Source organism: Pelobates fuscus, chromosome 9 (genome assembly GCF_036172605.1).
Source record: "Pelobates fuscus isolate aPelFus1 chromosome 9, aPelFus1.pri, whole genome shotgun sequence".
NCBI classification, from domain to species: domain Eukaryota; kingdom Metazoa; phylum Chordata; class Amphibia; order Anura; family Pelobatidae; genus Pelobates; species Pelobates fuscus.
Genome location: NC_086325.1, coordinates 52,579,700 through 52,868,057, shown reverse-complemented (window position 1 = coordinate 52,868,057; position 288,358 = coordinate 52,579,700). Strand labels below are relative to the sequence as shown.

At 41.4% G+C, this 288,358-nt stretch overlaps 2 protein-coding genes across 2 annotated transcripts; both read left to right on the top strand.

Annotated features, from left to right (window-relative positions):
- Positions 1-13,070: 13,070 nt before the first annotated feature.
- On the top strand, positions 13,071-19,185 carry HMGB3 (high mobility group box 3). The gene is made up of 5 exons (XM_063431964.1): positions 13,071-13,158; positions 15,646-15,802; positions 15,911-16,050; positions 16,166-16,340; positions 16,452-19,185. The coding sequence occupies exons 2-5, from the start codon at positions 15,653-15,655 to the stop codon at positions 16,593-16,595; spliced, it is 609 nt and encodes a 202-aa protein (XP_063288034.1). The 5' UTR covers positions 13,071-13,158; positions 15,646-15,652; the 3' UTR covers positions 16,596-19,185.
- Positions 19,186-105,028: 85,843 nt separating this feature from the next.
- Positions 105,029-221,021, top strand: GPR50 (G protein-coupled receptor 50). The gene is made up of 2 exons (XM_063431975.1): positions 105,029-105,549; positions 219,817-221,021. The coding sequence occupies exons 1-2, from the start codon at positions 105,351-105,353 to the stop codon at positions 220,680-220,682; spliced, it is 1,065 nt and encodes a 354-aa protein (XP_063288045.1). The 5' UTR covers positions 105,029-105,350; the 3' UTR covers positions 220,683-221,021.
- Positions 221,022-288,358: the final 67,337 nt, after the last annotated feature.

Below are 288,358 nucleotides of genomic sequence, written 5' to 3'. Positions count from 1 at the left end.
AAAAAAATGCCCTGAGGGCAATCCCCAAGCTCGTTGCGACGGTCGGGTGATTCCCAGACCGCCGTGAGGATAGGGCGGCCGTCGCGGGTCTCGCGAGCCGCGAGATCCAAGATGGCCGCCGGCCGCATGAGCAAGAACTACCCACGGCTGCGAGCGGGCCGGAAAAAAACGCGGAAAAAGGAGAATTTAACCCCGGCTACCCCCCACGCGTCCCCACCCAGCCCCCTGTAGGTAAAGAGTGCCGGTCCACGTGGCGAGAGCGGCACAGACAGCCATGACGCCCGCGGACCGCCGCGAAAATACACAAGCACAATAAAATCACAAAAGATAACAAAACCGGTGAAGCAGGGGAACTGAATAAGGGAAAGGGAAAGGGACAGGTTATAGGTAGCAGGGTGAGAATAAAGAACAATAGATAGGTAATAAAATGATAAAAGCTGTAAATAAATAGAGAGGTAATGAATACTCTGACCTGTTGATGGCTGGAGCAGCAAAGAAAGAGGAAGTGATGTCATAGACAGGGCCTTTTATGGGCACCATATCTTTTCTCTGATTGGTTGTTACTGTTTCTATGCTGCTGGAGTTTTCAGTAAAGAAAGATATGCAAATATGAAGCCTCCTGTCATGTGGTAAAATTCAGTGCTGTCCTATGTGCCCTCAAAAAGAGTCTTCAGACAGATCTGAATGAGTTAATTGTGTACTTCAGTACAGTCCCCCTAACACAACTGATAAAGTGAAGATACTCCTCTATGCTTTGCTTTAATTATAGCAGAGTCCAAGAACGTGTTTATCACAAGTATAAAAAATACCCGTAACATTATATCACTGAGATTTTTCAGTAGTTGAAAGGTTATAGGATAGAACCAAAACCTTGTATTACAATTCTAGAAGTATAACAATATATACCTGTAGGTGAGTACCAGGACTTCTTATAGCAAGTATAAGAGAATACCAAAACCTTTTTTTTTATTACAATTATAGTAGAGTACCAAAACATTTTCAATGCATGTGTAAGGGATTAGCAGAGCTTTATTTTTTTTTTTTTTTTTTTTTTTTTTACCTCAAGTATAGGAGTGTACCAGAATCTTTTCAATTCACAATAACAGGAAAATAACAGAATATTTTTTTCATGTAAAATATGTATGGTTATTAAGAGAGTACAACCCATAGGATGTCAAACATCTTAGGCACATGTAATTTGTATGGATATTATTTCACGAGGAAAAAAAATATATAGCAATACTGTGCTTTCTACATTGTATATTTTATGGATTGTTGACTCTAATGCTTGCACCTCTACACTCTATAGCAGGGGTTCCCAATAAATTTTCCCGTGGAACCCTTTGACATACTATACCAACATCGTGGAACCCCCGAAAAAAACATTTGCGCCGTAGCACAAACCTTTATATAAGTGGCTTTTTTATTATCATTTTCAAATATTTCGCTCATAAACTGTTTAGTCTTATGATACTCCTGAAGCTGTCGCTTAAAAGTCTGTCTTTATCTTTGTACTCTGGGTGGTTTTGCTCAAAAATACGACGTAATTTAGCAGGTGCTAACGAACGGTTTGGCAATATTTTCTTGCAAACTAAGCATTGTGTTTGAGGTATATTTTTATTTCTGGCACTTGTGAATCCAAATTTTAAGTAGCTGTTGTCATATTTTATTTTCTTTGTTTGAGAATCAGATTGGGTAGCATTGTGTGCTTTTCTTTTTTTCTTTGACTTGTCACTTGTCTGCTATTTGAGGAACAGTAGATTCAACAATTTTGGACTTGATTTCTTGTTGGATCGTCTTTCTCAGTTTCTAAAATTGTCGAACAGTTAGACGTATAATAATTTAACTCTTGATAGTTCCTTGTTTTAACCAGTTGTCCAAATTTATGGTTGTTTGTTGGTAAAAAAAAAACATTCTCTAACCTGAAAAAATACAGATCTCACTGCCTGACTGCAATGGATGCAGTTTTTTTTTTTTTGTAACGCTCTTACAAAGAAATGAACATAAGCAGGATTTTTGCTCAATCTTGGAGTAAAGAGAACACTTTACTACAGATTTCACCAAAGGACACTGTTTTGTTAACAGCTCTTAGAATGACATTTTTTTTGGTATATCACAGATTTCTACTGACAGTATGCAGAAAAAATAAATAAATAAATATATGATATATATATATATATATATTATATTATATTTAAATAAAATTATATGTAAATAAGTAAAAATAAATAAAAGAAAAAAAACTATTTAAAAATTTCCAAAATCACGTGGATACTTTAATTTAATTCTTGCAATTATTTGTTAGTTTGAAGAAATTGCAGCTATTCCCATTAACACTATATGTCACAGTGCAAGAAAGCCTCACTTTAACCAAAAGTCAAACCCCTGCTCTTGTGAGAACAATACAGGGAGGAAAGAGGAGGAAAGGAATCCTGAGAGGAGAGAGGAACGAAGGAATACTGGGCTGGGAGGAACTCTTACCTTAAATGATGCTGGGCGGGCTGACACTGGGCGAGCTGACACAGGACAGGCATGCATAAGTGTGTAGCAATCTCGCGATCTCTTTATAAGATCGCGGCCGCGCAATATCTGCTGTTTCCGACCTTCCGTGAACAGCAGGGCGCGGCGGCCAACTTGGATGGGGCAATTCACAGCAGAACTCCAACTTTGTTCTCACGGAACCCTAGGGTTCCGCGGGAACAACAATTTGGAAACGCTGCTCAATAGAATTAAGTGCCAGTTCTGAATTTTTTAGATGTTAGTGAGTACTAATAAACCAGAAACATTTTCCTTCAGCAGTAGGAATATATTGCATTTAAATATGAATACATATAGCAGTTACGTGTAAGTCTTCTTGTGATATACAACAAATCTTGTCAACCCCTAGTTCCTGGTTCGATATGTTTCTTTACACACATTTATAGGTATGTTTATATGTTTTATTAACTCAATAAATATGGATAATTTGTATGGATATGTAAAACTCTTATCTATGCAATTTACTTGCCCACCATCATTTCTAACGGGGGGGGGGGGGGGAAAGGAACTATTTCATTTTAGGGGTGTGAGTTAGGGTGTGGCCAGGAGTGCTATTTTGGAAAAAAAATAGAATAATTACAATATACACAACTAAAATGTAATTTACAATAAGAACAATGCATCTTATTTACACACCAATCTATAGATTAATGTTTTATGGTTGAAAAACACATTACTGTGTGTATTGTTGCTGTGGAGCTCTGTTATACATTCGGATACACCAAGAATATGGAGCTACTAGAAAACAAGGACATTGGGATAAAAGAGAGGGACTGTTGGATTTGGGCCCAAAATAGAGACTGTCCCTTGTAAAAAGGGACACTTGGAAGGTACGCAGCCATTGCACAAACATATTAGCCACAAGGCAAGCCAAGTAAGTAACTGCCGAGGCCTGAGACAGTTAAAGGTGGGAAGTGGGAGCCCACCATAATGTTTCAAACTAGCTGTTGGGTTTGCCTGGATTCTGAATTCCGGATAGAGTTGCCACTCTTTTTTGTTAAAATAAATAAATAAAATATCCCGGCAATGCTAGTTTTCATAATTACGTGTATATGCTTAACTTGACAGTACATGACATCACCGGATGTGTAACATCACAGCTGTGTCATTGCATGTATACTTTGTATAAGTGTGTGTGTGTGTATAGCAGTGTGTGCATGTTATGTCTATCAGTTATTCACCGAAGAAAGAATTCATATTGAATTTCAAATTTAAGACCAAAGTAGCCGACATGGAAGCATAGCTGGCTTAGAGAATATTTCCAATTTTGCTACTTTTACCTTGAATTTGAAATTTGCATTGAATTCACTTGGTGAATAACCCTGTGTGTGTGCGTGTGGTGTTATTGTGTACACTGTGTGTCAGTGAGGGTGTCATTGTGTGTATATAGCAATGTGTGTACCTGCCATTAATAATAAATGTGGATATTCTGGCACCATTTCTCTCCCAGAGTCCCTGTCAGAGAACAAATAATGGTCTTTGCATTGCTGGTATTTTTGCAATACGTGCACTGGGCAGGCAGTCTAAAATAATGGCGGCCATGTGGCAGCCCTGCTCCTGGACCATCACATAACCTGCAATCATAAGAGGACATGCTGCATCTCTGCCATGTCAACAAGGCCTCTGGAACAAAGGAAGCCTCTGATTGGCTGCCTCGGGAAAGCAGCAGCCAATCACAGGCTGTGTTACTGTACACAGTGCACAGTGAGCCTGGCAGTGCACAGAGAGTGTCAAATATGGCGGAAGCACGGTCTGTCAGAACTGCAAGATGCTGCAGGTAATAATATGGAGAGCGGCAGGAAGGGTAAAACAAATAGTGTGTAAATATCTCCCAACAGCCCCAGATCTGGGGAAAGCAGTGCCAAGAAAACACACAAATGCAGTGCAGTGTGTTATATAATGCGCCTAGCTGTTAGTGTTATATAATGCGTCTACATGCAGTGCAATGTGTCATATAAGGAAACCAAATGGTGCAGTGTGTCATATAATGCAACCCAATGGTGTAGTGCAGGGGTAGTCAACCTTTTAATATCTACTGCCCACTTTTATATCTTTGTTGATGGTAAACTTTCCTTACCGCCCACCGGTGCTAGTGTGTGTGTGAGGGGGAACTGTGAGTGAGGGGTGCAGTGTGTGTTAGGAGGATGGTGTGTGTGTCAGGGGGTGCAGTGTGTGTGTGTGTGTGTGTGTGAGGGGGCAGTGAGGGGTGTAGTGTGTGTGAGGGTTCAGTGGATGTGTGTGAGGAGTGTGTGTGTGGGGTGTAGTGTGCGTTTGTGTGTGGTGCACAGGTGGATGAGATGTGAAAATCTGTGTGTAGGTGGATGAGATGTGAAATTCTATCTTAATGTCTCCCCCTCCCTTCTTCTTACCTTTTACCAGGGAGGGGGACATAATGCTGCAAGCCCTGGTGGTCCAGTGGTGGCATGTTTATTTATTTTATTTATTATTGCCATTTATATAGCGCCAACAGATTCCGTAGCGCTTTACAATATTATGAGAGGGGGATTTAACTATAAATAGGACAATTACAAATAAACTTACAGGAACAATAGGTTGAAGAGGACCCTGCTCAAACGAGCTTACATTCTATAGGAGGTGGGGTGTAAAACACATTAGGACAGGAATTTACAATCAAATAAGGTGGGCTGCCCTTTAGGAGAGGGCAAGAGACAGGTATGTGAGGTAAGGGTTAGTCTTGGAGGCCATAAGCTTTCCTAAAGAGATGGGTTTTAAGGCACTTCTTAAAAGATGCAAGACTAGGGGAGAGTCTGATGGCGGTAGGCAGGCTATTCCATAGGAAGGGAGCCGCCCGCGAGAAGTCCTGCAAGCGCGAGTTGGCCGTACGAGTGCGGACAACGGACAGGAGGTGGTCACGGGCAGAACGGAGAGACCGAGAAGGGACATACCTATGGATGTTCACTTTAGCCTGCTACTCCTCTGGCTGAAGGCTGACCTTCCTGCGAGCACAGCACTGTATTGAAGCGTTGCCATGGTAATGTGCGGCAATGCTCCGACCAGCCTTCTAGATCTTTGATTTCCTCACCAGCTGAGAGGGCTGACAGCAAGGCTGGCTCTGCATGGGCCAGCAGGGGAGATGAATGAATCTCCCCCGCCGGCCTTGGTCATGGCCATCGAGACCCACCGGGTATTTTCTGCAGAACCCACCACCGCCCACCTAAAATTCCAAACCGCCCACTAGTGGGCGGTAGGGACCAGGTTGAATACCCCTGGTGTAGTGTGCCATATAATCGGTGTTAATTTTCGCTGCAAATGTCAATTTAGTTTTTGACCAAAAAAGCCATTTTAGTTTTAGTCATCTGAATAGTTTTAGTCTAGTTTTAGTCGACTAAATCTCAAAAATTTTAGTTGACTAAAATTGTTAGTCAACAAAATTAACACTGCATAAAATGCTCCCAAATAGTGCAGTGCTTCATTCAAAAAGCCCAAACGCAGTTCAGTGTCATATAGTGCGCCAATATGGTGCAGTGCTTCAGTAATTGCGCACAAAGGATTGAAGTATAAGCCCAAATGGTGCCAACTGCCACCTTTAAGCAATTTTCAATATATTAATCCTTACAAAAATCATAATTTAAAAAAAAAAAATGATTTGAAGAAAAAAAGAAAAGAAAAACTCAGTATATGTCAAAAAAGAGAAAATCCTATCCCTACATTTAGTATTTGACATGATCAATCAGCCATATACATGCACCTTGGATCAGATGAAAACCAAGTTGGTTCCTGAGATCTTCCTGCTTCACTTTCTGCACAGAAGCTACCACAGACCATAGAGACTGTTTACAAACAATGTCTGACCCAAGGTGAATGAATATGGCTGAAGACACCTGTCATATAGTAGGGTTTTTCTCATATATTTCTTTTTTTTTTTCTTTACATATAATTCATTTTAAAAAAAAAATTTCCTTTCAAAGACTGATGAAATTACTGTTATTTAAATTTTTTTTTTAAGTTACAGTTATCCTTTAAATGCGGTCACAAGGTGCAGGGAGTGTAAGCGCAAAGGATGATATGCATCCTTAAAGGGACACTGTGGGCACCCAGACTACTTTTTATTATTATTATTATTATTATTGCCATTTATATAGCGCATACAGATTCCGTAGCGCTTTACAATATTATGAGAGGGGATTTAACTATAAATAGGACAATTACAAATAAACTTACGGGAACAATAGGTTGAAGAGGACCCTGCTCAATCGAGCTTACATTCTATAGGAGGTGGGGTGTAAAACACATTAGGACAGGAATTTGCAGTCAAATAAGGTGGGCTGCCCTTTAGGAGAGGGCAAGAGACAGGTATGTGAGGTATTGGTTAGTCTTGGAGGCCATAAGCTTTCCTAAAGAGATGGGTTTTAAGGCACTTCTTAAAAGATGCAAGACTAGGGGAGAGTCTGATGGCGGTAGGCAGGCTATTCCATAGGAAGGAAGCCACCCGCGAGAAGTCCTGCAAGCATGAGTTGGCCGTACGGGTGCGGACAACGGACACGAGATGGTCACGGGCAGAGCGGAGAGACCGAGAAGGGACATACCTATGGATCTGTGAGGAGATATAAGAGGGGCTAGAGTTGTTCAGTGCTTTATAGGTGTGAGTTAGTACCTTGAATTGACTCCTATAGCATACAGGAAGCCAATGTAAGGACTGGCAGAGGGATGAGGTGTGAGAGAAACTACTAGAGAGGGAAATCAGTCTAGCAGCAGCGTTCATTATGGACTGTAGGGGTGCAGTACGGCTTTTGGGAAGACTAATCAGGAGAGGGTTACAATAATCCATGCGGGAAATTACTAGAGCATGGACAAGCTCCTTGGTAGTATCTAGTGCAAGAAAGGGGCGGATGCGGGCTATGTTTTTAAGATGGAATCTACAGGATTTGGCAACATGCTGGATGTGAGGCTCAAAGGTGAGACCAGAGTCAAGTATGATACCAAGACAGCGCGCTTGCAAGGATGGACTGATGTGGGTAGCACAAACTTGAAGGGAGAGCGAAAGAGGAGGATCAGTATTAGGAGGAGGAAAGACAAGGAGTTCAGTTTTAGAGAGATTGAGTTTCAGAAAGCGGGAGGACATCCAGTCAGAGATGGAAGAAAGGCAAGCAGTGACACGTTGCAGGACGGCAGGGGAGAGGTCCGGGGAGGAGAGATATAACTGGGTGTCATCAGCGTACAGGTGGTAGCGGAATCCAAAAGAGGTAATAAGTTTGCCAAGAGAGGCAGTATAAAGAGAAAATAGAAGGGGACCAAGGACAGAGCCTTGGGGGACTCCAACCGAGACAGGACGAGGGGAGGAGATATCATTAGAAAAAGAGACACTGAATGAGCGTTGGGAGAGATAAGAGGAAAACCACGAGAGGACAGAGTCACAGAGACCAAGCGATTGAAGAGTTTGAAGAAGGAGAGCATGATAAACGGTGTCAAAGGCCACTGAGAGGTCAAGAAGAATTAGTATGGAGTAGTGGCCTTTGGATTTAGCTGCTATTAGGTCATTAGTAACTTTGATAAACGCAGTCTCTGTAGAGTGGAGAGGGCGAAAGCCAGATTGAAGGGGGTCAAGGAGAGAGTTGGAATTGAGGAAATGAGACACACGGGTAAAGGCAAGTACTTACTTCAGCTCATTGAAGTGATATGGGTACAGTGTGCCATGTCCCTTAACTCTACAGTGGTAATTATTGTAGTTTCTGAGAGTGGGCACTGCAGGAGCCTATAGTACCAGGAAAACGTGTTTGTTTTCCTGGCACTATAGAATCCCTTTAAATACGCAGATGCAGTGAAGTGACTTAATAAATATGCACAAAGCGTTCATTGAGTCATTACATATACCAAAAGCTGCAGCGTATGTTAAAATATGAGCAAAGGGTGAAGTGAGTCATTACATAAACCCCGGGCTGCACGAGACCAAGGTGGTTTCTGCCCATGCAGAGCTCCCACATCACTGCAAAATGGCAGGTCAAGTCTCTAAGTCAGACACGAACTTTAAAGTGTCACTTTCTGTTTGCAGGTTTTCATTTTAGGCATAATCCTTTTTTGTTTTTAATTTTTCAGTTTTAGTTTTTTTTGTAGAGCCCAATTTTCCTTATGGGGAGCGTGATCGTTGGCAGTGGGTGGAGCTTAAGCAAGATTCCATTTTAGTTGCTAAGCTTTTTTTACCCACAATCCATCAGTAAAAATGATTCCAGAACAGGGGAAGCTGCAGACATCACGGACAGAAGAAAACAAAATGGAGGCACTTGGATATTGCCTGATTGCTCACTTCCTCTCATGTCCGAGACTTTAATCAGGAAACCTCGGACCAGGTGCTGCTGATGTTCTCGTTGAGGAAAGTGAATGAAAAAGATATGCACTTTATATTTTTGCACTCTTCTGAATGGGTAGCTAGTGATGGCAGTAGCTCCACCCAGTGTATAGAAGTGTCAAGCGTGGAAAAATACTAGGACAAAGTAGCCCCTACATTGTCTCCGTATATCTTTTAAATGGGTTGGAACTTTAGTGAAATTCTGACACAGTCAGTATGGGTATTTCATAAAGATTTTCTCTTTATGAATTACTAATTTTGCAAGGGTGGGGTGTGACAGTGCCACTTTAAACCGGTCATTAACAGTATTACCTCCTCAGGTAAGATGCCACTTGTGAACTCTTTACACCATAACTTAATTATGGTAAAGTTGTTATGGTGCCCGGAGTGGTCATTAAGATACAAAGGGCATACGGAATATTGAAAAAAAAAAAAACATGGCAGTTTTGGTGTTAGTTGACACCAATGATTCAGTTGACATTACAGAAGACCCCTTTCTTGGCAGTGACACACTCTTGTTCCTATTTCATACTTCCCAATGTTGGAAGATGTATGCATACCACCCAAATGACTTTCATTTGGCAGGATAGTCTGAGTTTTTGGGTCCTTTCCTTGCTTACTGGTTTGGGTCTATTGTGTGCTGCTTTTAGAGGCCACATTAATCAACCCAACGGGAATAACAGTGAGCTTAATGACATCCTTGTGTTGTTCTATGGTAAATGAGGGCTCCTTGCAAATGCAAACCAGACTGACATGTCCCCTTCTAGGAGTGTGTTAGTAATCGTGAAACATTGTGATAATATGCGTGTGTGTGTGTGTGTGATGCTCATCCGTCTTGGCAGTATATGCTGGAATGTGTGCATGTATTCATACAAGTGGTCTTTGTAAATATGTGAGCATTCTGTTGTACTTTTAAATGGATTTTGCCATTTTTAAATTTATTTTTGGTCAATGCTGAAACAGTTAACTGTATAATATGTTGCTTGTGTTTGGGGGAATATGACCGAAAAAAATCGGGGAGAAAGAAATTATAAAGAATAGAAGGATGAAAGTGTAATGGAGATGTGGGAAAATAGAAATGAAAATCTAAGACTGGAAAATAAACATATTGGAATTAAAGAAACATTCCAAGCACCACAACCACTATAGCACACTGAAGTGGTATTGGTACAAGGAGTGTCCTGAGCTTAGCACTGAACGACCAGACTGTGGTTCTAAAATGGTTTGACTACATACAGGGGGCGGGGACCAGGGCACGCCTGGCACTATAATCTTGAAAACTAAAATCTCTGCTGTGGTGGTTATGGTGCATGGAGTGCACCTTTTTAAAGGGACACTATAGTCACCTGAACAACTTTAGCTTAATGAAGCAGTTTTGGTGTAAAGAACATGCCCCTGCAGCCTCACTGCTCAATCCTCTGCCATTCATGAGTTAAATCCCTTTGTTTATGAACCCTAGTCACACCTCCCTGCATGTGCTTGCACAGCCTTCCATAAACACTTCCTGTAAAGAGAGCCCTATTTAGGCTTTCTTTATTGCAAGTTCTGTTTAATTAAGATTTTCTTATCCCCTGCTATGTTACTAGCTTGCTAGACCCTGCAAGAGCCTCCTGTATGTGATTAAAGTTCAATTTAGAGATTGAGATACAATTATTTAAAGGACCACTCTAGTGCCAGGAAAGCATACTCGTTTTCCTGGCACTAGAGTGCCCTGAGGGTGCCCCCACCCTCAGGGACCCCCTCCCGCCCGGCTCTGGAAAGGGGAAAAGGGGTAAAACTTACCTTTTTCCAGCGCTGGGCGGAGAGCTCTCCTCCTCCTCTCCGCCTCCGTTCCTCCCCGTCGGCTGAATGCGCACGCGCGGCAAGAGCTGCGCGCGCATTCAGCCGGTCGCATAGGAAAGCATTCATAATGCTTTCCTATGGACGCTTGCGTGCTCTCACTGTGATTTTCACAGTGAGAATCACGCAAGCGCCTCTAGCGGCTGTCAGTGAGACAGCCACTAGAGGAAAAAGGGGAAGGCTTAACTAATTGATAAACATAGCAGTTTCTCTGAAACTGCTATGTTTATAAAAAAATTAGTTAACCCTAGCTGGACCTGGCACCCATACCACTTCATTAAGCTGAAGTGGTCTGGGTGCCTAGAGTGGTCCTTTAAGGTAAATTACATCTGTTTGAAAGTGAAACCAGTTTTTTTTTCATGCAGGCTCTGTCAATCATAGCCAGGGGAGGTGTGGCTAGGGCTGCATAAACAGAAACAATGTGATTTAACTCCTAAATGAATCAGTGAATTGAGCAGTGAAATTGCAGGGGAACGATCTCTACACTAAAACTGCTTTATTTAGCTAAAGTAATTTAGGTGACTATAGTGTTCCGTTAAGAGGGTTATTGAGGATCAAGAAGAACTGACGAGAACATTTCTAATATCTGGCTAAAATAGCTGAAATGGGAAAAATGTTGCCCTTTTTTTTTTTTTTTGCAGATTGGCAGTTTTGGCCTAAACTTTTCATTTTCCTTGATAATTCACTATTTTGGCCTAAACTTTTCATTTTCCTTGATAATTCACTATTTCGGCCTAAACTTTTCTTTTCCCGTGATAATTCTTTACAAATACTGGCTTAGTGTATAATCCTGAGAGAGTGAAATATTTTGAAAGAGACCAGAGGAAAGAAATATAAGGATATTTTCTAAAGTTAAAATTCCTAGGAATTCAAAGTGAATTTAAAATAAATGTCAACTTTAAGATGAAATTGGATAATGCTCCAAGTCAATCCTGTTTTCAGTTTGGCTCTTTTGGGCTTAAATTTCAATTGCCACTCTTATTACATTAGTGAATAATCTATATGGGGAAATAAGAAAAAATAGGGGCTTATTAATTGAACTGAAGTGTATTAAAAACCATAATTTGGTGTTCAGTGACTAAACCTCATACAGGGTTATAACTTGTAAGGAATTCAACATGAATATTACATTTAAGGACAAAAGAGCCCAACTGGAAGCATGGCTGAATCACATTTGAAATTCACTTTGTGAATAAACTTGACTGTCCCTCTGCTGGATAAACCTGACTGGGATTTTAGATTATGGAGTAGTCTGTGCTGGTAGAATTACTAGCTGTTTTGCTAGTTTTGTATGTTTACCCACTCATGTGTCTACATAGATTGTATAGATATTGATGCATATATGTTTAGGGTTATTCACTGAAGTGTGAATTGTTTGGAATGTAAAATTAATTTCAAATTCTAGGCCAAAAACAGCTGAACTAAAAACATAGCTGACTTGCAAAATGTTTACAATATAGATATATTAGTCTAAAATGTAAAATGTACTTTGAAGTTATTTTCAGGTAAGTATATTTTTATTCTATTGAAGTTATTTGTTAATCTATGAATAAAACTGTTAATTGCGAATTTTAGGCCAAAGCAACTGAGCTACAAATAATGATCTCTAACTCCACTATACTCCCTGCATTGCTCTTGTTGCCTACAATTTGCAGATTGGTTTTCAATTCGCTCTAAATTTTGTGTTCAATCAATAAACCCCTTTAAATTTACTAACAATTACTACGGTAGCAACTTTAGTAAATACTCAGTCATGATAAATTGTATGACTAGGCTCTGTTAAAAAATAAAATAAAAAAAAAGGTGTATTTATGCTTTTCCTTTTTTTTCTTTCTTTCATGTGGTTCTAATTTTCTGAACCACATAATATTTTGGTTGTACAGATTATTGTATTGTAGCGTGTATCTCTGCTGTAGTATTGGTATTCTGGAATTGTATAAAATTCACTTTAAATTCCCAATAATTAACTTTTTGTGGATAACCCTGAAAACTAATCTATCCTCCTCTCTCTGCTATCTCCCCAGGCTGAAATGTGTACTAATTCCCATGTATATTGAGATTACATTGCTATGTAGAATGAAGGTGTGTGGATATGTAGAGCTTGTATTGCTATGTAGATTTCACATTGTGTGGATGTGTAGATAGAGGCTGTATGGCTATGTAGATTCCCAGTGTGTGGCTATAACAGGTAAACCCAGCTATGTTAATGGAATGAATAGGCTGAACTCTCCAAGCCATTTCCCCAGGCGGGTGTTCTTTTTGAATGAGTGACGTCGCTCCCCCGTCCGCCATTCAGCGCTTCCAAGCTGCTTAATATGCATAAGCTTCCTGTCCAATGAGAGGGCTGGGAGGTTGTTTTAAACGGTAGTCGGCGGCAGCCAATCAGGGCCGTTCTCGTAGTATGCTAGCGCGAGGTTGCGATCCAGGCTTAGTAGTGAGCGGCGTGCGCAGGGCTCCACACTAGCTGAACAATACAGGTAGGACCAGCAGCTCTGGGTGATTCTCTCTCTCTCTAAACTTTCCCTGTATCCCTGCCAGCCCCGGCCCCTGCAGCTCCCCTACCAACCAGCCTCTATTACCCACCCCAGCAGGTACCCCATCTACCTCTTTATCCCAACTTTTATCCTTCTTTTTACCCATTTTATCCATTATTTCCATCTCTGACCCCCTGCATGCTGATTAATGTGTTTTTGTTTAAACATGTATTTATTTATTTTTTAATTATATATTACTGATTTATGATGTTACTGTACAAAATCTATATCTTGGCTTTTTTATATATGTGTATATATATAATTATTGCTCACTTTTTAAAATTGTTTTTTTAATTTTGTGTGTATATATATGTATATTTTTTTTTTCTTAAATGTTAGATTTCCTGGCATTTATAATGTTTTACATAGCCAAGATGGTCGTCTAATGTATTGTAAAAGCCATGCCCTCCCCTCCCCCACCTTGCTAGGCTGATTAATTTTTTTAATTTTTATTTGTATTTATTGTATTTTGTGTTTTTAATTGCTGCTATGTGTATTTTTTTGTATGTGATCTCCTGGGTATTTCCAACGCGTTGTTTTTGCATTGTGCTGTCCTTTAGGATTTTCCTCCCCCTCCCCCTCATTTTTCTCCACAATCTGCATTGGGTTTAAGAAATGCAGGGCTGCCCCCCTTGGGCACCCATTGTTGGGTACAGGCTGGCACCCCTGAGCTGGGTGCAATGTCTCTGCATTAACATGGCTGTCCCTGTCATCCGCTGCCTTGTTGTTTCCCTGTCTTGAGGAAGACGAGGGAGGGGGTGGGGAGAGGTCACCCTCTTGCCACTCTCCAAATCCCCCCAGTGTACCCAATTTCTGCCCTTTTTTGCTTGCCCTCCTGATGCCCCCTCTATAGGCTCCATCCCTTCTCTGCAGCTTTGCCCTGTGACTCCCTTCAATAACATAGCCTGCTGTATACAGTGGAGAATAGGGCTCGCCTGCTCTTTAATCTGTCCCCTTTATCGGGGAGAGCACCCCAGCGCCCCCAAACCCGCCCCAGGCTATTCCCCCACCCCAGCCCTTTCCAGTCAGCTCGGTTTTGGGGTTGTTTATCCCCCCGATCGCCCGTTTTTGTACTTTTAAAACGCCCTCCCCCCCCCTCGTCCACCGCCGCCTCTATTCCTGTAATGGCTGAACACGGCTCTTTGTTATACATGGGATTGCGCTAAGCCTCAGCGAGGAGGGAAGGGGGGCGCCTCACTAAACCTGCCCCGGGACCCCATCTGCGCACCATAGGGGTTTTAAAACCTCGGATTCGGGTAGACAAGAGTCAGCCCTTTCACACCGTGTCTTTTATTCGGTTATCCGTTGCTGTCCGGCTGAGAGATCCGAGCTAGAAGTCGGGCGGAGGCAGTGCAGTGTGTGTATAGCAGTTCCTCTTGTGCCTATGCATAGAGAGAGAAGCCATTTTAGTGAATGGAGAACCCATAGCAAAGAACAGCCAGGCTCGCTCTATATACTCCATAGCAAGGCTATATACAGCCACGGGAGCCTACGGGACGGCAAAATAATGCCCAGTTACCCCTTATCGCTTCTCCCCACAGTCAGATCTCCCACAGGGGCTTTAGATGCTTACATTTCAGGGGGACTTTCTTTCATGAAGAAGCATTTCACAAAATGGAAGATGAATTATTGGTGTCTTGGTGACCTGTCGTCTCTTTCCCTCCCAGTGCAGCCCTATGCAGTGACTGGGGCTGTGTCTAACTCCATCGGACACTATGCCTGCATGCATCCCGGCACAGGGGGCACTCTCTGAACCCCACTTTATTCATTTATTCCTCACTTTTTTTAAAAAATTTTTTATACATGTTTACACAGATCCTGACCTTGGGTGTGGGGGATGGGGAGGATGGCAGGCATAGAGAACCCCACTTTATATTTTGTAGTATTTTTAATTCTTGAATTATTTTAATTACATTTTATACAGTATTTCTATATATTTTAAATAACCTAATATGGACTTGTTAAAGCAAGTTTAGGAGAAATGGTAACATGTTTTTAAACTCTTTTCATTTTAAATGTCTTTGTGGATTCTTTTTTGTTTTCCTTTTCAAGTTTTTATGGTTTTGTCTTTTTTTTTTTTTTTTCTTTTCTTTTTTCTTCTCCCTGCCACACTAGCATTACAGTGCTTGGGACTGATGTTTAAGACACTAAATAGTTCAAAGGACACATGTTTATTCCTCTAACTGATGGTTTTTCTAGACCTTTTAACAGAGATTGGGGATGGATTCAGAATGTCTTTAACATTTGAGGTTTATTCTCTGAACTCTGTTTTTTTTTTTTTTTTTTTTTAAATTATTTTTAGGCTAAAATAAGTGATTTAAAAAATAAATAAAATATTCAACTTATACTAACTACTTAGCTATTAGGAGTTTTGTTAGACTGTTCTGTGTATTACATATATTTTATATACATTTTTTATTTTTTTTTCAGTTGCAAAATGGCAAAAGGTGATCCGAAGAAGCCGAAAGGCAAGATGTCTGCTTATGCCTACTTTGTGCAGACATGTCGTGAGGAGCACAAGAAGAAGAACCCTGAAATTCCTGTCAACTTTGCAGAGTTCTCCAAGAAATGCTCAGAGAGATGGAAGGTATGTTGTGTCCTCAGTATGCACACAGTCTACTCAATTTAGATCTGCTGAACTTTGCTAAATTACAATTTTCTCTTATTTGTATTCCCCCCCCCCTCTTTCATTCAGATAATGTCAGCCAAGGAAAAATGCAAATTTGAGGATCTGGCAAAACAAGATAAAGTGCGATATGACCGGGAGATGAAAGACTTTGGACCTGTCAAGGGAAGCAAGAAGAAGAAGGATCCTAATGCTCCTAAAAGACCACCGTATGTACACTTATTTATTTTCTTTTCACTACTTCTTGTTGAATTTTCCTCTTTAAAAAAAAATAAATAAATAAATGTATGTTAACAGTATCTCTTTTTTTTTATTTTGTCCTAGATCTGGATTTTTCCTGTTCTGCTCAGAATTCCGTCCTAAAATAAAATCCACAAATCCTGGCATCTCTATTGGTGATGTAGCAAAAAAACTGGGTGAGATGTGGAATAACTTGAGTGACAGTGAGAAGCAGCCCTACAATAATAAGGCTGCTAAACTGAAGGAAAAGTATGAGAAGGTAAGGATTGTGTGTATATATATTTAGAATTGTATCCAGTTTTTAATTTGCACTTAAAAAAAAAAAAAATTTTTAAAAAAAACCACTTTTTTTTTCTTTACCCTTCCCAAGGATGTTGCGGACTACAAGTCCAAAGGTAAAGTTGATTGCCCTAAGGTTGCTCCTAAAGTTGCCCGGAAAAAGGTTGAGGAAGATGATGACGACGATGATGAAGAGGATGAGGAAGATGAAGAGGAGGAAGATGATGATGAATAAAGAAGTTGTATATTCTGTCCATGTGAATACCATAGAGTAGGGGAACCGCCATCTGTTGCTGTCTTACATGATGGTCAACTGCCCTCATTAGGTTTAATTGCAAAATTGGGTTCTGATCATAGTTTCAACAAAAAAAAGCTCATGGAGTTGCAACAGGTTTACATTATGTAGCCATGTCTTTAAAACGAGCAATCTGAAACTGTATCAAAGTTGTATATATTTCCAAACATTTTTAAAAATGAAAAGGCGCTATAGTGTTCTCCTTACTCTGTGCACTTTGCTGTTGGTGTAACAAAGCATTTAAAAATGTTTCAAGCATTTTTTTTTATTTAAGGTGTTACTAAATGTTTTTTTGATTTAGAAAATCCTGGGTTCTAAACTGTACATATCTAATCTGTAAACTAGACCAGTTCCTAATGGTGCATATTTTTGGAGTGGTTGGTACTTCAGGGTTTAAACTTTCCTGGATTTTAACACCTTCCTAGGGTTTGCCTTTGAGGCCCAAAGCATGCACGTTGAGATCAATTTTTACACTACATTAGGCGTCAGTTTAGCTCTTTTCTTTTTTCCTTTCTGTATATAGTGAAATAGCATTCTGCCATTGGTTGTCAAAGGGGTTCAGCTGGCATGAGAAACATGGATTTTTTTTTTTTAATAAAAAAAATAGTTAAGTGCGGTAGTTTTTAAACTAAGACTGTATTCATGTCTTCCCTGAATAAAGTGAAGATTGAGTACAGTATCTGGAAGTTCAAAAACATTCTGTACATTTACCTTACTTGCATTGTTTTTTTTGTTCTGTTTTATTTTTTGTCTAGAATGCTGAAATGTTTTTGAAGCAAAATAAAACAGTATTACATTTTTAAGACTGTTCTTGACAAGATTCTAACTGACATGTTGGTTTTACTGTAAACTAGTCACAGGTTGTCTTGCTGTATCTGAAGGCTGCTGTTTACTTGGCACATAAAGCTGGTTTATTGTATTGCTTTTATTTAGCAGCACCAATTAAAAAAAAAATAAAAAAAATCACCAGATGCAAACTTGCAAAATAAGTAATGACTCGCTCTACCAGTTAGAGTTTTTGCAACTCTAAATATAATCTGGCCACTGCCCGAAAAGTTTGCATAGTTAACTGTGCCTTACACTTTCCCTTAAAGTGTATCCACAAGATTGGAAGTTTATACTAGTCTGGCTAGTAAGTCTTATTGCTTATATGATTGTTTGGACTAGTAACCACCACCCAACTTTTTGTTTTCTACAAAAATCTTTTATCACTTCAGTTTATTTACAACCTCTTTTGTGGCCCATGCTACAGGTTTCATATTGTATTCTCCTGTTTTTCAGAATTGTTTTGGAACTGTTACAGTATATACATGTAAAACTTTTCATAGTTTAAATATGGAATATTAAAACAACTTTAACTCCAGGTAAAGGTTTGCTATAACTAATCTTTTGTATTTGGAGTACTTGTTTCCTTATTTAAAGACTACAAAAATAAACTAGTCCTATTCTGAGCATTTGGTATCTTGCTGTTCTAAGGCAGTATGTGGCATAGTCAAGACAATAATTCCGAATAATTTGTTAAACCACCACAGCATCTTGAAGGCAGATATCCACTTTCCGTAAAGCCCTAGTGTCTTGTTTAATGCTATAGTGATGGTACTCTATTAATGCAGTGCCATTTCAGCCTCTTATCAAATTATTACTGACTATTCAGGGAACATTACAACGGATATAATATATTTGATGGTTTTTAAGTCTGAACAGCTTAACCATATTATCTATCTGTGGCATAACTTGGAACAGCAAGATGATTGACTGCGCTCCTACTTGCCAATACTGTGTAACACACAATGGGGTGTATTAAAGACACTAGTGTAGATCACGGTTCAGAATTTCCACTCTCCATTGGTGAGTGAAAATCTATTCCTTGTGGGTGTGACATGGTTTCTCAAGGCTTGCAGTGGTGCCCAAAAGGTAGATCCCCAGATGTAGAACTAAAACTTCCATGATTCTTTGCATGTCTTTAGAATGACCGAGCATCATGGAAGCTGACTCTTTAAAACTTCTGGGGATATACCTTTTGGGTACCCCCTGGGTAGTAGCGTTGGCTTAGACATTTTAAGATCTGGTGTAGATGAAATGATAAACCCTAGAGTACATGAGACAAAGTCCTGATCTCCTATCCAGGCCTGACAACTTACTTTGCCTCGCAAATCATTTCGTTTAACATGACACCCCTTCATTGTCTTGAGTCCCTGTGAGTGTATGGATGTATTTGTTTTGACTTGCAGAGACGTAAGGGTGTTTGTGCTCTGCTCAGTGCAACCAACAATAAGTTTCCAGAGCTCCCTATTCACTAGACCTGCTTTGTGTTATAACATGCTGCAATTTCACCCAGGATCAATTATTTCTCCCCCTCTGGGCATCTACCTCCCACTTGTCCCAATCTATTTTTGATCATTCTTGATTTTTCAAACCAAATCCTTAACTGTAATTTATGCAAGGTTACGCCCTTGTTTGAAATTTGTTTCACCCTATCTAAAACTGTGTTGTAGTAAACCTTGCTGTGGTTTACACTCCCATCCTTTAACCCCTTAAGGACACATGGCATGTGTGATGTCATGATTCCATTTTATTCCAGAAGTTTGATCCTTTAAGGGGTTAAAAAAAAGAAAAATAAATTCAGAGTTGAGCCAATTGCCCTCTGCAGCCTGATCATTCACCTGTGACATTACAACCCCCACCCTCACCATTAGTGTGAAGGACTTCAGATGGACAGTTTAGAATGGCACCACTGGAGGGGAGATCTGATCAGCATGCTATATGTTGAAGACGGACATATTTTATGCACAGGTTTGAAGCTGCTCTGGTATGAATTTTATTTATAGTGCTCCAATGTGGTTTGAGGTAGGTTTTTGCTTTAGCAAGTTGTACATTTGGAAAAGTAGTAAATACTTTTCCTTGTGTAGAAACCACAGGTTGACAAAAGGTGGAGATTTCAATCAAGCTCCATGTCATTGTCCACTTTATCAGTGACCAAATATTACCTCATTCCAGCAATGATGTGTGCAAGATACTGATAAACGGATCATATTTGTGTGGTGGGGGGGAGAGAGAAGAGAGAGAGGAAGAGACTTACGGCAACCACCATAATGGATTTGCCAAGATGGATGAAGATCTGGCAGGACACTAAACTGTAAGTAGCAGTAAGTACTTGGGTTATGAATAAGTTTAGGGCAGATTGAGCAGGCTAAGGGGACCCTAAGACAGGGTAGGGTGGTAGAGCTACTTGGAACATTAGCCAGTAGTACTTTTGTTGATGGATGGGCTAACAATGCTGTTAAATGTGGACCTACAAATCTGGCAACGTCACCCAACATCTCTATGTGCAGTGTATCTTACTGAAACCCTGCACATACAGACTCCATGCAACATAACCATTTAAAGTCTCTGAAATGTTTATGGTGCTTAGAATAACTTGTTAAAGGGGTAATTTAGATATTGCATTAAACAAAGGCTTAGCTGTTTTTGCAATGATCTGCCAATTCTACGGTTCTTATAAATTTCTATGGAAGTGCTAAGCATAACCTTTACTACTTGGAGCAAAACTCCACCCCCTCCAGTAATCAAACCTTGAATACAAACACCCTCCCCTACCAGCATAAGATGTTGCTTGCTGCTGAAGTTATTATTATTTAACAATGTACTGAGTGGAATCTTGATCCAATAATGACAATGAACCGAAAACATATTAAAAATGTATATTCATATTTCTTTTGGTCATGGCTACATTTTTACTTGCGAGTGGAGCTTAGGCCAGCTCTGGTGTGACTTGCCATCTGGTGACGACTACCTCTACCGTCAAAAATATCCTATAAGTGGAGGATTAATTACCACTGAATGATTCTTTCAATTAAAAAAGAATAGCCAGGGAATCATGGGAGTTGTAGTTCAGCAACATCTGGGGGGCCGCAGGTTTGACATACCTGCTCTAGGACATGTGAGTAGATTGGAATTATTTTATATCCTTTAGAATTTTACGTGGACTTCTTACACTATTGGGTGTCTCTTTATTTTTCCTTTTTATGACTCCTGAGTATCACTGGTGACCAGCCTGCCCAATAAGGAAGAAACCATTAAGAACCCTTGTCGTTCCCAAGAATTCCCTTTATATGGACTTTTGCTTATCTCCCTTTGGGTACCTGCTCTTATTGCTAATTGAAATAATCCAAATCTTTTATCTAGTACTCTTCACTGCAACTTTATTTGTTTCTATTGTGATATATTTTATCTGGCATCTCTCCTTGCCCTTATTTTATTTTTTTTCTCTGCTATAAATGGTCACTGCCTGGCTCTGCAAGTATACAAATATATCCGGAGACTTCTGAGGAAGTGTCTGTGGTAGACTGGAAAAGTGTTCAGCTTTACGATAATACTTTTTCACACTATTTTTACAGCATGTAGACCGATTATCACTGCATGTATATCGAGTGATCTGCTTTTTATTGCCATGTAATAATATATGGACCAATACACATCACTTTTTATGGAACTTCTCGGTGATCGTTTATGGGATATCACATGAGTGTGGTATCAAGGTTTTTTTTGTTTGCTGCTCAGGTGTGGAACTCAAGTACCAGAATTTCTGATACTCAGTCCAAATTTGCTCCGGGGTAAGTACATATTCTAGTTAATACCTTAGGGCTAGTGGCACAAATAGTTTGTAGTTTTGTGTGATATGTAGGAAACGCACTTGAATTTAATTCAATTACAGGGGGCAGTTTGGGTATTGTAGCCACACCCATAATTGTACCAGGTGCCTGGAGACACAGGTATATTTTAATTTGACCTATTATCTATACTTCCCTTGTCATAACTCACAGTCAAATAGTCTACAGGCCGTTGTAGTGGTTATGGTTCAAAGAGTCCCCTGGTATTTCACAATAAATTATCAGAGTTTTTTCAGAGCTTTTTGAAAATCTCTGATAATTTATTGTGAAATACCAGGGGGCTCTTTGAACCATAACCACTACAACGGCCTGTAGACTATTTGACTGTGAGTTATGACAAGGGAAGTATAGATAATAGGTAAAATTAAAATAAATGGAAAAGGGGCGGAGCCTGACCTGCTAGCTGAACAGACGCGTGCTCACTGGGCTCCCACTGCACCACAAGAAACAATTTACCCCGCACTAAGGTTCCACTCAACAATCCAGCCATCTATTTGGGAGGTGATGTGTGAAAATAGCAAACACCGCAATCTGCGGAAGTCAGAGTGCAACAACAAGGAACACAGGTGACACTCCAAGATCTATGACGGTTTTCTTTATTGTAGGGTAATATGCGACGTTTCGTCTATACAGCCTTAATCATGCATAGTGAATACAAACATACACTGGTGTATATATACCCTTTAAGTTAGTCATAATGGATCACATGGTTAATCCAAATAACAATAAATTCTTGAAATTCTGACATGAATTTTATTTATAAAATATTTTACCAGGCTGTATACATTAAGATTTCTCTCGTTTTCAAGTATAGTCCTGGGTCCACAAAACATTGCATTGTTACAATAGGATACAATTTTACAAAAATATACAAACTATATATACACATCACTGGACTAATACAATCTCTACTGCTATGTTTACATTAGGGTTAATCCAGCCTCTAGTTGCTGTCTCATTGACAGCCGCTAGAAGCGCTACCGCGCTTCTCACTGTGATTTTCACAGTGAGAAGACGCTGCCGTCCATAGGAAAGCATTGAGAATGCTTTCCTATGAGACTGGCTGAATGCGCGTTCGGCTCTTGCTGCGAATGCGCATTCAGCTGGTGACGTCAGAAGAGGGAGCAGATTCCCCAGCGCCGAGGGAGCCCGGCGCTGGAAAAAGGTAAGATTTTAACCCATTCCTCACCCTAGAGCCTGGCGGGAGGGGGGCCCTCAGGGTGGGGACACCCTCAGGGCACTATAGTGCCAGGAAAACGAGATTGTTTTCCTGGCACTATAGTGGTCCTTCATAAGATTTTAGATTGAATTTAGATTTGACCTTGTCCCTAAGGTTATTTCATAATTGCGGTGCTCTGTAGGAAAATAAGGATCAAGCAACTTTATTTTTGTATTGCGGTATGCAAAATATCGTGCCAGTACTGGAACGGATCCTTGGGGAACACCACACATGAAGAGGGAGGGAAGCGCTATCAGAAATGGTCACATATTGCAATCAGTCTGAAACATACGATCAAAACCAGGTTAGTGGACGATCACCAATGCCTGAGTTTTTAAGTTTTTGCAAAAGAATGCCATGGTCTATGTCAAAGGTCTTGGCAAAGTCAAGGAAAATAGCTCCAGTTTAGTCACCTTGTTCCATGCCAATTTGGATGTCATTGCAAACTTTTAAGAGGACAGTCGAAGTTGAGTGATTTGGACAAAAGCTTGATTGATCAGGGGTCAGATCATTTGATCGTTGATAATATTCACATAGTTGCGTGTGGACTAATTTTTCCAAGATTTTAAAAATACAGGGAGCAATAATATCGGGTGATTGTTAGATACCAAACTATTGTCACCACTTTTATGGATAGGTACAACTTTTGCAGTCTTCCAAAGTTTGGGTAGGTATCCTGACACCATGGATTCATTGATATGGGTAGTGACAGGTTTAGCAATTGCTGGCGCACTGAGCTTCAGCAACATTGCTGGGATCTGGTCCACACTGGTTTTTCATTTTAAATTATAGAGGTGTTTATAAATGACACTAACAGGCACAGGTCTAAAATTGAATTTCTCTAAATGAGGATTTTGAAGATTTGGCAGGGCCTGATATTTATTTGCAGTCTGAAAACTTGTGTCATTTGTCATCTTAGCAACCAGGGTGGTAGCGTATCCAACAAAATAATGCCTTTTACTGTTTAACTATGTATACTGATTCTCTTGCTACTGCTGTTGGGGCAGTGCAAGACTGTTTGTTCCTCTGAAGCACAACAAAAATAAAAAAATAAATGGAAAAACAGCCAATTTGGAAAATGTATCCATTTTGGCTATTATATCACAGATGGTGAAATAAATATAAAGTAAGGGTCGCATAAGTTGAAATAATAGAAGAAAGGTTGCATACATTAAAGGAACACTATAGTCACCAGAACAACTACAGCTTATTGAATTTGTTCTGGTGAGTACAATCATTCCCTTAAGGCTTTTTGCTGTAAACACTGTCTTTTCAGACAAAAAAAAAAAAATGCAGTGTTTACATTACAGCCTAGTGATAACTCCATTTGCCACGCCTCAGATAGCTGTTAGAGGTGCTTCCTGAGGCAGTGCTGGCATTCAGTGTCTTAATCTATATGAGGAGATGCTGATTGTCCAGGGCTGTGTTTGACTTGTGCTGGCTCTGCCCCTGATCTGCCTCCTTGACAGTCTCAGCAAATCCTACGGGGGAGCACTGTGATTAGCTCAGATCACCACTTCTGCTGATGTCAGCAGAGAGGGGCAGAGACAGCAGCTATAGACTTGAATACAAGTAAGATTTTACTCTATTTAGGAAGGTGTGGGGAGGGGGGGGGAGGGGGTAGATAGTTTTTTAAAAACACTATATAGTCAGGAATACATTTGTGTTCCTGACCCTATAGTGTTCCTTTGCATATTTAGTGAACTGCTTTTTTTATTTTCGATCAGATCAATGAACATTTTTTTTCCTCCAAAGTTTCCAAAATTTAGTTTGAGATTATTCACTAAAGTGAGAATTCAAATTGAATTTCAAATTTAAGGACAGAATAGCCATATTTAAATGTTGGTTATTTTGATCTTTATATTTAAAAATCACTTTGAATTCTTACTTGAGTGAATAGCACTGAATATGGTGTCCTAAAGTGGTTTACACAGAGATTGAAGTCTGTAAATGTATTATATAGGTTGAAGTGATTGTGCAAGTCCAGTAATTCAGATGTCATTAACACAGTTATTGAAAATGACTTGCTTTTCCCACAGAAATCACACTTTAACAGTGCTCTCACTACTGCAAGAGATTCTGGGTAGGCGTATGCAAATGAGCTCAACAAAGAACCACATTTTTCCTCATAATTCCACTTTATACATGGATTCCTTGGAGTCTGTCTGCTGTATATAACAGCTTTGAAACACAACTCAGGAAGAGGAGCAAAGCCAGTGAAGCACTCATGGACAGCCGTTTCATTGTTAATGCATGTCATCAGCATGAGGCTGGTTACGGACTTGCTATGGAGGCTTGACATTACTTGTCAAGTACATACCAATAGTTAATAACTATTCACTTACTTCAGGTGGAAGGGGTTTTCATCCACACTTTTTTCCCCACCACAACTCTTTTGGCAGGTGTATGTATGTACGTATGTGTATATATATATATATGCAATATGCCTGGAGTTGTGGGAGGGTTTTTTGCCGACTTATATCTACCCCCATTCTCCCTGCTTCCTCCTGATGTTCTGCCAATGTTTTGGAACCCCCCTCCCCGCCTTTCCCTGATTATACTCTTTCAATAGATGAGCCCTCATTTTTTTAAGGCCTTTCCCATTCGTCGGTTTAGACACACCACTGCCGACTTGCTACTATTGGTATAGAATACATTTTAATGTATGTCTCGCCTTTGACCCAACCACAAATATAGATATATATAATATTTACCTTCCATTTATTTTTAATGGGCTGATTGTGTGTTTTACAGAGCACCCTGCATTGCGTTTGCAGGAGCTCCCGAAAGTTGTCCTGCAAAAGCACCAAACGCCCTGGAACTATTTTGGGCATAGGACCACGGGTGCAGCTGGTCAGAACTTTAACACGGTGGCGATTCCCCTTCATTGCATGGATCTGAGCGGTATTTGAAGAACTTGGGCGCTCAGATCAGGGCCTTTTCAATTATCTCCCAAGCACAGCAATCTTTGGGAGGGGCTTGCATTGTATTGTGTGGAGACCCCCTGCTGGGGGTTGTTTATAAGCAGGCAACTTGGCCACAATTAAGCTGTTCCTTTTCACCCTTCACTCAGTCTAGGCTAGTGTTTGGGTGGGTCAGCTATACTTTCTTCAGTAGAGCTTAATCACTTGAAGCTGTACACAGAACCCTGTTCCAGGGCAAGAAGCGACGTTGAGACCCCAGCCAAGCTGCAGCGGGTAGGGCTGAAGTACTCCTGTGTCCCTGAGGAGAGCTAGGAAGCGAGCTTGACAGAGGTACCCAGTCAGGGTGCCAGGCAGTCCGTCACAAACTTGTAAGACAATTTTTTGACGACTAGGTCTTCCAGGTGAACTTTTACAGCTTCAAGTTCATATGGACCCTTCAACTTTCCATGAACAATGAACTTACTGACTTTGATGGGAGTTAAAGTTTTGTTCATAAACTACTTAGTCTGGCAAGGGAAGGAACCCCTTTCTAAATACACCAAACTGGATTTTAATCTTGTAATTGATACGATGGGAAATTTCTAAAATTCGACAGTCTGCAGGAGTACTAGATCAATATTTGACAATTTTGGCACCTAATACTAGACATTATTCTGCCATGCAATTAAAATGACACTGTAACCACAATCTTTTTGAAATACCCATATTGACTATGTTGGAATTTCTTTGAAATTGTAATGCAATAAAAAAAAAAAATTGCGTAAAACAAACTAGGGATTACTTTGCTTTATGGTCAAGAATGAAGTTCTCAAATTGTGATAATAGGGGGGAGCTTCTGCTGTCAGCATATGTCAATACCCATATACATTGCTAGTAATGATAGTGGGAAACCGTAATCCTCTCATGTATCAAAAGACTGGTCTATGAAGGATCCTGCAAAGACTATAGAAGGCAGATACAAAACTCAAATGGGTTCATTAATCGTGTAATTATATATATATTTGTCAGGAAAATTGCAATTAGGTAAAAAAAAAAACCTGACATAAAATCATTGAGATGCAAATCGTTTTTCCATGTTTACTTTATATTTTCTAACAATTTTCCTTTGACAATTCTTAACAATTCCCGACTTAGTAAATGAACCCCGACGTGTTTCATTTTCCCCTTGATAGATACCCTTTAGAACACATCTGCATCGTATTGTTGCTGAGATACTGCGGTCTCCAGTCTCCGTATTGTGTGTTCTATAATAATAGATGCTGGGAGCAATAAATATGCCTTTCAGAGAAAACTACAGCTATTATAGCATGAGTGCTGTTGTATAAATGTGACTATGTGGTCTATAAATATAAGGAAACCTAGAAGAGGGACAGCCTTGGAATTGCAGAATTACACGTGTGTGTCCTTTTTATTAATATCCTTTTTCATATAATGATTTATACACTAAACAGTAGTGAATTGAAATTCTAAGGAAAGCAGAATTCAAGATAATTGTCCAGCTCAACTAGGTTGGCCTACGTTTTGCAATTTGGCTTTCGGTACAATTCACCGTTTAGTGAATCAACAACATAATAGGATGCTTGCAGCACAACATTCCAATCTAACAGTCTAGCGATGGTAAATCTTAGTAGTGTAGATGTTTCTGGACTTTGCTTCCCATGATGCTTCAGGCTGGCTGGGCATGATAGTATCTGCAGTGCTTTGGTTAGTAAACCCTGTCTAATGGTTTGTTTCTAATTATCACCAGCTTGTGTTAGTCATATGGGATTACTAGTGTCTATTTTCTGCGTCCCTTGTGGTGAATGTTTGGATAATAAACATTTTCTTTTGGGTACTCTGGAAAATGAAGCTTCACATTTTTCTTTTCTCTCTTGTCTGAATAGATGCATTAAGCAAATGCTGTGAAACAAGAAAAAAAAAATTACATATGGTGGATAATGCTTCCTTGAATAGGGCTTTTAATAATTTACACTGCCAGCCTAATACTTGGAATACAAATTATCTTGCCCATATGTTGTGCTGACAAACATAAAAACTGAAAAAGCAAAGCTGCAATACAGCAAATGAACACGCAAAATCCCTCTGTAGGCCGTTGGATGAATTAATATGTTATGATTCCAGTTTCATGGAGGCCCGATGCCACAGTGTGAGCTCTAATATGGTAGTAAATGTTGGTTTCAAATTGACAAAGTGCTTGGAAATAGAGGGGAAAAATACCCAAATAATTTAATTAGTTTAACAGAGATAGTCAATCCCAAGTTCCTACAACACCCCAGAGTCTTAGATAAATGTAGGTGGCCCTATTCACATTTCTGTTAATTCTGAAGTTCCTATTCTTATGTCTATGCATTCTAGAGGCCCAATGTTAATGTCTGACCATTCTAGAGGTCATATACTGATGTCTTGCCATTCCAGAGGTCATAGTTTCAGGTGTATCTATTCTGTAGGTCATATTTTAATGTCTGCCCATTCTGGAGGTCCTGTCCTAATGAATGGTTTTAGAGGTACTTTTGTAGTGTTTGTCCAATCTGGATGCCCTGTTTTAGTGGCTGAATATTCTGAAAGTCAGTTTCTAGTGTTTGGACATTCAATATTCTGGAAGCCAAATTCAGTTGTCTGAACACTCTGGAGATTTCAGATCACGCTACATTCTAGAGGTCCATTTCTATTATCTTTACATTTTCTAGTTATTGCTCTAACGAAAAGTCACATATCACGTTTTTACTTTTGGTGTTTGAACTAAACATTTGTCAAACAGGCATGTAGTTGTTGGAATTGAATTTGCTATCAGACTCACAAGTCCAAGGGTCCTGAAGTTTTGCACTTCTCTCGTTATCTGCGCCTTATGTTGTAGAGAGCAGCAAGATCACATGCTATCACCACCTGCTTTATTGAGATGATACAGGCACAACATAGATACAATGTTGGACCTGTTACTGTAGAGTTCTTACCAGTTGATAACACAATGAACTCGTGCAATGAGGTATACAGGTTAGTATAAGTAATTTATCTCATAGAATCCACTTTATTTTTATGTTAACTTCTACATAATTTTCTGCTATCTGTCCCAGAGTATCTACTTGTCAAAGTAATCCTTATGTTTGATTGTAGTTGGCTCTCTTGGAAGGGAAGAGTTGAGGAGACAATTATTTTAATGCTGGCCTTGCCCCATATTCCAGGGTGTTTAATTCAGCTGTAGTCACCTATAACATTTAACCCAATATTTTATACAGCCCCACAGTCATATTCTGGCTCTTCTAAACCCCATTCCAAAAATGCTTGTGATAGAATCTGCCATGTTCAATCAGAGTATGTAAAATGCTTCTAAAGAGAGCGGCACACATATAGAAATATAGTTACGTATGAACTGGGAGTGAAAAACTATGACTACCGTGTTTCCCCCGAAAATACACCCTACCCCGAAAATAAGCCCTAGCTGAATTTTCGGGGTGGGCTGCAATATAAGCCCTACCCCGAAAATAAGACCTAGGCATTGCACCTTTGCGGCCCGGCGGGACTTCCTTCTTCTATGAGGAGGAGGGGGAGGAGCGTTGCGGGCCGCGGCATCGCGCAACGTGATGACGACGCGCGCAGCGCCGTCAGTCTGCCTTCACGGATCTTCAGCGGAAGGATCCATTTCCGGGCGGTGAGGCACCCAGTGGTCGGACTCGGCGGGCAAGGAAGGCATCTTTGAAATGTGAGTAGATATTTTATGTCTGGGACTGAATTAGTTAAAGGGGGCGGTGAATTAATTAAAGGGGGGGTGAATTAATTAAAGGGGGGGCTGGATTAATTAGATGGGGGTGGATTTATTAAAGGGGGGTGGATTAATTAAAGGGGGTGGATTAATTAGAGGGGGTGGATTAATTAAAGGGGGGTGCATTAATTAGAGGGGGTGGATTAATTAAAGAGGGCGTGGATTAATTAAAAGGGTAGTGGATTAATTAGAGGGGGGTGGATTAATTAGAGGAGGTGGATTAATTAGAGGGGGTGGATTTATTAAAGGGGGTGGATTTATTAAAGGGGGGTGGATTAATTAGAGGGGGGTGGATTAATTAGAGGGGTGGATTTATTAAAGGGGGTGGATTAATTAGAGGGGGTGGATTAATTAAAGGGGGGTGCATTAATTAGAGGGGGTGGATTAATTAAAGAGGGGGTGGATTAATTAAAAGGGTACTGGATTAATTAGAGGGGGGTGGATTAATTAGAGGAGGTGGATTAATTAGAGGGGGTGGATTTATTAAAGGGGGTGGATTTATTAAAGGGGGGTGGATTAATTAGAGGGGGGTGGATTAATTAGAGGGGTGGATTAATTAGAGGGGGTGGATTAATTAGTGGGGTGGATTTATTAAAGGGGGGTGGGTTAATTAGAGGGGGGTGGATTAATTAGAGGGGTGGATTTATTAAAGGGGGGTGGATTAATTAGAGGGGGGTGGATTAATTAGAGGGGTGGATTTATTAAAGGGGGGTGGGTTAATTAGAGGGGGGTGGATTAATTAGAGGGGGTGGATTAATTAGAGGGGGTGGATTAATTAGAGGGGGGTGGATTTATTAAAGAAGGGGTGGATTAATTAGAGGGGGTGGATTAATTAGAGGGGGTGGATTTATTAAAGGGGGGTGGATTAATTAGAGGGGGTGGATTAATTAAAGGGGGGGTTCAATGTACATACCGGTACCGTAAATAAATAAGCCCTACCCTGAAAATAAGCCCCAGTGTGTTTTTTGTGACTAAAATTAATATAAGACCCGGTCTTATTTTCGGAGAAACACGGTACCTGACAAATTATGGATATATAGTTTACAGAACACCTTGTAGTGATTGGCCATTGCTTAGAATTGCTGTTCATGAACCATATTTTGAGGTTGTTTATGAATAAGGCAGTGTTATGGAATGTGGTAAATTGCAGTTCTTCTATTGTGTCCTAAACAATTGCCTCTACTTAAGGTGGAGAAAAAAAAAAGATCTGGTCTGTGATTTTACCCTTGACTTTATGTCATATGCAGTTATTATTTCTAACAGCAGGGCCTATATCAGACTGAGGTTTAGCAGAGTATCCGCTAAAACGAGAATTCAAATGTATCCACTTTAGCAGAGTATCCACTAAACTTGGATATTTAGCAGAGTATCCACTAAAATGAGCAGAGTATCCACTAAAACGAGAATTCAAAGCAATTTTCAAATTTAGGGCCAAAATAGCCAAACAATAAGTCAGTTATGTTTAAAGGGAACGTATACTGCCAGGAACAGAAAGTTGTTTTCCTGGCACTATAGCTCCCTATAGTGCCCACCCTAGCACCTCCCGCCTCCCTATGGTGCAGAAGGGTTTTTACCCCCTTCTGCCATTTACCTGATTCCAGCGCCGATATTCCTTGGTTCAGGCTCTGCCTCTGCTCCTCCTCTGCCAACGTCAGCCGGTGGCGAGTCCTAATGCCACGCTTGCATTACAACTTCCCCCATAGGAATGCATTGTATAATGCTTTTCTTATGGGGTTGTGGATGACACTGGATGTCCTCATGCACAGCGTGAGCATGTCCACTGTCAGTTAGGCAGCCAAAAGTCGCCTAACCACCCGGAAGTCCCTCTAGTGCCTGTCTGGTAGACAGCCACTAGAGGTGGAGTTAACCCTGGCAGGTAATAATTGGAGTTTATAAAAAAATCTGCAATAATTACCATTGCAGGGTTAAGTGACCTGGGACAGTGCACTGAGACCACTTAAGACAAAAAGCTGTAGTGGTCTTGGTACCTATAGTGTCCCTTTAAAGTTTAGCTAGCTTGGACTAAAATTTCAAATTAAATTTTAATTCACTTTGCTGGACAAACTTGTAGAACTGATTTAAGTAGCTGACAGTTTACATATTCATATAACACCAACTGTGCATGTACTATGGTAAAGAGTCGGGATATTACCACGGCAATGGTGACATGGACATGTTGACACATAATGGAACACTGAAAACACTGTAACAGCGTACCTTCCTTACACATGTTAGACACAGTGGCCATCCTAGCACCGTGACTCCTTTGTTTCCCTTCAATTGCTGTAGGATGTTATAGCTAAAGCAAACAGAATAAATAAATAAATTAATAAAACCCTCTTCATGCAAATATGTTTTACAAGTATTGGCATTGCCTGAACCAGCCATGCAGGCACACGCGATACATGTCTCCCTGTCCAACAGGATCCTTCACATATTACTTTGACGGACTCTATGCCAAGACTGCATGCTTGTGCAACCAGTTTATACCTTGTTTCAAGAAGAACACCTGAATGGAGCCATCAGTAAATTTACAGAAGCCGGGCACAGCTTTAAACACCTTTGGGTAGGAGACATGAACTGGGGAGACACGAACCTCTTCCCTAATAGTAGCAGTGTGTAGTTGGGATGCCATTTGCTGTACGCATTTGATGAACTTGCTATTCTTCATCTATTTGCAAGAGAAATAATTTTGTATTAATGACACATAAATCAACTATACAAAAAAAGTACCATATTTCATCGCATAATGGTCGCAGATTTTATGCCTAATTCCTTTCCTTAAAAATTGGGGTGCGACCATTATGCGGTGTGCGACTATTACGTGAAACTTTATTTTTTGCGATATTATATATGCAAAGCTTTGTTTGTTTTAACAGTTGATAATATAATAGTTGCTTATAACATAACAGCATATTTTCTAATGCATTACATAATATCTGAGCCTGGTCCCTTTCCTCCTTTCATTTCTTTATGCATTACATAGACAAAATGCACCAAAATATAAAAAAACTGATAGGTAATAAACCCTCTCTTCGGTATAAGATCAGTTGGATGTTCGCCATCAGTTTTCAAGACTAAGAATGTCACAACAAAACCAGAAATGGGCAATTATGCGACTATTACGTGATGAATTGAATTTGAACCAATTTTTGGTCTGCAAAAAAACAGGGTGCGACTATGATACGGTGAAATACGGTATTTTTATTTCAATAACTTGTTTGTTATGGCAAGGTGGCATGCAATCCTTATGCGCAGACTTGCCAGTTTGCTAGAAAGTGCAGTGTAGTGGTTATTGTGCCAGGAGTGCAATACCACCATCCCATGTAAGTAGTCAAACCATTTAAGAACAGTTTAACTTCTTACCTGATGTCTACTGGACATCACTCCCTGCCACCACTACTTCCAACAGAAAATCGTATGCACTCTTTTTTTTTTTTAATTCTTTATTTTATTTGTGCATGAAATGAACATCTGTGTTTGCACTGCCACAACAGCTGGTGCAAGCACATATACAAACATACAACAATACTGATATGGCATTGAGAAAACATTACACATTTTTTTTTTCTCAGATTAGGTAACATGTAGGAAAGTAAAGTGGGGCACACTAATAGCTAGGCATGAAGAGCAACCAGTGGTGGCTGACATTTTGCACATGTGCACAGATTAATAGCTTGTAAGTTGTGTCAGTAAACAATTGGTAGTAACCAGTTTAACTGCTTATATGCCTGATGTGCCTAATGTGTGTGGTAAGAGATAATGCTGGTATAGTAAGCCCCTAAGCTTGAAGTGTTAGCATGCTGGATCTGAATAGTAAGCTGCTTGTGGCATGTCACCCTGGCTGACTAATATGCACGATCTGGTACAGGCTTTGGGAGTCCTCTGTATGGCGGGCGTGATATCTCGACGATATGGACTGACTTGCGGTTAGCTGTTATCCAATCGTATCAGTGTGACAGGGAACGATTGTCCACCAGGGTAGGAATCCGGGCAAAGTCCATTTGCTGGTTTCCTGTGGGCAAAGGCGCGTTGGACCAAGACAGACAATTCTGGTCATCAGGAGGATAGGATCTGTCGGAGTGGTGAGCTTAGCTCTAGGAAAGCTTGTTGCTGGTTGCCACTTGGAACCCCTCTCTGAGGCTGCTGCGCCGCAGGACGTGTGTACGGTGGGTATGTGGTCGGACCTGCTGTGAGAATACTTTGCTTGGCGGCAGTCGTAAGTCCCTGGCGGGAGTAGTCGCGGTGCAATGTTCTGACCGTCTAGTGCCACGGCTGTCGACGGCTCGGCTGTGCCTCGGTTTGCTTGACTCGTTGATGGGACAGGTAAGGGTGGGTTGCTTTGTAGGGTGTTCAGAAGCCTCACTGAGTGCTGTGGGCTCTGTGGGAGAGCAGCCGTTCACATCTACCTCGGCGCACATGGCGTCCGCCATCTTGTGTGCTGCGCCCGCGCCCCCAATCGGGGCGGTGGGGTCGTTGGGCCTGCTTTTCTTAGCCACTGGGTGAGGACCGGGATCACCCCCACCGGTCCATAGGGGGGGGAACAGGGCCGGATCCACCTGGTGTTGGGCCTCTGGCTGGGCACTGTCAGGCAGGATAGCGGGGCAGCGGCCATCCGCCCCACTCACCGCCGGCGAGGGCCCCAACTGGGACATCGAAGACCTCACCTCCAGGGGACTGAAACTCGAAGAGCCGGCCTCGCCCTGGATCCAGTGTGCCCTTAGCATTGAGGGCCAGTGCTGTCGGTCTACGGTTGGTTCGGGTTTCATGTTTTGGGGCTTTAGAAGTTGGTGAGTTTCAGGAGCTGCTCAAACTTGCGACCGCTCAGCTCGGCGGTCCGGCCCCGCCCCCCATGCACTCTTAACTCATTGGCTGATTGCGATCAGATGACACTCTCAGCCATTGAGCTACCCCTACACTGCAGGGCATAGCTCAGGAAGGCTAACTGTAGAGGATATAGTAGTAGATATGTTGTATGTGGTTTTGGTGCTTGGACGTTTTGCTTACGCACTCTTATGGGCAGAAACGTCTTGGCATCGAATCATGCATTCTCATGCATGTTTACTAATGCACTAGTCTTGTTCTCAATATGGGTCTTTTCCACTGGATCTGGGACTCTTAGAAGATATGCGTTAGACTGTATGAGTATTGCTGCTCGGCAGTATCTAAAATTCACATGTTGCCACAGGAAATCAAATCATCCATCATGGAATAATCAGCTATTTATATAGCAACATTATTTAATATATCTCTAAGTAGGGTTATATTTGTACCTCTGGACGGTGTGTGTATCTCCAAGCTATCTGTAACTATCCTTCCTTCCATTGATTCTAATTTATTACATATTGTTTTCAACATATTAACCACATAATGGTAAAAAGTAATGTAAGACAAACATACAAGGCTGGAATGTCTCTTTGTATGTTTCTGTTGCATGAACTGGTATAACAAAAATTAATGATCTGTTCGATAAACGTGTGTTTTTCTGTGGTTGCTACGCTGGATTCCTGGAAGACTTGCAGAAATATATTGTATCTGTAATAAGATATCACAGACAGCCACTCCTGCTCACACTTTGCCTGTGTATTAAAAAGGACTATCAGCTGTTATATCCTCAGTTTTAGCATTCAGATATAAATTGTAGTTTAATTCTGAATTTAGCGAATAACCCTTTTTGTGAAATTATGAAGGACACGTATCACTTTTGTGTTCTGTTGGGAAGATGGTGGAAATGCTGCCCAGTTATATGTGGAATTAATGTGCTTCCAATGAAATAAAACAATTAATCAATGGGCAACATTTATAAAACCATTCTGTTTGGAAAAAAATGGTTTAAAGTACTAATAGTGGGACAATTATTATGGAAATAAGTGGAACTTGCCAACGCATTCCATTGGTGACTCTTCCACTTTTACATATTTGCACCACTTTATAGAAGACAACGCTTTGAACATGACATTGATTTGGGATCTTGTTCTCATGAGATGAGACTTGCCTGTCAGAGCGCTCTATTTTACAGATATAAGATTTTTATTGGCCCCCCTTTCACTATTTGTAGGGTGAGGAGGAGTAGGTGGGATAGCTTGTCTACCCCCTTCATGATTTTTTTAAATAGCCCTCACCCCCAACCATAGGTGGAGGCTCAAGGGGGAACAGTAAGATATTATAGTAGTAGTCCCCACCTGCCACCTATGATTTTAGTGTTCCTGGGGGAGTAAGTGTCAGGATCTTACCTGATGTGGAGTCCGACATGCAAAGTTATACGCTCACCCTTGCAAATAATACAGACCAAGGTGACCAGGTAAGAAGCCACCTGGGCTGTGAGTCTGTGCACGGGGGCTGTGCAGGATATAGCTCCAAGTCGCCATAGAGGCAAGGACAAGCAGAAGAGTAGTTGTGGAAAGCCAAAGTCAGGGGAAACCAGAGGTCAGAATAAGGCAGTAAGGCAGGTATTGGATCTCCCTATTATTAACATGAGGATTAAATTGACCCCATACTTAAAAAACAAAAGAACACGTTTTAATGTGGAGTAAGGCAGGTATTGGATCTCCCTATTATTAACATGGGGGTCAAATTGACCCCATACTTAAAAAACAAACACTTTTTAATGTGGAGGCTAGGTAGTAATACTGGCTAGACACCAAAGAACTTAACCGTCACTCCTCAGAGTATTTTGTTCACTATTCGCTCTCTAGCTGCTAGTTGTCAGTGGACAAAGAGTTTGGATCTTTATAATCCAGGCTCTGATTTTAGGCATCCAGGCCCAGAAATCTGAACAAACCAAGTTCATATTTCAGCTGCCTGGCAGCTTTTGGTATGGCTGACATTCAGGCCAAATTCAGGCTCACTCACAGTCCACTCTGCAAAGCCTGAACATTGCTACAGAGAGGTGTAGCTAGGTCACTCGTCACCCGGGGTGGAAATCTATATTGGCAACCCTCTTAAATTTTAAACTTTTGTGTAGTTTCGTGCCCACTCATCCCATTGTGTTTATCTCCTGACCCGTCCTCCTCCACATATGTACACAGTGACATGCATACATAGATATGCAATGATACATGCACACACATCATACAAACATGGGCACGCACTGTTTATTTTTTTTTTTTTTTTGTTCTTAACTCTTTATGGGCGATGAATGGACTAATTCAGTTTCATCATAACAGTTTGGGAGTGTCATTGGTCCCCGAAAGAGTTAAAGGTGATATCTGATTGAGTTTACTCTAAGCAGCTGCTTTAAATGCTTGCGTAATAGCCCCATGGGCAAAACGTAAATCCCCAGTTAGAATAGAACTAGAGTCACTAGGTTGTTCCCCAGTTAGGTGAACTGCAATTCCTATGGTGGTTTTGGACAGGGGCATTTCTAGGTGGCAAATAGACCAGGCTCTTACTGAAGGGTAACTTTTATGGCTTTCCCACATATAATTGACTTAAGCCTCAACTAAAACCAGCCCTATACCATTCCCCTCTGAGTCCAACTCAAAACCATAATGTGTTCAATAAATCATAGTGTGACACCAAACCTTCGAATTCAGAATATTACATGAACCAACATTTAATAAATCCACACCTGCTATAGTAACCTGAAGCCATGCTGTATTAACCCTTTGCTCCATTGCATTAAAATGCTACAGTGTACCCACAATAAACACCCACATTACACCTATAAACTCCAAATTAAAGTGACGCTGTCACAAATGATACCATTGGAGGTGTTATTTCTCTCTCTCACTATTACAGAGGACTGTAGACTAACAATAAAATGGTGGCAAAATAAAACTTGGGGCTCTTCAGAACTCCACTCGGGGCCCCAGCCCCTGTCAACCCCCTGACTCATGCCCCTGGTTTTGGGATCGCAGATCTACAACAGCTGAAGCTGTTTTTTTGCCACTGTATCCACGTAGGGATCACAATTCATGCCAAGGCAGGATTAAAGGGTTAATGTAAAGAAAAATTAGAAATTATATATTTACCCATTTGTTTTGGTTTTACAATATTAGCTGCAGGTCTTATTTTTCCTCTGTCTCTTCACAGTGCTTTATTTTTAGTGCATGTTTATAGTACTGACTGTCCTTTGGAATCGGCTGTTTGCTGATTGTGTAATGACTGAATGCAAACAAAGGCTTTTAGTCTATGGTAATGCTATTCTGCCACCTTCAGGAGCCTTGCACACATTAAACGCTTCCTTCCTTTGCAGCAGTTTTAATGCAGGTTCTATTAATTATGTTACACATCACTTTGTCCTGTTTTTTTGCAACGCGGTGGTTGGGGGTTGTGTGTTAAGAGACAAAGCACTAATCGGCAGGAAAAAAATTCCTTGGTTTCCATCTTTTCACAATAATAATTGTTTGCTCGGACATTATTCTTAATAAATAATCACGCAAGCATCTAAACGATTTACCTTGTGAGGAATTCTTGACATCTGGCTTCCTATTTGTAAGGATATTTAGTCATTTAAAGGCCCATTTTTGAAAAAAACTGGATTCACTATGTCTGGGTGCTCTGTCTAAATATCTAATCTAATAAAATATTCGACTGTTCTATATATATATATATATATATAATTTATATATTCACCCTTTACCTCCCAAAACACATGACTGGTAATAGGGGCCACATAGCCTCTAATTAGCTTTAGGAAATAATGAATAGGAAATGTAAGGGCCTGACTTTACCCTGTAACACTCCTCAAAAAAGCAAACGAATAGAGGTCCCTAACAACCAGATTAACCAGCTGGGGGATCAGCATCTAGTACAGTGATTCCCAATCCAGTCCTCACCATCCACCAATAGTCCAGGTTAGTATCTCCATTGGAATAAAATAGGGGAAATACATAAATCCTGGACTGTTGGTGGGCCAGGAGGACTGGTTTGGGAACCACTAATCTATTAACTCCCTCTTCCACCGAGGCTGGAATGTTAGAATGTTAGAATATCCCAAAAGAATACAGTACATTTAAAAAAAAATCTGTTTAAGTTGTCCCATGCTCGTTCGTGTGACGGTCTGCTTGTCCAAATAGTGTCCAAGTTAAAAATATTAAGGAAAATTATTGAAAAAGAAGCATGAAACAGATGCATAAAAGGGCAAATCGACGTACTGAAAAATGTAAATATTATGCATGTACTTATCCCCCCGCCCCCCAAAATAAAGTCCCCACTGTCTTCCTTTTCTTATCTTGAAAGGAAGCTGGAGCGGAACCTCATCCGAGGGGTCCAGTGGTTTGCTGCTGGAATATCTCTACTGAAGCTCTCCACTGATGTTGGGGCTGGGATATCATGTCTCCGCAGTTGCATAGAGAAGCCTCAGAACAGTCCCCTGCAGTGTAGCATCCCGACCTGTAAGACGCCGATTGGTAGGTGCCTGCTCTGGCTTGAGCGACATGCTACATGTAAGTGTTAAGGGGAGATATTTACTGTTTGGACACACATGTCCCAGTGCTCTCCAAGATTAGTGGGAGTTACATTCCCAGTCTGCAGCTATCTCAGCTTTTCCCACGAGGGAGCTGAATTAAAATGATTCAACTGCTCCTTGGGAATGTAACTCCAACTTATCTCTCTATGGTATTAGGACCCTTGATTTACATGGAAGTTAACTGTACATTAATACATGATCATATTCAGCTTTGCAGTAATGGATTCAGGATAAATGGTGATGTGTCCACAAGCCACCTAGCATGTAAAACATATCAACGGATGCGGGAAAGCATTGTATCTTTGGCTTATTTGTGTTAGGGTTTCCCTATTTCCCTAGCCTTTATACCATAAGACCTATTACAACTGGTATAACCCTCTGAGTGGCCAGGAGCAATCAAGTGCTGAAATCAATAATCAAGTTCTCCCACCCAAAGGGGGTTCCTTTGTCCAAAATTAAAATAGTGGTACATATTTTTTTTTTAAAATTCTTTATTTTTCCATCTTGGCGGACAGAGTGACATAACATTGGCTTACGCAGAAGCCATCGGGTATATCAGGAATATGTACATCGTCACAAGATAACAAGGGTAGTCTGTGACAGAGCCTTTCACACATTAGTGCCATCGTTGTCCCCGTCCGTCAAGGAGTTTGTCCATTTACTTTTTATCAACAAGGTAAAACTTTAAGATAATCGACAGGTTTGACATTCTATTGCATACATTAAGTTAACTTTAGCTTCATGTCTGTGTGCCTGTCTTGTAACTTGGTTTGCATATTGTATGTAATCAGGGGCGGACTGAGAGCCTTTGGGGCCCCCGGGCAAAATTAGATCCCAGGCCCTTTGAATGCACAAATATATGTGCATTAAATAAATGTTAAAGGATCACTATAGTGTCAGGAAAACCGCTTTGTTTTCCTGACACTATAGTGCCCTAAGGGTGCTCCCACCCTCAGGGTCCCCCTCCCGTTGCGCTGAAGGGGTTAAAACCCCTTCAGCAGCTTACCTTTATCCAGCACCGGGCCCCCTCGGCGCTGGTGACCTCTCCTCCCCCGCCGACGTCAGCTCATGAGTGGAGCGAAATGCGCATGCGCGGCAAGTGCGCTTTCAAACAGTCCATAGGAAAGCATTTCTCAATGCTTTCCTATAGACGTTCTGCACGTCAGGATGACACCCACTAGAGGTTTGATTAACCCTGCTAAGTAAACATAGCAGTTTCTCTGAAACTGCTATGTTTACATCTGAAGGGTTAAAACCTGAGGGACCTGGCACCCAGACCACTTCATTGAGCTGAAGTGGTCTGGGTGACTATAGTGTCCCTTTAAATACAACTCTCATATAATACAGCATTCCTTTGGATGTGTATATTGTGAAGACCTGTGTATTAATGCATGTTTGTATTTGAGTCTGTGTGAATGCACTTGTGCATGTCTGGATGTAGTGTCAGTGTGAATGCATATGTGACAGGTGACAGAGTGTGTGAGGGAGAGGGTGACAGGTGGCAGAGTGAGGGGGTACCTGGAGGCAGAGTCAGGGAGGGAGGGGGTGACTAGTGACAGAGTGAGGGAGGGGGTGACTGTCCCCCTTACTCTGTCACTAGTCACCACCTCCCTCCCTCACTCTGTCACCAGTCATCCCCTCACTCACTCTGTCACTAGAGTGAGGGGGTGACTACTGACAGAGTGAGGGAGGGGGTGACTAGTGACAGAGTAAGGAAGGGAAGGGGTGACTAGTGACAGTGACTGAGTGAGGGGGTGACTAGTGACAGAGTGAGGGGGTGACTAGAGGGGGTGACTAGTGACAGAGTGAGTGACTAGTGACAGAGTAATGGAGGGAAGGGTTGACTAGTGACAGAGGGAGGGAGAGGGTGACTATCACTAGTCACACCCTCCCTCTGTCCCTAGTCACCCCCTCCCTCACTCTGTCACTAGTCACCCCCTCCCTCCCTCTGTCACTAGTCACCCCCTCCCTCCCTCTGTCACTAGTCACCCCCTCCCTCCCTCTGTCACTAGTCACCCTATGCCTCCCTCACTCTGTCACTAGTCATCTCCTCCCTCTATCACTAGTCACACCCTCCCCCTCCCTCACTGTCACTAGAGTGAGGGGGTGACTAGTGACAGAGTGAGGGAGGGGGTGACTAGTGACAGAGTGAGGGAGGGGGTGACTAGTGACAGAGTAAGGGAGGGGGTGACTAGTGACAGAGTAAGGGAGGGGGTGACTAGTGACAGAGTAAGGGAGGGAGGGGGTGACAGTGACAGAGGGAGGGGTGACACAGTGACAGAGGGAGGGGTGACTAGTGACAGAGGGAGGGGGTGACACAGTGACAGAGGGAGGGGTGACTAGTGACAGAGGGAGGGATGGGGTGACTAGTGACGGAGGGAGGGGGTGACTAAGGACAGAGTGAGGGAGGGAAGGGATGACTAATGACAGAGAGAGGGGGTGACTAGTGACAGAGGGAGGGGTGACTAATGACAGAGGGAGGGGGTGACACAATGACAGAGGGAGGGAAGGGGTGACAGAGGGAGGGAAGGGGTGACAGAGGGTGGGGTGACTAGTGACAGAGGGAGGGTGGGGGTGACACAGTGACGGAGGGAGTGAGTGATTAGTGACACAGTGACGGAGGGAGTGAGTGATTAGTGACACAGTGACGGAGGGAGTGGTGACTTGTGGCAGTGAGGGAGGGGGTGACACAGTGACAGAGAGAGGGGGTGACTAGTGACAGAGGGGGGTGACTAGTGACAGAGGGGGGTGACTAGTGACAGAGGGGGGTGACTAGTGACAGAGGGAGGGGTGACAGTGACAGGGGAGGGGTGACAGTGACAGGACGGAGGGGTGACAGTGACAGAGCGGGGGTGACAGTGACAGAGCGGGGGTGACAGTGACAGGGGGGGTGACAGTGACAGGGGGGGTGACAGTGACAGAGGTGGGGTGACAGTGACAGAGGGGGGGTGACAGTGACAGAGGGAGGGGTGACAGTGACAGAGGGGGGGTAACCAGTGACAGGGGTGTGACCAGTGACAGAGGGAGGGGTGACCAGTGACAGAGGGAGGGGTGACAGTGACGGGGGGGTGACAGTGACGGAGGGGGGTGACTAGTGACAGAGGGAGGAGTGACGGTGACAGGGGGGTGACAGTGACAGAGGGGGGTGACAGTGAAAGGGGGGGTGACTAGTGACAGAGGGAGGGGTGACCGTGACAGGGGGGGTGACTAGTGACAGGGGGGGTGACCAATGACAGAGGGGGGGTGACCAGTGAAAGAGGGGGGGTGACTAGTGACAGAGGGAGGGTGACAGTGACAGGGGTGTGACCAGTGACAGAGGGAGGGGTGACCAGTGACAGAGGGAGGGGTGACAGTGACGGGGGGGTGACAGTGACGGGGGGGGGTGACAGTGACAGAGGGGGGTGACTAGTGACAGAGGGAGGAGTGACGGTGACAGGGGGGTGACAGTGACAGAGGGGGGTGACAGTGAAAGGGGGGGTGACTAGTGACAGAGGGAGGGGTGACCGTGACAGGGGGGGTGACTAGTGACAGAGGGAGGAGTGACGGTGACAGGGGGGTGACAGAGGGGGGTGACAGTGAAAGGGGGGGTGACTAGTGACAGAGGGAGGGGTGACCGTGACAGGGGGGGGTGACTAGTGACAGAGGGGGGTGACTAGTGACAGAGGGGGGTGACTAGTGACAGAGGGGGGTGACTAGTGACAGAGGGAGGGGTGACAGTGACAGGGGAGGGGTGACAGTGACAGGACGGAGGGGTGACAGTGACAGAGCGGGGGTGACAGTGACAGAGCGGGGGTGACAGTGACAGGGGGGGTGACAGTGACAGGGGGGGTGACAGTGACAGAGGTGGGGTGACAGTGACAGAGGGGGGGTGACAGTGACAGAGGGAGGGGTGACAGTGACAGAGGGGGGGTAACCAGTGACAGGGGTGTGACCAGTGACAGAGGGAGGGGTGACCAGTGACAGAGGGAGGGGTGACAGTGACGGGGGGGTGACAGTGACGGAGGGGGGTGACTAGTGACAGAGGGAGGAGTGACAGTGACAGGGGGGTGACAGTGACAGAGGGGGGTGACAGTGAAAGGGGGGGTGACTAGTGACAGAGGGAGGGGTGACCGTGACAGGGGGGGTGACTAGTGACAGGGGGGGTGACCAATGACAGAGGGGGGGTGACCAGTGAAAGAGGGGGGGTGACTAGTGACAGAGGGAGGGTGACAGTGACAGGGGTGTGACCAGTGACAGAGGGAGGGGTGACCAGTGACAGAGGGAGGGGTGACAGTGACGGGGGGGTGACAGTGACGGGGGGGGGTGACAGTGACAGAGGGGGGTGACTAGTGACAGAGGGAGGAGTGACGGTGACAGGGGGGTGACAGTGACAGAGGGGGGTGACAGTGAAAGGGGGGGTGACTAGTGACAGAGGGAGGGGTGACCGTGACAGGGGGGGTGACTAGTGACAGAGGGAGGAGTGACGGTGACAGGGGGGTGACAGAGGGGGGTGACAGTGAAAGGGGGGGTGACTAGTGACAGAGGGAGGGGTGACCGTGACAGGGGGGGGTGACTAGTGACAGGGGGGGTGACTAGTGACAGGGGGGGTGACCAATGACAGTGCCTACCTGTCTCTCTGCTCCCTCTTCTCTCCCTGGCTGCTGCTCCCTCCCCTGGTGGCTGTGATCGGGCTCTGTGTGAGAGGAGAATACAGGAAGTGATGTCACTTCCTGGCTCCGCCTCTCCCATCACACAGAGCCGCATGGGACAGGAAGGAGGAGACCTGGCAGAGAGGAGGTGAAGCTGCCAGGTCTCGGGTGAGGGTGAGAGGGGGGTGATTTAAAGAGCGGTAGGTTGCTGGGGCCCTGCGCTGCATCAGGGGCCCCAGCAACCTAATAAAGGAAAATACTTTTTTTATTTTTTTGCCGTTCCAGTTGGAGAGATCTCTGATCTCTCCAGCTGGAGCATGGCTTTGCTGCCGGGCCCCTGGCTGCCTCGGGCCCTCGGTCCATGACCGATATGCCCGAGTGGTCAGTCCGCCCCTGTATGTAATCTGTATGAACCGTGCGTCCTACCCATACTTGTAACTTCGTGTGCCGTGCGTATTGAGGTTGAATCCGTTGGCCTTGGCCCTATTGCTATTTAGGCAAGTCGTTGTGGTTTGATCTAGACTGTCTCTGGGACTTCCCCACAAGTATTCGTATTTTCCTATCGGTGTGTGCCGATGTTGGCATACTGATCTTGGTTCGGTTAGTTCGGATCAGGGCCTCTTCCCAGGTCCCCGATTCGTTGCGACTCTGGGTCAGCCAAGGTCTGTCTAGATTGCTATAGTGTATGGGTAGTATCTTCGCGCCCCCTAGTCCCTGAGATCAAGGGATGGTGGTCCATCAAAAGAAGAGAAGGAGATAGGTGGAGAAAGAGAGAGAGGATGGGATGAAGGGGGGGTATATGCAACGTTTCAGTGCGGCTTGCAGTGGTTCTGTGTGCTCGTTATTTCAGGGGGGGCTAGTTAGAATGTAGTTGTGCCAGGGTTCCCACATTTTATCAAATTTATGTGTGGTCCCTCGCAGTCTGGCCGTCAGGCTATCCATTAGGTGTACCTCTTTTATGTTACCTATCACTCTCTGTAAGGAGGGTATGTCTGCTTGTAACCATGTTTGTGCCATTGTTCTTCTGGCTGCTAATGTAATTTTATGGAGTAAGTTTTGTTCCCCTTTAGTCCAGTTGTCTATGGATCTGTTAAGGAGGTACGTCCATGGGTTCAGGTCGGGAGCCTTATGGAAAATTCTATATACCAATTGATGAATTTCGTCCAGAATGCTTGAGCTTTGGGACATTCCCACCACATGTTAGTGTACGTGCCCCGATGTCCAACAGTCATCTGTTGGTGTTTGTCTCATGCGATGTAATTTAACCGGTGTGGTGTACCATCTAAACATCGTTTTATAGGATTGCTCCTGTAGTGTTACGCATATGGAAACGGTGTGATTTGCCTCCCAGATGTCCCTCCATTCCTCTCCTTCCAGTACCTCGCCCAGGTCTCTTTCCCATGCCTCTGTGTATGTCAGTGCTCCCCACTCCCTCGTTTCTGAGCATAAGTGTGTATACATCGTGGTTATTAAGCCCATCCGAGTGGTTTCGTTGAGACACATCCTTTCAAAAAATGTCAGGGGACCTGTCGCACAAGTGGTTGTTGGACATAGTCTCGTATCTGTATATATCTGAAAAAGTCGGTGGGGGTGAGGTGAATAGTGGTACATATTAACACATAATCCGACATCTACCTATTACTTTAAAGGGTGGATTTTTTTTTTTTAAATTACATAACAGAAAAAAAGAGTTCTGTATTATGAAGGTTTTCTGTGGGTGATGAGGCAAAAGTCCCATTAATGGCATCAATGTTTCAATGCATTAAATCGATAGTACCCCAGGATTAATTATTATTTATAAAGAGCCAACAAATTCTGCAGCGTTGTACAATGGGTGGACTAACAAAGACGTATTTATAACCAGACATGTTGGACACAGAGGAACAGAGGGATTGAGGGCCCTGCTCATTAAACTTACATGCTGGAGGGAGTGGGGTATAGTGACACCAAAGTAAAGGGTATGGTAGAAAAGTAGGTTGCTAGGATAGTATTCACTGAGGGCTTAGTATTTTGTTTTGATGACAGTTGAAGGAGAGGAATCAGGGTGCAAGGAGGGAAAGCTGTTCATAGTTTAATTGATAAGCTTTCATGAAGAAGCAGGGGCGTACCTAGAGCATATGGCACCCGGGGCGGGTTCTAGTTTTGGCACCCCCCCTGTCCCCCCTGCACTTTAAAATGTACAAAACACCCACATTTTTTTTAATGTATGTAGCATTGAGCAGTGCTTGCATGTTTATAGTGTAAGCATGCTTTTGTATGGAGTAAGTGTGAGTGAATGAATGGGTGTGTTTGTATGTAGTGTTGGCATTTTAATGCAGGCATGCTTTTGTGTGTAGTGTTGGCGAGATGCAGTGGTTTGGTTATATATAATGGTGATGTTTTAATACAGAGGTGTGTTTGTATGTAGTGTTTGCACTGGAATGCAGGGATGTGTTTGTGTGTAGTGTTGGCAAGATGCTGAGATGTATGCAGATATATACACACACTGACACACATGCAGATACAGACACACATTTACACACATGCAACTACACAGACACAATGCCATCCTCCTGTTTAGTACCTGCTGGCTGAGGCTGTTGGGAGTTGGGCTCTAGTTCTCTCCCAATCAGTGCCGCCCTCCATCCTGCGTGTCTCAGTGTTAGCTGGCAGGAAGTGACTGAATTTCACTTCCCCCAGGGCTGCCATTATATTATTACAGAAGCCTGGTCGCACCATTAAAGAACCACAGCGCACAACAGTGGGGGCTGGAAGCATTAATAATTTTCACTAGGTAATGGGGTAATGTGCTGCCATTCGCTGTCTGACGACAGCATGTTGTGCATGCTGGCATCAGACAACACATTTGCATAGAATTCACATTAGCCACCTAGATTTCTGGGATGGCTGACACCTCTTAACTTTGATCTTTGTTTAGCGGATAACTCCCCTATTTCTTATCCTTATGTGGGATTGCCATATTTAAGGACACCAAATCAGGGAGCTATCTGCTAAACAGCACCCTAATTTGGTATCTGTACATATGGAATCTCACATAAGGGCACCAATTTAGGGAATTCTCTACTAAACAGCTAAAAGATCAACATTTAAAAAAGCCTTTTTCTTAATTTTAATCTTTAGGTTGTTTAGTAGATAACTCACTTATTTGTTATCCTTATGTGGGATTGACATATTTAAGGACACCAAATTAGGGAGCTATCTACTAAACATATACACAACCACAGATATACACACGCATTTAGTTATTAAGAGGTCCAACCAACCTCCCTACCTTACTCTGGGAGGTACAGAGTACCTGGGAGGTACAGAGGTGACAACGTGGATGTATATGTAAGTGGGTGAGTATTACTATCAGGAGAAAGGTATATGGTAGGGTGGGACAGTGTGGTGGATACTATGACAGTGTGTGCCATTGCACACAGTGGATTGAAGGAGGTGACTGCAGGTGAGGTGGTGAGTATATGGTGTTTTATGTCACGGGTGGGAACAATGGGATTGGGTGTTATATGGAAGAGAGGATATTATGTCAAGGCAGGGCCAGGGTGTATGGCAGGGTGTGTATTATGATACAGTGGAGGTATATAGCAGGGAAGGGATTATGGCAGTGTGGGTATTATATGACATGTTAAAGGGGTATATGCCAGGGTGGGAATTATGACCAGGTAGTGGGTTTATAGCAGGGAGGATATTATGACAAGGCAGGGGTGTATATGGCAGAGAGGGCAGGGGTGTTGAAATAAAAAAAAAACAAAAAAAACTACTTGTCCAGGGACTTAAGTGTTTGTCCAATCTACTTGTCTGCCGTGACAATCTACTTGTCCTGATACAAATCTTTATTGATAGTAATTTAGGAGACAGACCTGGTGTAGGGGTGATAGGGATGTAGTATGGGTAAGACACATAGTGTGCTGTGGGATAGGGATGGCAGAGTGAGGAGGGGACAGGTGGCAGAGCGTAGGAGGGAGGGGCTGACAGAGTGTGGGAGGGAGTGACAGGTAGCAGAGTGAGGGAAAGAGGGAGTGACAGGTGGCAGAGTGAGGGAAGGAAGGAGTGACAGGTGGCAGAGTGAGGGGGTGGCAGAGTGAGGGGATGACAGGTGGCAGAGTGACGGGATGACAGGTCGCAGAGTGAGGGGGTGGTTAGTGACAGAGTGACTGAGGGAGGGGGTGACAGGGTGACTGAGAGAGGGGGTGACGGACAGATTGACTGAGGGGGGGTGACTGGTGACTGAGGGAGGGCGTAACAGAGTGACTGAGGGAGGGGGTGACTGGTGACAGAGTGACTGAGGAAGGGGGTGACAGGGTGACTGAGGGAGGGGTTGACTGGTGACTGAGGGAGGGGTTGACTGGTGACTGAGGGAGGGGGTGACAGGGTGACTGAGGGAGGGGTTGACAGGGTGACTGAGGGAGAGGGTGACTGGTGACAGAGTGACTGAGGGAGGGGGTGACTGGTGACAGGGGGGTGACTGGTGACAGAGTGACGGGGTGACAGGGTGACTGAGGGAGGGGGTGACTGGTGACAGGGTGACTGGGGAGGGGGTGACTGGTGACAGAGTGACTGAGGGGGGTGACAGAGTGAGGGGGTGACAGGGTGACTGAGGGGGGTGACTGGTGACAGGGTGACTGAGGGGGGGTGACAGGGTGAATGGGGGGGGGGTGACAGGGTGACTGGGTGACTGGTGACAGGGTGACTGAGGGGGTGACAGGGTGACTGGGGGGGTGACAGGGTCACTGGGGGGGGTGACAGAGTGACTGAGGGAGGGGGTGACAGGGTGACTGGGGGGGGTGACAGAGTGACTGAGGGAGGGGGTGACAGGGTGACTGAGGGGGGTGACTGGTGACAGGGTGACTGAGGGGGGTGACAGGGTGACTGAGGGAGAGGGTGACTGAGGGAGGGGCTGACAGGGTGACTCGGGGGGGTGACAGGGTGACTGAGGGAGGGGGTGAGAGGGTGATTGAGGGAAGGGGTGACAGGGTGACTGAGGGAGGGGGTGACAGGGTGACTGAGGGAGGGGGTGACAGGGTGACTGAGGGGGGTGACAGGGTGAGGGGGTGACAGGGTGACTGAGGGGGTGACAGAGTGACTGAGGGAGGGGGTGACAGGGTGACTGAGGGAGGGGGTGACAGGGTGACTGAGGGGGGTGACAGGGTGACTGAGGGAGGGGGTGACAGGGTGACTGAGGGAGGGGGGAGAGGGTGACTGAGGGGGGTGACAGAGTGACTGAGGGAGGGGGTGACAGGGTGACTGAGGGGGATGACAGGGTGACTGAGGGAGGGGGTGAGAGGGTGATTGAGGGAGGGGGTGAGAGGGTGACTGGTGACAGGGTGACTGAGGGGGGTGACTGGTGACTGAGGGGGGTGACAGGGTGACTGAGGGAGGGGGTGACAGGGTGACTGAGGGAGGGAGTGAGAGGGTGACTGAGTGGGGGGGTGACAGGGTGACTGAGGGAGGGAGTGAGAGGGTGACTGAGGGAGGGGGTGAGAGGGTGACTGAGGGGGATGACAGGGTGACTGAGGGAGGGGGTGAGGGTGAATTTACAATAATAATATTGTCTTACCATGATTCAGGGGCTGTCTCTCTCCATCCCAGCTAAGGCAGTGCAGCAGGTGCAGGCAGAGTGGCCGCAGGGGAGAAACCTTGCAGAATACACGGTCTGCGCCCCCTGCTGGCACACTCCATAACAGCATCCCTGGTGCTCAGTGATGACTCAGAACACAGGCTGAGGCTGGGAATCCCCTCCCTGTGCTCTGACTCACTCACTGAGCGCCTGAGCCGCGAGGGAGAGGACGACCAGCAGGAGGGACAGAGTGTGGCACCCCCCTACTGGATGGCACCCGGGGCGGACCGCCCCCCCTTAGTACGCCACTGTGAAGAAGTACGTTTTCAAAGATTTTTAGAAGGAGTGGAGACTGGGTGAAAGTCTAACAGAGAGGGGAAGGGCTTTCCATAGGAACAGTGCAGCCCTAGAGAAGTCTTTAAGGAGAGCATCAGAGGTAGTAGTACGAACAGAGGTTAGACGTAGGTCTTCGGCAGAGCGTAGGGGCCTAGACGGGACATATTTGTGCATTAGTGAGGACAAGTAGCATCGTGTAGAGATTTGTAAGCAGCTACCAGGATTTTAAAGTGTGTACTATATCTTACAAAGCCAATGTAGGGACTAACAGAGGGGGAGGCGTGGGAGGTGCAGGCAGACAAGAAGATAAATCTTGCCGCCGTACTCATTATAGACTGTAACGGGGCAAGTTGGGAACAAGTGAGACCACTGAGAAGCACATTACAGTTGTCAAGGCAAGAGAGGACAGTGGCATGGACCAGCACCTTAGCAGTCTCAGGCGTTAAATAGGGGTGAATGCGCGCTATGTTTTTGAGATGGAAGCATCAGGATTTGGTGATTGATTGGACATAAGGGGTGAAGGAGAGGTTGGAGTCAAAGAGAACACCGAGGCAGCTAGCCTGCAAGGTAGAGCTGATGGTAGCACCATAGAATTGGAGGGAAACAGACAAGGGAATAGCAACAATTGAGGGAGGGAAGACCAAAAAGTTCTGTTTTGGACAGGTTAAGTTTAAGGAAATGAGCAGCCATCCAGTTGGAAATAGCAGAGAGACAGTCAGAGACACGAGTAAAGAGGGGTGGTGAGAAATCAGGGAAGGACAGATAAATTTGTGTCTTATCCACATAGAAATGATACTGGAAGCTGATAAGTTCACCAAGGGAGTCAGTATAGATTGAGAACAATAGTGGACTAATGACAGACCCTTAAATAACACCAACAGAGAGGGATTTGGATGAGGCAGAGCCAGAGAAAGAAACACTGAAAGAGTGCTGGGCGAGGTAGGAAGAGCACCAGGAGAGAGCGGTATCTCATAGACCAAGATTACATAATAAGATTGCATAAGAAGAAGAAGCTGATGATAATCAACAGTGTCAAAAGGAGCAGAAATGTCAAAGAGAATTAGGATAGAGTAGTGGCCATGGGATTTTGCATTGATAAGGTCATTGTATACTTTGGTAACAGCTGTTTCAACAGAGTGACGAGAGCGGAATCCAGATTGAAGCGGGTCAAGTTGAGAGTTGGATTCGAGGAAGTCTGTCAATCTCACATACACAACTCTCTCAAAGATCTTGGAGGCATATGGCAGTAGTGAGATAGGGCTGTGGTTGGACGGGGAATTAGGGTCAAGGTTTGACTTTTTCAGAATCGGGGTTACAGGTGCATGTTTGAAGGGTAGAGGTAATATGCCAAAGGAGAGGTAGATATTTAATTTTTTTGTGAGAAGCTGAACAAGAGAAGGAGACAAAGTGCAGATGAGATATGAGGGAATAGGATTAAGGGAACAGGTGGTGGGGCAGGAGGATCAGAGCAGAGCAGAAACCTCTTCTGCTGTAGCAGGTGCAAATGAGCATAGGACAGTTGAGGAAGTGTGGTTGGTGGAAGAATTGGTAGGGGATGGTTTGGAATCGCAAGTGTGGTTATGAGTGTATTGAAGTAGTTTTCTTTTGAAGAGGAAAGAGCCAGAGTGTGGGAGCGCAGTATAAATTTACAGTGGAGGAAGTCAGACGAGAAGTGAGACTTTCTCCAGCAGCATTCACTAGTTCTAAACACAATTTTTGGAGGTATTGGGTCGGCTTGGTGTGCCAGGGTTGTAATTGGGGGCGCTTGCTGCGTTTAAGTGTTGGAGGTGCCATGATGTCTAGTTGAGAGGAGAGTGTGGAGTTGTAGAGGGAGGTTGCAGTGTTAGGGCAGGTGAGGTTTGAGATGGGTGAAAGGAGACTTTGGAGGTTGGTGGAGAATTGCTGTAGATCAAGACAGTTTCTGCAATGGTGAGGGTGGTGTAATTTGGGTACGGGGTATGCTGATATCAAAGATCAGCAGGTAGTGGTCAGATATAGGAAATGGATCATTGGAGAGATTAGAGGTGGTACAGAGATTGGTAAAGACAAGGTCAAGAGTGTTTCTTGCTGTATGAGTTGCTGAATTAGACCACTGTGTGAGTCCAACAGAGAAGGTTACAGAGAGCAGACGAGAGGCATCAGGGCAGTTGGGGTTGTTGATTGGGATATCAAAGTCCCCAAGAATTAGGTAAGGAGTGCCAGAGGAGAGGAAGTGGGTGTAGCGGAGCCCTAGTCCAGGCAGGGACTTTTTATTGCTGGATCACCAAGAGTAGAATCTGGAACAAGATATCACCAAGTAAATAGCACACCTCTTGCCCAGTTACTGGTCGACACACAGTTCTGGGAGTACAACTGTCTTTATTCTGCCATACACGGCTTTTATGCATTGCCCCTAGCATAGGGTTTCCAGATCAAGAATACAAGTTTCTCTCCCAAGAACCTTTATGTTTGAGAGATAATTAAGATCAATTTAAGATAACTCAATAGTCTCGCAAATACAGAAACTTACATACAATTTTAACATACCCCCAAAATACATGAAGGGATTACAGGAACCACACAAAAATCATATTCCTGAATAGCCCCGATCTGAGTGCAAATCATATCCAAAAAGCACTCAGATTGGTACGGTGCAACGAAAGTTATTGTCGAATAAAGTTTCGACCAACCGGCCACAAGGGATAGCCCAAAACAGTTCCAGATGATTGGGTAGGATCGCCAGTCAGCTTTCAGGGGTTCCTGTGAAAACACCGATGAATGCTCCCCCTGGCAGCTATGGAGCGAATGCTCCCCTTGTTCAGTAGATCCTATCTCACAAACGTCCTTCGTCTAGATGGGCAGGAGGTTGAACAGGCAGTGGTACGAACTCCGCCCGGGTTTGCAGAGACGCAAGAGCGAAAATAGTTCCAGGCGTTCGATGACCAGGTACTGCTGCCTGCGTTCAGGAGACAAAATGGTCGCCAGGCACTGGACCACGTGCATTCAGTTATACGAATGGTGGCCACCCAGGGAAAGCACTCAAGCGAAGGTGTCAAGCTGTTAATTTGTGGTTAACACCCAGGGGAGGTCGGTGTTCGCTGGAGCATAACAAGGGGACCACACCCCAGTCATTCGGGAGATGAACAAGGGGATACGGACAACCAAACATAAGGGAATGAAGTCTGCTACAATGGGATATCCAGGAATAAAAATATTCAATGAATAGCCTGGGATGACCGGGTGGGGGCGATAAATGATGGCAATTCTTAGAGCAGTGGGTTTAAATAGGCGGACAGTGTGAACTTCAAAGGGCAGGGTAGATTTGCTGCTGTTTCAGTGAGCTCTACCAGGAGGATGACATAGCTGAATCTCTTTCAGCCAATCCTGGAGCTCCCACTGTGTTCACAGCAGGAGATGCAGGGATGTGCAATTTCATGCCCAGTCACTTAGTATTTATGAGTACGTATACATGAGCAATACAATGTGTAGTATTTAATATTTAGTATTAAACCAGATTGCATTGCACAAAGCATTTACCAAAGTAGCAGAGTAGTCTTTTCTGCTTATATCTGGTTTAATAAATATTTTTTTACATTTAGTTTTAACTGTTCAGTCAGGCTTAATTTACTTATTTATTTATTTTTTAGCAATTTCTCTGTTTGTTGATCCCATCTTGCAGTTAAAGCGGCTCTGTCACCGTCTGGGGTCTTTGCGTAATTTACAAAGACTTTTGTACTGGGGTCCGGTTGTCTCGGGGTACAGGGGAATTTGAGTTATACTTGTCTCAACTTGACCTTCCCAGTGGCCGCCATACTGTTCCTTATGGTCCGCTTCAGGTCCTGGGGCCAGCGTCAATGTTGTACTCTTGCACATGTTCGAGAGAACAACACCGATATGTATGGAGAATCCTGCAAAATCGTGGGATTAAATCGTAGGCTGTACCTTTTTAAGTTTCCCTTAGCTGTCACTAGTGATGGCTTGTAGCTTGACAATGCTCGAGAAAAGGTAGCTACACCTTTTGGTCCCGCTTGGCAAGTGTAGGAAAAATACTGAGACAAATTAGTAATACCAAAACAAACCAGTCTAACTGCCTGCGTGATGAGGGCCCCAGTACCTTTGATTGTGACAGTGTTGCGGAATCTCTCCTAGTCTTTCTTAACATCATCAACATGCATGTTTTCTAGGTTGTCTACACTAGATTTTCAGTGATATGGCTGTTCTTCAGCCTTACAGTCTTATGGTTGTCTCTTCGGCATTATACAGAGCTTTTTGATACCATTAGTCTGTGATCTGTCCAACAGTCAGCACCACACTTAGGTTTTGTAACCCTTACATCTTGTCTGTTCCCTCTTCTTTGGATGATATAGTCAATAATGTTTTAGTTCTTGGAACAGAGGTGCATCCGGTCAGTGAGGAACAACCATTTTGCCTGAGCTGCCTGTGGGCAGGTTCGTAGCTACAGCGCCTAGGGTATCCATAACCATATCCATATCATCCATACCCTCGTCCATTACCACAGAACTTGATATGTCGAGACTTGCATGTTAATTGGATTCAAGTGAGCAAAGTTGCATGATGTCAGACTCTCTCTCTATTCCAAGATCCTGATTGTATCCAGTGGCATTATAAAAGTCGAGCCGGTTGGAGATAGGACAGGTCACCTTCTTGTCTTATCATGTTCTGAGCATTCCACAGTGCTTCCTGTCACCATCTTCCTGACTGTTGTACCAATGAGGTTTCCTCTGCTCAGTGAGCTGAATCCAGTCTTCGCATGCAAAGAGGAGACAGGAACGTACTCACACCGTGTCGCATACCCGTCGGCTATCATAACCTGGTTTAGTCCACCAGTCGAGACAGTTTCCGACTAACACATAGTTGGAGCCCCTGGTGTGACCTGAGTGACACATAGTGACCAAAGTGGATGAGCTACTCCTACGACTGCTCCCACATCAGAGATAATACCTTCCCCCGCCACTCTAAAAAATTTATAATATACAGAACAAAAAGAAAGCACTTGCCTTAACAAACAAGCTGGCAGAGCTTTTTAGCCACCATTGTGCCCAGGTATACACGTGAAGCCTATATACACTCAAGGAGGCATTGTTTATGTATCTATTTATTTATGTGTCTAATTATCATACGATAGTTGTAGTGGAATGCCTCGCAAAGTATGGTTAAGTTACACCTTTTAGGATTAATTCAGCATATTTTTCATTATTATTTCTCTAAAACATTTTACATTGTTTCTGGTAGGCTTTATAATAACGTTAATTCACAAAAGCGACAAACTCTGCTACAGTTTTCCCCCAGATGGTGTATTTTGTTTCATTATGATTAAGTTCATGTGTCAAGTCAAACTCTTCCTAACTCTACTGATAGAGAATATTTAACGTCTGTTTAATTACCAAACATCTCAGTTTTCTGTTAATTTGTCTTCTGCAAACACAAAAATCCTGTAATTAATCAGATATGAATTAATAGAGGTCAGAGCGTTAGGATGTGAAGAGCATAGCAGATTCTACTCAGATATGGCAGACTAAAATACTTGTAACAAATTCAAGGTCCAGGATTTTGAGGACCCAGGACATACTTGAAAACGAGAGAAATCTAAATGTATCCATCCTGGTAAAATATTTTATAAATAGTAAATAAATAAATAAATTTAATGAAATGTAATTGAAAGTGTGTATACACTAAATAGGGAAACAGGATGAAATAAAAAGTAAATTTCAAGCCAAAAAATACCAGAGATGGAAAATTTAGCAGTTTGGCTATTTTGTAATTAACTTGATAATATAACCCAGTTTCTAGTTTACTTTATAAACCATAACGAGTATTTAATTCTTCCAAGAATTGGTCCATAATTAAGATGGCAGTTATCGGTTTAATTAAAGCAGCAGCTATTCATTAAATACATTCTCTTTCATCTGTTTACATTTGTTTTTTTATGTTTAGTATTGGAAAAGAATACCTCTTGCTTGTATTTTCATAAATGTGATTTTAATGCCATTGTGATTTTTGCAATTGCTTATTTTACAGTAATTTATTCAGGAATTAATAATGCTTACAGATGCTGCCTGCACATGTACCAGGATTTCCAGAGCATTCATTTATTAAATCTAAAACAATATTGCATTATCTTGCTGTGTTCAGTTCCAATGTTCAAAAAGGTGGATTGAGCGTTGAAGGCAACAGTTAAGCATATAGGCCCCTGATGGAGAGACATGCCAGAAAGCTTTTTTTTTTGTGAGATCATATTTACACCATTCACCCATTAGATGTGATGTACTGTATTACACAATGTGCAGTTTATTTTGCCTTATCTACTGACCTCCCTGTTACATGCTCTGAAGGACCTCCATAGCCACACTTCACTAGACAGGTTGTGTTTATATTAAAGGGACAATATAGTCACCAGAACAACTACAGCTTAATGTAGTTGTTATGGTGTCTACTGCCTGTCCCTGTAGGCTTTTTGATTTGAGCACTGCATTTTCAGAGAAAAAGGAATTGTTTACATCAATGACTGGTTACAACTCTACTGGTAGTCACTCAGACGGCCACTAGAGGTGCTTACTATTTCAGTGCTGTACAGTGCGCAGCACTGACGTTTAGCATAGCCACACTTTGCATTGTGACGGTGAGAGGCAGTTCATTCCTCTCTATGAGGAGATGCTGATTGTAGCAACATGGCTTTTTGAATAAGCATTGGATTGGCTGAGATGATCAAATTTGATTATCTCAGCCAAGGAGGCAGAGTGGGGCAGGGCCAGCTGTGATGAGACTGGCACAGTGCTGGAAATATGCTGAGTTTAAACACATTTTTAAGGGGCAGCAAAGCAGGCCAGTCACCTACACAGCGGTTTTACAATGATAGTGTCAATACATGTTTGTATATCGAACATCACAGTGTTCCTTTACGTTCTGTGTTCTGTTTTTTGGCTTATGGTAGATCAGAGACCCCTCCTTTTTTATTTTTATTGATTTTCACTGGGTTTGGGTGTTATTGTGAGGTAACACATAAGATGATTCTTTACAATACACTTTTTTATTTTCTATTTTGTAATTCCCTTGATAATATTATGCAATTTCTAGTTTACTTTATAAAACAAGTCTTTAATTCTTTAAGGAATGTGTCCATATTTAGAATGTCAGTTATCGGTTTAATTAAAGCCAGTCATTTAATAAATACTTTGAAATAAGTTTTTAAAAAATCTGTTTACATTTGTTCTTTACGTTTAGTATTGGTATAAAATGCCTTTCTTACTGGTGAATTCAACGTCTTTGTGAAATGCCAATCGCTTATTTCACACTTCCAAGTATAATTGTCACTTATTCAGGAGTTAATAATGGTAAAATAAATGCTGCCTGTACATGTGCCATGATTCAAGATGTTAATAAAAGAAAACACAAGTACATTTTTATCCTAAAGGTTCTAGAATCTCAGTATTCTGCAGCATCAAAAGAATCAATACTAATTTGCTAGTTATGGCTCACTGGACAGGGGAGATAGGGGAGAGCTTACAAATTAAATAGGGTGATTTCTAACAAACAATGCAAGGTGGCCCTACAATATCTATCCATCAGAATAGTTATTGTATAAGTATAGTATACAGAGATACTTGGTATACAGTATACAGAGATACTTACTATATAGTACAGGGATATTTGGTATATAGTATACAGAGATACTTGGTATATTATACAGAGATATTTGGTATATAGTATACAGAGATACTTGGTATATAGTATACAGAGATATTTGTTATAGTATACAGAGATACTTGGTATATAGTATACAGGGATATTTGGTATATAGTATACAGAGATACTTGGTATATAGTATACAGAGATACTTGGTATATAGTATACAGGGATATTTGGTATATAGTATACAGAGATACTTGGTGTATAGTATACAGAGATACTTGGTATAGTATACAGAGATACTTGGTATATAGTATACAGAGATACTTGGTATAGTATACAGAGATACTTGGTATATAGTATACAGAGATACTTGGTATAGTATACAGAGATACTTGGTATATAGTATACAGAGATACTTGGTAAATAGTATACAGAGATACTTGGTATAGTATACAGAGATACTTGGTATATAGTATACAGAGATACTTGGTATAGTATACAGAGATACTTGGTAAATAGTATACAGAGATACTTGGTAAATAGTATACAGAGATACTTGGTAAATAGTATACAGAGATACTTGGTATATAGTATAAAGAGATATTTGGTATAGTATACAGAGATACTTGGTATATAGTATACAGAGATACTTGGTATAGTATACAGAGATACTTGGTAAATAGTATACAGAGATACTTGGTAAATAGTATACAGAGATACTTGGTAAATAGTATACAGAGATACTTGGTATATAGTATACAGAGATACTTGGTAAATAGTATACAGAGATACTTGGTAAATAGTATACAGAGATACTTGGTAAATAGTATACAGAGATACTTGGTATATAGTATACAGAGATACTTGGTAAATAGTATACAGAGATACTTGGTAAATAGTATACAGAGATACTTGGTAAATAGTATACAGATATACTTGGTAAATAGTATACAGAGATACTTGGTATAGTATACAGAGATACTTGGTATATAGTATACAGAGATACTTGGTATATAGTATACAGAGATACTTGGTATATAGTATACAGAGATACTTGGTATAGTATACAGAGATACTTGGTATATAGTATACAGAGATACTTGGTAAATAGTATACAGAGATACTTGGTAAATAGTATACAGAGATACTTGGTAAATAGTATACAGAGATACTTGGTATATAGTATACAGAGATACTTGGTATAGTATACAGAGATACTTGGTATAGTATACAGAGATACTTGGTAAATAGTATACAGAGATACTTGGTATAGTATACAGAGATACTTGGTATATAGTATACAGAGATACTTGGTATATAGTATACAGAGATACTTGGTATAGTATACAGAGATACTTGGTATATAGTATACAGAGATACTTGGTATAGTATACAGAGATACTTGGTATATAGTATACAGAGATACTTGGTAAATAGTATACAGAGATACTTGGTAAATAGTATACAGAGATACTTGGTAAATAGTATACAGAGATACTTGGTATAGTATACAGAGATACTTGGTATATAGTATACAGAGATACTTGGTATATAGTATACAGAGATACTTGGTAAATAGTATACAGAGATACTTGGTATATAGTATACAGAGATACTTGGTATATAGTATACAGAGATACTTGGTATAGTATACAGAGATACTTGGTATATAGTATACAGAGATACTTGGTAAATAGTATACAAAGATACTTGGTATAGTATACAGAGATACTTGGTATATAGTATACAGAGATACTTGGTATAGTATACAGAGATACTTGGTATATAGTATACAGAGATGGCATAAGTTTGGTACACAGTTTCTATCTATTTAATCAGAATGCTTAGTCCCTCAATGCAATTAAATACATGTAGGAATATGGGTGCCTTCTAAATAAATAAGCTATTTTTTACTTTACGCCTCATCTACATATTTTGTCGTTTGGAATGTTTTTGAAAATGGAGAAACATAAAAACACTGCCTGCAAAAAAAGTGTAAAATGTGTTCAGGGCCGGCCTTAGGCCTTTAGGCTCTCTGTGCAAAAAATCACCACAGTGCCTCCCCCACCGGTCATACCCCTTCATCCATGTGTAGTGTGTGTCAATATTTGTAGTGTTTGTATATAATATTTATTAAATGAATAAATATTTAAAAACAAAACTGTATTCCCCCTTCCCTGTTGTTACCTTGCAGGGAGGGGTGCATGCTGATCTCTGGTGATTCATTATGCTGGGAATCTGGTCGGTGCCTCTACTAGGTGCATAATAATATGATGTAGTGTGCGTGGTGTCTGTGTGTAATATTTGTCATGGTTGGATTGACTGTGTGTGATATATGTGACGGGCCGGACTGGCCCACCAGGATACCAGGAAATTTCCCAGTGGGCCGTCGGCACCTGGGGCCGGGCAGACACCTGGAGGTCTTCTGGTGGCCGCTGGGGGAGGTCTTCTGGCGGCCGCTGGGGGAGCTGTGCGGTCTCTGCTCCCCAGCGCGCAGCTTAATGAGACCGGGGCCGGAATATGACGTCATATTCCGGCCCCGGTCTCATTCAGCAGCGCGCGAGGGCAGGAGAGCAGAGCCAGACACACTGTCTGTGTCATGGTGTGTGTGTGTCTGTCTGTCCGTCATGGTGTGTGTGTCTGTCTGTCATGGGGTGTGTGTCTGTCTGTCTGTCATAGGGTGTGTGTGTGTCTGTCTGTGTCATGGGGTGTGTGTCTGTCTGTGTCATGGTGTCTGTCTGTATGGTGTGTGTCAGGGGAATAAAGTGTGGGAACTCACTCGAGTTCCACCCCCCCACCACCAAAAGAAACAAAAACTTGTATGCATATATACCGTATTTATTCGAGTATAACGCGCACACGTGTATAACGCGCACCCCTAATTTTCGATTAAAAATCGGTATAAAATTTTATACCGATTTTTAATCTAAAATTAGGGTGCTTGTTATACTCGAATAAATATTCGAGTGGGTGCTCCGATAATACCGACCGCCGGGCTCATTACAAGCTCGGCAGTCCTGGGGGGGCGGGCAGCAAGCGTTTACTCACCTCCGTGCAGCTCCTCCAGCTTCCCAGTGTAAATCTCGCGAGACCCGCAGCCAGCTCTGATGTCAGAGCTTGTAATGAGCCCGGCGGTCCTGGGAGGTATAATCGGAGCACCCACTCGAATATTTATTCGAGTATAACGCGCACCCCTAATTTTAAATTAAGAATCGGTACAAAATTTTGCGCGTTATACTCGAATAAATACGGTAAACACGTACACACACACTCAGGTGCACACATACACTTACAGACACACACGTACACTCACAGACACAGAAAGACACACAAACACACACACACACACTCTCACAGACACACATAATCTCCCAGACACATACACACACACATACATACACTCACAGACACACACACTCAGACACACACACAGACACCAACACACACAAATACACATAGATACACTCACAGACACACACACTCACTCCCAGACACACACACACACACACACACATTCACAGACACACACACACTCCCAGACACATACACACACCAACACACACATACACTCACAACACACACACATATACACAAAAATTATTTGTATATATTTTTTTTAATTAAAAATGTCCACCCAGCCTCCCTACCTGGAGAGCTGGCGTGGATCTGTCCCTGGGGTCCAGTGGGGCTTCAGTGCAGCCGGCTCTTGTCTCTCTGTCAGACGCGGCGAGGGAGCTGTGTTCTCTCTGCTCCCTCTCGCCGCGCGGGCTGTCTGCTGATGCCGGGAGCTGGAAATGACGTCATATTCCGGCTCCCGGCATCAGCAAACGGCGCGGCGAGAGGGAGCAGAGAGAACACAGCTCCCTCGCCGCGTCAGGCAGAGAGACAAGAGCCGGCCGAGGGGGTCCATCAGGTGGCCATTAGGCCACCTCTTGAGCCCCCCATGAGGGAACAAAGGGGCATTTGGGGGCGGCATTTTTTGCCGCCCCCTGAGTGCCTGCAGGACCACAAACGGGAATGGCGTTCCTGCTCTAAAAAAAGTGCAGGAACGCCGTTCCCACGCGTTCCTGCAGGACTCGAGCCCTGGTGTGTGTGTGTCTGTCTGTCTGTTTCATGGTGTTTGTATGGTGTGTGTGTGTGTCTGTCTGTCATGGTGTGTGTGTGTCTGTCTGTCTGTGTCATGGTGTGTGTGTGTCTGTCTGTCCGTCATGGTGTGTCTGTCTGTCCGTCATGGTGTGTGTGTCATGGTATATGTGTGTGTGTCATGATTTGTCTGTGTCATAGTCTGTCATGGTGTGTGTGTGTCTGTCATGGGGTGTGTATCTGTCATGGTATATGTGTGTTTCTGTGTCTGTCATGGTGTATATGTGTGTTTAACAATAGTGTTTTTGCTCACCTTTTTTTCCCCCACGCAGCGTGCTGGTCTCCCTTTGACTGGCCCTGCCTCTATGGCTGAGATCATCAAGCTTGATGATCTCAGCCAATCCAATGCTTTGCCATAGGATTGGCTGCAAAACGCTACACCAATCAGCATCTCCTCATAGAGATGCATTGAATCAATGTATCTCTATGGGGAACGTTCAGCACCTACAGAGTGTGGAGGCCCTGAATGTAGGTGCACTGACACAGGAAGCACCTCTAGTGACCGTCTGAGTGACTGTCACTAGTGGTGTCACTTTGAAGCAATGTAAACACTGCCTTTTCTCTAAAAAGTCATTGTTTACGTTGAAAAGCCTGTAGGGACATGCTATAGACACCAGTACCACTACATTAAGCTGTGTGTGTGCTTCTGCTAGTGAGTGAGCTTGCTTGCATGTGTGTGCCTGCTAGTGAGCGAGCTTGTGTTTTTATGTCAATGAGCTGATGTATATCAGTGAGATCATTTGTCTATGAGGCTGTGTATCAATGAGCTTGTGTGTGTCATTAAGATGTCAGTGAGATTGTCTGTGTCTGCATGCGAGTATGTTTACTGTATAATTAAACGTTTTACTCTGAAAGGACCAATATTTGATATTAGAAAAAGCAATACACTGCTTTGTATCCCCAGTCTGGCCCTGTATATGTGTGTGATATTTGTGCTGCACATACTCCTAGGCAAAAAGTCACACACACAGTTACAGGTATATAGTGAACAACACAGTTACAGACAACCACACACAGGTACAGGCAGACAGTCACACACAAACAGGTACAGGCAGTCACACACACAGTTAAAGGTAATCAAAACACACACACACACAAAGTTACAGGTAGTCAGTATTACACACACACACACACACACACACACACACACACACACACACACAGTTACCAGCAGTCAAATACACAGGTGCAGGTAGTCATACACATTTGCAAGCAGTCACACACAGTTACAGAGAGGAACACACATTTGCAAGCAGAACACACACAGTTACAGACAGACTGTTCCCTCTTTCCATTATGGACTGGATGGGTGAGCAGGGGCACAGTGGAGGTGGGGGAGCAGGGGCAGTGTAGTGGTAGTATGGGGGTGCAGAGTCACAGTGGGTAGTTATTTAGCAGGGGCACAGTGGGTAGGTGGGTGGGAGCAGTGGGCACAGTGGGTAGATGGGGGAGCAGGGGCAAAATTGTTAGGTGGGGGACCATGGGCACAGTGGGTAGGTGGGGGAGCAGGGGCACAGTGGGAGGCTGGGGGTAGCAGGGGCACAGTGAGTAAGTGGGGGGGGGGGGAGCAAGGGCTCAGTTAGTAGGCGGGTGGACCAGAGGCACAGTGTGTAGGTTGGGGGGAGCAGGGACCCAGTGGGTAGGTTAGGGGGAGCAGGGACCCAGTGGTTAGGTGGGGGGAGCAGGGACACAGTAGGTAGGTTGAGGGAGCAGGGGCACAGTGAGTAGGTGGGGGGAGCAGGAGCACAGTGGGTAGTTGAGGGATCAGGGGCACAGTGGATAGGTGGGGGGAGCAGGGGCAGTGTGGTGCTAGGTAAGGGAGCAGGGACTCCTTCCTGTTTCCCGTGTTACTTACCAGGCAGAGGGATCAGAGTGTGTAGCTCAGCCCCCGCCTTTCGCGTAGGCCCTCCCCACCTGTTGCATAGCTCCTCCCCCGGCCCTCTGACAGCCCCGGGTGAGGGTTGCTCAGAACTCTCCTATAATGCTGGTTGTGCTGTGCGCCATCAGTGTAACAGCCGCTAGAAATGTGTTTAACCCGTCAAGGTAAACATTGGCGTTTCTGCAAAATGGCAATGTTTTACCTCAAGTGGCGTGCGCCCAGGCCACTTAATTTAGATGAAGAGGCCTTGTTAGTTTTAGTAGTCCTTTAAATGCAACTCAGCAGAAACTTAATAATAAATTAAGAAATAATAAATAAATAAAATAAATAAAATAAATAATAAATTACCTACAGCAATTACCTACAGCAGCTCGGACAAATAATGAATATATAAGAATGGAGTTGTTAAAGTGTTTTATATTAAAAAGTTCCCATTTACTAAAGAGTGACTATTAGCCACATTGAGTTTTATAAATTATCAGTAATCTAAATACAACAGGTAACAAAGAATTATATATATATTTTTTTAACAAACCCATAATGTCTGTATGGGTTGTTTGGTTAAGTAATCCCCAAACCCACTATGTTCTTTTTATCTTTCTTAAACTCCAATAAAATGGTTGAGAAATGGCGGCCACTTCGACTACTTCGGCTGTTTCCAAAGTGCCATTTCGAAAGTGCAAATCTTTGCCAATAATATTTAAAGGGGCAGGCGCAGTACTATAAAATCCAATATGCACAAATAGAGTTTTTAAACTGCAAACACCCCAGGGACCACAGTCACAGGGCAAGAGGCTGGCAAGCAGGCCTCTCCAAACCCAGTGGTGAAGTGCAATTTGTCACACTCAGTGATATACAGACAAAGGAATACATATAAAACTGACAAACACAGACACAAAGGTACACATACACAAATATACAGAAATATAAGTAACAATTAAGTTTCTAGCTTCCCTCCCTCTCCAGTGTGTGTGCCTACTCCTGCCTTCCCGCACAGCTCTCAGTAGGCTAGGAGTAAGTGTGTCCTGGTCCATTGTGCTATTAGATGGTGACTGAAACCATGATCTAAGAGCTTTCCCGAGTCCAGGGCCGGCGCAACCGTTAGGCGAACTAGGCATTCACCTAGGGCGCTGGCCTGATGGGGGCGCCCACCATGTTGTTTCCCAGTGGCCTCCCCCTGTCTTAGGCCGCAGCACTGGGCGAGCAGCTCTTGAGCCACCCCCCAGCGCCGGGCTGATCCTCCAGGCGCCTGAAAATGGGGGCACCGAGAGGAGCCCTGTCACAGAGGGCCCAGCTTCCTACTCCTCCCACATGCTCCCTCTGTGATGCCGGGAGCCGGAATATGATGTAATTCCATCCCCGGCATACTGAACAGCGCCCTGGAGGAGTGAGGAGCAGCCCCAAACTGGACCCCAGGGAGTTAGGGAGGCTAGATGGGCCTCAAAAAATGACATTGTATGAGTCTGTGTGTCAGTGAGTGTGTGAGTGTGTGTCAGTGAGTGTCTGCCTGTGTGTGTGTGTGAGTGTCAGTGAGTGAGTGAGTGTATGTATGTCAGTGAGTATCTGTCTGTCAGTGAGTGTCTGTCAGTGTGTGTGTGTGTGTGTCAGTCAGTCAGTCAGTATCTGTCTGTGTGTGTCTGTATGTCAGTGAGTGTGTGTATGTCAGTGAGTGTCTGTGTGTGTGTGTGTGTCAGTTAGTGAGTGTATGTGTGCCAGTGAGTGAGTGTGTGTGTGTGTGTGTCAGTGAGTGAGTGACATGAGGGGGCGGCAAAATGGATCTTTGCCTAGAGCGGCAGAAATCTATGCACCGGCACTATACAAACACACATACGCACACCATATACACACACAGTTATACATACATACACACTATTGCACACTCACATTTTTCGTGGCCTGCTGTGAAGTTTAAACACTTCCTCACAGCACTGCAAGCATTTGGGGGACAGCCATGGCCTGAATTCGGTGGCTCCAAGGATGGATGCGGACCGCATGTTTGACATCCCTGCTCTAGTTTAAGAGTAGGCAATCTTTGGCACTCTAGATCTTTATCTCCACTGATGCTTTGCAAACATTATGGGAGATGTTGTTCACAATATCTGAAGTCCTACCCTGTCTATCTAACAGGCTTCTTCTATGCCATCAGGTGACTCGAAAGAAATTCAAAATGGCATCATGCAAAAAGAGCAGGGACATATAGTTGTAAAGCACCCATCTTCATATTATCTGCTTTTACATCGATAATGTAGAATTTACTGTTTCATAAGGAGGCTAGTAATTTCCTATCCCATTCATGGATTTATTTATAAACACATTTCTCTATATTTATGTTCTTTTATGTGGAAGTAAAACACCACATTTATCTTGAATACTTTTTAAAATCCAAAATACATATTATATACTAAGCTAAGGTAGGTTTTCTTTAGTATTTGTAATTTATTAGGCACCTGAAGAACACTTTTACCATTAAAAAAATGAAAAATAAATAGCCATTTGTGGATAACAATTATTCCAATTTAACTCCAGCATTTAATTAATTTTACCCAATAGACCAAGTCATTAAGGTTAGATTTATTATGGAACTGTAGGATAAAAATAGTCTTTAGTGCTTACCTCATGTAATACTGTAATGAACCACTAGATGGTGGTAGAAAGCTGTGTTTCCGTGTAGCGTGTAGCGTGTAAACAAGTTTATTCCTTGCCAAGTACAATCTGTATTGCTTCACAGCCGTGACACTCATTACGGAAGATGAAACTTTCTTTCATCGCGTTCTGTGAATGCCTCTTAAACTTAAAGTTCTTTATCATCTGTAAATTGCGCAGATACGTTTAAATATACTTAAAAAAAGAGCACACAGTTTTATATTTACTGAACTCTAAATTATGGCAAATGAAATTCAAATAGCAAAATTCAGACTAAAATAGCTGATTTGGGAAGCAAATCCCCCAGCTCTAGTCACATCTTACAGTTTTAAAGTGGCTCTGTCACTTTGCAGGTTTTGCTATCAAATTAACCTTTTTTTTCCCCGTCTTTTTTCTCCTTGTTTTTATTTATTTTTCTATTCACCTTATTTTTTTTAAAGTTATTTAAAGTTCTATAAAGTTATATAAAGGTACTACTTTTTCTTCATAGAATGCATTATATTTTGGTAATAGTTGGAACTTAAAGGGACACTATAGTCACCTGAACAACTTTAGCTTAATGAAGCAGTTTTGGTGTATAGAACATGCCCCTGCAGCCTCACTGCTCAATCCTCTGCCATTTAGGAGTTAAATCCCTTTGTTTATGAACCCTAGTCACACCTCCCTGCATGTGACTTGCACAGCCTTCCATAAACACTTCCTGTAAAGAGAGCCCTATTTAGGCTTTCTTTATTGCAAGTTCTGTTTAATTAAGATTTTCTTATCCCCTGCTATGTTAATAGCTTGCTAGACCCTGCAAGAGCCTCCTGTATGTGATTAAAGTTCAATTTAGAGATTGAGATACAATTATTTAAGGTAAATTACATCTGTTTGAAAGTGAAACCAGTTTTTTTTTCATGCAGGCTCTGTCATTCATAGCCAGGGGAGGTGTGGCTAGGGCTGCATAAACAGAAACAAAGTGATTTAACTCCTAAATTACAGTGAATTGAGCAGTGAAATTGCAGGGGAATGATCTATACACTAAAACTGCTTTATTTAGCTAAATTAATTTAGGTGACTATAGTGTTCCTTTAAGCAAAGTTCTAGTTCAGTAACAATCCATCTGTCAAAAGAATCCCACAGATTGGGGTAGGCAACCCTCAGCACTCCAGATGCTCCACAACAACTGGAGTGCCGAATGTTGCCTACCCCTTGCACACAGAAGGAAACTGCAGACATCATTGTCAGAGGAGAACAAAACGCAAAAACACAGTGGCCCCAGTATTAAGATCCAGCATAAGGAAGAAAAGACAATATAAAGGCGAGTTGCAGAGGGGAGTATAAGTATTACGCTACAAGGTAGAATTAGGAACGTAAATGTGAAAGAATAAAAAACATGACAGAGCCGCTTCTATTCACTTAAATTCCGAGTTTATTGAATAACCCCGTTTCACATATCAAGAAAATAAACAATATCATTCTCTTAAAGGAGCAGTAAATGAATTACTATGTTACTAAGGTTAATCATGGTAGGCAATAGTTGCCCTCCATTGTTGCTGAACGACAAATACCACGATCCCTCACCACCAAGTTGACCACAAGTAAATAATAAAGACACTTATAGTGAGAATTTAAAGTGAATCCCAAATTAATGCCAATGTAGCTAAACTGGAAGCAAACCTGAGCTGGAGAATATTTTCCATAATAGCTATTTTTTCCCAAATACAATTTTTATTGTGAATGCAGGGTAGAGTCCATATGCCATAGGTAGAGTCCATATGATGTAGGTAGAGTTCATATGACGTAGAGTCCATATGACGTAGGTAGAGTCCATATGAGGTAGGTAGATTCCATATGACATAGGTAGAGTCCATATGACGTAGGTAGAGTCCATATGACGTAGGTAGAATCCATATGACGTAGGTAGAGTCCATATGATGTAGGTAGAGTCCATATGACGTAGGTAGAATCCATATGACATAGGAAGAATCCATATGACATAGGTAGAGTCCATATGCTGCAGGTAGAGCCCATATGACGTAGGCAAAGTCCATATGACGTAGGCAGAGTCCATATGACATGGGTAGAATCCATATGACATAGGTAGAGTCCATATGACATGGGTAGAGTGCAGATGACATGGGTATAGTCCATATGATGTAGGTAGAGTCCATATGACGTAGTGGAATTAAGCAGGAAAAGTAGGTAGATTACAACAATAATGTTGATAGTGTGTATGACATCTTGAACATTCACTTTTTCTTGAGAAAGAGAATTTATAAAACTGATGACAGAAAAAGGCAAACCAAGCGTCCAGTCCTACGGTTTTGGTAGTAATGTCCAGTTTGTGTGGTCACCACTGTGCCCCAAGAGGCGTCCAAGTGACTTCCCACCAGGCACCACAAAGGAGAGGCAAATACCACCGAAATTAGGTTTATGAAGCAAGGCAGTGAACGAGTAAGAGGGGTTAGGGATTGACAAAGGTTCCCATGGACTGTAAGAAAGAGATAAAATTACTTCTCTAAATCACCCAGATAGGAAACTGACAACATCCATGGCAATGGTATAACCCGTATCTGTTACATAAAAATCCCTGTAGCCATCCGCTAGTGGCATAGCATACAGACAGTATTGCAGTTATATCTCCCTGTCTGGTGATAATTGATAAGATACTGGTGCATTATGAAAGGGGAAAGGACACAATTTGGTGGGTAGTTTTACAAGTCCCACAGGTCCAAGGGAGGGCAGAGCAGACAACCCATGAATGGATTGTGAGATACAATACCCTGTGGAGCCACATTAATGGTAGGAAACTGGGAGAATGGACTAGGAATAACTAAACCCCTCCACTCTACTCAAGGATGTGTCTGGATTTAAAAAGAAATACTGGACAATTAGCGAGGTATGTTTTGCAATGGGTCACGACCTGCCACCACCTCCGCCGAAAACCACGCCGTGTACTCCAGGGGTGCTTCTTACCTTTGATCTATAGGAGTCATCTAAAGTAAGGATGCATCATCTCCAAGTCAACATAATTTTTTTGGCAAGGAGTACTTTATTGGTTAAAGTTGTTAGTTAACCTATCTTAAATAGAAACTGAAGATAAGATAAGAATAATTGTAAGCTGGGAGCACCCGCCTGGCTCCAGACCTAGAGGATAGTTTTGCGTCCAACAGCTGCTACAATTAGAAGGAATTGTTTGTTGTTCAAAGGTTGACCTGGCACTGGTCCGAATGGCAGGAAGCCATTAAATAAGTTTAATATGTAATATTTTTATTAGTGATATTGCAGAAGGTTTTGATGGTAAGATATGTCTTTTTGCTGATGATACAAAGATTTGCAACAGAGTTAATGTTCCAGGAGGGATACATCAAATGGCAAATTATTTAGATAAACTAGAAAAATGGTCAGAACCTTAGTAACTGAGATTTAATGTGGATAAGTGCAAGGGCAGAGTATAGAATATATAAATGTTTGAGCCTTGTAATCCACAAAACAGCGGAGAGCTGCAAGCCCACAATCAGCCCATAACATGAAGGGATAGTGGTCACCCTATAATGGTATTTTGACTTTATATTTTAAACTCACTTAATAACATTAACCGTGTAAATATTTGCTTCTGGAATATGTGAAAGCAGACATACAGAGAGTTAAATTTGTGTTAGCCAATCAGTGGGTTGCCAACTCCTTGACTCGGTGCATGCACTATGACCCAATAGATCACTTCAATCAAGTGCTTTTCTATGAGACGTATGTGACTGGACTTCCGAAACGACAGGAGCAGCATGGTGTGATGACGGACAGAGCATGGAAAGCATGAGGAATAGCTCATCTGGCACTGGATTGAAGCTAAATTTATGCTTATTTTTGGGGGATTATATTTGAAATAGGTGGAAGGGATGGGGGGCTCCTCATTAATAGTGCCCAATAGGACATTATAAATAAATTAAGAAAAAATATTTAAAGAGGATTAAAGTAACCCTTTAATATTACTAGATCTGGATTAAGTCTTGATTGGTTTAATATATAGACAGGAATAAGATATTTGTAGGCCTTTAGCTGTATATAGATTGGGTAGAACAAGGTTGTTTGCACTAAACAGAAAATTGAAACCAATTACAAGAAATTGCAAAATCTAGGTCTAATAGGAGGTTTTTCCAGCCCAGCTGTTTTTGACTAACTTTTGCAATTGATTTTCAACTCACTATAGTTAGATGTTTAGTGAATATGCCATCAACAGAAATATTGTAATTAATTCTTCAATGAATGGATAAGACATAATAAGAAACAAGAAGATAAGAAATAATACCTTCATACTAAAATTACAAGTAGATAAGATATTACTCTCACTTGCAAGCCTAAAGTAAAATTGCTGATAGATTACAGATCAATGTTACCTTTCACTTTTTTTTTTATCTCACTCACCCGTAATTTGGCTACCTTTCAAATAATCAGATAAATGCAGGTAAATCCCAAGCAAGTGGAAACTAATGCATAAATTATTGAAGTCTCTAGTAACAAAGTAAGATGGAGAGATAAAGACATAACATGCGTGGGCAACAGTATATGTGCTTATTAGTGACGGAATGAGAGTTTCTAATTAGTCTTCCATTGACGAAAGACACTAAAAGTAAATCCCTTAATTTGAAAAGGCTAGCTCTTCTGACAGGGTAGAGTAAGATCATATTTAAGTTTTTAGGATGCTTGCCTTCAGGATTCAGTGCATACAACTAACAGATTTAATAAAAATATGTACAAAACACACAAGGTTAAAAGGTTCCTTCAACCCTTTTGAAGGGGGGGAACGGGACTTTTCTGTGTAATGTGCCCTATTGGACGTTATGGAGGAGGTCCCCTCTCTCTGTATTATAGCCTACAAATAAATTATTTTAATTTACACTTAATCCAGCGCCAGGCGACGCTTGTGGCAATGACTTTGCACCCTCCTGACTTCACAGTGGCCCTAACGTGGTCTCACATGTCTGTTTCACAGGTTCAGAGTGCATGCAAGCGCTCCAGGCTGGCGAGGGAAGGGCAGGGAGAGAGGGAGAATAGAGGGAAGAAGGGTTTTAAAAATATATATATTTTGAGGGAAACGGAGGGAGCACACAGTAGGTGACAGGGGAAGCAGTCACAAACACCCCCACCCATACATTCAGTACTCTCTTGCAGTCTTCATTTTTGCTCCCCCTAGAGTAATCGAGACGTTGACCCCTTGCTCACTGTGCCTACATGGTTATGGGCTATATCTCACTGACAAGGTCTAACAAAGCCGAAGCGATTGTCTGGAGTTGCTGTATCCATTGTGCAGAGAGAAACGGTCTGCATTTTGGGTCTAGACTGCCCTTTTAAGAGGGATCAGTCTGATGTGCAAATGGTCTAGGTTCTCTTTGTAATTGCACAAGATGAGTTAAACCAGCTTGAGATCTGATCGGGGACAACCGAAGGGCAGGCTACTTGAGCTGCTGTCCGTTCCAAGTATTTTCTTGCAATCTATTTTTTTTGCTGTCTCATAGTTTAAATGGTATTCCAGACATGGCCTAATTGCTCACGGTGCCTATAGAGATATTTGCTATACCACACTGATGAGACCTAACAAGGAAACGAAACGATCGTCTGGGTTTGCTGTATCTCTCGTGCAGAGAGAACTGACATGTATTTTGGATCTGTTCTACCATTTTAGTATGATCTGGATCAGTCTGATATGCAAATGGCCTAGGTTCTCTCTGTCATAGCACAAAATTAGCTAAAATAAGCTCGAGATCTCAGCTGGAAGACTGCTTAAGCTGTTGTCCGTTCTCGGTATTCTCTTGTGTAACGGACCGTTTCAGCATAAAAGGGGAAAAATCCGTTTAGGCGATAATCCCCTTTTAGATAGACCAGCAGCTACTATAAGCACCAAGTTCCCGAACTCCCAAACTGCACGGATTCACCAACTCTCGAACAGCAGACACACGAACCCTGGAAGCAGCCGAACAGGAAAAGCAATACAAACAGCTTACACTCCTGGCAGTCGGCATACAGTCCCCTTTCCCCCAAGAAAGAGACACACTCCAGCTTCAGGGTTAAACAGCAACAACACTGATTTATTCACACACAGGCTTATATGAGATTCTCCCATGCAAGGGAGGGGTTTACAGTACACCAATCCAGTTTAAGGTACAACCCACACATCTCCTCCCTCCAACATATCTGTTAACACAATTAACAGGGACATAGTTTTACCCAAGTTTTGGATGTACCCTAAATACTTGGGGTACATCCACAAATCCAATATCTCCAGATAGCCCTAGTCTGGAGGAACAACATACGTTAAAATCAGCCCATTCGGATAAACGGTTCGGGAGTTATGGGACTTTAAAGTATTGACCGACCGCATGGGTAAAGTATCCGAAAACAGTTCCATGCATTTTGGCCCTGCGGTCGGTCACAAACAAGGGAATAGAAACAGGCGAATTGCCTGTGTTATAGAGCCTGGAGAGGGTTTGAATGAATTCCCTTGTTTGTGGGGTTCTTTCTACCGAACGGCGGGCCATTCGGTAGTTTCCATACGAATTTCTGGAAGTATGGAGGTCTCAGCGGTGTTTGCCTAGTCGAGTGTCCGATTTTAGTTCCAGACACTCGACGGCAAAACACCGCTGTTCGGTAGTTTAAGATGGCCGCCGCCACGTGTTAGTTTCCCGAATGGCGGCCACCCAGAGGACAAAGAATATATTACACTGATTGCCAATTACCCGTTTGCAACATTGTTGCAACCGGTAATTGGAGGCACACTTATTCCTGGGTGGTCTGGTTGTTCGGTAGTTTCACTCAATATACTGAAGGGAGTGATTCTACCGAACAATCAGATGAATGCTGCATATATATAACCCAGGTTAACTGCACACATAAATACATACATGACATTAAAGGATTAAAGGCAGGATTACTGTACTACGCTCCACAGTCTTAAAGGTACAGTATCCCAAAAGTCCCAATAGGTCCACGGATGGCCCTTAAAGGCTCAGTAGCAGTAATATAGATTATTACATGCCCAAATATAGTTTTTATAGTACAATATGTCCAGGGGCCATAGTCGCAGGGCAGGAGGCTAGCAACCAGGCTTCTCCAGTTCATAGTGGCGAAGTTGGTTTCGCCACAATTCTCCCCTTTACCAATTAGACTAACAGGGTACCTGACCTCCTGCCGGTCAGTGCCCTGGTTAGTCCAGCAACCCACCCACAAAACGGAAACAGCAGGGCAGCCTACCCACAATAAACAGTTACCACACCTGGGTGAGGGAGAATTTTGTCCAAGTTCAGGCGCCTCACCACGGCTGTGTGGGGGACTGATAGGCTGCCTTGGTGGGTTGCTGAGGGGGCAGAGACCAGCGGTACTCTGTCCTGTTGCCAGCACTACCACAGGGGTAGTCTGGTTGGAGCCTGGTTGCTGGAGACCGATTGTCTCCCCTTTGGATATATGGCTCTGTGGCTGGGGGACAGGACCGACCGTCCCTACCCCTGGTGTTGTAAGTGCAGAGACTACGGTTCCATCTGCACAGATGTGGGGCTTAACATCTCCCCTTGGTGGGTTAGGCTGCCGCTGGAGAGAGGGTGTCACAAGCTCCTCTCTCTGGACGGTAAACTGCTGCTGGGGAGAGGGGTTAGCAGGCTCCTCTCCCTGCCACTCTCTCTGCTGGTGGAAAGGGGGACCAGCTGTCTCCCCTTTCATTCTCTTGTCCGGCTGCTGGGGTGCGAGACTGACTGTCTCTGCTCCCTGCAGGACACACTGCCGCTGGGGAGGATGTACGACACCATCAGCTCCCTGGGGTACACACTGCCGCTGGGGAGGATGGACGACACCATCAGCTCCCTGGGGTACACACTGCCGCTGGGGAGGGAGGACGCTGCTCTCCTCTCCCTTCACTTCACACTGTCTTCTTGGCATATCACTTTGCTGCTGGGGGGCAGGAACAACTACCTCTGCCCCCTGTAACTCAGCCTGCCGCTGGGGAGGAAGGACTGCACCTTCGGCTCCCTGGGACACACACGGCCGCTGGGGAGGATGGACGACACCATCAGCTCCCTGGGGTACACACTGCCGCTGGGGAGGAAGGACTGCACCTTCTGCTCCCTGGGACACACACTGCCGCTGGGGAGGATGGACGACACCATCAGCTCCCTGGGGTACACACTGCCGCTGGGGAGGATGGACGACACCATCAGCTCCCTGGGGTACACACTGCCGCTGGGGAGGGAGGACGCTGCTCTCCTCTCCCTTCACTTCACACTGCCTTCTTGGCATATCACTTTGCTGTTGGGGGGCAGGAACAACTACCTCTGCCCCCTGTAACACAGCCTGCCGCTGGGGAGGAAGGATGGCACCTTCTGCTCCCTGGGACACACACTGCCGCTGGGGAGGATGGACGACACCATCAGCTCCCTGGGGTACACACTGCCGCTGGGGAGGATGGACGACACCATCAGCTCCCTGGGGTACACACTGCCGCTGGGGAGGGAGGACGCTGCTCTCCTCTCCCTTCACTTCACACTGCCTTCTTGGCATATCACTTTGCTGTTGGGGGGCAGGAACAACTACCTCTGCCCCCTGTAACACAGCCTGCCGCTGGGGAGGAAGGACGGCACCTTCTGCTCCCTGGGACACACACTGCCGCTCGGGAGGATGGACGACACCATCAGCTCCCTGGGGTACACACTGCCGCTGGGGAGGGAGGACTGCAAACCCCCTGGCCCTCTCTGATTCCCACGGCAAGTATCCTCGCACTACTTTCTTCACACGCTGTACTATATCCTCTGAGAGGTTGGGTCTGCATAAAGCCAGCACCGCGGTGACCTCTCTGTCATACGCCTCTTGAGTGTAGCTGGGTGCCATGCTTGCTCTGCTGCAGTTGGTTCCTTGTAGATAGGGGCGCTGTACGGGTACTGGCGTTGCCCTCACTTTGTAATCCAGGAATGGTGTTGTCTGTAGCTGTCCCTCTGGTTGTAGGAACGATCCCGCCGCTTGCCACCAATTGTAACGGACCGTTTCAGCATAAAAGGGGAAAAATCCGTTTAGGCGATAATCCCCTTTTAGATAGACCAGCAGCTACTATAAGCACCAAGTTCCCGAACTCCCAAACTGCACGGATTCACCAACTCTCGAACAGCAGACACACGAACCCTGGAAGCAGCCGAACAGGAAAAGCAATACAAACAGCTTACACTCCTGGCAGTCGGCATACAGTCCCCTTTCCCCCAAGAAAGAGACACACTCCAGCTTCAGGGTTAAACAGCAACAACACTGATTTATTCACACACAGGCTTATATGAGATTCTCCCATGCAAGGGAGGGGTTTACAGTACACCAATCCAGTTTAAGGTACAACCCACACATCTCCTCCCTCCAACAAATCTGTTAACACAATTAACAGGGACATAGTTTTACCCAAGTTTGGATGTACCCTAAATACTTGGGGTACATCCACAAATCCAATATCTCCAGATAGCCCTAGTCTGGAGGAACAACATACGTTAAAATCAGCCCATTCGGATAAACGGTTCGGGAGTTATGGGACTTTAAAGTATTGACCGACCGCATGGGTAAAGTATCCGAAAACAGTTCCATGCATTTTGGCCCTGCGGTCGGTCACAAACAAGGGAATAGAAACAGGCGAATTGCCTGTGTTATAGAGCCTGGAGAGGGTTTGAATGAATTCCCTTGTTTGTGGGGTTCTTTCTACCGAACGGCGGGCCATTCGGTAGTTTCCATACGAATTTCTGGAAGTATGGAGGTCTCAGCGGTGTTTGCCTAGTCGAGTGTCCGATTTTAGTTCCAGACACTCGACGGCAAAACACCGCTGTTCGGTAGTTTAAGATGGCCGCCGCCACGTGTTAGTTTCCCGAATGGCGGCCACCCAGAGGACAAAGAATACATTACACTGATTGCCAATTACCCGTTTGCAACATTGTTGCAACCGGTAATTGGAGGCACACTTATTCCTGGGTGGTCTGGTTGTTCGGTAGTTTCACTCAATATACTGAAGGGAGTGATTCTACCGAACAATCAGATGAATGCTGCATATATATAACCCAGGTTAACTGCACACATAAATACATACATGACATTAAAGGATTAAAGGCAGGATTACTGTACTACGCTCCACAGTCTTAAAGGTACAGTATCCCAAAAGTCCCAATAGGTCCACGGATGGCCCTTAAAGGCCCAGTAGCAGTAATATAGATTATTACATGCCCAAATATAGTTTTTATAGTACAATATGTCCAGGGGCCATAGTCGCAGGGCAGGAGGCTAGCAACCAGGCTTCTCCAGTTCATAGTGGCGAAGTTGGTTTCGCCACATCTTGCACCCTGTGTTTTTTGATCACTGTAAGAACTGATGTGTACTCTGGCATGCTTGCATCCATGGTATTGTACGCTCACATGGCAATGCAGGAGTCAAACTTCTTGTTAATGGCATTCTTTGGATGTGTCAGGACACTAAGGCCTACAATGTGAAAATAATAAGAATTTGACAGTTCTGCCATAATTTCTCTCACTATTAACTGGAGATAGGGATGCTATATCCACTGTGTTTTCCTTCACACATTTAACTTATACATTTTATAAGGGCAGGACATGAAAATTGATGCCCTGTGGAATATGGAATTAAGATGCAGGATTTAGATAACACAAGTAGGAAATCAATCTTCAACAAGGAAACGTTCAGCATATAAAATCTACATAATGCAGGGCAGCTCAAGAAAAGCACAGTACATGTGTTTTGCTGCTGCATATTCTTTTTTTAAACATATCAGATGTATGTAACATGGCTTTAGGTAGGGCAGTAATTTTTCTACATAAAGTACATACAGTATAAGTATACTTTCTTGAGTTGTGGATTTGGCTTGCAATTATTTGGGGTTTACTATGAGATATCGGTGGAGAGAATTATCCATGAAAAATGAGTGTATTTTGCTCACAGTGGCAATGTAGCACTTTCACGAACAAGACGCAGTTAAAAACAAAGCTGCACAGTGCAAGTTGGAAAGGCAGTGGGAATGAACATGTTTAGCTATTACTTGTAAGACCTAGCACATATTCTAGATTCAAGCACACAAAGAACAAGGCTGCTTGGTGTAATTTGTAAAGGCAGTGAGAATAAAGTTGTCTTGCTAAGTCACTGCATACAATGTGACTTTAGCTGCAGTGATATAAGAATTTAGTTATTTTACACAAAAAGCGGTTATTTGTGTATGATTATTTGTAAAAGCAGTGAGAATGAGCAATACATCAAGTTGGTACACTGCCTGCAATAGTTTACATTTAAGCTCTGTGCTATATAAACCTTGGAAAATAAAGTCAGCCTGATTGGGCATAGTCGGACGTTAAAGGGACACTATAGTCACCAAAACAACTTTAGCTTAACAAAGCAGTTATGGTGTATAGATCATGCCCCTGTATTCTCACTGCTTAATTATCAGCCATTTTGGAGTTGAATCACTTTGTTTATGCAGCCCTAGCCACACCTCCCTGCATGTGACTTATACAGCCTTCCTAAACACTTCCTGTAAAGAGACATCTACTGTTTACCCGTATTTTATTATACAGTCTGTTTCATTTAGAAATTCTTATTTCCTGCAATGTTAAAAGTTTGCTAGACCCTGCAGGAGTCTCCTGAATGTGATTGCAGTTAAATTTAGAGTGCAGGAAATAAAAACTTCCAAAGTAAGTTAACATCTGATTGAAAATGAAATGAATTACAACCAGATTACAAATTACAACAGAGTGTTTTGCCACGCATTCGCAATAGCCTTCCAATGCTTTCCTACTGCTGGTCATAATGCTCTAATAATGTGGGGTACAGCCTGTCTTAAATTCATGACGGTTACAGTCCTCAGAATCTGGAAAGCAAATCCTCCAACCATAAACCTAAGCCAGCTTCGGCCTAACCCTAGCTGCCCTAAGTATTACAGATCCTTCCCCCCATATCTGGCCTTATCCTAACCTCCTCCTGAGCACCTCACTTTGTGGTGTTTTTGTTAACCACGATGTAATGCCACGGCGTTATTATAAAGCTATGTTGACATTTAAAACGTACTGCTTTGTTGATAGTATTTTACCTTGCTGAACAATACATGAACCCAGGACATACCACCTATAGAACCACTCCCAATATAGAAATAGATAAATCACAAAATTAATAAACTATGACATTGAAATGCTAACCTATAATAAATCATTACTCTCTTACTTCCAGTACATGCCTCCCTCTCTAGTGTCACCATGTGGTTGAAATATCACGAATGATATTATGACTGTGACCTTTCGTTCTGATTGAATAACTACACATTTGCAATAAGTATTTTTCGCACTGCTCATTTTATTCACTGCAGTGAAATAGTCCTTTTGCATCCTGATGGGGGACATTAAATAAGTTCTATTTTCCAATTAGGGAATAGGTGTGGAATAATGTTTCTATCAAAATGCATTTCTACTGTGTAGAACCAATAGACATATTACTGGTAATGTTGAAACATATGAACATACAACATTAATCCCTGCGCTCAAACTTCTACTACTCCTGGGCAGTAGCAATGACTATAGTACACATCAGCCCCAATACACACAATAAAAAACAAAGAAAATAGGTTATTTGCACACTATCCCATATCCTTATGCACATATAGATAAATGGAGGTTTATTTTAGCATCACAACAATGTGCCATTAAAGTTTTAGCTCACCTGCCGTGTTAAGGTGAAGCCTCTCGGTGTACTATAGTCATTGTTTCCCCCCGAGAATAAGACATCCCCCGAAAATAAGCCTATCTATGTTCAAGGAATTTTCCCTGAATATAGATTTGCGGGATTCCATGCGCTAGTTGGCTGATCTATGTTCGAGGAATTTTCCCTGATTATAGTTTTGCAGGATACTATTCGCTAATTCGCTAATCTATGTTCGATGAATTTTCCCTGAATATAGATTTGCAGGATTCCATGCGCTAGTTGGCTGATCTATGTTCAAAGAATTTTCCCTGATTATAGATTTGCAGGATACCATGTACTAATTCGCTAATCTATGTTCGAGGAATTTTCCATGAACATAGATTTGCGGGATTCCATACCTTAGTGAAATAGTCTATGTTCAGGGGAATTTCCCCGAACGTAGAGCTTCTTTCTTGCACATGCTTGCTACCATTTTCCCCCCAGAAAATTAAAACATCCCTCGAAAATAACAAACAGACATAATTCTAAAGGAGATACACAACACCAAACTAAATGCTAGCATGTATTATCTGTAACGTGAGAATTACTGAGAATTCAAAGTGAATTTGAGGTGAATTTCAAATTTAAGGCAAAGCTGAAAACGGAATTGACTTGGAGAATTATCCCAGTTCGGCTATTTTGGCCTGAATTTTGATATTCACTTTGAATTTCCGAAAAATCCTCACTTTAGTGAATATCACTAGTGATATTTTTTTAACAATCCAATAGATAACTGTGGGTTGTGCTTTACCTTTTCTATATTTATGTAATTAATTCTCAATGGTTTCTAATTTACAGTGTATGTATGATTGTACTGGCATAAGACCTGTTGAAGAAATTAACTCATATGAAATTTCACTGTAGATGCAAATAAGTGCATTCTGAGCACCCTAGGGAAATTGCCCTGGAGTTAATGAAGTGTTGAAGAGATACATGTTTTATTTTGGTTGACTAAGTGACAACTAGAAATGAGTTTCTGCCCCTGCTATAAAATTGCAGATTTTTATTGAAATTGGCCCTTTTAGAAACTATCAAAAAAAAAATTAAATAATATTACAACCAGACACATATGGCACGTCAACAAGCTGAAGTGCTTTGCTTGTATTGAGTGTTTCTTTAATAAAAATGGAAATGTAGTATAAGGAAAAAACATCACAAACAAATTATAACAGGAGCAATGGTTTAGCGTTTATAAAAAATTCTAAATATTTTAGCATGTTGAATGCAGAGAAAGAACATAGGGTTTGTTCATAGAGAAAATTATAGATTTGTAGAAAATTGAAAAACATATTGCAAAATTCAGGCTTATATTGTCAAGCTGCGACTATAGGAAGGATTTTTTTTGTTTTTTTTTTACAACTGAGTATCATTTTTATATCTAAACTACAGAATCTTATGGGTAAAAAAAAAAAAGAAAATCATCAAGGGAAATTGTCACTACTCTGGAATGGAATTTACATTGAATAACACAATGAAAACCTTCTATAATGTTTGATAACCTTTATTTCATGAGATGCTGGCTGTCCTTTCATATTTATATTACAGATTTAGCAAATGACATCATAATCCTGTTGAGATCAGGAAAATCCAGGGCAAACAGATGAAAAAGAGGAATAGAAACTTTGTTTCTTCTCTTCTTCTGTGTATCTTTTCTTTAACCCCTAAGGGACACATGCCGGGAATTTTCCGTCACGATTCCCCTTTATTTCTGATGCTGTGTCCTTAAGGAGTTTCTAACAATGATTGCCAGATAGCTAAGTCGGGGCTCCCCGACGTGTGAATTTCAACATTTAATTTTAAATTCCACACCTCACAAATACATATTTGTTAAATGTATGGTTAGGTAAACAAAATATTAAAAGCCATATTAGGATAGCTCTCTGTGTAATATATGCCAAGAGAATTAAACACTTCTGGTGCCAAGCAAATGTATTGCGAGACATAAATTCCCCTGCATTCACTGTGTGCAGTAGTATACATTCTCTTCGTAAAATGACCATGATCACTGCAAGGTCAGCAGTGTCTAACACAATCCACATTCATAGCCTCAGCCTTGGAAGGGAATTACAGAAATCTAAACCTGTCAGCCTTTCAAAACATCATAGTGAGCGGATACGTGATACACTCAAACAGGGCCGCCACCAGAAATTTTGGGGCCCCTAACTGAGCTCAGGGTCTGGGCCCCTGGGGGCCCGCCTCCAAAACCGCCCACAGAGACCGCCTCCAAATCCCACCCACAGGAATACACACACAGACACAAACACATTCACTGATACAAAAGGACACAGATACACACACACACACACACTGATACATACTAACAGACACACATACTGATACGCATATAGGCATACATACTGACACACACATACTGAGACATACACACATATACAGACACACAGGCATACATAGTGACAGACACATACTAACATACATACAGACACACATGCATAAGGACATACAGACACAGACACATTCATAATGACATACAGACATTCATACTGGCATACATACATTCATACAGACACTGACATCCATACATACACACATTCATAATGACATACATACATACATACACTGCCATTCATACACACATAATGACATGCATACAGAGAGACATACATGCATACAGGCATACATTCATACAGACATACACACATTCATAATGACATACAGACATTCATACTGGCAGACATACATACACTGACATTCATACACACATAATGACATGCATACAGATAGACATACATGCATACAGACATACATTCATACAGACCGACAAACACACACACATACAAACACACACACATACATACACACAGACAGACATACATACACACAGACATACATACACACAGACATACATACACACATACAGACAGACATACACACAAACAGACAGACAGACATACACACAGCCAGACATACAGACAGACATACACACAGACAGACATACACACATACAGACAGACAGACATATACACAAACAGACAGACATACAGACAAACATACACACATACAGACAGACATACACACATACCGACAGCGATACACACATACAGACAGACATACACACATACAGACATACATACACACAGACAGACAGACATACACACAGACAGACATACACACAGACAGACATACACACACACATACAGACATACACACATACAGACAGACATACACAAATACACACATACAGACAGACAGACATACACACATACAGACAGACAGACATACACACAGACAGACAGACAGACAGACATACAGACAGACAGACATACACACATACAGACAGACAGACACACATACAGACAGACATACAGACATACACACAAACAGACAGACATACAGACAGGCAAACACACAGACATACACACATACAGACAGACATACACACATACAGACATACACACATACAGACAGACATACACACAGACATAAATACACACAAACAGACAGACAGACATACACACAGACAGACATACAGACAGACATACACACAGACAGTCAGACAGACATACACACATACAGACAGACATACACACATACAGACAGACATACACACAGACAGACATACACACAGACAGACATACACACAGACAGACCGACAGACATACAGACAGACATACACACAGACAGACACGCATACACACAGACAGACGTACACACAGACAGACATACATACACACACACAGCACATTTTCCAGCCACCCTCCTGTCTCTTACCTTGTCTTTGCAGGAGGGTGGCTGGCTGGGGCTGATGGGACTGGCAGTCGGCTGGCTCTCCCTCTTCATTGTTGGGCGGGCGCTCCTCCCGCGCGGAGTGAGCTGGGAGGAAGTAACCACTTCCTCCCAGCAGCACTTGCGCTGCGACGGCATTTTTTTTTTTAAAGGGGCCCGGTTGCGCTATACCACAGCCACAGCGCTGAGCGGTCCCCTGAAGATATGGGGCCCATTGGGTGGCCCTAAGTGCATGAGCCACCCGATGGGCCCCATCAGCGTGCGTGCGCCGGGGCAGTTCCGCCACTTCACGTGGGGCCCGGGCGGCCGGGCCCCCCAGGGCCGCCGGGCCCGTGTCAACCGTTATGGTTGTCACCTCCTGATGGCGGCCCTGCACTCAAAGGACAGGACAATAGACAGTCGAGGTGGATATGGGTCTACAGAGAAGACGCATGCAATGCACCTTAAATAATGCCATCATTGAAATGGTGCCTTCAGAATATTGGATGTCAATTCAAAGTCAATGTAATGACTTGGTATTCGATAGAGCGGTGAATCAATACAGAACACATACATAAACGTGTAGCATCGTTATCATGGTATCTAATAGCGCTGTTGTGTTTTTATGAGGCCACTATTGTTAAAGGGTATTAAGGTTTAGGGGGTGATTATAATTTGACGATATAATTTGTTAGAATAGAATATGCCTAAAACAGGATACATTGAAAAATAAGGAAATTGGGGGCACAAACGGAACATAAATGTATACAAAAAGATTGAGAAACAGCCCACACAAAAAAACACAGTTTTAAATTTTACATGGCTAATTAAAATAATCTATTTATTTAAACAAATACGGTGATTCTGTTCCACCATATGGCTATATTGTGTTAAGTCCGCCACTACTTCACAGTACCCCAATATTGGTGGGTCCTATACAAATTTTAACAAGGTAGACAAATTAAATAGTGCTGGTACTAAATGAACTAAAGTGTATGTGAGTAATCATTTGTAAGAGGAATGAAAAATGAATGTGACTTTTAAAAAAAATTATATTTATTTGCTATAGAGCAGATATATACCGTATATACTCGAGTATAAGCCGACCCGAATATAAGCCGAGGCCCCTAATTTTACCCCAAAAAACTGGGAAAACGTATTGCCTCGAGTATAAGACTAGGGTGGGAAATGCAGCAGCTACTGGTAAATTCCTAAATTAAATTAGATCCTAAAAAATATATATTAATTGAATATTTATTCACAGTGTGTGTATATAATGAATGCAGTGTGTGTGTATGAATGCAGTGTGTGTATGAGTGCAGCGTGTGTGTATGAGTGCAGCGTGTGTGTATGAGTGCAGTGTGTGTATGAATGCAGTGTGTGTATGAATGCAGTGTGTGTGTATGAGTGCAGTGTGTGTATGAATGCAGTGTGTGTGTATGAGTGCAGTGTGTGTATGAGTGCAGTGTGTGTGTATGAGTGCAGTCTGTGTATGAGTGCAGTCTGTGTATGAATGCAGTGTGTGTATGAGTGCAGTGTGTGTATGAGTGCAGTGTGTGTGTATGAATGCAGTGTGTGTGTATGAGTGCAGTGTGTGTGTATGAGTGCAGTGTGTGTGTGTATGAGTGCAGTGTGTGGATGAGTGCAGTGTGTGTATGAATGCAGTGTGTGTATATGAGTGCAGTGTGTGTGTATGAGTGCAGTGTGTGTGTGTATGAGTGCAGTGTGTGTGTGTGTGTTGCAGAGCCTTGGTGGCTGGTGGGCAATTTTATTATTATTTTGTAATTATTTGAAAACATTTTATTATTATTTTTTATTTTATTTAATTATTATTTTTAATTTTATTATTATTTTATTTTTTTCGTCCCCCCTCCCTGCTTGATACATGGCAGGGGGGGGGGGGGGGCTCTCACTTCCTGGTGGTCCAGTGGATGGGCTGTGTAGGAGGGGGGCTGGCAGAGCTGTTACTTACCTCTCCTGCAGCTCCTGTCAGCTCCCTCCTCCTCCGCGCCGGTCCGTGCAGCTCCCAGTGTAAGTCCCAGTGTAAGTCTCGCGGCCGCACTATGACCCCGCGGCTCTCGCGAGACTTACACTGGGAGCTGACAGAGGTGCTGAACGGACCGGCGCGGAGGCGGAGGGAGCTGACAGGAGCTGCAAGAGAGGTAAGTAAGAGCTCCCCCCTCCTACACAGCCCCATTGTCTGTATTATGGCAATGTAAAAAAAACTCGGCTTATACTCGAGTATATACGGTAATATGCATTGTAAGTATATACATAAAATCATTTAGATTATTTAGTTATGAAGCTTAATTTTTTATTTGATCACTTTTATTTTTCATGATATATATTCAAAGTGCCTTACGACTTTTTAAAAGGACACTATAGAGGCCCAGACCACTTCAGCTTATTGTAGGCAGAGAAGAAGTGGAAGCAGAGCCCGAGACAGCACCGAGGAACATCGGTGCTAGATTTAGGTAAGTGACAGAAGCGTTTTTTAACCCTTTCTGCACGTGGGAGGGGGGAGGGGGATTTGACATAGGGGGCACTATAGGGAGCTATAGTGACAGGAAAACAACTTTGTTTTCCTGGCACTATAGTTTCCCTTTAATTATATACACCATAGTTCCTTTAGTACCACCATGTAGGGCCCACTGATATTGGGGTACTGTGGCGTAACGGTAGGCTTAACACAATATGGCCATGTGGTGTATGTGAAGACCCATATTTGTTTGCTGAGATACGTGATTTTAACTAGCCTTGTAAAATGTGACACTGGCTTTTTGTGTGTGCTGTCCCTTAATCTGTATTTTGTATTTTGAATAAAAAATAGGGTACATTGGCATTGTGGCAGGCAAATGCAATATCTGATCATAAAAAAACTATAGAACAAGCTATAGATGGCGCTAAATAAATACATTTTTCACCTTATTTTAAAAACATTTTGTATTAGCAGCACCTTATTAGTATATTAGCTCTCAACACTCAATTCTAAAAAAACTACACAAAGTGCGCTGTCCCTTTAAGATTGTGCTCACAAAAATTCCCTTTTAATACAATATTTGGGCATATTGTATTTTATTATGCTGCTGCTGGCCCTTTAAGAACCATCTGGGGACATACTGTGACCTTTGGGAACAATGCCCCTTTAAGACTATGGCCCTTGGAAGATATTGCCTGTTAAAGACTATTTTAGCAGATTGGATTTTAAAAGACTTGCTGCCCCTTTAAATTGTATTGGAGCAGTTCTGCAGCTTTAAATTGGCACTTCGGATGCAGCCGAAGTGCCGAAGTAGTCGAAGTGGCTGCCATTCCACAAACGAACACGTGGCAGCGGCCATCTTTGTTCATTCAAACGAGGTCAGCGGTATGTGTAGCCAAATCCATGGAACTGTAATCGGCTACACATTTCAACGAACACCGCTGACCCTTACCTTCTCCTACACTCCGTTTTCAGCTGCAGAGACCCGTTCGGCAGTTTGAACTTACTGCTATACTAAGCTAAATGCACGAATGGCCCCGTTCGTGCATTCGAATGGGACTTAGTCATTTTTCTGTGTAAAATAGACCGACCGCACAGCCCAAATCTATGGAACTGTTTTGGGCAGGAAAATGTGCTTGCGGTCGGTCATAAAGGACTCCCAGTTAACTTTTGATCTACTGGATGGATTTGTCTGATTTTTGAGTATGTTTATATTTCAAGTACGCTGATTAATAATATGTAATTTATGAAGATTGGATGTATATTTTTAAAGTTATAGTACATATATAAAAACTGTATTTTTCCTGCTTGTGATAATTATGTTAACCCATTGTGTACCATAATTAGATCACAGGCAGAGGGGAGGATTTTGTGTGTAATTGCTGGGAGTGTTTTCTGTAATGTACGTGTGTTATTGGTTGCTCTGTAAAACCCTGTGGGCAGTACTAAGTTTGTGGATTGGGAATAAAAGAGGCTGTATGTGCCAGTACAGTTAGTTCTGCTTGACCCTCAAAACGAAGTGTCGTGTTGTAACTGGGGGAATCTGCTACAAGGAATTGCTATGCTAGTCATACTCCCTTGCTATATCACTACTAAGCTCTTGTAAGAGCTTGTTCCTGTCTTGGTCTCTGGAGGAGTCTACAGTGGTTATGGTGTCGGCTGGAGTGCTTGGAGCCCTCAGGAAGCGCTAGGAGCATCCTTCAACGGAGGTACCCAGTCAGGATGCCCGTCGATCCGTTACACAGATCAAACTCAATATTTAGACCAAAAGGTTCTAACGCATTAAGTTTGTACACCCACCTCATTTATTCCTTTCCTATTTTTTACGAATATGATTGCCACCTCTCCAAGACTTTTTAAACTTTTGGATACCTAAAACCATTAGACCTTTAGGGTCCATGTTACGGTGCTTTGTGAAGTGTGCCGACACACTGTGCTGCTCATATCCGTTCCGTATATTATTAACATGCTCCGCTATTATTTTGTGCAGCGGGCGCATAGTCCTCCCCACATACTGTAGTCCGCATGGACAAATTAACAATTAAATTACATTCCTAGTGAAGCATGTGATAAAATCTTTTATAGGGTATTCATTCTTATAGTTTGTTTGATTTTTTTTATCCCTTTTAATGTGTTGTCCTTACTACATTTAAAGTCAGTGCACTTGTTACATGAATAAAAACCCTTTCTCTTTGTTAAAAAGTTATCCTTTTCGATTTTCTTTAGATTCTTCTCTAGGATAGAGAGTTAACAGACTCTTAAAATTGGGTGGTCCTTTAAACGTAATAAAAGGTCTGTCTGGAAATATTGTGTATATTCTAGGGATCGACCGATATTGATTTTTTAGAGCCGATACCGATACTGATAATCTGTGAACTTTCAGGCCGATAGCCGATAACTTGGCGATATTCTGTACAATTACCATTTTGCAAAAAATAAACTAATCCTAAAGGTAAATGCACAAAATATACATGCCACATGTAGTGGACGAAGTGTGTTTAGACAGGGGTGCTGTGTGTGTTTGTGTAGTGTGTATAGTGAATGCAGTGAGTGTTTGTGTAGTGTGTATATATATAGTGAATGCAGTGTGTGTGTGTTTGTGTAGTGTGTGTATAGTGAATGCAGAGTGTGTATATAATGCAGTGTGTGTATGTAATGCAGTTTGTGCAGTGTGTGTTTATGTTATGTAGTGTGTGTGTATGTAATGTAGTGTGTGTGTGTAATGCAGTGTGTGTGTGTGTTTGTAATGCAGTGTGTGTATAATGCAGTGTGTGTGTGTGTGTGTATGTAATGCAGTGTGTGTATTTGTGTAGTGTGTGTGTATAATGCAGTGTGTGTGTGTGTATGTAATGCAGTGTGTGTTTGTGTAGTGTGTGTGTGTAATGCTGTGTGTGTGTAATGCAGTGTGTGTGTGTTTGTATAATGCGCTGTGTGTGTATATGTAATGCAGTGAGTGTGTGTATGTAATGCAGTGTGTGTGTATATGTAATGCAGTGTGTGTAAATATGTAATGCAGTGTGTGTAAAATGGGGGTGGGGGGGCATTTTTTTATGTTAATTTTTTTTATTTTTTATATTTAAATGTTTTTTTAGTCCCCCCTCCCTGCTTCTTACCAGGGAGGGGGGATATAGTGTTCCCTGATGGTCCGGTGGCTTGTTAAGTACTGGGGGGTGGGGGGGTGGGGGGGGCGGCAGCAAGCGCTGATTTACCTTGCCTGCAGCTCCTCCAGCTCCCCAGTGTAATTCTCGCGGCCCTTAGTGCCGCGCGGAGCATTGCCATGGTAACCCGTGGCAATGCTCTGCGGCCGCGGGTCTCGCAAGATTTAGACATGGAGCTGCAGGAGCTGCTGGCAAGGTAAATCAGCTATGTAATGAGCCCGGCGGTCCTAGGAGGTATTATCAGCAATATCGGTATCTATATTGGCCGATCCCGATATTGCTGAAAATACTGAATATCGGCCGATAATATCGGTAAAACCGATAATCGGTCGATCCCTAGTATATTCTCTATCTTTTTTAAGTAGATGCCAATGTTTATTTACAATTTATCTAATTTCTTTAAAATTTTCATTAAAATAAAAACCTATGGTGCAACTTCACCATACCTAATTGGTGTTTTGTCATTATGCCTAATTAAATCATCTTTAGTATTTCTTTACTTCCTCCCTAGCTTTATATACCAGTTCATTAGGATATTTCTTCTGTTTACATTTTTCTTCCAGAATTATAGCTTGTTCCTCATACACCTGAGTGCTTGTGCAATTTTGCCTAACTCTTTGGAATTGGCCTCTGGGGATGTTGTTTAAACCATGGGGTTAATCGTATCATTGTGAGTGTCATTGAATGCAACACTCCTTTAGATATATCAATGTTCCTGATTATATGTGTATTTTTTATATTTTTATATGCATTTTCTAATGTATGTCCTTTTGGGACATTTTAAGGTGAAAATTGTGAGCAGTATTTGCTTACGGTATTTAATGTGATTCTACAGATTTTATTTGCTTTTTAGGTGTTTCTATTGAAAGCAATTTTTCTGTTTATGTCTCTTTAAATTTTGTTAGATCAGAATAGCTGACTTTGAGACAGACAGGGATTTATTTGCATATGGACTTCTAAAAGCACCTGGACTAATACATCTGGACTAATACAGGCCCATATAGGGGGATATAAAAGAGATGGACACTGGCCGATACATGTGATCTGATGAAGCCAATTGCGGTGAAACGCGTCATCACGTTGTGACACAGGACGTTGTGGACTCTGCCTTCCGGAACAGTCACAGAGATTTCAGAACACCAGAAGTGCCGGCATCTGGGAACCGTATGTCTCTTGTGTGTATAGTACTGCTGGTGACAAGAAAGACCCACACTTGAGTGTCTGCTGTTTTTATTTGAGTGGAATAAAGTTGTTAATTCTGTATTCTTGGCTGTCCATCTAATCTGTCAAGTAAGCTATTTCTGAGTGCACTGACATACAGTGAAAAAGCGCCAGCAGCCTGAGCAGTCTCTTTACCTGCTCTTTGTTTGCGAGTGCAATAATCTACCTCTTTTTAACCATAATCCTGTGTTTGCAATATTACACTATTTTGCTTTTATGTATTTTTTTTTCATGTGGAAAAATCAACTCTCTATGAACAAAATTTGTGAGTGAAATATCAAATGTATCTTGCACATTGGTTTTAAGTATTGACTTACACAAATTTTATAATACACTTTTAATATTTATTCATTTTAATGTGGAATGGTGCAATCATAATTGCACATATATTTTGCAGTGTGTTTGCACAAAAATATTGCACAAAATATTGGTTTCCTGCACGAAGAACTATAGTTTTATTCTGAGCACAAGCACTTTGTTGCATTGAATTATTTTACTTGCTCGGGTTGATTGCAATACACAAGAATTTTTGTGAGCACAATCTTAAAGGCACAGCACACTTTATATTTTTGTTTTTTAATGTATGATCATAGACTGTAACTGGACCCCATTATTTTTGCCTAAGTTAGAAGTTTAAACATGTATTTTTTAAATTTAATTTTGTGAGCTTTGAAGTTGATGTTTTCTCTCTCTCTCTCTCTCTCTCTCTCTCTCTCTCTCTCTCTCTCTTTCTCTAGTCCCGGTACTTTATTGCACTTTAATTCTATGTGCAGAGGATTGCAGAAAACATATCTTGCCTTTCTTGCTAATAAGAGCATAAAAATCACCATGACAGATTTCAAGATACAAAAGGACCCAAATGACACAGCCATGAGGACCCCGGGCATATACATCAATGTAGATCACCAGAGAGATAGAAAGAATGATTATCAAGTTCACATGGTATCCATCAAGCTTGGTACAAACTTATAGAAAACAATGCAATTAATTCCCTATGGATAACCTTCATACATCATCTTCCTATACAGAGCCAACAAATTGATTCTACCGTGGCAAATCTGGCTCACCAATAAGCAAAAGTGATAGGTCAAGAGAGACGAATGACACTAAAGAAGAAAAGAAAAGTCCACGAAAACCAAATACCAAAAATTCAAGGAAGCTAGTTAGTTCTGCTCTCAATCCAAAAGTCGGATATTGATATGTGCAAAAATCAATAAATCTTGATCTTACAGATCATACAAGCTTGATCTTACAGATCATACGTGCATCAGTCCAATTTTCCAATAAATAGACAAATGGAAGGAAAGGAAAATGTTATCTCCCTTGCAAAATCACATTCCTCAAATACAAACTCCCCGAAGCCAAGTGAAAGACCTTGTGATTTCTGAGCCACATTTTAGACATATTTCTGGAATCCGTCATTTTTATATCTGTGGCCTAACTAATGTCATTGTTGAGTACAAGCCAAAGTCCTGTAGCAGTGTGCTCCAGAAGTTATTAATCTGCTCTATAATAAAAATCAATCTATCTATTACACAAGGGGTCCTCCTACCATTGCTTAAATTGTAATTGCCAAAACTTTCCTAAAAAAAAAAAAGATAGTCATACAAACGTTATTTTATTACAAACACCTTATTTATGGCTTTAGTGATGTTCAAAAATAGATCGGAACCCATTTTAAAAACTCTTAAGGGTCTCTAATCCGCTGACCATATTCCATTGGGACACAAGTCTAAACGTGGAACTTATGGTCACATAACATATGGTCACATAAAACTAATTAGACTTATTAGATGATAGAAGTAAATGAGCCGACTTTATGGTTCCCATTTGCACCCGAATGAGTCACAGGCAGTAGACCTAAGCATGGGCCACTAATATAACATGTGTTATCTCCCAAGGATTAACCCTATCACCCTATCTGCATTTCCATCTATATGCTAATGACATACATTGATACTTTAGAGCATTGGAACTTCAACAAGAACAAGCCAACATAACCAACTCATACCTCAAAGATTCTGGCAACATAATGAGAGACCGAGATATAGAATTTAATTAGAAAATCAACCCCATAAAGCTCATTACTAGTGAAGCAAAAACAATTTACAACTCATTAAAAATAATTATTATAGGAAGGAGTGCACCATACACAGATGTTTATAAGGAGGTGAAGTAGCTTCTGAGCTGCCTCATTACCTGCAGTTCTCTGTGCCAAAGCAGGTATCCTACTATGATAATGATGACTCCATGAGTTATCTACTAAAGTGTGAATTGTGTGGAATCCAAAGGGAATTTAATCTGAAAACAAAAGCTGATGTGCAGATTTCTTGCATTGGCTATTTGCCTACAATTTGGAATGCTGTTTGAATTCACTGTGAATTTATAATCAAATCACACTCTATTGAATAACCCTGAGTATATTGTCCTCATCTGTTTCCATCTCTATGTTACCTGCATCTTCTTCTTTTTGCTCTAATCTTTCCATCATAAACAAAAACAGGGTGCAAGAGAATACTGAGAACGGACAACAGCTTGAATAGCTTCTCCTTTGGTGGGTCCTCGCTCAGTTCTCAAGTTGGTTTTTGCTTAGTTTGTGCCATTATAGAGGGAACATAAACTATTTACCTAGGAGACAGATTATAGTCTGAATGGTGGTCCAGATATGAAATGCTGCCTGGCTCCCTCTGCATAAGAGATATAGCAACCTCAGACAATCATTTTGCCATTGTAAACCTTGGTGGTACTCATCGGTGACGTGTCCGATAACCCTCTAGGCTCAGCGAGGAGAGCATGGAGTCCATGTCTCGATAACCTTTTTACCTTAGGATGGACCTAGGCATTTTACAAATAAACCAAAGCAGAAAATAACGAGAACAGACGGCAAACAGCTTACCATTTGGTTGGCCCTAGCTTAGTACTCAACCTGGTTTTAGCTCATTCCTTACCATAACAACCTTTCCATTTTTATTAATCTTTTAATGCCAAAGATGCTGTCCAAGTTAAAATGTGCCACTGTTTATAGCATATTTAGCCTTGTACATGTCATGTAGGTAAGTGAACACAGATGGTTTTTGTAGGTTCAATTATGTAAAACAAATATTTCTGGGGCTTAATTAGTAAACAGGATACATGTAAACAGAAGTCATGTCCAAACACAGTCTTGATCATGGGCGTCCGCAGGAATTTTTCCAGGGGGGGGGGGCATAATTGTAATGACATCTATGCTTGGCCCCTTTTTGACAGTGTCATGAAGGGGAGGAGCATAGTCATTATCACATAAAGCCAGGGTGAATAGCGTTTTCACAACTATGGTGTCAGGAATACATGTTTGTATTGCTGACACTATAGTGTTCCTTTAAGCTAATTAAAGGAACATTCTGGTCACCATAACAACTTCATCTAAATTAAAATGCTATGATGCCAGGAAGCCCCTGGGCGCTCTTTTCTTTAAGGGGTTAAACTGCTCTCAAATGGTTTAACCCCAAAGGCTTCCTCCAGCTCTAGGTCCCTCAGTGGTATTCGGCATCTGAAACGGAGTGTCAGGAAGTGCAGACTTACGTCAGGCATGGGTGCCGCTGATTGGCTAGAGTTGACAGTTGACGCTCTAAGCCAATCGCTAGTTCCCGGTTCAGAATTTTTTTTTTACTTTTTTATGAATGGGGAGATACTGATTGGCTTAGAGTGCCAGCTGACCGCTCTAGCCAATCAGCAACACCCCTACCCAGCAGCACTCTGTGCTTCCTGACACTCAGTAAATAAAAGTGAACACATTAACACTGATATATTTTTTTTACCTGGGGAGATGAGTAGGGCCAGAGTTTCCCTGCCAGGCCCAGATACCAAAGCCTTATGATGTGGTGTCCAGAATAAAGTGGAGGGTTCACTTCATTTGTCCTTCCTGCTCCAATCTCCTTTTCTTCTCATTCATTTGACAGTCTTCTTTTTCTTCTGACACTGTCTTCTATATTTGGCTCCTTCTGCTCCTTTACCTTTCTGCTTATTTTGCGCCCTTCTGCTCCTTTCTCATTCTGATTCCTTTCTGCTCCTTGCAGACCCTTTCTGCTCCTTCTCCTACTTTAGCTTTGTGCTCTTTGCTGTCCCTTTCTGCTCCTTCTTCAACTTTACCTTTGTGCTCCTTCTGTTCCTTTCTGCTCCTTGCAGACCCTTCCTGCCCTTGCTCCTTGCATACCCTTCCTGCTCCTTGCAGACCCTTCCTGCTCCGTGCTGCCCCTGCATTTAGCCCCCCCCATGCCTCACTTGCCTAATCTATAGGCTGCCCCCCCATGCCTCACTTGCCTAATCTATAAGCTAGTGCCCCCCCATGACTCACTTGCCTAATCTATAGGCGAGTGCCCCCCCCCCATGCCTCACTTGCCTAATCTATAGCCTCCCCCCCACATGCCTCACTGGCCTAATCTATAGGCTGCCCCCCACATGCCTCACTGGCCTAATCTATAGGCTGCCCCCCCATGCCTCACTTGCCTAATCTATAGCCTCCCCCCATGCCTCACTTGCCTAATCTATAGCCCCCCATGCTTCACTGCCCTAATCTATAGCCCCCCCCCCAAATGCCTCACTGCCCTAATCTATAGCCCCCCCCCAAATGCTTCACTGGCCTAATCTATAGGTGCCCCCCCCCCCACGCCTCACTGGCCTAATCTATAGGCTGCCCCCCACATGCCTCACTGGCCTAATCTATAATGCCTTACTTCCCTAATATATAGGCTGCCCCCCATGCCTTACTCCCCTAATATATATGCTGCCCCCCATGCCTTACTCCCCTTATATATATGCTGCCCCCCATGCCTTACTTCCCTAATATATAGGCTGCCCCCCATGCCTTACTCGCCTAATATATAGGCTGCCCCCCCATGCCATACACCCCTAATATATAGGCTGCCCCCCCATGCCTTACTCCCCTAATATATAGGCTGCCCCCCATGCCTTACTCCCCTAATATATAGGCTGTCCCCCATGCCTTACTCCCCTAATATATAGGCTGCCCCCCATGCCTTACTCCCCTAATATATAGGCTGCACCCCCCATGCCTTACTCCCCTAATATATAGGCTGCCCCCCCATGCCTTACTCCCCTAATATATAGGCTGCCCCCCATGCCTTACTCCCGTAATATATAGGCTGCCCCCCCATGCCTTACTCCCCTTATATATAGGCTGCCCCCCCCATGCCTTACTCCCCTAATATTTAGGCTGCCCCCCATGCCTTACTCCCCTAATATATCGGCTGCCTCCCCCATGCCTTACTCCCGTAATATATAGGCTGCCCCCCCATGCCTTACTCCCCTAATATATAGGCTGCCCCCCCCATGCCTTACTCCCCTAATATATAGGCTGCCCCCCATGCCTTACTCCCCTAATATATAGGCTGCCCCCCATGCCTTACTCCCCTAATATATAGGCTGCCCCCCATGCCTTACTCCCCTAATATATAGGCTGCCCCCCATGCCTTACTCCCCTAATATATAGGCTGCCCCCCCATGCCTTACTCCCCTAATATATAGGCTGCCCCCCATGCCTTACTCCCCTAATATATAGGCTGCCCCCCATGCCTTACTCCCGTAATATATAGGCTGCCCCCCCATGCCTTACTCCCCTAATATATAGGCTGCCCCCCCCATGCCTTACTCCCCTAATATATAGGCTGCCCCCCCCATGCCTTACTCCCCTAATATATAGGCTGCCCCCCATGCCTTACTCCCCTAATATATAGGCTGCCCCCCATGCCTTACTCCCCTAATATATAGGCTGCCCCCCATGCCTTACTCCCCTAATATATAGGCTGCCCCCCATGCCTTACTCCCCTAATATATAGGCTGCCCCCCCATGCCTTACTCCCCTAATATATAGGCTGCCCCCCATGCCTTACTCCCCTAATATATAGGCTGCCCCCCATGCCTTACTCCCGTAATATATAGGCTGCCCCCCCATGCCTTACTCCCCTAATATATAGGCTGCCCCCCCCCATGCCTTACTCCCCTAATATATAGGCTGCCCCCCATGCCTTACTCCCCTAATATATAGGCTGCCCCCCCATGCCTTACTCCCCTTATATATAGGCTGCCCCCTCATGCCTTACTCCCCTAATATATAGGCTGCCCCCCCATGCCTTACTCCCCTAATATATAGGCTGCCCCCCATGCCTTACTCCCCTAATATGTAGGCTGCCCCCCCTATGCCTTACTCCCCTAATATATAGGCTGCCCTCCCCCCCTATGCCTTACTCCCCTAATATATAGACTGCCCCCCATGCCTTACTCCCCTAATATATAGGCTGCCCCCCATGCCTTACTCCCCTAATATATAGGCTTCCCCCCCATGCCTTACTCCCCTAATATATAGGCTCCCCCCCCCATGCCTTACTCCCCTAATATGTAGGCTACCCCCCCTATGCCTTACTCCCCTAATATATCGGCTGCCCTCCCCCCTATGCCTCACTCCCCTAATATATAGGCTATTTTAAACCCCCACCCCATCCCTCACTTACCTGATCTGTAGGCTGTCTCTGGCTGCATGTGTTGCTCCCCTGCGGTTTCAGTCAGTCAGAGAGAAGCAGGGATAGATGCAGCTTCCTATCCCTGTCTCTCTCCATACACAGCGCCACCTACTGGCCGGCGCCAGTATTGCAGTTCATTTTAAATCTCACACGAAAATTAGCAAACCAAGATGAAAAATCCAGGGGGGGGCAAGTGCCCCCCCTTGCGGACGCCCATGGTCTTGATGTACATTTTTTTGGACTCGTATCCTAGTTCAATACATGATTGGTCACCTTAAACATATAGCATACATATTCTCATATATGTTGTTACTTGGCATTAACGCTAAGGCTCTGGTGACCTTTCTGGATACCTTGATGGATGTTCCTATATTACTGATTTTACAAAGACGATAACAAATTACATGACCTTTATGTGCAACCTGTGATAATCTTTAGACTACTTTTCTATAGAAATATAGTATGCTAGCAGTGGTGGGAGGGGAGTTAAACACCTGTTTAGTATCCACTAGATTGATTTATTTGCCCACTGTACACCTTGTGGTATTTGACAATTACATTACACAGCAGTCATAATAATTAAATGGCTATACGTGAATGGTGGGGAGGATTCTGCCTTTGGAATTACCGGCGTTGATCTGAGCATCATTCAACTGCTTTAGACCTGAATCTGAGAATTTTATAGATTTTCTGCACTCGTTCTTTTCTTTCGTATTGTACATTATTTTAGTTATTATGTATGTTTTTATGTTTGTTGTTTCTTTTGTTTGTATTTGCTACTTGTAAGAGAAAACGCTGATAAGGAATCTATGGACTGTAAAACAGTCCAAAAAAAAAAATTGGGGGGCATTTATCACACCGAAACATGGAAGTTGAAGGCTGCTTTCCCGGGAGCCAGAGACCAATAAAACCCACATGTTTCTTGCACAGCCAGTAGGCATTACGGTAAATGTGAATAAAGTAGCAATTATTTATCCAAACCATTGCTTTCCAAATGACATTGCTACAACAGTTTAGATTTTATGTGTGATTTTATTCCCGGGCGCAGGTTCATTAGGCAGAGAGGTATGCAATCCATGCTAATGTCAATAAAAATGGCTATACATTCAATCTATACAGGCAATGCAGCACATATCCAATGTGAACAGTCTAAAGCAGTGGCTGCGTTTGATCCCAGTGTCCCTCGTGTTTATACTACATGTGAAAAGAAAAGAAATGAAAAAGAGATAATGCTGTGGCTGGTGAATTAAATTCTTCAAATTAAATCAGAGCAGGGGGCAAACGACCTTCAGGCCGGCCTGCTTCTGCCACCGGGCTCCCAAAAGAGTTAGTTTTCTCCAATGAAGTTCTGTTTCAAGCTACATTTAATAACTTACACTGAATAATGCTACGTCTGTAGTGCTTAGAAGCATGTAGCAGCACAGAAACTGCATAAAACTATCCATCCATCCATCTTCCTGTGAGCTGTCACTTCTCTTTTACAGCTGAACGGTCACTTCTCTGGAAATTACATAATTGAATAAAACATTGAAAATTATCTATAACTTGCGTTAACCTTTGTTTCAATTTAGGTATAACCGGGCACAGGGTGTAATTCTCCCCCTTGGGTGACAAACAGCAGGGGAGTGCACAGCATGAGCAGACACCTACCTACCAGCACCTTGCTCACTCGGTGCTGCATGGCAAGTATCTGCTCTGATGCTGTGCAGAGTGGGCTCATGGGAACTCTCAGCACTGATTTCCCAACTCCCTAGTGCACCCTTTATTGCTGCTGGAGTCGGAATATGATGTCATTAACAATATAGAGCAGCAGGGAGCTGGGCAGTGAGAGAGACCCCTCAATTACCCACTGGACACCAAGGATGAGGTTCCACTCCAGCTGTCCCTGTCAAGGTAGGAACAGGGGAGCTGGGCGGACCTAAGTGTTTAATAAAAAACAAAACTATTATTCAATAAAATAAAATGTGTATACTTTTTTTTTTAGAGAAGGAAGCAAAATACTTTTCTGGCAGGTGCCATGTAACCTAGGTATATGTGTAATTATGTATGTCTCTAAACCAGGTGACACAATACAAATTAGAAAGAAAAGAGAAACTTTGAGGGAGATTTCTAATTATAAGGAAGTAGTTTGTGAAATTTATTAAATCTTTCAGATTTTTTTAATCTGTTCTTTTGCTCCTAAGCACTTTATTTTCAGTATACGTCATGTAAAATAATGATTGACAGGGAGCTAAGATGGATATTCCAAGATCCAGAATAAATGTGTGGATTTCTTCATTTAATTCTATTTTCAGACCTCATAAAACATATTTACTGAATGTACGGTATGAGTAAACAAAGTATTAAAAATTCTGGGAAGCGACGGTTCTGCTTTCAAAGTTACACCATCACAACTGGGGGATCTTATTCCTCACACCTGCTTTCAGAAAATATATTTGCACCCCGCTTCCTGCACACATGTACACACACACACACACACACACACAATCTCACAAATTAATTCTTTTGTATTGCATGGGCACCCATACAAATTTAATGCATTTAATATGTTTGGGCCTCAATATGCTGTATTGTTTGCATGCTGAACTCTTAATAGTACAGTTTTGCCTGAAAATAAGCCCTAGTTTAACAATCTGAACACCAAAGCAACCTGCATTAGAAGGAGAGAACACACAGGGAGATATATAGTTAGGATATCACTACTACCTGTTTGTAGTTCCTCTGACTGTCTGCAGCCAGGTTGTGAACTGAAAGCAGCTCACTCTGTGCTGTTAGAGGCGAAGCTGTGCGCATGCATTTGATAAGGAAGTCTGGCATGAGAAGTAATGCTTTTTTTTGTGCTAAAACTATAAAGATTTGTGCATGCAAACAAATATAGCACATTAATGCATTAAAGTTCTATTGGTGCTTGGAGCGTCCCTTTAACTCCAGAGCTATAGAGATATGCTATAGAACCTGCTTTGGGAGCTGAATTGTCAATCATATTTTAATTGACAAAGCCTGTCTCCCAAATTGTTCTACAGCCTCAGGCTTTAGAGATCAGACTTTTGTGTTGACTCAGGTAAATAAAATCAATTCAACCAAGCAGATAACACCCCTGCAAGCGAGGTCATCCAACTGTTATTTGCTCACGTAAATTGTATAATTACTGCAGACATTAGCCATGTACCTGTGACAAAAAAAAAAAGAAACAATTGTATCTCCCAGCTAGGTGCCAGCTGTTTAATTCTGCCATTTATTGTAAAACAAAAGTAGTTGGTTCATCACATTGCTAATTAGTATTGCAAGCATAAAAGCCTGGTTATGATGTTTTTTTTCATCTGGACAATGTCTCCCACCACGATACATGGCTAGTGTTTATTTACATGATTTGCACCTGATATGGCGTCGTCATCAGAAACTGTATTTGCACCTTAATACATTACTTTAAAATTGCTAATACCTGTTTGCTAGTAAATTTTTAAATCCATTGGGCAGCTCCTATTTTTTCTTTGTAATATTGTTGCAGAAGCTATCAGGTTACACAGACTCACTCCGGACACAGGTCGTAGGAAAACAATCAACGATTTATTTGATGGCCGGCCAGTCTCAGTCAGACTCGTGTCTGCAAAAGGCTGAGCACTCAGTTACAACTTAATAAAAGCTTATATATCACAGATGACGCAGTTCATACGTACAGAGGAGATGCAAGGGTTACTCCCAAACTGCTTCAATTATTAACCAGTTAGCAAGCTATTACTTATCACTACGTGCATTAGCTGCTTGTAAGCATTCCTAGCATTTCTACACATGCGCCTTCGTTTTAAGTGTTTATACAGCAGTGTAACCCTATAAGGTCATATGGTCTGGGGGCATCCTATAACCTCTATCACAATATGAGTTGAACAAAAGCTTTCTAGAAATAATGGGTTTCCTCACTTTAAAACAAAAACAAAAAAACTCCTGTACGGAACAGTACAGAGAGCTAATCAGCTCAACTCAGCAAATCACAGGTTCTGATTGGCTACTGATATCACATACAAACAGAAAAACTGTAACATCTCAAAGTGCTAGTTATTATTATTATTATTATTATTATTTTATTATTTATATAGTGCCATCAGATTCCGTAGCGCTTTACAATGTGTAGACTAACAGACATGTAATTGTAACCAGATAACTGGACGTACAGGAACAGAGAGGTGGAGGGCCCTGCTCAATGAGCCCAGGGCCGTCTTTAATATGAATAGGACCCTGGGCAAAGAATTTTGTTGGGCCCCCTCGGCCCTGCGACCCTCTCAATCCACCAACCCCCCAATTACGCCCAACCCCCAATCACACTGACATATTGACACATACACACACACAGACATATTAAAACATTCACAGATACATACTGACACACACATACACATACTGGCAGACATATTGACACACATTCAGACATACTGACACACACACACACACACAGACGCACATACATACACACACAGACACATACACTGATAGACTTATTGACACACACACAGACATGCTGATACACACACGCATACTGACACACACACAGACAGACATACTGACACACACACACAGACAGACATACTGACACACACACAGAAATACTGACACACACACACAGACACAGACATACTGACACACACACACACAGACATACTGACACACACACACAGACATATTGACACACACACTGACAGAAGTATTCACACACACACACACACTGACAGAAGTATTGACACACACACAGACATAATGACACACACAGGCATACTGATATACACACACAGATACACTGAAACACAGACAGACATACACACACAAACATACTGACATACATTTAGCCACCCTCCAACCACCCTTACCTTTTCTGGAGGGTGGTTTCCCTGGGGAACAGTGGCAGGCTGAGGCAGTTGGGAGTTCTCCTCTTAAACTCCCCTCCTCCCTGCCTTTCTCCTCCTGTGCGGCTCTGATCTCCGGTGGGAGGAAGTGACGCGCGGCACTCACTTCCTCCCAGCTGGCTGACGAACAGGAAGGGGCCTGGTCGCGCTGTAAGCGTAACAGCGCCCGACCGGGCCCCTGCTGACACATGTCCACCGGGTGGCCCTTAGTGCATGGGCCACCCGGGGGCCCTCTTTAGCATGCGGGATGGTGCGGCTCTGTGCAGCCGCACCACCGGGTCCAAGGGGGGCTGCCCAAATCGCGGGGCCCACGGAGCAGCTGCTCTGGGCCCCCCAGGAGCAACTGGGCCCGGGGCAGCTGCCCCGTTTGCCCCGCGCTAAAGACGGCCCTGAATGAGCCTACATTCTAGAGGGAGTGGAGTATAGTGACACAAAGGGTAAAAGTAGGGGTACGAAGTAGGTTGTTAGAAGGGCTTAGTAGGTAATTTTTGACAGTTGCGGGAGAGGAGTCATGGAGGGTGGGGGATAAAAACCTGCTAACAGTTTAATTGATATGCTTTCTTGAAGAAGAACGTTGTAGGAGAACTTCCTATTGATTAGTTAGATGAAGATAATTAATTAATCTATTAGTAGTGTTGCTTTAAACTGATGAATGAAATGATAATTCTAGTGACATGAGACACTTTGAAAAATAGATTTTCAGCAAGACCAGCGTATGTCTGGTTTCTTGTTGCCCTCATAGAAGGCTAGAGGACTTTTTTTTTTTCCAAGTAGTCATAGGTTTTCAATTTACAGAACTGTTGTGTCACAACCTCTGTATTAATTGCATGATTGATCCTGCACTTTTTCCTTAAGTATCGAACGAAGGAACCTAAGCCCCATGTACGAATGGACAGAATGCAAGACAGCATTTTCTATAACGAAGACAGGTCATGTCCTTTACAAGCTGGCTGATCAAAAACGTAAGAAAACTCATACTGGTCTGACATTATAAAAAATATATATAAAAAAACAAAAACATTTATTTTAACAATCTCATTTTAATATTATCTGAAATTGAAATGAATGAGCACATTTTAAAATTCCTCATTGGCCAGTTAACATTTACTATTAAAATTTGCTTTATTGAAGCTCCTGCAAGATTTAATCCAGAAATCAATCTTGAAATATTAGCAAGCAGCTTGCCTTTGACTGACTTCCAGAATCTTGATAAACACCTGAATTTTGCCTATAATTTGATAAAGCAGTGTCGCATAGTAAACAGTTTGTCATAATGCCATAATCTTTCTTTTCTCAGCAGTGTATGTAGGAGCGTGGTAACGCATAATTTTCACACTTACTGTTTAAAAAGAGTTGATTTCAGGTTTGCATAAACTTTAATGCAACTGTTCAATAAACATCCACGACAGTATGTTGGTCAGCATGCAATGGACATATCGGTATAAGAGCATAACATTGATGGACTTTGCACAATAGTTTTTAAACTTGCGATGCAAAAAACAAGGCATCAATTACCTAATACATTGTACAACTAAATAAGTCAGGTCTGAAGTGGAGTTGCATAACAAATAACATTTCTGCTATCGGTATTGGAAAAGTAGGTCGCTCGCTATAACTGAAATGAGACTAGCAGTGACAAGACTTGGTTAGTTAACACTGTGTTCATGGTAAAACTAGGTGAGATGGTTTTAAAAAATGGCACACACACACACACACACACACACACACACACTGTATTTACACATCAATTTAACACACACTCTCCCACCAACTTACAGACACAAAAAATACCCCCTTCTCCCTTATCTTCCATCAACATGTGTCCTGGTGTTGGGGTTTCTCCTGAGAAGCAGATTGTCTGCACAGTGGAAGAGGAAGCCGAGGATAGAAGATCAGTACACTAGGGTTCAGGTACGTAACCACTCACACAGCGGACTGGTCCCAAAGGAGCGGTCCACCAGGAGATTTTTAATTTTACTTCTGGGTCGGTCCAGCCCTGTATAAGATTCAGAATTCAAAATGATACAATATTAAACATGTAAAAAATACAATGTTATTAAATTGAAGTTATACAATTCATATTTTCTGGTTCTCCTAGTGTCTCTTTGTTTCTTTTCAAGGAGCCTGCTTTCTAGCAAAACAAGAGAAGCAAATTGGAAAAGCACACGAATAACTACACGAAATCCCCCGAGTTAATATCAGTTTATTGTAATAGCTGTGTTGTCGTATTATACATAATCCATGTGAGATTTCATTCCGACTTCCAAGGAAATTTTCACCATTGAAATTTTAATCACCAGCCATTCTGAACTAGCATTCATTAGTAATAGCGAAGGGACAATTAGAACCTGCAGTCAGATGACATTTGGCCTTTTACAATAAACGGTGAATATCACGGTTGGCCATTATATAACACAGATAACATTATTACAGAATGAATATAATATGATAGCTTCAGGATACACCAATTAGAAAAGTCAAACATTTCTAGTTTTTTTTCCAGGATTTGTAAAAAAAAAAAAAGCAATCAAATGTGCCAATTGCCATCTATTTTTAGTCCCAGTCCCTGGAATTGGCCCTCTATCCCATGGTTTAAATTGTGAATTTAATCATGTGCTGTGTGTACGGCTTGTGCAGAGAGATATATTCTATCCATTTGATTGGAAAGAAGAGGATTCAGGTGTAGAAGATATGACAAGGCTATATGGGGCCCAGGTGATTCATGTCATTTAACCACTGGGGTATTATTTTATTGGAAGGCACTTAAAACTTGCAGGTTCGACAGCTACATTTTAAGTGTCAAGAATTATTTGAGTAATGCTGAAATAGGGCTGCATTAGAGCCCAACCTCATTACCTCCAGGGCTAATGTTGGGATTAGAGGGGATTAAAGGGGCTTTTGGTAAGGGGTGGCTTTAGTTTTCAGGGTTTCTTAAGGTTTAGACGTATTATATATGGCTTCAAGATGCTATGGGCTGTTACTCTCATGATTCTCAGCCAGATGAACTGTAACCCTAACCCAGACCTAAGTCTAAGTCTTTTCTTTATCCTAGCCCCTTATCCTGCAGTGGCAAAAAATGATTACTGCAGGGGGTACACTGCTGATCCCCCACACCAGGGGTAGGCAACTTTGGCACTTCAGATGTTGTGGACTACATCTCCTTTGACACTTTGCCAGCCGTTTGACTGTCAGGGCATTATGGGAGATGTAGTCCACAACATCTGGAGTGCCGAAGATTGCCTACCCCTGCCCTACACCATTACAGTGCTATGAAGCTGTAGTAATGAGGAGCAAGGCACACTTTTCAATATTATAATTTCGCAACGAGGGTCATTGTTTAAAACATGACATTTTAATCTCACTATTTTAAAAGTGCATTTTTGCATAACTGTAAAACTGTTTGCAACTAATGGATGTTTAATAGCATCTAAATATATATATTTTTTGCTATATGTTCTGTTCCCCTTCTATAATGAACACATAAATCAATTAATGTTGGGGTGAAAGCTTCATATCTTTCTATAATATAACATCCCATGTTTGCGCAATTTAGAGATTAAGGATAAAGAGCTATTCTGGGGAAAATGGAGCAACCAACAGTAACATTTACTAGGTTTCCATGGTGACTGCTCCACTTTGAAAATTTACCCCAGAATTTGCTTTATCCTTCTCTAGGTATAGAATATTTCGTTCTTGATCTGCAATGTATTACTGTCACTTGCATTATCAGGCAACCTGTTCATATCTTCCTTTTGTTCTAGAGCAGTGTTTCCCAACCCAGTCCTCAAGTACCTCCTAGCAGTCCAGGATTTAGGGATTACCCTGTTGTGTCTAATGAATTTTTCAGAAAAACAAAAAAAAAACAAAATAAAAACACACCAAAAACACACCTGGACTGGTAGCGGATACTTGAGGACTGGGATGGGAACCTCTGTTCTAGATCATCTTTCTTTCTACTCCCACCATTGCCTAAACTGAATCAATTAACTAAATAAATTAACTCTTTCAGGACCATGAGTATGCACACACTGTGTTTCTATATTGCTGGTCCTGAAGGCAGTTCAATGCATGAAACACTCACTCATTAGTATCCAAAGCCCTCTGGCACCAAAAGGCTTTACCCTTTCACCTCTGGCAAACGAAGTGTTAAAACCTTATTCCAATGCCAAGATCTTTAAAAAAAATAAAAAAAATAAATAAAAGAGAGAGAAGTCAAATTCCCTCTGTCAGACTGGTCCCTTCTGCTTTTATTGTTGTGTCTGAGGAAGCTCTTCCCAAATAAACAGACACGTCTGACTGGTATTTGCTGGTTGATGTAAAATACCCCATAGCTCTTTTGAAAGATTTTTATTTTTTTATGATAAATTCTAAGCTCTCTCTGGAGTTTCTAGCCTTTCAATTCGATGTTATTCAGGATTCTATTTTGTTTCCTTTCTAACGTTCTATCCTGCAGTGGGAAAACAAGCATGTAGATTGCTCTTATGTTTGGCAGTGATTTTCCTTTAAAGCTGTATTTTTCAGTAATCACCCACTGATGCATTACTGCTGGTGTCAATTCCAAGCTCTCTGTTTCTGCTCTAGTGGCTCCTGTAGTACACTCGCACACACACACACACACACACACACACACACACACACAGAGCTCAGCCTGTGAGCGTGTGGCATTCACTTTCCCAGCGCACAGACACTTCTACTTTCTCTACTTGAGAGCACATTCTCTGGAGCAGTCTTGGAGGAGGATGGAGCTGTATCTGGAAGGGAGGTAGACTGCAAGCACTCACTGCCTTAAATTCATTCATGTTTATCTACTTCCAGAAAACAGATGCATCTCTCTGCTATCCATGGTTGGCAGGGGTGCATGGGTGCTATACACAGCTGCACTGAATGAGCTTATATTTTTGGAAGGCATGGGTTGAAAAAAAAGTCACTCCTCAAAATAATAAGAAAGTGGCAACACCATCCTATCATTACCTCTTTCGTAATCGATGAAGATGATGCAGCTATGTGGGGGGTGGCACAGAGGATCCCAGGAGCATGTCAACCATCATGAGGTCCATCTTTAACCTGGTGAGTCCAGAAGACCTCCCCCATCCCCTTTAATGTGGAGTGGAGCACCCTATGAAGGGATTCCAGAGCTGTCCAGTGGGCACAGTCCTGTCCTGATTACCTCCTTGCCAGTGATCAGACATGATGGAGGTGAATGTGACTTGTTTGGATTGCTGGACACCTGGTTCTGCTGCTGCTACAGACCAAGGAGAGGAAAAAGCTTCTCCTGGAGTAACCACTGCTCTTGCAGTTGTCCTGATCTTCACCATTGTTGTGGACATCCTGGGCAATGTATTGGTCATCCTTTCAGTCTTCAGGAACAAGAAGCTCCAGAATGCTGGTGGGTACCCCAATGTGGAAAGGGCATTGTAATGGCTAGATCATTGGTGGTCACTAGTAGTAAACAGTGTGTGTAGTTTGATGTTGTGGTATTTGTTTTGTTATATATGAAGTTCCAGCCTTTTAAAATTAAGCCAGCCCTGTACAGTGCACAAAGTTCTCCTTAATAGCATATTCAGAGATGGATGGAATGCTTTTCTTAGAAAGAGTTCCCAGAAGTTTTGGTCACTTTAGTGTAGATTGACACATCCCTCAATCAGTTCTTCTCACTGGTCAGAAAGCACATAAGGTTATAGTCATTGAGTTAGAGCTTTCTGATATCACATTATTAACCTACTGATTTATTACCAATTTATGAATAGGTGGCATTTAGCCTGCACTAATTCAGCTGCATCCAGTATCTTTTAATTTACTAAATCCATTCAGCTAATGGTAGATGTGATATGGCTGGAGACTTTGAATAAAACCTTAATAAATATAGACAAATTAAACATTTGATAATACTATCAGTGGCTAAGTCTGTTTTCAGCCTCAGTCATTTAAACATGATCAATCATGGACAAAGATATTGAGGTTTTTCTCACGCTGTCCAATCTGTCAGTAATTAAGAGACACATTGTTTTTACATATTTGTAAGTTTTTTTTATTTTATTTATTTTTTTACAATTTGTATTATCTCTTTTTATATAGTTTTATTATTAACCCTGCCTGTTGGCAAGTGTCACAGACTTGCCTTATTGAATCTATGGGTCATTTTAAGACTAACACGTTCTCAGTTTATTAGTGATACCCACTTTTGTTCTAGTGAAAGAAAGCTGTTTAACCCTTTAAATTCAGATCTTTTTAGTGCTTCCAAGAAAACTAACTGTTTAACCCCTTTCACTAATATTGCTTTAGTATTTCCAATAAAGCCAACTGTTGAACCCCTTCACCCCTGATAATTAATTTTTGTTAAGCTTTACTGTTTAACCCTTTTGTAAGTAATCTTTTCATCATTAAAATAATGCCTGCAATGTTAATTTCAAACATAGGTTACATAGCACATACAATTAGGACAACAAAGACGTTTTGTGTAGCGATTGCTATTCAAAGATGCAAAATAAAATGCAGTTATCTAAATGTACAGAATAACATTTTTTTTTTCTTTTTTTTTTCATGTATACATTCTTCCTTTGCATAAGTATTTGGAGGCGATGTAGTAAATATCGTGTCACTAAAGAAAACCATAGCATGGCAATAACATTTTGGAAAATACAGTACAGTATTTGATGCGAAAAAATATGAAAAATAGTCAAATACCCTCCACAAAATCATTTTTAAAGAATCTGCTGGCATTTTCGGGAATGCAGATTCTACAAATACCAGCATAATTACTAAGTATGTCTGTATACAGTAAATGGAATTGCTTGGCTAAACCCCATGTAGTTCAAGACACCTGCACATATTGATCTGTGGATGTTACTGTACAAGAAGAAGGTAACATCACTTACAATCAATATGGACATAAGGCAGAAGAAATAAAATGAGTTTTAACTGAGAAGTTTGTTTTTCACCCAAAAAACAACTGCTGAAGAAGAAGTAATTACAAGTGGAAATAAAAATGCATTACAGTTTGTACTTGTTCTTAGCAGTTAAGGGGTAATGGTATTTTTAAGAAAACAAGCCATTTTTAAAGATAACTCTAAATTAACTACTCCCCCCCCCCCCCCAAGTCATTTATCATTGTAGATTAAATGATTTTAGCTGGTTAAGGTCACAGGAGAATATGTAGTTTACTTGTGCATTATGCTGTATTAACAGCTCTAGGTAATCAGTATGGAACCACTTCAGTCATTCTGAAATATCTACTTAATACACTTGACTTGTGACTTAGATGAAAAACAATCTAGTGGTTGTTATCTAGGGTACTATAGTACTTTCTTTGTTGAGATGGTTATCACAAAAGAATATATATTGATCTTAACCCTATATTCAGTGAGCAGCACTTTATACTACTTTCTTTAATGTTCAATCAATAAGGACACATCCATTTTATTCCAATATACTTGCCTTCAAGATTGTCCATCTCATTAGATCTTTTATGTAACGGTTTCATTTTTCTGCTGACCATTTGGAAAAAAAAAACAAACGGTTGCAAGGTTCTATGTTTTTTTGTTTGTGTTTTTTTCTTCTTTTGTTTGGAAACACAATATGCTTAAGAATTGTATAAACTGCAGAGTTGACGTAATAGTTAAGAGATATCAAATGCTTTAGTTCAGGACTATATTTATAGATATCACTTTGAATGTAGAGTTTTGATATATTTCAAGCCATTTTTGGGTTGTCAGACCAAAATGGGAGAGTTGGCAGTGTTTTGATCAGAACCTAAAATTATCGAACTAGTATTCTGTTTGAAATAGTGACTTAAAAGTCTACCCCCTGTGTGGACATCTAAAAGGTTTCCGTAGATATAGTAACAAGGGCTGAGAATTGGAGAGCTTTGATTGACCTTGATGTATGGGTCATTATTGGGGATAAAGGTCCAAGATGAGTTAGGATTGCTCTTGGAATACAATAAATACAGTATGGAGAAACTAACTAGTACAAACTATAACCACCTGGGTGCTAATTCTCACTGGTATTCCCTCCAATACCAATATAAATAGTAATCAAAATAAGCAAGAGAATGCACACCAGAATACACATTAAATACTCAACCAGGTTTAATAAACCAATACAAGTTGAAATACAAAAATATATAAAGTAATACAAAATAGGCAAAAAATAATGAACAATACAATTTACCAAAATTCTTACACGCCTAACAGGGCAGAAACAAGAATCAAAAATAACCCCCCAACGTTTCGGCACCTCCTGGTTGCCTTTATACGCCCTTGATAAAGGCAACCAGGGTGTGCCAAAACGTTGGGGGGTTATTTTTGATTCTTGTTTCTGCCCTGTTAGGCGTGTAAGAATTTTGGTAAATTGTATTGTTAATTATTTTTTGCCTATTTTGTATCACTTTATATATTTTTGTATTTCAACCTGTTATTGGTTTATTAAACCTGGTTGAGTATTTAATGTGTATTCTGGTGTGCATTCTCTTGCTTATTAGGATTGCTCTTGGAAACCATGTGAAATTGGCTTTTATTCCATCTCTGCTGATAAATCTCAGATCACAGCCTTTAAAGTGTTGTTAACATAGTGTTTTGGAAGGTTGTGATGAGATGCTGTACTTTCTATATAGGATATTATCTCCAGTGATAGAAATCTCCAAGCTCCTATCATATTCTTGACAGCCCATGTATGCAAGCAAAATAATGGATCTGCTCCAGTACATAACCTTCATAGGATAATGCCACAAGCTGGCTAGCTGAGCTACAGTGTAGATTGTTTCCTAATACATGGTAGTTAGCTGCACATTTTTGTGATGTATCAAAAAGATTCATCCCACTGGGAAATTAATAGAACACATTTATTTAGATGGTGTTTAGTCCCATGCGAGTCGCCAATATTTACCCGGCTCCTCACCAAAGATGCTGGCACATTATTCTACATCTTTTGGAGCTGTATTCCAATTTGTTCTTATGGGAAGGCCATTTAAACCTTAAAGGAACATGAAAGTGTTAGGAATACAGTCCTGTATTCCTAACGCTTTAGCGTTCCTGACTTTAGTTAGATAGCCCTTCACCCTTCCTGTGTGTGTAAATAAAATTCTAAAATAAATATTTTTACTTCCCCTTTATCCAGTGCTGAGACTCCCTCTGTGCTACTTACCTCTCACCTTCCTGCGATGACATAGAGGAAGCAGGGCCTGCTCCACAAAGGTCCAATCCAATGCTTCTCACAGAGGAGCATTGGAGACGTAATAAATGTGCGCATGCAAGTTTTAGTGCCACGGAACTGCCTCTAGTTTTGTAAGTATGACAACAACTAGAGGTGGACTTAAACCTTCAATGTAAACATTGCAGTTTCTAAAAAACAGGACAAGGGGGTGTGGCTAGGACTCCGACAAGACTGGCAGCAGACAAGAGGAGCTCCGTTCCAAATAGGGGTAAATAAGCAACCCCTGGTCAATTTAAGTGGCAATGGCGACCAAAAAGCTCCGTAACACCACCGGGAGCACCCCAGCAGCAGACAATCCGCCTGCAAAATCATCTTTGCGGAGGTTCTTCACAGAACAAGCGGAGCCGCTCCAGTCAAACAAAATGGCGCCCACGATCACTACACGCGGCAGCCAGCCACCCAGCCCGACACCATCAGAGGGCTTTGTGGACGACACAGACATCAGGGCACTGCTTCACCAACTGCCCTCGAAAAAAGAGCTCATGGAAATGTTCCAGAGGCTTGAGACCACCTTTGGTGACAAACTGCAGGCCGTACACGCAGACATCCAGCACCTGGGAACTAGGGTGCAAGCCCTGGAAGAATCTGAAGAAGCCTCTGAATGCTTATGGTGTGAATGCCACACCACACAATCCCTGCACACAGAGGCCATAACCTACCTTCAAAGAAAATTAGACAACCTGGACAACAGAGGGAGACGGAACAACCTGAGGGTGAGGGGGATCCCGGAGTGCCCAGAGGGCACCACAGAAAACCCTATTAAGGTACTGACTACTCTTTTTAATGAAATCCTCGCCAGGCCAACTGACACAGCGATACAGTTTGACAGGGCCCACAGAGCGGCGCGGCCCAAACAATTGCCGAAAGATAAGCCACATGACCTTATATGCCGCATTCATAATTTCCCCCTGAAAGAGGAAATTTTTCAAAGGCCCGCCAGAACAAAGCCCTACAGTTTGAAGGGACCTCAGTGACCATTTTTCAGGATCTCTCGCCCTCTACCCTACAAGCAAGACGGGCGCTCAAGCAGATTACCACAGCCCTGTTCGAGAGGCAGCTCAAATTTAGATGGAACTTTCCGTTTGCACTCTCAGTTACGACCCCGAATGGGACTCATACCATAACCACTCCAACTGATGTCTCCGACTTTCAGCAGGCACTGGGCCTACCCCACATCGCCATAGAAGACTGGACTGGCCTATCTAATCCATTGGCGGCACCGATGCAGAAAAAACCCAAATGGCAGAGAACGCCGAGAAAACGAAGGCGCCAACCTCTAGCTTGGTCTGAGACCTCCAGTACAACTAGAGACAGAGAAGCATGAAACCAACGATTGAAATGCTAACATATCCTTTTTTATAACATTACGATTACTAGAATCGTACCAGGTTTCTGGGATATAAATGTTAATGTTTTATTCAGCTGCATTTATCATTGTTCGTTTAGCCGCTTCCATATTATTTATGCTAACCGGGCCACTACGACTCCATATCTACACAGTAAGAACTAATGTTACACTAAAGGGGCCCCAGAGGAGCCCAGATCCGGGAGCACTTCAAGGGACTAGGTTTAGACCCCCTTAGGGGATCTTATGACATATCCTATGCACGTCCCAAATATCTCCTATCCCCCTATCAGGCCCTGTCACAACAGACTGAGCTCCACCCTCCCCCACAGAGAGGCTCTTAGGTATCTACTTGGGGACACTACTGAGTCTCCCTCAAGTGTAGCGCCAACTCCTTGTAAATACGAGGTCGAAACACCGTCTATATGTAAATAGTTTTCAGTTACCCCTTCCCTTCACAATCCCCATAACTGTTGCCTACCTAACCTTGAGGCTACTCCTTCATGTAAAGCAGTACTACCGACTACTCTACTATGATGGCACAAATTAAACTAATGTCCCTTAATGTGAGGGGCCTCAATACTAGGGATCGACCAATTATCGGTTTTACCGATATAATTGTCCGATATTCGGTATTTTCGGCAATATCGGTATCGGCCAATATAGATACCGATATTGCCGATAATACCTCCTAGAACCTCCAGGCTCATTACAAGCCTGGCGGTCCTGGGGGGGCGGGCAGCAAGCGCTTACTCACCTCCCAGCAGCTCCTCCAGCTCCCCAGTGTAAATCTCGCGAGACCCGCGGCCGTCAGAGCGTTGCCACGGGTTACTATGGCAACTCTCCGCGCGGCACTAAGGACCGCGAGATTTACACTGGGGAGCTGGAGGAGCTGCTGGGAGGTGAGTAAGCGATGCTGTCCGCCCCCCCCCCCCCCCACAGCTCAGCCAATGCCACTGGACCACCAGGGACTGCTATACCCCCCTCCCTGGCCAAGTATGAAACAGGGAGGGGGGACAACAAAAAAATAATAATTAAATATAAAAAAATTATTTAATAAAAAATGCCTCCTCACACACACACTCCATTATATACACATACACTACACTACACACTGTGTATATAATGCAGTGTGTGTATATAATGCAGTGTGTTTGTGTAGTGTGTGTATATAATGAAGTGTGTTTGTTTAGTGTGTTTATATAATGCAGTGTGTGCATTATATAAACACACTACACAAACACACTGAATTATATACACACACTGAATTATATACACACTATACAAACACTGAATTATATAAACACACTATTATATACACAGTGTGTTTGTGTAGTGTGTTTGTGCAGTGTGTTTATATAATGCACACTATAGACACACACTATACAAACACACACACTCTGCATTATATAAACACACTACATTCACTATACACACACTACACAAATACACACACACACACTCTGCATTCCTTATATACACACACTACACAAACACACACACACACTTTGCATTTAGTATATACAGCATTCACTTTACACACACACTGCATTCACTTTACACACACTACACTAATACACACTGCATCCACTACACACACTAGACAAAAACACACTGCATACACTACACAAACACACACTGCATCCACAACACACTCACTACACAAACACACACTGCATCCACAACACACTCACTACACAAACACACACTGCATCCACAACATACATACTACACAAACACACACTGCATCCACAACATACATACTACACAAACACACACTGCATCCACAACATACATACTACACAAACACACACTGCATCCACAACACGCACACTACACAAACACACACTGCATCCACTACACGCACACTACAAAAACACACACAGCTCCCCTGTCTAAACACACTGCATCCACTACATGTGGCATGTATATTTTGTGCATTTACCTTTAGAAATAGTTTTTATTTTCCAAAATGGTAAATGTACAGAATATCGAGAAATTATATCGGCTATCGGCCTGAAAGTTGACAGAATATCGGTATCGGCTCTAAAAAATCAATATTGGTCGATCCCTAAATTTAATACATTTTTATGAATGGAACTTCTGTCTAACAAAATATTTATTTTGGTCATGGCTTATGGGATATGATAAGCACTTCCATTGAAAAAAATAAAAATAATAATAATAATATATATATCTCCTCTCCTGGCTAAAGCATGTATATATCATCTCCTGGCTAAAGCATGGATATTGACCGCAGGGGCCCATGGTCTAACTTTCCTGATGGCCCTGATCACTGTCATAACTAAATGAAATTTTGGTAGTTAATGTTAACCCTACACCAACCCGGTGTAGGGTTAACATTAACTACCAAAATTTCATTTAGTTTCTAGACAATATGAGGCATTTGACAATTAGAAATGATACGTGAATTTATTTTCAATTATTTTTATTTAGTTGCACTACTTGTTTAATATTATATCATTCAATTTTTAAAATTTTGTTCACTCATGCTTAATGTGCTAGGTATACATATAGAATACTAAAGTAAGGCATTTCTGTCATTTAATAAACCATATATATTCGGAAGTTTCAGCTGGATCCTAAAAACACATGTGAAAGACAACGATAGCAGAACAATATTATGATATAATCCTCTGTTTTGATATGATTTGCACTCACAGGATAGCTGGATAAATGTGTTTGAAAGCTGTCTCCCCTCAATGTTCCCAGGGGGCTGTCAGTACCATGTTGGTCTTTGCTGCTGTTTCTCAAGGACTTGCAAGCTGGTTTGGGTACAAAAAGATTTATTGATAAAATAAAGTGTAAAACTGTTGGTCCTACGCGTTTCATCTCTAGCCTTCTGAGACTTCTTCATGGCCCATATAAATCCAAAGTTTAAAACAAAGCAAAATTTAATAAATACGAATGTTCCCTCCCGCTCTGTGTCCCTTAAAAAGTCTTCTTATCCTATTGGTATACTGGCTGATTCTACTCTTCCTCTTTATTCACTTCCTTCCAAGACGATAATTTTCCCAAGCTAATTCTTGTTTCTAATTTCTTACTCTACACCTTCCATTCTCCTTATTCTTAAGGTTGCGTTCCACTGTGTGTCCTAATGGAAAAATGTATAAACGTCTTAGTTTGACATATGGTTGGGGAAGTGAATTTAGGGTCATACAGTTAAAGGGAATCTATAGTGTTGGGAATGCAAAGTTGTATTCCTAACACTACAATGCCCTCTTGTACCCTACTCTCCGCATCCTCCCGTGACACAAAGGGTTAGAAACCCTTTATTTACTCACCAGATTCCATCACCAATCCCCATTGGCATTGGGTTGGCACTCTGCACCCTCTGACACATTAGGCCATTTCCATAGGAATGGGGATTTTGCTGTTTAAAGGAATCAGACTCTGCTAGAATCCAGGCGGTGCCTTTAGTGGTTCTCTGGTAGACAGCCACTAGAGGCAGTCTTAGTTTCTCAAAAACTGCAATGTTTTACATTGCAGGACTAAAGGAGACAGGGACAGTGCACACAGACTACTTCAATAAAAAGGGTTTTAACCCTGTCTTGAGAAAGTCTCACTCAGGGAATTAAATGCAAAGGTATTGTTATTGTCATTGGGTATTGGTATTGTGTTGCCTGAGAGGATATCTGTTTATCTGATGTCGTCTGTTTCTGCTGCTTGGGAATCTCTCTTGCACCAGATATATTTTCTTTATTCTATTTAATTGATTCTCATAATCTATTTTCTGTGTCTGTGTTGATTTTATTAAGTGTAGAGTTTGCATTAATATTTAACAAAATTCTTCATATATTTGGAGCGCTATCACAATTTCTTATTTTATGTTTTGATATTTTCATTTTTAGATGCTGATCATTGGTATGAACCATCCACTATTATTATTATTATTATTATTATTATTATATACTACCCCCAGGATAGGTTGTCTACAAAGAGGTTACCTGAGCAGTCAGCCTAAAGACTTTGCTTCACATAGGTAATAAATGGACAAAAAAAAACTTAATGTGTATGTAGGTACCTCAGGTCACACAGTTACACCAAAACCGGTCCGACATGGTAGGGTGTACATGAGCCACTCTAAATTGAATTGGGTACCAGTAGAAGATTACCTTTTGTAACGAGACCTGTTGGTTGTCAAAAGATTTTCCCAATGTATCTCAGTAAAGCCCTTTCCAAGATGCTGTAATTCATGTGTTTAGTAATCATAAGCATTTGCTTATTGCCACATTACTGATGTACTGTTTATTGAAATATTAATATCTAACATACTTTTTGAATTACTATACATTGGAAGTTTGCCAACATCTCATGGTTATAAATATGTTTTTGCATGTGTTGATGCATGTACCAGGTTTACTTGGATATATCCTGTGCGAAGTGCAACCTCTGATACCACGTTTTCTAGTCTCACTTCCTTAGTATGCATTTGATAATCCCAGGACCATCCATTTGGATGGTGGTCCTGCAGTTACTGCAAAGGAAACCTAAAACTGGGCAACCACATTTGGGTTACTTTGGGATTTTAGTGCCCCAACCACCCCCAAAGTAGTGGGGTTGTGGTCTGGGAAAATGCTGAGGTTAAATGATTATTAACCAAGTTACCAGTTGCTTGCCCCACACACCTATAAGATAATGCCAGGGACTAATGAAAGTATTTAGAAAACTGGGCAGACTAGATGGGCCGAATGGTTCTTATCTGCCGTCACATTCTATGTTTCTATGCTCTTCCCCCTTGAAGACCACTTTGTAGTCTTAACAGCAGACTACATTACCCTAGCCGAACCTGTGATCATGTAGTAGTGCTATTAGTGGAGCAAAACTCCTACCATAATCTATAAAATGGCCAGATTACCCTGAAAGCTATGGCGTATTGCAAATACTTGTAGAAATCTTGCTTGAAAAGGTGGTACTTCTTCCCAGATCTTAGAGGGATCAAAGTGGGTTTTGACTCACCTGGTAACCTCAGCTTAAACCACTTCTGTAGATGTTCATTGGAGATTCTGTGTTTGCTGTAAGGCAGTTGGGTGTATCTAGAATTGTTGCGGAATTTGTTTCAAGGTCCAGATAAGGGCCATAGTCTTCCCTTCACTCATTTGTGTACAAGCATTTCAACTCCACTACCAGAGGCTTTCTTATTTAGTGACATTGTACTTGTGGTAGGATATTTTCCCAAATAGAAGTAACACTAAATTAGGTAGAGAAACCTCAGGGTCTGTATGTGCAAGCATAACATCAACTTTATGGTAAGTTCTAAACTAATCAAATTTCTTCTCACCAGGATTTAATCTAAGTGCGGTCCTGTTACATGTGTGTTCTTGCGGAAAATGCAAAACTCCACAAATGACAGGAGCAATTAATTTTTTTACTCTAGGTTGCTGACAGTGTATCTCTCTTTATTCAGCTGTGCTCTTAATATTAAAGGGCCGGTCACTAATCACAGTAGTTGCCAGCCTCCTGATGACATATAATTGATCGTTTGTCGTCAGGTCCCTCATATCTTCTATATGAGTTTATTTATGCCTGTCAAATTAAGGCTTGTAGTAATTAACTAGAAGTTTAGGCTGGCAAGGTGATATGTTGAACAACTTGGAGGTTTGTACCTACAGAAACCTACAGTGATGTGATGTGTGTATGATGGGAAAAGAGAAAGGAAAAAAGGCTCCCTAGTGTCTTGTATGTTGGTGTTTCTGCAAAATAATCAACTGACATCAGTCTTTATTAAGCCCTAATTTGCAAGATAACACCAGTTCAAGATTTACCATAAAGGGGAGATACGTCAGCTGGGCGTCAGCTCGTCACTCTTTTTCACTGCACTTGCTTTCTCCACTTTAGGGACACTTTTCTCACGATGGGTATTTAGACCCTCATAGGTTAACCATTTTCTTTACTCTGTACAGTGCCGTTCCTACAGCGAAGGTGATGATTTACTAGGCAGTAATTGGCTCTCTATATAGATTAAAGTTACAGAATAGAACACCCTTGAAGGTGTTTGGAGGAGACTAGGGACTAGTACATAGCCTTCTCTTTACAAAGATAGTGGAAGAGCTCTCTCTCAGTCCCCTGATTCACACCTCCTTCTGACAATAAGCGGTAACTTTATCTCTGTGGGCAGTGTTACAGATTAGAACACCCTTGAAGGTGTTGGGGGGAGACTAGGAACCAGCACACAGCTGGTCATTTCCAAGACATTAGAGGAGCTCATTTACAGCCCTCTTATCTATTCCTACGTCTGTATATTACTTATACTAAGGGGTCACTCGACTTGCACTACTGATTGCAACATTGTGGCAATAACCCACCCCCTCTTTTCCAATTTTTACTGCTCTAGCACATCTATGGGAATTTATGTATCTCCCCTTTATGGTAAATCTTGAACTGGTGTTATCTTGCAAATTAGGGCTTAATAAAGACTGATGTCAGTTGATTATTTTGCAGAAGCACCAACATACAAGACACTAGGGAGCCTTTTTTCCTTTCTCTTTTCCCATCATACACACATCACATCACTGTAGGTACAAACCTCCAAGTTGTTCTACATATCACCTTGCCAGCCTAAACTTCTAATCCATATATTTATCCGGGTACAAGCCCTTTGGTGGACTGGCACCACCTCCTGACCACAAATTATGTCTATTTTTCTCCGACACCTCTGGTTTCCATCTATATAGAGGTCAGGGATCACTAGACTATCTAGCTATTTTCAATTATTGTAGTAATAAACACATCTAGCTCTGCAGAATGTGTTGATATTAAATAAATATTTAGGGATTTTTTTGCTGTTTTGTATAATGGTCATGTCAATGCTAATGCTACACTTCAAGTGCACTGTCATTGGCTTATGTTAGCTAAGACATTAATAGCTCAATATGAGACAGCCAATAAAAGTATTCTAACCCATGACTGGCAGATATTCTCACCAATAGCAGGTAAGTAAAAAGCAGCCATAACAAGCTTATGTCATGAAGACAATCAAATTCAAAACCACAAAGTGTTATAGGAGGGACCTCCTACATTTTTTTTCTTTCCTTATTTCAAACTACATTATTTAGATTTAAGATTCTCTCTTTTTTTGTTGTTCATTTATTCTGTTCTGTCAAATGAACATTTTATCGAACGGAACAAAAATTACTCAATTTCCTTCTAACGATTGTCATAGTTAAGTGACAGTTCATATCTGATTTGGAAGCTGGAGAAACCTCCAGTGGCGAATGCTGGTTATCTGTGAATTAAGCTTATAATACATGCAGGTGTGAGGAAGGCTGAACTTGATGGACGCAAGTCTCTTTTCAGCTATCTAACTATGTAACTATGTAACTATGCATTCAAGATTTATATTGTTCAGTCTTTTTCTTTGATGCTCTGCATTGATTTTGGCTGCTAGTTTGATAAGTGAGGACATTCAGCCATATTGATTGTGTTTTTTTTGTCTTTATAAAGTGTTTATTTCTCAGTTTTTGGCAGAGACCAACAGGGTTATTTACTAAAGTGTAAATCATTGGGGCGTCACCAAGAATTCAAAGAATGTCTCACCACAAACATTTAGACATTGAGGAAATGACATTGGCCAATAGCATCTTAATTAACCCTACAGATATCCTCTGTCCTGTTTAGCCTGTGTCCTGCCATGGTTCTAGTTACCTGAGGTTTCCTTCTCCTGTTTTGAGATTTTCTTGGTTTTTACCAAGCTCAGATTGACTATTCTGGTTTTCTGTATCCCTTGACTTTGACTTGCGTCATCATTCCGTCATACCTATGTAATTGCAGACCTTGGCCTGTCCGTGACTCTGCTTTATCTGCTTGTGCCCTTCTGAGAATCACCTTGAGCCTGACCAACATAAGGACTGGTAACACGTCTCGCTCCTATATTTCTCTAATGGAATGTGTTGCCTTTTATCCTGTTTTCTGCGTCATAGGGTTACTAACACTAACAATTCCACATTATGATCTTTCATAATGACTTGTAGAATAGTTTCTTTAAGAATCAGACCATGTCCAATTTTATTGCACACATTGGTGTATGAATTTTCTTAAGGATGATAAGCTATGATGAGCTACAATTAAGTTAACTATTCTGGTAACCTAGATGACATCATTATCATGAATACGTTTTTTTTTTTTATTATGTTATATTTTATTATTGAATGCTCTCCCAACTCTGCACTGTAGCCATTTATAATTCCTTTTTACAGGCATTTTCCTTTTATGTTTTGATTTCAACTAGTGGAACACATGCTCATTTGAATTCAGATTGGTTGACCTGGCCATAAATCAACTACCCACTCTTTGACTCTGAAGGGTCAGTATGATTGAGGTCATTGTCTTGCTGTACAAAGAAGTGGTTTCTAATGAGATTGAAGTCATTTGTTTGGAGCAGATAAGGTATTTCTATATACTTTAGAATTCATTCTGCTGCTGGTGTTGGCAGTCACATAATCCATTAGGACAAGCGAGCCTGTTCCTTTTCCGTTCATACATACGGTACCACTACCTCATTGCCTTCATAATGTTTCACATATGATTAAAATCTGCAATAGACTCATGTGAAGATCCTAAATTTCTTCTTTTATTTTTCCATTTTTTTTCTGGCACAGGTTAATCATTATTTTGTTTGACCATAACACTTTGCAGAAGGTTACATTAAAGAATATAAAGTTTTGGAACATACGGAAACTTTTCTGTTCAGTATTTGAGGCTTACAAGTGTTTTTCATCTTCTGATAAAGGTTATTCTGCTGCTGTAATCTTGCCTTTTATGGAATCCTTTGATACTTTTTTTTGTCTACGTTCTGGAGATTATTGATCTTTTCAAAGTTGAATATGGTGGTTTGTTTTGTGTTTTTTTTTTTTTTTTTTTACATCCTGGAAGCTCTCTTTTTGGTCCTGTGTTGCAATGATCACCCATAGATTACGAGGCTGCATGTTATTGCTGCATTCAATGACACTCATCTTCTTGACAAAATACAGCATCATTTATGTGTACGTGCGTTGGTGATGCCTTTGATCATTCTTATTCCAATTTTGAGACTCAATATGGAATACCTTTACTTTCATTATATATTTGTTTGATGTTGAGATAGAACCGCAACAAACCTCAAAAACTAATACAACCGTTCAGAATCACCTTTAGGTTCTCGGAAGATCTCCATGACACTTAACTGGTCAAGTAATAGCTTTGAGATTCCCATCGAGGAAATTGTTAAAAGGGCTGTAATTCATTCATGGATTCTAGATGAAATTACCCTAATTTATTGCCGTCAATGTGTTCTTTACCCTCCTATTGCACAAACCCACCATTTGGGCCCTCCTGGCTTAGTATTTGCACTGTAGTTTAACATATATATCATCACAAGTGAATGAATCCATAGATTTTCTTTTTTCATTTTATTGCTCTCCATTGATTTTTATAGACTTTTATTTTTTTTTTCCAAACTCCACATTCTAATGATGCCCAGAGTCCAGATACATTGATTAATTACCCCTTCACTGAACAGATGAATGACTTAATTTGTACAATGAAACCTTTTCATACATAGTAAGGGTTTACTGTAAACCTTCATACCCTAAGGATCAGCGAGAGGCAGTAGATAGTCTTATGATAAGAGTTTGTTTTTGGAAATTTTCAGGAAAAATAAAGGACACTTGTAATGTAAAACAGATAAAGTTTTGTGCAGTTTAGATAATCTAATTGGATTTCACATTCTATTAGATTTTATAAATAAACAAAAGCAACTTAAGTTAAACTGGTATGGGACATAATGAAACAATTTAGTTAAATTAAATTAAAAAGATAAATGAACTTATCCTTAAAAAACTTATTTTTATTAAAGAGCTACATTTATAAATACTAGCAATATTTCCATGTTGTGTACTAAGCAATCCATTTATATCCAGTTTTGTCCGTTTCTGTTTTCTCAAACTGTTGCTGACATCTGTTTTCATAACTAGTGTTTCTTAAATCCAGCCTGCCTTTATACCATGTTTGGGGTTATTGAACAAACTGGGATCATTAACTGTTGAGCTGAACATTGAAATTGAAAAAACAAACAAAGCAACACTCTGGACAATTAATTTCACATATTTTGTGGTGTTGTTGTACATAACCATTTGCTGTAGGTAAAAACTCATTTTTTCAAATCTCAATGCCTTAATAATTATCTGTATAGGCTTGAAGGATAGGCAAATCCATCCAAGTTTGAATTCCTTTAAATTCGAGCCTTTCTGCTGACTGTTATTTAAGAATTCAATTAACTAACATTACCAATAAATCCACCTAATTTCTCCTAGATTTCCGCTTTGTAATATTGCCTTTCACATCTTAATCCATTTCCACCCTTCAACTGTCTCTATAAAAGGGCAAAAGAAGCAAAACAAGTAAAACCTACGATGATACATCCTTGAAAGAGAATACATTCCTTATTTCTACAAAAGAAAAATGATGTGTGTATACATATATGCATCCAGTACTCAGGAAAGGAATGTGCTGAGAAACTAGGAGCAAGAAAACATTACCATGAACCAGATTTATAACCCAATTAAAATAGTCAGCTATATGAAGTGATTAAGTGAATGAGCGAGACATCAATGGATGCGCAGTGTTTAGAGCAGGAGGCAAAAACAGATAAGATGTTTCTACTTAGTGAACAATAGAAAATGGAAATAAATAGGTTAAAAGTTTGCATGGCATGTACTGTGTGTGACAAGACTTTTTTTTTTTTTTTTTTTTACTTTTACAGAGATATATTTAACCTGACCTCACCCTTTAAACACAACAAGGAGGGGGAGAGGGGACACGACTGGGGGAGAGGTGGAAGAGCACTCCTTGGGCTTCTTGAAATGTTTAAAACATTTGTTATTGGTGTTTCAGTGTTAAAGGCACCAATGACATATATTTTTTTAAATCTGAAATGTCATTAGTTATGTTTTAATCATTTAAAGAAGCCACTGTAGTGCTTTCCATTTTGTGTGTGTGTTTGTATGTGTGTGTGTGTATATGTATATATATATAATATAATATAATACGTGTGTGTGTATACAGACCTCACTTACCGACCGGTTTTCGTTCCTATGACTCGGTCATAGAGCGAATTGGTCAGTAAGTGAGGAGTTAAGATATTCCCTGCTCTGATGCGTTCGTCTATATTCAGGGAAATATCCCCAAACATAGACATGCGCACCAGAGCAGGGAATCCCCACGGCGGCTCGCACTTACGCCTGGTCGTAAGTGCAGGCCGTCATAATACAGGTAGGTTGCTAAATGAGGACCGTGTGTGTGTATACTTTTTTATTTTTATTTTTTTAGCAGATCGTCACCTCTTTTAAATTGATTTATTTTTCATCTTGCTGAAACAGTAAAGCAAACAGCATTTGCAGTTCAACTGTTTTGACTGGGGAACCCTCTCCCGGTTTCTGTCATTCATTCTGATCCCATAATGATAACTATAGTCCTTATGTATTAAATATATTCCCTCTGGGGATCCATGCTATGCAAACATATTTTTCTGGGGCTTTTTTGAGTATTTTCCCCCAGTATGCATTTAAGGCACTTTTTCTATTGATTATCTGCACACTCACAATGATATGATACATATGTATCTCTGGCTGGAATGATGCCTAAGATCTTTCAATGCATAAATCAAATGTTGGAAGAAACCCAAATATTCTTCAGCAGTTTGTTTAAATAAATCATAGACCTGAGCTAATGTATAAATTGACTGCTCATCCATAAGTAAATAGAAAGCCGGTGGCACAGCACGATTTATGTTTTCTATGTTTGCAGTGATAAATTGTCTGGCCAAGTGCATGTCGACTTACAGTAAAGATGTGCAAACTTCTTACTTTTCATTAGGGTTTGCTTAACTCTTAGTAATTTTGCATTACATTGTAAAATCTCCTGAATGTGGATCACTATATTACTAATGCATACGTTCCTAGGATACATTTAAACAAATATTAAATACTGGAATCTATCCCCTATTCACCTGACTTTTTCATAGACACTGAATGAAAAACAACGTATAAGGTAAACTCAAATGGATACTTAAAGGGCTTTTACATGGTTGTTGGTAAGATCAGCCGTGATCAGTGTTAATATGAACAGCCAGTAAATGTTTGTGATTACACAATACTGTATATAGGGTTCACCCCTGTGTTTAATGTCTGCACTTTACTCACGTGTCTCCATTGATAACGACCTCTACTTAGCAATTACCGTTTTGAAATTGCACAAAGATAGTATTTTCCAATTATATAGCATAGCAACACCACCAGCATACAATAAAAGCTTCGCTCAGCGCGCACACACACACACACACACACACACACACACGACATGTGTGACATCACGCGTGATCATCGGACCAACGTGACCTTAGTGTTTTCACATACCTGGTTTGGCAAACTTTGCGAGTAAATCTACACACTCCATGCTTGTTAAGTTGCTGTGGTACTAAAATACACTTAAATATTAAATACAAATATTGCGTTCATATAGGATATGTTGAGAGTTTGCAGTTTTTAGCTTGCTGCTTTTACAATTTATACCTAGATGAGGCAGGTGTAATTTATAGTCAGCGACGGGTGGTAATTTTTACATTCTTGCATGGAAACTAGGCATTACATAAGATTTGCAACTCCTGTTAATTTTTATGCCTAAATGTAAAACCCAGGAGATAGTGTACCCGTCATTACTGCTCTGCACAAAATGGGGTTGCATATAATATCTTATTTCTTATATTTCTTTTTGTATGTTAACAAACTGCTCATGGGAAATATATTCAAGTAGAGGTGATGTAAAACATAATAAACAAACAACATTATAGTGTCATAATATAAACAAATTACATTAATATGCAAAGAAAATTACTAAGCTACGCAAATAAAAAGGCAGATGCTCAAATTGCTTAAAACAATGTCTCACATAATGGGCTCTGCCCAGTCTATCTTCTATCTAATGGTGTTGTAACACCGATACTCTTCTCTCATAGTCATTCTGTCGAAACCCAGGCAGGCCAAAATCCAAACAAAAGTGGCAAAGTGGTATTGCTCTCAAACTTTTCATTCCAACTAGAACTTTTTCTAAAGATGTCTAGACTCACCAAGAAGTTCTAATTTAAACAAAACACATTGTGGGATTACCAAACTGTGAAAAATGCTGGCAGTGGTCATATAGCTTTAGATAAATAAATTAATTGACTGGGGAACTATGCAGTGTTTTTTTTTCCAATTGTTGGTGGAGGGTCTTGGGGGTGCTTCATATTTCTTTGGATGTACTGGTTATAGATATGTGGTTGTCTTCCAGTAATACAAGAGTCTAATTTTAGTTCTTCCCCTTTCCCCTTTCCCCTTTCCCCTTTTATGAGTGGGGGGATTTAACGAATAATAGGACAATTACAAGAAAACTTACAGGAACGATAGGTTGAAGAGGACCCTGCTCAAACGAGCTTGCAGTCTATAAGAAGTGTAGTTTTAAACACATTAGGACAGGAAATGGCAATCAAATAGGATGGGAGTGAAGCAGAGCTGGAGGAGAGAGTAGAGTGCTGCCCTTTAGGAGAGAACAAGAGACAGGGATGTAAGGTAGAGGTTAGTCTGGGAGGCCATAAGCTTTCCTAAAAAGATGGGTTTTAAGGCACTTCTTAAACGATTGAGGACTAGTGGAGAGTCTGATGGGGGTAGGCAGACAATTCCATAGGAAGGGAGCCACCTGTGAGAAGTCCTGCAAGTGTGAGTTGGCTCTACGGGTGCTAGCAGTGGACCGGAGAAGGTCACAGGCAGAGCGGAGAGACCGAGAAGGGGCATAACTATGGATCTGTGAAGGGATATAAGAGGGGCTAGAATTGTTCAGTGCTTTATAATTATGGGTTAGCACTTTGAATTGACTCCTATAGGATAGAGGCAGCCAATGTAAGGACTGACAAAGGGGTGAGGTTTGAGAGGACCGACTAGAGGAATATTAGTCTGGCGGCAGCATTCATTACAGACTGTAGCGGGGCAATACGGCTTTTGGGAAGACCAATTAGGAGAGGGTTACAATAATCCATGCAGGAAATTAAATGTTTTTAAGATGGAATCTACAGGAGGCCAGAATCAAGTGTGAGGTTTGTTGGTGAAGTAACATGCAAAGCTATCCGCTGTAAAGTTGGTTTGGGGTGTGGCCAAAGCAGGGCAAAGAAGAGAATTAAAGGTGTCAAAGAGATGCCTGGGATTACGGGTTGCATGAACTAATGAGAGGAAAAGTATGACTGTTTGGCGAGGGCAAGGGCTGTGCTGGATGAACACAATATGAATCTATAATGGTGAAAGTCTGACTGGGTGCGAGACTTCCTCCAGGTTCAACACAACAGGAGCATCTTTGCAGGTAGCGTGTTGATTTAGCATGCCGCAGTTGGGGGCATGCCCTCCTCGAGGTGCATGTTTGGAGCGGGGCTGCAGTGTTCAAGGCAGAGGTGAGTGTAGTGTTATATGTGGAGATGGCCAGTGAGGGACAGGAGAGGGAAGGGATGGATAGCAGTTGTGAATCAATATCAGCTGACAGCTGCTGGAGGTCAATAGAATTAAGGTTCCTCCTGATTTGAAGGGGGTTAAGTTGAGGTTGTTGGCTGAGGGGGTGCTCAAGAGCAAATGATAAGAGGTGGTGTTCAGAGAGAGAGGAAATGGAGTGTTGCAGATATTAGATACTGCCCATGCATAAGAGAAGATGATGTCGAGGGTATTGCCAGCTACATGGGTGGGAGAATTAGCCCACTGCTATAGTCCGAGGGAGGAAGTAATTGAAAGTAATTTAGAGACTGCTGAGGTCAAAGGTGGGTTAATGGGAATATTGAAGTCCCCGAGAATTAGGGATGGAATATTAGAGAGGAAATAGGGTAGCCAGGCTGCAAAGTGGTCAAGGAAGAGAAGAGGGGAACCAGGGGGGCAATAAATAACAGCAATGTTAGCAGAGAAGGATTTGAAAAGGCGAATCAAATGAATTTCGAATGATGGTAAAAAGAGTGTCAGAGGGGCAGAGCCATGTTTCTGTTAACGCTAGTAGATCTAGGGAACGAGAGATGAAGAGGTCGTGGACAGCAGTGAATTTTGTAATATTGCAAACAGAGTGTGCATTCCAAAGGGCATTATTGAAGGAGGATTTAGATGAAGAGTAACATGAGTTGGGTATGAGATTGGTGTGCTTCCTCGATTTAGTACGTGGTGAGTTTGCTGAGATGGGACCGGGGTTTGGAGAGATATCCAGGGCCGCCATCAAGGGGTGACAACCATAACGGGCCCCACGTGTAGAGCACGCTGATGGGGCCCATCGGGTGGCCCACTCACTTAGGGCCACCCGATGGGCCCTGTATCTTCAGGGGCCCGGTCAGCGCTGCGGCCGTGCAATAGCGCGACCGGGCCCTTTAAAAAAAATCTAAGCCGCAAAGTACTGTTGGGAGGAAGTGGCCATCACTTCCTCCCAGCTCCCTCCCCTCCGCGCGGGAGGGAAGAATGACAACCGCCGCTGGAGCCACGCCGACTCCCATCAGCCACAACCTTCCACCTGCAAAAAAGGTAAGACAAATTAGCTGTATTTGTGTATGTTAGTATGTATGTATGTCTGTATGTATGTGTGTATGTCAGAATGTCTGTATGTCAGAATGTCTGTATGTCAGAATGTCTGTGTGTCAGAATGTCTGTATGTCAGAATGTCTGTGTGTCAGAATGTCTGTGTGTCAGAATGTCTGTGTGTCAGAATGTCTGTGTGTCAGAATGTCTGTGTGTCTGTCTGTATGTAATGTCGATGTATGTATGTGTAAATCCTCATGCATGTGTGTCTGTATGTATGTTAGTATGTGTCTATCTGTCACTATGTATGCCTGTGTATCTGTATATGTGTGTATGTCTCAGTATGTGTGTGTCAGTACGTATGCCTATATGCGTGTATTTCTGTTTCAGTATGTGTGTCTGTTAGTATGTATCTTTGTGCGTGTGTGTCCTTTTGTATCAGTGTGTGTTTTTGTGTCTGTGTGTGTATTCCTTTGGGCGGGATTTGGAGGCAGACCCTGTGGGCGGGATTGAAGGCGGGCCCCAGGGGGCCCAGACCCTGAGCTGAGTTAGGGGCCCCAAAATTTCTGGTGGCGGCCCTGGAGATATCAGGATAGGAAGGAAGTGCTCAGTTTTAAATGTTTTATTTATTCTTTGTTGGTACTTCCAGTCAAGACATCAGGAGTACATGAGCTGAAATGCCTAACGTGAACAAATAACCCACTTCTGTTTTCAGTCAGATGCTTGATAGTAGCAATTTTCTCTTTCTCAAACTTTCACTTTAGTTTTATAAAGTGTAATCATTTTTTAAAGTAAGTCACTCTTTTCATCTTACACATTACTGGATATTAGTTTCAGGCACTGGCGATACTGGCAAGTTCTCTGAACAAATCCAATATGGCTTCTAAAGTGTAACGTTTGGTTTTATGGCCTGCTGAAAAAAGTCAACGGAGCATACAAAGATTACCAACCATTTTGTCACATAAGTGTCAAAAGTTAACACATGGTTCCTAATTGATCTTTCCTGTTATCACGCAGTCTGTAGCTCTTTGAAGGATAAATGCAAAATATCTTCAGGATTTTTTCACAATATTTAGAAACTTTAGAACTTTTGAACTTTTGGGGCGGAAGCGGTGCATTTGTCTGACATCATAAGGTTATAATAAATCATAGCTGTCAACATTATGACCTTGTCTCAGTATTTGCGCAATAGGCATGCAGTGAAATAAATGTACATATATTAAAAATGTTGTCTTATGTTTAAGGGCTTATGCGAAAGGAGACATTAATGTGGTTAGCTCTAGCATAACAGATTCAACATTTTAACACATATGTCCCTACTGACTCAATATTGCTCAAAAACATGCATGTGCGTTCAAAATGCATGATAGTTATTCAAAAACACATAGTCATTGCCTTGTTGCTAGCTGCTGCATGTTAAGCGTAGTATGCTTTAAATAAAACTAAAATAACAGGCTGGCAGGTAGAAACCTGCAATAATGCCATAACCCCAAGTTGAGGTATTTATTACGCGATCCAAGTTTATCAGTACCGAGGGTTACTTTATCTGGCTGACTGTGTGGGAGTATTGTCGTGCATGGCCCTTGTGAGCGTGCAAAGCGGTCGGGTCGCCCATGCAGGTCAGGGATCTCTCAGCGCTCCCCCGCCTCCCTGGCAGTCAGGTCCCGGCCGGACCCCAGCTCGGCCCAGGCCGCCCCCGGTAGCACCGCAGCCCGGTGGGCACTCGGGGGCAACATGGGCTGTTGCGGTCCCCCCACCCAAAGAGTCCGCACTCCCAGTGTCCCCTGCACCTCCCCCGTACCTCCAGTGCCCCGGTGGGTCCACAACCCCCTCCATATGCCTCTCCCATCTCCGGCCGCGCAGCCTCTCAGCCACCGGTCCGCCGGAGGCGTGCACCACCAGCTCCGCCGGGCTCACAGCGGTGGGGACAAGTTCCTCCGGGTGCCCACCTCATCCGGAGGTGGATCGGTCATGGCAGCGGCTCCTGGGCCGTCCGGGCGGTCCACCAGCGGCCCCAACCCCCACGGGTCAAGTGGCGGGCGTCGGGTCCCTTCACATGCACGGGTCCACCATCTCCCGCTTCACTCTGCTGGCGGGTCCCATCGTGACAGTCTCTGCCAGTGTAGGGGAGCGGCACAGGTTCCGGCTGGAAGCTCCTGCCTCGGCGTGTGCGGTCCCCATGTGGCCGGGATTACCCCCGCCAGCCGGGGGGGGGGGAGAAACGGGGCCGTGCCCCGAGCCAGTGCTGCCCTCCATGGCAGTACGTCTCTCTGGCACGTGTGCCTCTTGGTGCGATCCTCCTGTGCCGGGTCTCATTTAACCCCTTAAGGACACATGACATGTGTGACATGTCATGGTTCCCTTTTATTCCAGAAGTTTGGTCCTTAAGGGGTTAAGCAATGTCATTGCTTGTGGATGCAGGTAGGCCTGGCATGTCTGTTTCCTCGCTCCCAGTGCGCTCGGTACATGTGTGGTATCGATCCGGAGCTGAGGTAGTTCTCTTGTTGATTCTGTGTTGGTGCCCAGCCCTATGGGCCATTCTTTTTTTTTTTTTTTTTTATTCTTTATTTTTGTCGTGCATGGTTTGACAAAATTATGTATGTTGCCACAACAGCAAACATAATCACAGTAAGTTCACAGGTTTTTACATATGTGGCATTGAGGTAAAAGCACATTTTTTTTTTTAAAACTTTGTTAAACATAGCATTATTCGTCTTGGCGTTTGCTAAATAGGTACATGTTAATATTAGGAAAGACAATATATAACGGTGTAGGTTCTTGCTTGTATAGATAGTAGGAAGGACATGTTAGAAAGTAGAAAACAGAGGAGTGACAAAAGGGGGAAAACATGACCTGCATCTGCATCCTAGCGTCAAACAGTTAATGAGTCAATTGTTATGAGGCTGACATAAACAATTACACATATCTAACGTAGTGTTTGGACTTGTTGCATTATATGCAACTGCAAGTTAAGCTAGGTCTAATTGACGCTTAAGGTATATTGTTTGCTTATGCGTGTCGTTAAGTTATTCTAGCTAAGTTAGGTAGGTCGATGTGGATCATGAATAGCCTGTAGGCTTTTTTCTAATGCAGAAATAATAAAATAGTAAAATAATCAAGCTATTTACGCTCGTTAGAAACTGAAGTTTGAGACAATAGCAGTGTGAACGCATTAGCTGTATAAGTATGCATAATACTATCTATCATATATAAGCGCACTTTTGCCTATTATGAGATATGCAGGTCTCATGTTGAGCGTATTAGAAAAAAAAAACAGATATATAAAATACGTTAAATGTACGCTTGGTATAGACTAAAGCTTAAAACCTATTAATAACAGTAACAACATGGATATTGGAGGCATGAGGCTCAACTGTGTAAATGGGCATTGCATGGCTTACGTGTCTGGCAATAATCCTTAGGAACAGCCTACCAAAGGTTATTAAACATGTTTGCAATTAAACCAACAAGGCAGGTGCTTAGTAAGCAAGATAGTGTCCGCAGGGGTTACATGGACGCGTTGAGAAGGCAGCAGGTTAGCCTCCAGCGTATCACCAAAAGTCATCCGACTCCCATAGTCGTGCTGAGAAGGGGGGACCTGAAGCCCGGTCAACCCTTGCCTGTTCGGGGTATGTCATAGCCCCATGGTGTAGTCAGCGTCCAGAGAGCCTGCAGCTCAGACATGGCGATGTACCAGGCGCAAGTAAGGTGTTCGCTGGAGTGTAGTGCTGTGTACCTGCGCCATGCTTTCAACAGTCCAAGAGTGCAGGTGAGAATAGTCCCTGTGTGCGGACTCGACTGACTGGGTGGGTATTGGTTGGTCCCGGTTGCAGGTCTCTTTGCTTGGTGTGGTCGCGGGCAGGGTTTTCCTGTGCGGCCAGGGTTTTTTTCCTGTGCGGGCAGGGTTTTCCCGTGCAGTCGGTCTGCTATGTCCGCCATGTTGGGTCTGTCTCGAGAGGCTGTGCCTCGCTGGGGCTTGTGCTGGGCTTTGGTAAGTAGGCAGTGTAGCCGTTGGTGTTTACCCACTGATTGCCTCCTGATGGTCTTTTTCGGGCCTTGTCTGTTCTCTGTGGGGTTCCATGTTTCTGCCTTTGGGGCGGCCCGGTTTGGATGCCTGCTCGTCTTGGAAGTGGGGTCCGGGAGGATAATTATGTCCGTCCCTCCGGCTTCCCCTTTCGGGCCCTGTGTTGAGCCGTCCGGTGGCGTTCCCTGTGCTGATGGCCACAGGAGTGCCTCCAGCTTCTCCCAAAAAGCGCTAAATATGCCATTGAGGCGGATCTCGGTTTCTTCTTTGGCACTGTACATGGCTGCAGTGTGTGGGCCAGACGCCATTTTGTAGGCCTCAGTAGTGTTTTCTCGCTTCAAAGATTGTGTCGCTTGGGTATCCCTTGTTAGGGGGATTGTAAGAGGGTGGTCCGTGATAACCCCCACTGGACCATAGGGGGGGGAACGAGGGCTCTGGGTCGAGGTTCTCACCGTCGTTGGCGGCAGGAGAGCGGCCGTCTCTCTTGTGCCTGCCATGCTGGTAGGCCTCGCTGGGGTGTCGGGTGCGTACCGATGGAAAACGTCGCTTGATGGGTATCTACTTGTGCACCCCGTTGTCCCCTTGCATGTGGTGGTCGTTGTGTAGCTTTGGGTCGCCTTTTTAGTGACACAAATTGCTGTTTAGTCGGTTGGAAGTAGGAGCTCCTGCAACCTGCGACCATCCAGCATGGCCTCCAAGCCCCGCCCCCCTATGGGCCATTCTTAAACGCTTTTATCGCCATTCTTTGTGGCCATGGCTCGGAGCCCTGTTAGTTTGCCGCCATGCGGCTCGGCGGCCCGGCCCCGCCCCCCCCTGTCCACTTTGCATGAGTACGTCCAGCAGTTTCAAATCCCCTATAAGAAAGCAGTAAGTCAATGCTTTTCTATGGGGAAGGCCTAATGTGTGCGTGGTGATTGCTATGCATGCGTATTAGGTTCCCCCTCGTGCTTTTGTATTACATAGCCATGTTACAATGCTGACGCCCATCCAATGTGTTTCCTATTAAGGGTTAATAAGTGTGAATGGGGTTAAGACAAATACACACTGTCTAATTATAAATTTTACTTTTTATCTGAAAACAGCAAGGTGAATTGTTAATATAGGACTCACGCAAGAAGCTTTGCCTTGACGTGGCAGGTGAGCTTACACTTAAATGGCTATTGGAGTGATATATTTAAGATGATTAAGGCACAAATAAGCAACATATCTGACAGATTTAATAAATAATGACATATTTCACCACAAATTCGGTATACAAGTGTTGGATACACTTTGATAAATATCTCCCCTAGAACCATAAGCAAGCTGTCCAAAACCTGTTTTGGAATATCTGCTTTCTTGACCAACAAGAAGGAAGTTCATAATAACCTATCCTATGTGTAAGTATAGAATATTCATGTTTTTCAGTTTTTTTCCAACATATTTTGTAAAGCTGCAGAAGGTTGTATGTAAATATTTATATCTAAATTATAATTTTATGTTATTTTCTGACCATTTGAAGCAAACAAGAGAAAACCTCCATTTGTACCTCTTTGGAATATTAAGAACCCATTTGAGGACAAGGCAAGGTAATGGAGTCACTGTGGGTTACTTACTTGCATTGTTATTGTATTTTGTTTTGTGCCTGGGTGTCTTATCAGAATGTTGTCATGTTTTCAGAACCAGTGTAGATAAATCTCACTCTTGCTGTTTTACAACTGGCTTGTTTGGCCATTCATGTATTAGACATGGGTTTTTATCATACAGCCAGCTGCACCTGTAAACCCAATTATTGTTTATTTTAGGTACATTCCCAGTGCAGTTACGGTTGCTGTCACATAACGAACAGGTCTATTTCATTTTATGAAGGATTATAAAATAAAGTGGATCTTTGATTTTTCTAGTTCCTAACTTAACATGATGTAGTGCATACGAAATGATAAGCAAAACACAAATAACAAATTAGTTGGGGACATTTTATTATTCAAGGATCATAGGTCAAAGTCAGTATTCACAGGTGTACATTCGTAGCATTTAGAATGTGTTCGATGTGAATTTAGCATATTTTTAATAGTTACAGTTATTGACATAATTTCAGATAATGAATGTCTTCACATGAAGGAAAAAGCCTATTTACTGGGGTGGGTTTATCAGCATTGATCCCATGATACTACACACATTATAATAAGGGGGTATAAATAAAAAGTGTTCAGTTTAAGGTTATTTGTTCTACTGCTTTTTCAATTTTTGCCCCCCAAAAATCCTTTTTGCACCTCTTTCATCATTTAATTTGGTCCACAAATGTTTTATTAAAAATAACAAAGTGTCAGTTCTCTGTGACCGGTAAGTAGCTTTCACTGTCTTCCTTTCTGTTTAAGGAATAAAAAAAAACTTCAAATTGCCAATGTGTCTTTTTCTTTTCCTAGTAATATAATTTTTTTTTTTAAAATGTAATCAATGGCAAAATGTACAGAAAATAAAAGGGCAAAAATCCAAAAGAAAAATGAAAACTAGCGGAAAGATTGATTATTTTGGCGCATTACAGAAAAAGGCTGGGATTTTTTTTTGTTTCAATGTAATAAGGTGGATTAACAATTTTCTAGATAAGAAAATTATTTGTGCTTTCAAAACTGGTGTGAATGTGAATGTGACCATTGTTCTGCATAACCTCCGTTGTCTATTCATGTCCATTTCTCGTAGAAGCTTTCAATCTAGAAGTAATGGAACGATTATTTAGAATCTGTGATATGTGATGGTATAGATTCTGTTATTTTTTTTTTTTTTGTGTGTGTGTGTGTGCTTTTTTTTTTTTTTTTTCAGATAAGGAATCAGAGCATTTTATTAAGTTCAGAAGGGTATAGTGCAGAGGGATCACAATGAGGATATTAATTTACCATAGGACACTTCCAAGAAAAAAATATATTGCAATAAGTGACACTTCAAGTGTGATCTCTGGGTCCAGTGAAAGTTATTATGTCACTATGTTACTACGTTACTCTGAATGAGTTTGTAGACCGCATCCACAAAAAAATTTACTTGGAGTCTTCAACATATCTAAAAATTGCTGATAATTTGAAGTATGACTATTGTAAAGACAGTTGGAAGAATGATATATGTAATGCTCTTTTAATTAGCCATAAAACCCATGAAAGTTCTTAAAGAGACACTGTATGTTAGGAATTCATTTCTGTATTCATAATGCTACCGTCTAAATGTACCTAGTAAGCTTTAGTCACCCCCACCCCCCCCCCCATCTCCTTAAGCCTGCAAGTAACAAACAAAATTAAACAAAATAAAGTATTTTAATTACCTTTTCTCCAACACAGTCTCCCTTGGCAATGCCGTGTCTTCTCCTCAACTGATGTCATCATGGAGGTATGCCTTTAGATTGATGGTCCATGCCATGGCTTCCTATAATAAAACATTGGGGACTGTAGACTCATGCACGTCACTTGCCATGATGCGGCTATTTTTCTTGCATACAGACTGGCACAGCACGGTCCATGCGCGTATGACGTAGTAACAGTAACAGTACCAGCTCTCATACCCAGAGTGCTTGAAGCCACACTTCAAAGCCTTCTAATTAGTTAAATAATGTAATTTGGGGTCACTAAGAAGGAGGGAACAACTTTAGACACTATAACAACTTCATTAAGGTGACAATGACGAGCCGCTTTAAGTAGTAAGCACTGGAGAGCTATAAATTAAATCATATTTTAAAGAAAATAATCAGTTTTGTGGGTATGTTCTTAGAATAAATTCTAATACTTTTTTATTATATCATATTAACACTGATTTGCGCACTGTTTAGACTTAAGCTTTTGACTTGTGCAATGCAATCTTTTCTTAAAGGGGTTAATAAATCTTTGACTTTAATTCAATCCACAAGCACAAAAAATAAATACAGGAGGAGGACCATATTCACTTAGAGTAAGCTCTCTAAAACTTCTCTAAAGCACATTTAAATCATTTAATCCAACAAAATTCCAGTCTAGCCCTGTGTATATCATTTCTTAAACATATCCTAATCTCCTTTTAACTGCAGTACTCTGATCCTTAAGCAAGCAGCCCTAGGCGAGATGAGCAAGAAAACAAAATCTGCAGACCAGTAACATTGAGGCAATAAGCATGTAGTAAAATGCCACATTTTATCCAAATGTATGCTCCTAATGAAATTGGAACAGAACAACATTTTGGGGATGGTATATCACATTAGGAGAACAATTGCTTGCTTTATGTTTGTACAGTAAGTGTAGCAGTTTTTCAGACTTCTGTCCAAAGATATTAGTAAAATTGTTGTAATCGATGCATTTTTAAAGGGACACTACACTCTCTGCATGGTGACACTGATGACAAAATTAACATCTTACTGCTGAAGTCATGCGTTGACGGCATGGTCCCAGTTCCATCACTTAATCCAGAACTTTGCAAATGCATCTAAGTAAAGAATCAGGATGTCCCACAAGACTCACGACAGTTGGGAGTACTGTATATATTTTTTATATGCATATATTTAAATAAATTATCTATAGAAAAAAGACTCTTCCTTGACAGTAGTTGAGTAGATTAACTAGGCAAGTCTTGTGAAAATATTAGGGTAAACAGGCCAGTGTGCACTTATTCTGAAATATAAATCTGTTTATAAACAATTTTATCCTAATTATTTTTCATCTCCAACCAGTTCTTAAAGTGGGCCAGCTATGTGATTATTAAAAATCAGTGTAAATATTAATATTTTCAAGTTAGGAAATAGAATGTTTTTAGGTGCCTGGTGTTCCTTAAGCTCCAGTTGACTGAGCTTGACTTAAGCTCCACCCTTTGTCAAGATTGTCAAGCGTAGGAATAATACTGTTGACAAAGTAGTTCCTACTAAAGAGAAATAGATCAGAAATTAAGAAAAGAACAGATTCTGAAAGAGAAACAATAAGAGAAGGCAAGTTTGAGGTGACAGAGAAACTTTAAGTGCTAATTCTTTTCCTTAGAAGGTTTTGTTTTTATAGTTTTTATATTTGAATACATTTTTTTAAAAAAGATTTTAATATTTTTGGATAAGCATTTAAAAGGATTTCATAGTTTTACAAATATATTAACAATTTAAAAAATATATTTATAGTTGTAATAAAAATTATTCAGCCCCCAAGTCGCAATTTTATAGACTTTCACCTGTTTGCAATGAACAAATCAAACAAATCAAACAAAAGCAATTGAAATCGCTCAATACAACAAATGCTTCAAGTGGTTTCCCCAAATTCAACTGAAAATGCAACTTATAATGACTTTTCCAGTCTCAAAATTATTCAACCCCCTGAATAGAATCCCTCACAACAGCACAAATGTGCAAAACAGGCGTTGTCTCAAGAACACCTGATGCAGCTAATCAAGGGCTTTATTAGTCTAAACCAGGTGTGCTTGAACTAGAACACATGAAGTACCTGAACTGGCTAGGGGTTTAATGAGTGTCACGTTTGACTGCATGTTAGAAATATGGCTAAGTCAAAAGAATGAGATAATCTTCCTTCACAAACAAGGAACAGGATGGAAAATGATTACGAAGGCACTGAATGTTCCTATAAACACAGTTGGAAGCGTAGTTCATAAGTTCAAGTTGAAGGAACAGTGGTTACACTACAGGGAAGAAACAAGTAGCTATGAATGGCTGCAACCAGATTTCTGAGTAGGCAGGTTGTGAAAAACCCTGGAATAAATGCAAAAGACCTGCATCAAGACTTGATTGGTGGCAACAGGCACTGGGGTTTCAGTGAGCACAACAAGGCACATACCAAAAGAATTAGGTTTCTATGCCAGAACTCTGAGACGTACAACACTACTAACCCAAAAGTACAAGAAAAGTTGGCACCAATATGCTCAAAATCCTATAAGCCAACAGAAGTTTTGGGATTCTGTTCTGTGGACCGATGAAACAAAACTTTTTGGCCCAATGGATCAGTGGTATGTCTGGAGAAAAAAGAATGAAGCGTATGCTGAAAAGACTACTACGCCTATAGTCATGCATGGTGGTGACTTGATTATGCTCAGGGGCTGCATTGCATCCTCTGGCACTGGAAACCTGCAGTGTGTGGAAGATGGATTCATTGAAATTTCAGGAAGTCCTTGGAGAAAATGTCATGCCGTCTGTGAGGAAGCTGAAGCTTGGGCGTCATTGGAACTTCCAACAAGAAAATGATCTCAAGCATACCTCAAATTCCACCAAGCCATGGTTGCAGACGAAGTCCTGAAAAATGTGTCCATCACAGTCAATGACTTGAACCCCAGAGAAAAAGTCTGGTGGGATTTGAAGAAGGAGGTTGCTCATGAGACATGTTGGCCAAAAGCCAAAATGTCTGGCTATGCATCTCGTTTGTAGGTCATAACAGCAAAAGGGTACTCTACTAAGTACTAAAGATGCTTGCCATGGGTTGAATAATTCTGATTATAACTGTATATATTTTCATTTATGATATATTTTTGGATAATATAACATTTTGAAAAAAATATTTTTTAACTTTATCCAAAAATATTACTTGAAAGTATAATCCAAAAATATGAAATCAAAACCATAATAAGTAAAACATAACATGTCTAAATCTCCATCCTTAAACTTTAAAAATCAGCAGTTGAATACCTTTTAAAAAATTTATAAGGAGCCCCGAATTATTTTTATATGTAAATGCCGTAACTCTACTCACCTCTATATTGTCTGTACATTCCTCTCTGTTACAATAATTAAACACAATTTTCTCTGTCAATTAATGTATGTGTCACATTGTAATCCGAATGTCTCATTTTTTTCTGTGAAAAATACTAAGGAACTGGATTGCAAAATAATTTTAAAAAGAAACAAATTGATATAATTTTCTTCTACGCTATGAATATGTATTTCTCCACAATTATGCACATTTGTCTTTAAAATGCTATGTACTCCAAGTTATAGGAAAGGGAGGAAAGGTGCGTACTTTGGCGGTGCAGTCTCTAGAGATTTAGAGAAGCAGGAGATAACTCCAAAGGTATAAAGTCAAAGACAAAAGAAAAGGTAAAGAAAAACATTTTTTTTATAGGAACGATTTATCTTAAATCTCCTGCAAATCTGGTTTCTTTTTGTCCGGAAATTTTTGTTTTGGGCCCAACGCAGCACTAGGGGGCAGTGGTGGTGCTGATTACATAGTTGTAGTGTTGTCAAAGATTTTGCTTCTTGGACATGCAACCACACAGTGTCAAGAATAATAAAAATATAATAATCCTCAAAAAACAACAGGATCCTGCAGCCCCCCCCCTCCCCCCACAGCATATTTAAATACGTCCTTGCCTAGATATGCATTTTAAGAAGATTAGATTTGCCCTGCTGGATCAGCTTTAGTATTCTAAGGAGAATACTGTGTTTTTCACCACCATAGACCAGTAAATGAAGATAATGAAATTAATTCTGTAAAATGTGTGGTGTGTGCTTGATTTGCCACTTATTCCTGTTTATTCTTCCCTGCTCCTCGCATCTTCCAAATCTCAAGACCGTATAGTTAATTTTATTTTATTCAACAGTACCTGGGGATCCGTGCACCCCAGCAATTTATTTAATATTTGTTTTTATATAAATTTAACAATAACCTTGTTGAAGCAGAATGTCTTTGTTTGATCACTTCCATAAGCAATGGCTAGATGTAACCGTCTTTGAATGCAGGCTGACTATGATCAAAGGATGCTCTAAATCTGTCATCACCATGACAGGGGCACAGATGAACACAATGTCTCCTCAAACCAAAGTGAGAGTCTGCAATGGTGACATACATCCTGGGTGGATTTCTTTGTAGTTCTACCTCGGGCCTCTATATGTAACTGGTCTCTGCAGCTTCGGATCCTGCATTCTAATATATTCATCATGTGTAAATGATAAAGAGTCTCTAATGAAAGATTTCACTGACCACGTTTTTGATAATATACCCAGTTATCTTTTAGAAGGTTTGTGTAAGGATGCTGGTTTTCATATATTGTTAATTTGTCAACAAACCATTATTCTGACAAAACTATGATCAGTATTAAAGTGTCCCTGTCATGGTAAGCACAAACTGGTCTTAAATTGAAAAGCATTACATTTCATATATTGTGCTAGCAGAAAAACAGCATGTATCCCCAACAGTACAGCCCCTATATTTCCCTTAAACAAACACACAACAGCTCCTATCACCCCCCAAATACACACTGCAGCCCATATCCCCCCACACATATACATCATAGCCATAATTTCCTGCACATATTAATGCCCCACTTTTTTTCCAAATCTACATTACAGCCCCAACCCACCAACACACACACATTAAAGCCCTATTGCCTCACAAATAACAGCCCCTATCTACCCAAATATACCCGACAGCCCCATCCTTCCAAACACACATACTGCCACTATCACCCCAAACACACACACACTACTGCCACTAACACCCCAAACATGCACACTATTGCCACTATCACCCCAAACACACACACACTACTGCCTCTAACACCCCAAACACGCACACTATTGCCACTATCACCCCAAGCACACACACACTATTGTACACCACAAACAGCCCCATCTACACACAAAACCCCACAGCGGCCTTCCCCCTATTCACACAACCCAACAAACCTCCTTCCCCTCACACCGGCAACCACACAAGCAGCATGTCTTCCACACACACAACCCTACAAACAGTCTTCCCGCACGTACACTACCCCACAAGCAACATCCACCCACACAAGCAGCATCCCCCACATACACAACCCCACAAGCAATATTCACCCATACAAGCAGCATCCTCGCACATACACAACTCAACAAGACGGATCCCCCTTACAATCCCACAAGCAGCATCTTTTAACTCTTATTATCCATCCACTCACCTGGTTACATTCACCATTCAGGCATACCCCAAACTAGTCACAAACACCCATCCAATCACGTACACCAATTGTTTCCATTATTATATATATATATATATATATATATATATATATATATATATATATATATATATATATATATATATAGAGAGAGAGAGACTGGCCTTGGAACAGCCAGGTTGGTTAATCCAGCCCTAAATGCATAGTTTAAATCTGTTTTCGGGATGTACATCACAAAAATAGTGGTCATTTACGGGCATTAAAGTATATATTTAGAAGTTATCTGAAAAGACTATGTAATGCGGATATTTGAGAATAAAAAGCCAATTTTTGGGGGGTCTGAAGATTTTTGGTAAAAAAAAATTTGTTTTGATTTGGAATTTTGGTTCTATTAAAAAAATTTCAGGTTGATCTGAAAATTACCAGTGAAGCCCTAAATTGAAGGAAAGAAGGTGACTGTAAAGTCCATTTAACAAAAAAACAATAAAAGTAAATTACTCTCAAACTGGAAAGTTAGTATTTCAAAGTTGGTGACAAGTGGCAGAGGCTACCAGATTTGTGGACGGTGAGCATGTTTTAGTTTTTGCGAATTGATACAGTTCTAATTTTCAACATTTTTTGGTTGTTAGGAATTTTTGTCAAAGTTTTTTTTCTGTGATTCAAAATAACACTGAATTGGTCGAAATTCACACCACTCTGTATTTTTAAAATGTAAAACTAAAAAAAGGTTCTGCAACCTAATTATCAATTAATGACCAGGCTTCACCTCTCGAAATAAAAAATGTCATTGACCCTTTTTTTTTTTTTTTCTTGCATGCAATCAACTTGTATCTTCCAGTCCTTGAGATATCATAGTTGACATAACTTGGGAAATACTTAATGAAAGCATAAGTGCTCAGATGTCGGTACAATAAATTGTTAAGTAAATAAATATAATAATATAGAGAACATGCCGGAGTACAAGTCTAAAAGCAGCATTATGCATCCCAGACTACAAGAAGTAATTACTTGCAGGAATTCTGGTAGCCATAAGGTCCCACTAGATTTACAATAACAATCAGACTACTTGGCATAACCTGACTGTACATGCGCGGCACAATGAAAAATGGAGGCTGCCAGTAAGTGTATAAATTTAAGAGTAATAAGCAATGATGAATGGCACACACAAATGTTGTTCACCCGATGCCAAATGAATATAGCACCTCCAACATCACAGAAGGACCAAAACTCAAATAAGTTAGTGACTGAAGTTTTATTTCAAACAAAGAATATGTGATATTACAGCCAAGCAGAGCCTTTATCAAGTCACAGGTTGAAAATAAAATAAATAGCCTTTTTCCTTTGTGAGTAACAAACTCCCATCACTCACCTATATGAGTGTCTGGTCCTTCTGTGATTTCTGCAAAAGTAAACAGGCAGCTGATTAATTATCTGCTAAAACAATTATGCAGAGATTTGGCATCTGCCACAAACCATTCCCACCCTTCCTATCCCCCAGTCTATGCATAATGAGTGATGTTGGCATTTTTGTAAGAACTATTTCCCGGCCATGGTCACCATATGTGGATGGCTAATATCTTTTGCTATAAAAAGGAACATTGTGAGAATTACTAAATCTGAGTGACTAATGTTCTGTACTAAAGGAATGAGCTGAGAATCTCTCCACTGATTCCATTGTGCATTACTGATCGAGCAACAAGGAAGATGAGAATGATACTGAAACGCATAGTCTAGCTCAGAAAACAAATATTTGTATATATCTAAATAAATTTTTTACATGCATTTGAACACAGCACTGAAAAAAATGCATTCATTATTTTAAAGAAAATTACCAACCATAGCTAGCCTAACCTGAATGAAATTGAAAATGAAGAAAGTTTTTATGCTGCTTAACCCCTTAAGGACACATGACATGTGTGGTATGTCATGATTCACTTTTATTCCAGAAGTTTGGTCCTTAAGGGGTTAAATGATCTGTCTCCTTCTCTACCCAATACAAACCACTCTCTTCTTGCTGGGCAGTACCCAATCCGTGCCCAAACAAATACTTGCATGGCTATGACTTTGATCTTGGTAGATAAGAGATCCAAAGAAAGCCACTACAGGCACCAGTTATGTAGGAATAGATCTAAAATTATTATGTAAGGCGCCTAATGCATGTTTTATTCCTAAAGTGCAGATACCTCTTGCATTCTCTTACCATTTTGTCCACAAAACGCAAGAGTGGTGTAATACACACACAGGGAGACAGAAACACACTGTTTTCAATAGCTTTCTATTGGAGAAGTTCAGATATTCTCCCAGCAAGCCAATTCATGAATTTAAGTAAAGCAAATTAAAGTCTTCATTCATTGGCCTATTCAATGAATAAAGCTACTGTGCAAGTCTCTATTGCATGTGCTGTCAGTTCTATACTTTTATAATACATATTTACTAAAGTAAATTCAAAGTAAATTTTAAATTTAAAGGAACACTATAGGGTCAGGAACACAAACATGTATTCCTGACACTATAGTGTTAAAACCAAAATATAGCCTAATTGGCATCTTAAATAAAGACAAAATCTTACCTTTTTTCAAGTCTGCTGCTGCTGACTCTGCCCCTGATCTGCCAGCTTGGCAGACCTCATCAGAAGTGTTTATCTGAACCAATCAGAATGCTTGTGAATTCTGCAGAATTGTCAGAAGGTGACAGTGCCGAATAAATTTGAAGTCACCTTAAATTCTCACTTAGTTAATAACCCTTAAAATGATCTCACATATAAAGTTGTGTTACAGCCAGGATTGACTGAGATATCTAAGTTAATTATGTTCGAAGAAGATGAAGCTAGAACTTATAACCATGATAATGGACTTTTTTTATTTGTTTACTGTGTATTACAAACATTTTATTTGTGCTCCAATGCTAGTATCCATTCAAATCAGTGCAAAATTCTGGGTACCATATTGTTTCTAAAACATTTTATCCCTCCATGTTCGTGTAAAAGATGAACATAATAAAAGAAAACTAAAACGTGTAATATTTTTATTCTATATCGTGTAATCATTTTAACATTTAAGAATTACCTGAACTGTAACCTCTAGCATTCCATGTTTCAGATAAATGTTACGGTATTTTTTTATACAAGGATCTAAACTCTATTTTGCATTTAAACAAGTGGATGGCAATATTCCCATGCAGGGACCTTTCATGATTGCTGCTGTTAGCATTTATTTAAAATAAAACTCTGATTTTAAATTACACAATAAGGTAATTCATACAAGTTGTGTTTTGTTAACCTCGTGTGAGATCTCTATAAATCCAGTAGATTTGTAAGTATTACTTGTTATCCTAATGAAGTAGTTGACATCTTTTGAACTTCCTGCCCGAACTCTTGAAAGAGAATATCCACGTGTGGGGTCTCCTCATTATTTGCCAAGAACCCCTTTGGTGACATGTACTTTGGTTGATGGTGTCATGGGGAGAACAAGTAAATGCGATTGTACCTCCTTTCTTCTCAATCTACGTCTCTTCAGGTTCTGGTAAATGAAGCTACAGGGATCCAGAATGTATGAAATGTCTATGTGACTGCCGAAATCAAACCGATCATCTCATGCATTTTTACAATGAGATACCTTAGCATTTTTGGTCATCGCACATTGAACATTCCATTCTGTTGCATGCTGTGTGTGATAAAACAGTTGAAGTGATAACATTTTGTATATTTTACTTTTTCCATAGCAAATGTGTTTTATCACAAAAATCAAATGTTTACTGTGTGTCATTTTCTCCATCTAATTTTCCATACACAAACCTACCAGAATAATCAGATCTTGAGTGCTTCCAATCCTGATTTATCGCCTCCTCTTTACAGACTCATTTACCATTAAAATAACGTGCTTCCATATTACTAATTGCACAATGGCTTCACGAGCAGCCAGTCGAGAGAGAGTTATAATAAATACAATGAATATTATACTCTGGGTATCCCTAAACTCCCATTAACTTAGAGGCAATATTGATCCTCTTCTACACTCATACTACGCTAAGCAGCGAGAGCACAAACATGTATGCTCCCCCCCCCCTTCTTAAATTCATAATGCACTATTGTTATATCCATCTCCCCTTACACATTTGTTTTTCTTTTTCTTTCCATCTTCACCTATTATCCTTTTTTTGGAGCTTTTGTCACTTGTGGTCTTAAGTCATCTATCTTCACCTCTGTTTTTGCCTTGTCTTTTGGTTTGTGTTTTGTTTTTCTTTCTCTTTTAAGCTTCGATTTCTCTCTCTCTTTTCTTCCATCCCATCTCTATTGTTTTTCTTTCTCTTTATTGTTTTTAAATGTGTATTTTTATCTTTCTGCTTATTAATACCCTCGACTTTTTTTTTTTTGTCCTTTTTTAAAAAAAATACAAATATGTGAACTTTGAGATTAAGAGAAATAATTCTGACTGTTCATGCTGTACCGGTTGATCTCATATGCAGGTGCAGATGTACACTCTGAAGCCAATACTATCCAGTATAGCCAATACTGTTTGCCATAAGAGATGGCGGCTCTTAAATTTTCTACTCTCTACTTGTGGCCAATAGGTGGAGGTTAAATAAAAAGCAAATGGCAGTCATAGCTGTTCTGTTGCTGATAACTCATATTTAGAGTGGTGGGATTGGGTCTTCAGTAATAGAGGGGGGGAACTGCCGTTATCCTTTTCCTAAGCATGCCAGTTTGCAGGCAACTGTAGCTGCCCACAAGCATATAAAAACGGTCCTTTAAATAGTACTAGGGAGGGACCTGGCAGGATCCCATATTTTTTTTTTAATATATTACTGCAAAATTCACCACAAGTTAAGGAAGAATAGTTAGGGACTCTTAATGAGGCTCCTACTTGTTTAAGTCTTATGCCCACACACCACCCCACACACAAGATGGATGAAGAGGGATGCCAGATTTGGTTTCAATTATTATGTAACACATTATATTGAGAGACAGTCGAATGAACAAGGCAGAGAGAGCCAATTGACTCAATTTTGTTACACGATGAGGTCTCAGACTCCAGACATGTTATTTTTAAACATGTTTCCTTTTTTTTAGCACAAATTTAAGCCGAATTACTGGTTGCTATCACCAAGATATTTGATATGAGCCAAATTTCCCTCCAAATTGTGCAACATATATGGCTTGTGGCTGCTCAGTGACCCTACCAAAATATTTTTGTGGGAAGTTCCACTAACCTGAAAAAAACCAGCATCCATTCCATGCATAAAAAAATATTAATTCCAAAAAAATCTTTAACCAGATATGAAAAAACATATATCTAGACAAGCGATACGAAGCTCGATTCAAAATACATAGATTTTCAATATTTGGTTATATGGCAGCCCAAATTTCCAGTGGTCAAGGAGGGTGATTTTTGTTTTAGACTGCTTGGTTGAAGATGTGAATTGTGGACTCATACACTATGACTTGGGACAGTAACATTTAGCTTGTTCTGGTTTTATATTACGGCTGAAGACTGAATTCCAGGCAGTCTCCCATGAGTAATACGAGTTGTGTATATGTCCAATATCATATTTGTTTGTATCATAAAAATACGTTAGAATGGGACTGTGTCACGATTCGGGAACCTAACACGCTAACAGGTCACAGATAGTAAAGGGTGCAATACCGGTCCTTAGAATGGCCGGGTTAAGCACACTAAGAATAGTCAGGAGACAAGCCAAGTAAAGGGAGCCAGAAAACAGGAATGGAGAAAACAGGAGAATCGGAATAACAAGCCAAATATTTGGTAACCAGAGAGAAACACGAGCAAATTGCAATACTGGTATCATAAGACCACAACAGGGCACTGAGAGACAGGGAAGGTAAGTATTTAAATCCAGTGCTTAATTCTGATTGTTAATTCTGATTGGAAGTTATCCAATCACACGTGGGGGATACCTATACCTCCCACTGTGATTATTGTGCTGTTGCTTTAACGCCGGGTCACTTGAGTGACCCCGGCGTTGGGATAAATGTGCCGGCTCCCAGCGTGCAGCGTTATACATGCTGCCGCTGGGAGGAGAGGAGGAGGACGCGAGCGGCGCGTCAAGCAGAGAGGACGCCGACAGGTAGGGGAAGAGGGGACCGAGGGTGAGTGCTGCGAGAGGATTGCAGCCTCCCCTCACTGCCGCCTGCGGAGCCCTGACAGACTGATGCATTTTATTTGAACAAAGTTGATTTTTAATATAGTTTTCTGCTATTTATACCTAAGGAATTCGATTACACACTCTCAGACAAAATACATAGTGAGATTTTATAGAATTCATGCTTTTCAAAATAACCCTAACTACTAAGGAGAAAGGAAAGCAACTTATACAGTTTTCCGAATCCATATTCACTGTGGGAAACCTTTCTCTCAATGCACTTTTGGCCTTCACGTTTAAATTAAAAATACCACATTCTAATCTCTCTTTTCCTTAGAGAATGGAAACACACAACCTTTTTTTTTATTCATTCTATTTTCATTGTATTAATTTTCCTTGTTATATACAGCAAAATTAATTAGATTTAGAAAAGTAATTATGAACAGACTATAAGGAGCCAAAAATGTTTATATTAACCGAGTGTTTTGATCTCGAATAGCCAATGAATTCGATTTTTTTTTCTAACTTTTTAAATACTACACCTTAAATATGACCGTAATGTCCAAAAATCAAAATACCCCAATACTTATTTTACTTATAACATTTCAAATTTAAATGCCACTGAAAAAATGTGCTATACAAAATGTCTGTCACTCAAAACTGATAAAATGAGAATTATTTCACACTATAAAAAATGGTGTTGATCTAAATCTAAAGTGAAACCCAACCTTAATTCCACTGTTAGAATTTGGCATCCATTACCACTATGTCTGTTTCAAAGAGAACAGAGATTGTTGGGTATGTATTTAATGTAATTGTATACATTTGTTGGAGATTTTGCCAGTTTAATAATTGTTAATGGAAATATCTAATAAGCCAATTATGGCCCTGATTTAATATTTTTGGATAAGCTTTCAAATTGATTGAAAATTTAAAATTATTAAAGTTTTCAAATTAAAACACAATATATAAAAAACAGCTTATTCATAAATATTAAATCGGGACTTATGTGGAAGTAACTCAGTACATAAAAGCATGTTGACATGTTCGAGATAAACAGTTTGTAGCGGAACGCAGTAAGCCTGTCCTGCAAAATGCCTGTGTGACTATATTCGTTATAATTTTGCCTGTGTTGAATTGCTATTCGTCTATTTAAAGTGTGAATTGTATGTTATTCGGTAGTTTCCATCCGTACTATATGCTTATGGAAACTACCGAATGGAGGGACCACCCCGGAGAGAAGTGTGCCAGCAATTAAGGTTCACATTCTTTCCAAACCGCAAGTTAACCGGCTCATTAACATTGTATCTGGGTGGCCGCCATTCGGCATGCGTACACGTGGCGGCGGCCATCTTACGCATGAAAATCTCAGCGGTGTTTGGTCGTCGAGTGTCTGGAACTCAAATCGGACACTCAAACAACCAAACACCGCTGAGACCTCCAGAGCTCCGTAACTGCCGAACGGAGAGACCTAACGAATCCCCATTCGGTAGTAACAAAGTACCGAATGAGGGAATCACTATCTAGGTGAATTAAAGTATGGATGGCAATTATAAATGTCTGTTTTAACTGCCGAACGGAGACCGACCGCAGGGCCCATTCTCATGGAACCCTTTTCGGATACCAACTCGTGTGCGGTCGGTCAAACTTCACCTTCCTGTAACTACCGAACCACTGGTCCGATCTGGGTGAATTTTGGATATTATATTCACCCAGATCAGGGCTACCTAGCGGTACCCTAATATTAAGGATATGTGATGGTTTAGGGGTACATCCAAGTTTGGGGTAAAGTACTGTACAAGTTAAGGGGATTATGACTCACTCTGAGGGGAGGAGATGTGTGGGAGGTAACAAGCACTGTATTGGTTACTGTCATAATTACTGTAGTTCCCTCCCTTGCATGGGAGCAGGCTTTATAAGAAACCTTGGAATAAACGATTGTGAGTTCTACTCCTGAAACTGTGTGTCGTCCAGTTATTGGGAGTGCTGTGGGGATATTGCTGTACCTTTTTACCTGCTGGAAACTCTGCTGTGGATTTACTAATGACTTGTTCCTGAGCCTTCCTTGGATCTAAAGTGGAGAATAGCTGTGAGAAATCAGCTCTCCGCTACACAGTTGTTTGGTTGTTTTTTTTTTTTTTAAACCAAACATCAGAACGGGGAGGAAATGTTATCCTAGTGACTTTGGCTCTGGATTGATTGTTGGTGCTAGAAATGATGGTTTGATTATCTTAGAAACTAGTAATCTCCTGGGATTTTCATGTAGTCACTAGAGTTTACAAAGAGAGGTCAGAAGACAGACTGGTTCATGTTGAAAATAAGGTGATAGTAACAGATATAAACATTCTTTATAACAGTGGTATGCAGAAGAGCTTCTCTGAATGCATTACATTTTTTAACTCGATGTGCATGGGCTACACCATTAGAGGACCAGGTTCCACTCCTTCAGCTCAGAACAGGAAGCTGAAGCTATAGTATGGCTAGGAGTACACCAAATCTGGATAGAAGAAAACTGGAAAATGTCTTTTGGTCTGACACATCTTGATATCTGCTGCAACATGTAGATAGTAGGGTAAAAAGTGGATCCATCCTGCCTTGGGTCCAGGGTGGTGGTGGTGGGGTAAGGGTTTGAGTTATAATTTTTTGCCACCCATAATACCCCTTAATACCACCGGAGGATGGTCTATTGTCACTCAACATATATGACCACAATATATCCATTCTCTAATGGCCATTTGTAGCAGAATAACAATATATTTTATAAAGGTCATGTCATCTGAAGTTATTTCCATTTACTTGAATAAACTTCAATGGCATCCGCAGTTTGATAGACCTCTATCCAGTATTATATTTTGGATGTGGCGAAATTGGAGATGCACATCATGAATGTACAGGCAAAAAAAAATCGCTCAAATAGATTCATTTTTTTTTTTTTTAATTCTTTATTTTTGCATGTGCAAATGAGTTACAGACAATCTTGCAGGGCCACAACAGCAACTGCAGGCTTATTCTTGGTATTACAATGAGTGGCATTCAGAATCAGCACATTTTTTTATATGAAGGAGCAAGCTTTGTTACATTCTAGGCAGACGTATGACATTTCTAGGTACATCTAGATTTGGTACTCTAGGTAGTGGATTCTCAGTTAATTGTTATGCTAGGACAACAATGTAGTTATCATATCATTAGGCTTCGGTATTCGTTATGGAACAATGTTAAAGTAGATTACTCAGACTGATTGAGGCTGTCGCTTTTACACATGTTATGCAGGTTAGTACACAGCATAGGCTATAGGGAATGCTCTGTGTTAACGTAAAATGACTGTGCTTTGTATGTTACATCTAATAGATTACCAGTAGCTTCTTACCCCACCAGCCCCCTTGCAAACAGGTTAGGAAACTAAGAGAGAAGCGGCAATGTTGGCATACACTCGTGTGAGTCCAGTTAAGATAGAAACCTTAGCGGTTGTGAGCGCCCAGTCCATAGTGTCCTGATCTCCCTATTGTCAGCCGATGCTTCTTAGGTAAGTGGAGGCCCCCTGTGCCGGTCTGTGCTGCCTTGACGTGGGTTACAGTCCCTTCAGATCGGCGGTGTGTGGCTTGGGTGTCTCAGCGTGGTTTGGCGTCCGCTTCGGGGAATGAGCTGTAGCTGTGAAGTGGGACTCTTCGACCGTGTGTTGTCGGGCTGTAGCCGTAGAGGGTGCTTCTAGTGAGGCTCTCTTGTGAAGGTGCCCCCTCTCGCCTGTGCTGCCCGCAGGTTCATACTTTGCGTGGGGAGCGGTGTGGGCCGCTTCTGAGCCTCCCTGCCGGTTTTGGCGCCAGCATCTGTGGTCTCCGCCATCTTGATTGCTGCGCCTTCGCGTTAGGCCCGGGCGGCCCTGTTGCTGCTCCCGGGATGGTTGGGGCATGCGGGGGTGGGGACCGGGATCACCCCCCCGGTCCATAGCGGGGGGAAAACGGGGCCACGGCTCCACGGGTCTGGCTCCTGTCTGAGCACCGATGGGCAGGATAGCGGGGCAGCGGCCGTCTGCCCCACTCACCGCCGGAGTAGGCCTCGTTGGTGCCAGTGAGGATTCGTCCTCCAGGGGACTGAAACCCGTCGGGCCAGCCTCACCCTGGGTCCGGTACTCTCCACCCGATGGGTTTCGCCGTCGGTTGTCAGCTTTTTCATGCAAAAATAAGTTGCTATCGTGGTTTTTCCTCCATTAGTTTCAGGAGCTGGTCTGACATGCGACCAGCTCGCTCGGCGGCCTGGCCCCACCCCCCTCAAATAGATTCATTTATGTATCCTGATATGTGAATTTATATGCATCTTATATTCCGAAAAATTATATTTTTAATTGTAACTACTGGTCAGGAACAACAACGAAGACCGCTTACTTATGTTTACTTGACAATATTGTAAGTACTAAATATTCAATACTCAATACATACTGACCATTGGAAGCATTTTCTCTCCCCTTTAATGATGTGTATGCAGTTGTGAATTTTTATTCATTTTTTTATTTTTATGTTTTTTTGTATTTTGGTTTAGGGAACATGTACATTTCTTTTAAATGTTTATCTTTTAACATGTAAAAGTTCAAGACACTTATTTGGGAAAAAAAGTACATGTCTGTAGAAAGAGTACACTCCAGTTTCTTTTCCTGAAAGTATTGTAATCTTGTTGCGAACTAATTAAATAAAAACAAACAAACCTGTCTACCGCTACGTCACTTGCGCATAGTAATACACATCATTTATAGTATTTATGAGAGATTATACGGACTTATGGGACATTACAGGGTCTTATTGGTAATTTTGACAGAATGATATACTATATAATATGAGATTTGCTGCAAAATAAGTGACAAACGTATTTACTAAGAGTTAAAAAGATAAATAGCCTTACATTGCCCCTGGTGAATACAATCTTGAATTTCTAGACTAATAGAGTCAATTTTCCTGCACATTTCAAAGCAAATAAATTGAGTCAGGTCACATGTGAACATTAGCTGTTATACCGGAAAACAAGATTAAAGTGGGATCTTGCAATTAGTCCAAAGGAAATCACTAAAACTTTAGTTTATCATTCTTTAGTTTAAGGCATTATGTCATGTTTACCAATTGTTATTTGCAGGTGAAGTCCAACAAGGACGTAACATCAGCCTCAAGATATTGACACAAAGGAAGGTCAAGAATAGGAAAAAGTGATAGAGTACGTTACTTTATCATAGATACTAATGAGACCCATATGTGTCTGTTTATTATGACTTCTGTTTGAAACCTTTATCCTTGGGGTTACAGTCATTTGAGAAATCATTTGCTTGAAGTAGTGATAATCTAGTCAAGGACATATGAAGATATGTCATGGAATGATCATTTATTACAAACTTCAACAGTATATTATTTTTTTAAAAATCCATCATCTTAAACATATTGTTGAAAGGAATGTTTGCATATCATGTCTTAAGCGATCTCTTATTGTCAGTGACGGATGAGCAATATGCTCCAAAAAATAACCTAGGTGTGTAAATTCTATATCTACAAATGACCAACAAGGGATTACTTTATCTCTGAGCCAGATAGGGAACAGCACAGCAGACTTGCTTACAGATATTACGAATGAAGAAAGATTGACTTTCCTGACAAAGAGACTGACTTATATTGTGTAAGTAGGCATGGCCTGAAGAAAGTACTAAGACAGCTGAACGGGGATGCTATGCTTCCTCGAATGACCCCAAATGAAAGTGTGGGTGCCAGACAGTTAACTGAAAATAAAGAAAATGCCAGGGATGTAACAGTAATATTTTAGAGACATCTCACCATAACCACTGCATTAGGATGGATGAGTTATAGCACTTGGCATGTCTCCCATAACAATTAATATATTATGTACCTATGACTGACTAGGTAAATATTCTCACTCAGGGAGAAATGTGAGAAATTTGGATCTTTAAAAAAAAAAATCTTTCTTTTTGCCATTTTTAGCGAGGTTAGCGAACACAACAATATAGTTCAGTCACATATGAGACAGTTGTTGCACACAGAACATTGCGATATCTTTTGAGTGTTGAATCTAGGTAACATTAGCATTAACATATTAGTCTTACATAAGACTTTGGAAGTCGCAAAATAGGTGGCAACGATTATGTAGATCTCCGCTATATTTGTGCTAAGATTGTATGTGACTCTAAGTTAGGTTTTTGTACCCGCCTTATAAGGGTTTGTCCTCTTGTTGTTTCTGGTATATGTGTTCAATACGAATTAGTAGTAGAGTAAATGAGGAGTAGTTCGAATTCCATGAAGAATGGGAAGAGGAATGAGGATTGGTGATAGGAGAATAGTAGGAAGTAAGATAGAGGAGGTACAGAGAAAGTTAAAAGATGAAGGGAAGTTTCGGGTCAGAATAGGCAGCAAGCAGGCGAGGCGGAAGGGCAGAGGGCGCAGACAGACAGGACCCCCCGGGTGCCCTAAGACTGAGTCCATGCGGGGTGCTGAGTTCCCCAAGTTCTCCTCAGCACCATGGCTCCAAAACTCGTGTAAACTGCCTCTTGTGTGTCCCCTTGACATGAGCTGTTAGAATTTGGATCTTTTACACAAGCTTCTTTGCATGCTTTATTTGTTTGTGTTATTGTTACTAGAATTGGTTATTTTAGATAGCTTAACATTTTATTCCTTGCCCCGGACTTTCGATGTAGTATTTTATGAAACTCGCTGCAATGACAGGGATATGCCACCAGGGGGTGCTTATTACTGGGTGGTCTTTCTCTAGCTATTGAATTTTTCACTCACTAGTCACATTAGGTTTAGGGTATGATAAGTACAGCTGTTTACACTTTCTGCTACAAGTTCCACATTTCTTTAGAAGCAGCAATCATAGTGGAGTGGGTCTATGGTGCATTCTTCTATTTCATTGCTATGATGCAAAACACAGATCCAAATTCTCAGGTACAAGACATGGTTTGTAGTTTTGTTTTTGTGGTGTTTCTTTAGTAAATAAGGTTTTAAACTTTTATTCTTTACAATTTTGTCATATCTAGATGTAACACTATTAACGAAGGCTTAATAATACAAATCTGACACATTTTGCTAATTGGTTCTGTACCAATGGGCGCTTTTCCAATCTCACCTCACAGGTCATTTCTCTCTGTCTGAAGTCCAAATTGGAAATATAACCCAATAACTCTTTATAGATCCCCAGGAAGAGGTTTGTGTTACATAGAAGATTGTTATGAAAGAGAATTAGTCCCAATAGCCTCACTAGCGAGTGAAAATGAACATTGCTATATGAATATGGTCACAGTAATATGGTCACAGTGATATATGTTCATTCCTGTTCTTTGTAAGGCAAGAACATTCAGCGACAACTTTCGTAGCCTTAAAATAGCTTCTATAATATTTTGATCACTAAATCAATTTAAGTGGAATTTATTTTGTTTTATTTCATTTTAAATCTAGACCATGCCGTGATAAGCAACCTTTAGCATTTCAGATATTGTGGACTACATCCCCCAGATGCTCTTTCAACAATAATGCTGGCAAAGCCTCAGGAGAGATGTAGTCTACAATATCTGGAGTGCCAGAGGTTGCCTGCCCATGATTCTAGAGGCTGACCTCACCTTTCCCCTCTGTCCATTTTAGAGCCCACGTTCCACTCTAATACCGTAGCTGTTAAACTTTGACCCATAATTCAAGGAGCCCATGGGTGTGAGTGCCAAAATGGAAAGACTGTCATACTTACCTCTCAGCATGTTTAATACTGGGTGGCCAACACTCTGAGTCTTTGCCGTTGTTGGAATTTCTGTAACTCTGCTGACAGTATAGTAACATTTAGACAGCAAGCAGTGCTGTCTTATCAAGTCATTCACTGACTGCCTATTATCAGAGCAGAATTAACCATAAAGTGACATAGTGGCAGCCTAGGGCTCAGGATTACACAGGGCCTCATTCTCCTTCCCTGTATGAACATATCCTCAATATCAGCATTCCAAGAAGCGGAAAATCCTCTGGATGAGGCAAAAGGTGGTGGGTCAGTACCGAGGATAGCATCACAGGTGCTGCCCAAAAAAGGCACACTCGCCCAGATAGAGGGGTGATTCTGCCCAAAGCATTGGCAGGTCAGTATGGCGTGAATGCATGTCAGGCTGCCTGAAAGTGACACCGGCAGGCCCACTGAGGGTGGATAATGCATGGACTATTGTTTCAGCCCTCTCTGTTTGGTTCTACTGTCCTGAGCATATTAGCACTGCTAATAAGGCGCTTGCAATGCACTTTTTGGGGACAGACCACTGGCACCCAAAAAGTGGGACACCATGGAGCAAACTAATGTTGGTAGTACAGGACTCTGAAATTTGGACTGCTCCTCCTAAATCTAAATGGTTGAAGATTGGAGAGGACTCCCAAACCAGTAACCTGCTTAGGGCCTTGTGACAAAACCCCTATTTTGCCTTCCCAGGAACCATTCTCTTCCTCAGTTCGGGAATCTGTTTAAACTTAGTTCTTATGTTACCAAAGTTGACCGACTGCTAACCCTGATTTCATGGAACTGTTTTGGGCATAGGACAATGTGCACGGTCAGTCAAATAATTAACTTCCATGGAAATCTCGAACCCCTGAACTGATCTGGGTGATTTTTGGATATGTTGGTCATCCAAATCTGGGCTATCAGATGGTGTATGGTGTTGTGGGGATGTAACCTTTCGTGTATTTTATGTGTATTTTGGGTGTTTTATAAATTGTGTGTTTTCTGTGCCTGGAGATAATTGAGTTTGTGCAGTTCCTGACTCAATTATTTTTCAGGCACAGGGGAGGGATTACCCTGTTTTGTGTGGGAGTGTCCTGGATGTGTTTGCTGTGACTCTGAAATGTATAAAAGCAGACCATTGAGCCTGGATTAAACAGATCATCTTACCCCTTCATGAATTCTAGGCTCATGTTTGAGGGCTTGGGAGTTTTTTTTCACACTTACAATCACTACGGCGCTTGGGACTTGGGAGATTCTTCACGGATGTACTCAGCTGGAGTACTGGGATCCGTTACAGGCCTTGTGTGATCTTAATTCTTCACTGTGCCTAATGTGAAAATACTGGGGGAGCAGGGTTGAAGATGGTGCTCCCACCACCTCCAATACTAATCATTGGGAACAGTTGTAGCCTTTCTTCTTTCAACAGAGAATTTCTCCCTTCAGAGGTGACCTTTCTTTTACTTTACCAGGAGATTATAGTGAAACTAAGGTCTCTATGCTGGGTGATTTCCATATAAGTGTATCGTTATCTTTATCATTTTTCATTGCATGCGAATGTGCATTATGTGTGTAGGCTGTCCGTTTCATATTATTGTGCAAACATTCAATCTCATACCTGATCTTTTATTTGTTATGTTGTGTTACGTGCTTTGAATTAACTAAGCAATTATTGAACAGCAGCATGTCTTAAGTACATTTTGATCTTTACATACACATATTGTTATATTGCACTTATTTTTTTCTGGTGTATGAAATAGCATTGCTGCACGTTGTATTATATGTCTTACATTTCAATATAAATTATTACAAACAAGAAATAATAATACTTCTCAGAAAAGGTGGTACAATGTGACCACCATCTTGAGTGCAGCCAATTCAAGAACGCTTCATATTGTTTTTGCATAGTGTTTTTTTTTTCCTGAAAGTATTTTATTGAAAAAATAGAGTTACAGACATAAGACAATGATAAATACGGACTATACATAACTTAAAGTAAGACTTGAAAGTAATGACAAAAATGAGCGGCTATACACAAAAGAAAGATATACACAATCAGCAATCATTGGCAACAACAAAGCGAAACCATAGTAATCAAAGAATATGTGCTAGCTTCTTACTGTGTTTAACATAATTTGAATTCTGCAAGTGAGATAGGTAAATAGGACCCGAATCAGGAAAAATACAAAACAAAGTGGAATGATGGCAAAGAACAAAAGGTGAACGCTTAAAAGCAACAGTGCAATGCAGGTATAGGATAAGCAAAGAGCAGCAATATATTACAAAATGAAGATGGTCTGGGGGAGGGAAAGATGATGATGGGATGTGTGTTTTCATTGGGGTGTATCTACTAAATAGCACTTGATTTTCACAGTGAGAATGGCGGAAGCGCCTCTAGCGGCTGTCGCTAGAGGCTGGATTAACCCTCAGTGAAACATAGCAGTTTTCTCTGAAACTGCTATGTTTACAGCTGCAGGGTTAAAACTAGAGAGACCTGGCACCCAGACCACTTCATTGAGCTGTAGTTGTATGAGTGCCTATAGTGGTCCTTTAAAGAGTCCAAGCAAAAAAAGTGTTTTTTTGAGATAAGAACCTTTTGAAACACAATGTCTTGTTTTAGATAATGAATTTAGATAAAATACACTTATCTAAATTAGTGTAAATTAAGATACAGCTTCCAATCCGCTCTTAAATAGGGCTCTGAGTGGTACAATCCCCTCTAAAGGAAAAATCTGGAGTTGTCCTCTTTTTTTTTTTTTTTTTTTTTTTTTTTAGATTTAAACTTTTTTATTTTATTGCATGTATATAAACATGGGTAGTGGGGGAGGGTACAGAAGGAAAGGAGGAGGTGGGTTAGGGATATTCACTTTTCCACAGAATCATAATGTCTCACATCATAAGTTCCAGTTACAATAATAATAATACACTTTTCCATATGTGGCTACCTAATACCTTGCTATCTAATACATCCGTCACTCCTGCGCTACATTTTCGTTTGGTATGCTGTGTGAAGGTGTGTTAACGTATGTCAAGGCGTGTTAAGGTGTGTTAAGGTGTCCCTCCCAGTAGGCCCCTGAGCTTCCACTGTGCCCAAGCTATATCAAAGGCCTCAGCATGTTTGGCGGATATGAGCGACATTTTTTCATACGTGTAATATTGTTTAAGCTTATCCAATATGCGCGATGTGGGTGGACATTTAGGCTGCTTCCAGTGCATGGCTATTTGGTGCCTGGCAGCTAGTATTGTGAGCAGGAACGGTTGCTTGTGTATGGGTTTTATAGAGTTGGGTAATTTAAAAAAAAGTCCTGCTTGGATATCTAGAGACGGTAATCCCGGAGCTACCTTTGTGAATATTTCATTTACCATGTCCCACAATGGTTGTATATCCCTACAACTCCACCATATATGTGTCATATGGCCATCCGCTGCTCCGCATCTCCAACAGTTACTAGTTACTGTGGGATATATTTTATGTAGCCTGCTTGGCGTTAGATACCAGCGGTATACTAGCTTTTTATGCGCTTCTATGTGTGAATAACATTGAGTCTGTCCCTTTAGGGCCGAGAGGGAGCTGGACCACTCCGTCTCGGACCACCGCGCTCCCGTTTCAGTTGCCCACTGGACAATAAAGGAGGGAGTTGGGCTGGGTGTACTTTGGATGATGTCCCTATAACATAGGGAGAGAGTTTTAGGTTTAGTGGGTGAGTTGATGCATCTGTCATAGATCTCTGCGGTTTCGGATATGTGTGTGCGAGATGCGTCTGCTCGTGTGTATACCTGCGTGCGCACAATACTCCTCAGTTGCATATACGAGAAGACGTAGGAGTTCGGCAGACCATATTGTTGTTGTAGTTCGGGAAAGGTAAGGATTTCATCCTGTAGGGTTAGTGATTCGACCGTTGTTATGCCGTGTTTTGCCCAGTTTTTAAAGGTGAGCCCTGGGCTGATCACACTGAGCGATGTAAGAGGAGCATAAGGGAGATACCGTAGATGGGTCCCATGTTGTTTCTGAAATAGGTCCCAATGGTGCATAGCTAATTTTGTAGTGGGAAATATGTCGGGCAGGTTAGGTCGCAACGTTTTTGGAGTCCACAGTAGGTCTCTCAATTTCCCCTCCCGGCAACTCTCATTTTCTATGTCCACCCATTGAATTGCGCCATCTGGGGCGTGTAATTTTATAGCTGCTTCTATATGGACGGCCTTGTAATAGGTCAATATGTGCGGTAGGCCTATGCCACCCTTCGAGCTTTGTCTACTGAGTAGGGATGCTGGTAACCTAGGTTTGCCTGTGCTCCATAGGAAAGATGTTAGGACCGACTGTATCTGTTTACAGAAGGAGACAGGGATGTGCATTGGCAGCATGCGAAAAACATACAATATCTTCGGAAGCAATACCATTTTAATTGTATTATTTCTCCCCAACCATGAGAGGTGTATTGATTTCCATTTGGAAATATCTGTCTTGCATTGTGCTATCAACGGCTTGAAATTATAATGGAATACATCTCCCAGTGTCGGGGCTATTTTAACCCCCAAGTAGGTAATGTGTTTTGTGCGCCAGTCAAGGGTATGATTCTGTTGGAGGGTGTGTAGTGATTGGGTTGGTATGGCTATTGGTAATGCTTGTGTTTTGGTTCTATTCAATTTATAATAGGAAATTGCACCGTATGCGTCTAGGAGGGACATCAAAGCCGGTAGGGATTTTTCGGGTTTGGTCAACGTAAGCAGAATATCGTCTGCAAATAATGATAGGTGATGTTCTCGTTTCCCCAATCGAATCCCGCTAATTTGTTGGTGTGTGCGTATTTTGTGTGCCAGGGGTTCTAAGGATAAGACAAACAACAGGGGGGATAGTGGGCATCCCTGCCTGGTCCCGTTCGTAATCTGAAATGGTGTGGACAGGAATCCTGCATTGGAGACCTTGGCCGATGGGTTATTATAAAGTGCCATGATTCCTTTTATGAAAGTGGGTGGAAAACCCCTATGTGTTAAGGCGTGGGACATAAAGGTCCAGTTAAGTCTGTCGAATGCCTTCTCCGCGTCTAAGGCGAGGAGAAGGCCCTCCATCTTAGTCGAGTGCATGTGGGATAATATGTTCAATAGGTTCCTGGTGTTGTCTGCCCCTTGTCTATGTCTGACAAATCCCGATTGGTCATTATGCGTGAGGGTGGGGAGGATAGTGGATAGGCGATTCGCCAATAGTTTGGCATATAGTTTTACATCTCCGTTCAGCAGCGAGATGGGTCTAAAGTTTTGGCAGTGGGTGGGTTCTTTTCCGGGTTTGGGGAGAGTAGAGATGTGGGCTAGCAGCATTTCGCTAGGGATGTTACCTGACGAGTAACAGGTATTGAACAGATTTGTTAAATGCGGGGCTAGAGTAGCCACACAGGTTTGATAGTACTTATTTGTAAATCCGTCTGGACCTGGTGCTTTTCGCTTGGGTAAATTGTGTATGGCCTTTGTGATTTCCTCTATCTGGAATGGCTGTGATATAGTGTTTATGTCGGCTTGTGTCAATTGTGGTAGGTGGACATCGGATAGGAAGGCTTGAATGGCTTCTGTAGTGGGGGGTATCGTCAGAGGGTCGTCTGCTAGATTGTATAAATCGCTGTAATAAGAGGCGAATTCATTCACCATGTCTTGTGGGTTCATGAGTTTTGAGCCCCCTTTTGTGTGGAGGTACGCAATCTTGGAGTTACGCGTTCTCGCCTTAAGTTGTGAGGCCAGCAGAGCTCCTGCTCTATTGCCTTGAGCGAAAAAATTATGTTGGTATCTCCGTAGGAGATATGCCGTTTTTTGCAGTTCTATGTTCCTAAGTTCAGTCTGGATGTCGAGGATTCGTGTCTTTAGTGCTATGGAGGGGGTAGCTTTGTTGTTATGTGTCAATGCTGTTAGTTCCGTTATCAATTCAGTGTAGTGTTTGGTCCTCTGTTTTTTGGTATAACTAGCTCTATTAATAAGCAAGCCCCGGATCACAGCTTTGTGTGCCTGCCATATGGTTGTGATTGAGCAGTCCGCCCTTGTGTTTGTTGCGAAATAGGCAGAAAGTTCTTTGTTTAGCGTGTTTACGAATTGGGGGTCAGTCAACAAGGTGTCATTGAGTCGCCATGTGCCTGTGCCTGAGGTGGGAAAGTGCTCTCGTACGGTCAGCGTGATAGGTGCATGGTCAGTCCAGGTGATTAAACCTATGTCCGCCTTTTCAATGGAGTTAATTGTGGTGGAGGGTATAAGGAACCTGTCTATTCTGGTGTACGTGTTGTGTGCCATAGAGTGGAAGGTGTAGTCTCTATCGGAAGGGTGTAGTATTCTCCAGGGGTCAATATAATTATGTTGTAGTATTTGTGCACAGCGGGCGGTGGTTTCTTTGGAAATTTTGGTCGCTGTGGAATGTGTTACGTTAGTCCCGGCTGTAGTGTCTAGTGTGCTGTCTATCAAAAAGTTAGTGTCACCTCCTATGATTGTTTGTCCAAACTTGTGGGTGGTAGCTAGGGCAAAGATTTTTTCCAAAAATTCCCCTTGGTTAGTGTGCGGTCCATATACATTAATCAGCGTGTAAGGTGCGTTGTTGAGTAAGCATTGTAACAATAGGTACCTCCCGTTTTTGTCCCCTATTTTTTTGACTAGTTGGACGGAGACAGCATTGCTAATCAGTATGGAAACCCCTCTCTTTTTGTCCCTGTAGCATGAGTGGTAGTCATACGGGAAATAGGCTGAGTTAAATTTCGGAGCTTTGCCCCATTGAAAGTGAGTTTCTTGATAAAATGCAACTTGTGCCCTTTGTTTTCTAGCTTCTGACAGTGCCTGTCTTCTTTTATTGGGCGAATTAAGGCCTTTGGCGTTGATAGAAATTATTTTTAGACCCATTTGTGCTTTGATGGGCTATCCGCTGGTAGGAGAGGATCCTTGTCGTTGAGAATTACCATGGTGGGGTACGTGTATAGGTGGTGGACTTGTAGCGGAGTGGCGTTGGCTATGAGACGGTTCTGTGTATATGGAAGTCTGTGGTGGTTTTTTGACGTTTTGTACGTGGATGTGAAATAGGTAGGGTGGGCAGGGTGGGCAATGAAACAGGGGTGGTTAGGTAGGAGAACTATGTACATGAGGCCATTTGTTGCAGCGCAAGGGCGTTGCGATGGCAGAGTCATGGCTCAAGTGAGCCGATGGGGGGGGTGGGGGTGTGTAAACCCTATGCGACCTGAGATCAGATGATGCAATGAGAATAAAATGGAGGAGGCCTTTGGTTATCTCACATTAGTCACATGAGTCGTGAGGGTATGATCTCGGCTACCTCGACATACCTCTAGTTTCCCATGGGGGTTGCTGTCTAGATTGCAGGCTTATGTGGCCCTCTTTTTCCTCAAGTGTTCCCATGGAAGCATGTCCGTCCCGTCTACCTGACTCGCAGGCACATGCCTCCATGGGAGAGGGGTACCCCGCAGGTCCCGCATCTTTCCTAACAACCATTCTATCGAACAAAAATTGTATATAAGTAATTATAACAGTTAGATAATAAAACATGTAAACATTCTGCAAAGGCAATACATTACCGCGCCGCTAACCGGCAGGAGGATTGCATGTGTGGTTATGAGTGGGTTAATAGCAGTCATTTAGCGGTTGCCACAGTTTGCCAGTCTCTTGTCACTTTTGTGGTTGAAGATTGGGTGTCTCTCGGCTGGGCTGCAGTTCCCGGATCGAGGATCTTTATATTCCATTCCAATAGTTGTTGGCGCCCCTCTCTCACTGTTGTGATGTGTCGTTCCACGCCATTGTGTTTCAGTATAAGGCGGGTGGGGTATCCCCATTTGTACATGATGCCAGCCTCTCTTAACGCTTTGGTGATAGGTAGGAAACTTTTGCGTTTTAACAGAGTGGCGGCAGAGAGATCTGCGTACAGCACCACTCCCGAGAATCTATCTGGTAGTGTCGGCTGTGATTTGGAGGCTTGCATGATTCTTTCCTTAGAGGTAAAGTAGTGCAGTTTGGCAATGGTGTCTCTCGGTGCCGAGGGGCCTAGGTGCCTGGGTCTTGGTAGCCTATGTATGCGGTCAATCAGCAGAAAAGGTTCCCCTATGTCTGGAACCAAGGCTAGAAAGAGACCTGTGGCATAGGCCGCGAGATCCTGTGGCATAATTGATTCTGGTATCCCGCGCAGGCGTATGTTGCTGCGTCTGCTCCTGTCCTCTTGATCTGCTAGCTTGTCTGTTAAGTGCTCTATCTTTGAGTTCAGCTCTCCGTAGGTGTCAGCTAAATCATTATGTGCTGAGATCAGCTCCTCCGTTTTATCCTCCAAGTGTGAGGTTCTATCCCCCAGCAACTGAATCTCTGCTTTTATGTCCCCTGCTACCTTTGAGATGTCAGCTTGTAGTGATGACTTCAGGTCTTGCAGCATCCTGTGCACAGATAAGTCTGTTGCAGGGGCTGTGGTAGGTAGGGAGATCGTGGTATTGTCGCTCTTTTCCGAGAACGACGTGGGTGAGCTGGGGGTGTCGGCGCCATTTTGGTGTGCTCGGCGCGGTGGAGAGAGCGCTGTCACCTGAAGTGCCGAGCGCTTGTTTTTCGTTTTTTTTGCGCTTTTAGTCGCCATGGCCCCTCCGGTACGCCGGGAATGTATTTTGGTCGTGTGTCTTGTTTCGGATCGCTCCACTTGTCGCTGAATTAGGTCGCCCGGTGAGGGAGCTACACACTCACGCGGCCATCTTGGTGCGTAGCCAAACCACGCCCCTGGAGTTGTCCTCTTTTGATGTTCACAATGAAAGAAATAACATATGAAAGGAATAACACGAGATATAGTGCTCACTGTTTTAAACAATAGTACACAATTGGTGGAGTACACTATTGGTGGTTTCTTTTGTGTTTTATATTAGACCCCAACAACAGAATTCCTCATCTACACTAAAGTTTTGTTTACTTGAACACTAGGGAGGATAACAGACTGACTTCCAAAAAAGCGCTATCGTCAAAAGGTTGTTATCTCCCCACCACATTTTTTTTTTTTGCTGTGTCTTGCTGGGACTCTAATATCTTATATCTCAATATTTTATATATAATATTGTGTATATATATATCTGTATATAATTATATAGTATTTTTTATTTGGCACAGTCTGCTGTTGATGTGTATTTAAGAGTTTAAGCACCAACACAGTAAAAATCACCAATCGGACATTGGGACTTTGAGGATTCATCTCTACTGAGAACAAACTGTTAATATTGTGGTGCATAAGCCAATGTGGACAACAAAGGGTAAACATATTGTGGGACTTGTGCAGTTTACTTTGGAGTTCAGTAGTTGATGTTGCAAGACAGAAAGGGTTAATTACGTATTTATTTTGGAGTTTAAAATGCAGTTCTCCATCTCGTGGTTTTCTGACCGTGGCCAGTGTGGCCAACCACGAGTGTGCCTTTTCCCACAAACTTGGCTAGTAATGTTGCGAGTGCCACAACTGTTCCGTAACGTGCCACAATGACCTCTGGTGACCAAAATACTTGACCTTTACAACATAGATAGCTGAGGGTATACCCTGCTAATGATGCCCTTAGATTGAGGGAGCTGCTCTCTTCTATGGAGAGCTCCCCTTCAATTTAGTTGCCCCTAGTATACACATAGAAACTTTTTCCCTTGCCCCTCAACCATTTGCTAAGCGTAGCCCAAACATACTGGCCCCAGTGGTAAGCATGTGCCCAGCTGCCTGATTGGTCCACACTGTGTAAATTGCAGTCTCCCACAAGGTCCTCGTACTGTATTAAATGTTCTCTCACACTTTATAACACCATATTGCCTGTTGTTCAATAAACCAGTATTGTCTTGTCTAGTGTTGGGTACAAGGTGGGAAGAGCTATTTATCACTTTACCCAATATCTAGTTGATGGTTGGGTGATAGCACTGAAGAAGATGAGGCTGCTAGGCAAGTGGCCATATGATACCAGGTTTCTGCTGTAGCTCCTGGAGGTCCCTGGTGGCATGAAGAAGGGACAAACACATTGCCAGGTTCAGGTCTGGGTCTACAGTCAGGGACCAGATTACACTTTCTATTTTTTTACTTGGCAGACGTGACATGGCGGTCTCCATCCCGACATGCTGAAGTTTTCACTATGATGAAATTTAATTATTTCTGTGAGATGTACAGCCTTTGATTTGGTCCCAGATGTGTTTCCCACCTAGATTAATAGCAGATGACATTATCTTTTGATGTCAGATTGCTCCACTCAATGCCTGCTGTTAACCTATGGCTATCACACACAGAGATTTTCTTGACTTATTTTTATTTCACATCATTTGAACCAGTCAGCTTACAGATGTGTCTCGTCCTCAAGATTACCGGGAGATGGTAATTTTTAGTGAGGCTATATTCCGGCTGATATACAGTATAAGATGGATATCTGTGTTCTTGCGCAAATAAAAAGCATAGTTCCAATATTTAATCATGCTTGTTGACTCACGAAACTGCTCAATAAAACTTGGAATTCCAAGTAAAAGAGTCAGAAAATGATCCACACTAGTTTATTTATAGAAGGAATAATTAATCATTTTAATATGTCGTTTTTTACTCTGCTTTTAAATGGTTTGATTGATTCAGCCTGTTTCTCTGAGATCAGATATATAAATGTGTCTCTTTCTCTGTTATTTTATAGCTTGGCTCCAGAGCTACTAGGTTGTGAGGACTCATACCCCTGGCTCGCTCGCAAAAACTTTGATTAGAACAATATTTTGCACCTAATTTTGAACATTTAATGAAGTTAATACCCATGGAAATTAATAGACAAAAAATAAATCATTATTGGGGATTTAAATGATAGCTCCATACACCATAACCACTACACCTTGTTTTGGGGTACATCGGGCGCTGCATGCATCCTGCTTACACTACTAATAATAGAGAGCAGGAAACTCTTGCCTAGGACCTTCCATAAGCTCTTCTGAGCTAAGCCTTTCAGTTAACTGATTGCTCTCATCTCAGAGCTTAGTTTAGACAGCCAGCTTAGCTCTCTGTTTGCAGTAGTGGAGTGCTGCCCAGTGGACTCAAGGTAAGAAGTCAAACTGTTCTAAAAAGATTTGACTTTTAAAAATTTGGGTGCCAGGACACTGTAGTGGTTGTGGTGCTTGGAATGTTCCTTTAACCAATTATAGTGTAGTACACTTAAAGGCAACCTTTGGCACTCCAAATGTTGTAGACTACATCTCTCATAATGCTCTTACAACCATATACTGGCAAAGCATCATGGGGGATGTAGTCCACAACATCTAGAGCGCTGAAGGTAGCTTACCTCTGTGTACACTAAACACCTCCCAGCCTTTATAAACAAATCCTTGACGCAGATAGGCAAAGCTTGTCAGCCTTACAAACTCATAGTTTGAAATATTCTCCCAACAATGTAGATTGTACTTCTTTAATTGGAGGGAGATATGGAAGCAGAGGCTACTCTGCAACATTTGTTTAGTACATATTACAGAGAAATGTAAGTAATCTACATAAGGTTTTCTTTTTTAGTACAATGCACTGTTAAGAGTGCATTTTAAGAATTAAAATTTAATTCTGATATCGATATGTTTCGGTTATACTTAAAGTGTCTTATGATGGCATGGGAGAATATTTAGAACTTCACTGCTTGTGATAAAAATCTACTAAAGCTGTTAATATATTATATTGAAGGTGTATGTCACGATCTTGAGCAGGTCAGGTAAGAGACTGTGGCCAGAGGTAACATTAGAGGCTTTATTGGTGAGTTCGGACATAATAGAAAACAGGCTATCTTATAAATGAAATACCAGGGAGAAGGAAAATAAGAGAAACAAAGGTTTAGGCATAACACCCTATATATAGAAGGCGTATGCCTGAAATTGTGGGAGGGATTTTATGGCTATTTAAACCCAGCAAATCCCCTTTACTCACCTGTCTGCGACGATTTCGGAAATTCGCTTTCATTTCCGTCTTCACAGACCTCTGACGTCATTCTGCCGCGACGCTCGTACGCAGCCCGCCGGTTTCGTGAGTCTTTTCATCCACGTGGAGGCCGTTCGCCGGTTCGCCCTAACCGTAAGTCCATTCGAGTTTATCCTTCTTTCACACGTACGCTCAGTTTCGCTTTTCTCACTCCACGACGCGAAATGCCCGTATAGCTTCCCGCACACGTTTTCATTCTCTCTAGCCGGCTATTACAACCGCAACCCCTTCGTGCCACTGATATGGTTTTACCAGTAAACTAATGACTAGGTCTGAATCTGCCAAGGGCATCGGCCGTATCTTGTACATCCAGTATGAAATTATACATACAGTAACAAAAAACTCATTCACGTAGAAACGAACCAGGTGTTTTCATCACATTCCCTTTAAACAACCCCTACAATCTACAGATCTCACACGGGTCTCTGTGGGGACGAAAAGTTAGCGGAACAGGCATTTGGAATTCTGGGGAAATGTGTATTGGGGCAGTTCTGCTCCCCCCCCCCCCCCAACTCTCTGGGATTGAAAGGATTAACGGTGAATGCAACGGCTTTATGATATAAACATGAATGGGATAAGTCCTGCTGTCTGAGTGTCATTCATTTCAACACTTCTTATTTACCTTAATGTGATACACGGTAACTGCAACAAATACTAGGTTATTTTCTGTTTCAATATTTGGGAGATCAGTCATACATAGAAAGCCAGCGGGCTTAAGGTAAATAGTCTTCCAGTTCCACGTGGCTAAAGAGCAGTTTTTGTTCGTCAAAGGAATTTGCATTAGTATAACGATTCGCGTGTAACTAACTTTACAAACAAAGATACGACTCCCACCCAGTGGCATATTGTGGGGGGCCACAGGGGCAGCTGCCCTGGGCACAAAACTCCGCCGTGTTTTGCCACTGTCCCCTATGCACACCGCAGTGCATAGGTCTCAGTACACCCCAGTGCAGAGACCATCTTTTCCATTCCCCAGCCACCTGTGGCTCATGGAGTACCTGGTGCCCATATACAACGGCCCCAGGTATTCCAGCACTGTCTTTGGTTTTTCTTTATTTCTACAATGTGAATCTCAGCTGTCCAAATATCTGTTTATTTTCATGGCGTGGTTTGTGCTGCTATTGTGCTGAAGTGAATCCACTAATGGGCTCCCTACTTACATGTCATTAAACACATTACTGATGTGATTCCAGGTCGACGCTAAAGCCATTCACATTACACTACAGCTCACTCCTGCCTCTACCCAAGCTTTCCATTTCGTCCACAGTTTTGTTTTTATTTCCCACTATTCAGGGCTGCATTACACGAATGCATAATTAAAGCTCTCTGCACTGCTCACTCAACTGATAACAATAAAAAAAAAAAAAAAAAAAAAAAAAAAAAAAAATTTTTATATCGTTATAATGATTCTGTAATTATATATATACATTATCCCTGATGTTCACGTGCGCACGCTTGAGCAGGTATAAACACTGGTATACTGATATACAAAGTCACGCATTGGCGGTTCCGGAAATTTGCCTGCTCGTTTGGTTATGGCTGAATTTTTGGATAATTGGCTATTCTGACTTTCTTAATCCTGCTCATCATTGTGAGGGTCTTTGGAGCGATGTAGGTACACAGCACACGGAGCGTGGTCTGTACCAGCCCTAATTTCATCCTCAGTCAGTGAGGCAATTTGCGTTGCGTGTAAAACCCGGCGTACTCCTACGCAGACAAGCACACACGTTACTGGACAAACGGCATCTACTTTTCACTTTGCAGTTCTGGTGAGCGAGCCTCGGCTACCACAAGTACGCGTTTAACAATACTACAACTAGATCTGCATATATACGTACATATAATTTCAAAAGATATACACGTCTATTCAATTTGCATTTCGTATCGAGGCCACGGTCTGGCACCACGAGCCCCGAGGGCCATACATACGATCATACTCGCATCCTTGTTCATACGTCCCGACCATCCGGTCCCCACATGCTCTCTGGGCACTCCAGTTTCAGTCAAACCATACGATCATTACTCTTCGCTACCCACGTTTCATTCTGTAGTATGTCCTCTCTCACTAACTACCCTTCCTTCTTAGTTAGCAACTGCTGGCTGTTAGGTTCCTAGGTGTCCACTAGTTGTTATTCTCCCCGGCTTCTTCGCCATAGGTTAGTGGTCCCGCGAGGCCAACACCCATCCTCATACTCGGAGGTACCATGCCCCTCGGGCCAAATCATAGTTAGTCGCCTCGCATTGTGGCATAGTAAGGGCCTCATCCGTCACTCCCATTCTATCTTATGTTTAACTGTCACCGAGAGGCCGACACCCCGCCACCTCATTCAGTGGCCACGCTACCCCCTCACGCCAACGCATAGATAGAGCCTCTCAAGCCGCTTGGCAACTAGCAGGGCCTCACCCGTCACCAACCTAGTGTAATTGTTTCGCCGCATTGCGGCACTAGCTAGTTGGCCAGCACACACGCACTCACGCTCGCGCTCCTAGTATGCTGGGGGGGGGGGGGGGCGACACACCCCAGGCCCATCAAGCATAGTCACTATGTTTTGGATCCCCTGACCGCTTCAGGTATCCTGGTGCTTTATTTCCCGCCTTAGTTTCGATCGTGAGTTACATACTCCCACATTGATGTATAACGGTATTTCAGAACTATCGTTCTCGGCTACTCCGGTGCTTTCAATATGTTTTCTCTTACGGGCAATGGGTCTGCTGGCCGCTTAGTGCTAGCTGTTCAAGGATACCTATATATATATACATATATTTGTTACCCCAACCTGTCGCTCACTGGCGATCCTTAGGTTCCGCGTACACTACGTGCCCAGACCGAGCTCGGAGACCCTGAGACCAGCGGTTCCTCCAGCTTGTTTCAGGCATTTCTTGCTTATGTACAGTCGAATTGGTATGTTGGGTCTCACGTTGCCCTCCGCGATGCACGTCGTACAGATTTGGCCTCGTATCGGACCATCGTCGGGTCTTCCGGGCGCTGCCGCGACGTACAGTGACTGCTTCCGGACTCATGCGTCACGGATATACCATTTATTTCTTCGCAACGTTTTGGGGAAACTTTGGTACCTTGAGTCCTCAATAACCATTCGTCGACCCATACTATCACTCAGTTCTCACGTCGGCGTCGCTCATACAAGCAATGCAGGATAAGCTTTAACGTTCTGATGGGACCGGGTGAACAGTATTCCCACTTGTTTCACTTCAATCATCGAGGTATCACTCCGCCTCCATTTTTTGGCCAAAACAAATACCATTCGAATCCTCAATCTACTAAGTAGGGACTTGTCTGCACGCCTGAAATTCACAGGGTCCTCCATGCGCAGTCATTTCATTTGCCACGCATTTGTCATTGGTCACGCTTCTCGTTATGTAAGCTTAAGTAGTCCATCGGGAGTTACTTTCGGTCATGCTGGACGTTTTTCATTTAAGGCGTAACACCTCATGCATCCTGTTGTACAAACTTTCACGATCTCACGTCTTCCAAGTAACTGCTATAGGGTACTTACGAACACATATATCGTCTTCAAATTTCGTCAAAACTCCTCTACAGGTCCCTCTCTCGTGCAATCATTTCCCTACGGTGGGTCACGGTTTTGCATTCTATTCTTCGTTTCACGTCACGGCAGTTTCTTCAGGCACCGGTTACAGTCCTTTTTCACTTTGGTTTAACGCAGGTAATCGCACATGTTCGGTCAGGTTAACACTTTTCCACAAGAGATTATACCCTGCCGCGCTTAGATGGTACAAGGCCACACGGCCTAAATTGTAGGTAGGGCTTCTCTCAAACCCAGGGCTACTGGCACGGCCTCAACTCTTACGGGATAGTCCTTATCTTCACCATTGGTTCCCATTAGCTAGCAGCTCTACTACACGAGAAAGCTCAATGAGCTTATGAGTTTTGCATAATTTAAACCTATTACGTTTTCCTCCTCACAGCACGCTACAAGAATTAGCTCCAGGTATCGTGTTATCTTTCATAAACGCTAACCCTGACGTCTCAAGTTCCCCTGCAGTTTCCTCCGCTTTAGCCACTTCCGAAGTCCTGAAGCCGGACCCTGCTTAAATGTAACGGTTGAGATAAAAGCACACGCAGTCCAGATTTCCTCTGCAGGTCAATAAAGGTATCAATCATGCCTGCAGTTAGAGTCCATGCAGGTAAGATTTGTCCACTAATACTAAGCAAACGTACTCTACGGCTTTCGATATGCATAAGTATTGTATGTGGTTCAAGATGCTAAATGCGTTCCGATTATAATGGTTGCTCGTACAATTTTTGCCACATCTCTCAAACAGTTCATGCTATACATTCGCTCCTTGTTCGTTAGTCTTGACCTCAATCCAAAGTTCCTTCTCGGTACATTCATTCCGTGTTAGGGCCACCTCAGCAGCCCCAAGTCATCCAGTTCCAACTCATCTTGTAGAGAAGATGGGTCGCTGGTAGTCCTCGGCATACTACCGGTTCATTCCAAATCCAGAAAGAAATCAGGCTCGCTTTCTATAATATGTCTAAATGTTTTGTTATGTTTAATAAACGTCACACACTTTTTGGCCCTCTTTTGCAGGCCTAACCTCACGTCGGTTTCGGCACACCTCAACCGACTTTCATATATTAAAATTACACTCAGTTTAATGTGCGCCCCTTCCATAATCCCGTACACAAATAGAAGGCGTATGCCTGAAATTGTGGGAGGGATTTTATGGCTATTTAAACCCAGCAAATCCCCTTTACTCACCTGTCTGCGACGATTTCGGAAATTCCCTCCCACCACACCCTCTTTATATATCATTATACCTGGGTGGGCCCTCTTTTGCAGGCCTAACCTCACGTCGGTTTCGGCACACCTCAACCGACTTTCATATATTAAAATTACACTCAGTTTAATGTGCGCCCCTTCCATAATCCCGTACACAAAAATTATAAACAGGGTGTAGGTACATAATAAGAGAACCTATAGATAGAAGTATAGATTGAATATAGAGGGTCAATTGTAAAATAATAGCACAGAACGGAACAACAAGGTTTCAGGAAAAAAATGAAAAGCAGAACTTAGGGAATCAGCTCCCCTGTTGGTGGAAGCACTGATAAAGGAAAATAACACCTTGATATAGGGGTTAGCAGCAATGTCCAGAAAGGTGTTATATGCAGGTTGGTGTAAATCAGGATGGCAGGATAGAAACATAGGTTAGGCTGGGTTGGAGCAGGTTGGAATAAAGCTGTTTGGCAGGATAAAGCAGGATAGAAACGTAGGTTAGGCTGGGTTGGAGCAAGTTGGTATAAAGCTGGGTAGAAACATAGGTTAGGCTGGGTTGGTATAAAGCTGATTGGCAAGATAAAGCAGGATAGAAGTGTAGGTTAGGCTGGATTGGAGCATGTTGGTATAAAGCTGGTTGGCAAAATAGAGGCATAGGTTAGGCTGGTTTGGAGCAGGTTGGAATAAAGCTGGTTGGCAGAATAAAGCAGGACAGAGGCCTAGGTTAGGCTGGTTTGAAGCAAGTTGGTATAAAGCTGGATGGCAGAATAAAACAGGATAGAAGCGTAGGTTAGGCTGGATTGGAGCAAGTTGGTATAAAGCTGGTTGGCAGAATAAAGCAGGATAGAAATGTAGGTTAGGCTTGGTTGGAGCAGGTTGGCAAGATAAAGGCGTAGGTTAGGCTGGATTGGAGCATGTTGGTATAAAGCTGGTTGGCAGAATAAAGCAGGATAGAGGCCTAGGTTAGGCTGGTTTGGAGCAGGTTGGTATAAAGCTGGTTGGCAGAATAAAGCAGGATAGAGCGTAGATTCTTAGGTAGGATTACAGGAGCCAGGAACAGAAGTCTTACAGGATGAACATTAACTTCATTGTAAAGGCCATGTGGTGAGTTGAGTGTAGCCTTTTGTAGGATCTTAATTAGTCCAGGCAGGTGTCGATGATAAGGTGAGTTTCCAGAACTAGAGGCAAGGGAGGCCACTGGTGGTAAAACATAGTTATTGCAGGAACTTGTTTTTAATAAACAGAATAAAAGTAACATGTCTTAGTTGTCAGGATAGGATCCTGACAGTGTTTGTAAAGAGCTCTCTATTCTATACAGTACATAGCCAAACATATATAGATATTCCATCTAATTAGTGGATAAGGATATTTGGTGTTGATATTGGCAAGCCTTTGGTGGCCTTGCTCATTGCATATATTTCAGCAGGGGTGGTGTATAGCTTACTGCCATTGCACCTTGGAACAGTGGAATTGTTTTCTGAAGTGAAGAACTACAGTTGGACGGACACCTGTAGCTTTGGCAGATTGAAATGAATGCTACCTGTCTGACTACATAGTGCCGATGGTACAATTTGGCAAAGAATGAACAATTTTATGTTACTTCGTAAAATACATAGCTATGAACCTCTAAACATCAAAGCATTCCATGACATTCAAGACATTTTTGAGGTTCCATTGTGGCAACAATTTAGAAAGGTCCTTTCCTGTTTCAGTAGAACACGCTTTGTGAATGAGGAGCTACTGATAGGCTGAGGAGCTAACAGCGATACTTCCTGTTTGAAGCCTCGGACGAAGAAAGGAAGTTCAGGCGCAGAGCTAATGGGTAGGGACTGAAGACTTTGGAGTTAAACAGATTGTTAATGAATTAACTCCTTGAGGTAAGGCAGTGCTTGAACCTCCTCACACAATAATAACTAATTTTTCATGAAGTTATTATAGTGTCCGGAGTGCCCCTTTAAAAATTTGCAACATTCACAATGGCAATCTATACATTGTGATAGCTGCTTTAGCACTGTCAGATTGAAAACATTAAAGAACTATTTAAGAAACCATGTTGTACAGATTAAACTCAAAGCACAGAGATGCTGGTTCCAATTAAATAAAGCAATATAATATGTTATGAATGAGACTGGTATTTTAATGGCGTGGCCAAGTTGTTGTGTTTGGCTAAAGGCAAGTTTGGCCTAGGTGTAGTGATTTTAAACATCTGAACTCCAACATTTGTGTCAGTTAAATTAGTTACTTTATGGCTTTGATCCCGTTTCCAATAATGAGACATGAAGACTAAACCTTGTTAACGTAAAATAAAACAAAAAAACAAAACAAACGGCTTTTCAGAAACATTTTTACCAAAAAATGGGTTCTTAATAGCCCACTAAAATGTATTTTGCATAATTGCTAAAATCTTTAACTTGTGTTGATATGATGAATTTATAAATATGGACAAAATCCAAGTTTGTAAAATGTTCTAAAACTGATAAATTGGTTTGTCTGCCAACAACTTTATTGAGACGTACAGAAAACTGTATAAGATATTGTACTAAAATACTAGGCCTCTATTCACAACATTCTTGACCTCTGACCAATGCCCTCAAATAACTGAAATAATAATGAGTGCATTGTTATGTCATTTTTCTCTATTTAATAATTTACAGTTTTCTGCAAAAGGGAAAATCATCACCTAGTTTAGTTGCATGCACTAAAACCCCTTTCAGGACATTGCTTTAGAGACTATCATAAGACAGTAATTAATTATTGCCTGTGGGCCATTCCAATGCTTGGGATAAAAATTATGACAGTTGAGTTTCCTTTCGAGTTGCCTTTTTGATGAAACTTCCAATATTGTCCTCTATCTATTAGTTCAAAATTGTAAACAGATGCCTAATTTGTTGACACGTGTTTAATAATTTGGAACCTGCTGCACATTGGTGGGGGCTGGAGGGGTCATGAGGTCCCTCCCCCTGACCAGTGGCGTACATACCGCGGTCGCAGGGGTCGCAGCTGCGACCGGGCCCATCACTCCAGGGGGCCCAGCCGCCTTCCAGACCCCTGCAACCGGTTACCCGCCACCATGTTTTGCGGCCGCCGGGGCCGCACATGATGGGGCCCATCGGGTGGTCCTTGTTGTTAAGGCCACCCGATGGAGATGGATTGCAGGGCGCTTTAACAGCGCGACCGGGCCCCCTATGATGAGATCAGACAGAGCTGGGAGGAAGTCACTGCCCGCCAGCTACCATGTATGTGTCTGTATATGTGTGTGTCTCTGTGTGTATGTCTGTCGGGGGTGTGTGTGTATGTGTCTGTGTGTATGTGTCTCTATGTATGTGTCTGTGTGTATGTCTGTCGAGGGTGTGTGTGTATGTGTGTCTGTCTGTATGTGTGTGTCTGTATATGTGTACATATGTGTCTGTCGGGGTGTGTGTGTCTGTATGTCTGTGTCTGTATGTATGTGTCGGGGGGGAGAGATGGAGTGGATCAGTTTCGCACCGGGGCCCCATGGATTGTTTGTATGCCACTTCCCCTGACTATTATAATTAGGGCCCCCATCCGCCCAATCGTTGGGGGACAGGGATACTTGTATTATAATAGCCCCTCCCTCTGACCACAAGTGGGAGATTAAATAGCTGCTGCCCACTGTCCACCCCCCATTATTTAATTTAAAATCCCCCACCTGATGTCAAAGGGTGGAATTACAGGGGGTGACTATTCCCCTCCCCCCCCATTATTTTACAGGCCTTTCTTGCCTGTTAAATGCTCTGATGAAATGTTGCTGCTCTTCATCCAATAAATCTGGCTGCATTTTTAATCCAATAAATCTGGCTGAATTTTTAATCCAATAAATCTGGCTGCATTTTGACCTGTGCCTTTTTGAGTCTGGTAATCTCTGGACTAGAGGCGCATTTTTTTCTTGTATTTAGTGAATAACTTGATCAGAGAAAAGGGTATAGGCCACATGCTCACAATTGCATACACACTAGAACAAAATGGAGTAGCAGAAAGAAAGCACAGATCTCGAAAGGACAATGGACGTGGTGAGGTGCATGCTTTTATATGCCAAACTACCTGATGAGCATTATGGACAAGCTGTGATGATAGCCACATACTTACTAAATAGGCTGCCAACCAAAGCCACTGAGACAACTCATTATAAACCATGGCATGGAATAAAACCAATCACAGGGACCATGGAGCATTTGGAACCAAGACCAATGCATATGTGTCAGGACAGAGAATATCTAAGCTCAACCCAGGAGCTTAAGAGGAAATTATGGTTGACTATGATCGAAGAAGTAAAAGGTATGGAATCCTGAACACGATGTCAATTTACTGTGTGCAGCATGGTACAGTTCCTTGAAAGAGAGAGAAGTGACCAAAAACTGTTGTGATAACGAAGGTGATAGTGGCATTAAGGAAGGAGAAGAGCCTCACCGAACACCCAGAAATGCCTCTACACAAATCACATAGAAGGCAGAAAGACATTCATTTTAACCTATGCTGGTGATCTGATTATATGTCACGGATATCAGTAGGACTGTACAGAAATTGTGCATCATCTTCACAAAGAGATGGAAATCAAGCCCCTGGGCAATGCCAGCTGCTATTTAGGCATTGCAGTTCAAAAAAAGAACAAGATGGAAGTTTTCTTTTCAGTCGAAAACACAAGAACTGGCTGTACTTAACCCCAACAATCAGACCTGACATAGCTGACGCGGTCATCATACTATGCAAAAAAAAAAACCGCTCACCAACACAATGAGACTGAACTGCAGTCAAAAGCTGAAGGGGACTGCATAGTTCAGATTAAAGGGACACTATAGTCATCAGAACAACTACAGCTTATTGAATTTGTTCTGGTGAGTAGAATCATTACCTTCAGGCTTTTTGCTGTAAACACTGTCTTTGCAGAGAAAATGCAGTGTTTACATTACAGCCTAGTGATAACTTCACTGGCCACTCCTCAGATGGCTGTTAGAGATCCTTCCTGGGTCATGGCTGCCTAAAATGCATCCAAACATTCAGTATCTCCTCCCTCTGCATGCAGACACTGAACTTTCCTCATAGAGATTCATTGATTCAATTCATCTCTATGAGGAGATGCTGATTGGCCAGGGCTGTGTTTAAATTGTGCTGTCTCTGCAGCTGATCTGCCTCCTTGTCAGTCCCAGCCAATCCTATGGGGAAGCACTGTAATTGGATCAGGCCACCACTTCTGATGATGTCAAAGGAAGTTCACAGGCAGAGGCCGCAGCTTCAGACTTGAATATAAGTAAGATTTTACTATTTTTAGGGAGGCAAAGGGGGCCAAGGGGGCTAGATAGTGGTTATAACACAATAGGGTCCACTGAATACATGTTTGTGTTCCTGACCCTATAGTGGTCCTTTAAGGTTATCACTTGAAGGCAGTCCTAGACTTATAGGATATACTAATGCAGATTTGGTTATCACTTGAAGGCAGTCCTAGACTTATAGGATATACTAATGCAGATTTGGCTGAGAACATATCAGATTGCAAGTCTACCAGTGGATATGTATTTTATTTTTTACCTGAGTTGGAGCTGTAAGCTGGGCAAATCACTAGCATTCTTCTACTGAAGCTGAATATGTTTCTGCATCGGTAGATAGGTCTCATGGATCACATCATTACTAGAAGACTTGGAAGTAGATGAACCCACACCAGAACAGATCTTTGAAGACAGAGTTATATAAGACTCTCTTTTTCAGAGACAAATAGTGCACATACAAAGCATATTGATGTCAAGCGCCATGTAGTAAAGAATCTGCAGGAACAAGGGCATATTGGGTTGCATTATTGTCCCACAGGATAAAATGACAGCAGATATTCTCACCAACCAACTAACCAGAGACTGTCACCAGATTCTATGTGGCAAGCTGGGGATCGTAGGCCTGAAAGCAGTTGAGTTGAGAAGGAGACGGTTGGAAAGAAGAAGCAACTCTGCATGTCTTCGGACCCCAAGTTTGATAGAGACAATGCTTTTTGTACTTTTGTGTTATTCTATCCCCATGTTCTTGGTGTTTGTACTATGCTGGTTTCTCTGCCTTAAGTCCTCCAATTTTCCAACTTCTTCTTTTATGTAATCCTCTCCATCATCCATGTAGAACTATCCACCATATTTAGATTTTTTTTTTTCCTCCTTAATATCCTGTTCTCACGCCATCCAGTTTATTAGATGGCATGTTGAGCATATAGAATAAACAAGTTTTTCCTTCATGCAATATACCAAGCTATGTGACTCTCATTGAACGTACTAGCTGTGTGTACTAAGTCTTTCAATGCAAAAACTATTTACTCCGCTGTATTCGGTCCTAACAGACCAAATATCCCAGCAACTCCAAGAGATGACTTGAATTAATGATGTCAATGAAAAGAAAAAGACATAAAACAAAACAAGTTTTTTTTTTTTTAAATCCCTCTTTGTTGATTTATTTATTTATGGGTATAAAGAAAACACATGTTTTTCCAGAAATAAATACCACCGTAAAATGTTTTTATAGCATAATTCCACTGAAATTCTGTTAGACCTCTGTTGCCATAAAAAATAAAAAGTTATTTAAATTCACTGACCGTTGTTTCCTTACTGAGACGTTAGAACGTATCGCAATGCCCATATGACATGTTGGCTTTATTCCTCTGGGTAAACTGGCAAAAAGAACATTGCCAGTGTTTAAAATGTGGTGCCCTGTTGTACTTAAGAGGCTGCCATATTTCACTTTCTGAGAACGTACCCTGTGCCGAGTTAAATGTGAATTTTCGTTTCCTAAGGCTAAACGCAGTTTAATCATATCAGCCTCAGTCTGGCTTTAATTTTGAAAAAGTATTTTGGATTGAAAACTATTGTTTATTTTCCATCTAATAAAATCATTAGTTTATGAAAAGTCATGCATTTATATTTAATCTTTTTTTAATGTTTTTTTCCACTTTATTTTATTTAGAGTATTTTACGTTGAATTAAGATTTTCTGATTTGCTTCCTAGTGTCATTGATCCGATACGGGACCTGTCTAGTCAATCTCAGCCAATTCATAGTTTCCCATCCACTTGAATGAGAGAATTGGTTGCCCTACATGTGTGCATGACTTATGTAAGCTCGCTAATGTTAGTCAAAGAAAAGGCTGTTTGGCAGCACCCTCTATTCACTTATCTAAATGTTATCCTGACAGTCATTATATAAGGCCTATAAAAACCCTGTGCATTTGCAAGCACATTTCATTATTTTTGTATAATAATCATTTATTTTTCAATAAAATGAGAATATAATAATATAATAAGAAGCTAGTACTTGTGTCTCTTTCATTATATATACCAACAGGGTTATTCACGAAAGTCATAATTGTCAGGAATTCCAATTAAACTGAAAGAGAATATCAAATTTAAAGTCAAAAAAGACGAATTAGAAATTGTTTCCTAGTTAAGTTTGGCTACTTCGGCCTTAAAGGGATATGATAGGCATCAAAACGACTTTAGCTTAATGAAGCAGTTCCAGTGTATAGATCATGCCCCTGCAGTCTCACTTCTCAATTCTCTGCCATTTAGAAGTTAAATCATTTTTATTTCTGTTTATAGCCATAGCCACACCTCCCCTGGCTGTGACTCGCACAGCCTTTATGATAAAAAAAAAGTAAAAATTGTAATCAGATGATAACTGGCTTTAGATGTTTTTATCTTCTTCCCTGTTAATCGAACTGTATTCACACACAGTAGGCTCCTGCATGGTCTAGATGGCTATTAACAGAGGAGGAGATAAGACATTCTAAATGAAACATAATATGTAAGAAAGGAAGTTTAAAAATTAGATCTCTCTTTACAAAACATGTTTACGAAGGCCATGTAAGTGACAGGCAGGGAGGTGTGCCTAGAGCTGCATATTGAAAGTGATTAAGTTTCCTAAATGGCAGATAAATGAGCAGTGAGGTTCCAATGGCATGATCTATACATCAAAACGGCTTCATTAAGCTATAGTGGTTTGGTCCCTTTAAATGTCAAATTCAGCTTGAATTCACAAATTCTCACTTTTGTAGTTTATTAACTGAACAGTGAAATGAGGACCAAATTACAAAACGTAGTCCAAAATAGATTAACCAAATTCTGACCTCTTACGTCTCATCATTAAAAGTGGTCATACTGTTTGTGTTGTCGGCAAAGGGTACCAAATTAGAGGACCTCATCCAACATTCACAAATACCTTACACTGTGTTGACCAGATATAATTCATAATTTCATCTACTTCTCAGAGATCTGCTCATTTGGCAGCAGATTGCTTTATTCTCTTCTCTGTTTCATATCAACATAATTTATAATCCTGAAATGGTGTAGAGATTAGTGTGAGAATATTGGACTACACACAGGACTTTAAATATTCATAGTATTTTATTTCATGTTGAAATTACCTTCGATAGCTCAGCTGGTAGAGCAGAGGACTGTAGTTGGTATGCCGATAGCAATCCTTAGGTTGCAGGTTCAATTCCAGATCAAAGGACATGTACTTCTAAGGTTTAAAAATATCAGGAAGTATTACTTTACGGTAGTGGATGCATGGAATAGCCTTCCAGCTGAAGTGGTAGAGGTTAACACAGTAAAGAAGTTTAAGCATGCGTGGTATAGGCATAAGGCTATCCTGGCTAAAAGATAAGGCCGGGGACTAATGGTAGTATTAAGAAAATTGGGCAGACTAGGTGGGCCGAATGGTTCTTATCTGCCGTCACATTCTATGTTTTTATGAACTTATACGATATACATTTTGTAATAGTTGATGGTTTCATTCTGATGTTTAGAATATTAATGTACCTTAGCATCTCAATTTTATTTTTGGTGCTGGTTCTTTAATTTGCATAAAATTGCGTTCCTATATACCTCGAATGTAATTGACCAATGAGGAAAACCTAGATGTGCCAAATGCAGGGGCCAAGTTCTTCTTCTTTCCACACTGGCCGTTTCCTACACCTTCTACACATTTTTATTTTCTTACAATCTCTTTTTGGTAATTATGAAATGAGGAACCATTTTGAGCCATAAAATAGTTTAATTATGTATGTATTGGCAGCACGCAGACAAATGGATGGGTGTGAGAAAAAAAACTGATTGAAAGCTTATCAAATAATAATTATACTACTAGAAATGTCATGATGGGAGCAATTTACATATTTTCTTCCTTGATGGCAAATAGCTAATTTGTAGAGCAAATATTAAAACATAATTTGTTGCTCTATTGCCCTTTTGTGCTAGGTGAATACAAATTAGCCTGCACAATGGGGTTTTCAGGGTTTTATTAAAGAATAATCACAGTCACTACAGGAGAATGTAAAATTCATACTTGTTTGGCAGCTTGGAATCCTTAATCTGGCATAAAGTTAGGAAACACTATTATGGCAGCAAATATTAAAATTAGTCCGGTGGGGGTGGTGGGCACACAAATATGAAGGGAATAAACACAAGAGAAGAAGGCAATTAACAACGTCGGGGGGAGTGTGAAAGAAAAAAGTCAATTTCGGTTATTAATTGAAGGACTGATACTTGGCAAGACACCGAACAAATGGAGTGCTCATTTAGAGAAGTGAAGTACGATGAGGTAGAAAACCTATGCCCCTTTAGGCAAACTATTTGATGGGCTTGTTTACTATATGCATACAATGGGCAAAATAAATAAATATAAAGACGGTATTCAGAGGAACCTTAAAGGGACACTCCAGGCACCCAGACCACTCCTGCTCATTAAAATGGTCTGGGTGCCAACTCCCATCACCCTTAACCCTGCAAGTGTAATTATTGCAGGTTTTTATAAACCGCAATAATTACCTTGCAGGGATAAGTCCTCATCTAGTGGCTATCTACCAGACAGCCACTAGAGGGACTTCCGGCTTCATAGATGACTTTTGGTCGTCTAAACGATGCTGGACATCCTCACGCTATGCATTAGGACCTCCAGCATTGCCGAAATCCCCATAGGAAAGCATTGAATAATGCTTTCCCACGGGGAGGTCTAATGTGCGGGCGTGGCCAATGCTGTGCATGCGCATTAGGTCTCCCCCCACCGACGTCCGCCGAGCGCGGGCAGAGCCTGACCCAGCTGGATTCAGGTAAGTGTCTGAAGGGGTTTTGACGCCTTCAGAGACGTGGAAGGGGGACACTCCAGGATTCTCTAGTGTCAGGAAAACAGGTTTGTTTTCCGGGCACTAGAGAATCCCTTTAAATGATGAGTTCAAGATGTTAAAGCAATTAATGGCAGTACCCTAACCGCTGTGTAAATCCTTAAAGGAACACTGTAAGCACTGCTCATTTAAGTGGTGATAGAATTCGAAGTCCCATTGATCTGACCTTCAATTTAGCATTTAACTGTTTTAATGTTTTAATGCTAAACAAGAGTTCCCAGCAGCCCATCCCTTTTGTGCTGCTTGGGCTAATGCCTAAGCATTAGCCTTGACAACAATGGGCAGCTGTGATTGGCTGAGAGTGTCAGCCGACCATTTTAAACGTATGGCAGTACCCAATAGTGGTATGACTAGGGAAAGTACCAGCGGACTCCAGCCACTTTAACCAGCTCAATGAGATTAAATGGCTATTGTGCCTACAGTGTCCCTTTAATAATATTCACATTTATGCTATGGTTTGCTGAAAGGGGGCAACAAGGTCATCAAATCATTCAATTCAATGGATAATGGTCATAAAATCCACTCACATGTAATTCAGCCATAAAGTGTCCTGGTTCCAACTATACAGACAGACTATGGTTATTCTGAAAGCTGTTGACTCTTGAAATGTATACTTGTCCCTAAAATGTAAAAACAATTAATATAGCGAACACAATTTACACCAATTTTGTGAAAGAAATTTGTGAAAGATCTAAGTAAACAGCCATGGTGTTTATATTTTGCGGGTAAGCGCCATATATAATGCTTTGCCTGGATACATTCACGTGTAAATAGTTAGAGACTCAGACAGCAGTTCAAAATGGGCACTGATTTTAAAATAAAATTTCTTAAAACACAGAAATAGAATTTAAAACAAATACTTTAAAACCGTGTAATTTTCCCTTTATTGGCCCAAGGTTATAGTTTTAATTATTATTGCAATAATCATTTTATTAAAGTGATAATGCAGTTTTCCCCTCTGTCCATTTAATTTAATTAGTGAAAGATTTGGAATGTGCTTTTAATTTACTTCAAATGATTTTCTAACTATAATAACTGTTCCTGCATTTGCATCATTTTGGTACTCACAAATACAATTTGCTAATTGTATGAAACATTCCATACACGTTCCATTCCATACATATATAATAATTTTGGTAAATGCGAGGAGAAGGGAAAAGGCAGCGTTTACATTGCTGCCTAGTAACACTTCTAGGTGCAGTGACTCAGACAACCACTAGAGGTGCTTCCTATTTCAGTCCTGCATTGTGTTCAGCAACTGTGTTTAACATCTTATTGCTTTGCATGGAGATGCTGAACACTGCCCGTAGAAATGCATTGAATAAATCCATCTGTATGGGGTGATGTTGAATGGCGCAGCAGGGCGCACATGCACAATAGCCTCCCAATGTTTTTCGATGGTAAAAGCTTTGGATTGGCTGAGATTGATGATCTCAGCCATGGAGGCGGGGCCAGTCGCCGTAAGACCAGCGCGGAAATGGAGAAAAGGTTCTTCATTCTGAGGGGGAGGGGGGCGGTCAACGAAATATGTACTTGTACTTTAGCACTATAGTGTTAGGAATACATGTTTGTATTCCTAACACTATAATGCTCCTTAATATAATTTTAAAAAAATTATTCCAGATTTTCTTCAAACAATTCATGAAACATGTCATCTGATAATGATCAATTTCTTTTAGCTGACATCAGTCTGACAACTGATGATGTCACATATCTCCACCGAGATGGGTGAGGGGAAGAAGGGGACTGGCCCTATTTATGCACTATATAAATCCATCGCTAGACTGATACATTCTAAACCCCATAATTTAAAGAATGACATAGTTTCTTTGAACTGTGAGTAATAATTCAATGAGACGACAAAGCAAAGTGCTTTTTGAGTGATTACCATTGAAGAAATATACTGTTTCTGCTTAGTCCTCCAAATGTTCAATTTTTTTAATTTGAATCTCTGCTGTAATAAATATAACAATCCTTTCTACCTTATAATTCAGAACAGCAATGTTTTATTTAGAATCGGCTTGTAAATTCACATTTATATGACCATTTTATTCATGATGGGAGATACATCTTTCAGCTCAGTCTCTTAACATGCTGTTGATTCCAGTTCTAAAAAGACAACACAACCACTAACCTTTCACCTCTTGCTATCTATTTAAAACATCCATTCAAGTCATACATCAAGTTATTGCTCTTAAAGACCCTTAACCATGGGGAAAAGCAATGTCCTTGCAGAATTACATTACACGTTAATGGCCAATAGCTTGCGTTTTCATTTAAAAAGCCACTCTGACGAAAATGTATTTGGCAAAATGTTTTCATAATTAAAATATACTCGTTCTAACAATTAATACATCAAAGTATCACAAGCCCTTTGGGGTTTTCAGCAAGTATTAATATGTCACCAGTTTTACTGATTTGTTAACCAGAACCCTCAGGCAACAGAGAAGAGGTGGTATGCACAGATATTAGAGAAATAGCTATATGGATTCATTAAATTAATAGAAGTGACAAACACATTTCTGTTTTCTAATTTAACATTGGTTTGAAGTTCATTAAATCCTGTGTTGAAGTCAAGTTGGATAAAAAGAAATTGACAAGCAGAAAGATGATAGACTGGGTACTGAGCTATAATAGTTTACAAAATAATAATTGAGTGGCGCATAAATGACGTAAAAAGGGGCTTAATCTATAGTAAAGGGACCTTACAAGTAAATAGTGTGCTGGAACATGTGTACATCCAAGGTTTCCCCTAAAGGCTCTGTCTTGTCTGTTTGTGACCTTGTCACTGTCTCTTCTCAAACAGTGAAAGAATGTACGTCAGCACCTGTAGTCTTTGTCGTGGATATTTTCTATGATGTCTATGAGTGCCAAACGTACAAATTGCTTTTCATACAATCTCTGTTAGAGCATGCCCATTTTGTTTTCGGTTGTACCTAAGCCACTGATTTTCAAAGAGATGCTGCTTTGTAGTTATCATTCTGCAGCCCCATCCTTGGCTCAGTTAAGCATCATAGGCGATTGAATTCACAAACATATGCAAAGGTTAGCCATCACTAAAACCTCTCTATGTGGATAAAAACATACCTCTCTGTGAATGAAATTGCTGGCCATTTGCCTTGAGCACCAGATGGGAATTGTTGCGGCTCAGTGATGCTTACAAATAGTATAATGCAAGATGATAACAATGATGATCTTTAATGAGATGAGACGACTTATTAAGTATCTTCAATGAAAACCGACATTTAACCAAATTACTGCCATCCTCTCAATTGAACTTCCATTTTGACAATGCAATAGACTATCAGGGTTAAAGGGGGAGTGAGGAGCTAATAATAGATCTCTAGATAAATCTAGCATTGATTTAAAGGTTGCTACATGATGTATGACATTTAATACTTCAACCGCACATCCACCACTGCTGAGACTGCGAACAAGAGTTTCCTTGAAATTTGGATTCCTTGACTATTCAACCGTAATGCATTTCCAGAGTTAGAATGCTTTAGATAGCCTACTAATAAAATGTAAGTAATAAAATATAAGCAATGTAATAAAAATCTGCTATAAAAGCTAAATATTTTCATGTAAATTAAAATAAACTGATATTTTGTTGCAATTTAGTTTAGTTCTCCAGAGGTATCAGTTAACAATGGTATAATTGACCATTTTCTTTTGTGCTCTGAAAAGAGGTGAGTTTAGTAGATGTCCACCAGGTATGCAAGAAGGTTCTTCTGTATCCATAGTATTCTAGAATATATCCAATAGTGTGATCATTTTACTAAATCATAAGGGGGTAAGCTACTATTGAAATAGCATTTTAAAGGCTTGTTTCTTATGAATTGAATATAGAATGCAGAGCACAACCAGTAAAAACAAATCAAATTTATTGTATAAAACACATATGTATGGTGCCTATGAGAAACCTCAAAAACAATAAAAATAATAACAACAATTACGTATGGCAAAGAGCAGTGAGATTGATGGCTTAATAAAATGCAGTAGATAGATGAGATCTGTCCTTTCTAGGTCGCGTTCTGGAGGGAGACAGGAGTGCTTGAAAGTAATAAGTCTAAATAAGACCGCCCTTCTGACCACTGAATATCAAGAATTTTTTAAGTGTTCAAACTGAAATCTGTTTTTAATGTTTGAAAACAGCACCGATTTCTGTTTCTTCTGAGAGGGATTTAAAAACCTTTACGCTCAAAGATGTTCTCCACATGTTGTTGACATAACTGATTGACGCGGACCTATTTATTGTCCATCTGTTTGGGTTAGGTTAAATCTCTTTTGAATTTCATTATTTTGAAGTAAAAAATTATGGACAGTAGGTCTGGCTAATTAACTACACCATGTATAGCTATATCTGTAGGATTCATCGTCGTCTTTGTAGAAATATCTGTTAAACATTGGAATCTTAAGAGACAGATGAAGTACAACACTTTTATTGGTCCCACTGGTAGCAGAGATAGTAATATTACAACAGGTGTCCGGAATCAAGCCAACATCCCTAAGGGACCTCATACAGACTACAAATATAATTTCATTTATATTCCATTATACTCACTGCACCAATACAAAGAGTCAGGAGCACATCTCCACTTTATAACATATGTCTACTTTTTAGAGCAGGTTGCAGAATTTAAATCTTTATCTTTTTTTTCCCCAATGTATTATTATTATTATTGAGCATATATAGGTTTACAAATATACAGATATACCTTTCCCAAGCTCCTGTCATATTTGTGTCCGTTTACAGCCAGTCAACTTAAGTGAAATTCCATATTCCCATTGTTGTATGTAGCTCAGGAAGTTGTCCTAACGTTTTTGCATAACAGAGATAGAGGGACTAAACAGTCCATTTGGATCCTGAGCATATGTTATGAAATGGATATTTATTTGAGTTTAAAGGAGGTTGGATTTTATGTGATTGTAGGGTATGTTTTTAAGCATCGAAAAGGAAATACAACTCTGGGAGGTAAGTCGAAGTGCAAAAGGTCACGAAAAGATGCAATGGATTCTCCTTGTAAGAGTTGTGCAAATGTGGTAATACCTACTGATTGCCATAATTTAAGAGGTAGATCCGGTGACAATAGGTGGAGTGGTGATAGTTTATAATGGCAAGTTGGGCATTTGTGATGCAGAATCCGCAACACAACAGTTCAAATCCATAGACATGTTTTCTGTTACTTTTGGTGAAAGCTGTCTTAATCTGGTTTATTTTGCCAATGTAGCACTGTTCCGATTACACAATGTGAGATCTAATTCCTAGGGCACACTTGCTGGGTAACTTGGCTTATGGCACGCTTGCTGGGCACTGAGCCTGTTTTATGAAATGGCACTCTCGTTGGGCACAAGGACTTCTCTGGCAAACAGAGCAATAAAATGCTACAAAGTGTAGGGAAGTGATACAGAACCTGTGACAATGATTTGTAAGCCTTGGCACACATACTGTGAGCGTTTATATAAGAAATATGTACTCTGTCAAATGATCCTTGCGGCGGGATATTGTGTTAGGCTTTACGCATTCTTTGATTCATTTTGCTTCTGAAAAGTGTTTATGACCATTCTGGGTCATATTTGTGAGAACTCTTATAAAAGTACATGGAAGAAATCTTACACTTTTGATGGATGTTTCACAACAAGAAAAAAACATCTTATTGTAAATAATATTTTGCACGCAAAAAAAAGAACACTAAGCTTTTGTATACTTTTTTCTCGGTCCGTACTCTTTGCTACAGACTCTACATAGCACTCTCATTCAGGACTTGTAAGGTTAGACATTGCTGTTTTTATTTTTTACTAAACTTTGCAAATTATTTCACTGTATTTGTGCCTCTTGCATTATTTTGGTTTAATTCCAATCTCCTTAATTTGGTTTTCTTCACCTTGTCAGTTTTATGTGTGTGTGTGTGTGCGTGTTTTACTTATATATTTTTACTTATATATTTTATACGCTGGTAGCACAGAGGCACAACAAATTTAAGGGTGAGTGCTATGATATATTGGAAATATACATATATATATATTCCAGCACTCATCTTTAGTAAAAACAGAGAATATGAGAACTCTGAGAATGAGAAAAATATTAGAGAAACTCATTAGCTTGCCATTTGGTAAATTCCCGCTCAGGTGTTTAGAAAAGTTTTTGCTCACTTGTGCCATTACAGAGATAGCCCATGCTACTTGCATATCAGACTGATCCCGCTCATCTTTAATAAACTTCAGTGTCCAGGCACATGGTTGATGAATTTATATTTTCCTTAAAAAATACATTGCTGTATCTAGGTTATTAGAAACTACCTGAATCCGCTATGCTGCATTTCAGAACTATGTACCTGTCAAAAGATCATAGTCGCATGATGTCCCTGCTGTAAAACATCTTGGTGATCATTGCCTCAGTCACTTATTGAGACACCTAAACATTAGTATTAGTATGTACATCCTCAAATTCTAGCCTGTTAGTGGTTCCTGGGGACACCTGGAACACCTGGTGCCCCCAACAGGCAATTCTTCTTAAACCTCCCTGGTGTCATCAGTTGTCCAGTTTGTATCACTTCAAGTTAAAAGGATATGGCAGGCACAACTGAAATCAATGAGTGAGAAAAAGGGGCTTCAGGAAGTATCAAAACCTTGGATTAACACTTTTTTGATACTGTGTTAAGTATGGCTTGCTATAGCACCTTTTTCTCATTCATTGCCTCCAGTTGTGCCTGCCATATCCTTTTAAATTTGAATATGTACCTAGTGTGGAGCAGAGTGAGAGAACGCCAGGTTGGAGCACTTGGACAAACGCGGGTGAGCTCTGATTACTCTGCTGTCTGTTGGGAAAGAACTGGTGGAAAACCAATCTCCTTGAAAATCTCCTTGATTTTGTATAAATGTCCCCAATGGACCAGAATTATGGAATCTCTAAATATGAGTCCTCTGGCAAATAACTGCCTTAAAGAAAACACTTCCCTAGTTGAACCTCAACAGAATACCAGCAAAACATAAAGGATACAAACCACAACGAGAAAGATGGAGACCGTAATAAAAAGCAAAAGTGTGAGTTGTGACAGCCAGAGAGCTTTAAGGTACGTTTGTGAGAACCTTTGTTTAATAATCAGTATCAGAAATACATTCAGTTTCATCTTTTATCCTACTATTTGAAGGATAAAAGTCTTTATTTGCAAAACAGTTTGGCGCGGAGCTTCTGTCTTCTGTTAGTTGCCAGATATCTAAATCTTAACAGAACAGCTTATCTGATATATTTTCAATAACAATAACAATCATCGATCTCTTTGTTCTCTCACCCACTGCTGTGAGCTCAGACTAAAGGAAATGCTGGGTGTTGGTTAGTCTCTTGGGCCCTTGTACCACCCCCAAATCTGTTCAATAAAGGGTTAACTTACATCTAATCTAGCGTTGAGTTGGTCCCTTGCCGCAGTTCTGCATCACTCACCAGGAGATCTTCAGTACTGGTGACGTGAATTGACATGAAATGTCTTATCATCAGCTGAGGTTTATTAAAGCTTTCCGTATTAGCACGCATTCTGCATGTGTAAGATTGTGATGGCCAGAATATGTTCTAGGTCCTTAAAGGGAAACTCCAGTGCCAGAAAAACTATCAGTTTTTCTGGCACTGGAGGGTCCCTCTCCCTCCCACCCACCAATCCCCGGTTACTGAAGGGGTGAAAACCCCTTCAGTCACCTACCTGGGACAGCGGCGATGTCCCTCGCCGCTGTCTCCGCCTCCGCGACGCTCCTCCTTGTGATTACGTCGGCCGGTGGGCGAGACTAATCTCGCTCACCGGCCGAGGAGACCTAATGCGCATGCGCGGAAATGCCGCGCATGCGCATTACGTCTCCCCATAGGAAAGCATTGAAAAATCATTTCAATGCTTTCCTATGGGGTTTTGAGCGACGCTGGAGGTCCTCACACAGCGTGAGGACGTCCAGCGACGCTCTAGCACAGGAAACCTGTGCTAGAAACTAGGAAGTGACCTCTAGTGGCTGTCTAATAGACAGCCACTAGAGGTGGAGTTAACCCTGCAATGTAAATATTGCAGTTTATGAAAAACTGCAATAATTACACTTGCAGGGTTAAGGGTAGTGGGAGTTGGCACCCAGACCACTCCAATGAGCAGAAGTGGTCTGGGTGCCTGGAGTGTCCCTTTAAGAATTGGAAAAGGGAAGGGGAGCATCCGTTCACCCTCTACTAGTGTATACTACCCTTGGGGTTATATACACGTCTTGTGCACGTATTCTGTATAGTGTGTGTGAGGTACACTTTTTTGGGGGGGTGTTTTTCTAGTGTGCTATATAGTAGGCATATTCTTTTGTATCGTTCAGCAATACAGGCTACTACAAATACAACTAAATGTTGACTATTGGTAACCACAACAAAGTAAGATCTAGCAAATGATTCATAGAAAAAACAAGCCACCATTTGCACACTTGTGTAACAATATATGGAACTAATACTAAATTGCCCTGTCAGTGTTTTTAACACCAGGAGAGTGGGCAGTGTGGGCACAGTAACAATGTATTTTCGTAGTTCTGGTCCTGAACGGATTAACATTGAAGTCAGTCTGCATTATATAATGTCCAGTTATTAAATACATTAGATTTCCTCTGGAGCAAGAATTTTGATCTTAACACCCCAGAGTGTGCTATGTCTGTATTGCACATATTTATACGAGAGGAAATTGTAGGTGTTGGGATAATCATTGCGCTATTTAATGAATTTGCTTGTATCATGGTTCACTTACTTTGAATACATTCATGTTGTACAAGGGAAACATACCTGTTAATTAATCATTATTAATCATGCAAATTACTGTAAATAAAAAATGGGAAAGCCAAACTTTATCTGTTACTAACAAAGGGTCTTAGCTTACTGCCAACGTCCTAACGCTGGAGAGTATGAAACTGAGTTGGTAGAATAAGTGGGTGCAGTACATTTTATGAGGCTGAGGTCCCAGGGAGTTTCATTTCTTTAGAACATTTATTGATTACTAAATCATAAATAACATTCTGTTATTCATCTAAATAAATATAATTTTATGAATGCAACCTAAATTTCAACTAAAAAACACAACCCCAAACCCTAGAAGGAAAAGAAATGCATATTGACACGAGAGTTAAAAAGTATACTTGACATGAAAATACGTCAAAAACACTAACGAACAACTTCCACTTGCATGTGGAAAGCCAGAATACTATGAAAAACCATTCAATGTAACGCAAATTTGTACCACGACTTTTATCCCCCTGCTTTCTTTCTGTACCCCCACCCCAAAACGTATACCACTCAAAATTCAAAATAAAGAATTTAAAAAACAAAACAAAAAAACACAAAGTTAAACATCACGCACAAAAATAGACTTCTTAATTGACCTATACATTTAAATGGTAATTATCTTTAAGCCAGTAGCAAGTAGTTGGTAGTTATCCAAACATGCAGGCTGGGACCTAAATGGGTGACGGGCCATCAGATCAAGTAATCCCTTTATTAAGCACACGCCTTGCACGTGACTTGAAAGGTGTGACCATAAAGGTGGTTTGATGGACACAATGGAAGTGTAAGTCAACATGTATGTATATGGGTTTAACCTTCAGGGTTACCAGTCAACTGGAGTTATCTAGGCAAAGAAGGCTGTGGAAGTGCATGGTCATGGGTAGAGATAGCCTGCAATAAGCTCACACAGCAGTGAGAAAGGGACACTCTCAGCTCCATCTGCCGTGGTTCGTGGGAGAGGAAGCTAAGCGTTTCCCTGACAGAATATCAATGGCAGAAAACTATGATTTTGGCACACCAGAGAACCGGTTGCTCTTGCTTTCAAGATGTCCGTTTCAAAATCCTAAGCAGATGGTACACACAACCACGGTACACATCTTCCCAGATCAGCCCAACCTGTGCTGGAGATGTCTTGCAGAACCTGGCACTATGCTTCACCTACCTAGGTCATACCCGATCATTTCAGCCCATTGGAAGGAGATCCTCAGACGCATAAAGGATATTACTGGGGATCATGTCCCCTTCACACTAGAAAAAAAATACTTTCTCTATGCGCACACAAGATCCCTCATAAAACACTTATTAACGTCTGTGAGGAGTTTGATCCCGCTCCCCTGGGATCAAAACACCGCTCCAAGCGTCCAACAATGGATTTTTGTAAATCTTTATTTGTAAATACATACAATGGTAGCTATGGTAGCTGCGGCTTCCTTGACAGTACATGGCCACTTGGTCACCATGGATTCGGTATGCCTCAATTAACTGAGCAGACGTAGCCTACTGACTTAAGGATCCCATTAAAATAAAATATACCCCTTTCTTCCCCCTACCCTTTTTTTTCTTCTTTCTCTTTCCCATCCCTCCTCCCAAGCCATAGATCCTCCCTCTTCAATGTCATCATACTCTTGAAGGCAAGAGCACACCTATGTGTGCTGTGGAATTGGTTATATAGCACACCTGAAATTTGACGTACCCTTGAGCATGAATGTGTGGGGCTATGCCTACAAGTCAATTTTGAGGCACACTTACCACCAACTGTTATATTCCTTTCCTGTACACATGTACATTGCTCATGTAACTCTGTTCACTGTTACTCTTCAAACTCTTACAAATAAAGATTTACAAAACAAAAACAGGCCCCTCTGGGCACCAATACAACTTTAATGCATTTAATAGGTGTTGACCTCATTTATATGATGCATAGTCAAATATTTGCACTGTTCTGGAGAATGCTATACCAGGGTGATGATCAATTCTCTTAACTTTGTCTACCATTCTTTTAAATTAGCCATATTTCTAACATGTAGTCAAACGTGACACTCAACAAATCCTTAGCCAGTTCAGGTATTTCAAGTGTTTCAGCTCAAGTCCACCTGGCGCAACTAACAAAGACCTTGATTAGTTGCATCAGGTGTGCTTGAGACAACACCTGTTTTGCATATTTGTGCTGTTAGGAGGGATTCTATTTAGGGGATTGAATTATTTTGAGACAGGAAAAGTCATAATAAGTGGCATTTCCAGTTGAATTTGAGGAAACCACTTGAAGCATTCATTGTGTTGAACTATTTCAAATGCTTTTGTTTGATTTACTCATTGCAAACAGTTGAAAGTCTCTAAATTTTGACAATAACCCTGGTTTTCAAAGGGGGTTGTATAAACTCAAATGGGCAAATGAGATAAAAATGCTTATATATGTCATTGCAACAGGGGTCTTAGAAAGAAAATGGGCCTCCAAAAACCTTCTATATTGCCCTATTTTTTATTACAACTGTATTAATAAGGCCAAAATGTATTGGTGTCCAGAGTGTCCCCTAATAGAATGTTTATTCTGAACCTATTAATGACTTTTTGAGCGTTACCTATCTGGGAAAAATAAAAGAAACAGGACACAGGGACAAACTGCCAAACTGGCACCTTCCTGCTTGGCTTAGGATGGCTGGGAAGTATGTTACTGTCAAAAACTGCAGTATCTGGATTTGCAGTCCTGGCGGGAAAAAAATTATCATAAAAATATTTTTATGAAACTCTAATCATTGCTAAACTATTGCAGTTTTTATATTCAACTTTTTTTCAGGTATTTTGGTCTATGATTTGCAATGGCCATTCATCCACATATTGCACTAAAGAGAATAAATTCCAGTTTGTAGCACCCTCGGGGTAGTGGTGTAGTGTAATGTAATGTTGAAACCCTCTCTAAGCTTCAAATAGATGGGTATTTCTTTATATTTTATTGCCAATTCTAAATGCTTTACATTTGCTGTCCTTTAAAACTGGTAAATTTTTTTTTTTTTCTTTTTTTGCGTATATTCCGACCTTAAACTCCAAAATGTTAGCTGGGTTATTTTGCTGCATCAGATTTAGTAGACAACGTTATAGCTTAATGCAGCCTAAATGATAATGCAAATCTTGCCATTCATGAGAAAATGTTGCTATATGTTAAAATATGGCCCTAAATGTTCCCAAAATATGATTTGTATAGCTGTGTGGTGCACCCATACACATCTGTATCACCAAACATTGAGTTTTATTGCTGTGAAGCTCTGTGATATTTGTATTGTGAGAGGAAATGTGGTGAAATTGTTGATTAACCCCTTAAGGACACATGACGTGTGACATGTCATGATTCCCTTTTATTCCAGAAGTTTGGTCCTTAAGGGGTTAAAGGTATATAAAACCTGCTTTGGTAAATTCTACCTCTTCCTTCTAAGGGTTAAATTCGCATGGCAGCATTCAGGCAAGTTATAGCACTGAATAGTGGAGTGTCTGCAGGTGAAGTCAGTTTCCAATTACTTGCCTAATTAGCAGTGTATGTAAAACCAGCTTTAATCAGTTCACTCAGTCTGATATAGGTTCGTCTACAGCGGGGGTGTCCAAAAGGTAGATCACCAGATGTTGTAGAACATGATGCTTTGCATACCTTTTAGAAGACAAAGCATTATTAGAGCTGTAGTTTTACTATCATCTGGGGATCCACCAATTGGGCACCCCTGCCTTAAAGGAACACTATAGTGTCAGAATTACAGACGTATTCCTGATACTATAGTGCTGGAATGCATCATTAGGTCCCTGTGGAGAGTAAAGGTAGTTTACTTATTTTTTTCTCCTCCAACTCGCCGGTCTCACTGCAGCTGGCCCCGCCAATCCAAAGCTTTCCCATAGGAAAACTTTGGGAAGCTATTGCACATGCCTCATAAAACACCACGCTATTCCAACCAGCATCTCCTCATAGAGATGCATTGAATCAATGCATCTCTATGGTGAGTGTTCAGAGTCTCCATGCAGAGCGTGGAGATGCTGAATACCAGTGCTGCACACTGTGCAGCATTGGAGTGGGAAGCACCTCCCCATGCCATCTGAGTGACTGGCACTAGAGGTGCTACTAGGCAGCAATGTAAACTCTGCTTTTTCTCTGAAAAGGAAGTATTTAGCGTGCTAAGGCTGCAGAGACAGACTTTAGACACCAGAAGCACTACATTAAGCTGTAGTGCTTCCGGTGACTATAGTGTCCCTTTAACTTCATTCTTTCTATGTTTTTTAGGGTTTTGATTTTTTCAAAACATTTTGTACTTTTTTATATAACTTTTTATGGAAAAAGGATTTAGTTAGGAGTGCATAAACTGCATATAAATAGGTATAATCGAAAGAGCAATTACTTTTGTAGAAACTTACATAACATAGAACTTGAATAGTGCAATTTGAAAAATACATTAAGTGAGGCTGGAACGAACATCAAACTGTAGATATAGGTGAAAGATTTGTGAATACATATTCAGAAAGTAGTGGTAAATCAGTTACAACTATTGGTAACAAAAACAGCTGTATCGATATGCTATTACAAAGTAATACCTTTAAAAAGAAATTACATTTTTAGGGTAGGGAAGAGAAAGACTACAGGGTGAGAGATGGGAAGTGGAAAAACAAATCCCCAAAACGCATTAGATGTACCAATGCTGTGACTCCAGGAGCTCGATACTCGCACCTCCACAACCAAGGCAATCAGGAGGTGCGCAAAAAGTAAAGGAAGGGGAGGACAACTCCAAGAGCTACTCCCAGTGGTACTATTGCATTGCCACGAGCGAGCCCTGGCCCCGATAAGATGCTGCTAGAGACGCCATCAGATGGATCTCTCTAACCCCAGCTATCCACTCTGAAATTGCAGGAGAGATATCTGATTTGCATTGTTTAGGAATTAGTGCCTTGATAAGCAGGTGTCTTAAAATATATTTTTTTATTTTGAGAGATAGGCCTCTTAGTGTGGTGTAGTTAAAATGGGGGGGGAGACAAGGCTGATGGACCTCCATACATATCTCTTTAATAATAGTAATTTCTAAAACTCATTGAGACGTGGGCAATGCAACCATACACGAGGAAACATTTCTTTATGATTTTGAACTTTATTGATTGAAACGATTTTGCTTGTACTTTATTGCTATTTTGCTCATGAGAGGATTAATGAACATGTGAATCTGCCCAGGAGATAATGATTTTATCTCATGTGAGATAATATCCCTCGTTTGACAAATATGCCCTTTGTATTACGTTCCCAAGTCTCACCCCCAACCCTCCCATGTCATTGGTAATAAACAAGCTCCGAGCTCTCGGCCTTGAGAACGTTATTTGCTGGCTGCCAGTAAATACAGCTGCTCATCTCAGCTGTTCACCCTAGCAAGTGATGCTTGATCTATCTCCTGTGCCAGAGCAAACCTTCTAACATAAGGAGACAGCAGTGCCCGCTGCATTGTTCTTCAAATGCATGGGTCGAATAATTGCCCTTCCTCAAACATACATGATGTATTGACTGGTTCACCTGCACTTACGTGTAAGGAGTGCATGTTATTTGGAGAACACTCCTTGTAGCCGGAGTAGCTGTTTTAACTAGAACCTGGTCCGAGGAAATATCATCCACAAAGGGATATATAATGTTCCTTGCCTTCATGACACTTTGCTATTTTGAACAGTTTAATGATTTTTATTTTATGGTTTATCACGTTCAAAAGTCACAAAGTACAGGAAGAAATTTCACTTCTCAAGGGTTTAAATATCGACGTCCGTAACCGTAGTGTTGACGTCCCTTTAATTAGATTATTAAGAATTGAAAAAACGTCTCTCGCATTCTGCTTGCCAAGGAGTGGATCGTTTTAGCCCTGGTACGATTGAATAATTCCACTTCTTCTGCAACATCCTTGACTTTATTTCCTCTCCGAAATTTTACTTAAGGTCTCTCCAATACTATACTCTTAAAATACACATCTTTATAAATATGTGAGCTGTCATCGCCTCTTCCAAGACGCATATAACCACGTCCTTCACTACATGATGCAGTGAAATGGTTAAATTCTGGGAGGGTGTCCTAAAGTCATAAAGAAATGACTGTTCTGGTGTGACTATCACATTACATATCTTGTGAGTGTCATCTTTGTAATCTGAATTCTGAGTACATATTTATTACTAAAAGAACACAGGAAATAACTGTCTTAGAATTCTGGATATTGAACGAGCATTCGGAATGCAGCTGTTTCTATCGTATGAACATTCCATACTGACTTACTACCAGTTATATAATATACCCTTTGAAAACCTATTAAAATAAATGATATAATTGATCACTCTAGTGTCCCTTTAATGGTTAAACGTGATGCACTGGATGTGCACTCTGGTTTTCTTGCTCTGTATGCTAATTCCAAGGGTTCCATTGAAGAAAAAAAAATTGAAAACTGGCTACGTCCGTTTCAATTTACATGAACATATGATGAATGTACAGTTTGCTTCACTTCACACATGTTCAGTTTCTTTCCTTATCACTCGATTCAATAGGTTTTAGCTGAACACACCACATGTATACATCTGTTTAGCGAAGCATTAATCTGGAATTCGCAATTGTACTTTCAACAAAAACAACCAAAAACAGGTTTCTGTATGTCACAAGAGAATGCTTCCAATTCTCACAAGGTACCTCATATCTACCTGCCAAATGACTGTTGTATTGTATACTCAGACCCAGTTTCATCCTTTAATATGTTCTGTGACCTATAAAATATGGAGACAGTATCATATTCAGGTTATTATCCGCATAATCTATAAATTGTGTATTTGGACTAAATATATATGTTAAAATACAATAGAGGCATTTGATTGAAAGCACAGCTGCCAAGTCTCAGCATGCCCATCAGTTTACCAGTGCTAAGTACACTAAGTTAAAGGAAACCTGTCACTACTTTGGAATTTACACAATTCAGTGAAACATTAAAAACTACCTAAAACTACCTATAGCTCATATTAATCCATTTTTTATGAGATGCTCTGTTCACTAATTGAGCCTTAAAGTGTCCTCTCTCCAGCTATTTATACATAATGCAGAAGTAAAAACAAGAAATATAGCGTAATACAATTTACAGCAATTCAAGATTTAACAAAGGACACGCATGCCAAGAAAAGAGCGCATAGCAATGAAAAACAGGGAGCTAAGATAGACAGCCAGTTCCAGGATAAAGGGGTGTGAATTTTTACAATTAATGAAACACAAATCTCACAAACATTATAATAAAAATCATGAATAGTTGTACTACCCTTTAAAAAAAAAAAAGTTTTTCTTTGGTAGCTTCGTAGTTTTTCTTTGCTAGTTATTTTGCTAGTACGATGTAGAGTTAGCAGTACTATAGCATAGCACTGTGGCAGGTTGTCAGAACAGTGATTATTTAAAAGAATATGAGTAACATGCTGGAATGAGAGGGTGAAAATGTTTAATTGGATTGTTGGCACGTATGACTGAGGCTCATAGCTTCTCGTATCCATAAATTCTTATTCAGTGTAAGAAGTTAATTTTGGGTTCTTATTTCGAGCAGCATCTCAGTTGATGTCAATAGGTACGTACCCCGTGACAGGGGTAAGGGGAGTTACTTATGAAGTAGTACATTTTACCCATATTTAGACTTGAGTGTACGTGAGGTAATTAATTATTGCCAAATATTGGGTTTCAAACCCAATATTTATCACATTCAGCATTTATAGAAGGCCTTTCATTTGTTCCACTGACTTTTGTTTGTCATTGAAATGAATGTGTCTTTGTTTGTGAAAGGTTTGATAGAACCTAACCAATCACGTTGTTAATTTTCTGATTCTTAGTTTCGTGTTTTGCTCTCCTGCCCACTGTTACATCCAAAGATCTTACCACGTCAACATTTCACTCTATGTACTGGCATCCTGCTGGATCACTTCTGGGATAAAGCCCCACACACTAGTTAGACATATGTCTAAAGCAATCTACTGTGTGCCTCTAATGAAAGTTGTTACTTTGTGCCCCCTTATTTATTTTATTTATTTATAAAATATTTTACAAGGAAGGTTACATTGAGATTTCTCTCGTTTTCAAGTATGTCCTGGGTCCACAAAACATTGCATTGATACAATAGGGTACAATAAAACATAAAAACAATATCAATACACAATATATACAAAATTTAAAATGGAACAGGTAAGAAACATATAATCAACCATGACAGCTGCATTCTGTTTTGAGATATGTAGAGAGAGATCTCTTAAAGGATCTTGTGCCCCCTTGACTGTATCTATCCATATTCTTTGTGTTTTGTAATCCACTGAATGATAATGAGATGTTCACAATATTTCAGAATATAGCAAGTCCAGAATGAATCCAGAAGACGATGTCCATTCTATAGTGAAGCAGAGTCTCTCCTCACTCTCCATGTGAACGCATGCTATTAAACTCAGATTTATAAACCTGATATCACTTGGTTTCTCCTCATAGAAGGATGTAACAACCTGTGTGCCATCAAAAGCGGATCCTCCCTTTCTGCTTTACTTTGTTATATTATTTTTGTTTGATTAAGTTTGCTGTGACCTACTTAGGATAATGCGCATCACAGAGCAACACATCTGGGGAGTTGTAAGTTACATATCACTGGCCTAATGCAAATTGATCTATTTATTAATAATAATGAGTATCTCTGTCAATCGTCAGATAGACACTAACCATGCGTAGCACAACAGCCACTTGGCACATCTGCCTGTTTTTGTCTTCAGCCCATGATAAGTAATGCCCTGTTTATGAATACATTTATCTTAATACCTGTGGTAATTGGGAGTAGACTCAGAACTATGATCTGTGTTTTAGACAAACGTTCATATTTAAGATGCTGGCACATCTCACTATGTTCCGTAGAACACCAAAATAACTAGTTAGCAGATGTCCAGCATGCTTAATGGTAATTCTGGCACTGATTGAGTGGCAAATGGAATTCATATTAATGCTACCATGAAGCCCCCATGACAAATTAATGGAACTCCTCATACAAAATAAAATATCTGACTGTCTATCTAATTTATTATAAATTGATGTGAATCCTCTTTTCAGGTTTTTTCGTAAACAAAGGGATCAAATGGACGGATCAAGAGAAGCCAATCTGGTATCAAAAAGATGATTTTAATGACTATACATACCAAATATTATACAAAGAAATATACTTTATAATTTACTGGTAGAACAAAAAGCACACATTGGAAGGGTTATTCTCTTAAGTGTGAATTGTTACAAATGTAAAATGTAGCCCAGATAAAAGAAAATAGCTATTCTTTCAGTTTGGTTATGTCGGACTAAAATGTGAAATGTGAAGTTAAAGGACACCTATTGGCACCCAGACCACTTCAGCTTAATGAAGTGGTCTGGGTGCCAGGTCCAGCTAGGTTTAACCCTTTTTGCTCTAAACATAGCAGTTTCAGAGAAACTGCTCTGTTTACAAATGGGTTAATCCAGCCTCTAGTGGCTGTCTCATTGACAGCCGCTAGAGGCGCTTCCGCGTTTCTCACTGTGATTTTCACAATGAGAAGACACCTGCGTCCATAGGAAAGCATTGATAATGCTTTCCTATGGACTGGCTGAATGCGCGTGCGGCTCTTGCCGCGCATGCGCATTCATCCGATGATGGAAGAAGAGGGAGGAGAGTCCCAGCGCCGAGGGAGCCCAGCACTGGAAAAAAGGTAAAGGATTAACCCCTTTCTCCCCTATCAGCGCCACGGGAGTGGGACCCTGAGGGTGGGGGCACCCTCGGGGCACTATAGTGCCAAGAGAACGAGTATGTTTTCCTGGCACTATAGTGGTCCTCTAAAAAAAAAAAAAAAAAAAAAAAAACACTCCAACACCATAATTACTACAGCTCACTTATGGTTATGGTGCCTGATGTAACTTTTTCCAGATTGTTTTAATATGATATGACAATTTACCGGAGTCCCTCAGGCACCTGCAATGCATGTTGTCTTCTCCTGCAGAAGAACCCAGATGTCTCTAAAAACAGGCTTGGAATGAAGTTCATCCTCGTCAGGAATCCAACTTTTATGCAGTATTTTCTCACAAGTGAATCATACGGTTAATAAACTTTAATGATAACTTAAAAGTAAAACTATGTTGCCAAAGACATTTTATGTTTAGAAAACATGTTTTCCCCCAAAGTAAAGGTTTATACCGTTTGCAAACACAGCTTCCAAAACCCAGTGACAGATCCAGTTATTTGTGACAAAGTTATGGGTGCATTAATTCAGGGTGACATTCTTACCCTTAGCATTAATGGACACATGAAAAGAAAATCAGTAAAATATAAACAAAGACAGACAAGATTTGAAAATGAAAAGGTAATTGAAGTAATGCATATTTAATTTACTAATGCAATTTATATTTTAATACCATGACGGTTTATTTCACAATTGAATTCCTTCGCTCTTCGGTAAAATTACTTTTGTACAAATTAACAAATGATGGTACTTGACTCGTTAAACTCTCTTTTTTTTTTTAAATCTCTCAACACATCAGATGTATTAGTTTAGGATTAATTCATTTATGCAGCAAAACACACCTGCATACATAACACAGTGATTGGTATTCCAAGAGTAGCTATTTTGAACTTTTTTCTGTCTGACAAATAAATACACGTTGCATAGCGCATTATTCAATTGATAAATAAATGCATATTAAAGGGTGGTCAGCACTACAACCAATTCAGATTACCAATGTGGTTATGGTACAAGAATACGTAGCTTTTTGTGTGTGTAGGTCCCTCCTGGATTATCATTCAAACAACAAAGAAAAGGGAGTGTTTTTACTGCAGTGCCAAAGCAATAAATATATATATATATACACACAACTCACCTAGTGCAACAAAAGTGTATAAGCTCCTATGGTTCATCAGTGAGAGCAGTGAAATGTGAGAGCAAAAAATAGGCGGAAACACGATGCGCATTTTAGTAGCTAAGGCCTACTCGTGGAACCATACTTTTGTTTGAAGAGCTTATGAAAGACAAACATATTGGGACCCCTGCCTTTTTCTCAGTGTAAAATATGTGGGCCTTATCTACTAAACTGTGCATTGTGTTACCTCCTGTTGTGTGTAATCAATGAAACAGCAGAAATTTTCCTGGTATATTCAGCAAATTCAACATTTGTGTTTGGCAGCGCACTCTGTCAAACAAGACTACTGGAGTTAATATTTGTTGTGTGCTCAGGCGCACACACCAATCTTTTACTTCCCTCTCATGTGTTAGGCTCGATCACTAGCACAAATAACTATAGAATGTGTGATTTTGTTCTCAATGCTTCCCTGTACATGAGGCCGCTTCCATTTTTAAATATTACAAGGAGGGAGCTGTGAGCCTCCTTGTAAAAAACTAAAACGAATGAAAGAATAGATTGCATGATGAAATTTTGTCCAACAAACAATCCGTTCTTTGTTTCATTAATTTTAATTTCTATTCGTTCGTTTACCTGTCAGACAAATAGTCGAAAATAGGTAGAAAACGTGTTCGTCCGAAAGCGAAGGCCCAAATCTGGTAAACCCCACTGTTTATTGACTTTTTGCTAAAATAGAACTATAGTCATTCTGTACTAGAGACCTATTAGTAACCTTGTGCTTCACTCCATGCTGCACAGAACAATGTGTATAACATACATAATTAGCTCAAAGTATATCTAAGCATGAGTCATACTGAGTGGGTCTGTATTGGGGATTCTGTGCCAGAATGGGATCAGTCAGTTACTAATACATCATTGGTATATGGAGAGTTTAATATAATCCCTTAATAGTAGACATGTGCAATTCGTTTCGGTCCGAATATGAATTCGGACGAATTTCGGGCAATTCGGACATTCGGGTACTTCCGAATGTACGAAGTGCCGAATTGCCGAGGTCCCGAAGTTCCGAAATTACCGAATTTTCGAAGTGTCAAAGTGCCGAAGCACAGTATTGCCTAAGTACTAATATACTTACCCAGTGAAAGAATAAGAATGTTACATTGTATACAATTTTAAATAAAAAGTATACAAACATAGCCAGGATTCACCTGTAAGCATTTGCAACACTTACAACAATCAAGTAACATACATTCATATAAAATGTAAGTTACTTGGCCAGTCAGTGTAATGACAGGAATGAATAAGTAGATAACTCCCTAATCCCCACGGTATTGGGGAGCTATCTACTAAAAGGCTGAAAGACCCGAATTGGTCTTTCAGCCAAATTTACTAATACTAAGTAAAGATTACTTAGTATTAGTAAATTATGCCCCTACTCGCTATATCGCGAGTAGGGGCATGTCTATTAAACAGTGAGCAGTCTGTTAAAAAAAAGGGTTCCCCTTCCCAAGCCCCCACCCGCGCTTTTAAACGTGGGTGGGGGCCCGAAATACTAATAAGGGGGGGGACCTAATATCCTCCCCCTGGCCCCCACCCCTGAGCGGTGGGTGCCCTAAATACTAATAAGGGGGGGACCTAATGTCCTCCCCCCGCCCCCACTCCTGAGTGGCGGGTGGGGGCCCTAAAAAAAATGTCCCGCCCCCCAGGTGACTAGGGGTCCCCAAACCCCTAGTCACCCCCTCCCCCCCCAAAAAAAATGATCCCTCTACCTACCCCCTTCACTCTAAACATAATGAGGGGGGGACCTTTAACTTAGAACCTGTAAAAAAAATAAAAAAAAAATAACTTACCATTCGATGTTTTCTCTTTTCTAAAATCTTCTTTTTTCAGCCCCAAAAAAGGCCAAATAAAAAAACCATAATAACCGACGCAATAAAAAAAAAAAAATAATCCTTCTTCACCCATGGAGGGCTCCGCGCAGACTGAGCTCTGCAGGGCGGGGAAGGCTTATAAAGCCTTGCCCCGCCCTGCAATTAGGCTCAGAGCACTCTGATTGGTGGCTTTAAGCCATCCAATCAGAGTGCTCTGACAGGTAAGTCTCTACATTTACCTGTCACAGCACTCTGGTTGGTTTGAATTCCACCAATCAGAGTGCTCTGTGTCATTTTACACCGCGTGGGAAAGTTCTTTGGAATTTTCCCACGCTGTGTAATTTGACTCATAACTCTCTGATTGGTGGAACTTCCGCTTTAATTGACATCATGATCATTACCTACCCCTGCTTTAGCATTAATTCACCAAACAATGATTTTTTGGGAACTGAAACTATTTTTCAGAATTTAGACCTAAAGAGCTGATTTTGGAAAAATTATATAGCTAGAGATGTCCCGAACGGTTCGCTGGCGAATTGTCCGCCCCCTATTCGTCATCATTGAGTAAACTTTGACCCTGTACCTCAGTCAGCAGACACATTCCAGCCAATCAGCAGCAGACCCTCCCTCCCACCTCCTAGAAGCATACAATTTAGATTAATTCTGAAGCTGCATTCTTTTTTTTGTGTTTGTGTTTATTATACATTATCCTCCATAGCCAGTAACCTGTGCTTATTATACATTATCCTCCCATAGCCAGTAACCTGTGTTTTATACATTATCCCCCATAGTCATTTATCGTTGGACCTAGGCAGCATGATGTCTTAGGCCGGCCCAGAGAGTGAGTGAGTGAGTGAATAATATAATATATATGTTCAGAAACATATTAGTAATATATGTAAATCGGGTTCATGCAAAGAGGGTGAAAAGGTATTAAAGAAAAACACACTTATTGCATCAAATTTACAAAGCCAAACTTTTAAAAGCTTTCCTCATTTCTTTCTCGGGATGAGGAATATATCGGTTGTAGACTGAGGATTTCCATCTGCCCAATCTTTTAATAATATGCACTGGAGTGTCAGTGTTGAAGGAGACCGAAGCTGCCCCTATTCTAAATGAAAGACCAGAGACATGGATACAACCCAATCTTAGGAGTAGTGTTCTGATGTAGAAGATGAATTTAGCCGTAGTCAGAGGGATTCAGCGAGAGTAGTGGTGAAATGTGTGTGTCATGACTAATTGTGGGTAAGTAATAGTCAAGTATTTTAACTGGGCACTAGTTCTAGGTGGGATAAAGTGGTATAGCGGATGGATGAGTAGTTTGGTTCGTTTTAGAGGTTTGTAGAGAAAGTATATAGTGATCATGATTTTTAGCGATATCCAATATTTTTAAGGTGGTCTCAAACAAACATAAAATGCTATATAAAATTTGTGGGAATATCGAATAGTCGTGTACAGTAAATCAGAGAGGGCTCAGAATATCGAACCATCAATCGGTAACCTGGATGAAGTAAGGGGTCTATCTGTTTTATTAAATATGCGGTAATATGCTTTTAGGAAAGGTGTGTGATTGGGATAAGTGGTTGTGGCTGTATTTACCTTATCCTGGGACCGACCTGGCTCCTAGGCTTGAGCCGCGTGTGGCTGGATAACTCCTGCCTCCACACGAGCCGCATGCTTGTGCTCATCCGATCCCTTCTGGGCGCCAGGTGCAGACCCTGGGAGTCCTTGATACCTGGAACAACAAAGGCTTGAGGTTCACGGCTTGAGGTGGTGGAAGCTTGTTTTGTCGGGTGGTCGGATCTGTCCCAGTGGTGCTTCACGTCCGGTGCGGGATTGTGGTGGCTTAAGGTGGAGGCGAGTGCTTGACGTGGGGCAGGCTCTGCATTTCTGTTTGTGTCTCCGGTCCCGTCTTCGATGCCTTTTGCGTTGGTGGATTTTAATGGGGACTGCTTCGCTTAGCTGTGGTGGAGCTTGTTGGGGCTGTGGTGGATTTGCTTCCAAAATTGATTAAAGAGTCTGTCCAACTTAGACTCAATATCCTGCCATGCTTTGCTGGTACCAGGAGGACACACAGCTGCCGCCATATTGGGAGAGTCGCAGATGAGTATGTCAGCCTGGGCGGCTGTGCTCTGTGCGTCCATTAGCTCCAGACAGCCTCTCAGGGGTGGACCAGGATAACCCCCACCGGTCCGAGGGGGGGTGGTAACGGAGCTCCTGCCGGGAAGTAGCTGCTCCTGGGCATCCCAGGATCGGGAGATCGGCTGCCTCTCCCGCCCGGTGAGCACCAGGCCACACTTGCCACGCAGAGGTCAGTAAGACTCTGTCGAGTGGCTGACCGCTATTAAGCATATCGGGTCGGTCAGGTAGGCGCAACATTGCTGGGTCATCCCCTTCTGGGGTGAAATTTGCTTGTTGATAGCTGCTTGAAGTGAGATATTGAGGGAGCTCACACGAAGTGCGTCCTCCATGACAGCTAGGCCCCGCCCCCAGAAGCTGCATTCTTAGTGAGAGGAGGGACATTGTAGCTGCTGCTGATTTAATAGGGAAATCGATAGCTAGGCTAGTGTATTCAGTGTCCACTACAGTCCTGAAGGACGCATCTGATCTCTGCTGTAAGGACAGCACCCCAAAAAGCCCTTTTTAGGGCTAGAACATCAGTCTGCTTTTTTTTTTTGTTTGTGTGTAATCTAATTGCAGTTGCCTGCCTGCCTGCCAGCTTCTGTGTCAGGCTCACAGTGGATTTTTTGACTGTAATATAATAGCAGTCAGTTTCCTTCACACGTGTGCGTTTCAGGGCCTGCCAGGGCACAGTGTCACACCAGTGCAACTCATATCTGGTGTAACAGTAGTGTACATTTAAAAAAATAAAAATGCAGGGGGCTTGTTGTCACCTTTCGGGGACCCTTGGTGTTGTACGTGGCTGGGTGGAGGAAGAGACCTTTAATGACATCAGTGAGGACAAGGAACGGGACATGGCTAGCTTGGTATCCAACCTTGTGCAAATGGGGAGTTTACGGTTGTGCAAATGGACTGTTTGCGTTTTTTTGCGGTGCGTTAAACGGGGAGTTTGGTCTGTCACTGTGAAGCGGGCGTAACCCTTACACTACCTGATCGATACAACATCATACCTGATGTTTTAAAGCACGTTATTCCAAACAATTTAGGAATGTTAGGTGATTTATGCCCTTTATGGATTAAAACCAGACTCTGCATCAACTATGTAATTTTCCATGGGAGTTTTGCCATGGATCCCCCTCCGGCATGCCACAGTCCAGGTGTTCGTCCCCTTGAAACAACTTTGCCATCACTATTGTGGCCAGAAAGAGTCCCTGTGGGTTTTAAAATTCGCCTGCCTATTGAAGTCTATGGCGGTTCGCCCGGTTCGCCCGTTCGCAAACATTTGCGGAAGTTTGCGTTTGCGAACGGAAAATTTTATGTTTGCGACATCTCTATATATAGCTCATCTACTCTCATGGTTTGTCTTCTTTAGCCTGAATGATGCAATTCAGCATTCAATTCAGTAAATTAAACCCTCTAAGTTGTAGGAAAAGGAAATCTGCATTCTCCCTGCCAGTAGAGACAAGGATTTAGCACAAGCTCATTAATTAGGAGCTGCAATTGAACATATGTAACATTAAGCACAAATAAACATGTCATGAACAAACACATAAAAAATACAAATGGCTAATACCGTTTTCCCCCCGAAAATAAGGTGGCATGTTCGTAATATAAGCCCTACCCCGAAAATAAGTCCTAGCTGAGATCATCGCTAGTTCGCTAATTAGCTAATCTATGTTCAAGGAATATTCCCCCAACATAGTTTTGCAGGATTCCATGCGCTAGTAAGCTAATCTATTCTCTGGAAGTTTTCCCGAATATAGATTTGCGGGATTCCATGCCAAAGTGAACTGGTCTATGTTCAGGGGAATTCCTCTGAATTTAGACCTGCTTTCTTGCACTTGCTCCCCCGGTCTTATTTTTTGGGAAAAACAGTAACTACAAAGATTTATAAACACATTTAAAGTAACTTGGAAATCATAACAAGCCAGACATAAAATGAAAAAACACACATAATAATAATAACGACAACAATAATAGCATTACAAAATAACCCTTCAGAACAAACTACAGTCACTTGCAGTGGCACTATTCCAAACAGGTTTTTCAGTTTTCCGCTTAGCAGGCGTTTTTGAGACATGCTATTATATTAATTATTGTATATTGTGTTCTTAAAATTATCTCTAAATCCCGGTAGACAATTTGTACAATGCTTTCTATTTATCAAAACCTATTACTATCCTTAACAGTCACAGAGTAAATGCTATTTACCAAGCTAATGAGTCCTAAAATCTTTGACTATATACTAGCATGAATTAATTTTATATGATATATGTTGCATAAAAGAGCCCAAAATATTAATGAACACATAGTTTATCAGTGCAATATGTTAGCAGCACTTGCTAATATAACTGGAGAAGTATGTAAATTAATGCAAAGTATTACATTTTACTGGTAATATAAACGGGGACTAGATCAGAAAAGAACAGGTCAAAATCTGTTACTTAAACTGTGTCTCATACTATTACTATCTACATTTGCTAAAGCTCCACCTACTGTCCGTTATGAGAAGCACTCATTATAGATGACATACACTAATTGGACACAACATTAAAATTACCTGCCTAATATCATGTAGGTCACCCCCCTGCTGCCAAAACAGCTCTAATGCGTTGGGGCATGGACTCCATAGGACCTCTGAATGTGTTCTGTGGTATCTACCAAGACCCAACGTTTCCATGCAGAACATTGCCCAAAGCATAACACTGCCTCTGCTGGCCTGCCTTCATCCCATAGTGTATCCTGCTTCCATCTCTTCCTTAGGTGAACAACGCACACGCACCCGGCCATCCACCTGATTGAAAAGAAAATGTGATTTGTCAAACCAGGCAACCTTCTTCCATTGCCCCATGGTCCGATTCTGATGCTTACGTCCCCATTGAGGGAGCTATTAGTGGAGGACAGGGATCATCATGGGCACTCTGACTGGCCTGTGGCTATGCAACACCACACACACCAAAGTGTAATGCACTGGGTGTTCTGACACCTCTCTATCATTATGTTTTCATGATTAAATATTTTTTTCAGCAATAAGAGCTACAGTAGCTATTCTGTGTGATCAGACCAGACATGTGGGCTAGCTTTTGCTCCCCATGTGTATCAATGAACCTTGGGCACCCATGACCCTGGTGCTGCTTAACTGGATGTCCTTACTTGCACAATTTTTGTTAGGTACTAACCACTGCATACCGGGAACACCCAACAAAATAATTTTGGAGATGCTCTGATCCAGTCGACTAGTCATCACTATTTGGTCTTTGTAAAAGTCGCTCTGATCTTTTCCCCTGCCCATTTTTCCTGCTTCCAACACATGAAATTCGAGAACTGACCGTTCACTTACTGCCTAATATATCCCACCCCTTGACAGGTGCCATTGTAATGGTATAATCAGTGTTATTCACCTTATCTGTAATGTTGTGCCTGGTCAGTGTGTTAGACTGCAACCCCAATACTATCAGGGCTACTCACTAAACTGTGAATTGTTGGGATTTAAAAGTGAATTTGAAATGTTACGACAAATTAGCCAAACAGAATATATAACTGACTTTAAAATAAATAAAAAATTATTTTAGCCACTTATGCCTACAACTTAAAATTCACTTTGAGTTCCCTACAATGTTTAAATTCCCAGAGTTATTTGCTAAATCAATGAGCAATAAAATAAATTAAAATAAAATAAAAGTAATAATAACATAATAGCAGTGCAACCGAAAGCCAGCTTTGTTCTACTTTGATATTTATTTAATTTTTTTTTTAACAAGAAAATAGTTTTCATTAACACAATCACGGAGATGCCTCTAAGGCACTTGTATATTTTCTTTCGCGTTGCATGTTAATTTGCAGACCAACTGTAATTGCTATTTTACATCCACTATTTCATTTAACTAGAATGAACGATATATAGATCAGGAATTGAACGCTTTCATATTGCTTTCAGCCACCTGTTGTTTTTTTTATTTTTTTATTGTACTGGTCTATTGAGCTGTTGTTTTTTTCTGTTAAAGCAACCTAGGAGCTATAGGGCAAAACATGCAAGGTGATTCAATAATGTTTTATTTCTTTGCCATATTGCTATTCATATGGTTTCTTCTCACCGCAATAATTTTCTGCTTATTTCCCTACGGTTTAATATGTCACCTTAACTTTATAGGTGACTCTATCCCGGTCTTTTCTTTTGTATTTATGTGCTCGCCATTGATTCTCCTCGCTCCTGTTTCTACATTTATTAGTCCTGTGTGTTTTTCTATGCACTCATATCAAAGTGAGTTCAAACTAAATTTCTTATTTTAAATCAAAGTAGCCAACCTTAAAGGGATACATTAGACACCAAAACAACTTTTGCTTCATGAAGAAGTTTTTGCTGGCCCTTGTCTGGGCCTGGAACTCTGCCTCTGGGTGTGAGGGGGTCTACTCAAGCATATTCCTGCCCTTCAGTTCCCTAAAAGAGAGCATTGTGGTCTGTACCAATATCCGGTATAAAGCACCCTTGCAGTCCAGCTGCACTTCTCGACACAAATGGAGCTCTGAATCATTTACTGAGCACTGGAACCATGAGGGCGCCCTTAAAGTGGTCAGTATCTGATACTGCTGATGATGATGCTGCTCTTCCACTAGATGACCAGGGATCTAGCTCACCCTACACTGGACCACCCGTGAAGGTAAGAGGGGGGGGGGGAGCAAAACACACACTCATTTAGTAAATAACCCTGTCAGTGTCTGCCTATCACTTTATTTTCAATTTGAAAGTGAATTTATTTTGTATGATTGATAGATACATATTGTATTGTGTATGACTCATCATATGTAATCAATAATTTTATTCTATGCTTTGAACCACTGGGTATGTTCAATGAAGCAGCTTGTTCTTTATTGTTACCTTATCTGTCCACCCTTGGTCCACTAGACAAATAGTCCTTTGGAAACCATTCAACCTAAATTTACGTTGTATAAGTAAAAGTGCAGTCTAGTAGAGATACCCCTTAAAGCATCACACACATCATAAACATTTTAACATGTCCATTTATCCAGATCAAGAATCTATTATGCAGTTTATTCCATATAAAAGACAAAACAAAACACGTAAGATACCACAGCACCGACTTGTTAATAATGTAAGCATTCTTATAAGACAAATACACATTTACAAATACACACATCCTTTCAAGTATAGCTTAGAATTAGGCATGTGCATGGGGAAAATTTTCGGTTCGGTTCGGCATTACGAAATTCGGAATTTTCGCATTTCGGAACTTCGGCACTTCGGCAACTTCGGAACTTCAGCACTTCGCAACTTCGGCAACTTCGGAACTTCGGAATTCCGGAACTTCAGGACTTCTATTGCAGCCGCTTAGTAGATAATTCCCACGGTATTAGGGAGTTATCTACCAAAAGGCTGAAAGACCTAAATTGGTCTTTCAGACAAATTTACTAATACTAAGTAAAAATGACTTAGTATTAGTAAATTTTGCCCCTATTCGCTATACTGTGAGTAGGGGCATGTCTAGTAAACAGTGGGCAGCCTGTGGCCCGGCGGGTGGGGGCCCTTAAGTAAAATGATGGGGGGGACCTATTGTCCTCCCCCCCGGCCCCCACCCCTTAGCAGTGGGTGGGGGCCCTAAATACTAATAAGGGGGGGAACCTAATGTCCCCACCCCTGAGCATTGGGTGGGGGCCCTAAACTGGTATAAGGGGGGGGACCTAATGTCCTCCCCCCTAGCGGTGGGTGGGGGCCCTAAACTGGTATAAGGGGGGACCTAATGTCCTCCCCCCTGGCCCCCACCCCTGAGCGGTGGGTGGGGGCCCTAAACTGGTATAAGGGGGGACCTAAGGTCCTCCCCCTGACCCCCACCCCTGAGCGGTGGGTGGGAGCCCTAAATACTAATAAGTGGGGGACCTAATGTCCCCCCCCTGGCCCCCACCCCTGAGCGGCGGGTGGGGGCCCTAATTACTAATAAAGGCTTATAAAATACTTAGAAAGCCTTCCCCCGCCCTGCAATTAGGCTCAAAGCACTCTGATTGGTCGGTTTAAGCCATCCAATCAGAGTGCTCTGACAGGTAAATGAAGAGACTGACAGGTAAGTCTCTACATTTACCTGTCACAGCACTCTGATTGGTTGGTTTGAAATCCACCAATCAGAGTGCTCTGTGTCATTTTACACAGCGTGGGAAAGTTCTTTGGAATTTTCCCACGCTGTGCAATTTGACTCATAACTCTCTGATGGGTGAAGAAGGATTATTTTTTTTTGCACTTGGTTCTTTTTTTTTTTTTTTTTTTAATTGCGTCGGTTATTTTGTTTTTTTATTTGGCCTTTTTGGGGGCTGAAAAAATAAGATTTTAGAAGAAAGAAAACATCGAATGGTAAGTTTTTTTTTTTTTTACAGATTCTTAGTTAAAGGTCCCCCCTCATTATTTTTAGGGTGAGGGGGGTGGGGGTCAGGGGGAGGACATTAGGTCCCCCCTTTATTAGTATTTAGGGCCCCCACCCACCGCTCAGGGGTGGGGGCCAGGGGGGAGGACATTAGGTCCCCCCTTTTTAGTATTTAGGGTCCCCACCCACCGCTCAGGGGTGGGGGCCAGGGAGAAGGACCTTAGGTGTCCCCCCCTTTTTAGTATTTAGTGCCCCCACCCGCCACTCAGGGGTGGGGGCCAGGGGGGAGGACATTAGGTCGTCCCCCCTTATTAGTATTTAGGGCCCCCACCCACCGCTCAGGGGTAGGGGCCAGGGGGGAGGACATTAGGTCCCCCCCTTATTTTACTGTAGGGCCCCCACCCACCGCTCAGGGGTGGGGGCCAGGGGGAGGACATTAGGTTCCCCCTTATTATAATTTAGGGCCCCCACCCACCGCTCAGGGATGGGGGCCAGGGGGGGAGGACATTTGGTCCCCCCCTTATTATAATTTAGGGCCCCCACCCGCCGCTCAGGGGTGGGGGCGGGGTGGGGGCGGGGTGGGGGGGCAATTGGTCCCCCCTTTAGTTTAAAAGCACGGGTGGGGGCTCGGGAAGGGGGACCTCACTGTTTAATAGACATGCTCACTGTTTAATAGACATGCCCCTACTCACAGTATAGCGAGTAGGGGCATAATTTACTAATACTAAGTAATCTTTACTTAGTATTAGTAAATTTGGCGGAAAGACCAATTTAGGTCTTTCAGCCTTTTAGTAGATAGCTCCCTAATGCCGTGGGAATTAGGGAGTTATCTACTTATTCATTCCTGTCATTACACTGACTGGCTATGTAACTTACATTTTATATGAATGTTTGTTACTTGATTGTTGTAAGTGTTGCAAATGCTTACAGGTGAAACCTGGCTATGTTTGTATACTTTTTTTTATTTAAAATTGTATACAGTGTAACATTCTTCTTCTTTCACTGGGTAAGTATATTAGTACTTATGCAATACTGTACTTCGGAACTTCGGCACTTCAGCATTTCGACACTTCGGAGATTCGGAAGTACCCGAATGTCCTAATTTTCTGAAATTCGTCCGAATTCCTATTTGGACCGAAACGAATTGCACATGTCTACTTAGAACTCCTCATTTTGGCACTTCTACCACTTGATAAGGAGAATTGTCTACTTTGCTATGTTAGAGTCAGGTTTGTTGGAATTAGATGAACCTTCAGAATCCTAGACTCAATTTCCTGCTTGTGAGCTCCTATACTCCATCTGGGGTAGCTCATGGTGGCCAAACAGTTTATAAAAATTTTGGCTGGCTAGTTTTTAGGTCTATCTAAATATGTGTTTTTTTTTTAGAAATTCCAATATCTTGTGAATGAATAAGAAATATATATAGAATTTGTAGAGTAAAAAGGAACCAATCCTTTGAGCATTTTATTGGACGGTGCCTCAAAACCTTGAGTTCTTCAGGTGGTAGATGTGCATTTCTTACAATTGCGGCCACGATGGACAAACGTTAAATTTTGGGATAGAGGAAATCTTGCATTCAAAACGAGAAACTGGAATCATTTTTACAGTTTGACTCCTGTGAAAGATGGGAATTTTTTTTTAATTTGTAGTTAATTTTTATCCTCACTTTTCATTTCATGTGAAAAGTCTTCCAATGCAAAACAGAAGTTTGCACCTCTTACCAGCAACTACTCATATTAATCTGACTACATATACTGTCATGAGATCCTAGCAATGTCGCTTCTGCCAATCTAGGAAAACTAGGGGTCAATTATTGTCCTAGCACTATGTACTCTGTTATGTTCTGCATTCCGTAAATCTAATAAAAACTAAATAAATATGAAAAAATATGTTTTTTTTCTTAGTTATGAATATTTAATTCCTTTGAGTATCTGATATTCAAGAGAACAAGTAAACATTAGTTATGAGTTGTTTTATTTCCTAATTTACTAACACATTTTTCCTTGGAGGTCCTGACCTGTTGCAGTACACATTAGGTACCCACGTAAAGTTCTCTCACCCATGGAATATAAAAAATGGTCATAAACAACCATTTAACGCAATTAACATTAAATACAATGAATGTATCTTTTGTGTTGACATTTTCTATAATCTGCGTGGTTTTGCTTTGGGCTATTTGTCATTTTCTTTTTATATGAATATATATATATTTATTTGGTTTTATGATGGAAGTTATCACAAGACATTTAAAAAAAAAAAACTTTAGTAATATTCTTTAATGTAAAGATCAGTAAGTCTTGTTGTTTCTGGCTAAAGGATATCAGGCTGGAATCTTGCATATGTTTTTTTGAAGGCAATGTAGTAGTTTGGGCGCGTACACCCTTTCTCTGCAGACTGCAAAATAAAAGCATTTCCATTTGTCAGTCGGTATGCCTCTAGTGGCTGTCCATCCAACAGCCACAAGAATCCCTTCCTAGTGAAAGTGGCAGAGTTTCAATGATTGGAAAATCTTCTCCGTCATCACGTCCAGCCTGAAGATGCTGAATGCTGATAGTTCTTCTCATATAGAAGCATTAGGATAATGCTTCTTTATGAGGAATATCTGATTAGTGCAACTCTGCAACTGCTGCACAAGTGCTAATGGGAAGCACTGGAGTGGCCCCGGATCATCATCACTGATGATCTCACAGCAGGCAGAGCAGCAGCCACAGCAAGACCAGAACATCACTGAATGAAAGGATTAAAGCCCACTGCAGTAGTTATGGTGCCTATGATTACAATTTGGGCATTTTAGCTTCAATTTTGCCGTTTGTTTTTCAGTTTACTACAATCCGTTGCTTAATGAAAAAACTTGTATTCTTAAGGTACAATTGCACCTGGAGTAACATTTAATATATTTCACATAACGAAGCACAAGTGTATTACACGTTTAGAACTGTGGCACCATCCCTGCCTTAGAAGGTGGAAACCCAGGTTCAAATCCTGGGCAGACCACCTTAACAGTAAGTGTTCCCTTAATGTACATCTCAAAATCCTCATAGATTGTAAGTTTGCTTGAGCCGGCCCTTCTTCATATCCTCGTTCCGTAATTGTAAAGCACTATGGAATACACTGGTGCTTTATAAATGCCAATAACAAGTGTCTCTTCTTGGCCACAAACCTCATCATATAGCACCGGAACAGCACCAAATGGACCATGAGACTCCGTTAGATGTTTTTCTCAGCAGCTGTGTTAAAGTGGGTCATAAAAAGTGGGATGCGTTTCTCCTAGTTAAGCTGAAACAAATGAGAGAAATGGAGGCCAAAACTTTGTTTATAATGGACTTTCCTTTTTTATTACAGAAACAAAATCAGGCTTGACATACAAGAGACCACACAACCGTTTCCCCCATAGAATTACCGAAGCTTAAATCCAATGTATTATCTCACTAAATAGAGATAAATAACAATTCCCGGTTAGTTGCAATTAATGCTCAATGCTGGGTACATCGGAGAACTAATCTGCTTTCACCTTAATGTGCTCATTTGTCATCTCCCATTGTATTAATAATCTGCAGACATAATTGCTTCACAAGACATAATTTACTCTCCAGTTTCCTTTTTTAGCATTCCCCAGAGGATTCCTCTTGATATGTCCTTGTCAATGAGAATCATATATGTGCAATAAAACTTTACTGGTATGCTCACTGCAATGACAGTCAGTGTTAAGACAATCGGATCGACATGTTAAAGGACACTAAAATGTATCTTGTATGCTGGGTTGTTATATCACTTATATCACAGAGGTTCGAGAAATATTCTAATAATATGTCCTATTTTTGCCAGTGCTGTAGTGATGGCAGAATAAAACCTCTTTGTGTCAGAACAAAAGCCATAATGTTACTATTTCCAGCATTTTCTGTAATTATTGTCTCCTTTATGGAGCTTTGTGACCAATCTAGCAGTTTATCAGTCCCTAGTGTTAAATTGAGGGGAAGGGCAATGTATTAATTGGGGGGAGGGAGGGCAGTGTGTTAAATTAGAGTGCTGGGAGGAGGGGCATTGTATTCAATTAGAGTGGAGGGAGGAGGGGAAATGTATTTGATGGGCAGTGTATTAGAATGAGGGGGGGGGGCAGTGTATTAGATGATTGGGTGAAGGGGGCAGTGTATTAGAATGGGAAGAAGGGCAGTGTATTAGATTGGGTCTGCATGGAGGCGCTGAACGCTCCTCATGGAGATGCTGATTGGCCATGAAGCTTTTTGCCACATATGCACAATAACCTCCCAATGTTTTCCGATAGGGAAGTTTGATGATCTCAGCCAAAGTGAAGAACGCACACATAGGACTTCAAAAAAACCAAGATAACGTCATTTGTTTTATTTTACAGCTGTGCAACAGCATACATTCACCATTTCAGTCCCATTACCAAACTTTTCTTAATATGTCAAGGTAGTTGGACTGAAAAATTGGTTATATGCAAATGAGGGTTGCCTTAAAATAAATTTGCTCTTTAGTTTACTTTGAAGCCCTACGAGCGCGAGGATGTCCTGTATCAATTAGGCAACCTTTTTATACTGTACTTTTCTAAAAATGGAAACTGAAGTTTTGTTTTTTTTGCGTCCCACATAAACGTAAACCTTGTTTATTTTGCCCGTGTTAGCCTTTGAGTTTGACAGACTTGACCTAGGAAGTCAATTATCATTTAGGAGTGCGACATGGTAAACACTTTTCTTGCAACACTAAATTATGCTTTTGTGTAAAAACATTTAAAAGAGCGTGGGGCTGTGAGGTTCAGCAATGGTCCCTACAACCATTTGGGCCCTTGGGTGGCTGTACCAACACTACTTCCAACTCTGCAGTCTCATTCGAAAAATTAGCCAGTAGAGGTTATCTAGAATACACTTAACTTATAATGTTGCAATCTTTTTAGAGGCTTCCCTGCATGTTAATGAACAAAAGAAAAAATTTACTCCCCGGGGACAAAAAGAAAAAGATATATATATATATATATATATATATATATATTTTTTTTACACATATCTGTTTCAGCATTTTATATTCTTTGACCACATTGTAGAGTCATGACCGTGGTTAAATATGCTTGTGCTGTCAAAAACAAAAAAGGAATATGAGAAGATATGATCCTTTGTAGCACAACTTTTCTGTAAAGCTCCTGTATATGTGTCAGTTACGAAGGGTCACAAAATGTAATAGCTAGACTCAGCATCCGCAGGCTGCAGTATCTCCCTCTGGCCTTATTTACTTTTTTTCCATCATGATCTCGGCAGTAAATTTTGTTCAAATTGTTTTTTTCCTTCCCCTATGGCATTAACTTTTCAAAGCTTCAACAAACACTATAGCGCTAGGATTGCAAGTGTGTATTTCTAATGAGTTTGTACCCTAGTCACCATTAAGGTACTGGCCCCTGCTGCCAGGAAAAAAAATAGTATTTTACTTAACTTTCTCTCTTGCAGCGATTGCCTTTGGCATGTCGCATCACCTTTTTGGATGAGGTCATAAATATTGATGATGTCAGCCGAACAAATGCTTCCCTGCACCATGCTGCACCACTCAGAGGGTTCTTCTGATTGGAATAGAACAATTTTCCACCACTTTGCAGAAATGCCTCTATTTGCTGTCAATATGACAACCACTAAATGCAGGTAAATCCTGTTGAGTTCCTGCAGAATGGCAATGTTTTCAGCTGCAGGGTAAAATGGGTGTTGATGTGGCATCCAAACCACTTCATTGAAATGAAGTGGTCTGGGTGCCTATAGGGTTCTTTTAAGGAAATGCCGTGAGACTGTTTGAAGACCTCTATTAACTTCCAGAAAATTAAATTTATAGAGAAAAAAAATTAATTTTATAATCAAATAAACTGTAGAGCCAGTTCCCTAAAGTTACACTAAACATTTATTGTAAATGTTGTAACCTTTGTTCATTTGGTAGGTTCAGGTGTTAAAAATGCAGACTCACTAGTGCACAAGAAGCATGCATATTTGAGGCTTTTTTGGGGACTCACCCTTCTGCTGATCATATAATTTTCTACTTCCAATTGTTGGGAGGTATGACCTTGTTCACCGTGGATCATTAATGATGTCACATTTTACAGTTTAGAGTTAAAGGGACACTATTGGCACCCAAACCACTTCAGCTCATTGAAGTGGTCTGGGTGTAGGGTCTCTGTCCCCTTAACACTGCAATGGTAATTCTTTTGGCTTTTGAGAAACTGCAATAATTGCCTTGCAGGGTTAAATCTCTAGTGGCTGTTAATCAGACAGGCACTAGAGGCCTTTCTGGGTGGTTAGGCAAATTTCTGCTTTGGATGAGGACATCCAGCGTCAGTCAGTTCCCCAAGGGAAAGCATTACAGCACTGCTTTCCTATTGGGGAAGGGACCTAATGTGCTTGCGGCATTTGCCGTGCATGCACATAAGCGCCCCCCCCTTTTGGGTGACACTGCAGGGCACGGTGTGATGACAGCACCGAGTGACATTGGTGCTGGAATCAGTTAAGAACAGTAAGGGTATTTTATCCCTTACTAAATTGAGAGAGTGAGCAGGGGGTGCGTGAGGGAGCTATAGTGCACTTAATACAGATTTGTATCACTAGCACTAGAGTATCCCTTTAATGTTACAGTTATGGTTAATTTTAGATTTAGAATAGAAACTATTTAAGAATTTAGAATTAAGGCCAGGGTTGTGTTTAGGAAACCAGATTTAATCATTTAAAATCAGGAGGCCAACTGCAATAGTTTAGGTTTGGGCTTATAGTAAGATTGTAGCAAAGTCAATTAAGAAACGCTTTGGTTAGATAAACTGTACCCTAAAAACTAAAACGACCCTTGAAAATGTATAGCCATTACTGCAGTAACCCTTACCTTTACAATTTGGAGAAATAAATTTTTTTTTGATTTAGCATCACACTGACTCAAAAGAAACACACGAATTTCAATGCTATTTTATATTAGATTTCATTGATATATTTTGCGTATTTTAGCAGGTTAGCTATATAATGCATTAAAAATGGACAGCTCCTGCCTGAAATGTCACATGCTCGGGTGATAAGTCTACCATGGCATATCCTGGCTATATTAATAACGATTTGATATTCCGTGTCCTGGCATGACCCATTAAACTAGTGCCTTGTTAAGAATAAAAATGCACAGGTTGAAGAATCTATAAGTATGAGGTTTCATTGCTTACACCCACAGACCTTTCAATCTATAACTTATGTGTGTATGTTACAGCCTTTTCTTAGTCTGTTCTTTTTCCAAACCGCAGGTTTTCTTACACTCTTGTCAGACTGGTAACAGCAGGCACCGGTTGCAGTAATTGGGTCTGATGTGTCATGATGTGTCAAAGGGAATTAAAAAGGTCATAGAACTCACAGACATCCTTTTTAATTCTCCTTCTTAATTCTCAAGTATTCTCTACAACGGAATCTATGAAAATGTAGCACCCTTACATTTAGTAAAACTTGTGGAGACGAACTGTGTTTTGGTAGTGATTTAATAATAATAATTTTAAAAAGGACATAATTCTATGACAATTTGGAACATGACGCTTTAAGGCATCAAAAGGTTTATACGTTTTTACTTTATATGTATATAGTGTATACACCGAGCAAGACCTTTTTCTATGTCCCACTATATGATAAGCGGTACTATAGTCTACCACTACCATCTTCTACTTCTACAACATACGTACAACAATAGAACTCTTTCAAGGTTATTTACTAAAGTAAGAATTGAAAGTGAGTTGAAAGTAAAAAAAGCCGAATGGAAAACCCCCTGCAAGCCAGCTGTGCTTTCAGTTCCGGTACTCAACATCTGGAGTGCCGGAGGTTGCCTGCCTTAGTGAATAACCCTGTGAATGTTTCCGGAGGAAGACACTTTTATTTGTTCAGAAAGTAGAACTTGCTCCGAAAATATAAAATATGTTCTTTACCTATTATTAAAAAGAGAATATGATATGAGAAAAACATTCTCCTTTAAACCCTACCCGCCATTAGTGAGCCTAAATGCTGTTTGGGAAGCATAGAACTGTAATACTTCCTATGGGTTTGGAGTGGAACTCAAATGCAGAATTATAATTAGGAGAACCCTTAGGTTTTAATAGAATAATTAGGAGAGATAGAATAATTCTTAAATAAGGTTAATTTAATAGTGGATTGATGACAACAGTCCCAGTAATGTGAAGAACACAATATGAAGATAATTTGAGTTCGATGAGAAGGGTTCCTGTAGTCTTAAGGAACACGATATTTAGAAAGTTTGAAGAGAATAGTTCCTGTAGCTTTAAGGGAACAATATGAAGATGGTTTGATGAGAAGAGTTCCTGTAGCTTTAAGGAATACAATATAGATATAGTTTGATGAGAAGAGTTCCTGTAGCTTTAAGGAACGAGACATGCAGATGTAGGAATGCGATGAGTTCCTGTAGCTTTAAGGAATACAATATAAATGTAGCTTGATGAAAAGAGTTCAAAAAAATAATATATAAACTAACTTTGGCTAGCGTTTGTGACTAAGTGGCTACTACAAAAGACTGGACTTACCCAATTCTGAAAACCCTGGATTGTCTACTTTTGTGAATGGTATGCCATGATGGGGGTAATTCTCATTCATTGGCTGCCATATGGTCTCAAAGGCAACATAGGCTCAGCAAACCAATCTAGCAAACTTAAATGGGAAAGCTTTATATTTGTCCCTGTAACTTTCCAAAACCTCATATAATCTGTACATGGGGGTACTGTTTTACCCCCGAGGAATCCCTGAACATAAATATGAGTGTTAGAGCAGTAAGACCTATATTGACAATGATATCATCAGTGAAAGTACAGTTTTTTTGTGAAAAATGCAAAAAAGAAAATTATGAACGCTAACATTGGCCAGTGTTTGTGACTAAGTGGCTACTAAAAATGACTGGGCATACCCCATTCTGAATACCCTTGATTGTCAAGGGAAGTCAGCGAAGTCTCCCGAGTACAACAGTACCCTTCATGTACAGGTTTTATGGTGTTTTCAAAAGTTACAGCATCAAATATAAGGCTTGTGTTTCATTTTTTTCACATTAAGATTCGCCAGATTGGTTACGTTGCCTTTGAGACCCTATGGTAGCCCAAGAATGAAAATTACCCTTATGATGGCATACCATTTGCAATAGTAGACAACCCAAGGTATTGCAAATGGGGTATGTCCAGTCTTTTTTAGTAGCCACTTAGTCACAAACACTGGCCATAATTGGCGGTTTTCGCATTTTTCACACACAAACAAATACTAACGCTAACTTTGGCCAGTGTTTGTGACCAAATGGCTACTAAAAAAGACTGGACATACCCCATTTGCAATACCTTGGGTTGTCTACTATTGCAAATGGTATGCTGTTATGGTGTAAATTTTATTCCTGGGCTACTATACAGTCTCAAAGGCAACGTAACCAATCTGGCAAATTTCAATTTCAAATGTAATGTGCTATATTTGACCCTGTAACTTCCAAAAACACCATAAAAACTGTACATAGGGGGTACTGTTTTACACGTGAGACTTTGCTGAATACAAATATGTGTATTTTATTGCAGTAAAAGCAAACAGTATTATGACATTGACAGTTAAAATGTCATGTAGAACTAAAAAAATAACATAATTTCTCCCATTTATTTCATATTAAATTATGTTTCATAGCTAAATATTTGATATTAAATGAAAGCCCTGTTTCCCCTGAATAAAATGATATATAATAAGGGGGGGGTGCATTTAATATGAAAGAGGTGAATTGCGGTTGGACAGACATATAGCGCAAATGCCAGGTTTTGTTTACGTTTTGTTTTGTTCACAACGTGTACATTTGGCTCAGTCCTTAAGGGGTTAAGGGATAAATATTGGTAACAGATAATATAAATATGCTATGTTACTCAAGTAATAACTAAACAAGTATATACTGATAAATATAATAATGTATATGGTATTAACTAAGTAAAACTGTTTCCTTTTTTCTTTTCCAGGTAACATCTTTGTAGTCAGTTTGTCTGTTGCTGATCTGGTAGTTGCAATCTACCCGTATCCAGTTATACTCATCGCTATTTTTCATAATGGATGGACACTTGGAAACGTCCATTGCCAAATTAGCGGCTTCCTAATGGGTCTAAGTGTTATTGGATCAGTATTCAACATTACAGCCATAGCTATAAACCGTTACTGCTATATCTGCCATAGCCTCAGATATGATAAGCTTTACAACCAGAGGAGCACATTTTGCTACTTGTGCCTAACATGGATGTTAACAGTTATTGCAATTGTGCCAAACTTTTTTGTTGGATCATTACAGTACGACCCTCGGGTTTTTTCATGTACTTTTGCTCAGACTGTTAGTACCTCGTACACTATAACAGTGGTTGTTATACATTTCATTGTCCCTCTGGCCGTGGTGACATTTTGTTACTTGAGGATATGGGTTTTGGTTATCCAAGTGAAGCAACGAGTGAGACAGGATTCCAAGCAAAAGTTGACTCAGACAGATCTGCGTAACTTCCTCACCATGTTTGTGGTTTTTGTCCTCTTTGCCGTTTGCTGGGGACCGTTGAATTTCATTGGCCTTGCAGTAGCCATTAACCCATTCTACATGGCACCCAAGATTCCTAACTGGCTGTTCGTTCTGAGCTACTTCATGGCTTACTTCAACAGTTGCCTCAATGCTGTAATTTATGGTGTTATGAACCAAAACTTCCGCAAGGAGTACAAAAGAATACTGATGTCTTTGTGGACTCCTAGGCTTCTCTTCGTAGACACTTCAAAAGGTGGAACTGATGGGATTAAAAGCAAACCATCACCAGTTGGAACAAATAACAATCAAGCAGACATGTGTGTGTAAGATAAGACAAGCTGCCATTTTGTATGCATTTTAAGTCAATTTAACTCATTAATCAAAGTTATCTTTCTGGCATTTATTTTCTCCGCTATGTGCCTAAATCACGCACTGTTCTTACAATTAATAAATAAAGAAAACAATATATAAGAAAACAAAACAAAATGAACACACATGAACTATCAACATTACTTGAATTTAAAATCTGTATTTCCTTTTGACAAAAAAATTATTTTTGTATTAAATGTTTTTGAATGTGGACCATTATTATTGAGTATTAATAATCCAACAGGAAGGAATAATTCATCTGACAAAACACACAGTGGAAACAAATGAAACTAAACCGGGTAAACATATTCAGTGTTACAACAGGATTAGCCAAATGAACAATCAAGCCATGTGTTGTTGGTTTGTTTCCATGGATATGACAATACTTAACAGTAGCAAAGCAAATATGTTTGAATTATCCCATAAACAGGAAAGTAAAACCATACAACAAATAAACTTGTATACAAATACACTGTTGGTGTCTATATGTATTATAACACAAATTATATATATTTACCTGTTTTGGTTTCTTTGTTCTTTATCTGCTTTGTTTTCTTTCCAAATGACTAAGTTAGTCAAAAGAGTAATTCGGACATGCTCCTCTTGCTCACTGTGCCTAGAGAAGTATCAGTTGTACTTCACTGATGAGATCAAATCCGGCCAAAATGATTTACCTGGGGCTTCTTACTCTCTCGTGCAAGGGGACCTTCCAACATTTTAAGTCTGGACAACCCCCACATACGAGAACAATCTGTTATGCATGTGGTATGGATTTCTTCTGCAATGGCACTAGACAACTAATATGAGACCTGAGCCAAAACGATATGAAGGGCGATCTATAAAGTTTTCATCCATTCTCTGTTTTCACATGCATGTTTTATTTTGGCATATAGCTATAGGCTTGCTGAGGTTAAGCATACTCGTGGTTGTTGTCAAAGAATGATAACTTTCACAATTTCCTGAGGCCCACTTGGCTATTATTACATACATAAATTTTTAATGAATGTAAAAGAGTTTAAAAAAATTCTGGAGCCATTTGCTAGGGTAAAACCTTGCCTTGTTAACGGTGTTTGTTATATAAAACATGTTCATCTAGTGAAAGACCTGAAGTATGGGGTGGAAGGCCACAAGGTCAAAAAACATAGGGCAAAGTTCCTCCTTCGTCAGGTCTGATTAGTAGTAAATAACTATGACAGGAAATGACATCATAGAGGAGATTCATGAGGGCAAAACAGGTGCTTTTTGGATGCTAAATGCTTGGAGACATTGTATAGCTTTTCATGGCGATTACTCCTTGTTTAGCTATTTGCCCTAGTACAGCACCTATTTTTAATTGATAAATCCCCTATATGTTTATCACATCAGTAATTTTCAATGTTGAGCAAAGACGGAAGAGAACAAAATAGATATGTGCTCTTGGACTCCCAAATCCCACACTACACCACCAGAAACAGAAGAATGAGGAGGAGCAGAAACATTCAGCTGAGTCAGATGATAATGTTTTTCTCCTATCTGAAACCTTCTGAAAATAAAATAATTAAATGTAGCTTGAGGAACATATGTTACCCCCCTGTGACATACATGAAAGTTATGTATATTTGCATTTTGGCAGTACTTGTTAAACTCAACCGTGTGACACTTACAGCATGACGATTAATGGATTTAGAAGAAAAGCATTTAACAATGAGATTTGTTTTGTCCTCTGGCTGATACGTTCCTGTGATCCTTCTGGCAGTTACAATTATGGTACGTTCTGGTGAGCTATTTATTACTGTACTTAATACCATTCCAAACCTCACAGTAACAATAAAACCATCATCTTGGAATGGGGAATGACTGTAACTGTAATAAATATTCACTTAGATTGAAATACATTTATCATCACCGTAGCTAAGAGTTATTGCACCCTTGCCATGTGTACAACACAAGTAAAATACTAACATTAACCCTCTCTCAGGAACTTCCTAGCCATGACTTGCAGAGAATCAGTCAGAAGAAGACATTGTAAAATAGTGCACAATCCATTTTACTGATAATCCGATTGGTCAAGTAAGGGCCTCTTACTACATACATAATGAAAACAATAAACCATGACAAGTTATGGACCAGAGAACTAAAACCCCTGGAATACAACCAAAATTACAAGTGTGAATCAAACTACAGGAATTAATATACTACTGGGCTGTTGGAGACAACAGCAGAGCACCATTCCTCTTAACAACACGGCTTAAATAATAAAATGGGTGCATCGCCAGAAGGTGTATATGTGGTAATACTAAATTGACGCATTACCTGTTTAGGACACATTAACGTAGGCCCAAGATGGAGTGTTCTACACCAGTAATACTCCAAGAAGAGTGCTAAATGTGCATGGTGTCTGAAGCAGAGACACTCGAAAACACTGCAAATATCCAGACATGTAGCTTGTCAATTAGGGTGCCCCACTAGCATGAGAGGCTGGAAAGTAGCCGGACTGGAAGCATAGCCGATCAGTAGAATATTGTTAACTTGGATATTTTTGGCCTACATTTGAAATTCAGTTTAATTTTCTGACAATCTGCACTTTCTTGAATACCCCCTAAAAGTGAATTGCAAAATGTAGAAAATTTAGAAACTGGAAACATTCTCAGATTCAAAAGATTTTTTTTTCCCAAGTCCGCTACCTTTGCCTAAAATTGTAATTTCCTTCACAATTCATCTTAGTTTACTTTTTATAGGGTTATTTACTAAAGTGAGAATTCAAAGTAAAATTTAAATTTAAGCCCATTGTAGCCATACTGAAAGCACGACAGCTGGCTTAGATCATTCTTCCAGTTTGTCTATTTGACCTTAAATTTGAAAATCACTTTAAATTCACCTTGAATTGTCTTTATGGCAGCTGTGTGCACATTTTGAGTTAATTTTAGTTAATTCATTAAAATGCATACATTAGGTATAATCCATGCATTTTTATTCATTAAATTACCCACTACACTAACATAAGCTATGGTGTACATGCAGTAAGCTATTTTATTTAAAATTAAATAATATAGTATGTGTAACTACTGAAATACATGTCTCATTAAAAACAATAGAAATAAATATTTGGAGAAAAAAAATCTCTCTCTCTATATATATATAGATATATAAATCATTTTAAATTTAAATGAGAAACCCTAAAAAACACTAGTTTATTGAGAATGATAGGATCTCTAATAAAAATGATTATAAATGTGTAAATTGTCCAAAGAAGACTACTGGCTCTGTAACTGGTACATTTAATGTACTTAAAGGGACACTCCAGACACCTAATGCACTTTAGCTTGTTGAAAATCTTAATTGGTGAAGAGTGTCCCCATCTTTTTTCATTTTGCAAAAAGTGTAGATTTTAATAGAAACTGACACTGTTTTAAATTAATCTGGATACACCCCCTTGGCATTCAAGCAAAGAATGCATGCTATATTTTTGAATATACTATTTTGCACTATATACGTAATTTTATGAGTAGTGCACCTTTAATGCACTTTTTTTCCTTTACATAAAGTGTGCAAGTTTATTGGATTCCAATGCTCTGTCTGTGAACCTCTCTGTTAATTTGTTTGTACTCGTACGGACTTAAGTTGTTTGTAAAACAGCACGAGCCTTCTTGTAAGATCAAGTATTTTTATATACAGAATATTAGTGTATTTATTTCTTACTGTATTCTGTTCTCATTTTATATATTTTTATATTTTTTTTATAAATTATCTGCTGTGATTTAAGTTTCTCAGCTTGTAACTACGAATTGGTGATTTTTAGAGTTTTTATTGATTTTCCATATAATAATTAGGCACTGATCAAAATTTGGTAACAGCGCTGAAAAGCGGATGGATGACTTAATTCCCCTTGCTATCCTGTGATGTATTTGGCTTGCTGATTATTCCATATCCACAAAGACTTGAAGAAAGGAGATTTCACCTATGGCAGAGCATGTGTTTATTTACAATAAGAAATAAGAACAATAAATACGTAGAATTATTGGCTTATTACCATTATTATTTTAAAATATATTCTGCAGCTCTTTACAATTTTGCAATAGGGATAAAAAAAAAAAAACAGTAAATAATTCCCATACAAATGAATATAAGCAGAAATAAGAGGTGAAAAGGGTCTTGTGCGACCAAGCTTGGCTTATAGAGTTTTGTTTTTTTATCAGATGCAACGGACATCTTTAGAAAGGTCTACATACTCTGTGGCAAAGATCGTTTAACTGGGATGTGTATGATATGTGAAGTGACAGGGAGACCCCTCTCTAGTGCGACGTGTGGATCAATTGCTACACCCCTGGGAATTGTGTTCTGTTTAAGGAATTGTTGTTAAATTTTCGTTTGTAAATCACTCCAGTACTGCAGAAGCTATTATGGATTATCAATGACGTTCAGTTATCAAATCTGACATAGACCTAGGATTAAATTAAAATCATGACTTTGCACAAACTATTTAAGCATTATGTATCTGTCTGCTTGATTACCCTAGATTCTAGAAGGACAGTAAGTACGTGTAATTTAATGGGTCTTTTTTTATTTGCAACATTTTACTACCTGAATCTTAGCTTCAAGTAATTTAAAGGGGTATTTTTTCTATGGAACATTTTACTATCTGTGTCTAGAAATAATATACGATTGCCCTTGTTCTAGATCCATTGGTGTCCTCGTGACACTGAAATCCACAGACTGAAGGACTGTGCTGGTAAGTGTGCAGTCTATTTTTCCTGCCTAAGTTTACCACCGATCAGCAGCATAGATCAAAAGGTAAAAAGTAGGTAAAAAATACGCAAAATGAAAACTAATTGAAGATATATGTCTATAAGCAGGGAGATATTCTACACAAATCAGTTTTCTATTTTACAATTATTATTATATCAGCAGAAGTGGATAGTCACAAGACAGTGGGGGAGGAAGGCGGTGCCAACAGGTGCTGCCCAATAACTTCCAAAATAACCTGTTGTGGTTATGGTGCTCAGAGGACTAAAAGCCATTCGAAGTGTTTAGCACACACCCTCCAGCTTAAAGAAATATTTAACTGATGAACAGACATTACATCATTTCCCATTTTAATCACGACGAACAGATGTTACCATTACACATCTCAATGATTTAATGATAAGCTGTTACATTAATAATTAACATGTTACGTTGTGTTGGTGCTCTTTCAGAGTACCTGAAGAAGGGCTACTCCTTTTAACATTTTCCTCCATATATGAGCTTGTATGGGAGCCCCTTAGCGACTCTTTTTGTTTGTCATTCTTGCACAGTACATGAAATCGCTGTTAACGGAATGTCACCACACTGAGCAGCAGGATCACATAGCAAATTATTGTAATTATAGAATATCACAATGTAACCTAAAGACAAGTTTTTTTGGGGGGGCATGTTGGATATACTAACTTGCAGATTAAATGCAGAGATAATAAATAAAAAAAACAAAAAAAAACAACAAAACACAAAAACACCATCCGGTGATATATAAATAAAGATGCCGTTGTTTTTAATAGAGCTACGAAATAAGCCTAATCCAATAATGACTGGGAACAAGGGCCAAACAACTCCTTTTAGAGTATGAGAGCTTCTCCTAAGAGTCTTTCTAAGGGCTTACCCAGGGATCAAAACAACTAGGTACATTATTTAAGTATAAGGACTATGAGGGTGAGCATTAAAGCAAATGTTTTAAAATCCTCAGCTAATCTGCAAAGCTACCGCAAGAAGAATTCAGCACATCATTTTGATCATGTTTCATGTTAAATCATTTTCTTTTCATTATTATTCATAGTGGGCCTGGGTCGTCTTATTTGTGACTTTGAAACGTTATCTCGGTTTCAGTTTTGCTCCTTTTCACATGTGGATAAGGGTTGATGTGTCCAACAGAACTTGCTGACATTTTTCTTTATGTATGTCTATAGTATGATTAAATTATATAAAATGATTGTAAATAATATCAGAGCAGGTTCTCTGTATAGTGCACCCTCCTCTTATAATAAGAGTATCGCTAAGCATGGTTTGATTTCAGCTGAGATTTGTACTTGATACTTAACTCCATCAGCCTTTCAAATATGAACCTATATCTAAAAATTTCCAACCGGGGATAAAAGTCTGATTTCAAGGTTGCCTAGTAGAATTATTTTACTGAATTACAGAATATATTTGATATAATAAAACATAGCTAAAGCAAAACGCAATGTAAACAAGAGTGCACAGGGAGTAAATTAAAATTCTTTATATTTTGCCAACTAGTACCCAGGAGAGACAATATGGTCAACATCCTACATAAAAAAAGATAAATGTCCTGTTGGAGATTCACCCTAGAGAAGTCATACCCACATTAGACAAACTGTGTGCAGGCTACCAGCAAAGATTTTTGCTGTTGATTACAATGTAAATAATAATATAATATTTTTTTTTTGTCCAGTACCAGGCACACCATTCACAGAATTGTAAGCTGTTTAAATAGGGCCTTCTTTATCTCTCGTCTCTGTCGATATTTTGTTGGGTCTAATTTAGAAAAATAAAAAAAAATAATGATAAGCTGAAGTGAATGTCCAGTAAGTTTATGGCTCAGTACAAATGGATTACATACACAGTTCATGTTTGTTTTTAATAATGTTTACTGACAATTATTCTTAATAATTTTGACTTATAAGTCACATTGCCTGTGATTAAGGCAATTAATAAAATACACAAGATGACCCTACTACTGCCGAATCACTGACCCTTGCTGTCTTTTAATTTATTAAGATAGTTTCAGTGACATTTACATCTTTACTGTCATCTTCACTCCCATGGCAGTGTGCTGCCTAATTAGCAATTCTACCAATCAGGTGGTGATACAAGTAACCTTTAATTAACTTTTTTTAAACATCAGCCTTGCTGTGCAATCTGTCATGATTATACTGTTGAGACATACTGTTGAGGTCCAAGACAGTAAAATGTTGCAAAGGAGGTATGCCATAAAACTAGTAATTGTGTCACTCTGTACAGTTGGAATTCAATACTTGGGGATTTCCTTCCCTTCTGAGCATCAGGATGGAATACAGGCTGCTATACACTTCTCCTGGGATTTCTCTCTTTTTGTGGTAGTTTTTCTTCTTTTAAATATAGTCTTCTCCAACGCAGTTAAGGAGGAGACTATATTTAAAAAAAGAAAAACTACCACAACAACAGGACATATTCTTAACCCCTTCAGGACCGCTGACGTTGGGGCGTGTCTATTAAACAGTGAGCAGCCTGTGGCTGCTCACTGTAAATAAAATAAAAAATAAGTTCCCCCCCTCCCGAGCCCCTGGCCCCCACCTCTGAGCGGTGGGTGGGGGCCCTAATGTAAAATAATGGGGGGTGGACACCTATTGTCCTCCCCCCGGGCCCCCACCCCTGAGCGGTGGGTGGGGACCCTAAATCAGAATAAGGGGGGGCCCTAAATTATAATAAGGGGGGGACCTAATGTCCTCCCCCTGATCCCCACCCCTGAGCGGTGGGTGGGGGCCCTACATTATAATAGGGGGGGACCTAATGTCCTCCCCCCTTGCCCCCACCCTTAAATACTAATAAGGGGGGGACCTAATGTCCTCCCCCCAGCCCCCACCCCTGAGCGATGGGTGGGGGCCCTAATGTAAAATAATGTGGGTGGGACACCTATTGTCCTCCCCCCGGGCCCCCACCCCTGAGCGGTGGGTGGGGTCCCTAAATTATAATAAGGGTGGGACCTAATGTCCTCCCCTCTGACCCCCACCCCTGAGCGGTGGGTGGGGGCCCTACATTATAATAAGGGGGGGGACCTAATGTCCTCCCCCCTTGCCCCCACCCCTAAATACTAATAAGGGGGGACCTAATGTCCTCCCCCCTGGCCCCCACCCCTGAGCGGCGTGTGGGGGCCCTAAATACTAATAAGGGGGGGCCTAATGTCCTTCCCCCTGGCCCCCACACCTGAGCGGCGGGTGGGGGCCCTAAATACTAATAAGGGGGGACCTAATGTCCTCCCCCCTGGCCCCCACCCCTGAGCAGCAGGTGGGGGCCCTAAATTGAAATAAGAGGGCGGGGACCTAGTGTCCTCCCCCTGGCCCCCACCCCTCAGCGGCGGGTGGGGGCCCTAAATACTAATAAGGGGGGGGGCCTAAGGTCCCCCCCTGGCCCCCACCCCTGAACGGCTGGTGGGGGCCCTAAAAAAATCCCCCCCAGGTGACTAGGGGTCCCCAAACCCCTAGTCACCCCCTCCCCCCCCCCAAAAAAATTATCCCCCTACCTACCCCCCTCACCCTAAAAACTAATGAGGGGGGGACCTTTAACTAAGTACCTGTAAAAAAAAACCCAAAAACTTACCATTCAATGTTTTCTTTCTTCTAAAATCTTCTTTTTTCAGCCACAAAAAGGGCAAATAAAAAAACATAATAACCGACGCAATTATAAAAAAAAAAACGAGCGCAAAAATAAATAATCCTTCTTGACCCGGTGTCAGGGTTTCTTTGCTGTTTTAAACAGCAACCCTTTCTGTTTCAGTGATTGAGTTTTCAGCTGCAATTACTATGAGCTGCTTCTGCTTGTTGCCACGGTTACTCACCTGTGAGTAGTAATCACCCTGCTGCTAATCAGTTCTGCCTATTTAAGCAGCTAAGCCCAGAACCTCCTTGCCCTTGCGTGGTTTCCTGTTCCCCAGAAGTCTCCTTGTTCCTGTGTTTCCTGTTTGCTCCTGACTCCGGCCTTGTTCCTGACTCCGCTGCTCTCCGTGCTCCTGATCCTGGCTTGTCTGACTACCCGCTCTGGTGACTGACCCCTGCTTGATTCCTGGACTTTGCTTTTGTTATTTATTTGTTATTTATTAATAAAGGTGTGTTTGCATCTACTTCTGTCTCTGTCTGGTTCCTGGTCCCTGACACCCGGCGAGGGCTCCGCGCAGACTGAGCTCTGCAGGGCAGGGGAAGGCTTATGAAGCCTTGCCCCGCCATGCAATTAGGCTCAGAGCACTCTGATTGGTCGGTTTAAGCCATCCAATCAGAGTGCTCTGACAGGTAAATGAAGAGACTGACAGGTAAGTCTCTACATTTACCTGTCACAGCACTCTGGTTGGATTGAAATCCACCAATCAGAGTGCTCTGTGTCATCTTACACAGCGTGGGAAAGTTCTTTGGAATTTTCCCACGCTGTGTAATTTGACTCATAACTCTCTGATTGGTGGATTAAGTAACCAATTTTTATAATTGCGTCGGTTATTATGTTTTTTTTATTTGGCCTTTTTGGGGGCCGAAAAAATAAGATTTTAGAAGAAATGGTAATTTTTTTTTTTTTTTTTTTACAGGTACTTAGTTAATGGCACCACCTCATTAGTTTTTAAGGTGAGGGGGCTAGGTAGGGGGATAATTTTTATTGGGGGGAGGGGGTGACTAGGGGTTGGGGTCCCCTAGTCACCTGGGGGGACATTTATTTTAGGGCCCCCACCCACCGCTGAGGGGTGGGGGCCAGGGGGAGGACATTAGGTACCCCCCTTATTACAATTTAGGGCCCCCACCCGCCGCTCAGGGGTGGGGGCCAGGGGGGAGGACATTAGGTCCCCCCCTTATTAATATTTAGGGCCCCCACCAGCCGCTCAGGGGTGGGGGCCAGGGGGGAGGACCTTAGGTCCCCCCTTATTTTACTGTAGGGCCCCCACCCAATGCTCAGGGGTGAGGGCCAGGGGGAGGACATTAGGTTCCCCCCTTATTAGTATTTAGGGCCCCCACCCACCGCTCAGGGGTGGGGGCCAGGGGGCAGGACATTAGGTCCCCCCTTATTATAATTTAGGGCCCCCACCCACCGCTCAGGGGAGGGGGCCAGTGGGAGGACATTAGGTCCCCCCTTATTATAATTTAGGGCCCCTACCCGCCGCTCAGGGGTGGGGGCCATGGGGGAGGACAATAGGTCCCCCCATCATTTTACGTTAGGGCCCCCACCCGCCGCTTATTTTTATTTTTTTTAAAACAGTGAGCAGTTACAGGCTGCTCACTGTTTACTAGACATGCCCCTACTCGCGGTATAGCGAGTAGGGGCAAACTTTACTAATACTAAGTCATTTTTACTTAGTATTAGTAAATGTGGCTGAAAGACCAATTTAGGTCTTTGAGCCTTTTGGTAGATAACTTCCTAATACCGTGGGAATTAGGGAGTTATCTACCAAGCGGCTGCAAGAGAAGTCCCGAGGTGCCAAAGTCACGAAATTCCGAAATGCAGAAGTTCTGATATTTCGAAGTGTCAAAGTTCCGAAGTGTCGAAGTTGCTGAATTTCCAAAGTTTCGAAGTGCTGAAGTGCCGAAGTTGCCGAATTTCCGAAGTGTCAAAGTGCCGAAGTTCCGAAGTGCTGAAGTGCCGAAGTTCCGAAGTTGCCGAAGTTCCGAAGTCTTGAAGTGACAAATTGCCGAAGTCCCGAATTGCAAAAATCCCGAATTTCGGAATGCCGAACCGAACCGAAAATTTTCCCCATGCACATGCCTACCGACTTGGTGTTTCGAGTGTTCATTTAATCATATTTCATCAGAAGAACACCTTTATCTTTCATAACACAAATATAATATTGCATATTTCTTCAGTGTTATCCTGTGTTGTTTTATGTGTGAGTTGCTTACCTGCATATATTATATACATGAAAAGTACATAAAATAAATAAGATAATCAAGCTAGTAAACTCTGCATTACCTTTTCACTAACATTACGATACTGTAATAATGGAAGCAGATGTGGGATATTTGCCCTTTTTTCTTCTCATTAAATGACAATCGCTACTTCCCTGGAAATGACACAATTGAATAATACATCGAAAATAACCTATAACCTGTGTCAACCTTTTTTCACGTGATACTCCATTTTCTTTTAAATGTGTGTATAATTAATATTTGATAAATGGCACAACCCAGCCCAATCACTGTCTAATATCTAATTTTCTGTGTACTCTTTATCTGTGCTAAATGCCAGGGACAAAGGACAGAGAAGATGGCGGCGATCAGTTGCAGGAAAAAGAGCTGTATATTTGTACATTTAATTTAATTTTTCACATTTCACAAATACATATTTTTAAACATAAGGGATAAGTGAACATATGTTAAAAATCATGGGAAGTGATAGCATATAAGTGAATTTATTAAGTACATTAATACCTATTAGATATTACTTTTTAAAGGATATATTGGCTTCTTTAGATTGCGTATGCATATAACACAATTTTGGCCACATGACGGCAAATAAATAAGCAAACAACTGTTCTCAGCTTTATCAGTGGAGTACAAAATTAAACCCCTGATATGTCCTACAATTTTAGCTTTCCAGTGATTCCAATGTCCCCAGTAGCTGTGAAGCCAGGTTGAGAATGTGTTATACAAAGGAAACTAAATAAAAACAATAAATGAAACACACAGAGGTAACTTAATGGAGTATGGCTGTAGTCTTTATGGAAGCATCTGAAACACACATTGAACCTCAGATCTTTATGTATTTAAAGTGGCTCATAATTTGCAAAGACCCCCGATGGTGACATCACCACTGGTGGTATGGTGGCCATGAAGGGCAGGGGAAGGTAGGGTCTTACTTACTGGATCTCTCATGGGAGCCATCATCCTCTGCCATTGGGTCTCATTTAGCTCCTGACACCTCAGCTGTACTTTTGCACGTGAGGTCTACGAAGGATCTTCCAAAAAGTGAACTTTTTCCCTACAGGCATCACTGGTGAAATTACAATTTTGACAGCGGTAGCTCCGCTTTTTGTCAAGATTTCTTAAGAGGAGGAAAAAGACAGAGGCATAATAGTTCTCACTTTGTCTCAGTATATCTTTTGACTGTATTGGAGTTACAGTGAAATTCCAACTCAGTCAATCTGAGTATTTCATCCTGTCTTTATGAAATACTCGTTTTGGAGTAGAGGGTGACACAGCCACTTTAACAACTGCGTATTTTTGAATTTTTTTTTCTTTTTAGTTTTAACGATAGACAGAGATATTGCATCATAACAGTTACATGCAAGCAGTTTAGATAAATGAACATAGCATTCAAAAGCTTAAAACATTGAGTCAAAGCAGAACTCTCTTGATGTATTAAAAGGGGACCTGACCCAACCGGGCAGTAGACAAAAAAACCTTGTCTGACAAAGCTGGGCAGAAATGGGAATGTGCTTATCAAGCAACACTTACCAAATCTATTTGTTTTAGAAGAAGCCAACAAAAAGTGAACTGAATTTCTGATAATGCCATGTTTTTAAGAAGAAGACCAGACTGGACATTCTTGCTCTTAGCAACAAGTTTACTCACTCTAAAAGCACCAAAAAGGATGCAATAAATGCAGTAATGAATAGCAATTAGCGAATAACAAAGATACACATCCTTTTACAAAACAAAAAAAAAAATCATTTTTTAACATGCCAAAATGAAATATGATGTATAGTATTTTTATGAAACTTACAAACAAACAAACAAAAATAGATCAGGTATCAGGGAAATATTCCCTGAAGCCTGTACACCAGTTAAACACTCCAGGGGTGTCCAAAGGGCTTAATCCTAAATGAAATACTAGATATACACAAAGAACCCACTCAGTCCACAGGAAGTAGACAGGTGCAACCTGGAAAGGTATGTACGTATGTAGTATCTAATAACCAGTCAAAAATAACTTAATTATATACAGTACTAGATTAAGGGGTTATAAAGTGAGAGACCTAGCCCTATACGGCTACTCCTTTACCTCTAAAAACTACTCAGGGGTCATCCAATAGATACCTGGACTTTATTGTGCTAGCCTATTTTAGAATAGTGACAAACGGTAAGAGAATGAAGGCCAGCTAGCACAATAAAGCCCAGGTATCTTAATATTTAAGCCCCAGATGCTCTTTAAAGACCGGCTTAATATGCCCAAGAAGTTTAGAAATAAGAGACAAAAAAAAGTATATTACTGCTAGATGCTGTTGAAACAAAACTTTTTTTATAGCATTTAGTCATCAAGTCTAAAATTTACTGGAGAGTAGCATTTACCGAATTACCATAATGGTCAAAACAGTGATCAGACATAATGGCTATTCAGGCGACAGAGTGTGCTAATAAATGTCAAATATATTAAAGAAACCACAAGCCAAATCCTGGTTCCATATTTGGGGAGAAAATTTTAAAAGAGTTAAAATCAAAATGTGAGAGACACTCGACAATATGATTCTTTTTATCAGGGATATGCACTGCCTTAACCCAAACATGATTAATTAAGCAAAGAAGAAATAATCCTCTCAGAAAAATTTTAACTGGTGGAGACTTAGTTAATGTTTTTAATGTGTTCATTTTTTTTTTTTTAATTCTTTATTTTTTCTGTGCAGGTGGGTACAGGTTATCACATTCGCCACAACAGCGTCTTATATAGGTTCATATAAGTTAAACAATGGCATGAACATTCGCACATTTATATATTTATATCACATTAGGTCATTGGTATGCGGAGTGCACGTCTGTGCGCTACCATGGAGAGTCTCAGCTATTTATCGTATTCCTGTGCACACGTCGAAATAAGAGGAATAGCGACTAGTTTCCTGTGATTGCATAACAGTGTTGATGGAAGTATAAACATAGTAAAAGTAAAAGGGGGTTTACCAAGGATTAACATAAGATAGTTTACAAGAGGAATAGGTGTTTTGTGGTGCCGATGTAAGGCAGTGTTGGCACATATATAGGTAAGGTGGATTACCGATGGTAGGGATTCGGCTGCGCAGTGCTGAGCCCAGGGAGAGGAGAGTGCTCCTATGACCATCGGCCACCGTGATGCCCACCTATGGTGGGTGATTTTGGGTAGTAGGTGCTAATTGGCTTGCGGCTATGGATTTGTGAGGCAGGGTAATTGGTCATTCCCTTGCTGTCGCTTAGGCCGTTTTTGGGGTGAGAGTATAGTCGTGGGTTGGGTTCACTAGGGTGCTATGAGGGGAGTGCCGCTCATTAACCCCTGAGCAATTGGGGGGGGGGTTCTGTCTGTGAAGGCGCGGTATGTTACTTAGCGCTGTTAGTGAAGCGTATTAGCACATCACGGGTAGCTCCCGCCGGTGCCCTGGTAGATTTTGCAAGGCGAAAGCAGCCATCCAGCTGTATGGTTTTCGCTGAGCGTTGCGGCATTAGGGAGGCAAAGAGGCGCCTGAGAAAGTGTGGCAGCTCGTGGTCGTCGACCGATTCAGCAATACCTCTAATTTTGAGGTTGTTGCGCCTTCGGTTATCTTCCATGGTGTCTATTTTGATCTGTAATGCCTTGTGGGCCGCCTGTAGGCTTCGGATGTGCTCAAGGCTGTTTTCCTGTTGGTGGGCCACCGTGGAGAGGTGTTCTTCTGTTGCCCCTACTCGGGCCGTGACCACCACGATATCTTCGCGTACAATATCAAGGTCAGCATTGAAGAAGGCCCGAATATTGTTTATGAGGGCCTTTATGTCTCCTTTGGTGGCTGGGGCGGATAGGTCCTCTGGTAGTGGTGTGGATAAATGGCCCATAGTGTGGGGGATCTTGTCCATGGCATCCATGTCTTGCTCCTCGGAGGAGGTATAGGGAGAGTCGGGAGGCGCCACCATTTTAGGTTTAGGCCTCTGTTGCAGGAGGTCCCCAATATCGCGGGAGCTTACCCCATTTAGGGTTTTCCGCTTTTTTGCCTTTTTCCCCATGTCGGGCAGTTTTGTTAGGCTTGTTGCCTGGCTTGATCGGGCCGTTGAGCGCCTTTCTTTGTATATCTATGGATTATACGACGGGAGCTCAGCCGCCATGCGTCCACTCCCTTCAGTGTCCAGGCCACGCCCCCTTTTGTTTTTGTTTTAATGTGTTAATAAACTCAAACCGCACCCGTGATGTCACATTTAAATTGCATCCTTTTATAGGCCAACTGTTTTCCCTAAATGTCAAATGATACTATAACGGGGAATATTTACAAAAAAATACCATATACCATAAAACCATAAAAAATACCATATGTTGGGTCCAATCTGACTCATACCAAGGAGGACATTCACCAACTGTCCACGTGTTCATCCAAAACAAAACAAAGCTTTTGGAACCACAGCATCACTGTATAAACCAATCATTTGACTACTGACAAACTCATCTTGCCAGATTCTGCAACCACTAATGGTGTCCAAAAACATGTCCCAAAAAAAACCACCGCTCATGGACATGACTTGAGATGCCTAGCAAAACAAACATTTTTTTCTACAGTCAGTGCCGGACTGGGGATACAAAGCAGCCCTGGAAAAAAAATCTATGCCAGCACCATAAGTCATTGCACCATGTATTGTCACATGTAATATGTCTTGCCAGCTCAGATGATTGAGTAATATATAAACACCCCCCCCCCACACATACATATATATATATATTCTGAAAGGACCAATATATACAATATTGGTCCTTTCAGAGTAAAACATTTAATTAAACGTAAGCATACTCACATGCAGTCACAGATAATCTCACTGACACACACAAGCTCATTGATACACAGCCTCATAGACAATCTTACAGATATACATACGCTTATTGCAATAAAACACAGGCTCACAGATTCACACACATAGGCTCACTGACAGACAATCTCACTGACACTCACAGACAAACTTATTGGTATACACACATAGTACAGACAAACTCTGACACGCACAAACTTACTACAGACAAGCTCACTTTCACACACACACACACACACACACACACACACACACACACACACACACACACACACACACACACACACACACACACACACACATGCTCACTACAGAAAAGCTCACTGATACACACATGCTTCCTACAGACAAACTCACTGGCACACACAAGCTCACTACAGAAAAGCTTGTTGACACATGCATGCTCCCTACAGAAAAGCTCACTGACACAAACATGCTCACCATGGACAAGCTCACTGACACACACATGTTCACCACAAACAAGCTCATGGACACACACATACTAACCACAGAAAAGCTCACTGACACACACATGCTCACCATAGACAAGCTCACTGACACACACATGATCCCTATAGAAAAGCTCACTGACAAACACACATGCTTCCAACAGACAAGCTCACTGACACAGACATACAAGCTCACCCACTAGCAGCCACACACACACAAGCTCACTCACTAGCAGGCACACACACTCACACACAAGCTCACTCACTAGAAGACACACATACAGACACAAGCTCACTCCCTAGCAGACACACAAACATACACACAATCACACTCACTAGCAGGTACACACACACGCAAGCAAGCTCACTCACTAGCAAGCACACACACACACAAGCTCACTCACTAGCAGTCAGGCACACACACGCAAGCTCACTCAATAGCAGGCACAAACACACAAGCTCACTTACTGGCAGGCACACACACACACACAATCTCACTCACCAGCAGGCACACACACTCAAGCTCTCTCACTAGCAGGCACACATACACACAAGCTCTCTCACTAGCAGGCAGATACGCACACACACAACCTCTCTTAGTAGCAGACACACACACACAAGTATCCCGGTGGGCCAGTCCAGCCCTGCATACCTTTTACACCCACATGCTCACTACAGACAAGCTCACTGACACACACATACAAGCTCACCCACTAGCAGCCACACACACACAAGCTCACTCTCTAGCAGGCACACACACTCACACACAAGCTCACTCACTAGCAGACACACCCACAATCACACTCACTAGCAGGCACACACACACGTAAGCTCACTCACTAGCAAGCACACACACACAAGCTCGCGCACTCACTAGCAGGCACACACACACACACACACAAGCTCACTAACTAGCAGGCAGGCACACACACACACACACACAAGCTCACTCACTAGCAGGCACACACAAACACACACACACGGTCACTCACTAGCAGGCACACACACACACAAGCTCACTCACTAGCAGGCACATACACACAATCTCTCTCACTAGCAGGCACACACACAAGCTCAATCACTAGCAGGCACACACACAAGCTAAATCACTAGCAGGCACACACACACACAAGCTCACTTTTAGCATGCAACCACACACAAACTCATTCACCAGCAGGCACTCAAACACACAAGCTCTCTCACTAGCAGGCACACACACAAGCTCTCTCACTAGCAGGCAGATACGCACACACACAACCTCTCTTACTAGCAGGCACACACACAAGTATCCCGGTGGGCCAGTCCAGCCCTGCATACCTTTTACACCCAGTTTTGTGAATGGGGAGCTACTGATAGGATGAGACTGCCACCTTACACTCTCTGCCTTTCAGCAGTGCCCAGTCTGAGGCTTCTTGATTAAATCCTTGGACTGAAATGGAAGTAACTTGGCATACCTGATGGGATTAGAACTGAACACATTGGAGTTAAATTGTTTGCTAACAGTTTAAGCCCTCGTGGTAAGCTTGCACCTAGGACGTCCTCACATCATAACAACTTTGTGCTGATGAAGTTGCTACCGTGCACGGAGACTCAATTCCAAAGCGACACTGGGTTTCATTAAAAGTTCAACAAATACCTTTCTAAATACCTAGCTGCCCATTTCAATTTGCTATAAATAGCTTTTCTACTGTTTAAATAATTTGTCATAATGAAACCAGGCTTATCCGGAGAAGTACTTAGTCTCCACGATTGAATATAAGTATTGAAAAAGGCCACTACCATGTTCTGAGTGCTTTTCAAACAAAGGATTGTGCAAGAGTACATCTATTTTTCTTTTTCAGATCTTAGGACACTGTCTTTGGATGAAGGTAAAATGGAAAGCATGTCTATATATTCCCAAGACCAATTATTTTCCTTCATCTGTTGAGTAAGAAGAAAATGTAAAGGAGATGTTTCGCTATACAAAACTTATTTGAAACAAGTTTTATTAACCACCAACTTATTTGCTTTGGGCAATTTAATTTCATAAGAATGAATCCAAGCTTGAGCTGGACTGCTGAAGTTAAAACTCTTAAAAATGACAGCCAATAAAACCTAGAAGCTTACTCATCTTAGCCAGATCCAGAGCCCCAAAAGAACTCTGGACACACAAGTACACTTGTGATATGATCTTGAAAGCCTTCTCTCCTATGTGCCTTCTTTGGACATGGTGGAAAAAAATCTCTGCTCACTTTTGGTATCCATTTTTTTGTTGTGGGTTGGGGACTTGCTCCCTGTAAGAATCTAACATCATTAAGGATTGAACGTCAGCCACTTTGTTGCTGTAGAATAAGCAACATGATATGTGACACTTTGCGGCTGGGAAAAGAAGCTGCAAAACATAATTCAGTGCGTCTAACAATTTTTGGGGCAGTCTTGGAGAATTACTTCATAGACTGTCAGTATTTAAAACCTAACTGCCCATTCAATTTAGCTTGAGGTAACAAAAAACAATCACCGAATGCAGTAACATTACAAGCCGATGGTCCCAGCTCGTGTTGAACAATGCAAAAAGACACGAAGCTGGACAGATTGTTCCTTGTCTAGTAATAAAGTGATGTACAGTCCAAAGCATCTTGAATTCAGTAAACTCCTAAAATAATGTGGATCAATGTTAATTTTGACGGCAAATTTTAATTTAGTTTTAGTCCTAGTCTTTTTACTAAAATTGTTTTAGTTTTGGTCTAGTTTTAGTCAACTCAATTTTCAATAGATTTTAGTCGACTAAACCTCCAGCAGATTTTAGTCGACACGACTAAAATCTAATGGGTTGTGTTACAGCCTCTATCTGTCTCTTTTGCCACTTCCCAAGTCCCTCTGTGTCTCTTTGTGTCCTCCCAGACCTTCTAGGTGTCTCTCCCCCAAGCCCTGGTTTATCTACTTTGCCCCTTCCACAGCCCCTCTGTGCAGTGTTAATTTTGGTTTGCAAATTTTAATTTTGTTTTAGCCATAGTCTTTTGACTAAAATGCCATTTTAGTTTTCGTCGTATTTTAGTCATCAGAATTGTTTTAGTTTTAGTCGACTAAATCTCAAAAAAAAATTGTTGACTAAAATTTAACTAAAATCGTTAATTGACAAAATGAACACTGATGTAGACAAAACACTAAACCAAAGTACTGCTGAACCTAAGCATGTACAAACCCTAAGTACCCCTTTACTTACAAAGCAGATTTATATATAAAAAAAGTGCCATTATGAAAGATACCCTAAACTTTACTAATTTGATCAAAGAGATTCCATCTTTTGATTGCAACAAAGCATAAAGTTCCTTCCACATATTAAGGGCATTATTTGAGAATTTATCTTGCTGATTTCTTAAAAAACCTATGGAGAACATTATGGTTTTCAGTCTTTACAAAACATAGGATTATTATTATTTGTAAATCACCTCCTTTGCAGAAATGACTGTATTTAATACTATATTACTATGTTTATAGAAGAATGCTTACGATCATTTATCAGAAATTTATTAATCTTGACAAAAGCTCTCAGGCCTAAAACATGAAAGCACCTAAGTAATACTATGGTGTACGCACAAGTGGATAACAGTATCTGCTTAGCATAAAATCCTACTTAATCTCCAGTCAATGTCTAATGAGCGCAATATGGCAAAACGTTTCCATATATATCAAACATCGAGTAATTAATACCTGCCAGGCTGTAAGTTAGATAAATGGAATGTCACCTTGACTCAGCGGGATAAACTGTGTTAAAATGGACATCATAAAAAAAAGCAAAAATTACAATCCTTTGCGTTTTTAAAAAAATATTTTTTCTTAGAAATTATCCTGTTGATATGCTGCTTATTATGGATTTACACATCCATAATTATGTCGCAGGATCAGCCTTCCTGCAGACATACCATGGATTTTTCTGTAGGATATATAATGATTCCATTGCATTCAGCGATTGTATCTAACATTGAACTGTCAAGTAGGAAAAAGAAAGGCTTTTAACAATGAGGTTGGATTCACTTAAAGGGGCACTCTACGCTTCACATCCTTTATAATGAGCTGTGCTAATCCACTCCCCCACTCCCAGGCCTCTCAGCCTGGATATTATTACCTTCTGGGTTGGCCAATATTACATTTTATAATGCAGAAGTGTAGTTTCCACATTATCAGAGACCCTGCAGTGTGGGCAGGCAACAGGTTAGTATGAGAACTCCCCTTTATTTCAAAACACTCCAAAAGGAAAAAAACACAGGTGCATGTACACTTACAGTATTATAACCCATGGTTAAAGGAACACAGAATGCATCATAACTACTTCAATGGATTGAAGTGGTTACGGTTCTTGGCAGGGCCAGACTGGGAATGAGAAGCAGCCCTGGAAGAAAATTCTATACCAGCCCCATAATGCATCGTGCCAGCAAAGTGTGCAGATATGGAAGTGGGAAAAAAACGCAAAACTGAAAACTGAAAACTATCACTCAAACATGAAAGAAAGCACTCACAGGAATAAAAAATAAAGAAAAGCGTGTATTTATTGTAAGCAGACGTGCATTTGCATATTCTCAATGTTTTAGTCTATTTTCTTGATATATTAAGAAAAGTTTGGTCATTTGGACTGAAATTGTGAATGTATGCTATTGCACAGCAGTAAAAAAAAAATTATGTTATCTTGTTTTTTTTTAAAAGTATTTAGAGTGTACTCTTCACTTTGGCTTACAACTGGATAAATTTCAGTCAATGCCAATTCAATTCCCATAGGAAAGCATTGGGGGACTATTGCGCATGTGAGGCACAATGCTGCACTTCACTGCACCAATCAGCAACTTCTCATAGAGATGCATTGCATCAGTGCATCTCTATGGGGAGCAATCAGCGCCTCCATGCAGAGTGTGCAGCACTGGAATAGGAAGCATCTCTAGTGCCCGTCTGAGTGACTGTCACTAGAGATGTGCCTAGGCAGCAATGTAAACACTGCCTTTTTTCTGAAAAGGTAGCATTTTCAGTGATCAGCCTACAGGGACAGGCTATAGACACCATAACCACTACATTAGACTGTACTAGTTATGGTGACTATAGTGTCCCTTTAATACAATGTTTTTCTCTCACCGGTCGAGTTACAGGGAGAGCAGGAGACACAAGTGAAGATGCATTTTGTTTGTGTTTTTCTCCCCCAAGCCCCCTTAAATGTATCTTAGCCCCAGCCCCATTGTCTCTTTCTCCCTTTCCCCAGCCCTTCTGTGAGTCTCTTTTCCAGGTCCCAGCACCTCTATGTGTATCTTTACCCACAGCTCCGCTGTATGTCTCATTCTCCCCTTCCCCAGTCCATCTGTGTATCTGTCACGTATTCATCCGCTTATAAAAATGTGGTTAATGGCATTTACTGTCCACACAGGAAAAGTTGTGCCGAGCAGCAACCAAGTCCACAGAAGGGTTAATGCTGAGCAGCAATTATGCAAAAGGGAACCTGGTAACTGACTTTGGGGTCAAAGGCCGGTTACAGCCTATCAGATCTAGAGAAGGGGTATTTAGGCCCAGTTCTCATCCTGCTCAGTGCCCTGTCGTGGTTTCCCTTGTGGTTGTCCGAGAGCGCGTTATTGATTCTGGTTATTCTGATTATTTGACTTTGTTTTTGACTTCCCTGTTTTCTGGCATCCCTGACTCCTGGCTTTTCCTTATCGTTGTGTCTCTTTCTGTATCCATTGACCTCGGCTATTCCTGACTATTCTTTGTTACCTATCAGTCCTCTGTGTTATACAATTCTACGAGCTGGATCATTCTGTAATCCTGACAGTATCCCTTGTTCATCTTCTTTAGCTCCTCTGTGTGTGCCTCCTGTTCCCCTTTCCCAACCCTTCTGTCCTCTTTCTCCCCACACACTTCAGTATGTCTTTTTACTCCCCAGCCCCTTTATATCTAATTTCCCCACAGCCCTCCATGTGTCTCATTCCACCCTCTCCAGTCTTCCATGTGTCTCAGTAGCCCCTCCATGTGTCCTATTATCCCTCCCTCCGTCCATATAACCCCCCAGTCCTCCATGTGTCCCACTAGCCCTCCCTCCCAGCCCTCCATATGTTCCTATAGCACCCTCTCAGCCCTCCATGTGTTCCTATGCCCTCTGCCCTCTCCCAGCCCTCCATGAGTCCCTATTCCCCCTCCCAGCCCTGTATGTGTCTCATTAGCCCTCCCATGTGTCTCATTAGCCCTCCCATGTGTCCCATGAGCCCCCCATGTGTGTCCCATTAGCCCCCCCAGCCCTCCATGTGTCCCTATAGCCCCCTCCCAGCCCTCAATGTGTCCCAATAGGCCCCCTCCCAGCCCCTACGTGTCCCACTAGCCTCCCTCCCAGCCCAATGTGTCCCTATACCCTCCTACCAGCCCACCATGTGTCCCTATACCCTCCTACCAGCCCTCCATGTGTCACATTAGTTCTTCCAGCCCTCCATGTGTCCCTATACCCCCCTCCCAGCCCTCCATGTGTCCTTATACCCCCACCCCAGCTCTCCCTTTCTCCCATTAGTACCCCTCCCCCAGCTCTTCTTGTGTCCCATTAGTTCCCCCCAGCCCCCCATGTGTCCAAATAGTCCCCCCCAGGTGTCCCAATAGTTTCCCCCCTAATCGTCTAAAAAAATTCCTAAGTACCCCTGCTTCAAGAAATGTGCACACACTGATATTTAAATTAATCCCATATATACAAGTCTGATTAAAGGTAGTAAATAATAATAATAATAATAATAATAATAATAATAATAATGATAAATGAATTATTTATATGGCTCTCTATGTGTAGTGTGGTGTGTGATGGCTGTATGTTATGTGTGTGCTGTCTGTATGTTGTGCTGTGTCTGCTGGCTGTTTGTTGCGTGTGTTCTATGTGCTGTCTGTGTGTAATGTGGTGTGTGCTGTCTGTGAGTAGTGTGATTTGTGTGCTGGATGTATATTGTGTGTGTCCTGTCTGTATTTTGTGTGTGTGTGCTGTCTGTATATGGTGTGGTGTGTACTCTCTGTATGTTGTGTGGTGTGCTCTGCCTGTATGTCGTGTATGTGTTGTCTATCGTGTTGTTTGTGCTGGCTGTATGTTGTTTGGGTTCATGCTGTCTGTGTGTAGTGTGGTTTGTGCTGTCTGTGTATAGTGTGGTGTGTGCTGTATTTGTATAGTGTGGTGTGTACTCACTGTATGTTGTGTGGTGTGCCCTGCCTGCATGTTTTGTATGTGTTATCTGTTGTGTGGTGTGTGCTGGTTGTATGTTGTGTGTGTTCATGTTGTCTGTGTGTAATGTGGTGTGTGCTGTCTGTGTATAGTGTGGTGTGTACTCGCTGTATGTTGTGTGGTGTGCTCTGCCTGTATGTTGTGTATGTGTTGTCTGTCATGTGGTGTGTGCTGGTTGTATGTTGTGTGTGTTCATGCTGTCTGTGTGTAGTGTGGTGTATGCTGGATATCCTACTCTCACCAAACCTCAAGCCAAATCGGGCTTCAATACATGAAGCAAATGTCTCAGATCGTGACCTCTATAATTGTGATCCTCGCTGGGTGCTTGCTGGGAGTCTGCAATGCACTCTGATTCACTAGTATGTTTCGGAAGCGCAGATTTGACAGCTGAGGTTTGCAAGGTCTGAAAGTGTAGCGCCCACACTCCCTGCCCCAAATAACGCACCCTTTCTAGTAGCACTGCCACTTGCACGTGGCAGGGCTAAACACCAAATCGACTGCATGTCTTGAGCATCCTGTGATACAAAGTCTGCATTCCTGCGTGAAAGCCACATTGCAGAAGTCTAATCTCACCGAACTGTGCCAAGTTTACAAATACCTAAATCTTTGCCTTTTGCATAGATTTTGTAATGTGACTTTAAAGTCACTAAAATCTTGTGTTTACTGAATAAACTGCCATGAATTATTCATAGACATTAAACATTCATAGGATCACAGTTTCTGTGTACAAACGATCTGGCTAACACAGTGAAACTATCTCACATACCAGTGTTTATACTAATCAAGCACTTCTCTGCTGCTGTGCATTCGCCTTGCACACTGGATTCTACACGAAAATATTCAGTTTCACTCAGATGACATGGACTGTTCAAAATTAAATGTTCCATTATAGGATCTAAACAGAAATCAAAATACTAGACTTGGAGATTAATTTCGTTATAAATTGCAATTCATTTGAATTTGGGCCAATCCGGTGATCCTACGAATTCACAAACTCTGAGCCAAATTGTAGCCGAGTCACGAACCAAACAAAATGCGCAATGGGCGAGCAGGTCTATATTGATTAATGATTCTAAATTCCGCCCATTCTGTCAAAAAAGTGAATGTGAGTGTGTGTCTGTGAGTGAATGATTGTGTCTCGGTCAGGGAATGTGTGTGTGTTGGTCAGTGAGTGCGTGCGTCTATCAGTATGTGCGTCTGTCAGTGAGAGTGTGCGTCTGTCAGTGAGTGTGTGTCGGTCAGTGAATGTGTGTGTCGGTCAGTGAGTGTGTATGTGTCGGTCAGTGCGTGCGTCTGTCAGTGTGTGCGTCTGTCAGTGTGTGTCCGAGTAAAAGTGTGTGTCTGTCTATTAGTGTGTCAAATCAGTAAATGTATGTGTATGTCATTGTTTGTCAGTGTATATGAGAATGTGTGTATGCATCTATCAGTGAGTTTGTGCGTCTGTCAGTGAGTGTGCGTCTGTCAGTGAGTGAGCATCTGTCAGTCAAAGTGCGGCCTTGATAAGAAGGGGTGGGGAAAATTTAAGTTAGGGGGTGGTGCCCGTACACCACTGCATTTTACCTGCATGTTTTGCTTAAATCAACTTACTATTGTACTGTATGCATGTCTCCCTGATCCTGATAACCAAGCTACTCACATCTGAGACATGTCAGACTAGATAAACCTGTTCCTATAAAACAAAAATGTGCAAATTTTTCATGCCACTGTTAGCCTATATATTTACGTTTCTGTATAAGTGTACGCTGTTGTGGCGTTTGACTTTGCCTTGCACAACAAAAAAAAAAAATATGTAAAAAAAAAAGTCAAAATGGAGAAAAAAAGGGGGAAAAAGATGTTTGTGGCTAGAGGGCAGCCGCTAAGTGTTGATATTATTCACAGATCCAGTGAGTAGTGACCGAATGAAAAAAGGGGGAGCAGTAAAAATAAAATCTATACGTATATATTCCGTATTTAATAAATATATAAATATAAAGAGATTTATTTTTTATTACTGCTGTTCCTCTTTTTCCCTGTATCTGTCACTTCTCACTTGATCTGTGAACCACATGGTGGGAAAATGCGTCTTTCAGTGCACTGCAAAATATATACATAATATCCTAATTTGGAATACACCAATTGGCACATTTACGCATTCTTTTGGTCTGTCTGTTTCTGTTTCCCGAATATTTCTACGTTAACGAAAGCTCAGCCATCATATGGTCAAAATACAGCAGTGCCAATTATTATTTTTTTGGATGAAGTCATTTGGCCAAAACATATATATATATTTTTCTCCGTACACAAGTCTAACACTACTGTCTGGGGTCAGGAGGGCTCAGAGAAAACAAATTAATAAATCAGAGACACCTTGCAAAATTAAGGGAAACTGATTGCCGAAAAGGAACCGGAGCATGTTTTTGCACTCAGATCTAGCTGCAACAGATTATGGTATATTTTCACATGAATTGGGAAGAAACCCAATAAGTTCTTCGAAAGATTACGTTTCTGAAATATAATAGCATTAATTGTAAAAATGTCTCAAAGAATGCGTTTTACCAATATATGCTTGTAGCGGAGAGCTGATTTCCCACAGCTTAACTCCACCAATATATCAAGAGGATGCAGGAACAAGTAATAAATCCCAGAGAATATCCAGCACAGTCAGCAATAAAATCCAATAGTATCCCATCACCTTTCCCAATCACTGGACGACACACAGTATCAGGAGTAGAACTGAAGTTTAATGGCAACATTCCTGCTTTTATGAGATTCTCCCATGCAAGGGAGGGATTCACATCAATTATACATTACACCAATCATATAGACGTTACCTCCCACACATCTCCTCCCCTTAGCTTCACAGTTAATACAATTATAATGCACATACTTTCCCCCACTTTTTAGATGTACCCCAAATATGTGTGATGTACCTTTAAATATGATATGGGTGGGAAACATATCCAAAAATCACCCAGATCAGACCAGGGGTTCGGAAGTTATAGGAAGGTAAAGTTTTGACTGACCGCATGGGTAAAGAAGCCGAAAATAGTTCCATGAGATCTGGCCCTGCGGTCGGTCTCAATTCGTGCCCCAAAAGTCCCGAAAGGCTATACCATACATAATGGAGTCGGTAACCGGATGAATCCCCTAGTTCGTGGGATTCATCCTACCGAATGGGTTCGTGGGTTTCTTTCAGTGTTTTCTGCTGCCCTGGAGGTCTTAGCAGTGTTTGGCTAGTAGAGTGTCTGTTTTGAGTTCCAGACACTTGATGACCAAACACCGCTGTTCGTAGGTTTAAGATGGCCGCCGCCACGTGTTCGGCTGCCGAAATGGCGGCCACCAAGGGAATGTAGCAGCATGTTCATATGTAAAAAGGGAATAGGAGAAGCGATCAGGGAGGTAAATTACATGAATATTGTACATCAGGGTGGTCCGGTTGTTCGGTACTTTGTTCGTATACCGAACAAAGTATGGCCATAGATGGTGCCATGTAATTCTGTGTACTCCAGGCATATGAACAACCTCTGCAGTGCCAACAATAAAACAATAGATGGGACAGCCAAAAAGGGGTTCTGCTACAATGCTACATAAGACAACGAAGGCCAATCATATAGATCAGTGAATATTTCCCTTGCTGTAGTATCAAAACACCTGCATGTTTAATTCACTGCAGGACACCAGCATACTATTGTATCATTCTAGGTCAATAAACTGAGTACCATCCAGCTTGGGATAATAGAATCATTTAATCGGGTTGCACATGAAACCTATGAAAATGTAAAATGTGCTCTTCTTGGTGAAATAATTTGCTTTTATTATGTCCGTACAATGAATTAATTAGTCAAAAAACTTTTCTCATAAAACATACAGTACAAACAAAAATAGGGACAATATTTTTTTAAATATATATATAAAAGCTGAATTATTTATGTTTTAAATGCATCAACATTGGAGGGACCACAATCACTAATAGTCTATGTTGTGCATTTTAACCAAGGCTCTCGTAATGTCCGGATCTAAATAGAAAACCACGCATGTAGAATTTCTAGCTTTCTTCTTACTATGGTACTTGCAAATTGACTTTGCCATGGATCAAAACATTTGCATTCTTGTTTCGAGTCATTATTTTACAGTAGGAAGTATTGCCTCTGGCATTTTGAAAAAGATAAAAAAAATTTAGAACGGTAATTAGCAGCAATTTGACTACTTACAAAGCGCAAACAGAATGTTTATTTGCCAGTTTTATCTTTCCAACTGACTCAGCAGAATTTATAATGGGTTAACATATGCACAATAATGTTTTTCAATAATTCATGAAGAATTATTAAAAAAAAAAAAAAAAGGGCTGCACCGTTCCTGTGGAACTCGCTTCCCTCCTCCGTTAGATGCTTACCCACAGTCTCCACTACTTCAAAAAAATCGTTAAAAACCCACTTCTTCATAAAAGCGTATCAATAAAACTGTTAATATCTCCCGACTGATTCCTCTTCTGCAACTGTCACTAGTCTAACACTATCCTTACCTTTTGTGTCATTTTACCCCACTCCCTCTAGCATGTAAGCTCATTGAGCAGGGCCCTCAACCCCTCTGTTCCTGTGTGTCCAACTTGTCTGGTTACAACTCTGTTCGTCCACCCATTGTAAAGCACTGCGGAATTTGATGGCGCTATATAAATAACATAATAATAATAATAATAATAATAATAATAATATAATATATATATTAAAGAAGACACTGATAAACTAACTGGAAAATCACTGTACACTTTAGAATTGACTTACATCCTCAATTATCTCTAGAAGTAGAATTTACATTTGTTATATAAGCTGATTCATCACCGAAACGTTAAAATTCTAGAAAAGCACCAGAATGAGATATTTTCCAAGAATAACATAACGTTGAAATATTAATATAGAACTTGTATTTCCCATAGAGGAGTTATTGAAAAGATACATGTATAAAACTATAACTAAAAATACAGCTGTAATAAAAAAAGAAAACTGCACCACATTACAAGTACACATCACACATCTAGAAATAATTTATTAAATGCATCACAGCGATTTCGAGATCCTCAATAATCAGTTTTGCTATAATATTGGGAATTCTGTTACCTATTTAAAATGAATATAAAGACACAGCGTGAATCTACTGCATTTTTTTTTGTCAATGCAATCTATCTCAGTTTCTGATGTTTTAATGAAACATATCGCAAGTCTGTGTATCCCCGAGAAATTGATGCTACCCGTATAGGCAATATTTGCAAGGACATTTGAAGGACTGTGACTGAAATACTAAAGAGAATATCTGAGAACGTACTCTTCACGCAGTACAAGTAAAACAGACATCACAAGAAGATGAAAGTACAAGCACGCTGGATTGCATCTGTATGTAAATTAGGAGCAAATAGGCAGGAAAGTCTGTCTATAGGGACGGAGCAAGCTGCGTTTAGAACCAGACTGCATGGGGCACTTTTGAGTGACTGGTCTTGCTAAGCAGAAGAGCTTTTAATTAAAATGGACACCCCAGGCTGTTGTTGGCCTTTCACTTTTTAATGCATTTCAGAAATTAATGAGAAAAAAAAGGCAAATTAAGTTAAAAAAAAACAATTTTCATTTGGAGCAATCCCCCAACATGTATGTGTTCTGCATTGACATGTGTGAGCCAGTAAATGGCTGTGCTTTCTCTCAATCCCGGCCTTAACCTCTCTTCAAGGTATATTCTGGATTAGCAAGCATAGCACTGCATTTGTATTAAAAGGTGTGTAGTCGGCAGTAGACCAGGTAGCCTATATTTTCGTCAAAGAAAAAAAAATGAGAGAACGAAGTATTTTATACACTTTGCTCCGCAGGGGTTTGTTTTTTTAATGTACAGTTGCATTTGCTTGAGTTGCCCATAGACAACATTTACATTTAGAAACAATATATTATTGCTACACAACCAAATAGCTAACTAAAATACAACATTCTTATGAAAATAAAAGAAATACAATTTTTTTTTTTATTATTGTCTCTCAAGCTCTCCTGGCATAGCCAAAGTGAATTGTGGGTTGTTAATAAGTGACTTACAACATTTCAACTAAAACAATCGTGTTCAGAAAAAAAACAATGTTTATCTTTTCAAATCGGAAAACCTGACAACTTTTCAATGCCAATTGTCAATTCATTACAATACACATTATACTGAGATTAACTTAATATTGGAACCATGCAAAATAGATTAATAAACAATAATTCATAACCAATTGTAAGTTATTTATTTAAATGTGAAACAACGTTTTAATTCAATGATTTGAGCCATGCTATTCTGTGCTGCATTTCTATTTGACGTTAACTGATACAATGTGACATTGAAGTGGGATCTTGCAAATTTCTTACAAGTTCCCTGCATTATGAAGCAACCTTGTCCTTTCCTGTTCCTCATCCATCACAAAGCTGGATTAAGGCCCGGGATCCATTTATGGGCCACCACGTTCCACATCTTGACATGAAAGGGCAGGTGACTAGATGACAAGTATATTGCTACATAAGAACTTTAAAGGCATAGGCATCACGCAAGCAAAAATTTGTACACACATATACAAACAAAAATAAATCAAGAAACACTTGAAAAGTATGTATTATATGTTCATAGACTTGCTACCAAAAGGTTATGGTAGGGAAAAAAATTGTGATTGAAAACCCCTTCCACCTGAAGTCTGTGGATAGTTAATATAATGTTAAACAAAAATCTGCACACCAGCCAAGCCATAAGCCTCGCTTTTCCCACAGAAATCACAAATCATTATCTTTTTGTTTTTTGCTTCCCAAGAATGAGGCATATGTGAGGTGCCAGATAAATGTAAAGAGATAGAATAAAGAGATAGAATATATTATTTAGTTGATCTTCGGGGTAAAAAAAACCTTCTTGCCACTTCCTGCTACTGCTTGGTCACTGCAGGGAATCCATTTTATTGGCATTTTTTTTCTTGCTACCCCTAGGCTCACTGCACGTTAACCCCTGATCACTGAAGACTGTACTGTACTGTACTGAAGACTTCCTAAGGAAGAGAGACTGAACTCCCTTGGGGCCAAATGTAAAAACCCTCAGGTAAACCAAAAAGAAAATTAATTATAGTCTTAAAATGACTACATGTCCTATAGGGATTGGACAGAAAAAAAAAGACTGAGGGAGGAGGAGATAGGGATTAGCTCCTGTCTAATTAGGGATAGGGAGGAGCTACCCACATTTGTGCTGCCATGGATATGGCTAGGAAATATATATACAGATGATACTAAAAAAATTAGAATATCGTGCAAAAGTTCATTTATTTCAGTAATGCAACGTACAAGGGGAAACTAATATATGAGATAGACGCATTACATGCAAAGCAAGATAGTTCAAGCCGTGATTTGTCATAAGTGCGATGATTATGGCTTACAACTCATAAAAACCCCAAATCCACAATCTCAGTAAATTAGAATATTACATGCAATCAATAAAACAAGGAGTGTACATAGGACATTATCGGACCTCTGAAAAGTATAAGCATGCATATGGACTCAGTACTTGGTTTGGGCCCCTTTTGCAGCAATTACTGCCTCAATGCGGCGTGGCATGGAAGCTATCAGCCTGTGGCACTGCTGTGGTGTTATGGAAGACCAGGATGCTTCAATAGCAGCCTTCAGCTCTTCTGCATTGTTCGGTCTCATGTCTCTCATCTTTCTCTTGGCAATACCCAATAGATTCTCTATGGGTTTCAGGTCAGGCGAGTTTGCTGGCCAATCAAGCACAGTAATCCCACGGTCATTGAACCAGGCTTTGGTGCTTTTGGCAGTGTGGGCTGAAAAATGAAGTCAGCATCCCCATAAAGCTCATCTGCGGAAGGAAGCATGAAGTGCTCCAAAATCTCCTGGTAGATGGCTGCGTTGACCCTGGACTTAATTAAGCACAGTGGACCAACACCAGCAGATGACATTGCTCCCCAAATCAACACAGACTGTGGAAACTTTGCACTGGACTTCGAGCATCTTGCAGTGTGTGCCTCTCTATTCTTCCTCCAGACTCTGGGTCCTTGGTTTCCAAATGAGATGCAAAAGTTGCTGTCATCAGGAAAGAGGACTTTGGACCGCTGAGCAACAGACCAGGTCTGTTTTTCTTTAGCCCAGGTAAGACGCTTCTGAAGTTGTCTATTGTTCAGGAGTGGCTTGACAAGAGGAATATGACATCTGAAGCCCATGTCCAGGATCTGTCTGTGTGTGGTGGCTCTTGATACACTGACTCCAGCCTCAGTCCACTCCTTGTGAAAGTCCCCAACACTTTTGAATGGCCTTTTCCTGACAATCCTCTCCAGGCTGCGGTCATCCCTGCTGCCTGTGCACCTTTTTCTTCCACACTTTTCCCTTCCACATAACTTTCTATTAATGTGCTTTGATACAGCACTTTGGGAACATCCAACTTCCTTCGCAATTACCTTTTGAGGTTTTCCCTCGTTATGGAGGGTGTCAATGATGGTTTTCTGCACAACTGTCAGGTCAGCAGTCTTCCCCATGATTGTGATTCCTACTGAACCAGACTGAGAGACCATTTAAAGGCTCAGAAACCCTTTGCAGGTGTTATGGCTTACTTAGCTGATTAGAGTGGGACACTGTGAGCCTAGAATATTGCACCTTTTCACAATATTCTAATTTACTGAGATTGTGAATTTGGGGTTTTCATGAGCTGTAAGCCATAATCATCGCACTTATGACAAATCATGGCTTGAACTATCTTGCTTTGCATCTATCTCATATATTAGTTTCCCCTTTTACATTGCATTACTAAAATAAATGAACTTTTGCACGATATTCAAATTTTTTCGAGTATCACCTGTATATAAAAATATGTTTAGTAAATAACAATAAATAAATAAATAAATATATATATATATTGTCTTGCTGAAACATCGTCTCCAGAAACCCAAGCAAGTTTCTTTTAAATAATCCTAAGGAATGTATATCTGAACATATTTTATTTGTTGTAAGACATGACAAAATGCTGTTACTGCTTTTATGATAATAGTTCAAACACTATCTGAAATGCTACAAGTAAATTAATCTTTAATCCCTTAAGAGATGTAATCTCTCAAACTATTTATCCCCACAATATTTATTTAAAGGATTTAAGAAGACACATAAAATATTTCAATTGTCGGAATTTATATCATTTTCATTTTTTAAGTTTTCCTGAACAGCACTCTATTCTCAAAATTTCTGCTTTACTATGAGTTAATGTGCTATCTATGTATCCAGTGCTTCTAATAAATGTTGTGCTATTGTTTTCATTGATCTTTCGATACAGTTGATGTAAAAGCTGCCTAGAGTAACTGCAACACAGCTGACATCACTCCAGAATCAGTCACCCTAAAGGTAACATTTTCCTTCTGTCTTTCTGCAAAGCTTTAGGCATCATTCTTATTTGAATTTTTTTTTTCTTTCTTTTTTTTATTACACTTGCACTTTTTTTTATTTTTCAGGTTTCTGAGCAGTTTCCTAACTTTTGTTAATTTAATATCTACCTATTTGACTCCTTCACTCCAGGTCCCTGCTTTAATATATTTGTTTGATTTTCTCACTACAAATATCCACTCGATACTTTCATTTCGGTCGAAGTTAGCCTCCTGTTCTGCAAACACTAGACTGCTTTATTCCCGCACAGTCACCAAGCTCTCCTTATTTTTAAAACATTCACAATCTAATAAGCCTTATTCATCTCCCTCTTTAATTGTTACAACTTACATATTACATCATATAATCATACATCATATAATCATATCTTAATTACTCCTCTGTATCTGTTCCACACCATGTCTGATCCATTGTTATAGTCAAGATCATTGGGCAGTAAACCAAGTGCTTCTTGTTTCTGATAAAATTGCTATAAATCCTGGATTTTAAGCTCACAGATTTTTCTATTCATTTTTTTTTTGTGGTATTTCCAATAAATAAAGTTATAATTGTCCACAGCTACAGTAATATAACATCTCTGGTCTTTATAATATAACCCAGCACGTACTAACTCAAGTGACCACACCAGTCTCATACCCATCTCATCTTACTCTTCCTCTAAATCAATACTGCCCTCTGGAATGCACGCTCTCTTTGCAATATTACAAAATCCACTGCTGTCCACAACCTCTTCATCTCTCGATCCCTAGATTTCCTAGCCTTAACAGAAACATGGCTCTCCCCCTCTGACACTGCTACCCCTGCATCTTTATCCTTTGGTGGTCTTCAACTTTCCCACAACCCAAGACACTCTGAATGTAAAGGTGGTGGTGGTGTAGGGTTTCTCCTCTCACCTCACTGCTCCTTCACACCTCTACCCCCCTCCTTCCCTCTCTTTCCCATCATTTGAAATTCATTTAATTTGCCTCTTCAAACCCTTCTCTGCTAACACTGACGTTATTTATTGCCCCCCTGGTTCCCCTCTCCTCTTCCTTGACCACTTTGCTGCCTGGCTACCCTACTTCCTCTCTTCTAATACTCCATCCCTAATTCCCGTGGACTTCAATATTCCCATTAACCCACCTTTGACCTCGGCAGCCTCTAAACTACTTTCAATTACTTCCTCCCTTGGGCTGTCACAGTGGGCTAATTCTCCCATCCATGTAGCTGGAAATACCCTCAAACTAATTTTCTCGTATTCATGTACAGGATCTAATATCTGCAACACTCCATTTCCTCTCTCTGATCGCAACCACTTATCGTTTACTCTCAAGTACACCCTCACCCAACAATCTCAGCCTAACCTCAACTCTGCCAGCTGATATTGATTCACAACTGCTATCCCTCCCTTCCCACTACTGTCCCTCACTGGCCATCTTCACATATAATACTACCCACACCTCTGCCTTGAACGCTGTAGCTCCGCTTCAAACATGCACCTCGAGGAAGGCAAGCCCCCAACAGTAGCATACTAAATTAACATGCTTCCTGCAAAGATGCTCCCGTTGTGCTGAGCGCTCCTGGAGGAAGTCTCGCACCCAGGCAGACTATCTCCATTATAGATTAATTTTGTGTTCATACAGCGCAGCCCTTGCCCTCACCAAACAGTCATACTTTTCCTCTCATTAGTTCATGCTTCCGCAATCCCAGGCATCTCTTTGACACCTTTAACTCTCTTCTTCGCCCTGCTGTGGCCACCCCCTAAACTAACCTTACAGCCGTTAGCTTTGCATGCTACTTTACCGACAAGATTGAACAGCTAAGGAAAGACTTCTTCCCACCTTGCCATCCTCTTTCTCAACCACACGTTGACCATGCCTTTCCTACCCTTCAGACTTTCTCCCTGACTTCTGAACAAGAGGTGGCTGCGCTACTCGTTTTCTCTCGCCACACCACTTGCCCACTCGATCCTGTCCCATCTCACTTTATTAGATCTTTCTCCCCCTGTCATTTGCCTTCCTTAACACACATCTTCAACTGCTCTCTCGCTTATGGTATTGTCCCTGTTGACCTTAAACATAACACTGTAGTACCTATCCTTAAAAAAACATCTCTTGACCCTTCCTCTCCCTCTAACTATCGTCTCATATCCTTGCTCCCTTTTTCCTCAAAGCTTCTTTACCCGTATGTCTCACATCCTCAATTCCAACTCTCTCCTTGACCCTCTTCAATCTGGCTTCCGCCCTCTACACTCTACTGAGATGGCTCTTGTCAAAGTTACTAACGACCTAATCGCAGCTAAATCCAAAGGCCACTACTCCATACTAATTCTTCTTGACCTCTTTGCTGCATTTGACACCTTGATCATGTTCTCCTTCTTCAAACTCTTCAATCACTCTGTCTCTGTGACTCTGTCCTCTCGTGGTTTTCCTCTTATCTCTCCCAATGCTCATTCAGTGTCTCCTTTTCTAATGATACCTCCTCCCCTCGTCTTGTCTTGGTTGGAGTCCCCTAAGGCTCTGTCTTTGGTCCCCTTCTATGTTCTCTTTATACTGCCTCTGTTGGCAAACGTATTACCTCATTTGAATTCCACTACCACCTGTATGCTGATGACACCCAGATATAGCTCACCTCCATGGACCTCTCCCCTGCCGTCCTGCAACATGTCACTGCTTGCCTTTCTTCCATCTCTGACTGGATGTTCTCCCGCTTTCTGTAACTCAATCTTTCTAAAACTGAGCTCCTTGTCTTTCCTCCACCTAATACTGATTCTCCTGTTCTCCCTAGCGGTATCGACATAAGTCCATCCTTGCAAGCACACTGTCTTGGCGTCAAACTCGATTCTGGCCTCACCTTTGAGCCTCACATCCAGTATGTAATGAATGCTGCCGCCAGACTGATTTTCCTCTCTAGTCGGTCCTCTCACACCTCACCCATCTGTCAGACCTTACATTTGCTTCCTGTGTCCTATACCTATAAAGCACTGAACAATTCTAGCCCCTCTTATATCTCTTCACAGATCCATAGGTATGCCCCTTCTCGGTCTCTCCGCTCTGACCGTGACCTTCTCCTGTCTGCTGCTCGCACCCGTACGGCCAACTCACACTTGCAAGACTTCTCGCGGGTCGTTCCCTTTCTATGGAATAGCCTGCCTACCGCCATCAGACTCTTCCCTAATATTCAATCGTTTAAGAAGTGCCTTAAAGCCCATCTCTTTAGGAAACCTTATGGCCTCCCAGAGTAACCTCTACCTCACATACCTGTCTCTTGCTCTCTCCTAAAGGTCAGCACTTTACTCTCTCCTCCAGCTCTGTGTAACTCCCACCCTATTTGATTGCTATTTCCTGTGCTAATGTGTTTTATACCCTACCTCCTATATACTGTAAGCTTGTTTGAGCAGGGTCCTCTTCAACCTATCATTCCTGTAAGTTTTCTTGTAATTGTCCTACCCCTCTCATAATATTGTAAAGTGCTACGGAATCTGTTGGCGCTATATAAATGGCAATAATAATAATATCGTATTTTTTTCACCAGATTTTCATAAATGTTCAGTTAGACATTACAAAATCGGAATGTGAAACATGGTGGTTGGGGATAGTGTCACATCCTGCTCTGTTCTGTGGAGATGTTTGGCAATGACTTCTGGAATCCAGTACTCTTGTTACAATTCTTGTTTTGTTTTTTTGGTTTTCTAGTCTATGTCTGGTTTTCTTTATGCTGGGATTTCTGGGTTCATTCCTATAGTCCGTCCCTGGATTTCCCAGTCTCCAGGTTTCCTTTAAATGTTTGTTTTATGTTGCCACACCTGTTTGTTTTCCATCATTCCTTTTTGTTTCAGTGTCCTGCAGGCAGCTCCTCAAGGCTTCTGCCCTTTCTTGCAGGTAAGTGCTATATATGTCTTTGGTTGTTTTAGCATACATTAGGCAGTGTAGGACCTGCCAGATATGGGGTACATTGGCGTTGTTGGCAGGCTTATGCAATGTATGATCATATAGTGTGACTAAATCCCCATGATTTTCATATGTAGTGCTTAGTTATTTCTCCTCTTGTTTTGCCTATGTTATCTTGTCTTGCTTTAGTTTGTATACCCAGTCCATGTACAATCCTGTCCAGTCATGCCCATGTTATGTTCATGTTTTCCTCATGTCTTGTGTATATGTTCTGGGTTTAGCTTACTATCTTTCTCTGGTTCTGGGTTCTATTAGTTCTGTCTTGTTTTCATGTTTGGTGCCTATCTCTAGTCTTGCCTTGTTTCTAGTACTGGATACACTCGTGCTGCAGAGCCTACCTATTCAGCTCCTGGGAGGTCTGCTTAATTTCCAAGCTCCTAGTTCCTGGTATCCGCTGAAGCTGATTCAGGGTCTTGGTATGTGGCTGCACAAACGCTGGTGCTCAACAACTGGGGGCGTGCGGTTACCCTGCACCAGACCCTGCTAATCCACCTCCACACTGTGACTCCTACTCTGAACATCAGGCATACTGGGTCCCGGTACTGCACCACCGACCGGACACTGTCTGGGTCCCGGGCACCGGACCGCCACCCTGACAGTCATTTCCAACCTACAGTATCCATTTAACACAGTACCCATTACTTCTCAATTAGTTTTCCTCTTAGTCTACCTTGTTGCTACATATATGGCCACCTCACAGTCGATCTCCCTCTGAGGGAAGGCAGTTTAAAATACATGTAAAAGTGGGTTAAAGAAGAGGCATTCTAAAACTGTCCAAAGGCTATAGGAAGAGATACAATAATGTAGAGAATGAGGGTGAAGGAGTAAAAATTTTAGTTTTAAGACTGTAAATGATGGGGATTAAATTGCAACAGTTGTAAGAAGAGATGTATATAAAGAGAGCCGTCTGGAGGGATTAGAATATTTAGGTGACAGGCTAGGTAGGGATTAGGAGGTTAGGTAGAAGGCACAGGGAAATATGGAGGTACAGGTGCAGGATGGGAGGGTTACAAAAGGTTATGCAAAGGTCTGACTGGATTAAGAAAGTTATGAAGAGGTCTGGGAAGTAGGAGAGTTATGCAGAGATCTGGCTTTATAAGGATGGTGATGACGAGGTCTGGCTGGATTAGGTAGATTATGTTGAGGTCTGGCTGGATTGGGATGGTTAAGTGGTGGTCAGGCTTGATTAGGACATTAATTAAGAGGTCTGCTGTAAAAGAAAGGTTATGTTGAGGCTTGGCTAAATTAGGAAGGTTTGCTAAGGTGTAGTTACATTAGAAATGTTATGCAAAGGTCACACTGAATTAGTAAATTTATGCTAAGGCCTGGCTTTATAAGGTAGGTTATGCAATGGTCTGTCTTAATTAGAAAGGTTATGCAGAAGTCTGGCTGGATTGGAAAGGTTATGAGGAGGTTTAGCTGGATAATAAAGGTTATGAGGAGGTCTGGTTGGATTAGGAAGGTTATGCAGAGATCTGGGGATTAGAAGACTAGGTACCAGGCTTGGAAGGATTTAAGGAGGTTAGGTAGCAGGTGGGAGAGCATTAAGGTATTTAGGGAGTATAGAAGCATAGGAGTAGTAGCAACATATTTTTTTATTTGAAGGTGGTCAACAAGATTTTCTGCCCAGTTGCTGAATAAACTACTCTTCAGCAGAGATATAAGGTTGATGTATTTGTATCACCCAGCTATAGTACCACTCAATGGATAAATAAAGCTGATTGATAAACTGATAGCAACCATACTTCAGTTTCTGTTTATTCGTACACCAGTGCATAATAACCTTTGCAATGATGCCACGTTGTTATGCTGTTTAGAGTGACCTTTTAATAACTAGTAGTTTACAATTAAACCCGAGGAAGTATGGGCAGTACTAGTCAGCCCCTGTTGCTCCATTTTGTTTCTTGTTTGACTGATGACTATTTTAGTCCAAGCATAAAACAGTAGATTCCCTTGAAGTACTCAATTTGCTTTTCAAATCATATATTTTCTATACTACACATTTGTGACTTATTTTGATATATTCTTTATGGAATAAAACATTTAATATTCATATGCAAGATAAAAGACAGCATGTGCAACATTATGCATCTTCTCTTGAAGTCCACTTGAAAGGAGAAACTGGAGTGAGCTTTAGGTTACTGATAAAATGTCATTGTTTCTTTTTAAACTTGCATTGGACAGGTTGTAGTGAAGACAGAGGCCAGCTTGGCATATCTTATATATGCATTAAAGTATTGATCAAGGCACAAGGTGGAAGCTCATAGCAGACAGACAGAACTGTGAAGGCAAGAGGTCACACCCTGGAGCAAGATTACGGTTTCCTTGAAGTGATGTGAATCCAGGATTGTTTTAGCGATGTAGTTTTGGCTAACAGCAGGATGCTTTTTTTCTGTGATTTGGGGTGTCTCTTATCTTCTTCCATCATATTGATTCTCCTTCTTTTTCTTTTAAAACAGATTCAAACAGTAAAAACATGTATATCGAGATACAGTGGAGTTGCCAATTTAGCTGCAACTAAATTATCTTCCTCAAGGCTTGGTCAAAAAGCTACGTAACATCCTTTAGATTGCAAGACTGAAGCCCATGGAACAACGCAGTAGGAGGAGTGGGCCTTGACAGAGCCAGGAAGTGGGCAGGTGCTAGTGTTTGGGGGTTGGATTAGTTTAATGGAGCTTGGGGGCGGAGACAGGGAGTATAAAGAGCAGCCATTTTAGAATAGGGGCCATTTTAACCAGAGCCTTTCTTACCTGTAAATTGTGTCAGGTCGGCGAGGTTCTTTTCTTTGTCGTTTCTGCAGGATTATGGCGTCGCTAGATGAGATCCTGGATGGTGTTCGGGCAGCTGTGAAGGACAGAGGACTGGATTGGCTTCATCAGCAGTTGGGGACTGCCGGGCCTGCTCCTGCGGTACCGGCCCGTCGACCGGCGAGGAGGACGAGACCACCTCAGCGTTTGAGCCCGGGCGCTGGGCCTGCAGCGCGGCGGAGGAGGAGCCCTTCGGCGGGATGTGGTGTGACCGACGGTCCGGGTGAGGCCCGGTCATCAGAGCCAGGCAGGCGCACGGCTCGCTCCGGTGGGCGCGGCAGCGGCCTGGCGAGGACGGCCGCACAGCGCATGGTGGCGGATGGATCTAAGCCACGCGGTTCCGCGGCTGGCAGGAGGAACGGTCCTGGCGGATCTCGGAAGACGGCCGGGACGGAGGCCAGGCCGGCTGGGAGTCATGTGAGCGGCGGCACGAAGCGGACACGTCCCGGTGAGTCAGCCACTAGTGCGAATGCTGGAGGGCAGGGGTGTGATGGTGATGGCGGATGTATGACGGCCCCTCAAGCTGTGGGGGGAGGCCAGGACAGCAGTGTGAGGGCAGGGACGTCTCAGGCTGAGGCAGGTCAGGGAGACAGATGCAGGGACAAGGGGACCTCACAAGAAGCGAGTAGGTCTGGGCACACGGCAGGCTGCCAGGATAGCGGAGATGAATCGGACATGGGGCAGACGGCCGAGGAGAGGCCAGGCTCGGCACTGACAGTTGAGGGACAGGGTGCTCAAACTGCTAAGCTGGTCAGGGATGTCAGCGGTAGGCGGGAGGGCCCATCTGGCCGCTCCCAGGGTCAGCTTCATGACAGGGAGGCCTCGGGGAGTGAGTGGAGAGCAGAACGACGCTTCTCTGGCGTCAGGCGCAGCATTTCGAAGATCAGAGAAAGGAGTTCAGGGAGCAGGGAAGGATCACCTGCGCGGAGCGGGTGCAGCTTAGCAGGCTCATGTTGCAGGAGGCGTGATTCCAGGGATAGCATGAGGAGGAGTCAGCGGAGAAGATCGGGTTCGCCGGGAGAGAGGCTCAGTGATCGGTGGAGGGGATCATCTCGTGAGGGCAGTCGCCCTGCGAGACGCAGCGTTGCGGAGGAGGATTGGGAGGAACGTAGGGAGGAAAGGCGGGTGAGGAAGGTTCAGGACAGACTACCCAGATTTCCTTCTCCCTACAGGTCTCGGAGCAATACCCCTACGGTCTCGAGGCGAGTCCAGGCGGATGGGAGTCGGCGACAACGGGATTCTCCGGTGCCTGAAAAGGTGGACGGAAGGACAGCGCCTCTGCAGCCAGTTACGGCCAGAGGTTCGAGTGGTGAGTTCTCACACACACGACACCCAGGACAGTTGTTGAATGATTTAAGAACATTTTTAGATTCGTGGTCTGGGAAAGAGGGGTCGCCTGCGCAGTTCGGGAAGGTGTGGGCACGAGAGAGTAGCCGGGACATAGCTACAGGGCTCGGGGTTACACAGCTGTCCGTGCATGGCGGAGGTGAGTCCGGAGCCGGGGCTGATTTGTCTGGGTTGGAAGGAGGGGGCGAAGAGCGGGAGGTAGGTGATGTCCCGGATGCGGCGCGACAGAATGTGCACGTGTCCTTCGCGGGCCCCCTCGGATGTCATTTAAAAATAGAAGTGAAGGAGAAGATATGGAAAGGTGAGTTTGTGGAGATATTTTCCCTCCTTCCCCTAGAGGAGTTTTTAGACTTGAAGGAGGAGGATAAGAAGGATGCTAAAAAGGAGGAAGAGGAGAAAAGGCGGAGGTATCGCAAGATACCTAAGACCTTTGGGAATTGGTTGAGGGCCTTCTGCATTCTAGCTAGCGTAATCGGGGAGAAGGCGCCGGGGCGTTGCTCAGAACTATTTTGTTATTTGGACGGGATAGGTGACGCGTACCGGACCTACGGAGGTTTGGCTTGGTGGAGGTACGACGAACAATTTCGTCAGCGGCTGGCAGCGAATGCGAGCATGCGGTGGGACCAAATGGACCTGCCGTTAGGGATGCGCCTTATGATGGCCCAGAAGGCGGCGCCCTTTCCTGGGGCAGCCGGCACGGCCTCAGGGGCCGGGTCGGCTGGGCAAAAGAAAGGTTTCTGTTGGATGTTCAACGAAGGACATTGCAAATGGGGAAATAACTGCAGGTTCCGGCACGAATGCTCAGGCTGCGGGGGGTCCCACGGTGTCAACCGTTGTTTCAAAAAGGGTAAGTCTGGCGGGGGAAGCGGGCCCGCAGGGGCGGCAGCCACCGCAGCTCCCGTTGGGAGCGTCTCCGGTGAAAATAGACGCGATGTTGCCTTGGCTAAGGCAATACGTTAACAGGGAAGATGCTATTTTCTTGTGGCGGGGTTTTCGGGAAGGGTTCTTTATCCCCTACGTAGTTAGGGGACCTGGTACGTTATGTGGGAATCTTAAGTCTGTGCGGGAACACCCAGAGGTGGTGAGGGACAAGCTAAGTAAGGAAGTGCAACTGGGGAGGATGGCAGGGCCGTTCTCGGCACCGCCATTGCCCGATTTGCGAATATCCCCGTTGGGCGTGGTCCCCAAGAAGGAGGCAGGCAAATTCAGGTTGATTCACCATTTATCGTACCCAAAAGGGGCTTCGGTGAATGATGACATCGACACGGCTCTTAGCTCCGTCTCTTATACGTCATTTGACAAGGCAGTCGAGTTGGTTCGGAGGCTGGGGCATGGTGCACTGATGGCAAAGGTGGATGTGGAAGCGGCATTTCGACTGCTCCCGATACACCCGGACTGCCATCATCTGCTCGGGTGTTGTTTTGAAGGGGAATATTTTGTTGATCTGTGCCTGCCTATGGGGTGTTCGATCTCGTGCGCCTATTTCGAGAAGTTTAGTACCTTCTTGGAGTGGGTTGTGCGGACGGAATCGGCAGAGGGTGCGGTGGTGCATTACCTAGATGATTTTCTTTGCGTGGGCCCGAGGGATTCGGACCGCTGTAAACAGATATTGGACGTGTTTCAGTGGGTGGCGCATAAAGTAGGGGTTCCCTTGGCGGAGGACAAGACGGTGGGGCCTACGACGTGCCTTAGTTTTTTGGGCTTAGAAATTGACTCCTGTAAATGGGAATGCAGGTTACCGGGGGACAAATTGTCACGGCTGCGGGAGCTGGTGGCCACGGTAGGGAGGGCCAAGAAAGTGACACTGCGAGGGCTCCAATCGCTGGTGGGGAGCCTTAATTTCGCGTGCCGGGTCATACCCATGGGGAGGGTTTTCTGTAGGCGCCTCGCGCAAGCTACGAGTAAGGTGCGGCTGCCGTCGCATTACATTAGGGTTTCGGCGGGTATGAAGGCAGATTTAATGGTGTGGGACCGGTTCTTGCGGGATTTTAATGGAACGGTGATTTTTCGAGAGCCGGCGGCATCAGGGGAGGTTGTTAGTTTATACACCGACGCTTCTGGTAGCGTAGGCTTTGGGGCTTACCTGGGGGGTCACTGGTGCGCTGAGCCATGGCCGGAGGCCTGGAGGCAAAGCTCGCTGATTAAAAATCTGGCGTTTCTGGAGCTATTCCCGGTAGTGGTAGCGGTGTGTTTGTGGGGACGGGTGTTATCCAACAAGCATATTATATTTCACTCAGATAACATGGCGGTCGTACAGGCGATCAATAGTTTGTCGGCGTCGTCCCCCCCTGTTTTGTGTTTGCTGCGGCGTTTTGTCCTTCTTTGTATGTCTTCTAATTTGGTGTTTAGGGCTAGGCACATCCCTGGTATGTTGAATGTGGTAGCTGATGCGCTTTCTCGTTTTCAGTGGGAACGATTTCGGGAAGCGGCGCCGGAAGCTTTGGCACAGGGGCAGGCTTGCCCTGGCGAGATGTGGCAGCTCGGGACCGCATGCTTGGGGAGTGTATAAAGAATTCTCTTGCGCCGAGCACGTGGTCTGGCTATGTCAAGGTGTGGAAAGAATGGGACGAGGCGGTACAGCAGGTAGGGGGTGACAGTTCGCAAGGGCAGAGGGTGGACGTGCTGTTGTGGGTACTGTGTCGCTTGTTTGCTAAACAAGCGTCGCCGGCCGTGATAGATAGGTGCATGTCCGCCATGGCGTTTTTGTTCAAGTTCAACGGGTGGGAGGACATTACGAAGAATTTTCTAATACGCCAGGCTTTGAAGGGCTTTAAGAAGGGTAAGAAGCTCGCGGACCCGAGGCGACCGGTGTCGTTTTCGGTTTTGCAAAACCTGTTAAGTATGTTGATTAATCTGTGTAATTCCCCTTTCGAAGTGACACTATTTTCCGGGGCGTTTGTCTGGGCGTTTTTTGGGGCTTTTCGCATTAGTGAGCTGGTGAGTGCCAACAAGTTGGGGAACGGCGGTTTGATGTTCAAGGACGTGGTCGTGGGTATTGATCAGGTGCAGATATGGCTGCGCCGGTCTAAAACGGACGTGTACGGCAAGGGCCGTGCGGTGGTACTGTATGAGTTGCCAGGATCAGAGGCTTGCCCGGTGGCTTGTGGCAAAAGGTACTGTGAGGTGCGGCCAGAAGGTAAGAATTGTTTCTTTTTACACGCCGATGGTTCAGCGTTGTCGAGATTTCAGTTTCTACGGATGTTTCGAATGGGTCTGCAGAGAATGGGTTTGGAGCCGAGTCAATTTGGGACGCACTCCTTTCGCATTGGGGCAGCGACGGAAGCTGCGCGTTTAGGTCTGGGGGACGAGAAGATCAAGCAAATTGGGAGGTGGGAGTCCGTGCGATTCCGCTCGTATGTAAGGCCTGATATGTTGGTGTAATTGCTAGGGTGCAAGTATCTGGGGATGGGGACGTTGCCTTTTTCTGCCACTAACTTTGTCTCTTTTCAGGTTTGAAAGTTTGGTTGCTGGGCCACTCGTATGTGTACTGGGCGGAGAAGAGGGCCGCAGTTCGCAGAAGCGGATCACAGCTGGGCTTTCCTTTGGAACGAGTGACTCTATGTTGGTTTGGTTTCAGGGGAGCAAGTTGGCAGAGTTTGTGTAATTTCTTGTTTCAGAAAGTGGTTGGAGGGTCGGTCCCGGATGTGGTATTGATTCATGGAGGAGGGAACGACCTAGGTGGGATTCCACAAAGGGAATTGGTGAGAAGGATGAAAAGGGATGTAGATCGGCTGAGGGAGCTGGTTCCTGGCGTGGTGGTGGTGTGGTCTGAAATGGTTCCGCGTTTTGCGTGGCGGCACGCCAGGGACCCGGCTGCAATAGCTCGATCGAGGGGTAAGGTGAATAAGATGATGTCAGTTTTCATTAGACGTTCTGGGGGCGTAGTGGTGCGTCACAGAGAGTTGGAGGGCATGTTACCTGGGTATTTCAGGAGGGACGGTGTACACCTGTCAGATGTGGGGAACGACTTGTTGAACCTTGGGTTCCACGAAGGTCTTGAGCAGGCCCTGTTTAGGTGTGGTGGGGGTCGCACATGCGCTTAAGGAGGTCAAGCCATGTGCTGTGGCGGAACAGGGCATAGTAGAAATTGGAATTTGGCGTAGAGTTTGGACTGGACAGGCCGAGGTGTAGGCCTGATGGAATTAAGGACTGGTTGGTTCTAGCTCTTCGGTGGCGACGAACCTGTGGGTGTAGGGGTGTCTGAGGTACACCCCTACAGTTAACAATATGATGTGGGGCCTCTTTGGTAGGCCGTGTTTCAAGTGAATTGTTATTTGTTATATATTGTTCAATTGGTAGGGTCATTGTCAGGGGTACTGTGTGGGGGGTATAGTAATTTAATGTATAGTTGGACAATGACCCTAAATTATGTTAATTTATGATAATTTAATTAATAATTTAATTAATAAAAGCTGTGGACTTTATACTCCAACAGAATTAACTGTGTCCGTGTCTTATTCAGTTTAAGGTTATAGTGCATGACGAATATCGTCTGTACAAAGGTTTATATAAAAGTTTAAGCACATGCCGAATAACGTCTGTGCAAATGTCATGAAGCCCATGGAACAACGCAGTAGGAGGAGTGGGCCTTGACAGAGCCAGGAAGTGGGCAGGTGCTAGTGTTTGGGGGTTGGATTAGTTTAATGGAGCTTGGGGGCGGAGACAGGGAGTATAAAGAGCAGCCATTTTAGAATAGGGGCCATTTTAACCAGAGCCTTTCTTACCTGTAAATTGTCCCACCCACCCTCCCTAGGTTTAGCAGTTCCGTTTCAGTCACAGCGGCGGAACAGGGCATAGTAGAAATTGGAATTTGGCGTAGAGTTTGGACTGGACAGGCCGAGGTGTAGGCCTGATGGAATTAAGGACTGGTTGGTTCTAGCTCTTCGGTGGCGACGAACCTGTGGGTGTAGGGGTGTCTGAGGTACACCCCTACAGTTAACAATATGATGTGGGGCCTCTTTGGTAGGCCGTGTTTCAAGTGAATTGTTATTTGTTATATATTGTTCAATTGGTAGGGTCATTGTCAGGGGTACTGTGTGGGGGGTATAGTAATTTAATGTATAGTTGGACAATGACCCTAAATTATGTTAATTTATGATAATTTAATTAATAATTTAATTAATAAAAGCTGTGGACTTTATACTCCAACAGAATTAACTGTGTCCGTGTCTTATTCAGTTTAAGGTTATAGTGCATGACGAATATCGTCTGTACAAAGGTTTATATAAAAGTTTAAGCACATGCCGAATAACGTCTGTGCAAATGTCAAGTCATATGATCAGGAAGATCGTAAAACAATTGTAGGTTCAGCTACAGTTCAAAACGTAACTGTATTTAACAATCTAGCCGTCAAGAAATTTTTTAAGTGATTCATGTAACCACAAAGTATAAAAGAGTCGATTTACTGGTCTTCTTAAAACAGCATGCAGCTAGTAAAATGAGTTATATTTGGAATTCTGAAACAAAACGTTATGTTTTTCACTGGCACAAATCATGGATTGACATCGTGGCCCCTTTGAAACTTGTTTTTTCTCTAGGAAGTAATAGAGATAACCAAGCAACTTTCTCACCCTACCAATTGTTATTCAGAATTATATCATCCTCCAACTACTGGCCAAATGGCGGTCGAAGGATCAATGACCTCTCCCTACCTAGTTCTTTTCAACCACACCCAAAGGAAGGATGAAAGTTATGCCCAGGTGGGTTAATCTGGGGGTCTCAGAAATCACAATTTTTTTCAGTTGTCTATAATGGTGTCCAGTTTTTCTTGATTATATTTTACGTTGTCAGCATAACAGTAGAGAGAAATATATTGTGTAGGCTAATCAGTATTGCACATCTAGTGGGACCTTTTGTTCTTCCCAGTAAAGTGTGGGGTTTATAATAAAAAAAAAACAACAATATCGGACCATTTTACACTCAGAAACTGCAACACCATCTTGATTAGATTCCTTTGGAGTAGATTAGTTCAAATAGCAAACTTTTTTTTTCTGCCACCCTGACAGCTAGTATAGAGCATTATTGCTTAAAAACCACTCCAGGCACAATAACAACTTAATTGCAGTGTTGCAAAACTTCTATGAAGGTCCGTGACTTCAATCAGGAAGCCTTAAACTGGGTGCCTATCACCAGCTCTTAATTCATAAAACATTAAAAAACAAAACTTTTCACTAGTAATAAGTTGTGAGCATCAGCTGATGCTCTCAGCCTATCAGTGGCACCTGGTCCGAGGCCTCCTAAATTAAAGTAGAGGGGCAGATAAGATGGCACCTGGTACCTCTTCACACCAAAATAACGTCATGGTGATAAAGTTGTTATGGTGATTGGAGTATTCCTTAAACTTTGCCAGGAAGACGGTTATTTCATGACAAGCTTGAATACTTTACTCTCGTTTTGTGTAATATGTAAAGTCTATAAAATACCTGTCACACAGTTTTGAAACACAATTTGTATACAATTTCTGTGGTGAATAAGAAGAAGAGTCATTCACAAAGATTTCAGCTGCCTTGTCTAAGTCATGTTCTGCTACGTAATTAGTAATTGATATGTGATTATCAATTATGTAAAGCCCTGTGAATAAGTCCACATCATAAGAAATGTAAAGTAAAATAAAATCATAAATCCCTGTTGATTTAAATGTCTATTTTAAATGAAAAAATAAAAATAAAAGTTGTAGCTGACGAAAGTTTCCTGGAGACAGACGGGAAATCCACCATTACCATGGAGAAGAATGTTGGGATCTAATCGACACAACTGTTGATTCTTTTTAAATTTATTTTATTTTATATTATATATACTAATGATTAATTGCTGGGCGTTTTAAAATTGTAACAACCTGTTCCACACTCAAAACTGCCAGATCGCCAAGTGGCAATAACAGCTATTTTTAAATATCAGATTAAAAAAAAATAAAAAAAATATCAATTTGCTGTAACTATTGTATGGAACAGATTTATGTAATGAAATCCCAGATGTGAGAGACACTTTAATCAGGAACTACATATGTGCCAAATAAATGAAAAAGCAGATAGGGGGGGGGGGATCGGGGCAGGCAAAACATTCGCCGACTGTAGAACATGTTTCATGCTTGAAGTGCCTAATTATAGTCATCTAAGTAAGCAATCACGATTCAGCATCAGAGTCAGTTTGAGTAACTCCGTGTTCTATTGGTTTACATTAACTTTCTACTGAAGAGCTTTTGATGAGCATCTTTTTACATACAATTCAGTTTTTCTATACAGACTTGTTTTGTAATTGCATCTATTTGATGTGTGTACACTTTCAAGTGACAGTGTGCTCTTCTGTAAATACATCTGGCTGTTTTCTAACAATTTATTTTTTTCCAATCCCTTCTCCAGTTCTACTGTATTTCTTGTCTCCCGTTTTCCCACTAAACACCACCAGACATATTGGATTTGATTGAAATCATTGCATGTCAAACTAGGCCCTATTTTATAAATTGAGCTCTGGTTCTGAATGCCCAAGTGTTTCTTCTTCCTAACTCCTTTCTGCAGATATGTCAAAAATTTGCTAATTTATCAGAGACGGCAAAAATCACAAGTCATCTTTTCTTCGTGGAAAGAATTGTAAGTAGGAGGAAAAACATGTGCGTGAAGAATAATATTTTTTTTATTTAATCCCCTGTACAATAATTCATCATGGTGTAGTGGGGGGGAAAGAATGAGATATGATAATAGAGCTTAAACTTTATTATCAGCACAAATCCCTTAGAGTTTTGTGATCTTTTAAAGCTTTATATGATTAAGTGACCTAGACGTCAAGGCAGATTCTCCTTTTTCGTGTCTGACCTGACAGTTATGCATCATGTGAATTTACAATTAAGTTCCAATGTATTTTAATCGCTGGTTGGACCAGCAACAGTGGTGTTGACTAGTGATTTGAAACCAACTAATATATGACTTGTTCAACAATACTCCTCCAATCAAATCAAAATTGTGTTGCAAAATGTATCTTCTCTTCCCATCACTTCGTAAATTATACGTAATACATGAGATTAAGTCAAACACCTAAAATATTTAACTTCTTGATTCTGGCTGGGGACTCAGATTTTTCAACTCACCTCGCTCTCCCTGCAGCCAGCACAGCAGGAGCCTGGCAGTGAAGTCAGCCGGCCTCTTTCGATGATGTGCGAAGGGGTGGGACTTTAACTGCTCCCAGATTCCCCAGCGGTCCTGAGTGAATCTGCAGCCTCCAGCTCCAGTCACCCGACCACAAGACTGCGACACTCAGAAAAGAACAGAGGAGGGAGTTGGAGAGGATGGGTGGGATGGGCAGGTGAGGATTACGGTAAACTGGGAAATCTTGTCAGAGGAATTGGACCAGGGCCAGTGCAAGGATTTTTGGCTACACAGGCGAAGATGCATTTTGCCTAGCCCCCCAAAAAATGCATCTTCACCTGTGTCTCAGACTAAAAGTTCTCCCCCCTCCCAGAGGCTTACCTTGTGCCAGTGAGGGGGGAGAACTTTTAGTCTGAGACACAGGTGAAGACGCATTTTTTGGGGGGCTAGGGTAAACGCATCTTTGCCTGTGTAGCCAAAAATCCTTGCACTGGCCCTGGTCCAATTCCTTTGACAAGATTTGTCAAATCCCAGTTTACCACAATCCTCACCTACCCATCCCACCCATCCTCTCCAACTCCCTCCTCTGTCCTTATCCGAGTGTCGCAGGTAAGCTAACAGCGAGCATGCAAGGGTCTTTGTTAAAGGGAGCATGAAGGCAGAATGCATCTATTAGCTGAACCTATAACACGATGGAACATAATGTAGTGTAATACATCAAATTTACACAATATAACACCTGATTTAGTTGACCTCACAGGATTGAGGTGTTTTAATCTCATTATTGGTGCCTTCCCCGAATTCATGGGGCCCAATATCTCCTCCAAGTACTCCTTTATAATTGCAGCAAAAGTAAAGAGTAAAAAACAGGAACTCTAGCAGGGTAGAAACTAGGAGAGCTGTTTTATTTTAAAATAATATTAACAAACAGAGGTTTCCTACTGATTTGGGACTTCCTCAGGGCCAGTATTAAATTCAAGTATGATGGAAGTAGCCATAACCCTTCTTGCTGAGTCCCACTTCAAATTACCACCTCTTGGGGGAGTGCACTTTACTTCCATTTTATCCTGAATGGGTCCAATAAATATCCTCAGCTGTGTCTCCGAGTTGAAGGTGATCTCTAGAGCATGCATACGTCCTCCCACATAATTCGTGATTGGATGTGCCGTCTGCATTCCACGTCTTGACGCTTCATTCCACCAGTCAGCTCATGCATTCCACATGCGTTCCACTGGAGAATTGTTTTAGAACTATAATATCTAGTGAAGTGAATCAAAAAAAGACAGAAGAAGGAACTGGCCACCAGAGGAGATACAGTTGTATTCCACTAGATAGTGGTTAGAAATGGCAAAGAACTGAAACATGCCTTTTGATCACATATAGCATTATTATATTGATAAAGTTTTCAAAATAATAATACTTAATGTAATTATAGTGTTGTCAACAGAACATTATCCGAAAGTGTGTGGATATAAATAATTTAAATGTAAAATGCCTGTGTTGGTAATTGTGTATATTTTATATTAAAATACAATAATATATATATTTTTATCCATAGTATGCCTGTGCAATGTTTTATATTAAAGTATAATGATGTATAATTTGCCTCCAAGTAAATGTTACTTAGACCCAATGTCTGTGTGTAATAACATATATTACATTTCTCTATGTACTGTATGCTATAATTTCTAACAAAAATATATACGTATAAATATTTTTCTCCCTTATTAAACACATTAAGAGCTCATACACACCTGCCTAGTATTATTTTTAAGATCTATATCTACATTTAAGTTTCCTTGTGTGATATTTTTTAATTTTTCTCCACTTCTCCAATCTGGTTTAAAATGATCTAGCCCAAAAAGGTTACCTCCTGCCAAATGCATACTGGAGATTGGTTACAATGTACTGAGACTGAGTGCTGAAAAAATGTTCTGTATATGATTGTAATGCTCCAAGATTCTATCTTTAAGTTTTCTTGTTCACACCATGCACTGCTTACCTTTGTCTCTCCTAAGATTCCTAGAGTTTATTCCCAATAATTCTCCCGAGACATCACCACAACACCACTGCCTTCACTTACTAACTTCTCTTTTATGAGCTGAAATGAGCAATTGCATAAAATTCCACACCATTTTAACATGAAGGCTTCATTATCATGGCCAAATCCTGAATTTGTTCTACTCTTAAACATTTTGGTAGCAATCCTTCTTTTAATTTTGAATCCATAAAGGAATTATTTCACCATTTTTTGTATCACTAACATTTTTTCCATATTTTTTTATAGGTTGTGGGTTTTCTAATTGTAATAAAAGAAGCCAGTAAAGGTGGTGGAGTTGTAGTGTAGTGTTGTCCTGTGTATTACTGGGAAAATGTAAGGATATTTATGCAGTCCTTGATTACATTTATTCTGCAGCATAACTATTTCATTTTTGCTAACCATATCAATTATAATAAATAATGGGTACCACCGTGGGGACCGGGATCACCTTCAGTTATATCAATATATTTGAAATATTGTGAAGACCACTTGCTTTGGTCTAGGCATGACTGGACAGATAACCTGGTCCTACGGTGGAGATTCATTGATGCGATCATCATCTTGAAAGGATCTAAGATATTTTTTGTTTCTTGAGTACATTTTACAGTTTGAAGTTTACATCTAACTTTCAAAAGAACAAGATAAACTTTTTAGAAATAACCTTTAATGTGGAAAATCACCATCATCAGGTAATCTACTGATTAGGAAGAAAAGAAGTGTGAGACAGAATAGAGATTTTAAATCTACTTTCTTAATGACAATTAATATGCAACATTGAAAAATGAAACACATTTTATCAACATTGGCCATTATTTTTGAAGGATCCAATTCTGGGGGAGTTGCTACCTTGAAAACCTACTATAATTTACATGAATAGATTCATAATTGAAAGGATTAATACTAAAAGGTTTAAGAGGAGAACATGCCAGCATTTGGCCTTGATAATGAAGCATTTATATTAAAATGGGGTGAAATTTTATGCAATTGCTTATTTCAGCTAATGAGCTTGGTTGTCCAACATTCGAAGGAAATAAAAGACGTTAGTAAGTGAAGGCAGTGGAGTTGTGGTAATGTTTTGGGACATTGGGAAGAAACGTTAAGATTCTTAGGACAGAGGAAAGCTGTACATGAGGCAAACAAAAAGAAAACTTAAAGATAGAATGTTGGTGTATTACAATGATATAAAGAAACATTTACAACAGTGCTCAGTCTTGGCACATTGTAACCAATGTACAGCATTCAAATGGCAAAAGGTAACCTTTTTATCACATAAAACAACATTGGAGAGGGGGAGCCAGACTAAAAAATATAACAAAAGTAAACTTATTGGATTCATAAGTTAAATACATTTAAATGTAAATATAGATCTTACATGGGTTATGGTTTGTAAAAACAACAACAGCACACTGGACAGGTGTGTAAAGGGTATAAGTGGTGGAGTTAATCCCTAATGTGTTTAATAAGCGGGGGGGAAATGATTTGCACATACATATTTTACTAGAGATTATAACATACAGGACATAGAAAAATATAATATATGTAGTTATTACACACAGACATTGTATATAATATTTACTTGAAGACAAATTATACAAACATACACATTTACCATAAAATGTGTATATTATTGCACTATGGTATAACATAGTACAAAGAAATAAGAGAACAGTTCTGTCCCTGTATAGTATTGGAGAAAATCTCAGAAATTAATTAATCAAATTGATCCTTTATTAGTTTAATTCTCAACACACGCACTGGTAACAACAAAATCAGTGGTCATTGCTGCCCCAGTGATGGATAACTGAGGTAGAAACAAATGACTCAAACTTAATAGTACTAAGTGAGGAATATGTACAAACGGGAAGTGAAAAAGACAAAAGATATATACATAAGAAAAAAACGGGGGCACAAGTCACCGAAAACGGTGAAGTAGATAAGTCCCTAAACAAGGTTACTATGTGTACTGTGTGGTATGTATAGACCCGAGAGTAACAGAGTAACTTATTGTCAGTTACCCGTGTTAATCATGATCTGAACCTCTTGGTCCGATATGTACAGTACACCTTAGAATACAGAAAGCTCCAATACTAGCTGGAGTAGCTAATATATATACAATGTATCTGTGCCGTCTAGTTATATCTGTGGCACACCCGAGCGTCGGGACAATAATCTGCACTATATAGTTGCTCTGATCGCAAAAATCTGCAGGGTGTTGATACTATTTAAGGTATCAAGGAGATATGTCCCTAAGCAAGGTTGCTATGTGCACTGTATGGTATGTATAGACCAGAAAGTAACACAGTAACTTATCGTCAGTTACCAGTGTTAGTCATGATCTGAGCACCTTGGTCCAGCACACCATAGAAAAAGTCAGCTAATAGCTAGAGTGGCTAGTTTATACACTGTATCATTGCCGTCTGGTTATTTCTGCGGCATACCCGAGCATGGGAACTGTGATCGGCACCATATAGTTGCTATGATCGCAATGATCTATAGGGTGTTGATACACTCTGAAGGTATCAGAAGGGGGTTCCACACCGCGGTCCGATACGTGCAGTCCACCAGAGTAATGCCCCTCCGAGATGGTGGCACTCTGAATATCGTCATCCAGATAAGGGTGCCAAGCTGCATGCTACAGTAATAGATATGAGATACCTAGTAGGGGTACCTCACTAAATGTTATAATAATAGATATATTCTACCAGGGACATCAGCCAGCGGTTAGTGATATGGCATACATAGAGAAATACCAATATGTATGTGAGAAAAAAGGTTCTATTAACTAGAACTATTCAGATGTTAATATTTATCACGGCACCAGAGGGTGCTAAGTAGTTAGATATAAAGTAAGAGAGAGTATATTGTGCTCTTCAGTGAATGAATGCTGTGTAGTTAAATTCTTCATTCAATCCTGAAGGGGCCAATGTCTTAAAGAGATAGATCCATTTGGATTCTTTTTGTAGTAAGGTTTTATTGAAGTTTCCTTTTCTTTGATTTGGTATAAGTCTTTCAATTGCCTGGAATTTAAGGTTTTCTGATTTGCCTTCATGAAAGTTATTGATATGTCTGGACACCGGTGTTGGGGTCACGGTATTATTGATGGAATTAACATGTTGAAGAATTCTTCTACGGAACTGCTGGAAAGTCTTACCAATGTACTGAGTGCCGCAAGCGCATGTGATAATATAGATAATGCGTGTGGTACTGCAGTTCACCAGTGCATTGGTAGTGATGGTGATTTTAGATTGAGTTGACTGGACGGTTTTTGAGGGTGTGATGTACTGGCATGCCTTGCAATGGCCACACCTGTAGGTTCCCTTAGTCTTTGATAGCCAGTTATCAGGTGGGGAAGGTGAGGCCAGATGGATGTGGACAAGGAGATCTTGTAGGTTGGTGGGTCTGCGGGCTGTCAGCGGTGGGTGGTCCGGTAGGTTGTTCCTCAGGGAAGGGTTGTGAAGTAGAATTGGCCAATTGGTCTGCAGTATATGCGACATAGTATTCCAACCCTGGTCGAACGTGGCAATGCACCTGGGTGTTTTGGTTTCCATTTTAGGTTTGGTCATAGTGAGACTCAGGTGTCTGTTGATGCCACTGGCCCTTTGGAAAGCCTGCTTAAGGACCCGGTTAGGGTACCCTAATTCTTTAAATCTAGATCTCAGGAGTTGACATTCTTTATAGAAAGTGGAATCTTCGGAACAATTTCTTCTGGCTCGTAGGTATTGGCCAAAAGGGATAGATGCTTTTAATCTGTAGGGGTGGTGGCTCTCCCAATGTAAGAGACTATTTGTCGCGGTAGATTTCCGAAATAGTTCGGTTTGGATGGTGCCGTCTTCTGTAAGTACGATTTTTAGATCAAGGAAGACGAGTTCTCGTTCATCAATTACATGTGTTAATTTTAGATTGATCTCATTGTCGTTGAGGGTTTTTACAAATTCCTCAAAAATGTTGATGGGACCTGTCCAGAGGAGCAGCACGTCGTCAATATATCTATGCTAGCTTAAAATGAACCCGTGGAATCGGTCAAATTTGGCTGATTTGACGACATGCTGCTCCCAATATCCCAGAAATAGGTTGGCGTATGTGGGCGCGCAAGTTGTCCCCATAGCAGTCCCAGATATTTGCAAATAATACTGCCCATTAAAGATAAAATAGTTGTGGGTCAGTATGAATTGGAGGGCTGTGATGAAGAATTTCCTTTGGGAGTCGTTGTACGTAGTGTTCTCCAAAAAGAATTGACATGCTCTGAGGCCAAAGTGGTGAGGTATGTTAGTGTACAGGGCAACCACATCTAAGCTGGCTAGCATGGTGTAAGGGGGGACCGTTTTGTCTTGTAAGAGTTGTAAGGTGGTCTTGGTGTCCCGAAGGTAGGAGGGTAGCGTTAATACGATTGGATGTAAGATTTTATCCATGTATTGGCTCAGACGCTCTGTTAGGCAGTTGTTCCCTGATACTATAGGTCTACCTGGGGGTGGTCGTATTCCCTTATGTACTTTTGGTAAGCAGTAAAACGTTGCAATTGTTGGATTGTTGTGGGGTAATAGAAATTTAAATTCCTCTGGGGTTATGATCTGAAGTGTCTTAGCTTCAGCTAACAGGGTGTCAAGTTCGTTTAAAAACAAAGTGGTTGGGTCCGAAGGAAGAGTTCTGTAGGATAATTTATCATCTAAGTGGCTCATGCACATGTCAATGTAATCTTGTCTTTTCAGTAACACAATGTTTCCCCCCTTGTCCGCTGGTTTAATAATGATGTTGTCCAGTGATTTGAGTTCTTTTAGTGCTCTGCGTTCTTGTGAGCTCAAATTGTTTAGGGTTTGGGGGTGATGCAAGGTCATTTCGAATTGGTTTAGAGACATTTCCACGAATAGATCTACATGTGGAGTATCTTTGAAATTAGGGGTAAAGTAACTAGGTGGTTTGAAGTTGGTAAGAGGTCTATGGGGATCCTGCTCGTCCTGGAGACTGGTTAGTATTTTGGATTGTTCATAGTCCTTTAGGGAAAAACCCAAATCATTAGCAGCCTGTTGGTCTTTTTTAGCGTGCATGATGTTTAAGGCAAGTTTTCTGCCAAATAGGTGTATGTCTTTAGACCAATTGAATTTGCTACAGGTAGGAGTGGGTACAAAGGAAAGTCCTTTGCTAAGGAGGGAAATGTGATGTGTTTGTAATGTGAAGTCTGACCAGTTAATAATTCTGTTGGTAATGTCCTTTGTGTTCGATTCTGTATTTTGTATGCCCAACGTTCCCTGTCCCTGAGTCTCCCCCGTTGCTGGCGGGGAGAGTCCTGCTCTAAAAAAGTAGCCGAGGGTGTGGTAGACGGGGTGGTGGGGTTGCTAGTTTCGAGAGATATCGGAATGTCAAGGAAAGACACAGATTTGTCAGTGCTTCTGAGGATGCTTTTATTTTGATAGGATTGGACGCTAGGGTCCCTTTTCCTGTCAGAGCTCTTATTGTTACGTCTAGGTCTCCGGGGTTGGTCTTGGTCAGACCAGTCAGTCTCACCCGAGGATGACCCTCTATAGTTTTTGGGTCTCCTGTTGTACTTTCTCTTTTGCCTAAAGATCTCGCCGCTATTGAAATCTTTAAAGTCCCTTTGGAATTTATTGTGTTTTTTTATCTTTAGATGTTGTCTGTAGTTAGTGATGTTTTGCTGTAGTTTGTTTTCCATTGGAACATACAGGTTGTCTGACTTAAAGTTTTTTATTTTTGTGATTTCATTTTGTAGTTTAGAGTTAGTTTCATCAAAGTTAGTGGTTTCTAGTTTAATCAGATAGTCCATCAACCGGAAGGAACAATCCAAGAGGATCGTGTTCCATTCCCCAAGCTGTTCTTCGGTCTGGACTTTGTCTGGCAAGAACAAATAGTTCTAGTTAATAGAACCTTTTTTCTCACATACATATTGGTATTTCTCTATGTATGCCATATCACTAACCGCTGGCTGATGTCCCTGGTAGAATATATCTATTATTATAACATTTAGTGAGGTACCCCTACTAGGTATCTCATATCTATTACTGTAGCATGCAGCTTGGCACCCTTATCTGGATGACGATATTCAGAGTGCCACCATCTCGGATGACATGATACTCAGGCGTATTCGCCTTTCATTATTTCTGACCACGCTGAGCCACCGTACCTTCCTAATGTTACCAATGACGTCCAATGTTACCAATGAGGACTCGGGGCGGGCTTTTTAAGCTCACTCTGTTCGGGGAGTCAGTTCCCCCTGATGAGCCTGTGTGTTTGGTGAAACGCGCGTCGGGGCTCTTGACATCGATCCGACTAGGTGTGATCTGACGATATTTGGTGTGCTACTCTACACATAGCCACCTCAGTTACACCCAGGATTTTTTGACCTATTATTCTGTAGCTGGATCATCAGACTACAGTCCACTAAGACTAAGATTGTCTTCATGTTCTAGCTTAGCCTAGCACTGTTAGCACTACAGATAGGTGCCCTTGAAGGTACAGATTAGGGCATTTTTTGCTCCTCTGACAGACAGTTATTTGAGATTTACTCTTTAGACACAGGTGCCCTTGAAGGCACAGTTTAGGGTCTATTTTCATTATCTCACTGGGTGCTAAGCAAGGGGTACAACCTTCCTGCCATTGCAACTGTGCCACCCAGATATCTCACCTCTAACAGTGAGATTCTGCCAGGCTCCCACTAGACTGGGCAACGATTATTATTTGTTTTTAAGGGGCACGTACTTTTGAATGCTGTCTCCACACATACCCCCCCGGTACTAACCAGCAGACCACTACAGCCCCCTCTCTGTAGGGGCATTACTCTGGTGGACTGCACGTATAGGACCGCGGTGTGGAACCCCCTTCTGATACCTTCAGAGTGTATCAACACCCTATAGATCATTGCGATCATAGCAACTATATGGTGCCGATCACAGTTCCCATGCTCGGGTATGCCGCAGAAATAACCAGACGGCAATGATACAGTGTATAAACTAGCCACTCTAGCTATTAGCGGACTTTTTCTATGGTGTGCTGGACCAAGGTGCTCAGATCATGACTAACACTGGTAACTGACGATAAGTTACTGTGTTACTTTCTGGTCTATACATACCATACAGTGCACATAGCAACCTTGCTTAGGGACATATCTCCTTGATACCTTAAATAGTATCAACACCCTGCAGATTTTTGCGCTCAGAGCAACTATATAGTGCAGATTATTGTCCCGACGCTCGGGTGTGCCACAGATATAACTAGACGGCATAGATACATTGTATATATATTAGCTACTCCAGCTAGTATTGGAGCTTTCTGTATTCTAAGGTGTACTGTACATATCGGACCAAGAGGTTCAGATCATGATTAACACGGGTAACTGACAATAAGTTACTCTGTTACTCTCGGGTCTATACATACCACACAGTACACATAGTAACCTTGTTTAGGGACTTATCTACTTCACCGTTTTCGGTGACTTGTGCCCCCGTTTTTTTCTTATGTATATATCTTTTGTCTTTTTCACTTCCCGTTTGTACATATTCCTCACTTAGTACTATTAAGTTTGAGTCATTTGTTTCTACCTCAGTTATCCATCACTGGGGCAGCAATGACCACTGATTTTGTTGTTACCAGTGCGTGTGTTGAGAATTAAACTAATAAAGGATCAATTTGATTAATTCATTTCTGAGATTTTCTCCGATACTATACAGGGACAGAACTGTTCTCTTATTTCTTTGTACTCATTTACTTAGGGTTATCCCCTCATCTGTCCCTCAGACTTGTTCCACACCTATATAGGGCCTACCCCTCTAATTATGGTATAACATATACACATTTACCAACACAGGCATATTAGATTTAAATAATTTACTAATTCCTGTTAATATTTACACTTTTTTTTTTTTGTCAATCTTTCTTTTATTGAGGCATATTGTAAATGGGGTACAGAATAGAATGAAGGGGATGCACGTTTTTCATACAGATTGGGGTCATGCAAACATAATGCAGTCTCTCCCATGAGTGTCTGCCTCCATTTATATTTTGTAATGTTCTATATTATGGCATTTGCGTCACAAAATACAGAATAAAAAGTTATTACCAGGTAAAACAAGATAAAGTTATCGGCATTATGTGGGATACATTCTCAAGAAAGACTGCCACATTTTTAGAATATAGTAACAGGTGAGTACAGGCTAGGTTTAGTTATTACGTGAGAACAATTAAGGATTACGTAAACTGTGTTTTTCACGTGAAAAATATAGTAGAGTAAACATGCTATGTAAGATGTTGGTTGAGTGCAATCTGAAATAGTATGTCTAATGTGCTTGCGGTATTAAACATAGGAGCCAGCTCGTGTGTAAATGTAGGATTTCAAGAATATTACAAACAAGAAAGAACAGTCGTAATTCAACTATGTTAGCTTAATTTGACAGGCTAATGGCAACCTTAGACAATATTAACTGCTGATATGGTTAAGTTCCGTAATAGCAATTTATGTATGGCTTAAGACTGTGATGGCATAAGCGAAAGTGAACTAGGAATAACCTTCGCGTTAATGAGGTTGCTAGTTGTTTGTCTAATAGCATTTAGAAAGTATGGTAGCCATTAGAGCCTGGACAGCCTAACAGTGAATAAAGTAGTGTGGTAAACTTATGTTGGTGTCGAGAGTATAACAGTGGTAAAGCTGCAAAAATTTTAATTAAGAGTAAGAGCAAGAGTCACGTCGTTGGCAGGCTGTCTGTGGGGAAGAATGCTCGTTTAGCATTGAGGCGAGAACAGGTAGTACAGGCTGACATTATGACGTGATTAGTGACATGGTTCAAGTAATCAAAATAATATTAAAATGAAAAATGCAAAATTTCTAACATGCTTAATATGTAAATGCTGAGTAGTGCCAGCTAAGGGGTACAAGAAACGGAAATAAGGCACAATTGTCATAGGCACTGGCAGGTAAAGTAAAGTATACACGTTGGGTGGAACGTCTCGGTTCCGGTGTCTCGTATGTACACCAAGAAGTAAGGGTGAGCTAGTGAGACCTTCTACCGTTGTGAGGTGCGTGTGGGAATCGTCGGTGAGTGAGGGTCGGTCACCTAGGTAAGGACATGGTAGGTAGTTGGGATCTCAAAGCTGTGCGATGTCGGGTCCACGAAATTAGTAGTCCTGTGGATTCTGCTTCAGGAAGTTACGTGCGGCTTCGTGTGTTCCCTACGTATCTAGGTGCGGTCTTGCGGTGTGTGTGGGTAAGTAGGGAGTTCTGTTGTTCCATGCCTAGTTTAGAGGGGGGAGTGGGGGGGGATATAGGGTGACTGTAAGCCGGCTCTGTTCGCTGGCCCGGGCCGTGGCAGCGTTCCCCCTGTACCTGCCAAAACTGCGACCGCAGGTGTCCCAAATACACACACAAAAAAAAAAAAACACAACAATATAATACTTATTTTAGACTGTCCCAAGGTCCGTGACTCTGGTAGAGACGGTGTGCTGTAACGTGAGTAAGTGCGTTATCTGTGTGTGGGGGCATCCTCGGCCCAGTGGTGGTGGCCTCTGGGGACATGCCATCTACTGTTGTCCAGGTTGCGGGCTCAGCGTTGGCCTTTCTCGTGGGATAAACGGCGTGCTGGTGGCTGGGTCTCCCATTCCATGCTGGGGCTCTTGAGGCAAGTCAGTTGGTATGTCTGGCAGTCCAAGTTTCGTCAGAAGCGCGGGTGCCTCCGCCTCTGATGTTATCTTGTGGGTAGTGTCATTATGTGTAACTAGTAGGGATCTTTGTGGGCCCCATCGGTAGGACACCCCTAGGGTACGTAGATGGCTGGTGAGTCTTGACAGCGTCCTGCGCCATTGTAAGGTGGCCCGGGTTAAGTCCTGGTAGAACGATAATTGGGCTGATTCAAACGTAAGGGGTGTTTTACCTCTGGTTGCAGTCAGGAGTTGAGTTTTGTCGCGCGTGGAGGCGAATCTAAGTATGACATCTTTAGTGGGTGTGGTAGGCGACCTGGGGTTCGCCGGGAGTCTGTATATGCTGTCCAGCACAACTTTCCGGCATACCGCCGGTGGCAGGATGGTGGCTAAGAGCCTGCGGACGTAGTGCGGCAGATCTTCAGCCTGAATAGTAGCGGGTATGCCTCGGATTTTTACATGGTTTCGCCTGGCCCGGTCTTCCTGAGTGGACATCTGCAGCGTTAGATTCTGCTGCGCGGCTTGTAATTGAAGCATGGCATTTTTCATGTCTGCCATATCGGTTTGGAGATCTGAGATGTCAATTTCCGTGGTTTGGACGCGTTCTGTGACATTATGCATGTCTGTTTTCAGGCGCCCCACGTCTGCGGCCAATGTTTTTTGTATGTCCTGTGTCCAATTCTGGAGGTCTTGCTTGGTGGCAAAAATAGTGTCACCCAGTGTTGTGTTTGGTACCGGCGTCATGGGAGCCTGGTCCGTTTGGGTCGAGGTGTGAGCCGGTGAGTGGGGCGGCGTCTGGGCATTGGCGGTGGGCCTGGGCTGCGCCTGCCGTTGAAGCAAGGTGCCTATGTCTTGTGTAGCGGAGGGACCCGTGAGGGTTTTCTGGCTGCGTTTCCCCATGAGTTCGGGGGTCTCCTGCGGGTACGGGTAATAGTCGCTTTCCGCATCTGAGTCGCCTTGTGTGCAGGCGCCAAGAAATTGCTCAAGGCCGTGGATGCTCGGCGCGTGGTAGGCCCTAGGCCTGCGTTTAGTGCCTCCGGACTTCGGGGTGTATCGAAAAGGCATCTGCCGGTTCGGTGTGTGGACCTGAGCTCGGTTCCGATGTGCTGAGGTTCGGATGGCGGGTAATTTTCAAGATATTTGCGGATTGAGAGTGTCAAGGTGGGAGCCCGCAGTTATGGCGTCCGCTCAGCTTCAGGTCCCGGCTCCGCCCCCCAATATTTACACTTTCACTCAAAAATGTATAGTGTACTTAAATTAAAAAATTGCTACACTTTAATATAAAATAAACAATTTAACAATATAGGAATACCTACATTCACATTAATAAAGTTAATTATCACACACCAATATTTCTTAATACTCCCTTTATATTCACAGATCAACTGGTCAAGCCTTTGGATAATGTCCTGTTGGCAACACTATAATTACATTGAGTATCATTTTCAAAACTTTTAGTAATTTAATAGTGATACATCTGGTGAAATTGCACATTGCGGTTCTTTGACACTTCTAACACACTGTTTAGTGGAATATTTCTGTATCTCCTTGGGTGGCCAGTTCCTTCTTCTGTCTTTTTTTCCCATTCACTTCACTGGATTCTATAGTTTCGAAACAATTCTCCTGTAGAATGCATGTGGAATGCATGGGCTGACTGGTGGAAAGCAAGCGTTAAGATGTGTAACCTAAATAACTCAATTTTAATACTGGTCCCTTAGGAAGTCCCAAATCAGGAGGAAATGCGTAGGACCTCTGTTTATTTTTATTATTTTAAAATAAATGTATGTTTCTGCTTTCTTCCTCGCTGAAGTTGCTGTTTTTTACTCCAGACCGTTGCTGCAAGTACAGAGGAGTATTTGGAAGAGTTATTGGCCCCCTATATTTCGGGGGAAGGCACCCTTTATTGGCTTAAAACATCTCAATCCTGTGAGTACAACAAATCAGATGCTATATTGTTTATATTTGCTTTATTTCACTAGGTCATGATCCATCTTGTTGTAGGTTCAGCTGGTTCCCCATATATCTAGTAGACTACATTTGCATTTAAGGAGACTTACTGGGAAGGCCCGTTTGGCGAAGCTGTAACATATTCCTACACCAATTAAGTATTGTATTATTTTGGTGGTGGGAATTATATATTATATATACATCTCTTTGTGTACATATAATATTTTCATGCAGCGCTTCTAAGATCCAATCAATTCCTCCCATCTATAAAAATGGTGCCTTTAATAGTAAAACATTGATGCATCCCGTTGGATTTGTATGAACTTTTTAAAAGGCCCTTGTCTGTCACTCAAAATCTCTGAGCTCATAGGCCAGCCAAAATAGCAACAGCCTCCGGGGTGTCTGAACAAATTTCCCAGGGTCAGCAAGACCAGAGACATTGGCCCTGAAGGAAAAAGCACAAACGAAGATCGACGAGACTTTGCAGCAGAGATACACTTTTGACGGTTTGTTCTCTAGCAGACATTTAGTTTGATACAGTATTAATTGTTAATTCAATTCTCCACTTAGATGCATTACGTTTTATTAGTATGTAGTAAAAGTAAATTGTTCTGATAGTATCTCTAACATCAGAGGTACAGTATTCACTAAAAGGCATTAATATTATTTCTTATTAGCATTTATATAGTGACAACGTAGTACTCAGCGCTTTACAATATTATAAAGGGGAACATTTAACAATAAATGAGACAATTGCAAAATGTTACAGGAACAGCAGGTTGATAAGAACCTGTCCAAAAGAGCTTACAAATAATCCATATTAGAGCCAAAATGCTATTCTTTTAAGATTGCGTTAAAGAGTGAGTTATTTTGCTTTTGAAGCTAAAAGATATCTATAGTTCAAGTGTCTGTCTGTCTGTCTCATTCAAGACCCTGTAGCATACAGGGACTGTGTGTGGTGTCTTCATAAGGCAGGGGTAGGCATCCTTTTAGAAGTACTGTGCTAAAACAAGATCTTGTACTCCCTTGGCATGCTAGTCCTATTTTTTTTAATTGAGTTGTGTATGTTGCCGTATTCTGCTTGTGTTGTTTATGGGTGCTGCAGCTGCTTTGTAGCACTGTATTTGTGTGTGTGGGGGCTGTTACAATGCATATGTTCATAAGTAGTTTGTGGTATTGTGTTTGATACCTATGAATGTGGGCTGTGTATCGCGGCTGCTTGTGAAATTGTGTGTGGATGATATGTCACATTGTGTCTATGTGTGCTCATGGTATTGCATGTGAGAGGCTGCTGTGGAGTTGTGTGTGTCAGTGGTGTTGTTTTTGTGGGGACTGTGTGTGCTTGTGAGTAGGCTGTTTGTATTATTTGTATAGGGAGGAGGGTTCTTCTGCAGCTCTGTGTATATCTAGCAGTGTGTGAGGCTTTCCTGGGGTCCACCGATGACTGGGATGGCCAGGTACAGGAGCTGTGGTAGCTGCTGCAGCTGTTCTACTGGTTGCTATTGTACATTGTGGATTCATGTTCACAAGTGCTGGGAGTAAGTGATCTGGGATGTGATGCAATGTATAAATTGAGGATTGCCCCTTACCACCTACAATCACCACTATGTCTATTATACTGTGGCCAGGTGTTAACAGAAAAAAATAAACAAATAAATAAATAAAATAAATCACACTGAATTATTTTTTAACTGTTATATCGATAATCTTTCTAGTTACACTGATCAATTGGTAAAGGAGTCTTTTGAAAGTATATTGAACAACTCCTTGGTAATGCACTGCAAACTATACCCTCTTCATCTGTAAACATTTTATTGTATCAAGTGAATTGTGTCCAAGTGTCGCAATGCTTCTCTGACAGAAATTTGCTGCCTATTTGTTTAGAAATGTTTTCTAGCATTGTAAGCAATCCCATGATTTACTAACCTACTTCTTGCACTTTAACATTTGCAATCCACCATTAATGTTAAATACTTTCCTCTTGTCAGGCTGTTTGTATAGCTAGAATGATGAAAATGTTGATTTGAGATCCTGCATCTTGAATGGAACTGGGAAAAATACTCCACATTTTAATGAGCCTTTTAAAAATTAATTAATGTAGCAAGATACACATTTTACAACCTTATTCCTACCTGCCCTACAATATAAATCCTAGCAAACTTGTAACTAGCAGCAATGTGATATAAAGTCTAGCCCTAACCGGTCGTACAATCTTGAACTAGCTGCTCTGTGATGTAACTTCAAAACGTAACCAGTCTTGCAACTTCGTTACCAGGTTACCTGAGAAACAACTTTTTTTTCGTCTCAGTATCCAACGGGGTCAACTTTTCGTCTTCGTCTCAGTACCCAACGGGGTTATAAACCCATAATGAGAAGATACAGTAATTATTATACTCAGAAGATTGTATTTCTTGAGAAATACAGAGATCAAATCTGCAGACTGCTAATTAAATATTGTGAAAACCAACATTTACAGGCAAATACCTTCCTAACGAGGAGTCACGTATTCAACACGCAATTAATCAATGTACTCAGCTTAAAAACTAAAGTTATACAAATCCCTTGACAAGACCACATCCGATTAAACTATATATATATATATATACCTTGTCGTGACATCTAGCTGCAGGGGGTGTTGTACCACATTAAAACATCATATTAAGTAACATCTTATGGATTTAGCTGTGGGGACATGTACGTTCACGAATATCTCGCAATTACATTGAATAATCAATATGTTCTTTTTTCAGTGTTTGTTGTGCAACACATAAGCAAGGATAGCAACATATCTTTCATAAGTGTTCCTTCATACAGAGTACAGTCTAAAGTGAAACAGCGTCTATAACCTTTTTCCTCCCAAAGTCCTGCGTACCTGCACTTCTCTCGGTTTTGCTTATGAAAACAAAATTGACCTCATAAACCCCACTTTTTTCCATATTTGCTCAGGTACTGGTTATCGTGAAGGAGTTTAAGCATGCGTGGGATAGGCATAAGGCTATCCTAGCTATAAGATAAGGCCAGGGACTAATGAAAGTATTTAGAACATTGGGCAGACTAGATGGGCCGAATGGTTCTTATGTACATTCTATGGTTCTATGAGCAAATTCTAGAGGTTTTTTTTTTTTTTTTTTTTGCAGGCTGCAACATTTGCTTGTTGTGGGTTAATACTTTAATGGCTCTTTATGACAAGTGACATATTCTATCCCACTTTACTATTGTTATGTTATAAGTCAACTGATGTATATCTACATATATCAAATTTTAAGCATGATTTTAGCTACTCGTATGTTTTGTACAATGTGTAGTTCATTTTGAAGGCTGATTTTATTGTATTAATTTTCTTTAGTTACATTTTTAAAATGAACTATAGTCTACATGTTTTCTACCTTGAACCGGGAGGGGCCGGGAGCAGAAGAACTGCATGGAGAGTTGGGGGCGGAGCCAAATCGGCAGCGGTGGCAGAGCTAAAGGCAGCATCCACCCGCTGCTGCTGCTGCTACTGCTGCACACAGAGGGGAAGCAGGAAGGAGTCCTTACTTCCCCAACACATAGAGACCAGGGACTTCAGTGAGTCCACTCCTCCTCCAGTAAGTGAGAGAGAGTGTGTGCTGTGTGTGTAACTGTGATTGTGTCTGTCTGCCTGTGACTGTGTGTGTGTGAATGCCTGTGACTGTATGTGTGACTGTCTATGACTGTGTGACTGTGTGTGTGACTGTCTGCCTGTGACTTTATGTGTTACTGTGTGTGTGACTGTCTGCTTGTGACTGTATGTGTGACTGTCTATGACTCTGTGACTTTATGTGTGACTGTATGTATGACTGTCTATAACTGTGTGTGTGTGTGTGACTGTCTGCCTGTGACTTTATGTGTGGCTGTGTATGTGACTGTCTGCCTGTGACTTTATGTGTAACTGTCTGCCTGTGACTTTATGTGTAACTGTGTGTGTGGGTGTCTGCCTGTGACTGCGTCTGTGACAATCTGCCTGTGACTGTGTGTTTGATTGTCTGCCTGTGACTGCGTGAACGACTTTCTGCCTGTGACTGTGTATGACTATCTTTGGCTATGTGTGTAACTGTCTACCTGTGACTATGTGTGTGACTACCTGCCTGTAACTTTGTGTGTTAATGTCTGGCTGTGACTGTGTGTGTGTCACTGCCTATGACTGTGTGTATGACTGCCTGCCTGTGCGACTGTTTGCCTGTGCCAGTGTGTGACTTTCTGCCTGTGACTGTATGTGTGACTGTCTGCCTGCTATTGTGTGTGACTATCTATGACTGTGTGTGACTGTCTGGTTATGAATGCGTATCTGACTGCCTGCCTGTGCCAGTGTGTGGCTATCTGCCTGTGACTGTATGTGTGACTGTCTGCCTGCTATTGTGTGTGACTGTCTACCTGTGACTGTGTGTGTGACTGTCTACCTGTAACTGTGTGTGTGACTGTGCGTGACTGTCTATGACTCTGTATTTGACTGTCTGCCTGTAACTGTGTGTGTGTGTGACTGTGACTGTGCATGACTGTCTGCATGTCACTGAGTGTGTGTTACTGTCTGCCTGTGACTGTGTGATGCTGCCTGTAACTGTATTACATTCTTCCTTTAATTGTGCGTGCTACTGCCTGTAACTGTGTGTGCGTGTGTGTGACTGTCTGCCTGTAACTGTGTGTTTGACTGTGTGCGAGTGACTATGTGCCTGGCACTTTGACAGTATATATGTGCAACTGTGTGCATCTGACTGTGTCTGACTGTCTTTGCCCTACAGTGAGCCGGCAGCTGGGACATGACATCATCCCAGCATCGGTGTCATTACCGTACACGCAAGGGGCCTGTGCATCAAGAGCACCGAGATCCCAGCAACAATCACTGACCACCAGCCCTCCACTTCAGCCCTCCCAGAGCAAGGTTGGGTGGACCTCTTATTAAATGTGTGTATGTATGTGATTAATGTGCGTGTACATCTAATTATATGTGTATGTAATTGTGTGTCTGTGATTGTATGTCTGTGGGTCTGTGATTGTGTTTGCGTATGTCTGTGATTATGTGTGCATCTCTGTGGTTAAGTGTGTGTGTGTTGTGAATATGTGTGTTAATGTCTGTGATTGTGTGTGTAGGTCTGGGATTGTATGTGTAGGTCTGTGATTGTGTGTGTGTGTGTGTCTGCGGTAATGTGAGTGTATGTACACACACACACACACATACATCTACAGTGTATGTACACACACACACACACACATACACTAAAATGTGTTTAGTAGATAATCCCCTAAATTGGTGCACTTAAATATGGTGATTCCACATAAGGATAGCAAATAAGGAAGTTATCTGATAAACAATTGAAGATTGAAGTTAAGAGGTGTCAGCCAGCCCACAAC

Bases quoted from the DNA above. Each gene is read 5' to 3' on its own strand.
- HMGB3 (XM_063431964.1), top strand. From the start codon at position 15,653: ATGGCAAAAGGTGATCCGAAGAAGCCGAAAGGCAAGATGTCTGCTTAT. The intron at 15,803-15,910 runs GTATGTTGTGTC...TCTTTCATTCAG, and splicing joins AATGCTCAGAGAGATGGAAG to ATAATGTCAGCCAAGGAAAA. The intron at 16,341-16,451 runs GTAAGGATTGTG...ACCCTTCCCAAG, and splicing joins TGAAGGAAAAGTATGAGAAG to GATGTTGCGGACTACAAGTC.
- GPR50 (XM_063431975.1), top strand. From the start codon at position 105,351: ATGATGGAGGTGAATGTGACTTGTTTGGATTGCTGGACACCTGGTTCT. The intron at 105,550-219,816 runs GTGGGTACCCCA...TTTCTTTTCCAG, and splicing joins CAAGAAGCTCCAGAATGCTG to GTAACATCTTTGTAGTCAGT.